A 288,358-nucleotide genomic window follows, 5' to 3' on the forward strand; every position below is an offset into this window, starting at 1 on the left:
CTGAGTTCCTTGAGCTGGATTAGAGATCGTTTGGATTGTGTGACAAGTTCTACTGGCAACACAGTTTTCATGGAATGCTGTGAGAAATTAATTCCAACAGATACAGTGAGTTAAGGTCTAACAAAATTATTTCAAAGACAAACAATTTTTTGTTTTGGTCAACAGAACCAGATGATGGAGGCAGAGCAGAAAAACTTTTTAAATCAGGAGAAAATAAGAAAGCTTAATTGGGTTAAAAATTACTTCTTTAAGATCTTTTTTCCTTGTCTTTTATTTTTTTTTACAGCTACCCATCAGTTTAGCTTTATTTTTAGTTTTTAGTTACTAGAAAATTTTAAATATTATTAGTGATTTGGGTGTAAGATGTACTTGGTTACAATTATAGGGATGTACTGTTTTTGAAATACTAGCAATTTAGGCTGTGTGGCAATAACATATCACTATGAACTACAGTATCCTGAGAAATTTCAGGAAGACATGAAAGGGAAATTTTTAATTTCCTTATCAATTGAAACACAAAATTAAACACACTCTACTCCATTTCTAATGGAGTATTGTAGAGCACTTTCTTCTTGAGGATTTAAAACCCTCATTTCTGTATCTGGCCATGAAGCTATTCCTTCTGTCCTCAAAATATGGGAGAAGTAGTATTAAGAATGCTCCTGGGGCACCTGGCTGGCTCAGCTGGAAGAACACAAAACTCTTGATCTCTGGGTTGTGAGTTTGAGACTCACACTGGGTGTGGAGATTACTTAAATAAGTAAATAAATTTTAAAAATATTAAAAAAATTAAAAAAGGAGAATGTTCCTCATATGAACATTTTTTCAATTGGATAGGTTTTCAAATTTTAATGTCACTGCAGTGTAATTATTTGAAGCATAGTAGCTGGTATAAAGGAGGTAATTTGCATCTATTATCTATATCTATCACTTTATATATTATACAATATATACTTACACAATAATCTATAAAGAGGGTATTTTTAATGTATATATATTTTGAATATATACTGTTAATATATATTGTTTCAAATATATATTTTTAATATATACTTATACAAACAATAAAGAAAGCATCTTTTTTTTTAATTTTAAAATTTAAAAATTTTTTTTTAGAGAGGGAGAGAGAGAGTGTGAGTGGAGGAGAGGGGCAGGGGGAGAGAAAGAGAGAATACCAAGCAGGTTCCACGCTCAGTGTGGAGCCAGATGCAGGGTTTGATACCACGGCCTTGGGATCATGACCTGAGCTGAAATCAATTGTCAGATGCTCAACCAAGTGAGCCACCCAGGCACCCCAAGAGAGCATCCTTGTGAGAATGCATTGAAGTTGGGCAGTTATTTCAATGTCCTTTCTCTTTTTTTTTTTTATTACTGTGGAATTTTCAAAATAAGTGAATCTCATAATAAAGATAAATTGTGTCAGTTTGCTAAGCATATGTATTTCTAAGGCCATGTGGATTTAAAGGTTTTTTTTTTAATCTTAAATTCTCTCAATCTTTTGATCATTCTGAATCATCACTCAGATATTAATTTATAACCCTTTAACTTAAAAACAAATTAAGGAAGACCAAAATTCATGTTATCTTGCAGCTGTTTTCAAGGAAAACTTTCAGGGAAACATTGTACTCAAATACAAAAAGCAATAAAAATGATCAACATGATGTAGTGTTTAGTATGGATGAGGAAGTATGCCCCATGAAAATGATCTTACATACTCTTCATAACTCTTTGAGGTAGGCACTTCTTATTCTACATTGAGGAAATTGAATCTTAGGGACTCAAAATAGCCAGTCATTCACTGAGGATTTAAACCTAGGTTTGTTCAGCTCCATGGATTGTGCTCAATCACTCAGATACGACCTCAGAAATGAAAGGTGCAGTCCTTTAAAGGAAATCCTTTAAGGAAAATCCTTAAGATTTTTCATCTGCCACAGCCAAAATTAATTTTTTCAATTCACAGCTTTCAAAGTTACAATTCTTTAACTTTTTACCTTCCTTATTTGGTTCAGGATGTGATTTCAAACTTATTTGTTGCATATTTTAAAATAAGAGTATATAACATACTGAAAGGAGAAAAGAAAAATGTATTTATTTTAAATTATCCATGAATTTTTCCTCTTTCCTCTGGTTCTATTTCCATCTCTGTCATGGGAAAATGATTCAGGCTCTCTTAGCCTTGGTGTTGACAGTCATAATGTGGAATCCTGGGAAATAAATATCTATATTTCTCTCTAACTCTACAATGTTTTTTGTAGCAGTGTACTATTGTTATTGAAAAATTGAACAGGAGATTAATATGTAAACAGTATATTTAGGTTGATATAGCTATATTTGTGTATATATTATATATATATAGTTTCTTGACTGTGGGGAATCATATGGCTGAGATTTGTAAAAACATGTTATTTGCAGTTTTCCTCTTAGAGCCAAAGATAATTCTTGGGTGCACTGAAAGCTGTATAAAGAATTTCAAGGCCCTGAGTTCAGATAAAATTAATGGCTGTACTTTAGTACCTAGCAAAGTTTATTACCAATAACTAATGTTTAGGTCAAACTCATGGAATTTGAAAGTTTTAGGTTTAAACTCTTGGTTCTGCCTCTTACTAGCTGTGTGACTTTCCGTAAGTTATCAAACTTCTCTAATCCATTACTCATCTGTAAAACTGTATAACAATATTTGCTGCAGGAGTGTGTTTTTTTTTAATATAAATGTTTATTTATTGGTTTTGAGAGAGAAAGAGAGCATGAGTGGGGTAGGAGAATAGAGAGGGGGAGAGAGAGAATCCCAAGCAGGCTCTGAGCTCAGCGAGGAGCCTAACACAGGGCTTGATCTCACCACCCTGAGATCATGACCTGGAGATGATGACCTGAGCTGAAATCAGCAGCCTGAGGCTCAACCTGCTGTGCCACCCAGGTGCCCTGATGTAGTGTGTTTTAATCATTAAATGAGATAATACAAGAAAATCACTTGACACTGTCCCTATATATTGTGAGTGCTCACTGCAAAATTTCTCTTGCAGTTACACACATTAACTGCTTTATCTTTTGTCTGTCTCTCCTTACTCTTATTATTCATACACCCTGTAAACCTTCCTGCCTTTAAAAATAAGCTCCCTCTACGGACACCTGGATGGCTCAGTCGGTTAAGTGTCAGACTTCAGCTCAGGTCATGATTTCATGGCTTCCCATTCTATGTATACCTCTCTCTCTGCCCTTCTTCCATTTGTGCTCTCTCTGTCTCAAAAAAAAAGCAAACATTAAAAAAATTTAAAAATAAGCTCCCTCTGGCCCCTACCTTTACCTCTGATGCTGGCAGGCTGGGTCCCAGGACCCAGAGGAGTCCCCACAGGACCAGCCAAGAGGTCCCTGGCTGCATGCATGATAGAAATCAAATACAAACTAGCAGGAAGTGAAAACGGACTCTACTGCAGGCATATGGAGAGTGCAGGTACAGGCAGAGTGTCTGGGAGACTTGGAAAGGAAAGGAGGGGCTGTCATCTTTGTTTGGGGTCTAAGGTTTTTCTCATTTTTCTCGAAGACATGTGTTCTTTCAGGCATCTAGGAACCGGTTAGAACAAAGATGAGGGCCCAGGTGTTACTCCTTTGAGCTATGGGGTCTTGGCATCGAGATGTCTATCACTGGTGGTCTGGAATATGCATATCACCTTAGATGTTATCTAAGATGTTATCTTAGATGTTATCACATATCCTTCCTTAGATGTTATCTATTCTAAAGAAATCATGAACTCCCTGTCCTGAACAAGGAGCACATACACTATCTGCATTCTGACACATGTGTAAAGTGAGGGATGCAGGTCCTAGCAAGAATAGAAGCAGGAAAAGGAGCAAAAGGCAGGTTTTTATGGAGTCCTTCAACTTTCCTCTCACATCTTACACCCCTTTCCATCCCTTATTCTGCAGTCTCTTACAGTAACGCTCATCATCAGTGTTGCTTAAAACACTGTTTCCTCTTTTTTTTTTTTTTTTAATTCTCTTTAACAGACGTTTTGATCAGGATTTCACCCTCATTTCTCTTCTGAAACACTCATGCTAAGGTTACTAATGACTTATTTGACGAAAACAAGGACCAATTTTGAGTCTTCATTTTGCTTGGCTTACAAGCCATAATTAACAAAATGTATTATTTTCTTCTATGAAAATTCTTTTTTACTTGGTTTTTCTCCTACCTCACCAGCAGCTCCTTTCAGTCACCTTTCTGAATGTTGTATTTGGTCCTCTATCTACCTTGTGGTCTTGTGACTTCAGGAGAATTAATATGCTGACTTCTTCCATATTGTCATCTCATTTCCTGACCTTTCTCTCTGTTGCTGTTTTCTGTCATCCCTTTTTCTATTCCTGTGTGTGTGTGTATTTATCTGTTTTCTCTGACATCACGTGTCTAGCTTTTTAGCATATCTTGTTGTTTGTACTTCAAATGTATTTTCAGAACTTGCCCACTTCTCACCACTTCAGATGCTACCAAGACATTGTCTCTTATGGGACTCCTGAAATAGCTCTCTGCTTGTGTTCCCTGTTAATGGTCAAGGCAATGAAAGAATGAATAATAAGTAGCCTCTATCATTGCTATGCTTTTATATAATAACATCTAATCCTAAAGATGGGTACAGTTGCCACTATATTGTGAAAACCCATCCTCTGCACTTCTTGTGGAGTTCTTCCTAGTTGGAAATGACATTGATTTATTCATTGAATCAACAAATCCTTATCGAGTGCTTACTATTATTCAGTAGTATCTCTACTAGGGAATGAAAAGCTGAATAATTCACATTCACTCTTCTCTGGGAGATTGTCCACTAGTAGACGGTATGGGGATGGTTTGAGTACCCACAAAACATGAGACAAGAGTGCTTCTGATTTTTTTTTTTTTTTTGAGTGTCAATGAATGTGACTAAGACCAAAAGCTGCTGTGTAAGAAACACTGCACCTTGGATTATACAATATAACCTTTCAACACTGGTAATTCCACTTCAAGTCTTCAACAACATGGAGGAATACTGAAATAGTACGAACATTGTCAGCTTAGATACGGGAGCGCAATGTTGGATAGGATATTTGTTCGTTTTGTATTGGGTCATCTCCTGCAAGCAGAACACAGTCCCTAGGCTGTGGAACAAAGCCTCAATCCAAAATCAGACCATTTGCACAGAGAGTTGGTCATCAGCAGACAATGTTGGCAGTCAGTCAGGGACGGACTGCTAGTTCAATATCTTGCCCCTGAGGCAAATTGATATTAACAGGAAGTAATACTTTTGGAGGCAGCAATTTCAAGCTCTGCAGGCAATGCCATGTTTCTTTTTAAGTGTTATTTATTTTCTGGAATGTAATTCAGAGGAAATTATTGTGCCATTTTAGATGCCACAACTTTGGTTTTCTTCATTTATAAGCACTTCACTTTTTATTGTATGAGGACTTCTCATTTTGTTAGTCTGTTCTTCGAGGTGTTCTGATGTGATATTTGGTGGTGGTGGTTTCTACTGCTGTGCACTCATAATTAGGATCATAAACAGCAGGTGAGGTAGAGCTTTGTGAACTGTCAGATTGGGTATGTTAAGAAAGTGGCAATTATTTCATTGAACACAAGCAATTTGTCTCTGTACCCTAGACATGACTCATTTTTTTCCCATTCCTGAGATGTTACATTGTTAAGTGTGTTCAAAACAAATTTTATATTGGAAAACTGATTGACAGCTTAAGATATGTAATCTATTAAAACATTTTTTTACTGTTTATTTTATTTTATTTTATGTTATTTTTTTTTATTTTTGAGACAGAGACAGAGCATGAATAGGGGAGCGGCAGAGAGAGAGAAGGAGACACAGAATCTGAAACAGACTCCAGGCTCTGAGCTGTCAGCACAGAGCCAGACGCGGGGCCTGAACCCATGAACTGTGAGATCATGACCTGAGCCGAAGTCAGACGCTTAACCGACTGAGCCACCCAGGCACCCCTAAAGATATGTAATCTAAAAGTTAATAGTATATTTAGTCACACGTCAACTCAATTATTTTAACTTCTGAGGATAGTGTAGTGGACACCTAATGGTTTTCTGCTCATTCTCTATTCTCTTAGTTCGTAAATTTATTGCCATTGTCATTTCAATCATGTGATTCTATGTATCTGTGCATACAGTGATTAGTTCTAGAAGGCAGACCTGACCTAGGTTGACTCCATTATGATATTCTACTCCATGACTACTATTATTTGCCCAAAGATGGGCAATTTATCCAATTTAACACTTCCTGTGGATTTTTAGAATTAACACTAGACAACAAGCGTATCAGTTCTTTTTCAGAAGTGAAGATTAGAAATATTAATAAGGTCTTTGGTATTCTTGCTTTTAAGTCAGTAGAAGAAACAAGATTGATTGAATAAAGTGGATGCATGCAGAGAACCAAGGGCAAGAAGTGGAGGGTGTGGATCTTGGCAATTTTCAAGTCTTTTGATCCCATTATCCCATTTACCACTGCCCTTGACAAAAGTTGGTTATATGAGCCAGTAAATCCTTTGTATGAAACTGAGTTAGTTCAGGTGGATTTCTGTCATTGTTATTAAACTACATCTGATAAGTATGGCAAAGATAATTCTTTCTTGTATTTGCATTCTTTCTCTACAAGCAAAGTGACATAATCCTGTGCTCCTCAGTGTTGACCCCAAATACCTTTTATTCATTTTTTTGAAAACTTGTCACATGATTTTCCTATTTTAAATAGATCAAATAATAACCTCTTCATCTAGCCTGAATTGTGCCAAATTAATAATACTCTAAACATGTGGGTAAATAAAATCAGACACTTTAGATGTCAGGCACATTTTCATTGGTGAATTTAAGAAAATAACTTTAAGTAGAGGTGGAAACGTGATCTATCTAAATGCTCAATGTTCTACAGAAGTTATTAATTAGCCTGAAACCATTTATAAATGAAGTGATTGTTAACAACAATAAAAGAAGGCTACCATAAAACAATTTTTTAGGTAGTACATCTGTGCAATGCTGTCATTAGTACTAGATATCTGATATCATTTGTTTTGCTAATATGCACGTAGAACTAAAGAGAGGTGCTTTTCTAAATCTGAACTTTGTTTAAATACTATTGAAATATTCATCTCCATCAAAGATAAATATAGCCAGCGTTCCTCAAACAGAACCTATATATATAGAGGGAGCCCTTGTCAACCTGTCACCCATATGCATCGTCTTAAACCATACTTAATCTCCAAATAAAGATAATAACAAGGCCATAATTTCACCTAACATGATACAATTATCACACGTACAACTGAAAATGCACTAATCATCCCAGAAGAGGAGGTCAGGTCCTTGAATCATATTTGCTCTTCCTTTTTTTGAAAAGAAAATATTTAAAAATTTTTAATGTTTATTTATTTTTGAGAGAGAGAGAGAGAGAGAGAGAGAGAGAGAGACAGAGCATGAGCAGGGAGGGGCAGAGAGAGAGGGAGACTTAGAATTTGAAGCAGGTTCCAGGCTCTGAGCTGTCAGCACAGAGACTAATGGGGGCTTGAACTCATGGACCGGGAGATCTAAGACAAAGTCAGATGCTTGACTGTCTGAGCAACCCAGGTGCCCCTATTTACTCTTTTTCTTAATAGCCTGAAACTTAAGTGCTATGATGCAGATTGACAAAACTTATACACTATAATATAAAGTCAGTACATCTGATGTTACATGATAATGAATAAGAAAGGAAATAAAACATAATTTATGCACACACACATATCTTCATAACAAAATAAGGAGGAAAAGCTCGTAAAAATTACAGTGCTCGTTTTTGTAAATGGTCATGTGGTCATAGTTGGTATTTATAACTACCTTCTACTACCCATGTTGTATTCCCTTTACCTTCAGCAAACTTATTAATGGTTGTGATTCTTTACTTGGTGGCACGACCCATGCCTTCATTCCTGAAGGGTCTGGGCCATTAATAGTCAGGCTTGGATTGAGTTGTAGTTTTCCATTGACCTCGATCACAGGGCATGATAATACTAGGAGACATTCTAAGAAATCATCTCTATTCCAGACATATTCTTCCTTATATCATTGTAGAGATATACTCCAACTTCCCCTTGATAGTCATAATCATTTACCCCAGCCAGCACAGCAAATCACTTCTTTGTCTGGTAATTCAGAGGTATGAGGAGTCAAAAGTGGCCAGATGGCAGTTTTAATTTCCAGTCCAATGGAATCAGTATTGTCTCTCCTGGAGAAGAACTTCTCTCTATGGAACTAAGACCTCTAGATCAGGAGGGTTGTGAGAACAGGAAGCAAAAACTTTGCTGTGGATCACTAGGAGTGACAGTGAATTGTGTCACTCCCATTTTCACCCCTTGATTTCTGGACCCATGAATCCTGACTATGGGGAAAAAATATCACCATACACTGTATGTTAATTCAGAACTTATACAACCTTCAAGATAACCTATGCCCAGCTCTACAAGGTATCACCACCTAGCTGGCACTGTAAATGAGTTTTCAAAAGGCTATTCCACTATTTTATCAAGTTGGCTGTTTCAGAATGGTGGGGAACCTAGTAAGACAAATGAACTCCATGAGTATTGGCACACATTGCTACACTTCTTTTGCTGTGAAGCAGTGTTGTGTAGAATACCATGACAATGAATAAGGCATTGTGAAAGTCCATGGATGGCAGTTTTTCCCCAGCTATATTGAGGTATAATTGACATATAACATTGTGTAAGTTTAAGATATACATGTGATAATTTGGTATATGCATTATTGCAAAATGATTACCATAGTAAGATTAGTTAACACATCCATCACCTCACAACTTTTAAGATTTATTCTCTTAGCAATATTTGAGTACACAATACAGTATTGTTAACTATAGTCACCATGATGTACATTAGATCCCTGAAACTTATTCATCTTACACAGGTTTTTCCTCCACTATCCAAAAGTGGAATGTTCCTTTTGTAAGCCAAAATGGCATGAAGTGAAGAAGCAATTATCATTAATTTATATGGAAAAAGTTTTGAGCATTTTGAGAACTTCCCCAAATAATCTCTCTTGGAGTTTCCTGACACCTTAGGATGGAATCCATATCTTGCTAGCGGATGAACAAAATAAATAGAGATAAAGCACAGATGTTTACATATATGGTTTAAAACTATGGTAGCTTGATGCTGAGATGCTAAGTGTAGTTCCCAGGAAAGAAGCTTGTGGCCCCACTCTCACTGCTCACGGTGCACAGTGCCTCTGTATCAGCTTGCTGAAAAGAAACACTGAACACTATTTTCACTTTTTACCTTTTTTCTTTTTTTGTAAAACCAAAATTTTAAGATTTCTTTCAGTCAGTGAAAATGGGTGTTAATGTAGGTCTTTTGTAAAAGCAAAGTGGTATAATGTGAACTTTTGAAAAGGAGGGATACCTGTACCTGGAAGTTTTTACCCTTTGACCACCTTCACCCATTCTCCTCTCCACTGCACACCTAGCAACCACCAATATACTCATTGTTTCTGTGAATTCTTTTCTTTTAAGATTCCACATGTAAATGAGATAATACGATATTCATCTTTGTCTGTCTGACTTATTTCACTTAGCATAATGCCTTCAGCATCCATTCATACTGTCACAAATGGTAGGGTTTTCTTCTTTTATGATTGAATAAAAGAATACATATATATACATTGTGTACATTGTAATATATATACATTGTATATATACATATCTCACATTTTCTTTATTAATACATAGATGGGCATTTAGGTTGTTTCCATGTATAGTTATTATAAATGATGCTAGGTGTATAGATATCTCTTAAAGATAGTGATTTAATTACCTTCAGATATATACCCAGGAGTGTGATTGCTGGATCATATGGTAGTTTTATTTTTAAGTTTTGAGGAATCTCTATACTGTTTTCCACAGTGGTTGCACCAACTTACATTCCCATCAATAGTGCATGAGAGTTCCCCTTTCCTCTACCTCTCACCAGCATTTGTCATATCTTGTCTTTTTGATACTAGTCATTCTGACAGTTGTGAGGTGATATCTCATTATGTGTGATTTGCATTTTCCTGATGATTAATGATATTGAGCACCTTTTCATGTATCTGTTGGCCATATGTATGTCTTGGGAAAAATATCTTTTCAGATCTTCTAAAAATTATTATTACTATTTTTTTTGCTATTAAATTGTATAAATTCTTTATATATTTTGGATATTAATTCCTTATCAGAAATATGATTTGCAAATATTTTCTCCCATTTGGTAGCTTACATTTTCATTCTGCTTATGGTTTTCCTTGCTGTGCAGAAACAGTGGCAGCTTTTTGGGTCACTCAGTAAATGGGCCAGAGTAATGCACCCAAATGAAGAATGTATTACCTCCAAAATCCAAAGTGGTCCAGTAGGCATTGTGCCTCCTTTTTGGTTGTAGGAGGATCCAGATGCAAAAACTTATATTTTACCCTAAAACAGATATATTTTGACATGCACTACACCGCTGGACCCCTAGCAATTTCTCTAAGGTAGTAGTAACAGGAATGTTTGTTGGACATATTTTCTATCTTCTGATGTTAGTATATCTTACCAATAAGATTAAAGTAGTTGCTACTTTTTGCTCACTGCGTCCAGTCAACATAATGTTATCAATGCAATGGACCAGTGAGACATCTTGTGGAAAGGGAAAACCATCAAGATCCCTACAAAGTAAATTTTGACATAGGGCTAGAGAGTAGACATATTCTTAACATAGGACAGTGAAGGTGTATTACTGGCCTTGCCAGCTGAAATCAAACTGCTTCTTATGGTCTTTATTGACATATGGAGGAAAAAGCATTTGCCAGATCTATAGCTACATGCCAGGTACCAGGAGATGTGTTAATTTGCTCAAGAAATGAAACCACATCTGCTATTGAAGTCAACACCTGGTTAAGTCTGTGACAATCTATTGTCATTCTCTGAGATCCATCTGCCTTCTGCAGAGGCCAAATTGGTGAGCTGAATGGGGATGTGATAGGATTCTCTACCCCTGTGTCCTTCAAGCCCATGATGGTAGCGATAATCTTTGTGATCCCTTCAGGAATGTGGTATTGCATTTAGTTTACTATTTTATTAAGTAGAGGCAGTTCTAATGGCTTTCACTTGGCCTTTGGCACCAATAGTTCTCATTACGCAGTTTAGGGAGTGAAAGTGTAGAGTCTATCTATTCCAAATTATGCATTCCAGAAATAGGGAAATAACCACAGATGTGTTCAGGAACTTACTGGGCCCACTGTTAGGATGGACCAGAGTTAAAATCCCATTAATTACCTGGCCTCCATAAGCCCCTATTATGATTATTGGGTCTCAGTGACATTTGGGGTCTCTTGTAATTATTGTCATTCAGAACCAGTGTTCAGTAGTTCTCTAAGTATCTGATTATTTCCTTTTCCCCAGTGCACAATTACCCTTCTAAAAACATTGTAGGTCCCTCTGGAGAAGGCTCGGTTAAAAATTAACAGTATAAATTCAGTAGTGTACTGGGGTCCTTCTTCAAGGGGAATAGCCTTCCTTCATTCAAGGGATTCTGGGTCTGTAAACTTGCTTAAGTCTGGGAATTTATTGAAGGGTCATGACTAACTGTATTTATGATTCAGGTTATACTTGTTCACTTGACCTAGAACCTTTCTGTTTACACGGTTCAAATAAGACTTTTGTATTCTTTTTATTTCATTTCCAGAATCACCATGATCAATTAGCCAATGCTGTAAGTCTGTTCAAATCAGACTACTCTGATTGCTGCTTTGATTCTCCTGTCCAGTTGAGTAACCATGCCTACCTTACCTTTGGTAGCTGAGTATCACCACTTGGCCCCTGTCACACTGGGAGTCAATTACTCCTGCTACATTTAAGTGTCCCAAATCAGCGACTGTAGTTCCCACTATAAGATCTGTCCTACAGAGAAACCAAGCAAGGAGCTCTGTGAGGATGCCAGGTCTCCTCTCACAAATTAATGTCTCACAGTGAAAGTTATGTGTTCTGGACCCTCCCACTGTGGGTGAATAGGTCTTCAATGACAAATCCACTCTAACATGTCAATCTCTCTAAACCTTTCAATATCTTCCTCTACATTAAACAGAGGCAGGTCCACCATTTCCAGTTCACCTTTTGGTTCATGGTTTAGATGGCTTAGCCAACTAACCAAACAAATTGTTAGACACCCCCTCTCTTTTTTTACTGCATAAGTTGTAACATTAAATGCAGAATCTCTGTTTTGTGAACCCATATCAATAAATTTGGCCTAATCCAACTTTATGTTCTTTTCACTATTATCCTACATCCTTAGTATCCATTCGCATATTTCCCAGATTTCTGTCCCTATAAATTAAAAAATTCAAGTAGTTTCCCTTGGAGGGTAGCATATCTAATCAAGGATCACACTTTGTACCTTACCTTTAGGGGCCTGGTGAGACTTGAGTCTAATCACATGTATGGAAGTAAAGAGAGGCAATGGGCATGGATCCTGAGGAGAATCATTGTCTTCTCTGGCAAATGGCTTAGGGGAGTTCTTTACCATTTCGTTAGGCAATGCAGAATTAATCTCCTCAGAAGGAGGTGGAGAGGCTACGACAGGGTGTGGAAAGGCCTCTTCCACTGACAAAGAAGATTCATCAGAATTTAGGTGCCCAAAGGCTCAAGCTTCATTAGGATCTTCCCACAATTCCCATCCCAATTTATAGAATCTCATTTTTTCCCTAGTCGATGCCTTTCCTTTAACAGTAGACATCTTGTTAACTTGGGAGTTTATCCTGCTTTGTTATTCAGCCAGTCACAAGATGAGACTTGGTGTTTGATTTTCAGCAATGTCAGACCAGCAGCTCTTGTGTCTCCTTTGAGGTACACATAGAAGTGTCTATGTCATTTATGTAGCACTTGGGCTAATAATTCAAATTCCTGAGCTCATCCTTTTCTTTCACCAGTTTGTCCAGTGATGTCAATCTCATTGTATTTGTTAGTTTTCCAAAATTGTTTGGTAGTATCATATGCATATTCCCCCAGTGCTCTCTTTACTATTAGGAATATAATCAATATCATCTTCAAATATAATCAGATTAGAAGACAAATTCCAGAAACCTCAGACCTAATGCAGAAAACTCATCCATAAAATTCTGTTACTCTACAATCACTTTCAGTACCAAAATCTGTGTCAGGGTACTCTATAGAGAGGACAAAACTATATAATATGTATATTATAGGCTTGTGATTATGGAGACTGAGAGACCTTCAATCTACTCTCTACAGATTGGAGACCCAGGAAAACCAGTGGTGTAGTTCTAATCCAAGTTCACTAGGCTGGTAACTAGGAGAACTGATGATGTAAGTTTCAGTGCAAGTCCAAAGGCTAGGAATGCTGATGGTATAATTCTCAGTCCAAGAGCAGGAGAATACTGATGTCTAAGCTCATGCTGTCAGATGAAAAAAGAATTCTCCCTTTCTCCTCTTTTTCATTCTATTCAGACTCTAAACAGATTGGATGATAGCCATTCACACTGGGGTGGATAACGTGTTTTGCTCAGTCTACCAATTCAAATGCTAATCTCTTCTGGAAACACCTGCACAGATGCAAACAGAATGTTTAACCAGCTATCTGTGTCTTCCATGATGCAGTCAAGTTGATGCATAAAATTAACCATCACAGTAAATGTCAATGAACTCTTCTAAAAGGATGTTTTAATTGCTTCTATATCACTATAGGGTGATGATCCCATCTGAAATAATAAGTTTTTTTTAACGTTTATTCATTTTTGAGAGACAGAACAGAACGTGAGGTAGGGAGGGGCAGAAGGAGAGGGAGACAGAATCCAAAGCAGGCTCCAGTCTCTGAGCTGTCAGCATAGAGCCCAATGCAGGGCTCGGACACACTGACCACCAGATCATAACCTGAGCCAAAGTCGGATGCCCAACCGAATGAGCCACTCAGGCGCCCCCATCCCCCATCTGAAATAATAAAGTAATTTTAACCCCCTCTCTTTTTTGGAGCTTTCCTGGAGCAGCTATAGTTTTATACTTTGTATCATAGAAACTTTGGGACACAATTTATTTTTTCTTACTTGACCATAGATTATTTAGGGCAGAATCCATGTTAGTATTTCTACATGTTAGGAAATAAGTTCTGGTGTATAATAGATGTTCAGTAAATGAAGAAATCTTGCTATATTTACACAATAGATTTGGCAACTGAAAGCCTATTCTGATTTAATCAGATGGTTCAGATGGAAAATAAGATCATTTTAGAATTGTGTCTACCACAGAGTAGGACTGTGTGTGTGTATGTGTGTGTGCTGGAGAGAAGAGCAGATATTGGGCTATGCCAACACAAAACAGTAACAGGAACACAATAACAATAACAATGAAATGAATTAATTTTTTTCTATTCTTTATTAAGTTCTCTCTTTAGTGTGGCTTAGTAATCAAGTACACTGGGATTAATGGTTCTATGTGAGTTCGCCCTTTTACAGTAATCACTTAGGGAAACAGTTAATAAACAAAATATTTTGGAACTGTTTTTGGAATTAATACCTTCCAAATTTGTACCATTATTGTAAAAGACTTAATTCATAATTTTTTAGAAGAGAACTGATTTTAGGAAAAATGTAAAAAGTAGATATTATTATTTATGTTTTCAAAAAAAAAAGATTAGTATTAGCCAAAGGCTGATAAAACTCTCAAGCTAGACAATACCATTTTGGGTAAAAAGAAATAAAGTATGGCTAAACACAACTTAGATTTCTTTATATGGCTTGCAAAATGTTCGAAAGAAATGAAAATGAGATTTCAAACGTGTTGTGGTTAAGGGAAGTCACTGGAATTTGTGCTTTCAATTTGTATATTTTAAACATTTATTGGAAATCTTCATTTTGAATTATTTATTTAGCTTTGTACCTCACCTACTTTCAAGTAGGATTTGAAACACTGAATTTATGTATACTTATTTGTAATATTTAAATATATCAGAGCAAAATATTTATGTTCTACTGAATTTTACTTTAATTTTCTTCTCTTGTGTTGTAACAAAAAGATTTCTTTTCATAAAAATATATTCTACAATTAGTAGACTTAGAATTAGTCTTCTAAAATCTCTCCTCTGATGACAATTTTTTTCCCTCATTGAGATAGTCCCAGATTGCTTATTTAGTCAACTCAAAATTGTTTTGCTTCTTAATATCATGCAAGTACCCTCTCAGAAATATTTTCAGAACTCCGTGAGGGAGGACCACAATTTCCTAGGGCAATTTATGATATAAAGGGACATGAAAGCGGCAAGCTCTCCACATCAAGGACATGTTGCTTGTTTTCTCAGGGAATGATAAGATTAATGGTATTTCCTGATTTTATTCTAAAAGTCAAAAATACTGCTGCTGTGTCTGGAAAATATCTGCTTTTCAAGAAAATTTTACTGCTTTGTTTTTTGCTCAAATAATGAGCTAAACTATTTGAAGGAGAACAGTACATACAGAAAATAGAAGGACTTTACATTTCTTTAGAAAACCACGTAGAAAATTTTGAACTAAATTTATGTTGGAAAAAAAGGGTTGTAGATAATATTTATAATTTAAGTTCACTTAATTTAAACACATAGGTGTAGTTATCATCTTGTATCATTCCATCAGTTGTGACCGGAAAGAGTAGTGTGTCCCCTCATCCTGTGGTATGCCTCTAGAATAGGATTTGGCTACATTTCAGTCCCCAGAAATGGATAATTGGAAGAGATTTGTAGAAAGCTTTAGGTATACTATTTTGATTATAAAAAACAGTGCAGTTTACAAGCATACCTCATTTTACTGTGCTTCACTTTATTGGATTTATAGTGTGCTTTTTACCAATAGAAAGTTTAAGACTTCACTCTTAAAGGAGGAAGTAACTGCAGATGTGGTGGGAATAGCAAGAGAACTAGAATTAGAAGTGGAGCCTGAAGATGAGACTGGATTGCTGGAGTCTTGTGATCAAACTTGAACAGATGAGGAGTTGCTTCTTATGGATGAACAAAGAAAATGGTCTCCTGAGATGGAATCTACTCCAAGTGAAGATGCTGTGAAAATTGTTGAGATTTAGGGTTCTAGAGGACTGAGAGTATTTAGAATATTTGGATTTAGAGTATTCCATAAACTTAGTTGATAAAGCAATAGCAGAGTTTGAGAGGATTGACTCCAGTTTTGAAAGACGTTCTCTGTGCATAAGATGCTATTAAACAGCATGACATGCTGCAGAGGAATTGTTCAAGAAAGGAACATTTTTTTTCATTAGCTTTCCATTTTCCAGATATATTCAATGCTTAATTTCTTGTGTATTCATAAAGCAATTATTAGTGCATGGGAGTGCCCATACATATACATACATATCCCCTCTTTCTCTTTTTTCTACTAATCTATACCTTTACTTACTCTCCAGTTAAATCTCTTTCTTTGAGAACTTTCTATGTGAAAAGACTGCTATTTGCTGATGATATAGTTGTAAGCAAAAAAGGATTTAACTTTTATTCTTATAATATTAAATTTTGCAGGCAAGTAGAGGTGAGATGGATGCATAAGAAAGAGAAGACTTCTAAAATGGTACTGTAAGGAACTTGGTGAACTTGGTCCCCATGGAAACAATGAAAAAAAAAAAAGAAAAATGGTAAAACAACTAAAATTAACTATTCCATAACTCTGAAAGTTATCCTAACCATGGAACAAACTAAAAATCATTTATCCATGAGAAACTTCTGAACCTTTGTAAGATAGCAGGGCCTATAGTGTTTTGACTTTGAGTTATTCCCATCATCCCTCCATCTGTAGTTCAGTGGCATGGAAGCTTAGGAAAAGCCAGCCGTCTTCCATTCGAAGGTAGTACACTGATCTCATTTAGAATTCTGTTAAAAACACTATCCCCAGGGCATAGTCAATATTTTGTCTGTACCCGCAGCTTCTTGGAAAATATCCATTCCTGAGGTGTTGTGGCTATTTTATTTGACTCAGAGCTCAGAATAGTGCAAAAAATTCTATCCCCAGGGCATTGCAGTCTGAAACTAATAGCAGTCTATTGCCAACATCAAAGCCTAGGCTGTTATCTTAGCTGGGAAAAGAAGAGCTTGGTTAAAACTTTAAGGTCCGGTCCTGGAGAACTAAATGACCTTAGGTAACTTTGAAAAGCTTCAACATATTCCTGGGATCAAGAAAGTTGCACTCATACAGGACTTTGTTTTTGCCCAGGAAAGACCTGGAAAAGGAAAAGGTCCCAGTCATTCACCTCTGTCTGAATTTAAGGCCCCATGTAAGCAGGAAGTGAAATTGTAAGCTGCTTAAAATTTGAAGGCATGCCTTTTCGCACAAATTCCCTTGGCAAAGAGTAGTAGACATACAGGCAAGCATTTAAGGAATTCTGACTTATCATTGCTTGACTACTAAATTATATTGATCTTGGGCTGAACCCTAGGATAAAGGCTTAAAACTAAAAATAAGAACTTAAAAAATGATAGCTGGGAACTCAGTGGCAACATACAGCAGGGAAAAGAGAATCTACAGAATTAGTCAAGAAAAGTCCTTAAAAGATTAGAAATAACAAGAAAAACAATAGCAACAGTAACAGCAGCACCAACAAACCTTGGAGGGTAAGGAAGGAATCTGATAACAGAGTTGTTACAATGTAATATCTACAATGACCAGTTTTCAACCAAAAATTTCAACCAAAGAAAAACTGTGTTACATATATAGGAAAAAAAGTAGAGTACAGAAAATGTCATTGATGAGGCCCCAGGTGTTATATTAATAGGCTTAAATGTAGCTGTTTTAAGTATGTTCAAGGGACTAAAGGACACCAGGATTAAAGAATTAAAGAAAATGATAACAATTATGTCTCACCAAATATACAATATCAACAAAGAGATAAATATAATAAAAAAGGAATCAAATGTAAACTCTGGAGCTGACAGTACCATAATTAAAATAAAAGGTTCACTAGAGGGGTGCCTGGGTGGCTCAGTCGGTTAAGCGTCCGACTTCAGCTCAGGTCATGATCTCGTAGTTCACGAGTTCGAGCCCCGCGTCGGGCTCTGTGCTGACAGCTCAGAGCCTGGAGCCTGTTTCCGATTCTGTGTCTCCCTCTCTCTCTGACCCTCCCCCCATTCATGCTCTGTCTCTCTCTGTCTCAAAAATAAGTTAACGTTAAAAAAATTTTTTTAAATATTCACTAGAGAACATTAACAGAAGACTTAATCTCATGGAAAAGAATTATTGAACTTTAAGATATGTCCATAAAGATTTTCCAGTCTGAGGAACAGGAAAAAATTGAAGAAAAATGAAGAGAACGTTAGAGTTTATGGAATACCAGCAACTATACCAACGTACACGTAATGGGAGTTCCGGAAGAAAAGGAGAGAGAGAAAGAGACATAAAAATTATTCAAAGAAATAATGGTTCCAAATGCCCGAAGGTGATGAAAAACATTAACCTACATATTAAAGAAGTTCAACGAACTTCAAGTAAACTCCGAGAGATCCACACCTATCCATGTCATTGTTCAATTGGCAAAAATCAAAGAAAAGAAAATCTTAAAAGCTTCAAAAGAAAAATGACATATCACATGCAAAGAATCCTCAGTGAGATCAACAGGTGGATTTTCATGGATGCCTTAAGGCAGAGGGATGGAAACTTTAAAGTAGTGAAAGGAAAAACCTACTAACCAAGAATTCTGTATTCAGCAAAACTCTCCTTCAAAATGAAGGAGAAATTAAGACATTGCCAGATAAACAAAAACTGAGAGAAAGCATTGCTAGAAGACCTGCCCTATAAGAAATACCAAAGGCAGCTCTTCAGGCTAAAATAAAGGGGCACTAAATGATAACTTGAATCCACATGAAGAAAGGAAGGACAGTGGTCAAGATAGCTACACAGATAAATACAAATGACAGTAAAAATGTATTCTTGTTTGTTACTCTTCTCTATGATTTAAAAGCCAATTCATAAAGCAATAATTATCAAACTATGTTAGTGGCTTATAATGTATGAAGATATAATCGCATAAAGTCTGAAGGTGGGAGCAGAGGTATATTGGAAAAAAGTTTTTGTATAATATTGAAATTAAGTTAGTATCAACCTGAAATAGATGATTTTTATATTGAGATGTTAATTGCAATCCCCAGGTAACCACTAAGAAAATAAGATAGGGAGCTGCATATTTGATGTCAGCCATTTTTCAAAAAGTCACCCATCATGTAAAGGAGAGACCACACTCTAGATCACAGAAAAAGGACTGGATGTTTGAAGTTACAAGAAAGCAGTTTAACTCCATTACAAAAAAAAAAAAAAAATTTAATTATTAGAATTGTTTGTCAATGAAATGGGATGGCTAAGAAAAAAAAAATGAGATTGATATCAGCATAAATTTAGTTTTAAGAGAGGCTGAATGATTTAGTATGTTAAAAAGAAAAACACAAGCCCAAAAGGGAGTAACTTATGCTAGGCCTTGCCACCAAACTGGGGCTTAATGCCTAAGCTAATTACACTTTCAACTTCCTCCAGAAATGTAGTCTTCATCCATCTGTCAGGAATTTTCTAGGGGCTCCTGGGTGGCTCAGTCAGTAAGCATCTGACTTTGGCTTAAGGTCATGATTTTGTGGTTTGTGAGTTTGAGCCCCATGTTGGGCTCTATGCTGACAGCTCGGAGCCTGGAGGCTGTGTCTCCCTCTCTCTCTGCCCCTCCCCTGCTCATACTCTGTCTTTCTCTGTCTCTCAAAAATAAGTAAATGTTGAAAAAAAATTTAAAAAGAAACAAAAACAAAATAATTTTCTGGTCAGCACCAGGGAGGTAATCTGTCACATAGGCCTCTCTGTCCCCTGAATGAAGATGAAATGAACCACCTAATAAGACCTTTTGTCCCCAGTGAAAGGTAACCTCACCAAAAATGATGCTTTTTCTCTGTTAATATCTTTGTTGACCTGCTTTAAAAACCTTTCCCTTCCTGGGGCTCCCAGGTGGCTCAGTTGGTTAAACTTCTGACTTCAGCTCAGGTCATGATCTCACCGTTCATGAGTTCGAGCCCTTTGTCTGGTTCTGTGCTGACAGCTCAGAGCCTCGAGATTCTCTGTCTCCCTCTCTCTCTCTGCCCTTCCTCTGCTCTCTCTCTCTACCTCTCTCTCTCAAAAATAAACATTAAAAACAAACACTCAAAAAAAAAAAAAACTCTTTCCCTCTCTGTAGTCTTTTGGGACTGCCCTCCACTTGCTAGATGGAATGCTGCTTGGATTTATGAATTGATTAATAAAGCCAATTTGACCTTTAAAATGCACTTGTTCGAATTTTTATTATTATTATTATTTATTTTTATTTTTTTTTTCTCAACGTTTTTATTTACTTTTGGGACAGAGAGAGACAGAGCATGAATGGGGAAGGGGCAGAGAGAGAGGGAGACACAGAATCGGAAACAGGCTCCAGGCTCCGAGCCATCAGCCCAGAGCCTGACGCGGGGCTCGAACTCACGGACCGCGAGATCGTGACCTGGCTGAAGTCGGACACTTAACCGACTGCGCCACCCAGGCGCCCCTCGAATTTTTATTATTTAAAAAGTATTATGTAGATGTGGAAATGAGACTTCTAATGACAATTTTTTTTATTCTTATGATTTAATGAAGATCAAACAGAATGTTTGTCAGTAGAACCTCATTAAGACAGTTTTGACATTCAAAATAAAATAGAAAAAAAACCCGACAAATATTAAAACCATTTTTACTTAGACACTTTTCTAAAGAAGACATCCAGATGGCCAACAGACACGTGAAAAGATGCTCAACGTCACTCCTCATCAGGGAAATACAAATGAAAACCACACTGAGATACCACCTCACACAGGTCAGAGTGGCTAAAATGAACAAATAAGGAGACTATAGATGCTGGCGAGGATGTGGAGAAACAGGAACCCTCTTGTATTGTTGGCGGGAATGCAAACTGGTGCAGCCACTCTGGAAAACAGTGTGGAAGTTCCTCAAAATTAAAAATAGAACTACTCTATGACCCAGCAATAGCACTACTAGGAATTGACCCAAGGGATACAGGAGTGCTAATGCATAGGGGCACATGTACCCCAATGTTTATAGCAGCACTCTCAACAATAGCCAAACTCTTATGGAAAGAGCCTGTTTATCAACTCATGAATGGATAAGGAGGATGTGCCTTATATATACAATGGAATACTACTTGGCAATGAGAAAGAATGAAATCTGGCCATTTGCAGCAACATGGGTGGAACTGGAGGGTATTATGTTAAGTGAAATAAGTCCGGCAGAGAAAGACAGATACCATATGTTTACACTCATATGTGGATCCTAAGAAACTTAACAGAAGACCAAGGGGGAAGAGAAGGGGAAAAAAAAAAGTTACAGACAGGGAGAGAGGCAAACCATAAGAGACTCTTAAACACTGAGAACAAACTGGGGGTTGATGGGGGGTGGGGGGAGACGGAAAAGTGAGTGATGGGCATTGAGGAGGGCACCTGTTGGGATGATCACTGGGTGTTGTATGGAAACCAATTTGACAATAAATTATATTTAATAAAAAATAAAATAAAAGCAAAAAGAAATTTTAAAAAATCCATTTTTACTTACCTTTCTTCAATATTTGGTATATAAATTTATTCTAGCCTTCTTATCCTTTACACAGGATTTAAGTTAATTTAATTGTTTTATCTCCTCTGATCATGTTAATTTGCAATAGTTTATATAAGACAACCACACAGATATCGTTTTAGGCTTCTGTTCAGCACAATGTTGGGGAATTTCTGGGGCTTTACCTCATCTTGGTTCCTTTGTTTTCTGGATTGTAGGCATTCTTCTTTCTTATTTTATCCCCTATTTTGATGGAACATTTCCTTTTGAGCTTCCTGAGAAAGGTTGAATGATAAGTGTTTTTGTTGTTGCTGAGATTTTTCATGTCTGAAAATGTCTTTGTTCTATTATTACTTTAAATTAATAATTTGCCTTAGTATAGAGTCCTAATTTGGAAATAATCTTTCCTTAGATTTTGAAGAAACCTTTCCATTGTCTCCCAGCTTTTGTTGCTGTTCTTAACAAATCTAATGCTACTAATAATTTTACTTTTGTTCTAAAAACCTAAATTTTCCTTTTTGAAGATAGTCAAGATCTCTTTGCCCTAGTGTTCTTGAAAGTCACAATGATGTTTATTGGTTGGGTTCTATTTTCATCCATTTGCAGAACCATTAGTGGATCCTTCCTATCTAGACACTGAAGTAGTACTGAAAATGTTTCTTGCATTATTTCATTGTTGATTTCTCCATTTTTGCTGTTACCTTAATTTGAAATGAATATGATGCATTTTTGGCACTGCCTTCTATTTTTTAAAAACTTTCTTTTATAATTTTCTTGTCTTTGTCTTTTTAATACATTTCTGAGAGATTTCCTCAACTTTATTTTCTAAGGATTTTGTTGAATGTTTATTTTTTTTTCTTTTTGGCTATCAAATTTCTGAGAGCTAGCACTATTTTCTTATTCTCTAAATGCTTATTCTTTTGTTTCAAGTCACATCTTTTTCTTGTTTAGTGGTTAAAATAACGTCTCATTTCCTTAAAGATAATACATTTTCATGTATGTATTTGAAATTTTTCTCTTCCTTTTTAGTTTCTTCTTTTCCAATTACTTATTTTCATTTTGTTCCTTATATTTTATGTGATAGGTTTTCTTCAAATATCTGTCAATATTTAATATTTTGCTTATATTTAAGAGTGAGACAGTTAAAAGCTGATTGGAAGTCCTGTGTGTACAATGAGTCTTTATCAAAAGGTAATCAGGTTGGATAATTCATTGACTGTCCTTGAATTTAATTATCTTTAGATGGTGCTATCAAGGCCTGGTCAGATTCTTATCTCTGATTTTCTGTGGGAGCTGGTACAACCCTGGTGACCAAAGCTCTGTGTATCTAGTGTGATAATAAGCATGAGGCTCATTGTGTTCCCTTGGCAACCTTTCTGTATTTTTATATTCAACTATGGCTGAAAGTTTATAGTATTGGTATCCTCTGTTTTAATCTTGCTAGAAGATGACTCTTCAGACTTCTGCCTCAGTATGGGGTGGAAGAATTTATTAGACATACAGAGTAGGAAAAATATTTAAGAATTAAAATGTTTCTCAAGTCTTTAACTCGGTTCTTGTGTTCTTCGTTGTCTCATTCCAGTGGTATCTAGTGCTAAGTCCCTTGAGAGTTCCATGGTACCATAGGTTAATCTCAGTTTTTCCACACTACTGGCTTACAAGATAGTTACCACCAAAATTGTATTTTGTTTTCCTGCCATTAAAAATGTTATTGATGTTGTCTCATTTTGTATTCAATTTGTGTATTTGTGGGTTTATGATTTCTTTTAAAAATCCATTTTTAATAATTTTGTGGATGGTGGGAAGGAGTAAAAGCTACGATGGGCATTCAATCCACCAGTTTTTAATCAAAAGCCAAGGGATGGTTTTGTTTTTCTTTAGAATTGTAACTAATGTGGATAAGCTAAAGCTTATAATAATTGGATTAGAGAAGAAGACTATGAAATGAATAAATTGCTTGTTTCAACTGAGGTTTTTAAAAAACTTATCATTATAAATAATCTTATAATCAAGTAGAATGTAACTAACACTTTATTTTTTGCTTACTATATGGCAGGCACCATTCAAGAAACTTATAACATTAGCTTAATTTTCACCAAAGTTTTTTCATGGTATATGCTACTGTAATCTTTCTCTCTCTCTTTTTTCAAATGAAGACATTTAATTCCTTTTTCTTTATGACTGTTTCTTATTGTTTATGTTTAATAGATCTATAATAAAGAATCTTGTAAATGAAGTATTGTAACTAAGGTAATGTTAACAACAAACAGACAAAATATATACAATGGCTTCAACACAATAAATGTTTATTTCTTGCTCATATAAAGTCTATGACAAAGGCTGCTGAATCTCAAGTAGCTCTCTTCCAAGTAGTAATTCATGGCTCAGGCTCCTTTCATTTTATGCCTTGCTGTGTTCAAACTGTACTTTCAAGGTTCCTATGCTTACTACATCAAGTTGGAGGAATGGGTTAAAGACAGTGGAGAAGGTGCAGCTCCTCCTTAAGTATCTTAGTCACTGATATGACACACTCTTCATCTGCTCCTATGCTATTGTTGAGACATTTTGACATGGCCAGACCTAATTTTGAGGAATTTTGAAAAATGTAGCCTTGCTCTGTGCCAGAAAGAAGATATATGTGTGTTGAACTGCTCACCAGATTTACCCTCCAGTGTCCATACATCTCTTCTTCTACATAGAGCTAGGAAATGGCAGCACCAGTTTTAATCCGTGTCTGTGGATCCAATGTCCATGCCGATCCATTGGTAACACCAAGCTACATTCTCTGGTATGGAAAAATCACACTGGCTTTTACTGTCAGACTCTTGGTTTCAGCTCAGGTCATGATCTCTCAGTTTCTGAGATCTAGGCCTGCTTGGGATTGTCTCTTTCCCTCTCTTTCTGATCCCCAACCCCCCACTCATGTGCTCACTAACGCTCTCTCTTTCAAAATATAAAACTTAAAAAAAAATGGTTCTGTCTTTGAAAGGTTTTCATCAGGTAGTATAGCAACTGTCCACTTTTGTTGGCATTTCCCTTAATCCCTCCTCTCACCATTTATAGGTGTTTTCTGGATATTCCCCTTAGAAATGTTTTGCTTATACTTACCCTCTTTTTCATTCTGATTGTCACTACTTCTGATAGTATGATGTAGTATTTAAGAAACTGAACTTTGGGTTAGAGATGAATTCAAATCTTGGCTCAGCCAAATATCAACAGTGTGTCCCTAGGAAATGATCTGGCATTTCTGAACTTTAGTTCTCTCTTCTGTAAAATGGGGATAATATTAAACTTGTATGGTTGCTGAGACCAAATAGAATTATATGTGCAAAATAATTATGCCCTATTTGTAAATCATTGTTATGTTAGCCTTCAAAAAGTGCCTTCTGATCAAAGCACTCTCCTGAATGGGAACTCCATTGTCTATGGAATAAAGTCAAAATGTATTTGCCCAAAATTAAAATAAATGTTTTCTTTGGATAGAAATTACATTTCATCCTTCTTTATTTCCAAATATTACCTTATGCTTCGTAAAATCAAATGTTATTCTCCTGTCTTTCCTTTACTATTCTCTCCTAAATGCTTCACTTCTGACTCCACTTGAAGGTATACAAAAATCTTCAAGACCCACCTTCGATTCTATCTTCCCCAACACTACATTTTTGGCCAGCTCAGTGTGCACTCTCCTTTGCATCTTGTAAAATTCACATATTGCTTATTTATGTGTCTTCTTTTTACTATAAAATTAATTTTAGTCTTTCAATGCCTGGCATTATATACTTCATATAGTAAATATAATTTAATATTTTTTATTTTCCTAGATAATTTAACTTTATGATTTGTTAGATAAATAAACAAATACATTTACAAAACAAATATACCATGATAAATGTCTTTATTGGCCTATATGTTTGCTTCATAAGCTTAATTACTCAAGGAAAATAAAACCTTAATTCATCTAAAATATATGCAGTCTTGAAGCTCTTGGTTTAACCCCAGAATATCTAGAATCAGTTTTCTATTACATGGACCGTCAGAATCACAGAGTCTCAGAGCCAGACAATGATTCCCTTTGGGAGAATCAGTCACCAAGAAGTTACTCAGCTTCTACTTGATCATTTTTATTTTGGAGGAAATCCTAAGGGAAAGCAGGCTGTTCAACTTATAAGTCAATACAATTATCAGAGAATTTGACTTTTTTTACTAAAATATTTTTTATTACTTTCCCTCACTGATCTTCCTTTATTTAATATCTGTCTTATGTGAGGTATTACAATACTGCTCCATATAAAATATTCTGTTTAGAGGGACGCCTGGGTGGCTCAGTCAGTTAAGTACCTGACTCTTGAGTTAGGCTCAGGTCATGATCTCGTAGTTTGTCAGGCTCTGTACTAATGGTACGGAGATTGCTTGAGATTCTCTCCCTTTCTCTCTGCCCCTCTACTTTCTCTCTCTCTGCCCCTCTACTTTCTCTCTCCCCCTCTCTCTCTCTCTCTCCCTCTCTCAAAATAAGTAAATAAACTTAAAAAAAAAATATCCTGTGCAGTCAGGTGATCACATCAACGTATGTGAAACTTCACTTTCCTATCTGCACTGTTGGTGTGCCATTTGTAAATCTGTCAGGATTTTACTGACAAAGAAGAGTGGTAGCAAGCATAATGAAATTTGAGTAATTGTGCTTTGGGTTAAGTCCGCATAACATGGGTGAAATAGAATTGTCTTATCCCTTGATGATTGTTGTTCTTAGTTTGAATATAAATAAAAATTATTTCCAATGTTGTCTTTCCACACCATATTTCATTCTCAGCTATGCTTTTTTATGTCCTCATTTTTGTTTCTGTTCCCTTCTTTCCATCTGCTGCTTATGACCCTTTCTTTCTGAATTCTTCCTGATAAAAGCATATTATTTCCATATTTTTCTTCTTCATCTGAGTCATTTGCTAGTCTTGGCAGAATTTTTGCTTGGAAGTTTTTTAAAATTATCTGCCTGCATTATGAGTTTTGTCTGTGGAATCTTATTGAACTTTGCTATAAACTTCTTTTTGGCATCAAATGCTAAATACTTTATTTACATTATCAATTATTTTATTAAAAGCGATAAATGTAAAACTAAAGTATACAATAATATATGAAGTAAAATATAAGTCTCTCTCCCATCCTGGTCTCTCAGTTTCCCTACTTAGAGGCAAACATGTTTCCTGCATATCCTTCTAGAGTTTTTAAATTCATGAACCATCATACATAGGTATGTCCTTCAAATAACAACAAAGGTTGCATTTCACACATTTTCTACCACTCCTTGCTTTTATTTATTTTCTTAATATTTTTTAGTGTTTATTTATTTTGAGGGGGGAGAGATAAAATGGAGAGAGAAAGAATCCTAAGCAGTCTCTGCACTGGCAGCTCAGAGCCCAATGTGGGGCTCAAACCCACACTCCATGAGGTCATGACCTGAGCTGAAATCAATAGTTGGATGCTCAACCAACTAAGCCACCCAGGCACCCCACTTTGCTTTTACTTTTACTTTTTTTGAAATGGGTTTTTTGAGGTAAAATTGATATATAACATTATATGAGTTTCATGTGTGCAACATTATAACATATCTGTATGCATTACAAAGTGACCACCAACAAAAGTATAGATATCTTCCATCACCATACAATTGACCCCCTTAACTTATTTTGCCCACTCCCCAACCTCCTGCTCCTTGAGTAACATCAGTCTGTTCTCTGTATGTGTAAGTTTGTTTTTGTTTTGTATTATTTGTTCATTTGTTTGGTGTTTTTAGATTCCACATATAAGTGAAATCATACAATATTTGTCTTTCTCTGACTTATTTTACTCAGCATAATTTCTTCAGGATCCATTCATGCTTTCTTCACCAATGGGAAGATTTCATTCTTCTTTATGGCTGAGTAGGATCCCATTGTACATATATATATACCACATCCTCTTTATCCATTCTTCTATTGATGGACACTTAGGTTGTTTCCATATCTTGACTATTGTAAATAATGCTGTAATAAACATAGGAGTGCATACATATATTTTCAAATTAGTGTTTTTGGATTATTTGGATAAATACCCAAAAGTGGAATAGTTGGACCATGTGGTAGATCTATTCTTAACTTTTTGAGGAATCTCCATAGAGATTTCTGTAGTGGCTGCACCAGTTTGCATTCCCACCAACAATGTATGGAGGTTCCTTTTTCTTTTTTTTAAATTTTTTTTTCAACGTTTTTTATTTATTTTTGGGACAGAGAGAGACAGAGCATGAACGGGGGAGGGGCAGAGAGAGAGGGAGACACAGAATCGGAAACAGGCTCCAGGCTCCGAGCCATCAGCCCAGAGCCTGACGCCGGGCTCGAACTCACAAACTGTGTGATCGTGACCTGGCTGAAGTCAGATGCTTAACCGACTGCACCACCCAGGCGCCCCAGGTTCCTTTTTCTTTACATCCTCTTCAACACTTGTTATTTCTTGTCTTTTTGAAAATAGCCATTTTAAAAGGTGTAAAGTGATATCTCAGTGTGTTTTTTTTAACTATTCATTTTTTTAATGTTTATTTATTTTGAGAGAGAGAGACAGGCAGACAGACAGACACAGAGTGAGCGGGGCAGGAGAAGAGAGAAAGGCAGACACAGAATCTGAAGCAGGTTCCAAGCTCTGAGCTGTCAGCACAGAGCCCCCACGCAGGGCTCCAAATCACAGACTGAGATCATGACCTGAGCTGAAGTTGGACCCTTAACCGACTGAGCCACCCAGGTGCTTCTCATTGTGGTTTTGATATGCATTTTCCCAGTAACTAGTGGGATTGAGCATCTTTTCATGTGTGTGCTGGCCATCTGTGTGTCTTTGGAAAAATGTTTATTCAGATCCTCCACCCATTTTTTTAGTCAAGTTGTTTGCTTTTTATTGTTGTGTGAGCTCTATATATTTCAGATATTGGCCCTTTATCATGTACAGTATTTGCAAATATCTTCTCCCATTCACTAGGTTGCCTTGTTCTGATTATCATTTCCTGTTCCTTCAGTTTTCAGGTCTTTTCAGTGTAAATTTGTTATGTCTGAGCGGTTGAGTTCAGGGTTTTCTTGCGCCACCATATTGAACCCCTCTCTGTTATAATTTTTTAGAACCTATCTTCATAAAAGTTTTAAACACATGTTATTATTAAGATCGTGTGTTATATATAATACAGGTTGCAAAAAATAGACCAATTTTGACTCGGAAAATTTTTCCTATTTGTTACTTTATTATGTATAAGAGCCCACTGGCTGAAGGAGCAATGTGCACCTCTCATGGCAATTCTGTGTGTTGGTGTTGTTTTTAGACCACGTACAACAGGAACGGTTCTTTTTTTATGTACCTATGCACGTAAGCCAGTTTGAACTTCTCATTTACATAATTAACCTTTACTATTGGTTAGGCACAGAAACATTTGTTGTTTCTAAAGAGTCCTTGCCTGGACTGCCTATTTGAGAAAAAGAGCAAATCCATTTTCGTGTATGCGTACTCGTAAGAATCATACCACTATTGCTCCTTGAGAATTTAATTCCCTTCATATGGAAGATGTAGCAAATGTAAATGATTCCATCATTCTGCACTGAGGGGAATGCAAGATCACAAAAGGCAATATGTGAGACATAAAAAAATCACCTATGTAATGACTTGTCATATTATTGCACCAAAAAATAAAGTTAAAGGTGTTCATGTGTTTTCCAAATAATGAAAATGAAGTATACTGTGTTCAAATGTAAGTTGTATATCTCAAGTGCTTGGTAATAACCAGCAGAAACTTCAAAAAAAAAGGATAGTTTTAGGACAAATTTCCCATATATGTGTATATGTATGTTATATATGTATATATATATATATATGTATATATATGTATACATACATATGTACACACACACACATATAAATATACACACACACACACATATATATCTACCTGTTTTTAAAGTTTATTTATTTATTTTGCGAGAGGGAGAGAGGTAGGAGGGACAGAGAGAGAGGGAGAGAGAGACAATCCAAATAGGCTCTATACTGTCAATGCAGAGCCTGAGACAGGCCTCAAACTCATGAACCATGAGGTAATGACCTGAGTCAAAATCCAGAGTCAGACACTTAACTGACTGAGCCACCCAGGCTCCCCTATCATATCCGTCTTATTAACTACATTATTTAGGTTTTCTATATAATTGCATACATTTTGTCCATTTCATACTTCAAGGACTGAGAAATTTGAACTAATTCTCCTGTCTAGAGTATCTCTTCTTAATATTAATTACAGTTTCATGAACTGCAGCCATTACATCCTCATCAGAAACTGTTTCTGTCAGTATTGTTAGCTGACCTTCTGGTTTGTATAACATTTTGAAACAAATACATGTGATCTAATGTTATAATTATGACTTCAGCTTTCTTTTCACTGCTAAGTACCTACGTTATGGTTGCTTATCATTGAAAAAACTGCTTATGGATATCTTTGCCACAGGTGTATCTCACAGCACTATGTGGGCTTTTGTGTGATTTGATAATAGTATTTTTAGTAGATGAATTATGTTCATTTACATTTATAGTAATGGCAGGAATTTTGGTCTTAGTTCTGAAATATTATTTTGTTATGTTATCTATGATTATAGTCTTTTGTTTATCTCTTGATACTACAGGTTCTTCTCCAGGTACTTCTTACTACAGTTTAAACATGTATCTTTCTCCCTCCATGTTCAAGTTCCATTTCACTGCTCATTTGCTTGCTCTGCTTTCTCTTGATTGCAGTGACACCTAATGTCAGAATCAGAGAGTATCTTTAGCTCAAACCCTCCCATGCTTCTCAACTGACTGGGATCTTCAGGTTATAACCTCACTTTCTCAGAAGACAGAATTCTTTAGAATAACTTGTTGGGCCATGAAAAACATGACCTAAATGGAGTTAAATTCGTTTAAAATAAAAATGGAATTAGAACTTGAAGCTATCTGAATCACACATTTTCAAAACTGTTTCTTGAGAGATGTCTCCCATTTACAAAATTGTATATTTTTGAAAATATCTGATACATTACATCAGTGTATCCTATTGTTAAAGAATTTTCTTACTCAGTTTCTGAGTTAGTTGGCTCATTTGAATAATAGTTATAGTAATAAATAAGGGAACATATTTTTTGGGGAATTCATCAAACATCTTTTTTTTTAAATATTCATTTATTTATGTCTTCCAGAAAAGAGGGCAACTTGACATTGTACTTGCTATCTTATCTCCAGTAACTGGGAGAGAGCCTGGTGCAGAGCTGGACCCAGATATGTAGGAAGGTACTCTTTACTTTCTGTCACTTTTCATGTTCTCTCTCATTTAGTCTGCACAAGAACTCTATAAGATGAACATGATCATTTGCTCTGTTTACATTAGTAACTAACTAGTCTGTTATAGCTTTTTTTTTAAAGTCTTACTATTGGATCTCCATTTGTGTTTTTGTTTGTTTTGAGTATGTGGATCTAAGATTTACAACTGGATTCTAAACTGCACATTTTCCTAGTGTTTCTATTTATTCTTTTATTTCAATAGTATCTTTGGATTGTTATCTGTTTTCTTTAGATTACACTTACTTCTAATAAGAACAGTGATTAAAGTTAGTATTTATCACCCACCTTTCTGTTAATTCAGAAATTAATTCTGAATATGTAGTTCTGTTAATTAATTCAGTTAATTCTTTGATTTTAGTCAACAAATACAGTAGTCCCCACTTATCTGTGGTTTCCCTTTCCATGGTTGCAGTTAACTCGGGATCAACTGCATTCAGGAAGCAGAAGATCCTCCTCCTGATCTGTGGTCAAAAGGTCAATAGTAGTCTTGGGCTATATCACATTGCCTATGTCATTCACCTCACTTCATATCACAAGTAGAATGGTGGGTACAGTATAATAAGATATTTTGAGAGAGACCGGATTCACTTAACTTTTATTACAGTATATTATTTTAATTGTTCTATCTTATTATTAGTTATTATCATTAATGTCTTATTGAGCCTAATTTATAAATTGAACTTTATCTTAGGTATGTATGTGTGTATAAGAAGAAACAGTATGTGTAAGAGTGTGTACTACCTCTGGCTTCGGGCATCCATTGAAGGTCTTGGAACACAGCTCTCACAGATATGGGGATTACCATAATATTTTCTTTTGTTCTTTTTATCTTTTTGTAATTGTGTTTACACTTGTAATGACTTATTTAACATTTTAAATCATATCCATTAAATTCCAAATACTACAAACAAGACAATCAACTGATTTCCTCTACCTATCAATTTTAGTTAAATGTACACTTCCTATACATTAAAGCAACGTAATATTTACATTCTCTTTTGTCACTCTAATCCTCCCATTTAAAAAATTCCTAATTTGACAATAAATACATTAAAAATTGATTACTATTTTTTCCCCTTAAATTTCCTCTTTTGTCTGTTGGCTGTTCACAACTCTTCCTTTAAGAGTTTTCCCCAGAGGGGTTCATGGGAATAATAACTGGGTTTTTGGCCATATATAAGAACTGGTCTCTTTATTCATACACTTTGTTCATACGTTGTTGGAAAATCTTTCAGTTGTTGCATCACTGCAATATTTGTGTTGAATATTGCTGAGAGGTAGCTGAAACCAGTGAAGACTGTTCTTGAATGCCAACATGCTTCTTTATTTTTAAGATATGATAACTTTGTAGAATAAATCTGTCTTTACTTTTCTAGATCATTTTTCTTTGGGATAATAACTACAGAAGCAAAAGAAACCAAAAGAGACCGGTTGATTCAGTTTTGTACAAATACATTTGAAAACCTAGATGACATTGATACAAGCCAGATAGTTTACCCAAATTGACTTCCACAGAGAAGGAAAACTTCTAGATTCATTTTTTTTTTAAATTTTTTTTTCCCAACGTTTATTTATTTTTGGGACAGAGAGAGACAGAGCATGAACAGGGGAGGGGCAGAGAGAGAGGGAGACACAGAATCGGAAACAGGCTCCAGGCTCTGAGCCCTCAGCCCAGAACCTGACGCGGGGCTTGAACTCACAGACCGCGAGATCGTGACCTGGCTGAAGTCGGACGCTTAACCGACTGCGCCACCCAGGCGCCCCTCATTTTTATGTATTTAGACTCAGGTCATCTTTTTATGTATTTAGACTCAAGTCATCTTTTTTTTTTTTTAACGTTTTATTTATTTTTGAGACAGAGACAGAGCATGAGCAGGGGAGGGGCAGAGAGAGAGGGAGACACAGAATCCATTACAGGTCCAGGCTCTGAGCTGTCAGCACAGAGGCTGATGCAGGGCTCGAACCCACAAACGATGAGATTATGACCTGAGTCGAAGTTGGATGCTTAACCAACTGAGCCATCCAGGAACCCCTAGATTCAGGTCATCTTGTAGAAGACCTTGCCCTGTGGATTCACATGACAGGTGTGTGGCACAGATAAGTGGGGATTGATTCAAGCCATTGACTTGAGAAAAATGCAAGTGAACAGGCAGCCGGGAGGGTATGGTTCAACAGAGAAAGCCTCCATGAAAGGACCCCTGAGAATGGAAGCAGAGTCCATATTTGAATATAAGACATGCTCATGGCCTCACTGCCAGGCTTCAACAGTCAAGGGAGAACTTTGCTCTCCTCTATTGTCTCCACGTTCCTTCCTTTCCATCTTCTCCCCCAACTTCAACCCAAGATAAGCCAACAGAAACATGAATGTGGGAATGGAGTAGGCCAGTAAGATGGGAAATTATTAAAGAATCCAACCAATCTACGAGTCTTTACGTCTTGGCAAATTTCAGAGCCACAATAAGGTTAGAACTAGGGAGGGGAGAAAGTTTCAAATTGAATTATAAATTGAAGAGTTGACATTAGCTCAATGGAACTTTTTAAAATGTGATACTGAGCTCAGTTTTTAATACCATAAATTTCCTGGAAAGATTATGGAATCTGTCAAGATTTCCCTTAGAACTAGGAACAATGATCGTTTTTTGTTTTTGTTTATTTAATGAATGCAAACTAAAGCTTTGTATAAAACATATTATCTTTCTCAGGTGTGTCTATGAAAGGAAAGGCTGAGCTTTGCTTTATCTATGTAATTAAGCTCCATATCACAAAGCCAAATGCTGTAGATCTGAGGGGGAAATAAATTGCCTATAACCAGAAGGTAGTAGTTCTTTAGCAGCAGTACTAAAAATCAGCAAAATCAATCTTATTAGGACATGTGATATCTCCATAATAGCTCCAAGCAAGAATTATGATCTAGTTAGAGATTTTCTTATAAATGTTTTAATAAATAAATGTCAATTTTTGGATTCATGTTTGTGCTGGGCAGTGTGAGGGTGTAGCAAAACATATTTAAATGTTCTGGGTCCTGCTCTTACACCCCAGGGTTCATTTCCAGGATCCAAATATCTGAATGATGATGTTTCTTCAGCTTGGGATAGTCTAGGAAACTTCTGACATGATTCTGCACACCTTAGGTGCCAAGCATGAGTACATTTTCTTTTTTTTTTTTTTTTTAATTTTTTTTTTTTTTTAACGTTTATTTATTTTTTTTGGGACAGAGAGAGACAGAGCATGAACGGGGGAGGGGCAGAGAGAGAGGGAGACACAGAATCAGAAACAGGCTCCAGGCTCTGAGCCATCAGCCCAGAGCCCGACGCGGGGCTCGAACTCACGGACCGCGAGATCGTGACCTGGCTGAAGTCGGACGCTTAACCGACTGCGCCACCCAGGCGCCCCATGAGTACATTTTCTATAACAGACTTGCACATCTTTTGAATAACAAGGCCAGCTGATTAAATTAGGCAGAGACAAGGATAAAGTTCTAGACGGTGATACTCCCTCTTGCCTGGTGATAAGGGGTAGGAAAAAGAGAAGACCTGAAGCTCTTTTGTTTATAAATAACAATCAACCTTATTTAAAAAAAAAATGGGTGGGACTGACCCCTCCCCTTAGGGCAGTTACCCTATTGCAAATTTGCTTTCCCTTCTAGGCTGACTTTGTCTTTATCTGATTTCACATGTGTGGACATTTTATGAAAAACAAAACAAAAACCAATATAACTTATAATAGTGCTGCAGCAGCTCCTGAAACAGACCAGAATCTCGCTGATGCATCAGAAGCAGTTTTAGTGGGAGACTAGGGCTTCCCTTGGATGGACATCTAAGAACTTAAGAACACTTGATTTATTGACATGAGATCTCACAAATGTCACCTCAAATCAAAGGACTTACTGGCAGAGGTGTACCATTGTGTGCATGCCCACAGGATCCAAAGATTCCAGCATATCCCACATCATTTAGAAGCAGCTGACCTGAAGAATTGTAGGAGGTGATTTACACATGAAAGATAGCTATGAAAGCAGGGTGATAACATTGATAGATATGGTTTGTTTTGGAAACCGATGTCTTCTAGAATTTTACTTTCCTATGTTCTTCAATTGTATTTAATGTCATTTAAAATTTCTAATCTCAGAAATTCTCTGAGATTTTATTCTCTCTATTGGCAGTTTTTCTTACCATGTATTGTTCCCCGCCTAACATAACCTCTGAGATTAGTTCAGCCTTTTTTTCTTAAATGTTTATCTTCTGGCCAGCTGTTAGGAATAAATTAGAATGCAGTCTGTTAGCATGGCAAGAATAGAAAAGGTCTGAGGCATTTTGAAGAATAAATAGTAGGTCTTAAACTGTTGAGATATGGAGAACTAAAGTGTATAAATTAAGGATGACTTTTAGTTTGCAACCTATAAAATCAAAATGACCAGAAACCAAAAAGATTAAAAGTACATATAGATTTTAGAAACCAAAAGAATATGCCTTGAGTTTTTTTACAGCAACTTTGGAATTTTCATTTTGGAATATTCCTCTATCTAAAGAATTATTATGAAAGCTAAATTCTTGATAAAAAAAACAATTTGTTTTCATTCATCTTCAAAGTCACATTATTCAATAATGCCACAGAAACTAATTAATTTATATACAGACACTCCAGGCAAATAAGATTGGCAGTCTCTGAACTCTTTTCCCATCCTCCTAGGCAAGGGGGTGGGGGTTCTCTGTAACTGCTATGCCAATTATAATTCAATTGTCCTGTCTTGCCAAACACTGAGTGCTGATAACCCTGCTCCAGGTAGGGGTGCTATTATTAAAGATTTCACCATGAAAGTGAAATGTATCAGAAGGGACAGAAGTCATCTGTGAGGACCTGCAGGCAATGCTAATTGCAAAGCAGACTAATGTATGCAAACTTCATTACAGATACTCCAGGCATCTGTTGTACTTCCAGGATAGCATAGAAACTCTCTAATAAACAAAGCTCTTGGAGAGAGTATAGACTTCTGATTATTCTAAAAGGCTGCATTTAACCATCAACAAAGATGACAGCCTTTTTCACAAAATTAAACGGGTTTCTGTCTCATGCTCTTCCTGCATCAGGAGGAAGGTGTCTGATGAATTAATTTTTCTTGCCATGGTTTTTTGGAGGAAGTGAGCACCATGGCATCGGATGACACTGGTTGAACACTCATCTGTTTCTTCTGTGGAAGGAGTGTTTGACTGGGAAGTCAAGATGAGTTCATATCCTGGCTTCAATATTTACCAGCCTGATGATTGTGGCCACATGCAGTTCTGTTCTCTGAATTTCAATGTCTTCATTTGTGAAGTAGAGACTTTTATTGTCTGTACCATCTCTCTTATGGTTATAATGTGGGGAGAATCAAATAAAATTACATATGCAAGAGAGTTTTGCAAGTCACAATTGCTACACATGTATTAGATATTTCATTTTTACTTGATAAACTTTCCAGTCCTCAGGTTTTAAATAGTAGATATGACTTGGGGTTAGAGGATGCAGGGGGTCAGATATTCAATTAAATGCAGTTATATTAACCATATTTTTATGTGAATAAAGGAGGGAAAAAAAGAAAATAGAATAATTCAATCTTGTTGCTATCCTTTTGAACAAAAGTGGGTTGTCGTTTGCTTCTAGCATGGGATGTCATTTGGGAGCCGAACAGCCTAGTAAGTATGATGCAGTTTGAGTCTGAAGCGGGGGCAGAGCATTGTTCTTGGGTGGTGTGTGGGAAGCAAGTTGGGTCATTTGGGTGGTTCATCCACCTGATTAGATGCAGACCTGATATTAGGAAAGAGAGCCATGGTCTTTACTGGGAAATCTTAAATGGAAGAGAAAAGGACTGAGTTGTTTGTTTTTTTTTTAATTTTTTTATGTTTATTTATTATTGAGAGACAGAGCTTGAGCATGGGAGGGGCAGAGAGAGGGGGAGACACAATCTGAAGGAGGCTCCAGGCTCCGAGCTGTCAGCACAGAGCCTGACGCAGGGCTTGAACTCACAAACCGTGAGATCATGACCTGAGCCGAAGTTGGTCGCTTAACCAACTGAGCCACCCAGGTGCCCCAAGACTGAGTTTTTTTTTTTTTTAAAAATGGGACCAAGGTAAAGAATACAGTAAACAAATGTAAGCAGAAATATTGATGGAGCTGTAAACCAAGCATGAAAGTTGGAGAAACTTGAGAACATTTAGTAAAGTGATTCAAGGAACTGGTAAAGTAAGTTTGATCAGACAACCTCAAGATGTCATAGAAGAGGACCACCTAAAGTGAGCTGTTCTGTTCTACTGGGTATTGATATGTCTGAGTTTCTCAAAAACAGAGTCTGAATCAAAAGCTGTGTTCCAGTAGTCTATTTAGGAATGTGCTCCCGGACTGTAGTTTCGAGGAATAGGGAAGTAAACAGAGAGAAAAAAATCATATAAAAATGTACAATTAAGTTGTTTATCCTTTTATCCTAAAAGATGATTAGTGTTTGATTCAGTATGATCCTCCTTCTAAGAAGACTTGTGAAATGTATGTGTGGACTGTCCTCCTGTAGGAAAAAAAGAAGACACTTTTATCCATTATCTCCTGTCTTTCATCAGTCAAGGGTCACCAAGGACTGCAACTCCGTCATATATCAAAGCAGAGAAGGTGCCCACATGGTTTGACAAATCCTGAGGGCAGGAAGCAGCAACTAATGAAACAGACCCCAGTCTGGATATATCAAGTTGAATTTGTTTGAAGTAAATGGAAGCTTGTGTGGACTGGTCACCACAGGTATGGGACTGAGATGAGACAAAGTGACATTTCATGGTACAGAAGGGAAACTATCAGAATAAAGACACAACAATTAAAAAAATACATTAAAAATTTTATTTTAAGCATAAGCCAAGATGGAGCTATTACCACAAATTCTAATTAAAATGTAAATGTCACATATACACTCTTGCATTTTTATTAGATGAGTAGAGTTGTTATTTTCTGATTTTATGAAGAGTACAGAAATCACAAGGAGTGATAGGCCAATTGAATGGATAAAAGATTCAAATCTAAACTAGTGGGAATTGAATCTTCTTCGATTTAATTTGAATCTGTATTTTGGGAGAAGAGAAGGAAAGTTCTCTTTCTGAAATATCAAATTAATAATTTCATATAGTGTGTTGTATTTTTTCCACCTGTTGGAGTATATATGCAGTTTTCTAAAAATAGAACTTTTTACATTCTTTGGGCAATGTTCCTTATTTTGCATATCTTGAAGTCAGAATGGTAGGGATGAATTAACTCATGAATAAAATGATGATTAAACAATTATGAGGTTTAAATCACTTAGGAAAAACCATAAGATTCTAACATGACGCTGAATGCTTCATTTAGCAATCAAGATGAATACATTAGCGTTTTCTAAATTTTGCGTACTGCATATACACTCACTCGTATTAAAGGCCTCAAGGATCTTATCACTAAACTCTTCTTCTGTTAAATTGCTACTTCTGCTACTTGCCTTTCATATGTCACTATCAACCAATTTTCCTTCTTTTACTAAAGCTCAGGTTGTATTTCTCATCATAAAGGTGCCACATGGTAATGATGTCTCGCTGTTGATTTCTTTGCACCATTTATTCTGCTCTCCTTTTCCAAAAATGTGTGTGTGTGTGTGTGTGTGTGTGTGTGTGTGCGCGCGCAAATTTACTTATCTGTGTTCTAAACTCTAACTTCCTAAACCCACACATACTATATTCTTACTGCATAGGATTCTTCCAGTTCTTCTCTTATTGATTCCTTATCATTCACCAAGACATTTCTATTTTAAATAGGTCATGACATTTTTAGAAATTATGAGTATTTAATGTGAAAATGTTTATTATTAGAAATTCCACAGTTTTTGCTCAAGTTGTACCTTCCTCCATAAATTACTCTTTTAAGAGAGTAAAATGGTAATCTGTTTTTATGAAAGTGTTGGTTTACCTTGTCCACAGGGGAGGTGAAAAGAAGTAAATAAAGCAGAGTAGCAAGCTGTATTATTGTTACAAAAATATGTAATTCCAACATTGAAAATATTAAGTAATGATACTGTGACCTCAGAAAGAATTATTTTCCTTCTAAAGAAGATGATATCCACTACTTGCCTTCTGTGCCTAACACAGAGGATGTTAATAATATTTATCATTTAGTAGGTGCTGTGATCATTGCACACATCCTCTAACCCAACACAGCCCTGTAAGTAAGTACATTAATGGCACAAATGAGAAAACTCAAGAGATTATTGGATTTATTCAGGGTTATGCCATTTAATTCTATCCCATTTAGAATGAAATCAAACTCCTTATGTGTCCTTATTGATTTTACCCTTACATATTTAACAAATGTGCTCTTTTTTGTCTACATGTGTCACATATTAGGAAAAAATATTGCAGAAATTATTATATAAATTTAACCCATAAATAAAAATCTAGCCATGAAGAAAGTTCCAGAGCCAGACGGCTTCATCCATAAATTCTATAAAACATTTACAGAGAGGTAATATCAATTTTACCCAAGCACTTTCAGACATTAGATTAGCGAGGAAAAAATCATTTTTTCAGCTCATTCTTGGAAATCCAGTGATTTCACTCCTAGTTACCTATTCCATGGTAATGTATTCATATAAACACCAAAAAGCATAAAAAGAACATTCCCAAGAGCCTAAAGCTGAAAGGAAAATTCAAGATCTCATTAAAAATAGAATAGATAATAGAATAAAAATATTTTATTCTAAAAATAGAATAAAAATGGAATAGATAAATTATAGGACATTCTTACGGTAAAATACAATAATGAGAATAAAACAAACTGCAATTACATGCATTACCATCTACTAACGAGACAAAAATAATGTTGAGTGGTAAATGCCAGCCAAACATCGTTTGACTCCATATATGCAAAGTTCAAAAACAGGCAAAAATGACACATACATACACACACACACACACACACACACACACACACACCCATTTTTAAAAAACCTTGTATTGGGGCGCCTGGGTGGCTCAGTCGGTTGGGCGTCCAACTTCAGCTCAGGTCATGATCTCGCGGTCCGTGAGTTCGAGCCCCATGTCGGGCTCTGTGCTGACAGCTCAGAGCTGGAGCCTGTTTCAGATTCTGTGTCTCCCTCTCTATCTGACCTTCCCCCATTCATGCTCTGTCTCTCTCTGTCTCAAAAATGAATAAACATTTAAAAAAAAAAAAAACCCTTGTATTAAAAGCATACACCATTCCAAGATTGAATAGCTAAACATTTTCCAAAACTGATAAAAACAAAATCAAGCTACATATTCGAGTGGTGCTATGAACCCGTATAGGATCAATAAAATATATTTTCTATATCCTGCCACAAAGCTTCTAAAACCCTTGTAATATTCTAAGTGATAAGAGCCCTAAGAGCATCTTGTTCTAATATTTGGGCTTTGACCCTGGTTCCTGACACAGAGCTCCTAAATCCCTTGAAATTTCCTGGGTGATAGGAATGTATTTTGTTTTCATGAGGCAACTCTTGATCCCAGAAGGCTCCAGGATGCCTTCTGCATAGGGGCTGGTCACCAGAAACACCAAGCTATGAATAGAAGCTTGGAAGTTTCAGCCCCACCCCCATTCTCCAAGAAGAATAAAAGGCTAGAAATGGAGTTAATGATTTACCATGCCGATGTGATGAAGCCTCCATAAAAATCCCAATAGTATGGGGATTTAGAAATCTTCCAGGTCAGTGAACATATTCCTGTAGTGGGAGGGTGGCACACCCTAATTCCATGGGGACAAAACCTCCTGAATTCAAGTTCTTTCCAGACCTTGCCCTATGTATCTCTTTATCTGACTAGTCATGTGTATCCTTTATCATATCCTTTATTACACAATAAACTGGTAAATATAAGTGTTCCACTGAGTTCTATGAGCTATTCTAGCAAATAAATCCAAGAGGAGGGGCATGGGAACCAAAGTTAGATAGAAGTTGTGGACAACCTAGGGACCTGCTACCTGCAGTTGGCAACTGCAGCGGGAGGCAGTTACAGGCAGACTGAACCTCTAACCTGTCATGTCTGTACAAAATCCAGTTAGTGTGAGAATTGAATTGAGTTGTAGGACACCCAGCAAGTGTCACAGAGATTTGCTTGGTGTGGGAAAAAGCTCCACATGTCTGGTGTCAGAGTGTTGTGAGTGTAGTAGTGTGAGGGTGAAGGAGAAACAGGAAGAATGTGTCTTTCCTACTCATCACAATGAAAATTAAATCTATTATTACATTAGAGTTGATGAAGATTTCTTGAAATGTTTACATTCTTCACTACTTTGAAATTATGGGATGTCTTTAATGTAGTATCAAGAAGCTCATATAAACATTAAAACTATAAACTATAGTTTCACTATAAACATTAAAAAATATTTTACATTTTTGTATTTAATATATTTTTTATACTCTATGTACTTTATTTAATACATTTTAAAATATTACTATGAAATGAGTTCTGTAGACTTCACCAGGCATTCACAGGGTATATCACTTAAAGGTCAGGCAGGGTAAAAACCACCCAATGATTTGAACAGTGAGAGTTTAATGTAGATAAATAATTATGAACACTAATTAAAATATTAGAGCAGTGAAGGATTGGCTAGTAGGGAGTAAATAAAATTCTAAAAAAAAATAGTAATCATCAACTACTAATTCTAGGGCTGAGAAAGTGTCCCAAAGAAGTAAATCTCAGCAACCCTCCTGCCCTTCATCCCCAGCCCAGTGTTGATATTATTGGAAAGTACATAGTTGATGCTCACAGGAAGATGAAATTCTCAGAAACTACAAAGTTATACAAGGGCACTCTGGGGGAGGCTGTCTATTGGAAGATGATGTGTAGGCTACTGACATTCCACTGTGAAGTCACTGGAGGGGTACTAGGTGGAGCCATTCATGAGCAATATCAAGCCAGTAGTACTCTGCCCAAAATTGTCCAAGGGGGTGATGGGAAAGTGTTCACGGGAAGTGCTGAGCCAGTGATACTCAGGTGAGTGCCAAGGAATACATTCATGAAGGGTGATGGTCACTGGGCATGCAGGTGCTGGCCACTACAGAAGCTGCATATGCTACAGGATCTAGAAAAGCTGCATGTGCTCCTGCAGGAAACTGACTAGAGGAGCCCCCCGTCCAGGACAAGAAACTTCTTGCTTCTGTGTTTTCTCCAGTAGTCTCTACTGACAAATCTTAATATTTTGCCACCTAGTAAAAGAGAAATATTTACAGTGTGTAGCTCTATTATTACAGAGCATGAATTGAAGATTGGATATGAAGCTGAGAGGCGGTAACTATTAACTGGCACAAAGGGACTCATGACCCCCAAAGGTTAAATATCCTAGTACAGGCATGGAAATAGGTTTATTATTTTTCCTGATTATTTGAAAATTTTGTTAAATTCAGGTAAGGAATGTTTTTTCCTATTGTATTTGTATTTGATTTTGTATTTTGATTTGTATTTGATTCATGTGTTGGTGGGCCCTCTGGATGTCTTCTTTGGAGAAATGTCTATTCATGTCTTTTGCCCATTTCTTCACTGTATTAGTTGTTTTTTGGGTGTTGAGTTTGATCAGTTCTCTATATGTTTTGGATACTAACCCTTTATCTGATATGTCATTTGCAAATATCTTCTGCCATTTGTCGGTTGCTTTTTAATTTTGCTGATTGTTTCCTTCGCTGTGCAGAAGCTTTTTATTTTGATGAGGTCTCAATAGTTCATTTTTGCTTTTGTTTCCCTTGCCTCTGGAGACGTGTTGAGTATGAAGTTGCTGTGGCCAAGATCAAAGAGGTTTTTGCCTGCTTTCTCCTCGAGGATTTTGATGGTTTCCTGTTTTACACTGAGGTCTTTCATCCATTATGAGTTTATTTTTGTGTATGGTGTATGAAAGTGGTCCAGGTTCATACTTCTGCATGTCACTGTCCAGATTTCCCAGCATCACTTGCTGAAGAGACTGTCTTTATTCCACTGGATATTCTTTCCTGCTTTGTCAAAGATTAGTTGGACATATGTTTGTGGGTCCATTTCTGGGTTCTCTATTCTGTTCCATTGATCTGAGTGTCTGTTGCCAGTACCATACTGTCTTGATGATTACAGCTCTGTAGTACAGCTTGAAGTCTGGGATTGTGAGGCCTCCTGCTTTGGTTTTCTTTTTCAAGATTGCTTTGGCTATTCGGGGTCTTTTCTGGTTCCATACAAATTGTAGGATTGTTTGTTCTAGCTCTGTGAAGAATGCTGGTGTTATTCTGATACAGATTTCATTGAATATGTAGATTTTTTGGGTAGTATTGACATTTTAACAATATTTGTTCTTCCTATCCAGGAGCATGGAATCTTTTTCCATTCTTTTGTGTCTTCTTCAATTTCTTTCAGAAGCTTTCTCTAGTTTTTAGTGTATATATTTTTCACTTCTTTGGTTAGATTTATATCTAGGTACTTTATGGTTTCTGGTGAAATTGTAAATGGGATCGATTTCTTGATTTCTCTTTCTGTTACTTCATTGTTGGTGCATAGGAATGCAACTGATTTCTGTGTGTTGATTTTATATCCTGCAACTTTGTTGAATTCATGAATCAGTTCTAGCAGTTTTTTGGTGGAATCTTTTGAGTTTTCCATATACAGTATCTTGTCATCTGCAAAGAGTGAAAGTTTGACCTCCTCCTGGCCTATTTGGATGCCTTTTATTTCTTTGTGTTGTCTGATTGCAGAGGCTAAGACTTCCAATATTATGTTGAAGAACAGTGGTGAGAGTGGACATCCCTGTCTTGTTCCTGACCTTAGGGGGAAAGCTCTCAGTTTTTCCCCACTGAGGATGATATTAGCGTTGAGTTTTTCATACATAGCTTTTATGATCTCGAGATATGCTCCTTCTATCCCTACTTTCTTGAGGGTTTTTATCAAGAAAGGATGCTGTATTTTGTCAAATGCTTTCTCTACATCTATTGAGAGGATCATACGGTTCTTGTCCTTTTTTTCATTGATGTGATGAATAACATTAATTGTTTTGCGGATATTGAACCAGCCCTGCATCCCGGGTATAAATCCCACTTGGTCGTGGTGAATAATTTTTCTAATGTATTGTTGGAGCTGGTTGGTTAATATCTTGTTGAGGATTTTTGCATCCATGTTCATCACGGAAATCGGTCAAAATTCCCCTCCTATTTAGTGGGGTCTCTGCCTGGTTTGGAATCAAGGTAATGCTGGCTTCATAGAAAGAGTTTGGAAGTTTTCCTTCCATTTCTATTTTTTGGAACAGCTTCAAGAGATTAGGTGTTCTCTCTTCCTTAAATGTTTGGTGGAATTCCCCTGGAAAGCCATCTAGCCCTGGACTCTTTTTTTTTTTTTTTTTTTTTTGGCAGATTTTTGATTACTAATTTGATTTCCTTACTGGTTATGGGTCTGTTCAAATTTTCTATTTCTTCCTGTTTCAGTTTTGGTAGTGTATATGTTTCTAGGAGTTTGTCCATTTCTTCCAGATTGCCCAGTTTATTGGCATAGAATTGCTCATCCTATTCTCTTATTATTGTTTTTATTTCTGCTGTGTTGGTTGTGATCTCTCCTCTTTCATTCTGGATTTTATTTGTTGGGGTCCTTTCCTTTTTCTTTTTGACCAAACTGGCTAGTGGTTTATCAATTTTGTTATTTCTTTCAGAGGACCAATTTCTGGTTTCATTGATCTGTTCTACTGTTTTTTTGGTTTCGATAGCATTAATTTCTGCTCTAATCTTTGTTATTTCCTGTCTTCTACTGGTTTTGGGTTTTATTTGCTGTTCTTTTTCCAGCTCCTTAAGGCATAAGGTTAGGTTGTGTATCTGAGATCTTTCTTCCTTCTTTAGGAAGGCCTGGATTGCTATATACTTTCCTCTTATGACCCCCTTGCTGAGTCCCAGAGGTTTTGGATTGTGGTGTTATCATTTTAAGTGACTCCCATATACTTTTTAATTTCTTCCTTAACTGCTTGGTTAGACCATTCACTCTTTAGTAGGATGTTCTTCAGTCTCCAAGTATTTGTTACCTTTCCAAATTTTTTTCTTGTGGTTGATTTCGAGTTTCATAGTGTTGTGGTCTGAAAATATGCACGGTATGATCTCAGTCTTTTTCTACTTACTTAGGGCTGATTTGTGTCCCAGTATATGGTCTATTCTGGAGAACGTTCCATGTGCACTGGAGAAGAATGTATATTCTGCTGCTTTAGGATGAAATGTTCTGAATGTATCTGTGAAGTCCATCTGGTCTAGTGTGTCATTCAAAGCCATTGTTTCCTTGTTGATTTTGTGATTAGATGATCTGTCCATTGTTGTGAGTGGGGTGTTGAAGTCTCCTACTATTACGGTATTTCTATTGATGAGTTTTTTTATGTTTGTGATTAATTATTTTGTATATTTGGGTGCTCTCACATTTGGCACTTAAATCTTTACAATTGGTAGGTCTTCTTGGTGGATCGACCCCTTGATTATGATATAATGCCCTTCTGCATCTCTTGATACAGTCTTTATTTTAAAGTCTAGATTGTGTGATATAAGGATGGCTATTCTGGCTTTCTTTTGTTGACCATTAACATGATAGATGGTTCTCCATCCCCTTATTTTCAATCTGAAGGTGTCTTTAGGTCTAAAGTGGGTCTCTAGTAAACAGCATATAGATGGATCTTGTTTTCTTATCCATTCTGTTACCCTATGTCTTTTGATTGGAGCATTGAATCCAGAAGATATGAATTTATTGCCATTATGTTGCTTGTAGTGTTGGAGTTTCTGGTGGTGTTCTGTGGTGCTTTGTAATCTTTGCTGCTTTTGGTATGTGTTTGTTTGTTTGTTTGTTTATTTATTTATTTATTTATTTATTTATTTATTTATTTATGTATTTGTGTATGTATGTATGTATGTATGTATGTATGTATTTATTTATTTATTTATTTATGTATTTATTTATTATATTTTCATCTTTTCTCCCTTCAGAGAGTCCCCCTTTGGTCCTTTCTAATCTTTGTTGCTCTTGGTATTTATTTATTTATGTATTTATGTATTTATGTGGTTTTTTTTCCCTCTTTTCTCCCCTGAGAGAGTCACCCTTAAAATTTCTTGCAGGGCTGGTTTAGTGGTCACAAACTCCTTTCATTTTTGTTTGTCTGGATAACTTTTGATCTCTCCTTCTATTTTGAATGACAGCCTTGCTGGATAAAGAATTCTTGGCTGCATATTTTTCTGATTCAGCACACTGAGTATATCCTGCCACTCCTTTCTGGCTTGCCACGTTTCTGTGGATAGGTGTTCTGCAAACCTGATCTGTCTTCCCTTGTAGGTTAGGGACATTTTTTTCCCTTGCTGCTTTAATGATTCTCTCCTTGCCTGAATATTTTATGAATTTGACTATGATATGCCTTGTTCATGGTCAGTTGATGGTCAGCACAGGGGGGTCCTCTGTTCTTCCTGGATTTTGATGTCTGTGTCTTTCCCCAGGTTAAGGAAAGTTTTCCGCTATGATTTGCTCACATAACCCTTCTACCCCTATTTCTCTCTCTTCCTCTTCTCGGAACCCTGTGATTCTGATGTCGTTCCTTTTTAATGAGTCACTGATTTCTCTAATTCTTAAATCGTGCTCTTTTGCCTTCATTTCCCTCTTTTTTTCTGCTTTTTATTCTCTATGTTTGTCCTCTGTATCACTGGTTCTCTGTCTGCCTCACCCATCCTTCCTGCTGCTGCATCCATCCATTTGCATCTCAGTTATGGCATTTTAAATTCCATTCTGGCTATTTTTTACTACATTTATCTCTGCACAAAGGGATTCTAACCTATTTTCAACCCCAGCTAGTATTCTTATCATGATTCTAAATTCTGGTTCAGACATTTTGCTTGTATCTGTGTTGGTTAAATCCCTGACTGTCATTTTTGTGCTCTTTCTTTGGGGTGAATTCCTTCTTTTTGTCATTTTGAAGGGAGAAGAGGAATTAATGAGGTAGAAAAATTAAAATTAAAAAAATATTAAGATTAAAAAATATTAAAATTAGAAAATTAAAAACACATGCACAAAAATCAAAAAAATGATGCTATATCCTAGGTATGATTTTGTCTGGGTGTTGAAATTGTTTTGACAGATTAGAGAAAAAGAAGGAGGGCGTAAGAAAAAAAAAAATAAATCATCTGAGAAGTTGAAAAAGTGAATACACTGAAGTAGACTAAAATGAGATGATGAAAGTAGAATATAATTTGAAAAAATGCACAGAAAGGTAAATAATATATTTGAAAAAATGAAAGAAAAATATTTTTAATAAAGATTAAAAATAAAAATGATTTTTTTCATTTTCTATATTCAAGAAAAAGGAAAGAAACGAAAAATTAAAAGAGAAAAAAGAGAAAAGAAAAAAAAAGGAAGTCATTTGAAAATTTGAAAAAGGGAATACACTGTAGTAGACTAAAATAAAATGATAGAAGTAAAATATAATTTGAAAAAATTTACATAAAAGCAAAAATATAGTAAAAAAATTAAAGAAAAATATTTTTAATAGAAATTGAAAGTAAAAGTGAAGTTTTTCTCTTTCTGCATTCAAGAAAAAGAAAGGAAATGAAAAAGAGAAAAAAGAAAAAGAAAAAAACAAGGAGAGTTTTTGAAAATTGGAAAAGGTGAATGCACTGTAAGTAGACTAAAATAAAATGATTGAAATAAATAGAATTTGAAAAAATTTACACAAAGTAAAAAATATAGTAATAAAAATTAAAGAAAAATATTTTTAATAAAAATTGAAAATAAAAATGAAGTTTTTCTCTTTCTGTTTAATAAAAAGTGTAAAAGAGAAAAAATAAAGAAAATTGAATAGGTGGACCTGCTAACAGATTGAAGTAGGACTGAAATTACTTAGTTTTCTCCTAGAAGTCAGTCTGTGTAGTGCTCTATAGACCATAAATTAAGCTGGCTGTGAGACTTGTGTTCTTCAAAAGTGAACTTGGCCCAGTTGGGCGGGGCTCAGTGTAACAGCTATGCTTTCCACTAGATGGCACTGCTAACCTACTGAGATGGAGTGTTGTGGCATTCATAAGTGTGTAGGCACATGCGTGGGAGCGGTGAAAATGTCGCCACCCAGCTACCGAATCTGTTCTCCTGGATCAGCAATCGCGCACCTGTCCTCTGTCTTCAACTTTCATCCACTCCCTGCTTTTTCACTCTCTGTGGCCAGGCCCCAGGTAGTACCTCTCTCCAGAGTTTTGTCTCAGATGTGGCTGTTTTCCCAGCCCCTTATTTCTGAAGGATTGTGGCTTTGACCCATTCCGCCCCTCTGCGGGAGGGTCTCACCAAGCAATGGCCAAATGAGCAATGGCCAAATGTCAGCCGCACCCAGGAACATTTGCTGGACCCTGCTGCTGCTGGTGCCCTGAGACTGCGGCCAGGTGCGAGCCCACCCCCAAAAAATTTCTCGCAATAGTGTAGCAGCGTCATTTCAGGGATTATGGAAAATCGTAACACATATCTGGCACTAGGCTTTAGCCTTAACGGCCTTGTTCCAGCACCAGCGAATGTGGCTGTTTTCTGGGGTCTGCTGGGACCAGGTGCTTCAACAGTCTCTACCAAATGTCCTTCCAGCAGTGGAACCGTTTTTCCCCGTGTGGCCCAAGATCCTCCCGGACCCCACTCTGTTCCTGGGGATTCACCCTTCCCACCAGAGCACTGCCAGGTATCGAGCAGTGGAGTTGCAGCCTTTGCGCTCCCCATGTTTATAGTCTTAATGGAATTTAAACCCTCTCCTTTCTCTTTTCTCCCTTTTTAGTTTAGTCCCTGTGGCTGTTTCCAATTTTCTACTTTGTCTCCAGCTGCTTTGGGGGACGGTTGCTTTTCCCATGTTCTTCTCCCCCTTCTCCCAGTCTCTGTCCTCTCTCCGCCTGCAAAAGTGGCTCCTTGCCCGCCACCGGCTTTTCTCTCCCCAATTTCCCTTCTCCATGCCACATACCTGCTGAATTCTGTGGTTCAGGTGGTGCAGATTGTTGTGTTAATCCTCCAGTCAGTTTTCTAGATGTGTAGGATGGTTTAGTGTTGGTCTGGCTGTATTTCATGGATGCAAGACACACAGAAAACTTGATGCTGTTCCACCATCTTGGCTCCTCCTGGAATTTATTTTTGTATTATGCATTTTGGTTTAATATCCTGTGGTTAGCAAACATATCTTGTATTATTTTTAAGCCTCTTAAATTGCTTGAGTTTTATTTTATTGTTGGAATATAGTATAACTCAGTGACTGCTATATGTGCATTTAGAAATAATGTGTTGTGTGGTTTTTTTTAACATGTAAATTAGGTCAAAGTGGTTGACAGTGTTGTTCAGATATTCCATATCCTTACTGATTTTTTGACATTGGGCTGTTTCCCCCTGTCTGTGCAGTGGCCTGAAAACTGTCCCCTGACAGCAAATTGGGGGCAATTGTAGATCTCAATTGCTTTCTTCTCCTTTTCTTAGAAGAAACAGTCTTATGCAGCCTATTTGCAAATGTCTGAAAACATGTTTTGATATATTTGTCCATTTCACATTATTTAACCTGAGCTTGTGAATCTAACCATTGTTACTCCATTATGGCTCAAATTTGAAGAAACTCTATCTTATTTCTATTTTTTACTTTTCTTGTGAAATTTTCTCATATATTATTGATGTTTCACCAAGTCAGCTTTTTCATTTGCATTACTGCATTTTAATTTTTCCTTTATTGACCTTTTCATATAATCTTTTCATGTAATCCCTATGTCCCTATAAGATTTTCTGATCTCCTTCCTTGGACTTTATACTTTGTCCTTATTTTTCAAAAGGGTCCTTTGTCTCTTCTATTAAACCCTTTCCAGGACTATGCTTTTTCTTCTGAATCTTCAGGATAATTTACCTCATCTTTTTTTCTTCATAATATTTTTAATTTAAAAAATTAGATTTATTTTTTAAGGAAATTTTAGGTTTACAGAAAAATTGAGTAGCAAATACAGAGTTCACATGTACCTCTCAAACCTACAGTTTTCCCTTTTATTAACATTTTGTATTCATATGCTATGTTACCATTGATGAGCTAATATTGATTCAATATTGCTAACCAAAATACAGAGTTTACATCAGCGCTTGCTGTGTGAATGAGGCAGTAACATATGGAACCTATGTAAAAAGATGAATCTATAAGACAGATAAATTACACCTTTTCTGAGAAGAAAAAATGTGATAATGATGAATTGTTTGTTTGTTAAATGATGCAAGGGAGGGAGTGAAATGATTGAGACTAATAGCTGCAATTTCACTGGGAAGTGATAGATAAGGTACTCTGGTGGGAAACACATGAAGTAGGGGAAGCATATTTTGAAGTAAAAGTATACATAAAATAAATAGTAAATGTCTATTTTCATTTCTAAATACTTTGTGAATAATTTTTTTTCTCTCATTGCTCACTTAAGTAAAATTGCATTTACAAAACTCTACGGACACACACAACTGAGGCAGAAAATTGAAACAGTGCATCATTGAGAACTACTAGTGTCTTAACCCTCTGGGGGTGGTTCTAACTGTGAGTAATCCTGGATCTAATTCTCAGGTGCCTAGGGGAGTCTTCAAAGGTTAGGTGAGTGCCGAATTTCATTCACAGTAAGAAGGAGGAATGTTTGAAAAATGGTTTGACTCTTTGGAGGTCTCTGCAGGGTTCAATTTTCTTGGTTTGCTCTACAACAAATGGAAAAAATAGTTTATGACATATTCAGTCTGAGATTCTAGGGAAGACATGATCATTTTACATTTCATTTTTCTCAAATATATGTGACAGTCAACCTGTGAATTCTACAATTGATGAAAATATGCATGTATACATTTTTATAATATTTTACAATTCACTTATAATACTACTCATAGTCAGTATAAGTCTTTTTTAAAACAAATGCTAAATTAATCATGAGTTGCATGTCAGATATTCTAAACTGGCATTCTTCATTTTATCACAAATGAGAATTTTATAAATTATTCCTTCAGTATAACTTTATTGACTTGGAAAGTAGTCAAACTACTTTCATATTAACACTGAGGGAAAAAAAAATCTACCTAATTAAATGCTCAGAAATTTTTATTTCTTTCATGTTATATTGATTAAACATATAAAATCATATCTTTTCAAAGGGCCATATTTCATTCTTTCTCATTGCCATGTAGTACTCCATTGAGTGTATAAACCATAATTTCTTTATCCATTCATCAGTTGATGGACATTTAGGCTCTTTCCATAATATGGCTATTGTTGAGAGTGCTGCTATAAACATTGGGCTACAAGTGGCCCTATGCATCAGTACTCCTGTGTCCCTTGTAGCAACGTGGATGGAATTGGAGAGTGTTATGCTAAGTGAAATAAGCCATACAGAGAAAGACAGATACCATATGGTTTCACTCTTATGTGGATCCTGAGAAACTTAACAGAAACCCATGGGGGAGGGGAAGGAAAAAAAAAAGAGGTTAGAGTGGGAGAGAGCCAAAGCATAAGAGACTCTTAAAAACTGAGAACAAACTGAGGGTTGATAGGGGGTGGGAGGGAGGGGAGGGTGGGTGATGGGTAGTGAGGAGGGCACCTTTTGGGATGAGCACTGGGTGTTGTATAGAAACCAATTTGACAATAAATTTCATATATTGAAAAAAAAATAAATAAAGTTGCAACCTTTTTAAAATTGAAAAAAAATCATATCTTTTCAAAATAATTAGAATTGTAATACAAATTAAAGTAGTTACTCTTCTCAAATACGAAGATTATCAGTATTTCTTAAGTTTATATACTTTTCTTATGATTCTCAGGAATTCTCTGGTCTGCTTGTTTTAATTTCATTCAGAATTTCCATGCCCAATATGTGGTTTTATAATAATTTTAATTTCTCCTAGCATTTATTAATATTATTTTTAAATATCTTATATAGAAAGTTCCATAAAAGCATTTATTGGACATGTTGTCAAGGGAAAAATTCAGAGAAAACAACAAAAAGGTATGCAGTAGCCAAGGTTTGGAAAGTTTAAGATGTATGTAACACAAAGATTGGTATTTAAATCAATATGCTAAAAAGATTAGTTTTCATAAATCAGTAATAAGCTTTAATGGTTCCATTAGACATGGAGGAGATGTGATGGGGATAAAAGTAGAAAAGGGACAAGAGTCAAAGGACCTTTGTAAGATGTTGGACTCCCCAGTTCAGTTTCATTAGCCAGTAATCAGTAACAGACCTAGATATATGGCTTTTTTCCATTAAAATCAGCCAGTAATTCCTTTCTTCCAAGGCAATGTTCACAATTAGGAGAGTTTTGGCAATGACTGGAGACATTCTAGGTGGTCACAACTAGGAGTAAGGGAGTGTTAGTAGCACCCAGTGAGCAGAAGCTACAATGATACTAAACATCTTACAATGACCAGGACAAGTCATCATACGAAGAAGCATCTAGACCAAAATGTCAGCAGTGCCAAGATTGAGAAACACAGCTCTAGGGCAAAATGGGAATATTTCTTCTTCTAATTTCTATCCCTCATGCTGTCTTTCAGAAATCCCCTCCCCACCCCCTTGAGTCTACCCTTGGTGTTCATTTTAGTTTGGTTTGCTTGTAAACAAATGTCATGGATCAATATGATGATGGACTTTGAAGAGAGTGACAACTATATAATCACAACACACTCCCTTGTTTTTGAAGGTAATTTTTAATATCTTTATTGGAAAAATATATTTTCAAAGTGTAATATTTCCAACATTTGAAATGTGTGACATTTATTTCTGCCTCATGACATATTTTGGATTAATAATATATTTTCTCTGCTGATAGTTTTCAATTAATTTTTGGGTTTGAGGTGAATTTTTTCTCTTTAAAACTTGGTTCAGGATAGATAATTTGTTAATTGCTAATTTTCCACCAATGTCTCTGGAAAAAAGCATTTTGACCCTAAAATTTCTGGCATCCATATTCTAGGACAAATGATAGCAACCCCTTCCTGCTTAAAAAAAGCTATAAAGTATGAATTAAACCACCAAAGTGTCATTAGTGCTAAGATGATTTATCAGGTTCTGTTAAGAGCATTCTTAAAGTAAGGGAAGAGAGAGGGATGTGTTTTGGGGATTTGTTTATTTCTGAGCCATGACACAGGATTCTTAGAATAAAATCTTGTCTTTAGATCCAGTGTATGTATGTGTGTGTGCATACATACACACAAGTATATATAGCACAAGTAACCACAAAGCCCATGAAGTACACCAGCTCATTTATGAGAGATAGCTGATATTCCTGGGACTAGATTGGATTATTATACCAGCTTTAACACTAGCTGTTGGACTCATTTCTTACTTGAAGTAGGGATTAGCTTTATAATTGACTTAACCTATATTTGTAGTATTGGCTTGAAATCAAATTAAACTTTATAGTTATACTACTGTCAATTTTGACCTTATTTCTATACTAGATTTTTTTTAAAGAAATTACAGTCACAACTATGTGTGTCAACTATCTACCATCTTGAAATTGAGTTAAAAGCTGTGTAGCATAGTCAGCAAGTGACTGGAATTCTCTGCCAGACAAATCAACGTTTGATTTTCTGCCCCACAACTTAATAGTTGGGTAACCTTAGGAAAGTGTTCTTACTTTCCAGGCTTGGCATATCATAGCAGTCAATGATATTTATAGCTGATCATGTTTTGTATGCTTTTCCCAGAACTAAAGTATTTATATAATTAAACATAAGTGGCTCAAACAATTTATATTTTCAGATTTTTCTCTCTGACACTTTCCTCTTTCTTTTTTCCCTGCTTCCCTCCCCTCCAAACACAAGGTAACATAGTAAAGTTTTTATACACATATGAGTATTACATTTGGACCTAGTAATAGTTTTATGAAGATTAAATAAGACAGTGTATGTAAAGTGCTACATTCTTTGTCTTGGACATATCAATAGCTCAATGATTTTTATTCGTTATTCTTTCCAAAGGACAAATATATCATACTGAAATGATTTTTTATATAATTTATGGGAAACAATTCACTTAAAGAATAGCAAACATAAGGGCACCTAGGTAGCTCAGTCAGTTAAGCATCTGCCTCTTGATTTTGGCTCAGGTCATGATCTCAGGGTAGTGAGATAGAGCCCCTCATTGGGCTCCATGCGGGTGTGGAGCCTGCGTAAGATTCCCTTTCTCCCTCTGCACCCCACCCCACCGCTCATGCGTGATCTCCCTCTCTCTCTCTAAAAAAAATAGCAACCATATATTTTTAGTAGTAGTAATCTTCATTTCTTTAAGGCTTGTATGTGATTTTTAAAAATTATATCACAGAATCTTAGATTTTAAGGCATCTTTGGTGTCCGTTAGTCTCTAGATTGGGGGGGGGGCGGTGAGAGCTAAAGATTTTTCAGAATATGCCAAAATTGTCTTTGAAGCAACCTCTGTTTATGATTGATCAAAGGATCTACTTCCCTTTCACTGAGAAGCCAAGAGAGATTGTCTCCCTTGAGATGTGTTTAGAGGAAAAAAAAAAGGAAACATCAGTTTGGACTTTCTGAGTTCAAATGAAATAATATAATACAGTGAGAAGCATATTCATTTCCACATTTGTTCCAACTTTTAAATGAATAATAACTTGCTTAGAGAAGGTTTTTTAATATCTCAATCATTTGCAAGAAAGAAGCTGTCCTTTATTTGCTCCCTTTCAATTTGATGTGTGTTTTCCCTTCAATTTAAAATAGATTTAAATAAGTTGACTAACCAGTAGAAGCAATGCTGACTGACAGAAAGACTGCCTACTCCATAGACTGAGTAATCATAATTTTGAGTTTTAGTGGATAATGAAAATTAAGGGAAATCCGGACTGGTTTCAGGACAAATTAAAGCGTGTCTTAGTTGATAGTTTCTAATTTGCAACCTAAATGTTTCTTCGTGATTTCTATCTTCCCAAATGTAAATACACTCATCTATTTTTATATATAAAATGGTTATAATAAGTTATATAATGAAAAATTTCCTTATTGTTGCAGTTAATCATTTACACACAGTCTTGCAGAAATAGGAACTTAAAACCAATGCTTTATTGTTCTACATGCTTGTGTCTTGTAGCTTGCAGAAGTAAAATGATCTAGAAATGTCATTTTAACTGCTGTCTTAGTAATCTTTATAATAATTTATAAATTAGTGTGCAAATGTTTGATGTTGGGAAATGGGGAATAGGTACGCAGACCAACCTTCCTTCAGAAGCAAGACATTTATTTTATATACATCTCATAAGTTTGATCTGGCACCATGAGAGTCAGACCTTGGGAATAGTGATGAGCTGATCTTTGTGAATGTAATTAGGTGAAAGATTTTGATATGAGAAAAGCATCCTAGATTATCTGGGTATAATCCAATGACAAGACCTGAATCCAATGACAAGACCATATGAGAGACACATGGAGGAAAGACATAGAAAAGAAGAAGCAATGGGATGACAGAGGTAGAAGTGAAAATGATGTGGCCACAACCTACAGAATGCCTAGAGTTGCCAGAAGCTGGAATATGTAAGAACAGAATGCCCCCTCAAATCTCTGGAAGGAATATGGCCCTGCTGCCACCTTGATTTCAGACTTCTGGCTTCCAGAACTGTAGCAGAATAAGTCTCTGTTTTTTTGTTATTTGTTTTCAATGTTCATTTATTTATTTTGAGAGAGAGGGAAAGAACACAGATGTGTGAGCAGGGGAGAGGGCAGAGAGACAGACAGGGAGAGAGAGAATTACAAGCAGGTTCTGCACTGTTAGCTTAGAGCCCCAGTTGGGGCTTGATCTCATGAACTGTGAGATCATGACTTGAGCTGAAATCAAGAGTCAGATGCTTAACTGACTAAGCCACGAAGGTTCCCCAAGTCTCTGTTGTTTTAAGCCACTAAGTTTGTGGCAATTTGTTACAGCAGCAACTAAACAAAACTGAATAGCTTGTATTATTAACCTCATGAGCGGATTAGTAAATGCTTTAGATGACAGAGTTTGCCATGAGGTAGTGAAGCTCACTGATTCTGTGTTTGGACATCCTATTGATGTAAATAGTTTGTTTATACCTTCCTTCTGCTTACTGCAGTGGATTCCTTTAACAATTCTCCCTGTCACAAAGAAGCATGATCTGTGGGGTTGCTCAAAAACATAGAGAAGCTCTTCAAATGGATTAGAAATGTGTTAGAGTTGCTGGTATGTGAGCAACAAAAGAGAGCTGTTTCCTTCACAGCAGCCATATTTCTGAGGAGCCAGTACTGGGTTTTTGTACCCCCTTTTGTTTCCTTATATTATTGCCACATTAGAAATCCTTCGTAGGGAATTAAAACTTCCTTAGTCAGGTGCCAAGATGGATGGCGTGCACCAGTTTGTCAATTCTTTTCCTTGGTTCCTAACACCATATAGTGGCAAAGGATGAATGCAAACGTTGTTTTCTCCCTCGACAAACAAACATTTTTCTCATTAGTCTCCCTCTTGCTGGCAACTCACACCCTCTTTCCCTGTGCCTCCATTTACTTAAAGCAGAATTGGATCAGATTCACTTCCAATGTTGCGATTTTCTCTCTCATTTGCTACACACCTGCTTATCTTGTTCTCATACCAGAAAGAACCATAACATGCATGTAAGGTTTCACGTGTTTTTAAATTTAACATTATGTATAGACTCAGCAAGTTGTGCTGACATTTTAATGACATCATAAAGTAATTTATATTATATCTAAGACAGCATGCTACTTTTGGAATATTTTCTTAGTTTGCCTGTCATCTTAGAGATGTAGCAATTAATCAAGTAGTGTTTATGATGTTTAGAAGATTGAATAAGAAAATTGCTTTCAACTTTCAATGACTTGGCATAATGTGACTTATGTTACCATCAATGGGTTTATCACTGAACTAAACTGATTACACTTCCTAATATACACTTCACATTTCCTATCCTCCAGCCATATTGCAAATCGGTGGGCACCACAGTGTATACTGTATCCTTATTGATTTAAGCCTAGAATCTGTGACCTTTAGACAGATGCTTTGCCAGATGACTGAAACTAGTTTAGGCTCTGCCAAATGGTTGCTATTTTTTTTTCTTTTTTTTGAAATGAGGTTTCTCAAGAAATGCATCTACGAAGGGAAAGAAAGCTGCTGTAACTTCTTGAGGCAAGTTGGCAAAACAGCAGTTGATCTATATTTTGTTCACACACATGGTAAAATTGCTACCTTGTCTTTGTTTTCCCTTTTCATGCAAATAAATACATCCAATGTTGGTTGACTGTACAATACATGTAAAGGGAAAGAAAGCTGAATAGTTAACTCATCCAATGTAAGTATTACCAGAGTATGAGCTTTCATATCGTAAAGATCTTGGTTTAAATCCCGGATGTGCCACTTAGTAGTTTTGTGTTCTCAATCCAGGTTACTTAAATTTTGAAGCCTATCTGTAAAATAGGGGATAATTCTATTGATGTTATGCTATTAGATTATATAGAAGTTAAGTGGTTAATAACCTATAAATATAGTGCTCTGTACATTTCCTGTAAGTGCTCAATTAGTGCTGGCTGGTGGTGTTGAGTTTGATAATCCAGACAGAAGGCTTTCATAAGTCATAACAGGATATTTTAGCTTTTGAATGTATATACATTATAAAACTGAAAGTAATAGTACCTTAAAGGACTTAACTGATGATAGCTAAGGTAACAGAGACTCAGAGTGATTAAAAGTCATGCTTAGCATCACACGCCTGATTAGAGGCAATGTTGAGACTAGAATCAAGTTTGCCAGCTTCTTGGAAAATGTATTCTCCTAAAAACTGTGTGGGTTTATCCTAAATGCCCTCTTTTTATCCAGGTTTGCCAAATTTAGCGAATAAAAAGACAGTGTGCTCAGCTAAATTTGAATTTCATATAGATATCAAATGATTTTTTAGTTTGCATATGCTCCATGCAATATTTAGGACATACTTAAATATAAAAATATGCAGTAATCAATAACACTAAATACTATGCAATACTAAATAATACTAACATATATAATACTAAATGAATTAAAATTACAATCTTTACAGCATATTTGTACTAAAAATGATATATCATCTGTCTGAAGTTCAAATTGAACAGAGCATCCTGTATTTCCTCTGGCAATCTGATTTTCATCACTGGTGTTTTATAAACGATTTTAAGTTTTTTGCTCATTTTGTCTATTCTTGGCAGCCCTAGATCACTTTTCAGCCATCTAAATAATTTACAAAGCAGATGTGTACAAAGCACAGCCATAAATTGATGTGGTAGATTTTCATGAACCCTAAATGAAAGCCGGTCTCATACTTCTCTTCTATGGCCTCGTTCTCACCACCAAAGAGTCATTCCTTCTTCTTGATATGTGTTCGATGGTCAGAATCTTAACTGTTTGTAGTAGGTTGTACAAGGTTGTCTCATAAGTATAGATATATTTGGACTTTATTATCTAAGTGGTTGTGTATGGAAAAATCCAGGTTAGGAAAAGACTACTGGTTAGCTCACAAGACGTAAGTCCAAATGATCCCTTTTCATTTGGACCTCACTGTTTTCCTGGAACTCACTTCAATGTACCATTCTCCCCACCAAACTCGACTATGGAAAGCCGGAAGTGGGTACAGCTGATCGATCATGAACTACAACAGGTGGGAGCAGTGTGCTGCCAAAAAGCTTGCCCCATATCCTTCTAGGATGCTTGTAACTCTAGCGTGTCATCATTCTCTGGCTCTGAATGCCTCCTGTAATCACAGGCCACCGCAGGAGAGAGCCCTTGGGAATGTATTGCCCCATCAACTGATGTAGACCCTGATAGTGTGGCTCACATTGCTTCTAAGACTCATCAAATAGTGCCTGAACTTCCCTTTATTCTGAAGGCTTAATTCAAGGACTCTTCGAACAAATTGCTTTCTTGTATTAAATGAGAATTGTTACCCACTCGGGGAGAAGGAGCTGGGTAGGGAGCCATTAGTATAAAGGTTCACACAGCTGTGGTAATAGAGTTGTTTGTCTCAGATTTTCCACAGCGCTTTTCATTTGTTTCACATGGTCACGGAGCTTATAACAAGTGAAGAGAAAAATGCACTCAGAATTGTTCTTTTCATTCAAGAAACGATTAGTTTATTCACACGTTATCATAAGTCATTCCTTTGCCTTAGCATCTGAGCAAATGCATTGTAAGTTGTGAAATTGCATCTTATTGGACCTGTGAACTCTTTGATAATCCTACATTATCTCATGCAACAACAGTAAACTCCACAAGGCAGCTGTTATTCAGCTGAATTCCAGAAATTCTGATTTCCTATGATTGTTTTGGACAAAATGTTTATGATTTAAGGTGAAATAGCATAAACATCATATTGAGAAGCAATGTGGGTATAGACAAAGGTAATGTAGATTCTGTGTCTAGATGCCTGGATTCTAGTTGTAGGATTCTATATACACCACAAACTAATTGTATTTACTTGATCAAGTCTCTTTAATGTATTTAGGTTTTAGTTTTCTTCACTTATAAATAGGGATTGTAGGCTAATTATTATTATGGTAGTCTCAGAGAATATGGGGGAATCATTCTTCATTCTTTTCTTTCTTGCTTTCTATCACAGGTTGCATAAAATCTGTCAGCAAATTATGTTGCATATTATTTTTTAAAATGTTTACTTTTGAGAGAGAGAGAAGTGGGGGAAGGGGCAGAGAGAGGGGGACAGAGGATCTGAAGCAGGCTCTGAGCTGACAGCAGAGACGCCCATGTGGGGCTCGAATGCATGAACTGCAAGATCATGACCTGAGCCAAAGGTGGATGCTTAACCGACTGAGCCACCCAGGCGTCTGTTGCTTATTATTAAAATATATTGTGATTTTTTTTTACCACCTTCACTGCTGTCATTTTGACAGAAGTGCCCTCTCCTCATGCCTGAATTGTTGCATTTGACTCTTCACTGGTGTCCCTTTTTACATTCTTACCTACACCCTGCCTTGGAGTGTTGGGTGGGGGGGATGGGCTAAATGGGTGATGGGCATTAAGGAGGGTACTTGTTGGATTGAGCACCAAGTGTCATATGTAAGTGAAGAATCACTAAATTCTACTTCTTAAAGCATTATTACACTTTTTGTTAACTAACTTGGATTTAAATAAAATTAAAGGAAGTAAATTAAAAAGTAAAGTAAAATAAAAATTCTAAGAGCAAAGGCCACTTTGTTCTCCTACTAAAAATTAAACAAATAGATAAATAAAATTTGAAAAATAATTCTTTAAAAACATGAATCAGATCGTGTCCCTCCCATGCTCAAGAATCTCCAGTAGTTTCCCATCTCATTCTAAGTAAAAGTCAAGGTCCTTATAATGGCATAGCAACAAAACTTTGCTTGTGTTGGTCCTCTTTTGGTTTCTGGCCTTCGCTCCCTTCAATGTGCTCTTTCACATCTTTCTCAGCGTCCCAACCATTCTTCAACCTTGGGCCTTACCACTTGCCTCTCCTCTGCCTGAGATGTTCTCCTTTACAGAATCCCTGACTGACTCTCTCCCCTTTTTGAAATCTCTGCTCAATTCTCATCTTCCTCGTGAGGCCACTTCTAAATATCCTCTTAAACAGTCCAACTCTCCACCCCCTACACTCCTCATTCCCTTGTCTGATTTATTTTCTCCATGACATTTATCACCTTCCCTCCCACAATATGATTATCTAATTGTTTTTTTTAAATTATCTCTCTCCTCATACTAGAGTTGAGTCTTCATGAAGCAGTGTTTTTTTTTTGTTTGTTTGTTTGTTTGTTTTGTTCTGTATTGCTCACTATGCATTCCCAAAGACTAGGAGAGTGCTTGACACATTGTAGGTGAAGAATAAATACATATCGAGGGAAACAGTGATGGGATAAATTAACATGCAAATAATGAACAGAATGCACATGAAACTTTATATTTAGTCATGTTTAAATCTCTCAGTAATGCTAGTGAGAAGATACTATTATTAGATCTATTTTGGAGTTAATAAGGAAACAAGAAGTTTAAGTTCACAAATTTACTTTAAGAATATAGCTGTCAAGCTTCAAAGCCCATGTTTATTATCCTTCTATTATACTATCTTCACCAAGATGATATATAATAAAGCAGTTTGCAAAGGATAAAGCACTGTCATAAATGTGTAGTAATATATAATAACAAGTAGAAGGATTCGTGTGTGTGTGTATGTATGTGCACACACTCTAAGGAATAAAAAATAAAGTAAGATAATTTATTTTGTCTTTTAACTTTGGTCCATATTCAAAATTGGACATGTGTCCATATAAGTACGTCATATATACATATTTACCCCTTATGTAATTTTCTACTATTCATGCTGTGGAACCTTTTAACTACTATTTCTGGCTCTTTGGTAGCATTTCTCAACTTTAGATGCAAGAGGAGAGTAAACAAGGATAGTTTGGTTAAAGTTCTTACACTGAGTCATCTTCTTTGTAATAAAATCTACATAATATATACTGAACATACATTTTTCAAGGGAACTATATACATTTTTCCTTCATATATTACCTAAAGGCTCTAAGTTTGGAGTAGATATAGATTAGAGCAAGAGAGATGTTTTAGAAGGCACTATATATATTTCAATATTCTAAACTTAACTCAGTCATTTACTGCTTTCATGATTTATGCTTAACTGCATTTGAACTGTAATACTGGCTAATTAATATTTTTCTTTAAATAGGCTCAGTATTTCTAGTTAAATTCATAAATACCTAAGCAACAAAATGGTCATTTTTTTGGTAATATGCCTTAAATTAATAAAAATTAAAATTTTTACAAAGTTTATCCATATACCAATGGAAATAACCAAGCTTTCCACACATGAGGTATGCATTTTATATGTTTGCCTCATTTTCGAAAATAATGACAGAATAGAATTGAATTTACCTTTGAGGAGACATTGGAAAGATCCATACAATTGAGGTGCCTACATGGTTGGTGCTTGTGTATACCACACAGTCTCAGGTAGAAGCGAAAAGATAAGTATTTGGGGTAAATGTCAAAATGGTTGAATAGTAAAAAACAATATTCTGGTGAGGCAAAAGGTTTCTTTTAAAACTTGAGTTTCTGATATCTCATCTCTTTTGGTAGTACCGACATTTCTTTTGGTAGTACCGACATTTTAACAATATTTGTTCTTCCTATCCAGGAGTGTGGAATCTTTTTCCATTCTTTTGTGTCTTCTTCAATTTCTTTCACAAGCTTTCTATAGTTTTCAGTGTATATATTTTTTACCTCTTCAGTTATATATATTCCTAGGTATTTTATGGGTTTTGGTGAAATTGTAAATGGGATTAATTCCTTGATTTCTCTTTCTGTTGCCTCATTGTTGGTGCATAGGAATGCAACCGATTTCTGTGCGTTGATTTTATATCCTGCAACTTTGTTGAATTCATGAATCAGTTCTAGCAATTTTTTGGTGGAATCTTTTGGGTTTTCCATATAGAGTATCCTGTCATCTGCAAAGAATGAAAGATTGACCTCCTCCTGGCCGATTTGCATGCCTTTTATTTCTTAGTGTTGTCTGATTGCAGAGGCTAAGACTTCCAATATTGTGTGGAAGAACAGTGGCAAGAGTGGATATCCCTGTCTTGTTCCTGACCTTAGGGGGAAGCTCTCAGTTTTTCCCCACTGAGGATGATATTAGTGTTGGGTTTTTCATACATGGGTTTTATGATCTCGAGGTATGCTCCTTCTATCCCTACTTTCTTGTGGGTTTTTATCAAGAAAAGATGCTGTATTTTGTCAGATTCTTTCTCTGCATCTATTGAGAGGATCATATGGTTCTTGTCCTTTTTTTTTATTGTTGTGATGAATCACGTTAATTGTTTTGCAGATATTGAACCAGCCCTACATCCCAGGTATAAATCCCACGTGGACGTGGTGAATGATTTTTCTTTTTTCTTTTTTAATTTATTTTAATGTTTTTACTTATTTTTGAGACAGAGAGAGACAGAGCATGAGCAGGGGAGGGGCAGAGAGAGACGAGACACAGAATCTGAAGCAGCGTCCAGGTTCTGCACTGTCAGCACTGAGCCCGACATGGGGCTTGAACTCAAAAACTGTGAGATCATGACCTGAGCTGAAGTCAGACGCTTAACTGACTGAGCCACCCAAGTGCCCCTGTAGAATAATTTTTCTAATGTATTGTTGGAATACATTAGCTAACATCTTGTTGAGGATTTTTGCATCCATGTTCATCAGGGAAATTGTGCTATAGTTCTCCTTTTAGTGGGGTCTCTGTCTAGTTTTCGAATCAAGGTAGTGCTGGCTTCATAGAAAGAGTTTGGAAGTTTTCCTTCCATTTCTATTTTTTGGAACAGCTTCAAGAGAATAGGTGTTCACTCTTCCTTAAATGTTTGGTAGAATTCCCCTGGAAAGCCATCTGGCCCTAGACTCTTGTTTTTTGTCAGATTTTGATTACTAATTTGATATCCTTACTGGTTATGGGTCTGTTCAAATTTTCTATTTCTTCCTGTTTCAGTTTTGGTAGTGTATATGTTTCTAGGAGTTTGTCCATTTCTTCCAGATTGCCCAGTTTATTGGCATAGAATTGCTCATCCTATTCTCTTATTATTGTTTTTATTTCTGCTGTGTTGGTTGTGATCTCTCCTCTTTCATTCTGGATTTTATTTGTTTGGGTCCTTTCCTTTTTCTTTTTGACCAAACTGGCTAGTGGTTTATCAATTTTGTTATTTCTTTCAGAGGACCAATTTCTGGTTTCATTGATCTGTTCTACTGTTTTTTTGGTTTCGATAGCATTAATTTCTGCTCTAATCTTTGTTATTTCCTGTCTTCTACTGGTTTTGGGTTTTATTTGCTGTTCTTTTTCCAGCTCCTTAAGGCATAAGGTTAGGTTGTGTATCTGAGATCTTTCTTCCTTCTTTAGGAAGGCCTGGATTGTTATATACTTTCCTCTTATGACCGCCTTTGCTGAGTCCCAGAGGTTTTGGATTGTGGTGTTATCATTTTCATTGACTCCCATATACTTTTTAATTTCCTCTTTAACTGCTTGGTTAGACCATTCACTCTTTAGTAGGATGTTTTTCCGTCTCCAAGTTTTTGTTACCTTTCCAAATTTTTTCTTGTGGTTGATTTCGAGTTTCATAGCATTGTGGTCTGAAAATATGCATGGTATGATCTTGATCTGTTTGTATTTACTTAGGGCTGATTTGTGTCCCAGTATATGGTCTATTCTGGAGAACGTTCCATGTGCACTGGAGAAGAATGTATATTCTGCTGCTTTAGGATGAAATATTCTGAATATATCTGTGAAGTCCATCTGGTCCAGTGTGTCATTCAAAGCCATTGTTTCCTTGTTGATTTTGTGATTAGATGATCTGTCCATTGCTGTGAGTGGGGTGTTGAAGTCTTCTTCTATTATGGTATTACTATTGATGAGCTTCTTTATGTTTGTGATTAACTGATTTATATATTTGGGTGCTCTCACATTTGGTGCATAAATGTTTATAATTGTTAGGTCTTTTTGGTGGATAGACCCCTTCTGTATCTCTTGATACAGTCTTTATTTTAAAGTCTAGATTGTGTGATATAAGGATGGCTACTCTGGCTTTCTTATGTTGACCATTAGTCTGATAGATGGTTCTCCATCCCCTTATTTTAAATCTGAAGGTGTCTTTAGGTCTAAAGTGGGTCTCTTGTAAACAGCATATAGATGGATCTTGTTTTCTTATCTATTCTGTTACCCTATGTCTTTTGATTGGGGCATTAAGTCCATTGACGTTTAGAGTGAGTACTGAAAGATATGAATTTATTGCCATTATGATTCTTCTAGTGTTGGAATTTCTGGTGGTGTTCTCTGGTTCTTTCTAATCTTTGTTGCTTTTGGTATGTATGTATGTATGTATGTATTTACCTATTTATATTTTCATTTTCATCTTTTCTCCCCTTGGAGAGTCCCCATTTGGTCCTTTCTCATCTTTGTTGCTTTTGGTATTTATTTATTTATTTATTTATTTATTTATTTATTTATTTATCTTTTCTCCCCTGAGAGAGTCCCCCTTAAAATTTCTTGCCGGGCTGGCTTAGTGGTCACAAACTCCTTTAGTTTTTGTTTGTCTGGGAAACTTTTTATCTCTCTTTCTATTTTGAATGACAGCCTTGCTGGATAAAGAATTCTTGGCTGCATATTTTTATGATTCAGCACACTGAATATATCCCACCACTCTCTGGCCTGCCATGTTTCTGTGGATAGTTCTGCTGCAAACCTGATCTGTCTTCCCTTGTAGGTTAGGGACTTTTTTCCCCTTGCTGCTTTCATGATTCTCTCCTTGCCTGAGTATTTTTGAATATGACTATGATATGCCTTGTTGATGGTCAGTTTTTGTTGAATCTAATGGGAGTCCTCTGTGCTTCCTGGATTTTGATGTCTTTGTCTTTCCCCAGGTTAGGAAAGTTTTCTGCTATGATTTGCTCATATAACCCTTCTACCCCTATTTCTTTCTCTTCCTTTTCTGGGACCCCTATGATTCTGATGTTGTTCCTTTTAAATGAGTCCCTGATTTCTCTAATTCTTAAATTGTTTCTTTTGCCCTCATCTCCCTCTTTTTTTCTGCTTCATTATTCTCCATACATTTGTCCTCTATATCGCTGATTCTGTTCTGCCTCATCCATCCTTGCCACCGTGGCATCCATCTGTGATTGAAGCTCAGTTATAGCATTTTTTATTTCCTCCTGAGTAGTTTTTACTTCTTTTATCTCTGCAGAAATGGCTTCTAGTTTATTTTTTACTCTAGCTAGTATTGTTATTATTGTAATTCTAAATTCTTGTTCAGATATCTTGCTTGTATCTGTGTTGGTTAAATTCCTGGCTGTCATTTCTTCATGCTTTTTCTTTTAGGATAAATTCCTTCATTTCATCATTTTGAAGGGAGAAAAGGAATTAATGAAGTAGAAAAATTAAAATGAAAAAATATTAAACTTAAAAAATATTAAAGTAAAAAATTAAAAACCGACACACACAAAAATTGAATAAATGATGTTAGATCCTACGTGTGTTTTTGTCTGGGTGTTAGAAAGTGGTTTGCTAGATTAGAGAAAAAAGGGGGAAGAAAAAAAGTAAATCGTTTGGGAATTTGAAAAAATGAATACAATGAAGTAGAATAAAATGAAATGATGGAAATAAAATAGAATTTGAAAAAATTTACACAAAAGTAAAGAATATAGTAGAAAAAAGTTAAAGAAATATATTTTTATTAAAAATTAAAAATAAAAAATGATTTTTCCTCTTTATTCAAGAAAAGGAAAAGGAATGAAAAAGAGAATAGAAGAAAAAGAAAAAAAGGAAATCATTTGAAAATTTGAGAAAGTGTATACACTGATGTAGACTAATATAAAATGATGGAAGTAAAATAGAATTTGAAAAATTTACACAAAAGTAAAAACTATACTAAAAAAATGAAAGGAAAATATTTTTAATGAAAATTGAAAATAAAAATGATTTTTTTCTCTTTCTGTATTCAAGAGGTAAAAAAGAGAAAAAAAAGGAAATTGAATACATGGACATGCTCAGAGATTGAAATACGACTGAAATTACTTCGTTTGCCCCTGGAAATCAGACTTTGAAGCGCTTTATAGTCCATAAACTAGCCGGTGGTGAGAGTTGTGTTCTTGAGGAGAGAGTTTGGCCCAGTTGGGCCAGGCTAGTATAATGACTCCGTTCTCCACTAGATGGCGCTGCTAGCCTACCGTGGTGGATTCTTGTAGGGCTTGTAGGTGAGTATGCGGATGCGTGGGAGCAGTGAAAATGGCGTCACCCAGCTACCCAGTCTCTAGTATTGGAAATCTATATTCCCCGATCAACAACTGTGCACCTGTCCTCTATCTTCAGCTTTTGTCTACTCCCTGACTTTTCACTGTCCGTGACCGAGCTCCAGGCAGTACCTATATCCCGAGTCTTGTCTCAGATGCAAATGTTTTCTCTGGCCCCCCCTTCTGAAGTACTGTGACCTTGACCTGTTCAGCCCCTCTGCGGGAGGGTCTCACCAAGCAATAGCCGAATGTCGGCTGCACCCAGGAACGCTTGCTGGACTGTGCTGCTGTCAGTGCCCCGAGACTGTGGCCAGTTTCTAGGCCACCCCAGAAAAAGTTTGCAAGATAGTGTAGTAGCAGCTTTTCAGGGATTGTGGAAAATCAAAACATACATCTGGCACCAGGCTTCACCCTTAACGACCTTGTTCCCACACCAGAGAATGTGGCCATTTTCTGGGGTCTGCTGGGACCAGGTGGCTTCAGCAGTCTCTACCAAATGTCTTTCCAGCAGTGGAAGCACTTTTCCCCATGTGGCCGAACTTCCTGGATCCCACTCTATTCCTGGGGATTCACCCCTCCCTCCAGAGCACTGCCAGTTAGCGAGCTGTGGAGTTGCAGACTCAATGTGCTCCCCCTGTTCACAGTATGAATGGAATTTAAACCCTCTCCTTTCTCCTTTCTCCCTTTTTAGTTTAGTCCCTGTGGCTGTTTCCAATTTTCCACTTTCTCTCCAGCTGCTTTTGGGGAGGGGTGCTTTTCCCATATACTCCCCCCACCCTGTCTCTGTCCTCTCTCCGCCCACAAAAGCACCTCCCTACCCACAGCTTCTCACTCCCCAGGTTCACCTCTTCATGCTGCGTACCTGCTGAATTCTGTGGTTCAGATTGTGCAGATTATTGTGGTAACCCTCAGATCAGTTTTCTAGGTGTGCAGGATGGTTTAGTGTTGGTCTGGCTGTATTTCATGAATGCCAGACACACAAAAAACTTCCATGTGGTTCCGTCATCTTGGCTCCCTTCCGTATCTCTTTATCCATTTATCAGTAATGTGGATGAAACTGGAAGATATTATGCTGAGTGAAATAAATCAGTCAGAGAAGGACAGATATCATATGTTTTCACTCCTATGTGGATCTTGAGAAACTTAACAGAAGACCATGGGGGAAGGGAAGGGAAATAAATAGTTACAAACAGAAAGGAAGGGAGGCAAACCATAAGAGACTCTTAAATACAGAAAATAAACTGAGTGTGGATGGGGGCGGTAAGAGGGGAAAATGGGTGATGGGCATTGTGAAGGGCACTTGGGATGAGCACTGGGTGCTGTACATAAGCAATGAATCACGGGAATCTACCCTAAAAACCAAGAGCACATTTTACACACTGTATGGTAGCCAATTTGACAATAAATTATATTAAAAACAAAACAAAACAAAACAAAAAAAACTATTGTTACATCTGGAAAAAAAAAGAGATAAATACTGGTTTGCTCTTTTTGGCATATAGTTGGAGAAGTTGTTCAGATGAACTCTTACATAAAAATAAACAAAAAATGTGTATAAGACACTATAGGAGAAAAGTTTCAAAGAGCTCCTTAGAAAGAGTGACAGAGTGACACTGAAGTCTACCTGTGTGTGACTGCAAAGGAAAAAAAAATACTAAATGTAACCACAAGACAGCTCTCTCTTGGATTCTCAGCTTAAATTATATGGTTCAAAAATTCTGAAGTAATGAATGCACTTTGAAGTGGTTTGAAAATGTTAATGAGTTTCTGTGGCAATCTCTGGGTGTGAGGTTGTGAATCAGGAGAGATATATAGGGACCTACTGGCAATGTTTTATATCTTGAGTTGGGGGGGGTTGTTTTCTTTAAAACATTCATTTAAAGTATACATGTATTTTTAAATATATATATATATATATATATATATACACACACACACATATACATATACATATATATATATGAATGTATGGATGCTATATATCATAATGAAAAATGTGTTCTGGATTATTTTCTTTGTTAGTGAAAGATATACGTTGGATATTTTCTTTTGGAGATCTTTGAAAGGAAGTGGCATCCATGAAAAGAGGTTTCAGTAAAGCTGAATAGGTGAATATAGTCAGTATGTCAATAACTGAGAATAATGATCTTGCTTTTATAGGAGAGGTGTGTCTGATCACATAATGTAAAGGTTTAAAAGAAAGGCATATTAGGAGCCTCGTAGTCAAGAGTTAGGGTAAACAATGGAGAATTGGGAATATAGATTTTTTTAAAAAAAATTTAATGTTTATTTTTGAGAGAGAGAGACACACACAGAGTGTGAGCAGGTGAGGGGCAGAGACAGGGGGAGACACAGAATCTGAAGCAGGCTCCAGGCTCTGAGCTGTTGCACAGAGCCCGATGCGGGGCTCTAAGATGATGACCTGAGCTGAAGTCGGATGCTTAACCAACTGAGCCACCCAGGCACCCCCATTTTTTTCAAATGCAGGAGAAAGAGTTTTATGAAGAGTAACTACTGGGGATTGCATGATTGTAGGCAGTTCGAGGATTAGACAGTAGAATCACTAAGGTTTGGCATTGCTGTAGCCTTCATCAATCTTCCCTCAAAGCCTTCCATAATACAACTAAAATCTAAATAAATAAAATATTTTCTAAGCCATTGTCACCACTACTTCCCAATAGATTGCCAACCTGATGACTATCTTATTTAGAAATCCTGAAGCTGCTCCAGGAGTTGAGAAATATTCCAAGGAACTTATTATCGAGGGTCAAAGAGGGGAAAGGATAAAGATGAAAGGTAGGTACCAAGATTGTGATTTATTGTGCTACTGGGTTTGCCTTTCCTTGAACTCCTTAATGCACTTTTCTGCTAGGTAAAATTTGTTCTTGTTATAGTATAACAAAATTATGAAGGGATGCTTATTCATGGACAATGGTGTTAACTATATTTTTACACAAATGAGCATCTATACAATATGTATTAATTGAAATTTAAACAGGAAAATTAAGTTAGTTAAATCAAAATAGGGCTGAAATGGGAATTTAGAAAAAATGAGCCTGTGGTCCTGACCTTGATATTAATTAGCTATGGCTTTATAATTATATTCTATAGAATTAGTATCTTCTGTGAAATCTGGAAGCTGATCTGGATCCATGAATTAGCTTTTAAATCTAGAGGGTTCTGCTTGTCTTTGTTTTACATTTTGAAACTTCAGAGAGCCTGTCCCACTGGTGGTTTTGTGAAAACGGTGTTGCAGAGTGTATCTGACAGCATTCTAGGTCCCCAAAACCCACTTCAAATAGAACAGATCTACTTTCATTTGTTTATGGTTCTGGAAAGATTTCAACTGAGCAAAAGTTTCAGAACGTAAGAAAGCAATAGACTAGTTCATCTCAAGGATCTCTTTATGAAATTCTAAGAAACGTTTTCAAGTTTTATTTTTTTAATTTTTAATTTTTTTAAAGTTTATTTATTTTGAGACAGAGAGAGCATGTGTGTGCTTGTGCAAAAGTGGGAGAGGGGCAGAGAGAGGGAGACAGAGTATCCCAAGCAGGCTCCATGCTGTCAACGCAGAGCAGCTCCTGGGGCTCGACCTAATGAACCATGCGATCATGACCTCAGCCAAAATGAAGAGTCCAATGCTTAATGAACTGAGTCACCCAGGCACCCCAAAAAATTTTTAATTTTTAAAGTGGAAGAGTATCAGTGACTCTCTAAGAATATTCTTCTTGTTTAGGATGGAACTCAAATAATTAGGTATTAGTTTAAAATGTCTAAGTGTGCTTTTATTTTTTATATGGAAAGCTGTAAGTTCAATCACATGTGTATTTATGTTTATTATTTCTTCTATACTTGCAATAAATACAACAGATGGTTTTTGAATATGAACTCTATATAAAATACCTCTATAGACTTTCATTAACATTGTTTTGGAATCCTGAGAAACATTCTGACAGTTTTCTCAAGTAAAATATGCAGTAAACTGCTTCTCATAGTGACAGTGAGCTCTAGAGAAATTACTTAACAAATTAGACTTCATAGTTTATTAAGTATATGTCATTTTAGGAGGAAAGTTGTTTATATTCCATGTTCTCTTATTTGCTTTCCCAAATTTATAGCAGTGATTATTTTTATACTTTGAAATATATGAAAGAACTTAATTTGCTGAGAAAAAATAGAACTGCAGGATGTATCTTCTCACTAGGAAGGAATGAAATGAAAGTCAGGAAGTAGAAAATGAAGTTGACACTAACAACAAAATAAAGGTGAAGAATTGTTTTTTGTAGGGTTTATACATCTTAATGGGGGGGAACCTTATATATAAGCCAAAGCAAAAGAATAGTCTAAGTTCTGAAAACCTGTTAAAATGTATTCATATTTTTCAAATTTTCTAAAGATTTTCCTATGTATCTAGCTACCTACACACATGCATGCACGCACACACACAATATACAAAGACCTCTGTACACAGGTGCACATTGGTAGGCACTCTTGCACACATTATTCTATGCAAAGGCACACAGAGAGCTATGTCTTCACAGGATGAAAGGAAAGAGAAGGACCATATTATGCTGTAACCAGAAAGCAGCAATGACGACTGTAGCTTTGAGACATGATTCATAGGTACAATATGCAGGTACTTGTTTGGAAGGAACAGCCCAACCTATGAGGAACATCAAAAGCTGGAAAAGAGGGAGCTGAGTTGTCCTTTTTGAAAATGAGTGCCTTTTGACCTGATAGCATCTTAATCTTGCTGAGCCCCACTCTGAAGTTTAGTTGCTTGAAGCCAGGATAATGTGAGCTGAGCAGGGTAAGTGGGGCTTCAGTATAGATCTGGATATGACTCACTCTAGTTCCTGGGATTGTGCGTAAAGAGCTCGGAAATTTCTTTGTTTGGGTCCCACTGCTCCTGGCACAGATACTTTATAGTTCTTTAATGGTACTTGAAGTGACCTTTTTGTGTTCCCTGTATTTACCATGACTTTTTACCATTTCTTATTGAAAATGCTTTCATTATTTTTACTGTTGGACATTTTAGTTTATAGATTCCTCATCAGATGTGGCAGAAAGTTTAGACAAAATGCAATTATTTAGCCTTAAATTTCTATTTTCCTCTAAATGTCTTAAAAATTTCTTTATTGCAAACAAATATCTAAACCCAGGGCTGTTATTAGAATCATTTTGGTGAGGTAAAATTTTCACAGGTATATGTATGTATATACCTATGTATATATGTATGTATCTACATACATATATATACATACATATATATCTACATACATATATATATCTACATACATGTATCTACATACATATATATGTATATATATGTGTGTGTGTGTGTGTGTGTGTATATATATATATATATATATATATATATATATATATATATAACTGGCAGTACTATCCAAAGAGAGGGAGTTGTTTTTTCCACTAAATATATTAGGAAACAATATTTTCATGCTATACATGCAAAGGGATGAAAAGGGGACACAATAAAATTTCTTTTAAAAATGGCCAAACTGTTAACTAAATTTCTTTAAAAAATAATTTTAGGTAAAATTAGTCATGGGAATTAGAGAAAAGCAAGAACATTAATATACTGAGGGATACACTGAATGTGACTGAGAAAACTGGAACTGATTTTAATTTTACATATTTTCATTAGATGTCTGTAGTATCTGTGAGCCTGTCTGCAAAGACAATTATCTATTCAATAGTTGTGCAGAGAACGGTGATCTAGTCCTGCATTTCTGACAACTAATGAGACCAAGCTTCATTTCATCCGTTGAAATCAACCTTGATGGTTTTCTTTTTCTTTGTATCTTTTTGTTTTGTTTTGTTTTGCTTTATTTGTTTTGTTTTGTTTTCTGGATTATCCAAGACTTCCATGGCAGGTTCTAATTAAAGAAAATTTAAAATCATCCTCAAGAATATTTTATATTGATACTCTAGTACTTGTTGTTCTTACTTTAAATTTTAAGACTTGTCTCTAAATTTTTCTTGACAATGTGATGGACAGATAGAGATAATTATGAATAACAGGTTTTTGTTTTTAATCCTGGTTAATTCAACTGAGGAAGCTTTAGGGAATCCTGCTTTTAGATTTTGCTTCATTCAGATTGAGAAATAAATGCTTTATGGGAAACTATAAAGCAATAATTGAACAACATCTGGACTATTTTTTAATTTCCTTTCCTTTCCTTCCTTCCTTCCTTCCTTCCTTCCTTCCTTCCTTCCTTCCTTCCTTCCTTCCCTCCTACCAGCCCTTTTTCCTTATTTCCTTCCTTCTGTCCTTCCTCCCTCCCTTCCTTCCTTTCTCTTTCTTTTGTATAAATCATATAGACATTTCATGATTTCAAGCACTTCATGTAGAGATTTTATTGCTTTTCAACTTTTAAACATCCAGAAGTTTACAGAAGCAATAGAATAACATTTAGAAAAGTATTTTAAAACATGCTTGCTATTCTGGTGCATCCATTAGCGAAACCAATCAACTGAATTATAAAACACTGTTTGAGAAGCAGCCTTACATGCTAAAAACAGTGAAGGCTTTGGAAACAACTCATTGATAGATTTATCCTGGATATTCCCATTAGAGGTTGAGTGACCCTGGGCAAGTCACTTACTCTCTCTTTCAGTTTCTTTACTATAAAATTGGGATTAGAAACAATAGATTTTCAGCACTCGGGTACATGAGGCAGGTTAGCAGAAGGAAAGAGACGATACACTCACAAAGTTAGCCAAAGGTAGTTTAACGACAGGACTATTTCAAGAACTTTGGGCCAGGCAATCAGTAAGGGATGGTGAAGCACCAAGAGTGTAGCAGCAGCATTAAGCCTAAAAGGGCCAGGGGCAGAAGGGCCTACCAAAGTGGACTTTGGTAGAGTAATAGATTCTGCTAGACCATGATGAGGTAAAGAGGAAGCAGGGGAACAGTTAGTCTGCCCTATACTCTCCTACTATGCTCTAATCTTGTCTTGTGCCTTCTATTGGCCAAAGGCAACAGGCAGCTAGCAGACAAAAGTACCCAAATGACACAGTTCATGGTGTCCTGGAGCTCACCGTACACCAGAAAAAGGCAGACGGTGTCCCTAAGGGTGATGCACATTGAGAATAGGCATCACACTCACTGGCATGTATTAACTATCCACTCTACCACAGGAAGAGCAAAATATCTACTAACTCCTGTATCTTGGCTGCAGTGTAAAACAGTCTTCAAATCTTTAATAAATCTCATACATGTACACTGGACTTTTATGGTATTTTTTCCCTCAGTGAAAATCAAGATAAGGGACACCATGTCGTATTTGAGTTAATGCCAGGGCAGAGATTAAAAATGGAAAAAAAACCCTGCAAGACTCAGAACAGAAAATAACATATCAGCAGAGTCAAGAAGTCAGAGCCAGAGAAGAACTTGATGACACAAGACCCGTAGGGATTTAAAGTTTTGGAAGAATATTGTTTGCATTTTATGCAAAAAAAAAAAAAAAAAAGAAAAAAGAAAAAAAGAAAAAGAAAAGAAAAAACAGTTTGTTGAGGAAACCTCATCCAGGTCATTAGAAGCAAGTATAACATAATTGATACCTGGATTGAAAACAAATGATAGCTATCATAAGTATATATTTGGGAGCATTAAATTATTCTACAGTTTTGTGAAAGAATGAAAAAGTAAATGCTATGTCAGCATCTGTAGTGACCCACAGTCCCTGTCATCTGTCATTGCCTTGCAGAGTTAGCACGAATAGAGAACAGAATTGATTAAAATCCTATCTTACGGCAAATGGTCAGAGGACGTCAAAATCTATCTTGTAAAGCAATAGCAGAATTCTAGGTCGGGGAGAAGGAAAGGGCAAACTGGACCAACAGCAAAATAGAGTAACCTGAGATGATGAATCAAGTCTGAGATCCAAACTTACAGGGTAGTAGAAGCAGGAAGGAGAATGGGAAGCATATATCCTAGGGTAAGTTGCATTAGGTGACCAGCATTCTGTTACAGGCAAGGTACTATTGATAACTGTGAAGTATCTGAAATTTCACCTCACTTGGAAACTAAGAAGGTAGAAAGCAAGAGTTTTCTGGATGCTGGAAGAAGACATGAGGCTTCTGGGTCAAATACAATGGGTTTTATTATTCATGATCCAGCCAGCAGCATGAGAATCAGCATTATTTGTGTCAGTTTTCTTTGACCTTGAGTTTCATGGGATAATGTGAATGGGCTCAGAGGATGTCTGCATTGTAGTGGTGTTGAACTTGAGGAACACAAATCTCATATTATGGGCAGAAGTATGCTCAGCCTTTGCTACCGAGGGAGATACTCTATCTTCCAAGGGCATTCACCAAACACCCATGAAAAGACTATTCACAACAAAGGAGTTAATGCCTCACTAACAAGACATGCAGAAATGCAAGAGATCTGCATCCCAGAAATTTCCATGGTCTGTAGTCAAGCACAGATTTGTGAGACCAGCAGTGAGTGGCATAGTAATTGGATATCAGTGTGTGTAAGTCATCACCCCTATCATAAACCTGGCACAGGTAGACATTACTATCAACACAAGATATGGGAGACAATTTTCTATAATTTTCTATTTGTCTCATAGCATTTAATTATTATGTTTATAGATGCAAAATGAAAGAATAGACTAAAAGACACCTAGCAGTTGGGAATGAATGATTGATTTATTACCAGTTGAATACTTCTGTCTATAAGGGAGGAAGAAATACCCAGGAGGCATTCTGGGGAAAGTTATGATGTCTGTACCTCTAAGAATTTGGGCTCAAATCCCAAGACAGTGACAACTGTGCTGGATTCAGATGGTGCCTTTACTTTACTCCAGATGGTGCCCTGCTTTCCGAAGGCCACTGCTCCATTCTAAATTAGTGCCAACTCAAGTCCTGTTCTATCACACCAGACCTTCAGAGTGAGGCACTCAGAAGTTGAAGGAATCCAAGGGTAATCAAGAATAAACCCTAAAATGAACGAACAGAGCCCTGAGAAGATGATGACTGATGTACACAACAGCCTGTATTTCAAGAGTTACCAATTGTCAGGCTGTTCATTGGGATTTGACATCCCCTTTGGTTCTTACAATGATTATAAAAATTATATGCATTTTCACAAGAGATTTCACCTAAATAATCAAATTATTGACTTAAAAAAAAAAAAAACTCCAGTCTACTTGGCCCATGTGTTTACATGTGCACACTTGGGGTTGCTCACTCAGGTAAATCTGGTGATCATCTCTCTTGATGATAGCAGCCATCACTCTATATTGTCCTCTAAATGTTAAGGCTTAAGGTCAGTTAGCGGTTTTCACACACTTAGGCTTTTTCCTTATAGCTACACAGCACAGTAGAAATTTCTTCTCTAATTTAGTGTACCAATCTAGTCCCTCTATGCATCTGAGTTTACAAACTCTGCTTTAACCTGTTTTCTCTTGACTTTGAAAGGTAGTCGCTGGTCCTACAATTAGTAGTAGCTTTTTCTCTGACCTACGTGCTTAGGATTGGGTCAAACCTTGACCTCATGTGAGAGAATAAAATGAGCCCCTACAGGCTTCCATCTTACTGTGATAGAACTTAGGTTCTGCATTGGTTATAGACAAGGCACACTTGGATCTGTGGTTCTGTTGAAAAAGCTAACATTTATAATGACAATATTTTTGGATTTTCATCATTTTGCAAGAGATAAGTACATTTCTCACAAAAAAGAAATACTTTCTCTGGCTCAGATTCACTGTTTAACTATTGAATGAAAATCTTAAGAATCCTTATGACATTATTGATGCTTTTTTGTCTTATCTTTCCATGTTTTTCCACACTTTTGATGTAATAACAGTCATGGTTCTATTAGTAACATTCTGCTGTGTCCATAGAGTGAGTGGGAAGCTTGGGATGGGGCCTAGACTAGCTTCACTAGCTGTCCACCCACATCACATCTGTCCTTGGACCTGAGCCTGTGAGCCAATGTGAAGCATATTATACCAATGCTGTTACCCTTAGTTCATGAAATGCATGTCCACATCAACATGCCTTGTTATAACCTCCCACTGACGTGTTGGTGGTATCCAGCTGATTATAAGTCTTTGCTACAGAATTTAAATTTAAACTAGAAAATAATACAATAATTATAAAATGAAGTCAACAGTATTTACATCACAGTAGTTGCTTGTCAAGATGAGACAAAGAAAGCTGTATTTTTATGACTACATTATGCCAGTATGGTGAAGCTTAAAATAATCCATAGATATAATGACATGTCAAGATAATAAGGGGCATGTGGCCCTGTTGTAAATTAAAACTCTAATTTCAAAATCAAATAATATATATATTTTTTATCCAGGTTTAACAAACTAAATTTTAAGAGCTAAAGCTTGTGTGGGGTGGATGGGGGGGTGATGGTAGGAGAGTCAGAACTAACACTCAAGACCAGAAGGTGGCAGCAGTGAGCTAGGATTAATGAGTTTATTGAGGCACCTCTCCTCTAGAAAGGGTAGTGTCTCCCCTCCCCTCAAAAAAGGGAAGGGGATAGTGGCTCAGCCAGGAGGGAGTGATTGGGCCAGAGCAAAAAGTCTAGGCCTTTAACCATGATTTGGAAAACATCAAAGCCCTGAAAATCAGGGGCTTCTGTGTTCTAAACTAAAAGTATGAAGACTCATGAAGAGGTGGTAATTTTGGATTGTAGGTCCCGGGGCCAGATGTCAGGTGGAAGGTGACACACTAAATCCTATGTTAATACGGCATATGATTGGTAGCTGACTTTTAAGTCCCATATTAGGGCTCTTGGCTATTAAATGCCTGGAGTCCTCTCTATGTTGGATCTTCAGAGGGTGGGTCTATGATTGATATTTAATAAACAATTTAAAATAATCTTTCCTGGGGCGCCTGGGTGGTGCAGTCGGTTAAGCGTCCGACTTCAGCCAGGTCAAGATCTCACGGTCCGTGAGTTCGAGCCCCTCGTCGGGCTCTGGGCTGATGGCTCAGAGCCTGGAGCCTGTTTCCGATTCTGTGTCTCCCTCTCTCTGCCCCTCCCCCGTTCATGCTCTGTCTCTCTCTGTCCCAAAAATAAATAAACGTTGAAAAAAAAAATTAAAAAAAAAAATAAAATAATCTTTCCTTAAAATTAATAGATCAAAAGATGTTAAATATAAAGATGTCCAAGGTAAAAATTTGTTAACATCTTATTGATTTGTACAGAGAGAATGCTATCAGAAACAATATGCAGCATTTAGGGGAAGAAAAACAAAGAACTACTGGTAATATTTTTCTATAGAGTACAAGCATAGGAGAACAAAGTTTATATAATGGCAAAAAAATCTCTTTGCTATGCCCCAACATGACAAATATTATATTGTCCTAAAAAACAACTGAATATATGTCCTGGTACTGGAAAAGTGTTTCTGAAGTTGAAAATTAAAATAGAAGTAATTTCTATATAACGGAGCCTGTATTACAAACATGAGAAAATATTAATTGTACAATAAAAATAATTTAAGAAACATCCCAAAAATACAAGTTGTCTAAAGAAAATATTTCAACAGGAATGCAAACATTTGAATGTTGCAGAGATTTACCTTAGAAAATAAATTTTGGGAGCACCTGGGAGGCTAAGTGGGTTAAGCGTCTGACTCTTGATTTTAGCTCAGGTCATGATCACATGGATTCATGAGATCGAGCCTCATATCAGGTTCTGTGCTATCAGATTGAGATTCTCTCTGTCTCTTTCCGCCCCTCTCCCATCTCAAAAAATAAATAAATAAACATTAAAAAAAAAGAAAAAAGAAATTGTTTATTAAGTAACTCATTTATTTTTGTTTCTTTTATATTATTTAGTGCAATTCTTTGTCCATAGCAGGTAGTAAGTATATGCTTGACCTTTAGCTGTTTTAAAACCAAACACAAATGGAAACCAGATTTGAAAATTCCCACAATACAATAATGTAATTTGGTTTATTCTGTAAAACAACTGATGTTAACTTGATCTAGGTCACTTCTTGCTTATGCCTCTGAAAATCATAAACAGAACTTTAATTGCTCTCCAAAACTGATATGAGGTAACCACTAACCAATTCCCTTTCATTAAAAAAACAATTGTAATATTGTAACCGATCACTGTGAAGAATAAGCAGTCACTGCTTCCATACTATATGAGCTGCTTTATAGCACTATTATCTCGGAGCCTCATTCCGTGTTTTGGTTTGAGTGCTCCTGGACTGCAAAGTGTCTTTTTGGTGCGTGCACAATAAGCTTTTACTAGTTACTACCTCAATAATTTATTGGTTTCACGTCATTTTTTTCCTGAACTTTTGACACCCATTATTTTTTATAAATTTGACAATTATTGGCACTATCACAGCATTTCTCTGGATTATCTACCCTTAATGAGGAAGTAAAAGAATTGGGTTCAGTGAATTTTAATTGGGTACAGTTATATAGTAAGAATTCTACTGGCACTTTGAAATGCATTGTGATTTAATCTTTTTTTCTGAAGTAGATATTATTGTTCTTTGGTTTTACAAATGAAGATACAGATTCACTGAAGTTAAGCAATTTACCTTAATCACATAGTAAGTGCAGATTTAGAATTAGAACATATTTTTTGGTTTCAAAACCCACACTCTTTCTAGCCCATTTTAATTAGGAAGAGCAAAATGCCTACCTATGTGCATTTTCACTTCTGCACCCCTGGTAGAAATCACTAACAGATCTTGACACATTTTCCACTAATCCAGACTTGTTCCAAGGATTCTGTTCCATACAACGATTTAAACTGAAACTTCCAGTTCACTAGCTATGTCATTCCAATTAAAATTCTCGGTCAGTTCTGCCTGACTACATTTTGTCTCCTTTTCTTTAGCACATGGTACATATTAGGTCTTATCATTAAACCTACAATCAAGTAACAGATGAAGAAATGACAAAATATGGTATTTATCTCCTAGAATTATCATGGAAAAAGGACGCGAATAAAAATGTCCCCGAAAGATAAAAACAAGTTCTACTTTATGAATTTGTTGTATATATAAACATATTAAAAATTATCTCAAAAAGTGGCAGAAAAATTGTCATGGACAAAATTGTCTTTGTTTAAGAAAACCTGTTTATAACTTGCCCAGGATAGAGGGTGAGGCCTTGATTGTGTGGATTTACAGAAGATAAATAAACCAAAAAAGAGAATTAAACTGCTCAACTTTGGAAAAAGAGAGACCCCATCAAGAGAAATAGATCTAAGAGAACATTTTTGAGAAGTTTACATTCTCGATGCTCTTTCACACCCAGCAAAAATCTGCTGAAATTTTTGCATGAGAGTTCTATGCCCTGTATTTCTGGATTCTATTGACAGCAGAGCCTGAAACATGGCCATCGGAACAGGTAGTTTATTTGAAAGTGATTCCAGGAGGCAGAAGTAAAAAAGAGAGTGAGACAAGGAAGGGAAAGGGCTGATAAAAGTGCATTATAAGCTTGGTACCACTGTGAGTGGATGGCATTTACTTCCCATAAGGACCTTCTGAGGAAACATACAGTACATACTTCATAGTTTTTTCACCAAAGACCAGGAAGCTAGGGCAATTGCCCACCAGGTCATTTTTCCCTTAGGGTGAGGGCTGTCCTCAGGAACACAATCCCCTGCAATTCTGGGTATGCTCGTTATGTCTAGATGCTCTGGTGGTTGTCCTCACCATTGAGAAAGCCCTTAGGCTGTAAAGCAGACTCCATGTGACCCAGAGGTAGGAAGCTGGCAATGTGCATGCAACAAACTAGGACAGCTGTGCTAAGATCTGATGGACTGAAGGGATAAGGAGAGAGCACTACAAGGTCTGCTTTATGTTACAATTTCACATTTCACTCTTACACTAACTTGCATGGGATTTTATTCATTGAAAACATAAACTCTTCAATAGGAGACCCACCCCAATAAAACCTTGGTTGTCTATGATTATTTTCAATTTTCAATTAATACCTTTCCATGATAATTTGCATTTTTGTGCTTTTTAAGCATGTAACCAGGAAGTCATATATCTTTGAAGAAAAAGATGAGCTAATATTTAATATGCTCATCTCTTCACTTTAAGAATAAATCATCTTGAGGGGTGCCTGGGTGGCTTCGTTGGCTGAGCGTCCAACTCTTGATTTCAGCTCAGGTCATGATCTCATGGTTCCTGAGTTTGAGCCCCACATCAGGCTCTGCGCTGACAGCGAGGAGCCTGCTTGGGATCCTCCCTCTACCTCTCTCTCTGTCCCTCCCCTGTTCTCTCTCTCTCTCAAAATAAATAAACTTTTCAAAAAAAGAAGAAATCATCTTGATATTTTACATTTAAAGAGTTATCAGAGATAAGGACAATGAATAGAATTTGTTCAATGTGGAAAATATTCTGATGTTAGGGAAATAATCAGAGGGAAATACTCTGAATTAGCAAGAAGACTGAAGTTATATCTGTACCATTTTTAACTCAAAAACATTGATAGGCAGAGCTTCTTGGTGATTCTCATTTTAAAAATAAGAGTTTGAATTAACATAGCTAGTGATATGCAAAGTCACTTCAAAAGAGTTGAAAGCTGTTTAAGTTAGCTACCAAAAGTCTCTTATATTGAAATATTAATATTTATAAATTCTTTATGATATTTAATATTTTAAGAAGGGATACACATACAGATTAATGGATTTGAACAGCAAAATATTGTTTTACTTTTCTTTCTGACTTGGTGAAGAGACCCAGCAGTAGTGGAAGTCATGAATTATGTGAGCTAACTGGATTTTTCCTAGAACCTTGTATTGCTTTTTGACAATTCATTTTATAACATCACCATCATATATTTCCAATTTGAATTATAAGGGCTTTTCTTGCAGCATACATATTATGGGAATTTTTCCAATTCAGTTCAATACTTTAGTGTTAGCTTCTCATTTTAAATCATTAGTAACTCTATATCTCTGCTTTTAAGACATCAATATTACTTCAATAATGTTAGACTGTAAATAAGTTGATAATAATAATCCTTGCCTTGGTATCTATTTCTGTTTCCAAAGTGTTATGTTTTCTTTCTTTTTTTTTAAATGTTTATTTATTTTTGAGAGAGAGAGAGAGAGAGAGGAGGGGTGGGGGCAGAGAGAAGGAGACACAGAATCAACTGACTGAGCCACACAGGTGCCCCAAAATGTTGTTTTCTAGGTTCAATTAATTATCACAACATATTTTTGGGCTACACAAAGTTGTAATGATTTGGTTAATCAAATTAATGTGTCTCTGTGTGTAACATATTTCATAGTGTTTATAGCATTTTTCATTACTTTGAAATCCTAGGTCAATTCAAAATTTAATTTGTAAAGAATTTAAAGGGTAAATAGAAAAAAACAAAATATTTAGATTTTTAAAAGTCAGCATAGAGGTTCCTGGGTGGCTGAGTTGGTTAGGCATCTGACTTCAGCTCAGATCATGATCTCGCAGTTAGTGAGTTCGAGCCCCACATCAGGCTCTGTGCTGACAGCTCAGAGCCTGGAGCCTGCCTTAGATTCTGTGTCTCCCTCTCTCCCTGCCCCTCTCCTGCTTGCACTCTGTCTCTCAAAAATAAATAATAAACGTTTAAAAAAATTTTTAAAGTCAGCATAAAAGTCCACAAAAATAATTATACATTAAAATTAAAGACAAGAAGAAAAGATAAGAAGGTTAAAGACAAGATCAGGTGAGGGAAAAATCTAAGGGAATTACTAGAAGAGCATATGGAAAAAAATGATCAAGCAGTAAAAGAGCTAATATTATATTTGTGCCCACAAGAAAATACATTTTATTTTGTCAATAAAAATAAATAATAAAAGTGAAAGCAACTATATTTTTATTTCAATTATATTTGAGTTATTCAATAACCAATAATTTATATATATACAAAATGGAGCACTGTTTTCTAACATTGCATTGCTTTAAAACAGTATATGAATATTTTCCCTATTTGGAGGGGATGTATGGGATGGGCTGACTAAATTACAGAGTATATGATTCATATGAAATGCAATTGGGGGAAGTCTGGTTAACATCACATAATATAAAAATAGCAAGGTGATATGTGGACATGAGAGTTATTCAAACCAGACTACATAAAATAATACTAGTAGGTAAGAGAGGGCTTAAATATTCATCCCCCAGAGCAGCTAAATCTGTGATGATGGGTCATCAGATTTAGAATATTTGTTTGAGATGGACTGGCACAATGTAATGTGTATGAAGTTTAAATAACTTGAAAATAAGTAGCAATGTAACAGTCCCAGGTAATAATTGATTAACAGAAACATGGCCTATGTGCTAGATGCTCCAGAAAGAGAATACAAAGAGTAATTTTGAATATGATCCCTTAAGAGTTTATGAATGCAGATGCTTTAAACTGGGGTTGTTGGTTGACAACTGTACTAATTCTCATATGTGGCAACTCAGTCGAGTGTGTCTCCAGCTTTGGTAGTCGCAGGTCTGTGCTTACTGAATAATGGTTAATATGTATATTTTTAGGCTTGGGGTAAATCAACTCTTTTATTTTAGGTATCAGTTCATGGTAAGAAAAGATGATGTGGAGCGTACAGAGAAAGGTACTGAAAGGTACAGGAGTTGCTAGTATGTAAGGCTGTCATATTTGCAGGCCATCGTGGGAGAAACATAATGGTGTTTTGAAGGTTGATGTCAGTACCAACCATGATTTATTTCAGAAGGGCAAATTCAATTTGCATTGCCTCAGAAGTCTAAGAGGGTTATGTGTGGAAATTATGACTCTCTCTTATATAGAAAAATACAAGTAGATAAGAAAGAAAAATAAAAATGAATATTAAAAGCACATGATAGTCTATTTAAATATCATACAGGATATTATTTACCTAAAATTGTGAGTGCTGAAATGGTTAAATGGGTCAAATAGGTTAAGAAAATGATTCTTTTATTGTATAGAAAAATGTAGTTACATAAGAAGGCATTTAATAAGAATATTTGCATATGCAATTTTATTTTATTTTAAATGTTTATTTTGGGAGAGAGAAAGAAAGAGAAGGGGAGAGGAAGAGAGAGAGGGGAGGAGGGAAGGAGAGAGAGAGAGAGAGAGAGAGAGAGAGAGAGAGAGAGAATCCCAAGCAGGCTCCACATTGTCAGTGCAGAGCCTGACACGGGGCTGGATCCCATGAGCCATAAGATGATGACTGAAGCTGAAATCAAGAGTGGGTTGTTTAACCAACTGAGCAACCCAGGTGCCCTTGTGGTTTCATTAAAAAAAAAATTAATGTTTTATTTATTTTTGAGACAGAGAGAGACAGAGCACGAGCAGGGGAGGGGCAGAGAGAGAGGGAGACACAGAATCCGAAACAGGCTCCAGGCTCCCAGCTGTCAGCACAGAGCCCGACGCGGGGCTCGAACTCACAAGACTGTGAGACCATGACCTGAGCCGAAGTGGGACGCTTAACTGACTGAGCCACCCAGGCACCCCAACCTTGTGGTTTCATTTTAAAAACAGCCAATGGAATGAAGTTTATTTTCTCCTCCAAATATCTTTTTAAAATTTATTTATTTTTATTTTGGAGAGAGAGAGAGAGAGAGAGAGAGGGAGTAGGGGAGGGGCAGAGAGAGTGGGAGAGAGAGAATCCCAAGCAGGCTCCACACTGTCAGCATGGAGCCCAATGAGGAGCTCAAACTCACAAACTGTGAGATCATGACCTGAGTTAAAACCAAGAGTCAGAGACCCAACTAACTGAACCACCCAGGTGCCCCAAATAAAGATAGCTCTGTATTTTTTTTTAATGTTTATTTATTTTTAAGAAAGAGAGATAGAGCATGAGCAGGGGAGGGATAGAGAGAGGAGACACAGACTCTGAAGCAGGCTCCTGGCTCTGAGCTATCAGCCCACAGCCCAATGCAGGGCTCGAACTCATGAATTATGAGATCATGACCTGAGCCAAGGTCAGAGGCTCCAACACAACCGACTGAGCTACCCAGGCACACCCCCCTCCAAATATTTTTAAAGGTGATGTTGGCCTACAGCATAGGGTGTGCACAGAGCTGGGGGGAATCACTATCTAAAGATTGTAAATGTGGACAAACAAGGTGATGCAGAAAGATAGGTAAACATTGGGAGGGATGGATAAAATATATATTTTAGATTTTGTTTGATTTTAAGAGGCTTTGAAGGATTCAAGAGGATATACATAATAAAAGAAGACACTCTTTTTTTTGAAGTTTATTTAGTGTGTGTGTGTGTGTGTGTGTGTGTGTGTGTGTGAGAGAGAGAGAGAGAGAGAGAGAGAGAGAGAGAGAGAGAGGAGAGAGAGTGCAAGTGGGGAGAGGGCAGAGAGAGAGGGAGACCCAGGATTCCAAAGCAGGCTCAGTACTGACAGCAGAGAGCCCAATGCTGGGCTTGAACTCAAGAACCAAACCATGAGATCATGACCTGAGCCAAAGTGGAAGCTTAACCAGCTGAGCCACCCAGGTGCCCCAGAAAACACGTTTAGTAAAGATCTTGTCTTTATACTTTGAAAATATTGTTTGTTCAGATATAAAACTTTGTGCCAACTTGGGAATGTATTCACTTATATCTTTTATATGAAATACTGCATTACATTCTTAGTGGTTTCTCTTACGTTGTCAGGGTCATTAGAAGCATGCCCCCAAAATGCCAACACTGATAACAATAAGTATCATTTGCTTATTTTGTCTAGATCCTGTTTTGATTTTTTCCTTTTCTTTTATATCATTTGGCCCATAGGGAAACATACAAAACATTCTGAGGCCTAAAGAGGTTAAATGATTGCTTTGAAAATGCTCAGCTAGTAAATTCTGGTTGAAGAGTACAGACTTGGGGAGCCTGGCTGGTTCAGTTGGTGGATCATGTGAGTCTTGATCTCATGAGGGTTGTGAGTTCGAGGCCCACATTGGGCATAGAGATTATTAAAAAAAAAAAAAAGAGTAGAAACCTATGTTGGACATACTTTCATGCTCTAATTTCTATATTATACTGCTTTGAGTTTGGACATATTATTGAAACCTCTCTTAATGTCCCTCAATATAATTAAAAATAAAATTATAAAAAATTTTACAGAAATAGATATTATTGATCAAATACTTGTGAATACTGTGGATTTGGTTCAAAACAACCACAATAAAGTAAATATCACAATAAATGAATTTTTCGTTTTCCTAGTGCATATAAAAGTTATGTTTACACTATAGTCTATTGAGTATGCAATTGCATTATGTCTAAAAAATGTACATACCTTAATTAAAAAAATACTCTGTTGTTAAAAAATGCTAACCATCATCTGAGCTTTCAGTGAGTTATAATCTTTTTGATGGTGGAGGGCCTTGCCTTGATGTTAATAGCTGCTGACTAATGGGATGGTGGTTGCTGAAGGTTGGGGTGGCTGTGGCAATTCCTTTTTTTTTTTTTCTTGTTTGAGTATAGTTGACACATGTTACATAAGTTTCAGGTGTACAACCTGGTGATTTGACAGGTTGACGTATTATGCTATGTTCCCAACAGTGTAGCTACCATCTGTCCCATTATGTCGCTATTACAGTATCATTGACTGTGTTCCTTATGCTCTGCTTTTGATTCTCATGACTTATTCATTCCATAACTAGGAGCCTGTATCTCTCACTCCCCTTCACCTATTTTTGTTCACTCCAAAAGCCCTCCTCTCTGGTAACCATCAGTTTGTTTTTGGTATTTATAGGGCAGGGTCCTAAAATTAGACAACAATGAAGTGTGCTACATCAATTGACTATTCATTTCACCAACAATTTCTCTGTAGCATGGCAATGCTGTTTCATTGCATTTTACCCACAGTAGAGTTTCTTTCAAAATTGAAGCAAGTCCTCTTAAACCCTGCCACTGGTTTATCAAATTTATGGAATATTCTAAATCCTTTGTTGTTGCTTCAACAATCTTTGCAGTGTCCTCACCAGGAATAGATTCCATCTCAAGAAACCAGTTTCTTTGCTCAGCCATAAGAATCTAATCCTCATTCTTCCAGTTTGATCATGAGATTCCAGGAATTCAGTCACATCTTCAGGCTCCACTTCTAATTCTAGTTCTCTTGCTATTTCCACCACATTTCCAGTTACTTCCTCCACTAAAGTCCTGAATCCCTCAAAGTCATCCATACGGGCTGAAATTAACTTCTTCCAAACTCCTATTAATGTTGATATTTTGACCTCGTCCTATGAGCCATGAATATTCTTAATGGCATCTAGAATAGTGAATTTTTTCCTGAAGGTTTTCAATTAACTTTGCCCAGAATCACTATGTATGGCAGCAATGCATTACAAAATATATTTCTTAAATGAGAAGACTTGAAAGTCAAAACCACTCCTTGATCTATGGACTACAGAATGGCTGCTATGCTAGCAGGCATGAAAAAAACCTTAATCTCATTGTCAATCTCCATCAGAGCTCTTGGATGACCAGGTTCACTGTCAATGAGCAGTCATATTTTGAAAGGAATCTTTTTTTCTGCACCATAGTCTCAAAACAGGCTTACAGTATTCAGTAAATCATACTGTAAACAGATGTGCTATCATCTAGACTTTGTTGTTCCATTTTTAGAGTACAAGCAGAGTAGATTTAGCATAATTCTTAAAAGCCCTAGAATATTTGGACCGGTCAATAGATTGGCTTCAACTTAAAGTCATCAGCTGCATTAACTCCTAACAAGAGTCATGTTGTCCTCTAAAGCTTTCAAGCCAGGCATTCACTTTGCTCTAGCTAGGTTAAATCCTAGACGACATCTTCCAATAGAAGGTTGTTTTGTATCTTCTGGATAACTTGCTGCCACTTCTACATCAGCACCTGCTGCTTCACCTTATGCCCTTCTGTTATTGAGATGGCTTCTTTCCTTAAACCCCATGAACCAACCTTTGCCAGCTTTCAGCTTCTCTTATGCAGCTTCTTCACCTCTCTCTGCCTTCATAGAATTGAAGAGAGTTAGAGCCTTACTCTGGATTAGGTTTTAGCCTAAAGGAATATTGTGGATAGTTTGTTCTTCTGTCCAGACCACTAACACTTTCTCCATATCAACAATGAGGACATTTCACTTTCTTACCATTCATGTGTTCCCTGGAGTAGTACTTATAATTTCCTTCAAGAACTTTTCCTTTGCATTCTCATCTTGGCTAACTGGTGCAAGAGACATGGCTTTTAGCTTATCTCAGCTTTCTTTTTTTTAAGTTCTTTTAAAGTTTATTTATTTGTTTTGAAATTGAGAGAGAGAGAGAGCAAGAGAGAGTAGGAGACAGGCAGAGGGAGAGGGAGAAAGAGAATCCCAAGCAAGCTCCACACTGTCAGCACAGAACCTGACCTGGGGCTCGAACTCACAAACTGTGAGATCATGACCTGAGCCAATGTCAAGAGTCAGACGCTTAACCAGCTCAGCCACCCAAGTGCCCCCATCTCAGTTCTCACAGTTCTCAGCATGCCTTCCTCACTAAGCTTAACATTTCTAGGCTTTGTATTAAAGTGAGAGATGTGACTTTTCCTTTAACTTGAACACTCAGAGGCCATTGTGCAATTCTTAGCTGGCCCAATTTCAGTATTGCTGTGTCTCAGGGAATAAGAAGACCGAAGGGAAGGGAGAGAGATGGGGGACGATGTTCAGTAGAGCAGTCAGAACACACACATTTGTAGACCATGTTTGCCGTGTTAAATGGGCGTGGTTGGTGGCACACCAAAACAATTACAAAAGCAATATCAAAGATCACTGATCGCAAATCAACATAATAAATGAAAAAGTTAGAAATACTGTAAGAATTACCAAAAGGTAACACTGAGACACAAAGTGAGCAAATGCTATTGGGAAAATGGCGCCAATGGATTTGCTGAGTTCAGGGTTGCCAAAAACCTTTAATTTGTAACAAGCATAATTGTGAAGCACAATAAAATGAGGTATGCCTATATTGTGTCAGCTCCTTATATATTTTTTACTTCATATAGCTCTGTGAGATATGAAAAATGTTCCCCAAAGGGCAAAGAATCCGGCAAGGGTATTGTGGTAGCCTGATTGTCAGCAGCTCGAACATGGAAGAGTTAGGAAAGCATCAAGGTTAAAGTGTGTATGTGGTTCAACCAAAAACATTTATCTGTTCACTAGAAAGGTGAGAGAGGATGATCATGCTAAGAGTATAATATTATATTGCATTGGGATTGCTTTTGTACAATTTCCACAATTACTCCTCAGTTAGGAAGATTGTCTATGGGAGACCATAATATTTCTTAAGTATTGTGATAAAATAAAACACATATATTAAATATGGAGAACAAACAGAGGGTTACAAGAGGGGTTGTGGGAGGGGGGATGGGCTAAATGGGTAAGGGTCATTAAAGAATCTACTCCTGAAATCATTGTTGCATTGTATGCTAACTAATTTGGATGTAAATTAAAAAAACAATAAATAAAACACATACAAAGCACAAAACCTTTCAACTACTAGCCTTTGAAGTACCACTTTCTATATTCTAAAAATTGTCAGCTTTCACATGCTTTTTAAATATATAATTTGAATATTCACAATTTTGACATCAGACATCTGTGGAAATTTGTGAGGGGCAAGTTGATTTGTTTTTTATGGGTAGGCTTAGCTTTACACATTTTTATATTAATTACATGTTTCTATAGGGAAAGGACTGAATCAAAGAAATTCCTATTTAAAGTTCAATTTCCAGTTAGCTAAGGCATATTTGAGTATAACCTAACAATCTATGGCAAAAGCTTGTTTCAATTCTTCCATGTTTTATAGATGAATAAATCACTATCAGCTATTGTTTTCAGATAAAAATTCCAAACAGCTAATTTTTACGGTTTCACTTAATTACCTGACATTAAACAAAGGTAGAAACCCTCTTCTTGATGCAATCAGGGGTAGAGGTTGCAAATGAGTAAATGAAAACACATATTTAAACCAGAGTATCATTTAAAGATGTGTAAGATTTTGGTATTTTAATTTAAATAAAAAAGAGCAGATATATTTACCAACATTTTGATTTCTGCCTGAGGTCTTTTATTTGAATATGAATCTGTTGATTGAATATTGACTTATCTTTCCTGCACTACCCACACCTCAAGTGCATCTCATTTGGTTTACATTGAAGTGGACACTATACTTAAAGAGGCCCATAAGGCAATCTAAGTAAAGCATTTTTCTAGATTTTTTTCCCCTCCTCTAGTCTTAAAATCATCTTTCTCACATAAGTCAATAGTATTTTATTTTGTTTTTAAATATTTATTTATTTTTGAAAAAGAGAGCGAGAGAGGCAGAGAGAGACTGAGGCAGAGACAGAGGATCTGAAGAGGGGTCCGTCCTTACAGCAGAGAGCCTGATGTGGGATTGAGCCCACAAGCTGTGAGATGTGAGATCCCTATCTGAGCTGAAGTTGGACGCTCAACCAACTGAGCCACCCAGTTGTCCCAAGTCAGTAGTATTTTAAAACCAAATTACTTTTTAAAAGATATTTTGTAAGTTTATTTTTGAGAGAAAGGGAGGGGGGAGAGGGGAGGGGCAGAGAGAGAGACGCACACACAGAATCTGAATCAGGCTCCAGGTTGTGAGCTGTCAGCACAGAGACGGATTAGGGGCTCGAACCCACAGTCAGGTCATGACCTGAGCCAAAGTCAGATGCTTAACCAACTGAGCCACTCAGGTGCCCCAAAACCAAATTACTTTTTATCCATTTTTTGGAAATAATTTCACTTGGTTTTCATAGAAACGATAGCTCACTTTTTGTACAGACATTTAACTTGTTTAAGTCATATTTATTTGGCTTGCTTAATAAATTAATACATAAAATAAGAAAATTAGTACAAAAAATGTGTGAAGGAGACAAGTGAGCATTGGCAGGCCTACCACTTGACAGGTAGTTGAGCCTAAGAGAACTGAGGAGAGCCTGTCAGCCACACCCTTTCAAGCAGGAGGTTTTCCCAAGGGAATGGGGAGTATCTAGTATCTATTGATCTGGACAGTTACCTGGAAGAGAGTGGGTTAGGGAGGTTTTGGTGCAAAAGTCCATGGTATTAGATGAGATCCTGTGTGTGGAGATGATTCAGAAATGCCTATACTTTAAATGCCTGGATTATTGCAGTAGTCTTCAAGCTGGCCTCCCCATTTCTCTTCTGGTGCAACGTCAGTCTTGTCCACTCAGCAGCCTGTTAAAGCGAAAGTCAGATCATGCCTCTCTTCTCACTCAAACCTTCTAGTGGTTTCTGTCTCACTCAGCAAAAAAGCTAAAGTCCTTAAACCAACCTATGCCATTTGACATGACTTGTTTCTTTTCACCTCTCTGGCATCACCTCCTGTTGTTCAGTCTGCTCTGGCTCCCCTCACCTACTTGTCCTCATGTGTGCAGACAAGATCCTGCCCCAAGACCTTAGTTCTGGCTGTACTCTATTAGAAATGCCCTTCCTCAGGCAGCCACAGAGCTCACAGAGCACATACCTGCATTTCTTTCAGGGTTTTAGTAAAATGCCAGCTTGTCAATGAAAACTCTCCTGGATACTCTACCTAAAACTATACCCCCTTCCAGTCCCCAAATTATTCCCAGCTCTTCCCTATTCCATTTTACTTTTCAGCATTTAATGCTATCTAACAAGCTACATACTTTATTGCATTTTTTGCTCCTTGTCTGTCTTTGGTCCATTACAGAGGTATAAATCACTATTCAATTTTTCAATTATGATGGCTTTCTGATAAAAACTCAAAACCAATGGATTTTTATTATTTTACTTAATTACCTGGCCTTATACATATTTGTATATTTGTTAACTGCTTTTTCCTGACATCTAGAATAATGCCTGGGACATAGACCATCTACAGTAATATTTGAAGAGTGAATGAACAAATGAATTTAATGTTAATTTATTAGTCATTCCCATAAGATGTAGAAAGCATATAAATTAAATTGTAATAAAAACAAACATAATGGACATTTGTGCTCTTTAGATAGATTCTGGAAGCCAGAATAAAAGATATTCATTAGAAATACTTCTATTACTATACTTCAACTAGGCATTTCTCTCTATTAATCTCTGTCTTCTCAAAGAGTGTCTTTCTTTTATCCTGACCAAAAGGAAAAATTGTTCCCTCTATGTTGTGAGAAAAGAATGACCTTGGAGCAGGCATAGGTACCAATTTTGCAATTAATATGTTGAGTGTGGCTCAGGGAGCCTCTTGTCTACTTCAAGACTTTCAGTCATTCTGTGAAATGAACAAACACAGTGGATTAAATGATCCCAGTTTTCACAGTTTTTGATTCTCTACTGAAACAAGTAGAGTGATTTGCAGCAAGATGGCAGCATGGTGGTTCAGCAGGTAAGTAATGCTATATGACTTACTTTTTAAAAAGATCCGTCTGGCTGCTCTGAAAAGATTAGGCTTCAGGAAACTAGAGTGGAAGCAGATAAACGGTTAAGAGGCTACTGCCCTTGTCCAGGTGAATGGTGATGGTAGCTGGGATCAACAGACAGAGACGGAGCTTAAGGACATCATCAGCCTTAAGCAATATGCTGACACAGAGCTGACAAAACTTGCCAGTGAACTACATGTGAGGTATGAGGAAAAGAAATATTTATGGTCTGAGAGCAATTGCCATTTACTGAGAGGATAATAACAGTAATCATGATAATGTTCATAATCACATAAATAGACCAATGGAACATAAAGTATGAGGGGCAAAAACATGCTGCAGTTTCAGTTGCTAGCATGATGACATTCCAGGCAAGGTCAGAAAACATATTATGGAAGAGAGGTCATCTGAGATGGATTTGAGGATGCAGAAGGCACATATTACAAAGTTGCAAGTAAATGGAGAGGAATAGGAAGGATAGTGTTCCAAGGAGAAATCAGAGCACTAGTAAAATTTTGGGGTCAGGGGCTCATGTTCCTGTATTAGTGTATTCAGGCTGCCATCACAAAATATCACAGACTGAATGGCTTAAACAACAGAAGTTTGTTTCGTGCAATCCTGGAGGCAATTCTCCTGACTTGTAGGTGACCACCTTCTCATTACATCCTCATTTGACCTCTTTGAGCATGCGTGGGAAGAGAGAGAGGTCTCTGGTGTCTCTCCCTCTTTTTTTAATGTTTTATTTATTTTTGAGAGACAGCATATGTGCCAGCAGGGGAAGGGCGGAGAGAGGGGGACAGAAGATCTGAAGCAGGCTGTGTGCTGACAGCAGAGAGCTCTATGCAGGACTTGGACTCATGAACTCTGAGATCATGATCTGAGCTGAAGTCCAATGTTTAACCGACTGAGCCACCCAGGCACCCCTCTTCCTCTTTTATAAGGAAAACAGTTCTACTGGATTGGCACTTATCCTTATGATCTCACTTAACCTTAATCACCTTGTTAAAGGCCCTATCTCCAACCTAGTCACACAGGGGTTAGTACTTTAACATATGGATTTTGACTGGGGCACACAATGCAATCCATAGCAGTTCCCATCACACTTTGTGGGATACAGTTTCTATAGATTCAAGCTTATTTGATGTTTCTCATTCACAATGTTTGACAAGATAGAGTTCAGGGGCTCAGGGCTATCACACTACAAATCCAGTGAATACTGTTCTCATTGCATTACCATGACAGCGATACCCCTAGAACTGTGGGGTTTACAGACTGCCTGAGTCTTTGCTGTTGCCTTGCAGGAGAGGGGTCAGACCATACCACAGTAACTGCAATACTTCTGACAATAACTAGAATGCTTCTAACAGGTTGTGCAAATAGTTCATTGACACATTCAGCTCAACTTAACTAAAGGAAATGAATCCGTGTGACCTAGGACTGCTTTATACATAAGATATTATTAAGTGTAGCTACCACCACAGAGATTTCATACTGAAGCATAAAAATACACAGTATCCATTTCTGGTCTCAGCTCCATAAGTTGGTGGCTAAAATCTCAAGGTTCTCACGTTTTTCACTCTTTATTTTTCCCAAGGTAGTCCTGCTGAAATACCACATCTAGTCTGTCAACCCCTTTGAGTCACATGTAGGCAATCAGCCTAAGGGGGCTTTTTTTCCAGTTGTAATAAACCCATGCACTTTGCTGTGTGTCACAAGTCTCCTATCTTTGTCCCACGTGGCTAGATGTCTTTTACATAAAGCCATGCTAAATTACACCATGGAAAACATTCTGCCAGCCCACTCAGGTTATTCAGTATTTATTCTCTCAAATAAACAAGAATTAAAAATCAGAACATAACAAGACAAACATAAAAAGTCCATCTAGCGTATCAAAAAACCCAGGAAGCTTGGCAATTAAACCAGGAAGCTTGGCAATCAACCCAGGAAGCTTGGCAATCATGAACTGGTTCATTCTGACCTTTGGAATGAGCATCCTGGAGTTGGCTCCAGACTGGTCATATAAACCAGCACAACTCACGTTAAGCAAAGCAAAGCAAAGATACAGCTAGTTAAGAAGAGAAAAAGCAGTGGCTTCCTTCAAAGGCCCAAAGCAATCTATAGCACAGTCCACAACACAATCCGTAGCGTGTACAAAACAAATAACAACAATGACAAACATGGTTAAAACAGCAACAAAGAATGACTTGCTCTTCTTGCAAAAATTCTACTCGAGTTCCTTCCCTCATAGGTTAAAACCTATTTTATAAACTTAAACTCTTTTGAATCTCACCTTCCTTTCTTTCTTTCTTTCTTTCCTTCTTTCTTTCTTTCTTTCTCTCTTTCTTTCTTGCTTTTTTTTTAAAATAATATTCCATATTAGTTTTATTGCTCACCTTTTGTACCATATTTAAGATTTACTTTCTATAATTTTTCCTCATTTTTAAAACTGTTATATGGTATAGAAATAATATAATGTATGAATGCGCATACATAGTTGAAATGCCAATAATGAAAAGTGACTTAGCCAACACTGAGATAGAGCATAGAAGGCCTTTGAATACCCCTGCTGCACACATCTCCTTCCACCTGTGAAGAAAGACCTTGCATACCCTGAATCACGTGCTGATCATTCCTCATATTTTTACATCTATGTATTTATTTTATTTTTTAATTTATTTTTTAGTATATAACTTTTTTAATGTTTATTTTTGGAGAGAGAGAGAATAATCTGGGAAGGGGTGGAGAGAGAGAGAGAGAGAGAGAATAATCTGGGAAGGGGCGGAGAGAGAGAGAGGGAGAGATAAATCCCAAGCAGTCTCCACCCTATCAGCGCAGAGCCTAACGTGAAGCTCGAATTCACAAACTGAGAGATCATGACCTGAGCTGAAACCAAGAATCAGACATCTAACTGATTGAGCCACCCAGGTTCCCCTATGTATTTATTTTAAATAATATTGTTTAGTTTGCATAGTGTATTTTTGAATATTACCTATATACTGTACTTGTTTGTTCAATATATTGTTTAGTTGGGAAAATTTATTTAAAATGGGAATTGTACTATGTATACTTCTGAGTCTGTCTTCTTTGGCTTAATATTATATTCTTAATTATTGTTTAATTTACATCCAAGTTAGTTAGTATATGGTGCAACAATGACTTCAGGAGTAGATTCCTTAATGCCCCTTACCCATTTAGACCATCCCTTCCCACAACCCCTCAGCAACCCTCTGTTTGGCTCAATATTATATTCTTGAGATTCATCCATGTTGATGTATGTAGCTTTCAATAACTTTAACTAATGTATGATGTCATTGTATTATTCTACTTCATGTTTTTCTTCAGATTTCTTTAGCAATGGTGGCTGTAGGTAAGACTGGACCAGACTTTGAAGATGAAACTGGTTTGATCTTGGTACATTTCCATTTGACCTGAACTGTTGGTATACCACAGAGTATGTGAAGATCAAATAACATATAGTTTAATAACATATTTTAAAGGCACTTAATTCCATTCCTGTTGGGCCCATAGAGCCCACAATCTTATACCACAAGATAAGATTTCACCAGATGATAAGGAATGGGTCCACTTCCTAGTGTTGCAAAAGCAGTGTCTCCTGCCCTGAAACACAATGGCAGTAGTAGTGGTCATCATAGGGAGAGGACAACCATGGTCAATGAGGAAGAGCTCTCACTGTCAGCAAAAGCTATGGCTAGACGCCATGACAAGAAGAAAAGTGGCAGAATTAGTGCTGACTTCTGGGTTTCTATTACCAGAACTTAGAAAAATTCATAGCAGTGACTGGTAGTAATGCTGAAGAAAGTTGTGAGGTTGTATTTAGGATACCCACACACTTTTATTTGCTATCCACTAGCCTATTCTCAAGCTATAAACAAGGAAAAATGGAGAAACAACGCAAAGTATTCTGAACTTAATCTTCCACCTGTACCAGGCCTCAAGATGGCTGACATTTTGAGAAAGTCTGCAATGCTGACATACTGAAGGGAGGAAAGCCCCAATTTAGAATATAAGTACTCATCCCAAAGTTTCCTCCATAGACATCTAGATGAAAAAGAAAAGGTCTTGGAGCTTTCAGTAATACAAACCAGGCCTCAAGCAAATCAATTCTATTTGATATCATTGAACAGCTCATATTAAATCTGAAGTAAGATAAATTTTTTATCAGTAAAGTCCATTGAAATCCTACTTCTGCTCATTTCCATAGCTTTCTGAATCACATCCTAAATTCAATTTCATATTCACATTAGTGTTAACCCAAAATATGGGTGTTAACCACTAACATTGAAAATAATTGCTACATCTGGCAACAATCCCCAAATCTTTGTCTATACCTTTCTACAAATTTAGAGAACACAATAAATAACACAATGGCAATTCTTAAGCATTTCTAAGTAAATTCAACTGCAAACAGGTTTCAAGACTTCTAAATGAAACTTTGCAGAGATGAAAAGCCTCATACCTACACTATCTTGTATTCTGTGATGGTATACACATTTAACACAGAGAATAAAAAGAAATATCTACTGCATTCTAAAAAAATTCTAAATAATAATCAATTTACTAATAAAAATTTACCTGCAACAAAACTGAATTAAAAAATTGTTTGAATCTCTGAAATGACAAGTATACAATACTTCCAATTAACTTTCTCAAATTTGCATGTATTAAATTAAATGCAATGGTCTAATTAAATAACAATGGTCTCTGTAATCCTTCACCCTTTTTGTCAAAAGGACTATTTATTCAAAATTATGCAAAAGTTACTTCCTTAGTTGCCTAGGGAACTGCAAGATCCAATTGCAATTTCTAACTAAAATTAAAAGAAAACCCTTATCCTGTTTTACTTTGTGGTGTGTGTTGGAGGGATTAAAGTCACTCTGATTAGGGTGCCTTTAGCAGGTTTTTTAAATTATCAAAGAAAGACGACAGTATATGTGAGCTATCTAGAACTCTATATGAATCAAATTCTGTTCAGAGACAAAATTCATTTTTTATCATTTCACCAACACAGGTAAGATTTTAAGCATAAATCAGCTCCCAAGACATTCTTTTTTTGCAGAATTTTTCTTCCAGCATTTCATGTTAAAGATGTAGCATTCCTCTTCTTCTTTGCCAGAAACTCAACCATACAGTGCATTTCCCTGAGTCATAAAAATTTGTGGCAAGATATATGCATGCCCCCTGGACATCTGATGAAAGACGTATTGAAAAGAATGCACCTAATAAGCTCATCTACACAGTCTTTGCTGGCATCTTTTTTCTGGGTGCCCTGCTTGGCCCACAGACACTGTGAATGGCTTTAGTACATGGGGAACTTCAATCTCCATTTCTCACTCCCTGACTTAAACCCCATCCGTAATGCTTTGTGTGGGGACCTCACTTCTCAGGATGCTGCAGTAGGTCCCTGTGGGTTCATTTCCCACCTTGGTTCCTACTCAGTAGTTTTCATGGAATTGTAACTTTTAATTAGATAAAAAGATAAAAGGCACTAGAGTTGCAGGAGAAGCATTCTAGTTGCTTTAAAAATCACCACTCTTGCATTGGAAAGATTCTAAACCATGTGTTTTTAAAGATAAAGTAAACTGCGTGGGAGGGTGGGGAAGAATAGGGAGAAAAATATTTTTAAATCTATTGTGGGAGGATGTTTTCACAAATCCTTGCCTGTATACACCACAATGGGGTATTGCTATGATTTGGGTCAAATTTGACCCTTCTTATATTTCTCCAAGATCCTAGTAATATTTGCTTATCACTCCACACTTGTGGTATGAATTTTTTAAAGATCGTTTTTAGTGTTTCCATGGTCTTTTGTGTGTTTTTTAATGTTTATTTATTTATTTTGAGGGAGAGAGAAAGTGCAAGCAGGAAAGGGACAGAGAGAGAGGAGAGAGAAAATCTCAAGCAGACTCTGCACTGTCAGCTCAGAGCCTAATGTGAGGCTCAGTGTCATGGAAGCGTGAGATCATAACCTGAGGCGAAATCAAGAGTCCAGTCAGATGCTTAACTGACTGAGCCACCCAGGCACCCCTCCATGATCTTTTGACAGGAAGACTGAATGAAACACCTTGGGAGCTACTAACTAGAGTCACAAGCTTGGGCTTTTCCCCCTTTGCTCCACCCATTATATAATGATGCCTACCCTACACCACCCAACAATAAGAGGCTGCATGGAGAGATAGGCCAACCAACAGCAAGTAGCAAGACCCAGACATGTGAGTGAGGGGGCCAGCCCCGTCATTGGGCCTAGGTAAGATCAGTAGATCTTTTCAGTTGATCCAGAGAATCATGACCAAAAAAATGTTTAAGCCCCTTGAGTTTTGTAGTTGTTCTTTATGCAGCAATTTATAACTGAAGTATAGCACTAAATGCTAGCTGAAATTATCCTTTGTCCCCACATATAAACACCTGGAAAGCAGAGACATTGGATTGCTTGCTACTGAAATGCCAGTTCCTAGATAATAGTCTGGCATGTAATATATATTCTATTAATATCTGATAAATAAACAAATATAAGTCTAATATTGGTTCCACAATGAAAATGCTAAAAAGGAAGCAGTTCTTGGGGTTGAGTGGTCTAAATTTCAACCTGCTTTGATATCCACTAGACAAATATATGGCCTGGGGAAGAACAAATGATTTTCTAAGTTTTTGAGTTATAGTCTATGAAATGAGAGGTATTGATGCCTATCTCAAGGGCTGATTGTATTAAATGAGATAACATCTAGAAGCATCCAATGTATTGTTATCACATCATTTGTTTTAATAAATAATAATAGTGGTGATGATAAAGCCATAAACAGAGAAGTAAACTGGTGATATAATTTAATAATTCATAATATATCTGTAAATGAAGGGTAAGCCTTATTTGAAAGGACTCCACATTATACAATGTAAAAAACATAGGGCTGTCCCTCACGAATACGGATCACATTACCATCTCACAATTTTAAGGCGTCACTGGATGGCTTTCCCAATAATACCACTGTGGTCATTGTCTCATCTGCTAATTTCCATGGAAAGTTGCATGCATTTGGGAAAATGACTGACCATGGAGCATAGCAAACCTACCTGACCCACAGGAAGGCAGTCCCATGAGCTTGGAATTATTAGCACAATTCTCTACCCCACAGTGACAATGAAGTATGGACATTATAGAAAAAAAACGTGTTTTGAAAATATGTGATTTAAGGGTGTGTTTATCTGTTAATACCTACCTCATAGTACCCAATAGTATTTTGTAGACTTAGAGATTAAGTGACATAAGACATACAAAGCACTTAAAGCTTGGCACATAGGGAACATTCTCATTATTTTCAGTGACTTCTCTAATATTGAAGTATTATGGCATGAGACTAATAAGCCTCAAACAAAATTAAGGAAAGTCCCATTGGCAATAGCTAGAGTTAATTAGATACTGAGTATTTAATGGTGCTAATTTTCAGGAAAGTTATTTTGATGGCTTTGAGTAGTTCTAAATAGTATTTGTGTTCACTTTCCAGTCACTTTTCTTTTCAGAAAGTAAAGAAAAGCCTTTTGGCTTCCTGTTGTTCTGACATTTTCATGTCCAAAATACCTGCTGTGTAACGTCCTGTAGAACACATTCAGCTTTGACATATTTTGTGAAGCATTAGCTATAAATGCAATTTTAGCATACTGTGCATAGAGGAATGTTTTTTTTTTTTCAGGATTTCATTTAAGGAGTCAAATTATGAAATCTTTTTTTAATAGCTAGTTAAAAATATCCACTACGTGGGGGAAGTCTAACACTCATTGTACATACTTAAACAGGGAAATAGTGAAGAAATGCTTCCATTGTCCTTTTTTACTTTTAGCCTTTCATTTCACTTAAAACACTTGTTTTGGGCAAAGTAAAGCTCTGTTTGAATGTGACAACTTACAACAGTTCCTTAGAAATAGTCTGTATTATTATTTATTAAAATAAACTGCCAGAACTTCTACTGATTTTGTATTAAATATGCATTTTAAACAAGCTATAGGTGTACATTTCTTCCTTCAGCTCTCTGGTGTTTCAGGAGTTTCCTGAGAAAACGTCTGTGTGTCAAAAGCTGTCTGTTAAGAGAACTGTCCATCAACACTGTGATTGACATTTTTTTTCTTTCCTTACTCTCTGCAACATAACTAGTAAGTTAAATAGAAAATGACTTTGATTTTTAATTTTTTAAAATCTTCTACAAATTATACCCATAATAAATATACCATAAGTTTTGGGAGCATGCATAATTTTTATTATTCGCCAATACTTCCACCTGCTAATTTATTCAGCAACAACAGGAAGCACCTGCTAAGTGCTAAGTGTTAAGTATGCAATGTTGAGCGAAGCAGTTTCTACTGTCATGGAATATAGACCCTAGTATAGAAAACACATCAACAACAACAACAACAAAAACAAATGTGTCACTTTCTAGGATATATTACACTCTTTGTTTTAAAAATATCTTTATTTTGAAAAATTACGCACACATATAAAATGAAACAATGAGCACAACCTGATAAAGTGGAACAAAACAAACATCTGTGTATATACTATGAAGGGTACCACGTCTTTCTATATAACTGTTTTTAATTACAATCTCCTCCTTTTTCCTCAAAAGTTACCACTACCCTAACATTTATTTATTTATTTTTGTTTAAGTTTTTATTTTAATTCATTAGTTAACATGAAGTGTTATATTGGTTTCAGATGTACAATATGGTAATTCAATTGTTCCATACATCTCCTGGTGCTCATCATGACAAGTGCCCTCCTTAATCCCCTTCACGTATTTCACCCATCCCCCCCACCTCCCCTCTGGTAACCATCGGATTGTTCTCTTTAATTAAGAGTCTTATTTGCTTTGTCTCTGTCTCTCTTATTTTTTACCCTTTGCTTGTTTGTTTTGTTTCTTAATTTCTACATATGAGTGAAATCATATAGTATTTGTCTTTCTCTGACTGGCTTATTTTGCTTAATATTATACCCTCTAGTTCCATCCATGTCATGCAACTGGCAAGATTTCATTTTTTTTTTATGGCTGAGTAATATTCCATTGTGGTGTGTGTGTGTGTGTGTGTGTGTGTGTGTGTGTGTGTGTGTGTACCCACCCACTTCTTCTTTATTCATTCATCAATCAAGGGACACTTGGGCTTCTTCCATGTCTTGGCTATTATAAGCAATGCTATGATAAACATAGGGGCATATGTATCCCTTTGAATTAATGTTCTTGTATTCTTTGTGTAAATACCCAGTAGTGCAGTTGCTTGATGTTAGGATAGTTCTATTTTTACCTTTTTGAGGAAACAGCACGTTGTTTTCTACAGGGGCTGCACCAGTTTGTAGTCCCACCAACAGTGTAAGAATGTTCCGTTTTCTCCACATCCTTGCCAATAACTGTTGTTTCTTGTATTGTTGATTTTAGTCATTCTGACAGGTGTGAGGTGATATCTCATTGTAGTTTTGATTTGCATTTTCCTGATGATAAGTGATGATGAGCATCTTTTCATGTGTCTATTGGCCATGTGAATGTCTTCTTTGGAGAAATGTCTGTTTATGTTTTCTGCCTATTTTTAAATTGGATTATTTGTTCTGGGTGTTGAGTTTTATAAGGTCTTTATATATTGTGGATACTAACCCTTTATCTGATATGTCATTTGTAATTATCTTATCCTATTCTATAGATTGCCTTTTGGTTTTGTTGATTGTTTCCTTCCCTGTGCAGAGGCTTTTTATTTTGATACAGTCCCAATGATTAATTTTTGCTCTTGTTTCCCTTCCCTCAGGAGACATATCTAGGAAGAAGTTGCTACAGCCATGGTCAAAGAGGTTATTTCTCGTGTTCTCCTCTAGAATTTTCATGGTTTCAAGTCTCAAATTTAGGTCTTTATTTCATTTTGAATTTATTTTTGTATATGGTGTAAGAAAGTCGTCCAGTTTCATTCTTCTGCATGTTGCTCTCCAGTTTTCCTAACGCCATTTGTTGAAGAGACTATTCTTTTTCCAATGGGTAACCTGCTTGGTTGAAGGTTAATTGACCATATACTTGTAGGTTTATTTCTGGGTTTTTAAATTCTGTTCTATTGATCTATGTATTTATTTTTGTGCAGTACCATACTGTTTTAATCACTACAGCTTTGTAATATAACTTGAAACCTGGAATTGTGACTTCAGCTTTACTTTTCTTTTTCAAAATTGCTTTGGTTATTTGGGGTCTTTTGTGGTTCCATACAAATTTTAGGATTGTTTTTTTCTAGCTCTGTGAAAAATGCTGTTGGTATTTTTATAGAGATTGCATTAAATGTATAGATTGCTTTGGGTAGTATAGACATTTTAACAATATTTATTCTTCCAATCCATGAACATGGAATATCTTTCCATTTCTTTGTGTCATATTGAATTTCTTTCACCAGTGTTATAGTTTTCAGAGTAAGGGTCTCTCACCTCTTTGGTTAGGTTTCTTCCTAGGTATTTTATTATTTTGGGTGCAGTTGTAAATGGGACTGTTTTCATAATTTCTCACTCTGCTATTTCATTGTTAGTATATAGAAATGTAACAGATTTCTATACCTTGATTTTTTTATCCTATAACTTTTCTGAATTTATCAGTTCTAATAGTGTTTTGGTGGAGTCTTTAGTTTTCTATCTAGAGTATCACATCATCTGCAAATAGGGAGCATTTTACTTCTTCCTTACTGATTTGGATTCCTTTAATTTCTTTTTGTTGTCTGATTGCTGTGGCTAGGACTTTCAGTAGTATGTTGAATAAAAGTGGTGAAAGTGGACATTTTTGTCTTGTTCCAGAATGTAGGGGAAAAGCTCTCAGTTTTTCCCCATTGAGGGTGTTAGCTGTGGGATTTTCATACATGGCCTTTATTATGTTGGCATATGTTTCCACCAAACCTATTTTGTTAAGAGTTTTTATCATGGATGGAAGTTGTACTTTGTCCAATGCTTTTTCTGCATCTTTGATTCTGTGTCATAACTGAAATGATCATTTGGTTCTTATCCTTTCTCTTATTGATGTAATGTATCACATTGATTGACTTGCAAATGTTGGAGCACCATTGAACTCTGGAATAAATCCCATTTGATGGTGGTAAATGATTTTTTAAATGTATTACTGAATTTGGTTTTCTACTATTTTATTGAGAATTTTTGCATCTACATTCATCAGGGATATTGGCCTGTAGTTCTCTTTTTCAGGGATGCCTTTTTCTGGTTTTGGTATCAGGGTAATGCTGGCCTCATAGAATGAATTTTGAAGTTTTATCAACATTACTGATTTTTTCAAAGAACCAGCTTCTGGTTTCATTGATCTTTTCTATTGGTTATTATTAGTTTATGTATCATTTATTTCTGCTCTAATCTTTATTAATTCCTTCCTTGTATCCATTTTAGGTTTTGTTTGTTGTTCTTTGCAGAGCTCCTTTAGGTGCAAGGTTAGGTTGTCTTTTTAAGATTTTTCTTGCTTCTTTAGGAAAGCCTGTATTGCTATTATTTCCTTCTTGTGACTGCTTTTGCTGCATCCCAGAGGTTTTGGACCATTTTCATTTTCAATTGTTTCCATGTACTTTTTAATTTCTTCTTTCATTTATTTGTTGACACATCCATTGTTCAGTAGCATATTATTTAACCTCCATGTATATATTTGTGTCTTTCCAGATATTTTCTTGTGGTTGACTTCTAGTTTCATAGTGTTATGGTCAGATAATATGCATCATTTTGATCTTCTTGAATTTGTTGAGGTTTGTTTTGTGTGCTAATATGTGATCTATTCTGGAGAGTGTTCCATGTGTATTTGAAAAGAATGTGTTCTGCTGTTTTAGGATGGAATGTTTTCCATATATCAGATGGATTTAACAGATATACCCTAACATTTATTGTTAATAATTTCCTTGCCTTTCTTTGTCCTTTTGCCAATTAGGTTTACCTACCTAAAATTTCTAGCTTTGTTGTGCCATTTTTTTTCTTGAAATATACATAAAGTAGAAAAATATAGTAAGTATTTTTTTCCTGTAGCTTTATTTATTTCACATTATGTTTCTAAGGTTCATCCATGTGGCTGCATATAGCTGCAATTCCTTCATTTCCATGGCTTGCTATTATGTAAATGTGCCATACTGCATTTGTCCATTCTGTAATGGCCATTTTTGAGACTAATAGTTTCTGGCTATTATGAAAGATTCTGACATAAACATTCACTTTCTGACTTCTACCTTTCAGGTTTTCCTACACTGGACTCTGAGGTACACCACTTGGTGCAGTGTTTGGTTTATCTGTGAACTGACACCACTTTGCACAAAACTTAAGAGATGTAGTAGCCCCATGAAATGCCTGTTGAGTAAGAACCAACAAAGTTATTGAATAAATTAATGGAATATTTGTGGTGGGAGACTAGAATTTGGCAGAAAATTGAACCTAAAACAAGCCAAGGGTAATTTCCCTCACAAATAGGAAGGGAAATAAATTTTAATGGCAAGCTTTCAAAGGTCAATCTACTCTGTGCCACTCTATGAATATGCCCTTTCTATTCCAAACCCTAGGGACACAATAAACTTCTTACTTATATACTGAGAGAAAAGACGAGAAAGATCACTAGCATTTGAAAATGAGAGCATATTAGAGATGTGAGCTCTTTACAAGGAGAATGCTGACCATAAGACCGCACTGATGAACAGCTTCTACCATCTGTATTCAAGCTTACATCTCACTGGTCTTTATATTAGCCTCTTTATTAAGCTCTTCATTATACATCCAATAATTTATTTTTAAATTTCAAAATTATAAAAGAATATAGGTAATTAAAAATATTTTTCTGTCAAATATTTTTCTGTCAATTAAATATTCACAGGCATTCCTATTATTTTTAAGTATTCATGATTTAGAACTAGCCTAAGGCTGACAAAAATCTTTTGGAAAGAAGGCAGCATTTATCCCTTTACCCTCAAATTCCCAAAGGGTTTGAGATGTTTTGCAAGCATGATACACACAATGGAATGCTAAAATGAAAACAGAAATATAAGAAAGTTAACTTAGAAGAAAATCTGAGAAGATCCAGTTACGGGTTTTGAATAATTTATTACCTCCAGGTAATTCCTAAGGTACAAGGGAACATTTTGCGTTATCTGGAACAAATTACATGCTAGGAAATGGAGAGTTGCCAAAGAAAAATGTCAAAGTTGGCAAAAACAGAATCTGTTACTACAGTCCACTTAAGTACTGTTTCAGAGTACTAATGAGGAAGGAGGGAGAAAAAGAAGGCTCTCTACAAGCCTAACACTCAAGAAGGAGGACGATGACTTAAGCTCCACACTGTTTTAAAATAAAATAATACTAGGGGCGCCTGGGTGGCGCAGTCGGTTAAGCGTCCGACTTCAGCCAGGTCACGATCTCGCGGTCCGTGAGTTCGAGCCCCGCGTCGGGCTCTGGGCTGATGGCTCAGAACCTGGAGCCTGTTTCCGATTCTGTGTCTCCCTCTCTCTCTGCCCCTCCCCTGTTCATGCTCTGTCTCTCTCTGTCCCAAAAATAAATAAACGTTGAAAAAAAAATAAAATAAAATAATACTAAATGATTATAATTTCCACAACTAGGGTATCACAATATTCTGAAATGAAATGAATGTCATTTCAATTGGGAGATCCTCAGTCCCGATCCCAAAGGATATTTTAGTACCATTAATGTGCTCATAGAAATAAATATAAGGGCATGAGTGAAGAAAGGTCCCAAGCATGGCAAAACAGTGAAGCAAAATGCCAAAATACCATATTTTTAAATTTATATTTCAATTCACTTTTCTTGTCAGAAAAAACATGCTTTGACTCTTAAAATCCCCATAAATCTTAGTCTATGAAGTTTAAAATATTGCTTTATCCATATTTACTTCCTTTTTGTGTTTGTGAGAACACTTAAATTATAAACTCTTAGCAAATATGAAGTATACAATATAGTATTATTAACTAGAGTAAAAAATGTGTTAATTAACTCATTACAATGTATACACGTATCAAATCATCTCATTGGTACACTTTAAGTATATTGCAATTTTTCTGTCAATTATACCTTAGTAAAGCTGAAAAAAAAGTAGCTCTACTTTAAGCAAAAGGACCACCTTTAATCATTGGATGCGGCATTTCAGGGAAAGTACTAGACTTTTCTTCCTGAGCATACCACGTTCATCTGTTACATAAGGGCAGCAGTCATCCTGACTCAACAACCCTGTAGATGGGTCAATGAACTAGCAGAAAAGATGAATGACTCTGTTCGTAGGGAAGAATTTATGTGTGCCTTTCATTAGGAAAACTTATGTATAGCACACACACCTGTCTTACCTCTTAAAAAGAAATAGATGAGCTATTGCATGAAATGAAATGGGCCTTGCTCTCTTCTTCATTAATCCAGATTTAATAACAAACATTGAAGCCTGATCATTTTTTTTAAAATTTGGATACCATTGATTACCATAAGTGTTCTATAGAATGGCACAAATTAAAAATCAAATGTGTACATATACCAGAAACTTGAGTTGAAAAACCAAAGATTGCTCTAAGTGCATTAGTGAGGGTAAACAACCATCAGCAGTGACTGTGAGAGAAAGGAAAACAGGAAAGAAAGAATAAAGGTATTCCAAGATAGTCTTTAAAGACAAACCCAAGCACTTCATGGGAAGTTTCCTGATTGAGCAGTTGGTGAATCTGAGTTTAATCAGTAATTTGGACTTATATTAGTTGCTTAGTCTCTTTTCATTTTGTATTTCCTTTTCTCTTACATGAAGAGATAATGCACCATTGAGGAACACAAATTACTGTCATAATAATAGAGACCAGCTCTGTACATTAATTTTCTAAGGCGATTCAAAACACCGTTTTTAGGTTTTTAGGACCAGATTTGTGTTTGGCAGAAAAGAACACTAGGATTACTTGCTGATGTCTGCCTTGGCTATGGCAAAGAGATGATGTTGTATGACTGCCATGCATTTTCCTGACGAGATAACTTCCAGGATTCTTTATTCTATGTGTTCTAAGTTTTTTTTTTTTTTTATTTTTTAAAAAAAAAATTTTTTTTTTCAACGTTTTTTTATTTATTTTTGGGACAGAGAGAGACAGAGCATGAACGGGGGAGGGGCAGAGAGAGAGGGAGACACAGAATCGGAAACAGGCTCCAGGCTCTGAGCCATCAGCCCAGAGCCTGACGCGGGGCTCGAACTCACGGACCGCGAGATCGTGACCTGGCTGAAGTCGGACGCTTAACCGACTGCGCCACCCAGGCGCCCCTGTGTTCTAAGTTTTACCTTAGCTCTTTTGTAATTTATTCTCTCTTGGTGTTTCTTTTTTACCCAGTGACTTTCATTGCTTTATTAAAAAATTTTTTTGGATGTGAGATTAGCAGTGGAAAGTCTGGATCCTCCTTCATGAAAAATTAACATTGTCACTAAGTATTGGCTTGGCACAGTGTCCCTGTAGTGGTGCCACTAATCTCCTATGCTCAATTAATCACCAAGACAGCAAGAGGCTTAGCTCTTATTAAAGTCCTTAAGAACTTTATTCAACAACCGCCTGCCAGTCCTTTCTATGAAATATACAGAAATTCGCAAAATGGAAAACAATGTGGTTTAATCATTTTTAGTGTGATGAAAATAATGGAAATTTATGACCCACTTATAGTAGAATGGAATAAAAGCGCTGAAAGAGACTACAATCAAGCATGGTAAACAAGGCCATGAGATAAAATGACGGTCAGTGTTAACTAACGTCCAACTAATGTCCAGCACCCACTTTACACTTGTGCTTGACCACAAGATGTCATTCTTGTTGGGAAATAGGAATCATTTGTATCAGCCTCTTGTGGCATGGAGGGGGAAAAACCTCCAACCAAACACAGCAACTCTAGCATTGTTTCTGGTCATGGCACAAACTGGTTTTTGTTTTTTGTTTTTTAATTAAAAGATTGTTCAAAAACAATTTACAGTGTTTATCTTCTATTTCTTTAGGTGACACTTCTGTTATGTTTCTTCCTTTTCACTTACTGCCAGGGTAAGAGCGTACTCATTTACTTCCTCTAAATTCAACCTTTCACTTTTGATGTTTCACCCATAATCTTAATTGTGCCTGTCTCCTTTACCATGTTTCAAATCATTCAATATTTATATTAGCTGTAAATATAAGTGGATTTTCTTCTAACTTCCACATCCATTGTAGCTTAATTAAGAAGTAGCTACCCTCTCTCTCTCTCTCTGTCGCTCTCTCTCTCTCCCCCTCCCCACCACCCCTTTCTCTTTCTCACCAACTGGGTTGAATCTCAGTTCCACTATTTACTTGCTTTATGACTTTAGACAATTTACTTACTGCTCTGGGCTTACATGTCCTCATCTGTTAAGTGAGTAAGACAGTAATATTTATAAGGTTGTTATGAAGATTAAGTATGTTAATATTTCTAAAGAACTCGGAACAGTTTGTGAGATACAGTGTTATATAAACGTTCACTAAATAAAAGTTAAATAACAGCCTAACTACCTCTGTGTGGAGGACAGTTTGGTGTTTGTCTCAGTAAAACCAAGTCTCATATTATCTGAGAAAGCCACTTCTACCCCTTTTTGTCTCTGCGTTAGAGACTAGCACCTAGTCTTGATTCACTGATACTTTGGTATCTGCATTAAAGTCTTTTACTTTCAAGTCCAGCCATCATTCTGGACTATAAAATCCAGAGATGACCAATTCGTCACAATGGCTTCTTAGTTCTTCTCAAGTACAGTAATCTTAAAGTCTAGTAGCCATACCCCAAGAGGACTGCTGTGTAAGGGTGGAAAGATGTGCAGCTTGTGAACTGCACAAAAGCACCAACAAGTGGGTGATCAAGGCCTTAAATCCACATGGGCTGAAGTGATGAAGAAATTCTGCTCTGCTAGCAGGGCTCTGACCCCATGACTCTACCACCCAGTACCTTTCTATCACTCAAATCTAGTAGTCTTTTCAGCTCAATAGTCTTGAATTCCCACTGTCCTAATGTAACATACTATGCTTCCAGATTATTCACTTATTAAAACTATTATCTCCATTATCTGAGATCATGGAGAATGCAAGCTTATCAACCCTTCTTATTTCTCCCTATCAGAACCTTCTTTGCATTACTTCCTTTCTAATACAAATTAGATTCCATGAATTAATGCCTATACCTAAATTTCCCAGGCTCTCTTACCAGAAATACCTCAACTGTGGATGAATAAAACTGTCCACCTTATCCATGTATGCACCCAAATAGCTAAGCAACACTGGACATTTTTATACATTAGGGCACACTAGGAACCATAAATTGATGGTCTTTAATCTCAGGATTGCATTTAATATTATTTCATAGTCAACTAATATCTATAATTAATTGTCACTTTAATTAATTGTCACTTCTGTATGTACTATAACAAGTTTCCTCCAATATTTTTCAAACTGCAAGCCTGGGAAATATCTTCACCTCCTAATTTCAGTGAGAAAGAAAAATTTTAGAGAGAAATTACCTCATTTTTTCACAACAAATTATAAATAGTCCTTATTCTTCCTTTCTCTATTCTTCTATCACAAGGATGGCATTATATTTCTTTCCAGGTAAAATCTAGAAGCACTTCTCCTTACCACATGGGTACCAGAACAGTCTCAGTTTATATCCCAGAAACTTAGGTTATTGATGATCTTTCCATGACCCACTCTCATTGTCCATATCTTCAGTCTCTTTATTATTACTAGAACATTCCTATATGTATGTAAACTTTTTGCCTATGCCACTTTCATTCTGACTACTTGCCTTTCACAGGTGACTTCTTAAGAGAGTTTTATGTACTTTCTGTACTCTCTGCTGGGTCACCTCCCATTAATGACTCAAACACAACCATTGGATTTTTGCTTAAATGGCCTTGAGGTAAAAAATTATCTTCATACTATTAAGTCTAGTGGGTATATTTTCAATTCTCTTCTGTGTTAATGCTTTCTGGATTCTCCTTTCAATCTTCATGTTCATTTCCTAAGTGTTTATTAAATGGTGAAGCTTCTCATAACTCTGTCTTGAATGTCTTTTCATTCAATACTCTCTCTAGCAGATGATGACGGTGATGATGATGATGATGATGATGATGATAATTTAACATTTATTAAACATTTAGTTTTTGCCAGGCGCTATTCTATGAACATAATATATATTTTTAAATAATGAAGCACTCTTAATACTTCCATAAAGTATCCACTATCATATTTCCCATTTCTAAAATGATAATACTAAGACATAGAGAAGTTAATAAACTTTCTCAAGATACTTCAGCTGATGTATATTAGGATCAATATTAAAATCTAGTAAGGACTAGCCAGTTTGATGCCAGAATTAATTGTCTTAATCACTCTCTTAAACATGTAGTGTAGAGACTTATATATCAGCTATTTGCCTGACTTTAGCTATAACTAAATATCTTTTCTTTTTCTTTCTTCCTTCCTTCCTTTCCTTCTTTCTTTTCCTTTCTTTTCTTTTCTTTTCTTTTCTTTTTTTTTTAGAAAGAGAGCATCTCAAATAAGGGAGGGGCAGAGGGAGAAAGAGAGAATCCCAAGCAGGCTCCATGCTCAGCACAAATCCCAATGCGGGGCTTGATCTTATTTCCATGAGATCATGGCCTGAGCTGAAGTCAAGAGTCAGGTGCTTAACAGACTGAGCCACCCAGGCATCCCTAAATATGGATGATTCTTATGTCTACATCTTTGACCTAGACACATATATTAAGCTGTTTTGAATATCACATGACCATCTCAAAGAAACATCCAAACCTTAATTCACTGTCTCCACCCACACCCACTCAATAGATATATTCTCTACCCTTTCTACTCTATACAGGGCACCATCATTTACCTAAAAGCTCAAGTTAAATCTTAAAAATTATTCCCATCTTCTTTCTGTCCTTCGCTTTCTACTATCCAATAAATTAGCAAGACCTGATAATTTTATGTTCTGTGTATTAACCAAGAGCATCCCATCGATTCCATTCCCACTGCTACATTCCCAAGCCAGTTTGCCTCCATGTCTTACTCCAACTACCATAGCAGCCTCCTAATTGAGATTTCAAAGTCTCTAACCATAGTTTTTTCTGACAAGCCAGAATGATGTTTTTAAAGTGGAAGTATAGTCGTGATATTGACTTTTAACATCCTCGAATAAATCCTATTCCTGTCAGAGTAATGCCAAAATGCTTAATATGGCCCCAAAGGCTCATCTCTCCAGCTTCACCTAGAACTACATTCTTGCTCTGCTCTCTCTTCCAGCCATACTCCTTTGATATGTAAGTTTTTCACAGTGGCTTTTTCCTCAGCCTGGAGTTTTCCTTCTCCCTCTATCCAGCTAATATTATTTGTATTTATATTTAATCTTAATCTCTCTTCTCTGGATATTTTTCTTTTGATTCTGACTTTGTTGGGCTCTTCTTGATATGTTCATGTAACACATTTCCTAATGCTTAACTTAGTTATGCATGTTTTAAAAGTGCATTTTTCCCTAAATATATGGTAAATTCTATGATAACCATGGTTTGTTAATGACTATGTCTCTAGCACTTTTAGCACAGTAAATAACAGAAAGTGAGCAACTGCCAAATAATTATTGTTTTGCTAAGTGAGGAGTGACTTCTTTATAGGGAAGTTGCTTTAGATATTAATACAGCCACTTGCATGAAGTGTCTAGGCTACCTGAATTTAATGATAGCTGATAACCTACATTGCCTTATACTTTTAAATTCTCATCAAATGTTATGCATTCCGGATTTGATGTACACACACACTATATGTGCACACACACATAGGTGAGGAATGGGAAAGGCAGGAAAACTAATTATTTTAGTTTTTCATGATTGGGAAAAAGAGTGGTACTTCTTATATATATTAAAAGTAAAGATTCCACATTTCTAATGTTTATGCTTCTCTTCTACAGAGCAATGAGCAGGATGAGTAGTGCTGTCTTTTTTGGTATTTTTCACTTTTTTTTTTAACTTTTCATTTTCCCATTTGAGTTGTGGTACATTCTAGTCTCTCATTTTATTCCTCACATGTAACCATTTCTGGACTCTAATGTACTACATGGCTTAATCCATTCTTCAGGTGATAAAACATCAAAAAATGTATATAAATAGACAAAAATAATGCCTACTTACATGTCAGTTGGAAATAGCAGCTAGTCATATGTAGCAAATAAAGGCAAATTACAGACTTTGAAATTTGTCTTGTTGAGATATATTCGGTCGAAGTATAGTCTAGAATGTTTAATGAATATCTTAGATACAATAAAAACTATGTATTTATATATTGTTAAATAGCCAAATTTAACTAAATTTGAAGATGTAATTGGCTTAATTAAATTATTCATGAATGGGGCAGCACCGCATTAGTTAGTATAAAGAGGCACTGCCAGGAGTTGTACAAAATGGAAAATTTTTATAGAAGGAGGGTGGGGACAAGAAAGCTATTAGCAAAAGAAAAGGATTGTTCCAAGTGAGGACACTTTCTAGGAGGAAAAAACAAGGTGTCTTATCATGCAGATTGCCTCATCTTTCTTTGCTAGTGGGGTTGGAGAAGACGCAGGTGGCCAACTCATTGGCTGTATTGAGAAATTCCTGACTGACTGGCTAAGACTACAGTTTTAAGGGAAGTTAAAACTGCAATTTGATTATGTATTAACCACCACTTTGGAAATTCTGTCTAAGTGACACCATTTTGAGCCTGCAGCTTTTTTCTTTTTAACAATATAAAAATTGGTATGGTATGGTCCACACAATGTTACCTAACTGAAAAGAGTTCATTTGCCTGCGTGAAACAGAAAGCCAAACATGGTAACAGTGGTCATTTGCAGAGGGAAAGATATATTGCAAAAGGCCCAAGCAAGGAGACAAAAGGTGGGCTCAAATCTGTCTCCCCTGACTGAGGTTAGAACAAGTTTTTATAATCATAAGGTTGAGATTGCACACACATTGAAGAAAAAGGCAGGGAAGATTTTGTCTATTCATGAGGACAGAGAGAGGACGTGCATTGAGCAAACATGCATGTAACATACATCCCATGTTCATTTTGAGATGGAGACTTAACATTAAAATGAGGCAAAACTTGGCCCCTGACCTCAGGAAGTCACCTGTAGGACAAGGAGAGGGACTGGCTCTGAGATTGGTATTAACTGGATGGGGTCTTGGGCTCCTTATCTTGGGTAATGAATGAAAGGCTTGTTGATAGGCTGGACCCACGTCAGTGACCATATGTGTCAGTAAAAGCTTCTGTGAAGACAGCCAGTGGATTTATTAGTGGGATGTGAAAAGAAATAATAGCAGATGAGAAAAAAACATACATCTAAAAAACAAGCTTTAAATTTCTTCTTGGTCTCAACCTCCTTAATTCAACAAGAGAATACTTTTACCATTAAGATGTAACCCACTAAGTCATTATAACGGAATCATGAGGAAATGCCAGTACTGGGACACATTTGTTTTATAATTCTAACCCTTAAAGAGGAACACTGCATATCAGAGTCAATTTTGGACATGTTGACTCTCAGAGGAACACTTCAAATCTGTGGAATAACTGGCATAGAGATTTTATATATTCTTGAAAGCACTCTATATACTTGATTGGGGGGAGAGATGGGGAAAATGGCTAATACAATTTGGACTGAAATCAGTAAACAGACTCTTAAGCCTGGAAGAAGTCCTTGAGGTCTTCATCGCCAAGCTTTTCATAATGTAAGTGAGGATGCAGAAATTGAGAGAAGTTTCCTTGATCAAGATGTGTTTCTGGCAAGCAGCAGATTTGATTAGGATCCCTGTCTTATTGACTTATAAACTGCTTCCTTTTTTTTCTATTAAACATTTTACTGGGCTAGATTTTAGCAAGGAAAGAAGACACATTAATGCCATATTTACACACACAGACTGCTGAACTATGTATTGTATTAATTGAGCAAAATACATTGATCAGTTTCTAACTAAAAGCTTTTTTAAAAGTGATGTGTTTTATACAATATAATGTGAATAGTTATTAAGGTCATCGAGACACTAAACAACTAAAAAATGGGAAATGTAATAGTGAGAAAAATGCTGTAAAATAAAAAAAAAATACAGAAGGACATTGTAATGGTATATTTGGGGAAAATTGACAGGTGATAGTGATAAAACTTGAATATTTAAATAGGAAGTAGAAAGGAAACTCATTATTTATAATTCATTTTTAGAATGATTCTTTGAGGAGGTGAGATGCCAGAAAATATTTGAATCAAAGGAGGCAGAATTCTTGGCAAATGGGAAGTGCATTACAAATAGTGCCAAACATCTTCTGTTTGCCCTTCCAGGTCAAACTTTCTAAACTTTCCCAAATTGTCCCCTGGCCTGAAAGACAGACTTATATTGATTACATCAGTGAGATTCCAGTTTTTCTGGCTCTGGCTTCTAATTGAGCTAATGAGCCAGAGGTCCAAAGGAGAGAGGAGCATGAGCTCAGGCTGTTCATTTTTCTAGGTTCTTTGGCTGGTTGCATCCTTCGGCAGAAGGCTCCCCCTAGGGCTGCTGTCCAACATAACCTTTTCTCTTTCCGAGTTCAAACAATCCTCCTCCTCTTCCCTAGTGCCTACGATGTTGACATCCCAGATGCTAGCAGTGAGCAGTGCTGCATTTCTGCACAATTCTTTTTGTTCTCTCTCTACTCTAGCCTTTGTAATTATGTTCTTTTAAATACCTCCCTTTGATAGATCTCAATTTTTATTATTCCATTTGTTTACTGTTAGACCCCTGACTGAACAGCAACCACTCCTAGAAGTAGCCCCAAGACAAAGGTCTTTAAAATGGGATTCTGGAATTTCATTTGTCCTGTATTTAAAGAGTACATGATAACTCCCTTTGCAGGTAAAAAAGACAAAAGTAATTCAGAGTATTTGAAAAAAAGCACAATTATTGAAGTTATCATCAGAGGGATGTGAAATAAAGTGCGTGCAGAGAACAATATCTCGGGAGAACAAGTGACTATGTCACTTGATTATATGGAGTGCAGAAAACGGTTAACCAAACAGACCAGAGATTGCTTTCCTTAATAGGGCCCGCTTGCAACGTTGGCTCTTGGCTGGATGTGGGAACTTGGACTTGAGGAGTGTTCTGTTTCCAGAACTGCTAAGAGTAGCTCACTGTGCCCACACTACTTGTGCAATGTGTTTTTTTCTCTGTCTTTATTGAGGTATAATTGACAAATAAAAATTGTATATATTTAAGGTGGACAACTTGATGTTTTGATGTACCAAATAATGTGTTTTACATTGAACACCAGCTTTTCTTTAGGAGTCTGGAATTTTGGTACGTGTTAGACAATGAGTGCCTACTTGAATTGCCCTCAGTAAAATTCCTAGGAACTGAGTCTCTAATGAGCTCTTCAGATCAATGTTTTGTCACAACCAGTTGCTGGAAAAATTAAGCAGATCCTATGTGACTCCACTGGTGAAGGGCTCTTGGGAGCTGGTGCCGAATGTCCTTTCCACTCCACCAAATGTGCCTTTCCCTTTGCTGATTTTGCTTTGTATCCTTGGTTGTAAATGAGCCAGAGCATTAATATAACTATATGAGAGTCTTTCAATCCTTCTCATAAATCACTGGCCCAAAGGGTGGTTTGGGGGTTTCTCATACATACAGTAACAAAAAAGCTTATAGTAATTGTTGAATCACCCAGTTACTTTTTAACACCTTAGAGAACATATATAGAAAAAGAAAGACACATTGGAAACTATGACTATAAAGTTAAGAACACACATGGAGAGCCAAAGGTCTCCAAAGCAATTTTGAAATCTTTTATTTCTAATAGTTACAGGGTGCATACAGCTGAGAATCAAATTCAGAATTGCGAGGGTCTCAAAGTAGCAGCGTGAGTTATACAGTCTATCCTAACAAATTTCTTACACTAAAGTAATGACATTGATGGAAAAATGGTGGGGCCCAAAGACATGGGCTGGAGACCTTCGGGTAAACAATGTTGAAGCTGAGTCAGTATCCAAATTTCCCTTACGTGTTCATGCTATTGTTATTAAGCTATTCCTCTATCTGCAGGGTATTTGTCCATTCCTGCATTAAAGTTTTCCTGAGTCACTGGCTTCCCAAGCTGATACCAATTCTCACAGGACTCACTTTCCTTTCTTTTTCTAGAGGGCTATACTTGAGTTTGATCCTGACATGGTCTACAGTGAACAAAGGGTATAACACAGGGTCCAGGAGGAGATAACCTATATATCACAAGACCTCCCCAGTCTTTGTCTGCAGGATCCCAAGAGGCATGTGTGCCTGAAGGCTGTATGATATGAAGGGGCAAGTAATGGAAGTCTCAGCTCAGAATATTGACAACAGTGAACCAAATTAGGATTCAGAATTTAATGTATTGACGTGAGTCCAGGAGTGATAATAAAAATATGCCAGAATAGTAGACTCAACTCAACAATGGCCTACACTTAATGCAACCAGCATGCTAGCATACTGTACAGGAAGGAAACTGAAAACAGGGAATTGAGAATTTTGGAATAGATATAATATGTGAAGGTTAGTCCTAAGACCAATCATACTATTATTTCCATGATCCCAGAACGTATAGCTGGAGTGGATATTTTTAGTAACTGATAGAATACTAAAATTATCTGATTAAAAAAGTAAAGGCTATTACAGTACAAACAAAAGCCCCTAGACCTTTACCATCAGAGAGGGTGTACCAAAAGTGATAACACATTCTTGAAATAACGACAGAGATTAAGGACACTATCAAAGACTATAGATGCAGGGATGGTGATTCCTAACATATACTTAATATATCTGTTTGGCCAGCAATAAAAACAAGGGGTGCCTGGGTAGCCCAGGCGGTTAAGCATCTGATTTTGACTCAGGTCATGGTTCGTGGGTCAGGCTCTGTGCTGAGAGCTCAGAGCCTAGAGCCTGCTTTGGATTCTGTGTCTCCCTCTCTCTCTCTGCCCCTCCCCTGCTTGTGTGCGCACACGTGCTCTCTCTCTTTCTCTCTTAAAAAGAAATAAACATTAAAAAACAAAACAAAAACAAAAACCCTAGATGCATCATGGAGAACTTCATTAGGTTGTCATTAAATAAACCAAGTAATGATGCAACTTACAGTCACAGTTCCTGATGTGTTATTTTAGTGGCATAATTCAACACAATCTCTTGTTCCCGATATTTGGCTATTTACTTGTTGGGTGTGCTCTTCTCTAGCATAAGTCAGCAAAATCAGAAATAATCTATATATATATACATAACACTGACAATATTCATATTTCATATTCCTGCCTTGCTCCCTTGCCTATTCTTTGGCTTTTATTAAATAGCTTAGAGGAACCTTGATCAAGGTGATATTTCAACATTGAAATACAATGCAACCTGGCTTTAAGCAACCAGGATCTAGCGATCAGGAAGTAGCAAGGACCTTCTATGCCTTAGTAAGACCTATGTACCATAAGGTTGAAAATAATGTCTGGAAAATTTCAGACACCTGTGATCCATCAGTGAGGTTTGTGGGGGGGTCTGTAACCTGGCACTTGTCAGATCATCTCTCCTAAAGGTAGAGATGAGAAGATGCACCTTAATGTCCTATCATGAAGGAAAATGGCACAGTGGTTGGGGAGACTTTTGGGTCTCAGAAGCAGTATAAAACATGTTTGGACTGCAATTCCAATCTTTTTATGAGGTGACCTGTAAGGGCACAGATTTGAGTGAATGCCAAAGCAGGAAGGAAAGCTGAAATAACTCCAGTCTGTAGTACATGCTCCCCCGATCTTCAGGCTTTCTGACCAAGCAGAATGGAAGACAAGAATGGACGCTAAGGCACAGAGGTCATGACCTCTGCCAGATAGCTTTCTTCCACATCCGCTCTTTGCCATTCTCCACCAGGGCTCTCTTCCAGGAGCCAGGCCTGTGTTGATTTTATTAGCAAGCTCCTGTGCAGTCTGGCTTTTGTTTGAAGTGAACAGAAGGAGGGAGGGAGATGAGATGAGGAGGTTTATTTCTCAGTTTCCTTCCCTGACAGTTTACCTTGGCCTGGTGGTGTTCTCTACTGAAGGTCACTGGCTCTTTCAAGGCTCCACCCACCTCCCTTCCCTCCTCTTCCCCTTCTTCTTAGTGTGTAGGGGTGATGACAGCTCTGCTATTGTCAGTCTCTGTTTCCTATTTTTTGTGCTTCCTTTACATCTACTTATGTTTTGGTAATTAGTTTGTTTGCAAATATACACTGTCCAAAAGACCCCAATTTTAGTGGACTATCTCCTTCCTGTTAGGATCCTAACTGAATGAAAGCAAAGCAGCTCTCCCCCTACCCAAAGACCTAAAAAAAGTGTGCTGTTCATCCCGTTGGGGAACTGAAGAAAAGAGCTTGAAACTGGTGGAGGCAGAAGTCTTTTGAATAGAAAACAATGAAGAAATTGCGATGATTTGCATATGTCTACATGGAAGAATAAAAGTAGATGGTGAATAGTGTCACCCTTATTGAAAGTGCAAGGAACCCTCCATAAAAGCACCTGAAAGGAATTCAAGATAAATCTGGTTTAAGAAGAATGTGCTGCTGGGGCACCTGGGGGGCTCAGGTCGTTAAGTGTCTGACTTCGGCTCTGGTCATGATCTCGCAGTTTTTGAGTTCGAGCCCCACTTTGAGCTCTGTGCTGACAGCTCAGAGCCTGGAGCCTGGTTTGGATTCTGTCTCCCTCTCTCCCTGCCCCTCCCCCACTCGCACTCTGTCTCTCCTCTCTCTCTCTCTCTCTCTCTCTCTCAAAAATAAAAAAAATAAATAAAAAAAAAAGAATGTGCTGCTCTTATATCATCTTCACAATCATCATGATTATAGACAGCATCAGTAGCATCCTAAATATTAACATCATAATAACATATAATAACAATAATAACACCGTTCTTATACTACAAATGTATAACTAGCAGCCACAGTATTTATGTATCTCAGGAAGTGATGCCCAGTTTGGGACAAAGCCACGATTCCAAGGTTAGTGAGGGAAAACTGATTCTGGAGGTATAAAGAAACAGTAAAGGGGATTTGACAGAAAATTAGCTTATATGATGTAGAATTCTCAGATGACAACAATGATGTTGAAAGCTAATAAAAAGAGTATTCGTTCAGCCAAATGTTTATTGACTTATTTTATAAATTCTGAGGCAGTACAAGTGAGCAGACAGGGCCTCATTTTCTAACTACTTTTATTAGTGACAGTATGAACACCTTGTGAATAGGATTGTTATTGTTCTTTTATTTATTCTTGGTTATTCAATAAAGTCAAATGCCAATTTTGACAATCATCTGAAGGCCCCCTTTTCCAATCTCTATTTGATTATTATGATGTATTTTGCATTGATGGGGCACATCAATTAAAGACAGAAGAAGAAGAAAAAAAGATGCTTCTATTTATGAAGCTAAGACAGTTTAGCATGAAAAGATTAAAACTGGGATTCAAAATAGAATTACAGTGGAGTCTGGGTGGCTCAGTCGGTTAAGCGTCTGACTTCAGCCCAGGTCATGATCTCACAGTTCGTGGGTTTGAGCCCCGCGTTGGGCTCTGTGCTGACAGCTTAGAGCCTGGAGCCTGCTTCAGATTCTATGTCTCCCTCTTTCTCTGCCCCTCCCCAGCTCATGCTCTCACTCTGTCTCTGTCAAAAAAATAAAATAAACTTAAAATTAAAAAAAATTAGAATTACATTTTTAGTTTTCTAAAGTTTTTATTTCTCCATAGTTCTGGTCTAACTGTGTAATTAGGATCCAGGCTTATAATAGTTGGAATTAAAGTGTCTATTCCTTTGGAATTGAGCAATACTTTATGTCAATTATTCTCCTGGTGGAAACCCCCAAATTCCCTTCCTTTGTTATATACTGTGTACACGCAGTATATAATACTGGCACCTGATAGAATTTTTATTCTGAAATTAATAAGATTATACAAATATTATTCTTAGATTGAAAATTTAATGCTAAATAAACACATTTAGTTTTGAACTTACAGGATTTTCTGTATTTTTCAGCTGATGATGAAGGCAAACATCTTAAGGCACAATGTCAGCCTTATCAGTTGGGCCTGGTTTCCATGTTCCTTTTTTATTTTATTTTATTATTTTATTCTATTTATTTATTTTTTTAAATATAATTTATTATCAAATTGGTTTCTGTACAACACCCAGTGCTCATCCCAACAAGTGCCCTCCTCCATATTCCTTTTAAAATATTATTGGGGCACCTGGGTGGCTCAGTTGGTTGAGTGTCCTACTCTTGATTTTGGTTCAGGTCATGAGATTGAGCCCCAGGGTCATGAGATTGAGCCCCACAGCAGGCGCCACACTAAGTGTGGAGCCTGCTTGAAATTCTCTTTCTCTGTCCCTCCGCCTCTCTGCCCCACTTGTGTGTGCTCTCTCTGAAATAAAATGAAAAAAAATTTTTAAAAACTTAATAAAAATATTATTTATGAGATAAAAAAGTTAAAAATAGGGACTGATCATGTCTGTCCTTTTTCTTTCCCTCTACTAATAGATTAATAAAATATAACATAAATGTAAATATATAAATATAAAATATAATATAAACCTACAACAGAGAGAATAAAAAAGAAGCCATTAGAAAATGTGTTCCATAAAAATAAAGAAATAAATTCAGAAAGGAAAAATATGAATAATCAGGGAATAGTGTATCCAACACAAGGGAAGTATTCTCCAACACAAGAGAATTTATAGGATTACTGATGTGTGGCAGGAAAGAGAGGAATAGTGTAGACTAGAACAGTAGGGGTGAGGCCTTAAAGAAGGAGATCTCCATGAAAAAACATACAGGTATTGTGTATGTATATAAGTGAAATATTTAATGTTTGATTTTTGTTTCTGGAGTATGGGTAATCACATTTCTGTAAGAATACCGATTAAATAACTAATAAACTCACCCAAAGAAGAATAATTATTCCTAATACGTATTAACTAATTACATAAGAGTTTTCTTTGGGGGGGGGTACAAATATTAAACCAATTTTTGAAAAATAGAAAGAATTATAACATCATTATTAATATGGCATAACCTAGTATTAATGGTAAGAAGGACTAACAGTCAAAGACATTTTTTGTAAACTATGCATAAATCTTTTAAATCAACTTCATTATTTTCCCATAAGGATCTGCATGAAAACCTTCCTAACATCAAAGAGGAGCATGTCTACAGATAGTTTTCTTTGCCAATTGCTTAATGCTGATGCCAATTCTAGTAATTAGCAGTGTACAGAAATAGGATACAAAAAAAGGGAACAATGGCAACGGTAGAACCTGAAGGCAGAAAATTGAGTTTCCTTCTCCCAAGAAGACCTAACAGTTAGAAGGTGAAAACTTTTAAATTAAAAAAATTAAAAAAAAATTTTTTTTTTAAATTTTTTAATGTTTTATTTAAGACAGACAGAGACAGAGCATGAGTGGGGTGGGGCAGAGAGGGAGGGAGACCCAGAATCAGAAGCAGGCTCCAGGCTCTGAGCTGTCAGCACAGAGCCCGATGCGGGGCTTGAACTCACGAACTGTAAGATCATGACCTGGGCTGAAGTCAGACGCTCAACCGACCGAGCCACCCAGGCGCCCCCCCAAAATTTTTTTAATTTAATGTTTATTTATTTTGGGACAGAGAGAGATAGAGTACGAGCAGGGGAGAGGCAGAGAGAGAGGGAAATGCAGAATCTGAAGCACGCTCCAGGCTCTAAGCTGTCAGCACAGAGCCTGATGCAGGGCTAGGACTCACGAGCCTGTGAGATCATGACCTGAGCCTAAGTCGGATGCTCAACCGACTGAGCCACCCAGGTGCCCCAGAAGATGAAAACTTTTAAAATAACACCTGTGTTCTTGAAAATTCATTCATTTCTTCTATCACCATTTGTCCAATGGCCATGGAAAAACCAGATCCCCACTCTGCCTGAGTCAGCCACTAACTGTGGGAGCAAGTGAGTTATACCAAAGCTCCAAAATCCAGAAGAGAGTGACAATGTTGAACTTCATCTAGGCCCTATACATCCAGAAAACAGCAGAGATTAAGAAATCCCCCTACTTTTGTGTTCTCCAGGAAAGATTTATGCAAAGAACCATACTTCTCTTAAGTGACCTAGATGAGACTTGGGGATGGCCCTCTTGTTTACCTAGGACAAGGCTGAACACATGCTACAAATTCTCTTGCTGTGTCTCACCATTGAATAGCTGAACTGTTTGTACCTACTGACCAATATCGACAAAATGCCTATTAACTTGACTTTACCAAATTTTAGACAGGTTTCTCTCTTCCCAGGGACCCAAACTGTGACCCACCCTTATGTTAGGCAAGCAATGGGAACTTAAGCAGATATTGTAATGTGAAACAACCTTCCTCACTCCCAAAGATCCCTCCCAAGAATTGACTGACAGCAAAGAAAACACTGCCTGCTCAACTAACCAGTTGTCCCACGTGCTCATCCCACTCCCACACCTGGTCTTTTCTATCCTTGTCTGCTCTTCTCTATAAAAGAATGTCCTTTTCTGCCTGATTGTGGAAGAACTTATAGGACTTATGATTGGAGCATTCTCCTTGTTGCTACAGTCACATGTTCCTTTTCCAATAGTCTTGTCAAATAAAGCCTCTCCTTTAGGTCTGAATTTGTTTTTTGGTTTGACCAGGGAATCTCCACATGTGGAGCCTCTTGGGGAAATGAAGGCTTCCTCTGACCCTCTTTTTGTTCATTTTTGGTGTGCCATCTACATTCGACTTTGTTAATTTCAGGGCCTATCTACTGTAATTATGCCAAGTGCCAAATTTGCTTGATAAAATTGTGGATGAAAATGTTAGCAGTTTGTCTTTTTAAATTTTTTCAAATATTATTATTAAATATCAAGGACTTCATTAAGTATTTATCCTATAAAACTCTACCACAATACCGTAGAGTAGGTATTATTACTTAGACCCATTTTACAAATAAGAGAATTTAAACTGAATGAGGGTTAAGTAACTTGCCCGAGCCACTCAGCTACTATATAGCAGACCTATCATTTCAACCTAAGTTTGTTTAACACCAGATTTCACTTAATTTATGTAACTTTTAGGCACACCCACATTTGTATATATTATATTCAGTTTTAACTGGTCACCTAGAAGATTGGAGTGAAGATTAACCAAGCATTCTACATCTTAATTGATATAATTTTAGTATTTTAGTAATCTTTAAATATTTAGCATAGAAATCACCCTTATAATTAGTTAAGTGATGGACTGAACTTTAGTTATTAACCTTAAAGTAATAGATATGAATATGATCACTTGTAGAGGAAGTATAGAATTAAACACTAATATTTAAGATGTAGTCAGAGAAAGAGAAAGTTAAGAAAGTGTGTTTGAAAACCAGATGAAAGTGTAATCACCAAAGCTAAAGGGAAGTAGAATTTCAAGGATTAAATGGTGGACTATTAAATGCAGGAAGATAACATACAAAAGGACTGTACAATGTTTGCATTTGGAAGTTAGCTCTCATTAATAACTCTGGCAAAGGAAGTTTAAGTGAAAGAGTAAAAGCAAAACTTAGTGGTATAAAAGGGTAAGGAAGTACAAACATAGAATATAAACTAAATAAACTATTGCTCATAGAAACATGACGATAGCGGCACCCGGTTGGCTCAGTGGGTAGAGTGTGTGACTCTTGATCTCAGGGTCATGATTTCAAGCTCCACGTTGTGTGTAGAGATTGCTTGAATAAATAAATAAGTAAACTTAAGAAAAAAAAAGAAACATGGCTAGAAGACACATTGGTAGATACATATATTGGACTGAATGTAGGGATATGTGGGTATAAGACAAGTTTACTTTTTAATACCCATATTAAAATGTAAGCATATTTGTATACAGAGTTTAAGAAACAAATGTAGAGGAAATGGTGGGGATAATATACTGGGAAGAGAAGTAATTTATGGAGTCAGTTCATGAGTGCATATGCAGAGTGATTGGCTCTTAAGGGAGAAAAAATCAGAAAGAAAGAGAAAATGATGAAGTCCAATTAGAATGATTTTAGGAGAAAGATGTGGGATTTCATATCTAATGGACTACATTTTCTCACAGAAATCAGAAAAATGGTGATATGCTGAGAGATGGAGATCATACATAGCTATATTGGTGAAGATTTTCCAGAAGTATTGGGCAGAGGTGGAGAACACACTAAGATTTTGTAGATACCGGCTGGGCACTAAATTTTTGCTAGAACTGAAGATTGTGAGTTATTTGTCACACTTTTATGTTACAGCATTTAGCTTCTAAAAAGGTATTTTTTGCTTCATGGATAACTAATTTTTCCATCACTTTCAATGGCAGTGGATATTTAATTTGAAAATAAATTCTTAGTTCATCTCACTTTATTTTAAAAACTGGAAGTGAAATCTATTTGAAATGTTAAACTTATTTAAATGCATGAAATTTTACATCCATATTTATGTAAATTATAAAACTCTTGTGTCTCTAGATTTGATAGGAATTTTAGCTGAATGAGACTGTGTTTTCATTTTGATGGTTGTTCTGGAACAGGCATCTAGCTATGCATTTTGATAGGATGTTTCAAAGTCCAAATTGACACGTACTAAAAAATTTTGTAGTCAATAAATCTCTATGAGCTTTTTACTTTTTTTCTGAGCCAAAGTTATAAGAATGTTAGCCCTTGTCTCCAAAGTTATCATAAGATGCTTCAAAGTCTTTTTTAACCCTCCACTCTCTGAACAGAAATCAAGTTGAAAAAAACTACATGAAATTGCCTTTACTACACTATAGAGATATTATTTGGTTGTTTTCTCTGAAAATATCAAGGAACCATTAACACTGTGCCATCCAGTCAAGTTTTATTTCAGATAGGCAATAATAGCTCCTTTTGAAATGAAAATGCTTAATTTTTGTAAGGATTATTTAACTCAAATTGCCTCAGGGAATTATTAGATTTTAAATGTTTATTTTATTTGTGAGGGAGGGGCAGAGAGAGAGAGAGAGAGAGAGAGGATCCCAAGCAGGCTCCCTTCTGTCAGTGCAGAGCCCTATACAGCGCTTGATCTCACAAAGAGATCATGACCTGAGCTGAAATCAAGAATCAGACACTTAACCAACTGAGCCACCCACGCACCCTGAGAATTATTAGATTTTAAAAGCAATCTTCAGGGATATTAAAATATAACACACTATTTATCAACTGTCAGGTTCACAGAGTTTACATTATCTAATATAATTTCAAGTGTACTGTGTTGTTTCTAATATTAAAGTTTTAAGATAAGTATATCCTAAGGTAATTGACTTTAGGAATTATCCAGCTCATAGGTATAGATATACTGCTGGCATATTAAAAGGATTTGTACTAAAATTCTAGAATACTAAGTTTTGATTTATTTACCCCGATGTATTTAAACTATCTTATGACTAAATCTTATATGCGTGTTAAATCCGAAGAACAAGTTAAAATCTTATGTGTTCTGCATTTAGTTTCACTTAGCATTAGATGAAGTGCAAATAATAAACAGATAAACTATGGAGAGATATTCACAATATAAACTGTTTTGGGGATTATCTTCCAAATAATGGCTTTGCCTTTATTAAAATTTGTTAACTGGACCATGTAAGGTATTTTGTACACGGGCTATCGGTGTTCGTGAAATAATAAACATGAGTATGTTTTACTTATGCCTTAGAGTGTCTTGTGCCAGATGATGGTATTTTGGGTGGAAAAAGCATGCCAATATCTTTTGCTAGGCTGCCATGATGCATTAGGGGGTCATGGATTGAACATAGCTATACAGTCCTTTGTGGGGAAGCATGAAGGACAAAGAAGTTCCAAGTCAGTGCTGTCTTAGCAGTGACTGACAGAGGAACTGGACTTTGGCCATTTGCTAAGTAGCCATCACTGAAGCACTGAACTAGCCATTTTCTGGTATTGTGGAATGGGGAGTGGGACATGGGGGAGGTAGGTTTGGAACCCACCACTGTTTTATGTTATTTTGTCTAATCACTATAGTCTTAATAGTTGTGTTACTTTATAAGACCCTGTGGGTCGATTTTCGGTAATTTGAATATCTCACCAGTTGGTTAACAGGGATGAGATAAGCTCTTTCTACTGTTTATTGTTTCATTTCTTCTGGAGTTTGACAAGGACTTTAGATAAGATGTTCCAAGGAAACTAAAGCCTTGGCACCTATAAGCCAGTTCAAAAATAGGGGCCACAAAGGAAGCTCAAAGTGTCTTCAGTCACTAGTTTTAGTACATAAGAATTCTCACATAACATGGTGCTTGATTGTAGACACTTAGCACATAGAAAGTCTTCCAGTTGTCGTATGTGGTCCGCACACGTTATGCCAGGAATTCATCACTACATGAAACCAAAATGTGTGCCTTGCAACGGAAGAGTTCCTCACCTTCCAGTTTTACCTACCTAAATGTGGGAATCATTTCAAAATAGAGGTTTTATTTTATTTTATGTTTTAAATATTTATTTACTTATTTTGAGAGAGAGAGAGTGCGTGTGCATGTGAGAGAGCTTGCGCAAGTTGGGGAGGGGCAGAGAAAAAGAGAATCCCAAGCAGGCTTTACACTGTTAGCATAGAGCCTGACATGAGGCTCAATCCCATGACCTTGAGATCATGACCTGAGCCGAAATCAAGAGTCAGATACTCAACTGACTGAACCATCCAGGCGCCCCTCAAAATAGCAATTTTAAATCAGAAAGTTTATTGATGACAAATAAGACTATGTTTAGTATGGTAAATTTTAGTAATGTATGGGTCAATGTATGTAAGAATAGACCTTTGTTAATTTATATATCACTAAGTGTATATAACTTCACTGATAATTTTATCTTAATATATCCTCTAAAAATTTTTTTTTTCTCTTCAGGAGATAACGACTTTGGCTTTAACTTCAGAGAGTTCCATGACTCATTTTGAACGCTGACATCCTAAAGAGTCCCCAGAGATGTCACTATGTCTATGTCAGAAATAGTAAAAATAAAAACAAAATCTATGATACCACTACATTTTATCAATGATATATATGATATGCCCACTTTATACATGTATTATTACTTATTTAAATTGTTAATGTTTTAATGCTTTTACAAATAAGAGACTTAGATGCTTGGTCGAAAATATCATTTTTGACCTTTGGGAACAATTTCAATAATATGGCCAATTTCATCCTCCCAGCTCTTTCAGATAAGCACAGATGACCTTATAAATAACCATCACAAGTGCCCCTATGCATCAGTACTCTTGTATCCCTTGGGTAAATTCCTAGCAGTGCTACTTCTGGGTCATAGGGTAGGTCTATTTTTAATGTTTTGAGGAACCTCCACACTGTTTTCCAGAGTGGCTGCACCAGTTTGCATTCCCACCAACAGTGCAAGAGGGTTCCTGTTTCTTCACATCCTCTCCAGCATCTGTAGTCTCCTGATTTGTTCATTTTGGCCACTATGACTGGCGTGAGGTGATATCTGGATAAAGAAATTGTGGTTTATATACACAATGGAGTACTATGTGGCAATGAGAAAGAATGAAATATGGCCCTTTGTAGCAACGTGGAAGGAACTGGAGAGTGTTATGCTAAGTGAAATAAGCCATACAGAGAAAGACAGATACAACATGTTTTCACTCATATGTGGATCCTGAGAAACTTAACAGGAACCCATAGGGGAGGGGAAGGGGAAAAAAAAAAAAGAGAGGTTAGAGTGGGAGAGAGCCAAAGCATAAGAGACTCTTAAAAAATGAGAACAAACTGAGGGCTGATGTGGGTGGGAGGGAGGGGAGAGTGGGTGATGGGTATTGAAGAGGGCATCTTTTGGGATGAGCACTGGGTGTTGTATGGAAACCAATTTGACAATAAATTTCATATATTTAAAAAAAATAAATAACCATCACAGTCAAATTTCACATAGGAGAGCCTGCAAACAGAGTACAGGTATCCTGTGTTTTTTGGAGGATCACGTTATGCCGCTCACTCTGATGAAACAACAACATTAGTATCTGTTTTCGCTAACTGAAGGAAATCCAAAGAGGATTTTCATTTTTACAAAAAAGAGCGAAAAGTGAAAATAGTGTTCAGTGTATATTTTGCAGCAAGTAGTTATAGAGGCAGCACACATCCCAAGCAGCAGGAGAGAGAGAGAGAGAAGGAAAGAGAGAGGAGGGGGGAGAGAGAACACAACTATATTACATAAGAAGATGAAATAATTCCTTCTATTGACACATTGACATAGTACCATAGAGATTCCATCCTAAATGCTTGTGCCTTATAAAATGGACTAGGTTTACACTAACTTTCAACTCACTTTCGGTGTGTTCCCATAAATAATGTCAGCTGTTTAAGCATTTAGTCAGAAAAAATTAGACAAAAGATTTTGAAAGGAAATATGATATGACTCATTGGACAGTCAGAGAAGATGAGTAAGACAGCCAGTTCATTATGGTGCCATTTTAGATAACTCAAGGAACAGTGTATTTTTAAACAATGGTGACAATGCTGACGGATCCCAAATTAAAAGTCTGCAAACCTAATAAATATAATGACATGTGATGTTTACATGATATACACAGCTAGTTTTAAAAGTAGTGTTAGAGGATGATGTCTAGTCACACTATAGTTGCATAAGGAGATTTGCCCCTAAATCTAATGAATACTTTTATTGATAGTTAACTCCTTTTTTTCTTTTTCTCTGATGAGTTTAGCATACTGAATCAAAGGACATCTAGATTATAGGAAGCCATAGTATCAAACTGTATTAACTTATTTATTCTTTAAAGAACCTTTATTGAATAAGTATTAGGCCTCTGTCACTGTGCTTTGAGCTAGAGTTATTAACTAATAATGAGTAAGGGGCCTAATCTCAAGTAAATAGGTAACTCCAATGTAACATGTCGGTAATATGGTAGAGGGTATATACCCTCTATATACAGTCCTGCGGAAGAAGAAGTGAGTGGCACCTAACACACTTCCTTGGGTAATTAGCATTTATGGGGAAAGATGAAGGATAAGTTAGAGGGAGCCAGGTAAAGAGGAGGATGTGTCTATACACGTACTTCCCTCAGCATCATGGCTGAGTAAGTGTTCTGAATAAGCTTCCATTGTAGGACAACAGGACTGTGGTTGGGATATACCCTTTGTATCAGAGATTTAGAAATATGGGGAAAATAATGGAATTGGGTGGTTATTACTCTGCTCAGACGATGTATAAAAAGGTAAATAAAAGCCGAGAATGAAGGTCAGTTAAAAGCCAAGTGTAAAAGTCAAAGGCCTCCTTGGTAGTTTATATAGGGGCATTCATCCCCTGCAGCAGAAGAGTAGAGAAAGCTCCAAAGAAGGTTAAACTCTCATCCAAGCTAGATCTGCCATGTGAAGGTCAGCACCCTGTTTGTGAAAGAATGGGATGCTGATAAATGTGTTGATGAGTTGAAACTCTTGAATCTAGTTTTCTCTGAACTCTGTGAGCCTGCAGAAATAACCCATTCTTCTGCTCTAAAGGCTGGGGCTCTGCCACTGCTTGACGATGATACAGATGTCTCTCACCTACAAAATAACATGCATGCCATCCAGATCTGACACACACGGTCAACACTTGGGTTAGGTCACAATGTAATCCAGCTGGGGATCTGCTCCAACTGCTGAAAGAAGAAAGGGACTCTAGCCTTAAGGAAAGGCTGGGTGTAGGCAACATGTACTGGTGGGAGCTGTGAGGGTAAGTACAGGACTGACTTTTGAGGGCACTGGATGAAGAGAGATTAAATTCTAAGTAATGGCAGCTTCATGAGGATCCTCTTCAGAGGTGGGATTTAATATCCCAGCAAGGACCCTGGAAAACTATGTAAACACACTGCTGAGATATCCTATACAAGCATGGAAAAATCATGATATATATTAAGTAAGGTAATGCCAGTTTTGGAGTGACACTCCAAATTGAAATTGGGATTAAAAGCAAACAGAGGTAGGCATGTTGGCATGAATATATTATGAATGCATAGGTTATGTAAGGTGGGAGTATCCCAAAAAGTTATGTTTCACTATACATCCTGGAGGACATAAAACTTTCCAAAAAAATGACAAGTTGGCACTGAGAGGGCCACCAAGCATCACTAAGTTCAGTTGCTGGCTCTGCTTTCTAGGTCAGGGCTGACAAAAGAAGATTCCTTTCAAAGTCTGGGCTTATACATAGTAAAGAGGTGGATACTATCCACCCCCAAAAAGAGGCCTGGTAACAGCATTTAACTGTGGAGGCAGTTACTGCAATGAGAGACAAGTGACATCAAAAAGACAGCCAAGGATATTTGACCTGCAAAGAATTATGGAGACATAAGGGTGGTTAATGGTATTTGGCATCCCTCAAGCAACATGTTCATCTGTACAATCAGAATTAGGGAAGAATCATCATGTTGTTGAGAACAATCTCTAACTTAAAAAAATTCCTTTGTCTTGTTTCTGGATCCGGGTTCTTTTCTTTTTTCTTTTTCTTTTTTTCTTTTCCTTTCCCTTTCCTTTCCTTTCCTTCCCTTCCCTTCCCTTCCCTTCCCTTCCCTTCCCTTCCCTTCCCTTCCCTTCCCTTCCCTTCCCTTCCCTTTCCTTTCTTTTCTTTCCTTTCCTTTCTTATTTTTAAAGTTTTTTAAAATTTATTTTGAGAGACAAAAAATAAATACAAATAAATAAATAATAAAATAAAATAAAATAAAATAAAATATTTTCTTCCTGGTAATGGACTGTCCCTATTTGACCTTGAAAAAACTAAGGACATTACTAAAAGAGCATAAATATAATTTGATAATATTAGAGCATGACAATGCGCTCTTCCCAAGCTGTCTAACCAATATTGGCTAGCACGGCAGGTAAGTGTTGGTCTGATTTGGATTTTTTTCATTCAGAATACTGGTTCTGTTTTTACTTGAGTGGCATACATATTGCAACATAGTCTGAATTACTTCCTGACAGCGCTTATGGTAGGAGAAATATCTTAATCTCTTACAGTTACTCCAAGTATGTCTCAATAACAATATAATTTAAAATCTCTGTGTATCTTTATTTGTATTATCCTGCTTATTTTCGTTATCACTAGTAGACTTAGATGCTGCAAAAATTCATTCAAAGGATAAAAAGCAAACAGCCATGATGCTTTTCTAATAGGAATGCTCTGACATGCTCTATGCTAAGTGCTTGTGGCTGTGTAAACACTTTACACAATTTCATCTGAGGCTTTGATAATATAACTTTAATATCTGGGTTCTCCTAGAAGCAGAGCCTAATACAAAGATTTACATGGGAAGAGATCAAAGGGAGCTGAAATGAGGGAAGCAAGAGTGAAAGAGAAACAGGAAAGGCCATTAAGAGGGCGCGTAATTGATTTGGCCATCCCGGTCCGCAAGCGGTATTGCAATCACAGTCCAGCATAATTGCTTCCAGTCTCCACTTGGCTCAGCTTGTATCTTATTCTTCACACATGTTGCCGCTTCCCTGTGCTGTGCTTTCCCCCCTTCCATTCCCTAGTTGGCTAACTCCTGTACCTCTCCATAATCTCAGTGTTTCAGTATGAATGCTGTTTCCCAGAGAGGAGTTCTCGAACTTCCTCATAACTCCTTCTACCCACTACTGACACCTTCCTGGCAACTATTCTTTTCCTTTGTAGTACTTGTCACACTTGTAATTGCTTGGTAATTATTGGTTTCATGTTTATCTTTCTTAATATGTGGCAAGTTGCCAAAGGCAGGCACCATGTTTGTTTCATGTGCCACAATGAGCACAGTTCTTGGTACGTATCAGCGCTCAGTATAGTTCTGTGGGAGTTTTTAAGTGATAGAATGGATGAATGACAGAACGTATCATTTTGTAATCTATTGTTTGTGAGTTGGGCTGACATACCTAAATACAAATGGATGTGACTATAAAAGATGAGCCTGTTAAATGTAGTTCTTTGTAAGATGCAGTCTTATTACCTTATAGCCATGCTAGATAGATATCTATAGATATCTATACAAATAGTATCTATAGTGAGATGGTTCTACACCCCTCATCAAATTTGACACATATTTTCCATTGTCTTTATTTTATTTCTCGTGACATGCCTATCTATGGAAGTGTATCTAGTAAACTACAAAAATAAATTTCCATTGTGGTACTAATCTCATTGAATATAAGATGCTCTGTTAACTAGTTTTAGTGATGTCTATTTCCATAGACTGCCACATTTTTTTAATTTCAAATTTCTAGAATAATATGTTCCTGCAAAAAAAGTTAAATAAACTTTTATTTTTCCCATGTAGGTAAGAGCTACAGGCAAATATTCCAAAGGTATTGAGGTCCACCCAATATATCTGTTAGGAGTGATTTACCTGTGTGATTCTATCAGCAATCAATGTGTCTATTAGTATAAACTGGCATCTCCTTAATTCTGCCTTGTTAATAAGATATGATGTGCTTAAAATGAATAAAAATGACTGCAATTCAAGACCTTTTATATTTAATAATATAACATTTATCTTATATTTAACAAGACCAACCGTGAATGCCTTTTTAGTGAGCAACAATGAAGCAGTAAATGTATATTTCTTATAATTGTATATAGTATCTTAGACTAGTTCCAGAGAGACTTCCAATTCTGTTGAGCATTAAGGATCTACAGAGATTTCTTACATATTCTAATTTTCTGGGCCTAATAATGCTAGATTTCTGATTCAGTATGAATGGAACAGATCTTAAGACTCTGTATTTTAAAACAATTTGAAAAAAAGTTTTGATTATCTGTCAGAATTGTGGTCCTTGGCTTAATACTTACACATTCAATTCGACCATATAATATATTCATGCTAGCAATATTTTCATAAAAATACAGAGAAGAAAGATACGCCAGAATGGTTATTATGAATAATTATCATCACATAAACACTTCATTTGTTTTAGTGAAAGAGCTAATACTCTCCAGACCTGATTATATTTGTGGACAAAATATTGGAAATTTGGTTTCTAGTTACACAATTAGCTTTTTCTCTATTTACATAATGATTGCTTTTCTAGGGCCTTCACTTCTAGTTGAGGAACAGTGAAAGATTGTGTCACCTTCAACTGTCAAATTTTAAATATAGCTTACATCCTTTATACTCAGTTAAGTTATTTTAATAATATGTTTTTCCTAAAAAATCATAATATTGGCACATTATAAGAGCTGCCTGCTCGGTAGGTGCATATTTTATTTCAGAAATATATATTGTGAAATTTTTAGAAAATAAATGTGCTTGAAATTATATGAATAGCACAACATATTTATTTGCAATGCTATTGTGTATTCTTTCTGGGCCTTTTCCCCTGTTGATTTTTAGGAAACCTTCCAATCTGTACCAAGTGCAGCTAACTAATGAGAGAAATCTTTGAGAAAGTAGGAAAACGAATCCAGAGAGGATTATTTTATAATGACTTTCAACCTGTAAATGCTTTTCATAATTTATGATTGTATCCAATTATTCTCTAGTTAAATTTAGTATATGTCAATATGGTAGGGAACTTTTATTCCAGGACTATGTAGAGAAACCTTGGTGCTTGTCTATTATTCTGGGTGATTGTTAACATAAGCAAGGGATGGTGATGGATGGGCTCATAGGAGCCACTAAACAAGAGCCCTAGGAGTCTTCTGTTTCCCAGGTCCTACCTGACCAGGATCTTGCCTGACATGCCCCCATCCCCCATCTTTCCTGTTGCATCTGGCACTCAAACTTCTGGCCACACTGAACTCCCTTTGACTTTTCTAGGAAACCTGATCTCCTGCCACCAAACCTTTGAACAACTTGTTACCTCTACCTGGGGTACCCTACCTGGCTAATTCCTTTTTAACCTTCAGGTCTCATTATAGAGGAATGGGGATGGTTTTATAGGCAGGTGACCTGGACTTTAAAATTTTTTTTTTTTTCAACATTTATTTATTTTTGGGACAGAGAGAGACAGAGCATGAACGGGGGAGGGGCAGAGAGAGAGGGAGACACAGAATCGGAAACAGGCTCCAGGCTCTAAGCCATCAGCCCAGAGCCCAACGCGGGGCTCGAACTCACGGACCGTGAGATCGTGACCTGGCTGAAGTCGGACGCTTAACCGACTGCGCCACCCAGGCGCCCCAACCTGGACTTTAAAAGGGCTTCATGCTTGATTTAATGCTATTGCTATCTTGAATTTCTATATCATTTTTGAAAAGGGACCTTGTATTTGCATTTATACTAGACCATGAAAATTATGTAGCTAGTCCTACGGCATTTTATTTTGGTAAAATGTCCCAGGTCCCAATTTCCTTTGATTGACTGTATTTGTACACTCTTCCTCTAATTAGGCTTTAAGTTCCATAAAGACAGTAACCATTTGGTAGGCTTTGACTTTCCCTTTCCTAACAGTCCTCCGTTCTCATTTGGGAATCCATTTTGTTTAGATGGAACTAACATCTCTCTTGGGCCAGAAGTGTAGCATGTGATTTAGGCTAGTCCAATTGGGTTGGCTGATCCTTGTGACTCAGGGTTAGGCATGTGACCAAGCTGGTCCAATCAGAGCGTACCTCTGGGTATTTGCTGGAACTGCTGTGACAAGGATGCTGCTTCTTTTCTGCTGGACATTAACAAGAAGCTCGTAGCCTTCCAGCTGTCCTGGAACCATAAGAGGATCCAGGCTTAAGATGAGACTGACACCACTGAAGGAAGTGAGAAGAAACAGAGATGACATAGGTGTTCGATCAAGCCTCACCTGAGGTTCTCCTCTGATTTTTCAGTTATGTGAGCCAATCAATTACCATTGTTGCCCAAGCCACCTTGAGTCAGATTTTCTTTTTTTGCATCCAGATGTTTCCTATCTGATGTTGTATTTATCTTGCTTATTATAGTATTCCTGATAACTGCCACGACCTGGCATAAAATAGATCCTCAGTAAATATAGAATGGAATAAAAAAATATATACAAGCAAGTTAAATGTCTGCCTCTTGATTTTGGCTCAGGTCATGATCTCATGGTTCCAGAGATCCAGCCCTGTCCCCACTACGCTGACAGTGAAGAGCCTGCTTGAGATTCTATCTCTCCCCCTCTCTCTGCTCCTCCGCTGCTCTCTCTCTGTCTCAAAATAAATAAATAAACATTTAAAAAGTATATATGCAAGGGATGTGAAGACAGACTTAGTGCATTTCCTAATATGAACACAGAAGCACATTGTCCCACAAGGCTGGTCTGACATTAGAAGTAGACAAATAATACGGTTCTTATGTGGTCTGATTTCTGGAGACGCGAGGAAAGTCATTTTCCTTTTTCTTCCTTTTGCCTTTCCAGACTTAATGTACTATAGATATTGACTATACAGATACTCAATGTCAGTGGGTTCCAATTGTAACTCAGCCATTAACTAGGTGTGGAAAGAATCTCCAACAAATTATTTAATCTCTCTGTGCCTTTGTTTCCTCCTATGTTAATCATATTTGAAATGTGAATATCAATAATTCCTACCTCATAGAAGTGTTAGCAGGTTGGCACGAATTAGCACAATTAATACATGTATTTAGAATAACGCAGGTCACAGGAAGAGCTCAGTAAGGCTCTATTGCTATTTTTCTCTCCTAAACCTTTGCTACTTATTGAATAATCCTTGGTTTAAATTTCCCATCTGTTTAAATGCAGATGAACCAATGTACAGTTTGGCTTGCCAAAATTTATCAGTCATTTACATCTTAATGCGAATACATAAAACGTTTCCTGGGAGTAGTTGTTGAGGAGGGGTGAAAATAGAGAATGGATACATTGGGAAACTGTCCGAAAGATCAATTCATGGATATCAGCAAAGAAGAAACACAGATCACAGACGTCAAAGGAAACCGGAAGCCCATATAACATGTGTGCATTGGGCCAACATGTTGTAAGAGGTAATAATACAGTTCCATGGGTCACTGCACTTATGTGTCAATGGCAAGAGAGAGCAGTGCTGGTGTCCCCAGTCTCCTGAGCACTGGATAGCTTTCTCCAAGTTGTCAGTTTCTACAATGTTTCCATGCTCTGAGAAAACTTAGTTACAGCTGTGTTGAACCAGGAAAGAGCGGTGCATAGACCATTGCTTTCTCTCTTATTAAGCTAGTGGACTAAAAGCAAAGATATTTGGTTTTAGAGAGCCAATGTTTTCCCACCAACTCTCGCTGCAAATTTGAGTCTTAGAGTAAAAGAAAGTTAGTAGATACATAAGATTTAATCAATAGTGTTTTTTTTTAATATACAGAATTTGCCCTAGCACAAATCTTCTTATATTTTCACAAGTTAAGTTTATAATCTCATAAAGATTTAGTCGAAGTCCAAGATATTAAAACTGATATATAAGAATTATTTTATTTCTTGATAAAGTTGTCATTTAGCTACTTAATTGATTTGAGGAAGTCCACATTTTTACAAAGACAATGCTCAGGATTTGACAGTTTTCTTATATAGCTAGTTTTTTAATCCATAGAATATTTATCAGCTGACTTATTTTAAAATCCACAACACTTATCAGTTACTTGGAAATACAAACTTACCCATGGTTTTCAACTGGTTTGAACAGTAATATTATTTTGTGAAGTTTGGAAGCAAGACAATAAATAGTCCCTTTTACTTTCTTTCTCCAATTTTTAAAAATTTTTAAAAAATGTTTATTTATTTTTGAGAGATAGAGACAGAGCATGAGCAGGGAAGGGGCAGAGAGAGAGGGAGACACAGAATCTGAAGCAGGCTCCAGGCTCTGAGCTGTCAGCACAGAGTGCGACGTGGGGCTTGAACCCATGAGATCATGACCTGAGCCGAAGTCAGACGCTTAACTGACTGAGTCACCCAGGCACCCCTCTTTCTCCAATTTTTAATACAACTGGGGGATAAACATAGGTATCACACAGATAGATATTAAATATCCACGTTATAACTAAAAAAAAGAAAAAAAAAACTGGCCTAGAGAACATGTCTTCAATTTGTGGTTCAGATGAGTTTTTCTTTCAAATTAAACTTCCTGCCCTCTGTTGAGGGACAGCTCTCCACATCTCTCTCTTATTTCTCCATATCTTTTGAACAAGAGGCATTGGCAGCTTTGTTCACTTTGTTCTGGATTATTATTTTTTTTCCAATTATGTTAGTATAGCAAGTGGCTTTGGAAGATATATATATATATATATATATATATATATATATATATCCACATACACAAACAATAAAATACTACTTGGCAATGAGAAAGAATGAAATCATGCCATTTGCAGCAGTGTGGATGGAACTGGAGGGTATTATGCTAAATGAAATAAGTCAGTCAGAGAAAGACAGATACCATATGTTTTCACTCATATGTGGATCTTGAGAAACTTAACAGAAGACCATGGGACAGGGGAAGGGGAAAAAAAAGTTATAAACAGAGAGGGAGGGAGGCAAACCATAAGAGCCTCTTAAATACAAAGAACAAACTGAGGGTTGGTGGGAGGTGGGGGAGAGGGGGAAGTGGGTGATGGGCATTGAGGGGGCCACTTGTTGGGATGAGCGCTGGGTGTTGTATGGAAACCAATTTGACAATAAAGTATATTAAAAAAAATAAAAAAAAGAGGGAAGCTTTGTTTCCTGGCTAAGATGAGGAAGATAATGTCTCCTGTGGGACAAATGTTGGTCATATGTACTAGGACCTCCTTATAAGTTTGGGGGTGTCCTTAGCTGTAACAGAAACCCCTTTGGTGTGCAGTTTCTCCTTGGGCTGCTCTGCCTCCCATCCATGGGATTTAGGGGTGTGAGGGGAAGGAGAACTGATGTGAACATGTGGTTGATGCCACCTGCTAGGATGTCTGTGGTTTTGCAACTTCTGCCAGCAGCACCTATGAAACTATGGCAGATAACTTGTTAGACTGCACAGTTCCTGATGTGGTCGTTTCGGAGGGAAAAAAATAAAAAGTAAAAAGGTCTGCATATATGCAAGATTCTTGTGTGGCATTTGGATGAAATTTTCCTTCGTTGTTTCTCTCTGAATCTTTGTATTTTTGCTTTGAAGAGTGTCATATTTCATATTTCACTGATTTTACCATAAAACACCCATCAGGGTATCTGTGAGAAAAAAATTAAGAAAAAAATGCATAAAAATTTATGTTTCAAGATATGATCTTGCCACATCAAGTGTGACTTATATATATTTTTTGTACAAAATCATACACCTGTATGTCTTCCTACTTAGATCCCCTCCAGGGGGAAGAGCATATTTCTGTTGGACAAAAAACTCATACATCGTTTCAGATTCTTTCCATTACCTTTCTTGTCCTTTCTCTTTGATGACACCAATCCCTTGGGGAATCTTGTAGAAATTGTGGATTTCCAATGCCAGGTTTGTATAAAACATCAATTTGGAAGTTGTGGAATTTGGCTTCTGGAATGGCTAGCAAGATGAAGCGAATGAGATTCAGCTACTCATGGAGTGAATCTTGACCAAAGAGAAATGTGACACATCAGAGCAAAAAGGTGTCTTTCCTTTTCTCCTTCCAAGGTATAGATAGTTTTGCAATCTTTCTAACAAAGTTCCTTGGATTGAATGCATACAAGTGCTGAGTCACCCATAGTACATTGATAAAGCAGTTGATAAACCAATGTAGTAACACATCACTTCTCTTTGATCTGTACTTTTTCTGGCCTGATTTCTTTTTCTCCTCATCTTCACTGCCTTGGTCTTATAATTCCCAAATAATGTATTAACATTATAACACATTCTTAGGCACATTTTTCTAGAGAACTCTAAAATACCAAATGTGTTCTCCAACCTAAGTGAAACTACAAGCACATTTAGGCTCTTATAAGACAAAATCCAAACATGTGAGCATCATAGAGCTCCTTCTCATGCCTAAGTGCATTAATATCCACTATCTATGTTCTGGTGTCTTATGGAAGGACCCTTAGGGGAAGGCAAAACCAAAATTTCACCAGAACATATAGTATTCTTAAATGGCCACAACAAGATATCATAATTTAAAATTTCAAAGTAAGAAAAGGTATACAAAAAAATATATTCATATGGAGTAGTCATGATTTCGAGGAAAGATTCATTAGGAGAGAGGAGTTTGTGTTAGAAATTGACTTGGCTTGCTCCTTAGCTTCTCTGCAGTTTGGGGTGTTTATTTTCAGCATCGGTCTAGGAAAATTTATTTCAAACAAACATATTGGTATACTTTGGGAGAAAATTGGCAAGACAGAGGGAGGTTCTTCCAAAAATAATAACAACCCAATATGCTATACTTTTCTATTTCACTGAAACGCGAGCAGCCAGAAAAAGATATTTGCTCATCTGTAATCTCATGCTAGGTAACTTTAGAGTGAGTTAACATGAAACTTTTATGATGCCATCTGGACAGTGGTGTAAATATGTTCAGTGGAGGCAGCAGCAAAGGTCAACAGATTATATGTAGAAATATATATGTAGAAATATGTAGAATATGTAGAAATGTAGAATATGTAGAAATATGTATGTAGAAATATGTAGAATATATGTAAAATATATATGTAGAAATATGTAGAATATGTAGAAATATGTAGAAAAACTACATATTTCAGTGATTTTACCAAAAAACAGATGCAATGTTTCCATTGGCTTCAGAATAGAGATTAAATTCCTTAACCTAGTGTTAATTAGTGTTGTCTCTTTACAATCTGATGGCCCCCATGTCTCTAGTGCCCTCTCATACCACACCCCTTATTCCTACCAAGTTCTTTCCCCTCCATAGTCCAGTCAAGTTCGCCTTACTTCTTAGGAGATGCAAGCTGATATATTTAGGGGTCAAATGTCATAAGGGGTGTAGGAAAGTACATTCAAAATGGCATGATACAGTCATTTACTGCTTAACTCTGAAGTAATAAGAACCATGGAGTTCAGAGGAAAAAACTCATAAACAACAATTAAACCCACTTTGATTCGAATTCTGTATCTAGCACTTTGTGCTCTGAAGGTATCACAAACTTTCTGAAACAACTGTCTTAATGGTGAAGTAGAAGAATAACACCCACTTCTCAAGTGGTTGTGACATCAAGTGAAAACTGTATGTGAAATTACTTTGTAAAAGGCAAAGCGTTATCTGATGTTAGTTCCTTATTGTCTTTTTTTCTTATTATCATCATTACCATCATTGACAACCTGTTCCCATTAAGCTTAGCTAAAACAAAGTCAGTCAAAGATCTAGGGTGAAAGACACGGTGTGAATAAATATGAGAAGTGTTTGTGTGTCCTTCTATGTTAGAATGCAGAAATAATGTATAAATTAATCACCTCCTTGCGGCTTGTGAATCATACTCAGTCACTTGAAATATCCCATTTTTTTAAGTTTATCTATTTATTTTGATAGAGACAGAGAGAGCATGAGCATGAGCCTGATAGAGACAGGGAGAGAGGGAGAATCCCAAGCAGACTCTGTGAAGTCAATGAGCAAAGCCCTACAATGCAGGGCTTTGAGCTCAGGAAACCATGAGATCTTGACCTGAGCAGAAATCAAGAGTCAGACACTTAACTGACGGAGCCACCCAGGCTCCCATTTTTTTTTTGCTCTGATATTGATTAATGATTCTATGTGTGTATGATGAATAATAATTTAGATCATAACTGAAGCATGATGGCTATTCCCAAAATTTAATAGCATTAGGAAACACTGACAATTGTTTCCAACTATAAAACAAGAGCTTATCTTAATAAGTGAAACAATCCATACTTTAAAAATAAAAGGCAAAGAAGAATGAACAAAAGTAACTTTGTATGATCACTTCTAAAGCTCTTTTCAAAAGTTTGTAAAAGGTCAGCATGGTCTTTATAAAAACAACAACAACAACAACAACAACAACACCCAAAAAACAAAAACAAGCACTAGCTTCATGAATTTAGAATGTAATCTGATGAGGACCAACATGACATTTTCTAAAGAAACCAGGGACTGTAGTTTGTTATTGACTGGAATGGCAGATGGACTGTAGACTGAACAATAGGTAATTTTGGTTTACAATGTCAACTGCAAGTCAAGTGTGGCCCTATAAATATTATTCCTAGATGAGTCATTTTTATAACTTTCACAAGTGTCCTGATTGACAAAGTAGGGAATAATTCTGTCAAACTCTCAGATGATGAAGAGTTATGAGGGATCATGTATCCCAGGGAGAAAATTATTAAAATGATCTGAAACTAAATGAAAGACTAGGGAGCAAGGTCCTCTGTTATCTGGTTTTCTCTCCCTTCCTTAAAGCCATGTGGGGATGGAAGAGTCAGGGAACATCTAGGCAGAAATACATGTTTTAAGAAGGCTAGTGTGGCACTACCTATCTCTTGTTAACTTAAGGATTATTTTCTCCCCACCATTAAAGACCTAGATATTTCCTTCTAGCACTTTATTTTAGTTAAATTTTATAACTTTTTATTTTATTTTAGTTCAGCAACATTTCAGTAAAAAGGGCAGTACAGATACAAATCCAATTACTATTATATTAGGGTAAGAAAGACAAATGTGTAACAAAGAAATACAAGACAGTGGGATACATACACAGATTTTAAAGGCTAAGGAACCAACTCTTTTATCAGGTAGAGCTGGAGTTAAGGGAAAGAATCATTAAGAGGGATTTGTGTGTTTTTGGAATAAAGAAAGTTTATCCAGCTGATTTGGTGAAGGTATTGGTACTTTCTAAGCAAAGAAACTAAATGGGCACAAATGAAGGGTTGTATCCAAATCAGGAGCCCAATGTGGCTCTTAGTAACTGTATCTAAAGGAAAGAAGCAGGAAATGAGGCTGCAGAGGAATCCCAGAGGCAGAATACAAGAATAACTCATTGAGGTAGGAAAGAAACATAGTGTATAAATAGGTAGTATCATCTTCAGTATTAAAAGCAAAAACATACAAGATTATAAAAGTTGATTATTGTCCTGTATAATAAGTTATTTGAAATTATCTGAATATCAGACAATCAAGGTTTTCTTCAGATTTTTTTATATACTAATCTATGTCTTTTTATTTTAAGCTCCTCTATATCCATTCATACTATATTTGGTCTTTGTATTACTTTTAACGATATCCAAAACATTGGTTGTATTATAAATACTCCAGAAACAAAAAGGAGGGAAAGTCTATAGATACTCTAGAAACAAAAAGGAGGGAAAGTCTATAAATAGAAGTAATCAATGGACATGTTTGGTCCAATGATTTTTGTGTGTAATTCACACCCAAATAATGTTTTGGACTTTAAGAGAAATGTAAAGTGCTGAATTTATCACAGACTGGTATTTATTGAGTAGCATGGTCATGTAGAAGTCTGTGTAATTGATGTAGCTTTCTAAAGAACTTTTTTTTTTTAATGTTTATACAGTGGCTAATATACCAGCAAATTCAAACTTAAGAAAGACTTGCATAATAATGTACTTTTTTTTTCTAGAACTAGACTGATTCTGTATGGAATTGGAAGCTATTTTCTGGGAGACATCTAAGTGTAGAATTAATAGCTGTCTCTGCTATCTTCCTTGCAAGGAAAAAAAAATGAGATTGAAAGTTTCATAAAGTGCACTGGTCAAATGCTTGATGATAGCTTGAGTCATGCTTTTTATGACAAGGAATTTTCAGAGTAAAGCATTATCAAAAAAAAAAATTGTTACACAAATAAGACACCTCCTGTGAATTTACTTTTTTGAAATTTCTATTTATTGCCACAGTCTAATAATTTTAAGAGATATGTACATGTAAGGGAAAGTAATCATAAAGAGTACTTTTTAAAAGCAAAATTTTAAAGTAGGAATAAATGAAAGTTTCATACATTTAGATTACATTAATACATATTTTATATTGAGAAAAGGTGACTTTTTTATTTAAAATTTTTTTTAAATGTTTATTTATTTTTGAGATAGAGAGAGACACAGAATGTGAACAGGGGAGGGGCAGAGAGAGAGGCAGACACAGGCTCCAGGCTCCAAGCTGTCAGCACAGAACCCGATGTGGGGCTTCAACTCATGAACGGTGAGATCATGACCTGAGCCAAAGTCAAACGCCTAACCGACTGAGCCACCCAGGCACCACGCAAAAAAGGTGATTTTTACAATGACATATGTAAATGTGCATCATCAGCACACAATCTGTACCTTTATAAAATACTTTCATATACCTCCTTGAATGGTGGCTAAAGTGTGTATAAACACATCAAAGGAAAAATAAGAAATAAAATTAAATAGTAAAAAATCCTTATATTCACTGATTCTAGTTTTGATTACTCAAGATTGGCTTCAAAAGAATTTGTGTTTTTGAGTGCATCTGAAGAGATTAGCAAAAATATTATAAATGTAAACATGGCCCCATAGACTATAGTCTGTATAACAGATTGTTTAGAATTTCCATTTTATCACCATCTCTTTAATTCTATTTTCCTTCGATTCTTCTAGGACTATGTTTTTTAAACATGTAACTTTATAGAATTTAAGTTATTCCTCTTTAAGTTACAATTGGAAGAAAAACATGAAGTGATTCAAAATTGTTAAGAATTTTCTAAAATACATCTTTCTAGACTTAGGATGGGTTTATGTCCCAATGTCCACATTGCAAGTTGAAAATATCAAAAGTTGAAGATGCATTTATTTATTTATTTACAAAAAAAAAAGTTTCCTTATTTTGAGAGAAAGAGTGCGCACTAGTGGGAGAGGGCCAGAGAGAGAGAATCCCAAGTAGGTTCCCTACTGTCAGGGTAGAGCCTGATGTACAGCTCGAACTCACAAACCATAAGATCATGACCTGAACTGAAATCAGATGCTTAACCAACTAAACCACCCAGGCAACCTTGAAGATGCATTTAGTACACCTAACCTACTGAACATCATAGTTTAGCCTAGCCTGGCTTAAACATGCTTAGAACAGTAACACTAGCCTATGATAGGAGTAAAATCATCTCACACAAAGCCTGTTAGATAATAAGGTGTTCAATATCATGTAATTGATTACATACTGTAGTGGAAGTGAAAAACAGAAAGGCTGTGTGGGTACAGAATGGTTGTAAGTGTATCAGTTGTTTACCCTTGCGATTGTGTGGCTGACTTGGAATTGACTCTGCCCAGCATCATGACAGAGTATTGTACCGAGTGGTGCTAGCCTGAGAAAATATCCAAATTCAAAATTAAAGTATAGGTTCTATTGAATACATATAATTTTTACACCATCACAAAGCAAAAATATAGTAAGTTGCATCATCATAGGTTGGGGACTGTTTGCAGTATGAAATATGTATTTGTTTATTTATTTATTTAGGTTTTAATTAATTAATTTATTTCGAGAAAGAGAGAGAGAGCATGCACAAGTGGGGTAGGGGCAGAGAGAGAGGGAGAGAGAGAATCCCAAGCTAACAGTACAGAGCCCAATGCGGGGCTTGATCTCAAGAACGGTGAGATCATGACCTGAGTGGATATCAAGTCAGATGCTTAATGGACTGAGCCACCCAGGTGCCTCTGTACTATGAAATATTTCATACAAAATATAATTAAGACAAAATTTCAATTAAATGTGCTTGTAATTATGAAAATGAAATAAAATTATTTGGTCTCTTTCTAAATACCTACAACCAAGTGCCATTGATTGGTTAGTACAGCAATTAATTGTCTTGATTTTTACATCTTCAGTACCTTACTTTAAACTCATCCAACTCATAGCATATGTAAATGGCAATTGAGGAAATATATGTTATTTAGATGATAGACTAGAAAGAGGCTATTTTTCTATATTTCCCCAAATTAAGCAAAGCTCATTTGAGTGATTTTTTAAAAATATATGCTAAACAGAGTGTAACTGAAATAATTACATTAAGTTTACCCTCTAAATTCTCTGAATCTTCCACATAGGGCTCAACAATGAGGTCTGAGTTTCAATAGAAAACAGATGAGGGGCGCCTGGGTGGTGCAGTCGGTTAAGCGTCTGACTTCAGCCAGGTCACGATCTCGCGGTCCGTGAGTTCGAGCCCCGCGTCAGGCTCTGGGCTGATGGCTTGGAGCCTGTTTCCGATTCTGTGTCTCCCTCTCTCTCTGCCCCTCCCCCGTTCATGCTCTGTCTCTCTCTGTCCCAAAAATAAACGTTGGAAAAAAAAAAAAAAACAGATGAATTTGATGAGATTGATTAGAGCTTATAAATTATTTGAGATAAATAATATTGAATAATAAAAGTCACCATTAATCACATTAAGCCATCAGTCTTCATGATAACACATTTAGTGCATCTGATATCTAATAGTCTGCTAGTATTATAAATCACTTAGGATCAAATGTGCAGACAAAAGTGAAATGTAAAGCTAAATGCAAATTTTAACAGTTTTACTACTTATTTCAAATTTCCTGATCATTTTTATAAAGGGGTTTTTATCTTGTAAGACATTCATTGTCCTCTCTTGACTCCTGAAAAGTTATAGTTTCAGAGAGAATTACTTTACAGTTCAGGGTGTTTTTAACACTCCAGTGGAAGCACAAGGCTGTAGATAGTCCAAAGACATTTAGCCATCTGGCGTGGAAAGAGAACTCTTATTTCCTTTTAGGTAATTGCTTTGAAACCAAATCTAACTTAATGTTTCTTAACTTTTAAAAGTAAGCTAACAACCTAGGGATCATTTTACCAAATTGATGGTGAGTGTGGGCACAATGGAAAGTTTTGAATGATTCCCATGATAATTCATCATACAATCCAGAGAATGGGTTTGGTATAGTTAAATTGTTCAATGAAGGAGTTAGAATATACATCGCTAACTAAAGAATTCTGAGAAGAACCCGCTTAATGTTATTTGAGACCAACGGTAAAGGAAACCTAACATAACTTTCACTTCCTTCTATCTGGATGGGAACAGGAGTGTTAAAAAATATAGTGCCTCCTACTTCTTTGGGGTACTTGACTTATCAATTAATCATTCTTTTTTGTGTCTACTCTCCTTCATCACCACCATTTTTTCTCTTTAGCATATAATGGTGATTAAATCCTTCTAATCTTTACTCCACACTTTCACTATCAATGTCCCTTTATGTTTTCTTTCATATATTCCCTTCATTGAAAATTAAGCTCCAGGGCACCTGCGTGGCTTAGTCAGTTAAGTGTCTGACTCCTGGTTTCAGTTCAAGTCATGATCTCACAGTTCATGGGATTAAGCCCTGCATCGGGCTCTGCACTGACAACGTGGAGCCTGCTTGGGATTCTCTTTCTCTCTCTCTCTCTTCACTGCCACCCCTCAAAATAAACAAATAAACTAAAAAAAAAAAAAAGAAAGAAAGAAAGAAAAGAAAAAAAAGAAAGTTAAACTGCTAGAAAAATTAGTGTAGGTTCAATTCTTCCATGTTCTTACCTTCAATTCATTCTTGAAACCACTAATTTCTTATTTTGACTGCTGTTATTTCAGAAAACTCTTTTTTTCACCCAATAAGCTACTAGTTCTCTAACACACACACACACACACACACACACACACACACACACACACACTTTTCCTAAAGCTATAAAGTCTTTGTTGAACAGGCCGATCCTAGCCTTATTCTCCTTGCGCTCATTATCCATATGCCTCCATTACCCTAACCTTTTCTATTCCTCTAACCTACCATAGCTCATAATTATATATTTTAACATGTTATTTTTCCTTTGACTAAACATAGCACTCCCATTTTCTCATGCAGCTAATTTCTACATTTCCTTCAAAACCTCTTCTCAGGGGCACTGGGTGGCTCAGGTGGTTAAGCGTCCAACTTCAGCTCAGGTCATGATCTTGCTGTTTGTGGGTTCGAGTCCCACATCAGGCTCTGTGTTGACAGCTCGGAGTCTGGAGTCTGCTTCAGATTCTGTGTCTCCCTCTCTCTGTCCCTACCCTGCTCAAGCTATCTCTCTCTCTCTCTTGCTTTCTTTCTCTCTCTCACAAAAATAAATAAACATTAAAAAAATTAAAAAAAATCCTCTTCCCATTTAAAAATCCAATGTGATTTAGATGGCACCTATATGGCCCTATATTCTTGTATGCAGATATATCATAGAATTCAATGACAGTATCTTAGCTGTTAATTACTTTTCTATTTAAATAGGTTCAGAAATCATGTTTTATTTGACTTTATGTTTTCAGAGCCTAGCACAAACCTTGGAATATAGTAGGTAGCAAATAAATGGGTCTTTTATCCCTTTGTCTAAAGAATAGATCTAATGGTGGCAAATAGAAAAGCTTCTTGCTTAGGAATCTGAAAAGTTCAAAGTGTTATTTACTGAAATAAGGGAAAGGAAAATTGTTTGGAAAAAAATATAATGAATGTGGTTTGAGCTATGCTTGAGGTGCCAGAGGGATGTCCAGTTATGTGTTCAGCAGGTGGGTAACCTAGAGAAATTATGTCTGAGGAGAAGAAAGGAAGACGGAGGATGGTATTATGGGAAAAATATGATACAATCATGAGAAGAAAAAAGTCTCAAATGGTGAAAATAAACCTAAAATATCTAGTATCTTAGAACCCAAGTAGACAAAGCTATATTCAGGGGAAAAAATAGGAGTTACCTGAAAAGATAGTAGTATAATAATAGGCTTAAACACTCCACTAGATTTTTCCTTGTTGTCTTTCTGAAACTGGCTGAAATGACCAAAAGGAACAAGTTATATAATATTTTACTGCATGTGAGGCCTAGCTTTGAGACTATTTAAAGGTATATTTGTGTCTCCTCATTCTTTGGTTTGTTTCCCTTACATCTGTTTGCATTTGTAATGGAGTGGAGGGAGGTGGGCTGACAGTTTGAAGCCTCACTATGCCTCCATAAATTAGACAAATATTTATTCAGCCTGCACTGTTTGAGTACTTCCTATGTTCAAGGCACTATACTGAGAGCAGGGAGTGTAGTGCTTAGTGTGAAAGACATGATCCCTGCTGTTAAGGTATTGAAGAGGAAGGTTGAGAAAGCAAATACATAAACAGATTAATAGCACTTCTGGGACATGTTAATTTCTTGAGCTTATAAAATTGATACAGTCCTTAGCTTCACAAGACAGCTTTAATAAGCTTTTTCTCCCCTTACCTTCACAAGACAGCTTTAATAAGCTTTCTTGTTTTAAAATAGGAATAAAGATATATCTGAGAAGGAACTTACCATTAAAATGAAATGAATCTGATCCAGCATAGTTTCCTTTCACCAGGACTGGAAGGAAGTGCTGACCTCGGAACTCATCCCAACCCACCAACCCAACGCTATGGAAGGGATTTGGAGTAAAACGACAGACCGTGTGTGGGTTGATACCACCAGAAAGCTGCAACACTTGGGGCCAGGCAGTTTTGCCCATTATGGGACACACATGGTTACACATAAAAAAGAAAAAGGAAACTCACCTCATGGAAACATCTTTGCATCATAGACTCAACAGATCTTCACCATGAGGTCGAACTGAGTACACTTATATTTAGCAAAAAACCCACTATAGAGAAAGGTTTCTTGATCTAGAATGCTGGATGTGGCGACAGTAAAAGTTACATTGACAGCAGGTCTCTAGAGTGTTTCTTGGCAGCTTAGTGATTAAGGCAACTTAGGTTAACAATATGTGTCATGAATGTGTATGTGTGTGTATGTGAGTGTGTGGGGGGAGAGAGAAAGAGAGAGAGAAGAGGAAGAGGGAGAGAGAGATATTAACAGGGGCCAATCCATTAATTATGGAGCTTGGATTAAAGAGCTCAGCATGTATAAAAACAAGAGTGTAGGAATTATGCTTTCTAAAGATTAAATGAAAACAATAAATAAAATCTGTGTAGTTACAAAATGCAAATATACTTTTATATTTGAGAAAGAGCAAGTGAATACATAGCATCACTGAGCAATGAATGTTTTGGTTAGTAATTAACCTGTTGCCAAATAATTTATTGTTTGAATAAAGTTTGAGTGAAAATGAAAACTTTCCGTAATTTAAGGTGAAGAGTAATATAGACTATATGACAGAACGTGAGTTTAAGTCCTCAAGCAGAGAGGTACTGAGTTAGGATAAAGTTATAACAATTTAAAAAAAGTTTATAACAATAAACAATTGTGCACTTCCTTAAGAAACCTCAACATAATGTGGGAAGAAAAACCTTGGAACATAAAGTCATCTATTTTAGTAAAATAATAGAGGTAATTCTGGATTTTAATGCAACTTCAATTCATTCATCATCACAAAATGAGGAAGTCTTGAAGTGCTACTTACCTTGAGGGAAAAAAACCAGTTTTAATACTAAAGTGTAATACCAATCATTTAGTAGAAATTGCAAGTAATTTCTGCAGTATATGTAAAATTCTGAGCAAATTGAAATAGGGCATCAGGATTCAAAACACAGCTGTCTTCCAGAGAATGGTAGAGTATTTTGAGAATTAAGAAGAAATCTGGCAAATCATACACAGCTCACCTAACTGTAAGGAATATATGCTGGAATAGTGGGTAGAACTTAAATGATGTTGGATCCAATATCCAGTTGGATGCTGGAAGCCCCCTTGTGCACCACAACTGATAATAATCTGTAGCCAGAATTACAAAGATGTAGGAAAATTCTAGTATCATCAGACATGGGTGGTATTGCCATTCAGAAGTCTGTCAAGAGATGTGGCCATAGAAATGGTGGAGATCAATATTCCTGGAGACACTTCCATACTGGTTTTACAGGAAAAAAATACATGCAGACTTGCTAAATTAAAAACAAAACAAAGCCTTTAGCTTATATGCCTTTCCGCTAATGTAGCCAGCTATTTCTCAATCAGAGGAGTCATTTGGAAATCAGAATTGAACCCTAATGTGAAGAGAAAGGATCCTTTCAAACTTACTGAAGCGGCATACTATACATGGCAGTACTGTGGTGTCAGAATATTGTGCAGAGACTCACAACAGAAATGCACACAGTTCTAGCTTTTACTGCCTCCATCAGGCAACTGTGACTAAGTATAAAATTACATTTTGTGATGTCATAGTTATATTATAAGTTCTTAAGCAAAATGTTGTCCAGATAAACATGGAGAAGACCCATCTAAACTTCCTTCACATTATTTTGGCAAAAATCGAAGACCAGGTTATAGTTATCTTGATTTATAATTACCCAACAGGAAAAAAATTGCTTATGAAACGTTTTGCAATAATAGAAGCATGCAAATATAGCATGTAAAAATAATTTAAAATGAGTATATTTTAAGAAGCAACTTCCCAATGGAATAAGTGAAAATAGTAAACAATTACTTTGCATTCTTAAGAAAATACTTCCATATATATATACACACAGTAGAATAGCAGCAATAACAAAAACAATACAAAACAATAACAAAAACATAAGTCAGCTGAGGAGTGGTCACAGAAAAAAAACAAGAAAAAACCAGAACACCCAACTGTAGAATTTACAGTAAAAGTAATATCACCTCTGTGGGGAAAAAAAATGAGGGTTGCATAGTCAAAGTCCAAAAATAAAATTTAATTTCAGAGAAGAGGGAAAAAGAGACAAGGAAGAAACTGGGGAGATACTGACAGCTATGGAGGACAGGCGACAGATCTAATGAAGAGATTTCCTGGAAAAAGAAAACTCAGCAAATTGAATGGAGATTTCTGCTTATTATAGATATAAATAGATGATAGAGAAATGATAGAGACTGATCTAGATCTATAAGGCAAAAATACGTATATAATGCATATGCATGTATCTGTCTACTGACCTATGTATCTAAAATTAAGGGGCGCCTGGGTGGCTCAGTCGGTTGTGTCCGACTCTTGATTCCTACTCAGGTCATAACATCAGGTTGGTGAGATGGATTGGGCTCCATGTTTTTAGTGCAAGATTCTCTCTCTTCCTCTCTTTCTGCCCCTCCCCCACTCTTTCTCGCTCTCCTTCTCAAAAAAAAAAAAACAGCTTAAAATTCAGAAGGACTGGTATAAAAACATTCAAAAAACAAATGACTGAATTTGTTTTAGAATTGAATACAATTGTTAAATTACATGTAGAGCAGGATAAATGCAATAAACACACACCTAAATAGACTATGGTGAATTTGTAGCATGAATGAGAAAGTGAAAAATTAAAATCTTACAAAGAGAAAAGATTTTCTAAAGAGGAAAAGCAATAATACTGACTGAAAAATTTTCATAAGTAGCAATAAATGCCAGAAGGCCATTGAGTAATATTTTCTGCCTTTGAAGGTCCCATTACTGTCAGTCTAGTACTCTCTTCCCAGAATAAAACAAAAGTTATCAAGATTGATGAAATCAAGTAATTTCAGACATTAAAGGACTAATAGAATATGCCACTGATAGTAATTGTTTGAAAGACAAACTGTAGCCTAAAAGAAGTATGATATAGGAGTTGTAAACAGGGTCAGATAAGTTATAAAATATATTGATCTTTATTCAACTATAAAAATAATGCTTTTTTGTTTAAAATTAGAATGAAAAATCAATGCATAAGTTAAAACTTTGGGGGCAAAATTAAATAATTAGGAAAACACGAATATAAATAAATATAAAATGATTTTAAAAACTGATAGAGAACTTAATTTTTTAAATTTAGGATCTGATTTTTTGAAGAATATTAATATAAGCCTCAATATCTCTATTTGAGGGAGGAAATAAAATACAAGAGGCACGCACTGTTATTCGGAATTCTTTTTTAAAAGTTTATTTTATGTATGTATGTATGTATTTATATTCTCAAGTTACTTAGCATACAGTGTAGTCTTGGCTTCAGGAGTAGAACCCAATGATTCATCTCTTACATATGATATCCAGTGCTTATCCTGAAAAGTGCCCTCCTTAATGCTCATCACCCATTTAAAAGACCCCCCCCCCCAACCCCCATCCCTCTTCAGGTCCATCCACATAGTTGCAAATCCCAACATTTCATTCTTTTCATCACTGAGTAGTTTTCCATTACGTGTGTGTGTGTGTGTGTGTGTGTGTGTGTGTATGCGTATCACATCTTCTTAATCTATTCATCAGTTGATGGGCATTTGGGCTCTTTCTATAATTTATATTGATGATAGTGCTGCTGTAAACATTGGGGTGCATGTGCCCCTTCGAATCAGCATTTTTGTGTATGTTGATTTTTAAAATGCTCAGGGATTAAAGATGACCATGTGTTTGACAATCTGGAGGTGACACTATTACCTTTGAAAGTGCACTGTGAATGGAGGGTGGGATGAGATGAAAGACGCAGCAGGAGCTTCCTCTAAGATTGAGTAGTGAGAGAGAAAAGTTAACTTGTTTCACTTGGATTCCATTTTGACTGGCCTCCCATAAAAGATTTGACTTTCTGAAAAACTCCATAGAAACTAGCCACAGACCAGAAAATCAGTTTTAGAATATCAGTTCTAGTCAACAGTAATGTTTGGATGCAACATCTATGCTACTTGGATGGAGTCTCGCGCCTCCCCAAACGTAAGCACAAATTGGAAAATGTTCGCACTGCCTCACCCTGCCACCAAGCGGCAACTGGAAACCTCAGACAGTGGCTCCTGATTGGCCTGATAGTGAGGCTGTTCTTCGCACCAAACATGAAACCTGAGATGGTGCAACAGGGCTAAATCAGACCCTTTTCCCATGTCATATTTTTTTGTGCCCTGTGCTCAATTTCACCAGGAAAAGAGGTGGTATTTCCTTAGTTGTGCACTTTGGAAGTCCAATAGCCAGGGGCAAGGGGTATCGTGCCCAAAGTCTGATAGCCAACCCTGCTTGCCATATCTCTGTGCACTGCCATCGAGTGCTCCGCGCATCCTACTGCTTCTGCCTCTACATTTTTCTCAGTTAATACTATTGCTACAGGAATTTCATATAAAAAATTAGAACATGCTGCTACAAACAAGGAGTTATCAAATCAGAGGGAACAGTTTAGTACTTTTAGATAGGTTCTCGTTCAAAATTTCTCTGCCCGGCATTCCCTCCACTCCTCTCCCTATGTCGACATTTTTTTAATATAATATTTCGACAACATATAAGTCAAATATAGGATGGTTTTCATGACTGAAAAGTTGAATGACATTGTTTTAAATAACATTAAGATTTATTTTTGGGGTGCCTGGGTAGCTTGGTCGGTTGGGCGTCGGACTTCAGCTCAGGTCATGATCTCACGGTCCGTGAGTTCGAGCCCAGCGTCGGGCTCTGTGCTGACAGCTCAGAGCCTGGAGCCTGTTTCGGATTCTGTGTCTCCCTCTCTCTCTGCCCCTCCCCCGTTCATGCTCTGTCTCTCTCTGTCTCAAAAATGAATAAACGTTAAAAAAAATTAAAAAAAAAGATTTATTTTTAACTTTTATAAGAGAGATCCAGAAACAGGTAGCCAAGGGACAGTATGGCAGTTCCATAGGCCACCAAGATCCTAAGCTCTTTCTCTTTCAGTTGTACCATCCCTGCTTAGCATGTTTTTCTCTATACCCAACATAGGCTCATTAGTGCAGGCCATCACACAAGCTCTATTTTATTTTATTTTATTTTATTTTATTTTATTTTATTTTATTTCATTTTATTTTATTTTATTCTATATATTTTAATTTATTTTTTAAAAATTTTAATTTATTTTAATTTTTTTTTTTATTTTTAGAGAGAGTGAGGGGGAGAGAGGGGCAGAGGGAGAGAGAAAGAATCTTAAGCAAGATCCATGCTCAGCATGGAGTTTGATGCAGGGCTTGATCCCACAACCCTGGGACCATGATCTGAGCTGAAATAGAGAGTCATACTCTCAACCAAGGGTTTGAACCACTCAGGCACCCCCATGACACAAGCTCTTATCATCATGTTCAAGGTCAGAAGGAGGAAAAGAAGGGCAGCTGAGTTAGTTCCCTTAAAGAAGTTTTCTGGAAAGCTCACCAAACTATTTCTGTTCTTATTACATCAGCCACCTTTCTTATAAGGCATGCTAGGAAATGTTGTTTTTATCTAGGATCATTAATGACCCAGATAGAGGAGTTGTGTAAAATGACCCTAATAGAGGAGTTGTGTATAAGGGAATAGGGATGATCTTTATGCAACTAGCACCATCAACAAAGTTTTGCTATAGTGCTTCACTTTTAAAACACTGGTATTACTTTCTTACACGATACACAAACATAAACTTAAAATGGATAAAAGATAGAAATGTAAGACAGAAAGCCATCAAAATCCTCGAGGAGAAAGCAGGCAAAAACCTCTTTGACCTCAGCCACAGCAACTTCTTACTTGATGTGTCTCCAGAGGTAAGGGAAACAAGAGTAAAAATGAACTATTTGGACCCCATCAAGATAAAAACTTCTGCACAGCAAAGGAAACAGTCAGCAAAACTAAAAGGCAACTGACAGAATGGGAGAAGATATTCATAAATGACATATCAAATAGAAGGTAGTATCTAAAATCTATAAAGAACTTATAAAACTCAACATCCAAAAAACAAATAATCCAGTGAAGAAATGGGCAGAAGACATGAATAGACACTTTTCCAAAGAAGGTATCTAGATGGCTAATAGACACATGATGCTCAACATGAAAAGATGAAAAGATGCTCAATGTCATTCATCATCAGGGAAATACATATCAAAACTACAATGAGATAGCACCTCACACCTGTCAGAATGTCTAAAATTAACAACTCAGGCAACAACAGATGTTGGTGAAGATGTGGAGAAAAAGGATCTCTTTTACACTGCTGGTGGGAATGCAAACTGGTGCAGCCACTCTGGAAAACAGTATGGAAGTTCCTCAAAATGTTAAAAATAGAACTACCCTACACTCAGCGATTGCACTACCAATAATTTATCCTATTTATCCATATAGGAGTGCTGTTTTGAAGGGGCACATGCACCCTAATATTTATAGTAGCACTATTGACAATAGCCAAAGTATGGAAAGAGCCCAAATGCCCATTGACTGATGAATGGGTACATATATTTCATCAGTCATGAAAAAGAATGAAATCTTGCCATTTGCAACAATGTGGATGGAACTAGAGTGTATTATGATAAGCAAAATAAGTCATTCAGAGAAAGACAAGTATCATATGATTTCACTCATATGTGGAATTTAAGAAACAAAACAGATGAACATAGGGGAAGGGAAGGAAAAATAAGATAAAAACTGAGAGTGAGGCAAACCATAAGCAACTCTTAAAGAGAGAGAAACTGAGGGTTGCTGGTAGGGGGTTGGGTGGGGAGTTGGGCTAAATGGGCGAAAAGCATTAAGGAGGGATCCCACTTGTTGGGATGAGCACTGAGTGTTATATGTAAGTGATGAATCACTATATTGTATTCCTGATATCATTATTACACTATATGTTAACTAAATTGGATTTAAATTAAAAAAATAATAAATAAAACTGGTATTCAATTGATTTAAAGTATATTATTTAAAATAAAAGGTGACAGACAATTAAAATACTTATTTAATTACATTGAGATAAAAGGGAATGAGAGAATGGTTATAAGTCAACATATGTTATTATGCCAAGTCAATAAGCAACTATTGATAAGTCAATTTTGACCACTGACAATAAATTGATTTTATATGTATAAAATTGAAATGTCAAGATGTAGCATTATAAGCAAATTACTTCTTGACTTGAAATAAACCAAAAGAATTAAAAGTGTACTTAGTTAAATTCGGGAAACATCACTGACTCTGGGGAGGAAGTCTAGGTTTGGGGAAACATTGGACAGGGGTCTATTGGTTTTCTTTTCTTTTCTTTTTTCTTTTCTTTTCTTTTCTTTTCTTTTCTTTTCTTTTCTTTTCTTTTCTTTTCTTTTCTTTTCTGTACTCTTTATAAGTCCTATTTCATAGGTTTATAGGTACTCTGTTTAGTGTTTAATAGTGTGCTATTTTTTTTTTACTTGTATATTGGGGTTTATTTTACATTCTTTTATTTTCAACATGTTCAGTTATTACTTTGCCAAAATTCATATTGTAAAGTCACATAATCCTGTCTCAAAGCATGTGTACTTTATACTTCTCAGACAGTCATTTAAAGTACTATATTAGAACTGATAAGAAAAGAAAAAAATCATTATTTGTTTCTGGTCTTAAAAAGACTAAAATTTAGTGTGGAAGCTAAGACATGCATGGAAGTACACATAATACAAAGTAGACATGGAAAAGTACTCAAAAAATTATAACAGGAATTTAGGAGAGGAAGAAATTCTTTATCACTGAATACATCATAAAAGGGAGAAGGATTTATTCTTCATAATAACCATTTCACAACAGTTTCTCTTTTCATTGGTTTTACATGCTTCCTCAGGTTACAATCAGAAATTTGGGCAGTGATTTTACAAACTTAAGATGCATATTAGGGGCGCCTGGATGGCTCAAGTCGGTTGAGCCTCGGACTTCGGCTCAGGTTATGATCTTGTGGTTTATGGGTTGGAGCCCGCGATGGGTTCTGTGCTGATAGCTCAGCGCCTGGAACCTGCTTTGGATTCTGTGTCTCCCTCTCTCTCTGTCTCACACTCTGTCTCTCTCTCTCTCTCTCTCTCTCTCTCCAAAATAAATAAACATAAAAAATAAAGATGCATATTAGAATGGTAGTTTGGAAAGCAATAGAAACTAACTTATCTGGAGCTAAGATATTTGGTCATCAGGCACCCAGCTACAAAACAAGAGCAGAAGTATTAACTAGAACATCACAAGATACATGCTGGAGAGACCACTGCATCTGGAGACAGAAGTCCCACCAGGCGGTAAGCTATATGAATTACGCGAGTGCCAGAACAAGCAAGTTTTCCATGGAAGCACTGATACATTCAATGCAATAACTGATATTCACGCTAAAACTCTTAATACAAAAACACTTTAAAAGTCAGTTTCGTTTACCAAAAACATAAATATTTATTTTTTCTTTAAAACTCTGTTTACTTCTATTAAAAGATAAACTGGAGCATATTAAATATTTAACTGCTTATTTGAACAAAAAAGGATTCCAATTAGGCAGAGCCAAATACTAAGTGGTTTGAAGGGATCCTCTCAGAGGCTTTTATAGCGAAAGGTTGAAGCCAAGGAAGGAAATTACTGATTGGCTACAACTTAAAGCCTACTCGGTTGTGATTGGTTGTTACTAGGCGTCAGTTCCCTAACCTTGAGGCGTTTTGCTTTGCTTACTCAATCAAGTTCCAATTTCAAAGACAAGGTGAAGGACAGCTGCTTGAGGCCCTCTCTTCAGTCTTTACGGAATCTGTCCGCTTACGGCCTTGGCCGTATTAGTTCTTTCTCTGAGGAAAATTAAGAGATGGAGGGTCTTTTCATTTGGTCTCTATCATCAAGTTCCCAGATGCTTTGAGTACTTTCACCTACATCTACTGACCAAAGTGAGTGGAACGTTTTCTTTTCTTTCTCTTGTTTGTTCTTTTGACGTAGGCTGGCATAAACTTTCATCACGAACGTAAGACTTTCCTGTTTAATTGGAGTGGAGGATATGGCTTTGGAAAGCTAGCTGTTGGCTGCCTTGATGTTTCTTTAAAAAAGTCTGTGGTGATTAATTCAACACTTCGTGTGCTGTGGAAGGAAATAGCCCAGGAAGTGGGGCTTTAGAAATGCAAAGAATGCTAGTGCTCTTTAAGGAAATTACTGAATAAGTATGCTCTATGAAGTAGAATATGTTCTTTGCGAGCCTGAGTGTGAAAACAGAATAGTTTCCATTTTATTTGTGATTCCTGTGCTTGGCTTCCATTTCAACTACCCCAGTTAATGTTCTTAGCAATTTCCTGTGTGGCAAATGGTTTTATCTCAAAGATTACATAGGAACTAAGAGAATAGAAAGAGGCAGTGTGCTTGAAGGAATGTTTAAACTACCTCTCCTCCCTACCATAGGTACCGTACCTCTGTGCTACAGTTGTAAAATAAAATGGATACAGGGCGAAGAGAGGAGAATGTTATCTTAATTTAGGTTTTTGGCCCTTTGCTCTCTATAAGGGGACCACTGAGAGTAGACCTCTCTTGAGCAGTTGGTCAGAAGAAGGTTCCCCCTGTGGGATTCTAGGTAGAAGTTGGGTGTGAAGCTATTTTCTTTTGTTTTGGATTCCTCAAGGTATTTTTCTCAAATTGGAATAGGCCTTATGTTACGATCTGATAAATAGTCACCTCATTCATTAATTTCAGTTGTCGAGTTATCCCCTTAGGTAGAAGTGTCACTCCTATCAATAATTTTTGGCATATTCTCTATTATCTTTTATGCTCTCTGGGCCCCTGCTTAGACAGATGAAATATTTCCTGGCCACTGTCTTGGCTTCTAAGTCCTGCGTAATATTTTAGCTAAAACTATTCCTCCTCCTCCTCTTCTCCTCCTTCTTCTTCTTCTTCCTCTTCCTCCTCCCCCTCCTCCTTCTTCTTCTTGCTAATAGTTTTTTATCATAACCTAACACAGCTTTTACATCTTTAACTTAAAATTTTTTTTTAATGTTTATTTATTTTTGACACAGAGAGAGAGAGAGACAGAGCATGAGTGGGGGAGGGGTAGAGAGAGAGAGAGGAAGACACAGAATTGGAAGCAGGCTCCAGGCTCTGAGCTGTCAGCGAACTCAGAGACCGCGAGATCATGACCTGAGCCGAAGTTGGAGGCCCAACCAACTGAGCCACCCAGGCGCCCCTTACATCTTTCACTTTTGATGGAGATATGGTATAATCACATAGTTTTGGATAGAATAAGGAAGAGAATGTTAGAGGGCCTTGAAGTTTCTCCAAAACCATCTCTATTAGAGTGTATTTTTAGGGAATTAGCTTATGTGCCAAATATCTTGTTTCTTGGAATTAGTCTGGACATGTTTATTTGTTTGTTTGTATGAACAGAATTCCAAGTAGGTTATGTGGAGCCTGGGCAAAATTTTCAGATTGGCATTGCCCTTTAGGTAGTTTTTTAAGATAGTTTTCTTTTTTTCTGGGTTTGAGATACTCCTTCTGTTCTTTTCATAAAAAATATTCTTTAGATGGAAAAACAAATTTCCTTCTGAAAAAATAAGCTTCTTTGAGAGCTTTTGGAGCCAAGAGAATGAAATATTATAAAATGTGATCAAAACTGGTAAGAGTAAAATGGTCTTTTAAAGTGATTATTTTTATTATTTTTATGGTTGTTATTTTCCTTACAGTATCTTATGTTGAAGGGTGCCTGGGTGGCTCAGGTTATGATCTCACTGGTTCGTGAATTCCAGCCCCAAGTTGGGCTGACAGTGAGGAGTCTGCTTGGGATTCTCTGTCTCCCTCTCTTTCTCTGCCCCTCCCCGCTCATGCCCCGCCCCCCCACCCCAATCTCTCTTTCTTTCTCTATCTCTCCTTAAAAGTAAATAAATATTTAAGGAAAAAAAAAACCAGTGGCTTACATTGAGGTCATGAAACTCAGCAACTAGTAGTCTATATTAGCCACCTGAAAGTGATATAAAACTGGAAAGATGATAAAATGCACACAGTCTTAAGTCATGTTGGGAAAACACAATTCAAATTTTAATACAGCCAGCCTTGCATCATGTTTTATTTATGATAAATATATACATACATACATCACTTTCCCTCTCAGGAAACCACTGTATTTAGTAACATTAACCTCTGTCAGGGTGGAGTTGTACAGGTGGTACCACACATATTTCACTCACTGGCAAGTGATTGATTTTAAAGATATTATGAAAAATTCTTACTTACATTTGCAAAAGTCTACCCCAAAGTGGCCTTACTCCAGAGTGATGGAGAAAAAAAAATTCAGAGGCCTCTCTCACAGGTCTCTGTAGAGTTAGTGAAGGGTCTTTGTGGAGCTGAAAACATAATAGCAGCTAAAAATTAGAATAGGCAGGGGATATGTGGTACCTGTGCAACTTATGGGATTTAATCAGAAACGAATGCCAGGAATACCAAGGCAGCATTTACTTTGATAGAAAACATAAGACACATTATCTTTGGGAAAGTTTCTAAAATATCAGTGTCTTGTTATACTAATTCTTAATTGTTGTATTGACTCTTGCTCAATGAACATATCTGAGGATAATTCTGTTTGGAAATAAAAATTAATTTTTTTCCATGATGGAACTACTATGTTTTCCCTTCCTATTGTCGATTTGATGTCAGCCTCAATAATTCAGTGTCTGCTCTGTGGGTGTGTGTTTAGTTTTGGTTTGACAGATTTGTTTACTCAGGTTCTTAATGGCTATGGTATGCAAAATTGGGTGTGAATAGGTATTAAACCTCTCTGCACAAGTTCTGAAAGTACAAGCAATAAAATGTTTTCTAGAATAAAACATTCACGTAAGGTATGAAGAAGGCAATAAATACATTGTCCATATGGTATAAGTCCATATGTTTCAAGTTTCACAATTTATATTTAACATACTGGTCTTTATAAAGGGAAGCCACTGGAAGAGTACAGAACCTCAAGGTAAAAGCAAATGTTATCCAGGGGCGCCTGAGTGGCTCAGTCTGTTAAGCCTCCGACTTCGGCTCAGGTCATGATTTCATGGCTGGTGGGTTCGAGCCCCACGCTGGGCTCTGTGGTGACAGCTCAGAGCCTGGAGCCTGCTTCAGATTCTGTGTCTCCCTCTCTCTCTGCCCCTCCCCTGCTCATGCTCTGTCTCTCTCGCTCTCAAAAATAAATAAACATTTAAAAAAAACCAAATGTTATTCAGACATAATGTGCATAACACTTTAAAGATAATGGATATTGCTTTGTACTAGGAATGGCAGAAAGGTTTTATAACCTCCAAATTAGGAAGTATATTAATTTTTTTTACTTTCTCTGGTCATTCAGTGCTTCTGTGGTATGATCACATGGTTTATACATGATATTTGGTATTTACTTTTTTTGGACATGACTGCTTCTGAGAGAAATGTTGGGGTAGGGGTGCCTGGGTGGTGCAATCCATTAAGTGTCTGACTCTTGATCTTGGTTCAGGTCATAATCTCACAGTTTTTGAGCTTGAGGCCCTCATCAGGCTCTGCGCTGATGGCACAGAGCCTGCTTGGGATTCTGTCTCTCCTTCTCTCTACATTTCCCCCACTTATATGTGTTCTCTCTCCCTTTCTCTCTCTCTCAAAATAAGTATATAAATTTTAAAAACATTAAAAAGAAATGTTGCAGTATTCATTTTTATCTACCTTGAAAATACAGACTTATCAGAGTCTTTTAAAGAACTTTCACCTGTAAATAACTGAATATTATAAGATTGTTAATTATAGCTATACAGAAAGTTTCCAGAAGAATTCCAGCAAAGTCACAAAGCTGAAAACATTTTTTTTTTAGAGTGAGCACATCCTTATATTTGTCACAGAAAGAAACAGCCATCATCATGGCTTATCTATCTCTCTTTTAATTATTTTATTTTTGAAAACTAAAAATGCACACATAAAAATATGATCAAATGTCATGATAGTCTAGTTAGTGTGTGCATGTGTGTGTGTGCGTGCACATATACCTGCATACTCCAAAAGATTTTTACAGAATATATATAGCTGCTTTATTTAAAGTTTACTTATTTATTTGAGAGACAGAGAGAGAGGGAGAGTGCACAGGCATGAACAGGAGAAGGGAGAGAGAATCCCACTTAGGGCTTGACCTCACAAACTGTGAGATCATTACCTGAGCCCAAATCAAGAGTCGGATTCTTAGCCAACTGAGCCACCCAGGCACCCCATAGCAGCTTTATTTATATTAGCTTCAAACTGAAAACAGTTGAATTAGTGCCCTTTAATAGGTGTCCCTTACTTAATAAGAGAATAAATAAACAAATTGGGAAGAACTTTTATATTGGAATACTACTCAGCAATAAAAAGGAACAAATTATAGATAAAAACATGATTCAATACACAAAGAGTGAAAATATCTTTCACACACAAACATACCTTATATATGATTCTATTTACATGAGGTCCTAGAATTGGCAACATTTTTTCTAAGGTGAGAAAAAAACAGTGCTTGTCTCTGGGGTCTGTGGATACAGAATGGATGGAAAAGTGAAGGAAGTTTGGGGTCTAGACACTGGGGGTTTATATCTTGAGAGTTTTGGCAGATTACATATCTGTGCACTTGTTAAAACTCAGTGAATGTTCACCCAAAGCTTCTGCAGTTCATTATATAGAAGTTTAAACCATAAAGAAAATTTGCAAACAAATGCGAAATTCTAGTAAATGATATGTAAGATGAGGTATTTAGGAAAAGTCTCCTGTTGCCTGAAATTTACTTTGAACATACCAAAAAAATAATATTGATGGATGGATGAATGGAGGGATGGATCAATATGTTATAAAGCAAACATAGTAAAATGCTTACATACAGAAACTAGATGATAGTATATTGATACTCACTGAAAAATTCTTTAAGTTTTTCCTGTTTGAAAATTTTCACAATTAAATACTGGAAAAACCTTATCTTTTTTGTTTGTTTTTACTTTACTATAGCACTGAACAAAATAGCTGGTACTTAGTGCTCAATTAAGTATTTGAAGGAAAGAAATAATAAATTGATATATAAATTAAAAATAGAAATTATGGGGTGCCTGGGTGGCTCAGTTGTTAAGCATCTGACTTTGGCTGAGGTCATGATCTCATGGTTCATGAGCTCGAGCCCCTGCTTCAGGGGCATGAGCCCCACCTCTGGTAAGCATGAGCCCTGCTTTGGGTAAGCCCCACTTCTCTCTCTCTTTCTCTGTCCCTCTCTCACTTGTGCCCTCTCTTTCTCTCTCTCTCTCAAAAAAAAAAAAAAAAAAAAAAAAAAAAAAAAAAAAAAAAAAAAAAAGGATTGGAATTATGAATATGAAGCCCCAGTAAAATATCCAGTTCTCAGGGCCATTTTTATGATGTTTTACTAATCACCCCCATGACCCTAACTAAAACCTGACCCTACTCTTCACTCTTTCCTGGACAAATGGTGCTACCTCAGCATTGCCAAACAGCTGAGATAATTCCAAGAGGATCAGGTTCTTTCTCAACCACAGAGGATGAATAGGTCTTTTAGATGGCCTCTGTTCCAAGGATGAGGGAGAGAGGAGGCGGATGGGGGAGTAACAGAAAGAGGTGATTGTTTTGATCACAATATTTTCAGAAAGTCTGTAATCTGAGATGGATGCAGTAATTTGAGGTTTTTATTGTTCTTTTAACACTTAATATTCCTTAGTTAATGGCTGGTCTTTCAAATTTGTCTCTTCTCCCATCTTCAGTCCAATATGGAGCATGGATTTAAGAAGGAGAGGGGTAGCTTATGAAGTCTCAAGGTGGTAGGGGATAGGCAGGATTATATGACTGTGGTATCCCATTTTTGTGTAGGAAAAGCTGATCTGGGCAGCTCCTTGAATTGCACACTCTGATATAAAATTTGTCTCTCCTGAATGTCCTGCTTGCTGAAATGTATGCCTGGGGTAAATTGTGGTTTTTTCTCCTACTTGGTCATCTTTCCATCTTCCTTTGACTAGGTATGTTATTGATTTCCTAGGGCAGCCAAAACAAATCGCCACAAGCCTGATAGCTTAAAACAAGAATTTGTTCTCTTATAGATCAGGAGGCTGGAAAGTTAGAACTCAAGGTGCTGGCAGGTAAGTTTTTTAGAGGCTCTGAGGCAGAAACTGTCCCATGCCTCTCTTTCCTAGCTTCTGGTGGTGGCCAGTAATTCTTGCATTTCTTGGTTTTGTAGATGCATCACTGTAGTATGCTCCTGTCTTCACATGGGTCTCTCCTCTATATGTCTTTTTGTCTCTTCACGGGACCTTCTTATAGAGACCCAGTCATTGGATTTAGACACCACCTTAATCTATTATCTAATCTTAACTATCTTAATCTTAACTAATTACATGTGCAAACATCCAATTTCCAAATAAGATCACATTCTAAAGTTCAGAGTGGATACATGTTTGAAGGACACTATCCAGCCCACTACAAGACCTTAGTGTGATTCTTGCAAGCTTTATTTAATCCCTGATATCTGATTTTAGTTCTCAGACCTGGCATAGGCAACTCACCTTGTAGCCCTCAGCCTCAGGCCACTTTTTCCTGTGAAAGTAACCACTTTGACATACTCCTCAAATAGATTTCAGCTGATATTCATGTCCCTCTTCATTAGAAATGCAGGATATTCTTTTCTTTATTCTATAAATTGTGAATACTAAAATGCTGTTAGTGCAGGGACCATGCTTTGAAAACCATTGTTTTAAATTCTTTTTTTTAACGTTTATTTATTTTTGAGACAGAGAGAGACAGAGCATGAACGGGGGAGGGTCAGAGAGAAAGGGAGACACAGAATCTGAAACAGGCTCTAGGCTCTGAGCGGTCAGCACAGAGCCCAACGCGGAACTCGAACTCACGGACTGTGAGATCATGACCTGAGCCAAAGTTGGACGCCCAACAGACTGAGCCACCCAGGTGCCCCAAAACCATTGTTTTAGACTTAGCTAGTATCGTTTGTCACCTTGGATGTTGATCTGAAAAGATCTGGACATACATCTGGACACATTTCCCCATACCCTCTCTAAGAGAGAAGGTGAGCATTTTAAGTTTTCTAGCTTTTCTGCATAAGATCCTTTTCATCTTAGCATAATAAACTTCATTGGCTAACAGTTGTCAGAGGAAGTGATATGCTAACTATTCTAGGGGAGAAACTCTATGGACTAGTGGCCTGGACTGGCTGCTGATATGTAAAAATGGGAGCTAAATAAATTTACAGAATTCTTCTAGAGAAATCCTGGCACTTCTCAATTTATTACTATTTTTAGTTTAGAAGCTGAATTGTAAGTGTTTTTTTCTTTGCTTTCTAGTTATCTTAACCAACTGAATTTCTACACTGTTCAAAGATAAACTGAAGTACATTAAAATTTTGAAGAGTTTATTTGAAAACATTTATTTGAATATGGTGATGCCAACTTGAAAATGGTTAGGAGCTCTCTACCAGCAGGATATAAAGGATATGCCTTTTTTTAATGTTTATTTATTTTTAAGAGAGAGAGAGAGAGAGATTGAGAGAGAGAGAGAGGGAGAACGCATGAGCATGAGCAGGGGAAATGCAGAGGATCTGAAGCAAGCTCCACCCTGACAGCAAAGAACCCCATGTGGGGCTCGAACCCACACAGTATAAGATCAGGTCCTGAGCTGAATTCGGCCACTCAACCGAATGAGCCACCCAGGTGCCCCTAAAGGAGAGGTTTTTGTAGAGCAGACATTGAAGCAAAGCAAGGGGATTATTTGATTGGCTATAGCTTAAGTGATTGCCCTATTTGGGAAAGACTTGTTGGCTGTTTGTGATTGCTTGTTCTTAAGTTTTGATATCTTAACCTTGAGGCATTTACCAGAATTGACCCTGCTTAAGTTTTGGTTTCCTTACCTAAGCTGCCAGGGTATTAGAGCCACCTCAATCTAACGGCCTCCTTGTTTAATTACTTTTACAGCACCTACCCACAGCCCAGGGGCAATTGGAAACCTGAGGCCAACCAGTTCTTGTACATGAAAATGCAGAAAGAAGGGGCGCCTGGGTGGCTCAGTTGGTTAAACATCCTACCCTTGATTTTGGCTCAGGTCATGATCTTATAGTTCCTGGGATCCATCCCTGTATTGGGGTCTGTGCTGATAGTACGGAACCTGCTTGAGATTCTTTTTCTCTGCCCCTCCCCTGTGTGTGCACATATGCACTCATGCACTATCTCTTTCAAAATAAATAAATAAACATTAAAAAAACAAAATGCAGAAAGAAAAATGAAGTAATAAAAAGAAAATACCATACCCATCACAAATATTCACATTTTCAGTTTTTAGATAAATATTTATTAATTACCAACAACACTCTAGGAAATATGTGTGCAATATTTCACATATATTGATTATTTCAATAATGTACAACAGATGGATGTATCCTACCATTCTACCGCACGTTGTGTTTCGCTATTCCTGAGTTGTCATAGCATTTTTCTTGCATTTTTCTCATTTGCAGTTCATAACTTCAGAATTATAGTGCTTATTTTTAGCTGCAAGTATTGAGGCTCAGAGAGGCTTAAGGTCATAAAATTATTACAGGGAGAAATCAGAAAAATCTCACCTTTTATGAAAACTAATTTAGTGTTCTTTACATCTATCCCTAGAGAAAGGTTATGTAATTCTGCTTTTAAAAATAGTATTATCTTAGGCATCTCATAGAATTTCTTAGCCTGAGGTTTGTAATGTGTATGCCAAACAAAAAAGTAGAGGAAGAAGTTTGTTTGTCTTTCTGCTCCAGAGGGTTATTAGAAGAATTAAGTAACAATTACTCGAAGGATTTTATAAAAATTAAAATGAAATAAAGTTATATTTGTGTTAGGTTTACAGGTGCATAACATGGTATTTTCTGCAGGGTGCTAGGTGACTACTCCAATATTCATGTATTCCTTATTTCTTAATAATAAAATCTTATTTTTTAGCTGTTTAGAAAATAAATGCAGAAATACTAATAGAATTAGAATGTCAGCAGTTTGTAAATACAAAATAGTAAACCTAGGCAATAATCTTCAATACCTTTATGTTGAAGACTGCCAGAAAAATGTATATTGGAAGAAAGAGGCTGACAACATCTGAATTCTTTCCAAGAATTGAACTTGAATTTTTTCTATCTAAAAGTGTACAGAAAATGTGGAACATAGAAAACAGGTACCTTAGCATTTTTTTTTTTTTTTGCAATTCTCAAAATCTAAAATATGGGAAATTCTACAAAATAAAAGTTTTTCTTTCTTTTTAAGAGAAGTAGAACCTTCAGATTAAAACAGACTTAATTAGCATGTTATTCACATGCAAAATATGGGTCTTGTTTTGATTACGAATTGAACAAATCAAGTGTAAAAATATAAAATCAGGGAAATGTGAATAGTGATCAAATATTTGATAATGTTAGGTGATTATTGCTAAATTTTACTTTAGTTGCGATAGTGCGTTATGTTTATATTTAAAGAAAATATATATTTTTACCTTTTAGAGACATGTACTGAAGCATTTACAGATTAATAGATATGATGTGTGTGCTTGCTTTAAAATAATCTTTAGGTGGGGAGAAAGTAGTTGGGTATACGTAGATTAAATTTTAATGGACCATAAATTATTTGTTGTTTAAGTTCAGTAATGGATACATAGGGGTTCACTATTTCTTTCCTTATTATATGTTTTAAATTTTTCTTAATGAAAATTAAAACTCAAAAAAAGAAAGAAAAACTAAAAATATCTTTGACTTTTTTAGGCCCACTTTCAAATAATTAATGGGTCGGATAATTTTAACTAAGTGAAAAGGAAAATATTAATATAAAAACATGTGAGATTTTATTTTATTAAGGAAATGTGGTAGCCATGTATGTTTACAATAAATAAATAGAAAGACCAAAATTTAATGAACTAAAATTCCAATTGAATTAGTTAGGAAAATAAGAAAAGAACAAACTCAAATGATGTGGAAAATGAGAGGAAATGCAAAAAACTAAAGAAATGGAAAACAATGATGCAATGGATATAAAGAGTATGTAAATATAAGCTCTCAGTAGATAATTACAGTTTCTTGGCAAATTAGAATAAAAGGGCATTTCTTTAATTTGCTAAAGTGATTCTACCAAAAACCTACAGCTAGCATTAATCTTAATATGAAAACATCATAAGTGATCCCTTTAAAATCTGGAACTAAGTGAGCATACTTAATATCGCTGTTTCCAGACAGTATTGATCTGGAAGGTCATAGCTATGTCCGTAATCAAGAAAAGCAAAAAAATAAATATTTGAAAGGAAGTGACTATACTCTCATTATTTGCAGATAATATACTTAGTTACAAAGAAAACCCAAAATTATACAGAGAAAAAAAATACTTGAATTAATAACAGATTTTAGAAAGACTTCTAGATAAAAAATCAATATGGAAGAAATGTGCTGACTGAAATTCATTTGCTTCTAACCGTGGGGTTGACAGGTTTGTGTAGTGACCCAAAAATCAAAGTGAAGTTTCCTAGCTTTCCTCAATCTGTATGAGGTCAGACATTGAAGCTGAACTTCACTGACGTTGCGCAGCTCCTAACATCTTAATCTTTAAGACAGAAGGTGTCAACATTGACTGCCTGTTAGAATCGTATGGGGAGCTCTCAAGACTTCTGATGCCTAGGTTTCACCTCCCAAAATTCCGATTTAATTGGTCTGTGTTACTCTCAATTGATTCTATCACGCAGTTAAATTGAGATCTGCTTTGGGGCGCCTGGGTGGCGCAGTCGGTTAAGCGTCCGACTTCAGCCAGGTCACGATCTCGCGGTCTGTGAGTTCGAGCCCCGCGTCGGGCTCTGGGCTGATGGCTCAGAGCCTGGAGCCTGTTTCCATTCTGTGTCTCCCTCTCTCTCTGCCCCTCCCCCGTTCATGCTCTGTCTCTCTCTGTCCCAAAAATAAATAAACGTTGAAAAAAAAAAAAATTAAAATTGAGATCTGCTTTAAGAAGTGGGAAAGTAGGGGCGCCTGGATGGCTCAGTCGGTTAAACCTCCAACTTCGTCTCAGGTCATGATCTTATGGTCCGTGAGTTTGAGCCCCACGTTGGTCTCCGTGCTGACAGCTACAGAGCCTGGAGCCTGCTTCGGATTCTGTGTCTCCCTCTCTTTCTGCCCCTCCTCTGCTCACACTCTGTCTCTGTCTCTCTCTCAAAAATAAACATCAAAAAAAAAAAAAAAAAAAAGTGGGAAAGTAAACAATTTCAGTACCGCTCCTCTAACCCTAGACTTCTGCCTAAGATTCTTGACTTGTAATGCCCACGTTCATATTGTACTCATGTGCAGCGTCTCCATTACGTGAGTGGTACAAGACTTCAGCTTAGTTTGGTGCATATTTGAACTAAGTTTTCAAGCTTATTTGTTCCTTAGTGAAGCATTTTCCCCAAATCCCCCATGATTAGGGTTATTTACTAAAAATACATATTTCTAGGCCGATTTCCAGAATCTGAAGGATGGAGGGGTTTGGGAAGATGCATTTTGAATGAGAGCCCCAAATTATTCTTATAATCAAGTAAGTTAAAGAAAAATGCTGCATAAATGAAGCCATTAACACTGTTAAATTTTAGTTATACTTTATCATCTTATTTCTCTATTTTACTGATAAGAAAAGCTTTGTTTTCTATTAGAAAACATACTTACCTTTATTTACTTCAAAAGGCACATAAGGACATAGAGGTTCCTTATCCTGGTGACATACTCCAAAGAGAGGACAGTCTTGAGCTCGTTGCAGATTTTGCTTGTCGAGGCCAAAGAAAGACATGACATCACCATCAGGCTTTGGATAAACAATGGCTTTAAATCAAAAGTTTTGTAAAGATTACTATGTTCAAGCAAAATGCCCAGGAAATAGTTTATTTAAATGGCTTCTTCTATAAACAATATTCCAGTATGAATTATAACCTTAGCGATAGGAAGTATCAGACAATGGTGACCTACTTTAAACCTTTTATTTTAAGAAATTCTGAAGTGGGGCGCCTGGGTGGCGCAGTCGGTTAAGCGTCCGACTTCAGCCAGGTCACGATCTCGCGGTCAGTGAGTTCGAGCCCCGCGTCAGGCTCTGGGCTGATGGCTCGGAGCCTGGAGCCTGTTTCCGATTCTGTGTCTCCCTCTCTCTCTGCCCCTCGCCCGTTCATGCTCTGTCTCTCTCTGTCCCAAAAATAAATAAAAACGTTGAAAAAAAATTAAAAAAAAAAAATTCTGAAGTTAGCTGGTTTTAACTACAGAAGAAAAACAACAACAACAACAACAGCTAATTGCTGTTAGAGCAAGCGATCATTGTGACTCCTGATGGAGATTTCAATTACATTAAACTGTTTTCAATCTGCACAGTTGATAGGGAGTTATTAGAGTAATATTGTGCAGTTCACCAATATATATGCAACTATATGTAAGCACATATTTCAGAGCGTTGGGTTTGAATGAGAATGCTTCACTCTAATTGGATTTTGTAATACCTTATATGCTAGAGAAATGTCTACATGAATGTTTTAACTAACATGTAAATCTCATATTGTGTGAAAACACCTGACAACAATTTTTAAAGCACCAGATGTACTTGAACTTAAAAATGTAATAAGTTTTGGCTATAAGAAATTATAGTAGTATGGGCATACATAGGTCTTGAATAGTACAATATTTCTGGCCTTTGAAATAAGTCATATATATATATATATATATATATCATAAAAAAGATGCTTTGAATAGGGTAAAAATATCACCCAAAATGTTCAAGATTAACATTGCTTTTACAGAGCTAAATATTTCTTTATTAGGTAATGTGAGAACCATTCATTCTGATAAAATGGTTCTTTAGCGTACAATCTAAAATAAGTCTAATTCTTTCATGCATTAAACTCTTAATGACCTTAGGAATTAAATGCATTGGGCAGGAGGGAATGTAGGTGGGAAGACTTATTTTTTTCTTCTAAGTAAAATATATTGTAAAGATATGGAAATGTTTGCATTGAGAAGGAAAGCTGGTGAAAAGCAGATAAAAAGGGCCAGCCAGCTGTCCAAGGCCAGATACTCCCCTTGCATGCTTTTGGGCATCTTGCTTGCTTCCTGCATCAGTCAGCAGCCAGGAACCAGAAGCTTGATTATACTAGTCCTGCCCAATCTGGAAGCACATATGTATAAAAGACCAGTAAAACCTGAGCCAGATGCTCAGCCTTTGGAGGTGACTCCACCAGCCTGGCTTCAGTGCAAAATAAACCATCTTTTCTGATTCCTCGTGTGCGTGCTGCTTGTCCCTTCCTGGGCACCGAGTATTTGCTGTAACAGCATAGCTCTGTTAATAAAACTGTCTCCTTCAAATAAATGGCTATAAATTAATCAGAGCCAAAGACATATTTTTTCCAACCTTTTAAATAAGAGTTTTTTAATATTGGAAAAGAAGTTGGTGCACTGAAACAAACAAAAAATATGAAGCCAAGAGAGATAGAGAACTGTATTGATTTTTATCTTTGATGGCAATGCTTTTAGAGTTTTTATTAGTATAATCGACTTACTGATTTAAAAAAAATTTTTTTTTACATTTATTTACTTTGGAGAGATAGAGCACAAGTGGGGAGGGGCAGAGAGAGAAGGAGACAGAATGCAAAGCAGGCTCCAGGCTCTGAGCTGTCAGCACAGAGCCTGATGCAGGGCTTGAACTCACAAACTACGAGATCCTGATCTGAGCCGAAGTCAAACGCTTAACCGACTGAGCCACCCAGGTGCCCCTCAACTTACTGATTTTTCAAGGTAAAATGAAATGTAAATATTTGTCTTGATAAGTTGGGATATTTCTCCAATTATCTTTCCTATAAAATTCATAATTTTAGTGTGTATATATGCATAAATGTTTGTGTATACATAGGACTATGTATAATATATGTGGACATGTATGTATTTAGAAGGCTGAAGCTCAAGTTTACAAAGTATATATTTGGAAAAATCAAAAACAAGAAACTTCTCAATGACTATTTACCCCTAAATTTATATTGATTTACTTTGTGTAGAGTATTCCATCCATTCACATTATGAACTTGCTATACTAATTAAAATAAATTTCTATCTATCTACACACACATATTTATTGGAATGCACATGTGTCACTACTGGTTTTAGGAAAGAAATATGGCAGTACAATTAGAAAAATCAAATAAGTTTCAAAGATGCTTTTATTAGCAAAGGTATCTTTAAATTAGGTGATTTGAAAGATACATTTACATTTTAGAATAGGAGGAGACAATTTATTGTATCACAGGAGATGTAATGCGCTACTGACTTCAGTTTGTATCTTACCCTACAATTTTAAATACATAGATAATGTTAATTTGTGGAATAAGAATGGAGGAGCAAAGAATGACTGCAAAGTCTTACACTTCATGTAATAGTTACTGGTTGTTTATCATGAGAATGAGATAGAAATGTGGGCAAAATACAAAGTAGATAGTCAAATAAAGGCTAGTTGCACTGGTCCAATTTGAAATCCCAGACTTAGCTAACTTCTTATTTCCAAATCCTGTGTATGTTTGTTGAAAGAAGAACCCTGTGGAACTCCGTAGCTAGATCCATTCAAACCTCTTGCCCCAAGTAAACAGGAAAAAAGGAAGAAAAATAAATACACCCTTCTACTGGTAGCTAGGTTACCATTTATGGATTAAGAATGGCATTTGTTCCTGGAAAGAAGAAATTAATTGATAGGAAAATTGCCAGATATAAGGAATACTAGTACGTAAAGGCCAGAAATCTGTGTCAGAGTAAACAGATGGGGACTGTGTTACAATGCAGAAAAAAAATGTGAGGGAGAAATGCAAAAAAAAAAAAAAAAAAAAAAAAAGAGAGAGAGAGAGAAGCAATGATGGTATATTTGACATGATAACAGATGCAAAACAGAGAGTGGTTAAGACAAGATGTACTCGTTTATTAAAAGAAGATAAAGTAAAATCAACAATGTATGCATTTCAAGGAATAAATACTTATTCTGACTTTAAAGGAACAAATTCAGACTATGAAGTTCTTTGGATATATATATCATTTTAGTGAGATCATTATGAATTACTAAAATGATTTTGACACCATGGGCTGATGAGTTTATTTGGATGACAAGTATTGCATTTGAGAATACATGTGTTTATTAGTTATTGTGCTATTGATGTAGTGGTCAAAGATTATTAATCCTTCTAAAGCGCAAGAAGGCGCCAAGATAACAGAATAGCTTGAAGTACTTGGCACAAGAAGGGTAGGATCTGAGTATGTTGATATTACAGGATAACCAGTGAACATCAGAGCATTTGCTTCTGTAATCTTTATATCAGGGATAGTCTTAAATATAGGAATTTAAAGGCAATATTTTCTTTGTATAAATCCAGCAAAATAAATCTTCACGGGTGCCCTGAACTAGTGCATAGGATCTTTTTATTGTTTGGCAAATTATCTGATTTCAATTACCAAATTGTATTGTTTTGCCTTTATACCCAGCACATACTGTTTATTCTATCAGAAGCATTCATGGATGTGCTTTTTTGCAATCACTGTTATTCCTAAATTTCAGAAACTTTTTTAGTTTTTTACTGAGAGAGAGAGAGAGAGAGAGAGAGAGAGCAAGTAGGGGAGGAGCAGAGAGAGAGGATGAGAGATAATCCCAAGTAGGCTTCATGCTGTCAGCCCAGAGCCTGATGTGGGGCTTGATCCCATGAACCTTGAGATCATGACCTGAACTAAAATCAAGAATCGGATGTTTAATTGACTGAGCCACCCAGGTACCCCAGAAACTTTTTTTAAAAATATATTCTAACCATTATACTAAAAATATTAACTGATATTGTTCTTTTAGAATTTTGCATTCAAGAAGCTATGATGCTATAATTAAAGCAATGAAAAGAACAGTAAATAACTGAGAATGCAAGAGCAGTACAAACCTTAAGGATCCTGTCACAGTAACATCCTTACATGAAAAAAATGAACTAATGCTGAAGGGAAAAATACTTTCCTCAATTTAAAAAAGTCTTCAATGTTATATTTAATGTTAAAATGGACAACCGGAAACATGTTGGTCCACTGGTTTGAAATAAGGGTGGCGATAAAAAAGGTCCACTTCTATTTTGTTTTTCTTTCAATTACAAGAGAATTTATCTTCAAACTTGGAAAAATATTACAAAGAATGCAAAGAGCAGACTGCTTTCTGAAAGGTGAAGAGCCATTAAGAAAGAGCACATTTGCTTTTAAAAATTAATTTTCCTTTGAGGCTTGTTCAATTTATATTACACAGTACTGGAATAATTTACACATACTGCTCAGTAACTCTTAAGCATCCCTGAGAAATCATGAAAAGGAAAACAGGTTCTCAAATATAGAGGATTCATTACCTTAATTTTTTAATCTTTTTAAAAAATGTTTATTTTTGAGAGAGAGAGACAGAGAGTGGGGGAGGAACAGAGAGAGAGAGAAAGAGAGAGAGAATCTGAAGCAGGCTCCAGGCTCTGAGCTGTCAGCACAGAGCCCGATGAGGGGCTCAAACCCTCAAACTGTGAGATCATGACCTGAGCCAAAGTTGGATGCTTAACTGACTGAGCCACCTAGGCACCCCATCCATTATCTTAATTTAAAAATTTTTTTTTTCAACGTTTATTTATTTTTGGGACAGAGAGAGACAGAGCATGAACGGGGGAGGGTCAGAGAGAGAGGGAGACACAGAATCGGAAACAGGCTCCAGGCTCTGAGCCATCAGCCCAGAGCCTGACGCGGGGCTCGAACTCACGGACCGCGAGATCGTGACCTGGCTGAAGTCGGACGCTTAACCGACTGCGCCACCCAGGCGCCCCATTATCTTAATTTTTAAATAACATTATGAATTGGATTTTCTAAAGTGACAGACAAATGAACTTGCTATAAAAATTTCCCTTTATTATAAAAATTCTTCTAGTTTGGATTATGCAGTGTGTTCTGTTTATGCATTCTCTTCAGAATATTTTTCCTGTATTCCAGGCACACCACAATATTTTTATTTCAATAGAATTTTGTCATGCTTATTCTGTAAGGTACTTATTAAGGTATAACTTGCACAGAAAAAAATATATATAAATAAATTGTATAATGATAAATTTAAAAAATTCCTCTTCGTCATGGTAAGCACAACTAGAATAATAAACACAATTATCATCTCTGTAAAACCACCTTTTTTCAGTTTCTTTTCTCCCCTAAGAGTCACCATTATGGCAACTTCTTTTATTTTTTAAATTTTTTTAAATATTTATTTATTTTTGAGACAGAGGGAGACAGAGCGTGAGCAGGGGAGGGGCAGAGAGAGAGGGAGACACAGAATCTGAAACAGGCTCCAGTCTGTGAGCTGTCAGCACAGAGCCCAATGCGGGGCTCAAACCCACGAACCTGAGATCATGACCTGAGCTGAAGTCAGACGCTTAACCGACTGAGCCACCCAGGTGCCCCAGAAACTTCTAAAATCAAAGAGTAGTTTCAGGTATTTTTGAACTTTGTATATATGCAGTATTGTCTTTTTTGTGCCTAGCATTTATTATTTCAACATTTCAGTTATGAGGTGCCTCCATATTTGTGTAGATATTGATATAGATATTTGTAGTTTAAAATTTGTTCTTGCTGTATCACATTCTAATATGTGAATATATCACCATTTATATATCCATTCTCAGTTGTTGGACATTTGGGAAGCTTACATTTTGGCACTATTATGTGTAGTTCTGCTATAAAAATTCTAATCTACCACTATGTATCTGCTGAATGTGTTATATGCATTTCAGGTGGCTATACACCTAGAAATGGAATTACTGGGTAATAAAGTATATGTGTTACACTTTATTAGATATTGCCAAACAAATTGCAAAGTAGTTGTACTCTCACTAGTGGTATATGAGAGTTTAAATAGTTCTAATCCTTTATAGCACTTTGTTATGTAAAATTATATATATATATATATATATATATATACATATATATATATTAGACATTTTTTTGAAGGATGGTCGTATGTAGTGGCATTTCACTGTGTTTTTGTTTTTTATTTCTCTGAAGTCTAATGAAAGTGAACAACTTTTCATTGTTTATTGTCCATTTGGATATATATTATTATAAGGATCTATTGTCCTATCTCTACTGGATTTTCTCCTTTTTTCTATTGATTCATATAAGTTCTTTATATATTTTGTATTGAAACCATGGAAAAATTTAGGACAAGTTATCTATAATATTGAATCTTTTAATTTATGAACATTGTATAATCCCTCTATGTGTTTAGATTATTTAAATTTTCTCAGCAGTGCTTTGCAGTTTCCACTGTAGAAGTCTTGGATATTTTCATTAGTTTTATGCCTGTGCATTTGATGTTTTTGATGCTATTGAAATGATAGTTTTATGAATATCATGTTGTATTTGTTACTGGAACATAGGAATTCTTCCTACATATTTACCTTGTATGCTAACCTTGTATCCCGAGATTTTGCTTAATTTTATTTAGTGTTCTAATAGTTTTCCCACAAATTTCTTTGGATTTTTAAAGGATACAAAATCACGTGCAGACAATGACAGTTTTGTTACTTCTTTACCTATCTTATGCTATTTCCATTTTTTACCTCCTTAAATGTATTAAAAATTCCAGTACAATATTATATCTAGTTGATTAAGATAGTATCCTTAACTTGTTCTCAAATCAAGGGGAAATTTTTATATTTCAAAATTAGGGATGATGTTTACTGTAGGCTTTTTGTAGTCATTTCCGTTTTTAGTTTGCTAAGAATTTTTTTTAATGAATGCAAATTGAATTTTATCTAATCTTTTCTGAATACCTAGATGTGAGCATTTCCTTTTTTTTTTTTTTTTTGTTAATGTGCTAAATTAGATTGACTTAACAGGTTTACTGAAATTTATTTCATACACAAAGGCAGTTAATTGGTCTTCAATATACTTACAGAGTAGTTCAATTATTACCACAAATTTACATTTCCATCACCACATAAAGAAACCCTGTATGCATTAGCAGTCATTCCCCATTTTCCTTCCCCACACAACCCTGCATGCCCTAGGCCTACGCCACCATTACAATCATTTCTGTCTGTACAGATTTGCCTATTTTTGGCCTTTCATATAAATAGGATCATAGAATATGTGTTGTTTGTGACTAGATTTTTTCCTTTAGCTAAATGGTTTTAAGGCTGATCCATGTTGTAGCATGTATCAGTTCTTCTTCTTCTTCTTCTTCTTCTTCTTCTTCTTCTTCTTCTTCTTCTTCTTCTTCTTCTTCTGGTTTATTTGTTTTGAGAGAGACAGAGACAGCATGAGTAGGGGAGGGGGAGAGAGAGAGACAGAGTCCCAAGCAGGCTCTGCACCATCAACATACAGCCAGATGTGGGGTTCAAACCAATGAAACTGTGATCATGACCTGAGCCCAAACTAAGATTTGGACGCTTAACCAACTGAGCTACCCAGGTGCCCCAATACTTAATTTAAAAAAAAGTTTATTTGTTGGGGTTCCTGGGTGGCTCAGTCGGTTGAGCTTGCGACTTCGGCTTAGGTCATGATCTCGTGGTCTGTGAGTTTGAGCCCTGCATGTGGCTCTGTGCTGGCAGCTCAGAGCCTGGAGTCTGCTTCAGATTCAGTGTCTCCCTCTCTCTCTCTCTGTGCCTCCCCCACTCACACTCTGTCTCTGTCTCTGTCTCTGTCTCTCTCAAAAATAAATAAACATTAAAAAAAAGTTTGTTTATTTAGAGAGCAAAGGCAGGGGAAGGGCAGAGAGAGAAGGAAGGAGAGAGAGAATCTCAAGCAGGCTCCACATTGTCAGCAAGGAGCTGGATGCAGGGCTCTATCCAATGAACCATGAGATCATGACCTGAGCTGATACCAAGAGTCAGATGCTTAACTCACCGAACCACCCAGATGCCCCAAGTACTTCATTTTTAATGCCAATAATACCCCAACTTCATGGATATATCGCTTTGTTTATCCATGAGCTGATGGACATTTGGCTTTTTTCCACTTTTTGAATATTATGAAACGGTGTTAGGAATACTTGTGTACAAGTCTTTGTGTGAAAGTGTATTTTCATTCCTTTTGGGTATATATCTAGGAATTGGTTGGTCTTATGGTAACTGTACGTTTAACATTTTGGGAATTGCCAAACTGTTCTCCAGGGTGACTGCATCATGTTAAATTCCTCCAATGAATGGATAAGGGTTATGGAGTCTCCACATCCTTGCCAGAGCTTGATATTATCTGTCATTTTTGTTATAGTCATCCTAGTAGGTATTCTGGCAGATAGAAGTGGCATCTCACTATGGTTTTGATTTGTATTTCCCTCCTGATTAATGATGCTGGGCTTCTTTTCATGTGCTTATTGTGATTTTTATACCATCTTTGGATAAATATCAATTGGATAATTTATCCAGTTTTTTAATTGGGTTTTATCTTTTTTGTTGTTGTTAATAGGGTTCTTTGTTTACTCTGGATATAATCCTTTATAATATATGTGACTTGGAAGTATTTTCTGCCATTCTATGGACTGTATTTTTAGTTTCTTTAAGGTATCCTTTGACATACAAAATTTTTAATTTGGTAAAACCCAATTTGTTTCTTTTTCCTTTGGTTTCTTGTGGGTTTTGTGTCATATCTAGGAAGGCTTTGCCTAACCTTAGTATGTGAAGATCTACTCCTGCCATATTGTCTCTGCTAAAGAATGTTCCACTTGTACTTTCATTTCTTTGCTCAAATTTATACCTAATTTCTGTCAGCCTAAATACAAAAAAACTAGTTCAAAAAGCAAAACATTTATTTGGCAATAATAACTTGCAAGCACAGGTTTAGGTAGAAACCCCAATAGTGTCCCAACTACAGGAGATAGATGGTTTTTTATGGAAAAAAAAAAAGAAGATTAGGTAAAATTTTTAAGAAGAGTTCATTGGGGGTGACTTCATTAATTGGTCAGGTTAAGCAATCATTAGACAAAAAGTTTTACTGATATCAATATTTTCATATAGTATTTTTCTTATTCTTGCTGACATCTTGAAATATTGGTGGTTTGGCTCAGTTCAAAATTTAGAAAACTGGACATGCAAGGCAGTTCCTTTAAAATGGCTGCCCCAGCTCTGTTTTTAAAATGGCTCTCCTTGGGTGCCTGAGTGGTTGTTGGTTTAGTGTCCAACGCTTGATTTCAGCTCAGGTTATAATCTCATGGTTCTTGAGTTCCAGCCCCATGTAGGGCTATGCACTGGGGGCGCTGAGAGCACAGAGCCTACTTGGGATTCTGTCTCCCTGTCTGCCCCTCCCCTACTTGAGCTCTCTTTCTCTCAAAATAAATAAATAAACTAAAAAAAATGGCTCTCATTATGTCATTTTTGATATTCCTTATTTGTTTTGGTATTGTTGTAAATGGAACTTTATTAATTTCATTTTCAGATTGTTCCTTGCTAATGCATAAGATTATAATTGATATTTGTGTATTTGATCTTGCATCCTGTAACTTTGCTGAACTCATTTATTAGCCCTAATAATTTTTTGTGAATGTAATTTTCTATGTATAATGTTATGTCTCTGCAAATAAAGATAGTTTTACTTCTTCCTTACAAACACATGAAGCAAAGGAAAAATTCTTCTCTGTCCTCAAGGTCTTCCAGCTGGATTAAGAATTAAATATACATGAGACATAGCAGGAGAAAAGATCCAAAGTTTCATCATGTGAGCATGGAGGCCCAATTATGAAATTGAGACCTAAAGAAATGACCAAGGCAGGAAGGTTTTATACTTTTTAGGTAGAGATAATAAATCTGTGAGGAATTGACAGGACAAGGAAAGCTTAATTTTGGGAGCTTCAATTAGTTAGGAATTCTAAATAGAATTCAGGCTGTGGTAATAAATTAGTAAAAAGTAACATGGATTGTTCATACAGCCTTCCTGGCTCTAAACTTCCCATCTGTGGTGATAAGGGTATCTCTTTACCCTCTGGTACAGGGGAGTACCTTTCACAGGAGAGAATTTATTTCCTGCTTTCAGAGGGGCAGAGGAGAGTTTGAGTTACTTCTTGTACAGGCTGTCTCTTAACTAACCTCTGTTTAAACTGATCACTATTCCAAAGTAGCACATTTTGGGGCAGCCAGCCCTTGGCCCCTGCATATACATCCTTTTCATTTATTTTCTTGTCTAATTGTCCTGACTAGAACCTCCATAAAATTTTTCTTGGAAGGGAAGAATGGACATTCTTGTTCTGTTCCTGTTGTTAGGGGATAATCATTTGTTCACCATTAAGTAAGATGTTAGCTGTGGGTTTTCTATACATGCCCTTTATCAGGTTGAGGAAGTTTTCTTCTCTTTGTAGTTTGTTATGCATTTTTATCATGAAAGGTTGTAGGATTTTGTCAAATGCTGTTTTCCACCATCTATTGAGATCATCATATGTATTTTTCTTTTAGTATAATAGTTAATAATAGTATGTTACATTAATTGATTACTGTATGTTGAAGTACTGTTGCATTCCTGGGATAAATCTGACTTGGTAATGGTGTATAATCCTTATATGCTGCTGGGTTCAATTTGCTAGTAATTTTCAGGATTTGTGCATCTTTATTTATAAGAGATATTGGTCTGTGTGTGTGTGTGTGTGTGTGTGTGTGTGTGTAGCTCTCTGTCTAGCTTTGGCACCAGGATCATGTAACCTTATAATAGAATAAGTTAGGAAGTATTTCTTCTCCACTTCCAGTCCTGGGAGTGATTGAGAATAATTGGTGTTAATTCTCTTATTTGTGACTGTGTTTGGGATCTCCCAGAGGATAATCCAGTATATGCGTGATTTCCTTCAAAGGAATTGCTCCTTATGTAACTGTACATTTAGTGCATCTGTAGGAGGAGTTTAGGAGCCTCCCATGTCACCATCTTTATAGCCATCCTGTTTAGATGTTGATATTGTAATTCTCATGATATTGAGGATTGGGTTTTGTTGTGTTCCTTTAAATAATGTTGGATGTTGTTTTGGAAGGCAATTACATTATTTCTTATAATCAATATAATTTTTAAAGCCTTTTAAAAGGAACACTTTAGGTTTGGTTTAGATTAATATTTATTCTAAATAAAATTTAGTCCTACTAATACGGGATGATGACCTTTTTATGATTTATACTGTATGCTGCAGGTGTTTAGTGAAGACTCTTCATCCAGCTCTGTAGAATTTGAAGGATCCAAACCTGTTTGGGTTCCAAGAATTATTCATTTTACAGCTTCCCCTATAGTCTTTTTCAGTCTCATGGATTTTCATTGTGTACATAATATAAACATTCAGCAAAATACTCATGCGCCTTCTCTTCAGATTTCTTTTAGGTTCCTTTCTCTTCAGATTTCTACCATGAAAATTTCACCCTCCTGAATATTCCTAAACTCTAACCTGTCTCCTCAAATCAGTGTGAACCCCCATGTTGTGCTTGGAATCCCATGTGTACTTCATAGCGCATACTGCCACTGGGCAGAAGACCAAACTAACTATAATGTTCATCTTATTTGTTTATTTTCTTTGAAGGATGTCAGTATCACTCTACCTGTTGTCCAGTGTCCAAAAACAGTTTCACATATTGTGTCCTATTTCCAATTTTTTTTATGGCAGGAGAGTAAGTCTGGTTACAGTTGATTCTTCATGACCAGAAACCAATGTTTTATCAAATACACTTTTCTTCTAGGAATAAATAAATGATTCATTATCATATACAAAGAGAAATGAATAACAAGGATATTAAAAAATTATTGTTTTGAATAAATGTGAGTTTAGATTGAGAATTAGGGATGAATCAGTATGAATATAGAGGGCAAACGAGAGAAGTAGACTAAATCCAAGTTTCTATAAGAAAATCTTTGGAAAATAGGGTTTATATCGGTGGGTTACTTTTAAACACAAAGAAGAAGGATTTTAGAGTTGAGGTATGTATAAGGAATTAAGGACTTCATACTGTGATGGGAAATATAGAAATGAACTGTCCTGAAACTTGAGGGGATTTGAGGTATGCATCTATGCTTAGGTTCAAAAAGTGTTTTGTGAAGGTTGTATGGCTTTCGGAGGATAAAGGATTTTTATCCAATTAATTTTACAATTCCATGACAGTGAAGATAGGGGTCATCCACTTGAAGTCCTAGAAACTGCTCAAACTGTTTAATGAACTGTAGTGAAGAAAAGTGTACTAGTTTCATAAGTTTCTTATCTCAAGGAATTTCAAAAAATTAAAACATACTTTTTGCATTTTCCAAGATAGCAAACTGAAAGCAACTTAAAGACTTATGCTTATTGTCACCTATTTACTAGCTAATTAAGTTAAATAATAAGAGCAAAGTTAACATATATACTACCTAAAAATGCCAAGAATATATTTTTCAACCTATATAATAAATACATATTTTCTATTCAATTGCTAATTTATCAAATGTTTATTTTTTTAAATGTTCTAAGAAGTATTCCAGATATTCAGAATATGGAAATGAATAAGGAAAATCAAAGATTTATCTTCAGTAAGCTTATGTTCTAGTGGAAGATGTAATAGAAAAATTTAAAAATTAATAAATTATTTCAGGTTGCAATAAGACCTATAAAACAAACAGGGTAATGTGATAGAACATTACTAAGATATAGGGAACAGCTCCTATAGCCAATTTTGTTAGAGAAGACTTCTGTGAGGATTTGATATTTGAACTGTAGCTAAAGGAAATAGCCAAGATCTGAGGAAAGAATATCCAAGTAAAGATAGGAACAACTGTAAAAGTCCAGGGATGGAACCAAGCAGATGTATTTCTGAGTTCAGAGGCTAGAAATAAGGCTCTTCTAGCTGGTGTATAGTGTTGGAGGAGAAAGTGATTAGAGAAGAGAATAAAGGGACAGGCAGAAAAGGTAGGTGTGTGCAAGTAATATAAACAAATCGTGAATGACTTGACAGTAAACACTGGAAGAAATCTCTGACTGATAATAGCTCTTAAAGAACTGTGTTGGGAATTTTGAAGCTGATTCAAGGATTTCCAGAAAAGAATGTCATGGTCACTTAGAAATATTTGTACGCAGCTGGTGTGTGTTATTGATTGCATATAGAGATCACATAAAGATAAAACTTGCATATATATATATATACACATACACACACATATAAATACACATATTTATATATATATATGCTTATATATATATACTTTATATGTGTGTATATATATACACATATTTGTCAGTATCAAATGAGTTATATCATATGGATATGATATAACACTTTAGGAGCACATATATACATATATACATATGTTTATATACACATACATATTTGTCAGTATCCAATAATTTGTATCATATGTAATCCGTGGTTACATTATGATGTGTCTATTATACAGACTTTAGAGTCAGACAGACCTAACTTTGAAACTGGAATCTGTTAATTAAAAGCTGAATGGTGGAACTAGCATACTCTGTTTTGAGTGTTAATGTCCTGATCTATAAAAAGGAGGCAGTAATAACTCATTTGCAAATTTATTTTAAGAATATTAAATAATGTTTGTAAATATGTAGTAATACTTAGGATCAAAAATAGTCACTAGTGTCATTTTAATTTTTTAATTTTGTTTATTTTTTATTTTAAAATTTTTAATAATTTACATCCAAATTGGTTAGCATATAGTGCAACAATGATTTCAGGAGTGGATTCCTTAGTGTCCCTTATCCATTTAGCCTATCCCCCCTCCCACAACCCCTCCAGTAACCCTCAGTTTGTTTTCCGTATTTATGAGTCTCTTCTGTTTGTGCCCCTCACTGTTTTATTCTTATTTTTGTTTCCCTTCCCTTATGTTCATCTGTTTTGTCTCTTAAAGTTCTCATATGAGTGAAGTCATACGATTTTTATCTTTGACTGACTAATTTCACTTAGCATAATACCCTCCAGTTCCAACCATGTAGTTGCAAATGGCAAGATTTCATGCATTTTGATTGTCGTATAATACTCCATTGTATATATACCACCTGTTCTTTATCCATTCATCCATCGATGGACATTTGGGCTCTTTCCATACTTTGGCTATTGTTGATAGTGTTGCTATAAACATTGGGGCGAATGTGTCCATTTGAAACAGACACCTGTATCCCTTGGAGTAGTGCAATTGCTGGGTCATAGGGTAGTTCTATTTTTAGTTTTTTGAGGAACCTCCATACTGTTTTCCAGAGTGGCTGCACCAGCTTGCATTCCCACCAGCAATGCAATAGAGATCCTCTTTCTCTGCATCCTCACCAACATCTGTTGTTGCCTGAGTTGTTAATGCAAGCCATTCTGACAGGTGTAAGGTGGTATCTCATGGTGGTTTTGATTTGTATTTCCCTGATGATGAGTGATGTTGAGCATTTTTTCATGTGTCAGTTGGCCATCTGGATGTCTTCTTTGGAGAAGTGTCTATTCATGTCTTTTGCCCATTTCTTCACAGGATTATTTGTTTTTTGGATGTTGAGTTTGATAAGTTCTTTGTAGATTTTGGATACTAACGCTTTATCTGATAGGTCGTTTAAAAATATCTTCTGCCATTCTGTCGGTTGCTTTTTAGTTTTGCTGATTGTTTCCTTCGCTGTGCAGAAGCTTTTTATTTTCATGAGGTCCCAGTGTGTCATTCAAAGCCATTGTTTCCTTGTTGATTTTGTGATTAGAGGATCTGTCCATTGCTGTGAGTGGGGTGTTGAAGTCTTCTACTATTATGGTATTACTATCGATGAGTTTCTTTATGTTTGTGATTAACTGATTTATATATTTGGGTGCTCTCACATTTGGCACATAAATGTCTACAATTGTTAGGTCTTCTTGGTCTATAGACCCGTTGATTATGGTATAATGCCCTTCTGCATCTCTTGATACAGTCTTTATTTTAAAGTCTAGATTGTGGGTTATAGGTATGGCTACTCTGGCTTTCTTTTGTTGACCATTAGTCTGATAGATGGTTTTCCATCCCCTTATTTTCAATCTGTAAGTATCTTTAGGTCTAAAGTGGGTCTCTTGTAAACAGCGTATCAATGGATCTTATTTTCTTATCCATTCTGTTACCCTGTGTCTTTTGATTGGAGCATTGAGTCCACTGACATTTAGAGTGAGTTCTGAAATATATGAATTTATTTCCATTATGTTGCTTGTAGTGTTGGAGTTTCTGGTGGTGTTCTCTGGTCCTTTCTAATCTTTGTTGCTTTTGGTGTTTGTTTGTTTGTTTGTTTGTTTGTTTGTTTATTTATTTATATTTTCATCCTTTCTCCCTTCAGAGTCAGCCTTTGGTCTCTTCTAATCTTTGTTGCTTTTGGCGTTTATGTATGTATGTATGTATGTATGTATGTATGTATGTATGTATGTCTGTATGTGTTTTTTTTCATCTTTTCTCCCCTCAGAGAGTCCTCCTGAAAATTTCTTGCAGGACTGGTTTAGTGGTCACAAACTCCTTTAATTTTTGTTTGTCTGGGAAACTTTGATCTCATCTTCTATTTTGAATGACAACCATGCTGGATAAAGAATTCTTGGCTGCATATTTTTATGATTCAGCACACTGAATATATCCTGCCACTCCTTTCTGGCCTGCCAAGTTTCCGTGGATAGGTGTGCTGCAAACCTGATCTGTCTTTTGTAGGTTAGGGACTTTTTTCCCCTTGCTGCTTTCATGATTCTCTCCTTGCCTGAGTATTTTGTGAATTTGACTATGATATGCCTTGCTGATGGTCAGTTTTTGTTGAATCTAATGGAAGTCCTCTGTGCTTCCTGGATTTTGATGTCTGTGTCCTTCCCCAGGTTAGGAATGTTTTACGCTATGATTTGCTGACATAACCCTTGTACCCCTATTTCTCTCTCTTCCTCTTCTGAGACCCCTATGATTCTGATGTTGTCCCCTTTTAATGAGTTACTGATTTTTCTAATTCTTAAATCATGCTCTTTTGCCTTCATCTCCCACTTTTTTCTGCTTTATTATTCTCTATAAGTTTGTCCTCTATATCGCTGATTCTCTGTTCTGCCTCATCCATCATTGCCACCGCGGTGTCCATTTATGATTGCAGCTCAGTTATAGCATTTTTTATTTCATCCTGCCTAGTTTTTGCTTCTTTTATCTCGGCAGAAAGGGCTTATAGTCTATTTTTGAATGCAGCTAGTATTCTTATCGTGATTCTAAATTCTTGTTCAGTCATCTTGCTTGAATCTGTATTGGTTAAATTCCTGGCTTTTGTTTCTTCATGCTCTTTCTTTTAGGGTGAATTCCTTCATTTCATCATTTTGAAGGGAGAAAAGGACTCAATGAGGTAGGAAATTTAAACTGAAAAAGATTAAACTTAAAAAATATTAAAATTAAAAAATTAAAAACACACACACAAAATTGAATAAATGATGCTAGATCCTAGGAGTGTTTTGGTCTGGGTGTTGCAGGTGGTTTGAAGTGAAAAAAGAGGGGAGAAGCAAAAAGGAAATCGTTTGAGAATTAAAAAAAAATGAATACACTGAAGTATACTAAAATTAAATGATGGAAGTAAAATAGAACTTAAAAAAAAATTAAAAAAAAATTTTTTAAGTTTATTTATTATTCTTGAGCTATAGAGAGACAGAGCATGAGCAGGGGAGGGGAAGAGAGAGAGGAGGAGACACAGAATCTGAAGCAGGCTCTAGGCTCTGAGCTCTCAGCACAGAACCCAATGCGGGGCTCAAACTCATGAACCACGAGACCATGACCTCAGCTGAAGCTAGACGCTTAAATGACTGAGCCACCCAGGTGCCCCAGAATTTGAAAAAATTTACACAAATGTAAAGAATATAGTAAAAACAATTAAATAAAAATATTTTTAATAAGATTTGGAAATAAAAATGAATTTTTTCTCTCTCTGTATTCAAGAAAAAGAAAAGAAGTAAAAAGAGAGAGAAAAAAAGGAAGGAGAATTGAATAGATGGACCTACTAACAGATTGAAATAGGACTGAAATTACTTCGTTTTCCCTTAGAAGTCAGACTATGAAGCGCTTTATAGTCATAAACTAGCAGGTGGTGGAGTTGTGTTCTTGAAGAGCCAGGTTGGTCCAGTTGGGCAGGGCTCAGTGAATCGGCTCCGTTCTCCACCTGATGGCGCTGCTAGCCTACTTGGGCAGATTGTTGTGATGCTCATAGGCATGTATGCACATGCATAGGAGTGGTAAAATGGCGTCACCCAGCTACCCAGCCTCTAGTATCGGAACTCTATTCTCCACGATCATCAATTGCGCACCTGTCCTCTGTCTTCAGTTTTCGTCCACTACCGTTCACTGTCCGTGTCTAAGCCCCAGACAGAACCTCTCTCCTGAGTTTTGTCTCAGATGCAACTGTTTTCCCCGGCCCCTTACTTCTGAAGGACTGCGGCTTTGACCCGTTCTGCCCCTCTGTGGGAGGGTCTCATCAAGCAATGGCTGAATGTCGGCTGCACCCAGGAACCCTTCCTGGACCGTGCTGCTGCCAGTGCCCTGAGACTGCAGCCAGGTGCCAGCCCACCCCAGAAAAAGTTCACAAGATAGTGTAGGAGCAGATTTTCAGGGATTAGGGAAAATCACAATACACATCTGGCACCAGGCTTCACCCTTAATGACCTTGTTCCACCACCAGTGAATGTAGACATTTTCTGGGGTCTGCTGGGACCCAGTGGTTTCAACAGTCTCTACCAAATGCCCTTCCATCAGTGGAACCACTTTTCCCCATGTGGCCTGAGAACCTCCCAGACCCCACTCTGTTCCTGTGGATTTGCCCTTCCCACCAGAGCACCACCAGGTGTTGAACAGTGGAGTTGCAGCCTTTGTGCTTCCCTTGTTTACAGTCTTAATGGAATTTAAACCATCTTGTCTCTCCTTTGCCCCTTTTTAGTTTAGTCCCTGTGGCTGTTTCCAATTTTCCACTTTCTCTCCAGCTGCTTTTGGGGAGGGGTGCTTTTCCCATGTTCTTCCCACCATCTCCCTCCTCTTTCTGCCCGCAAAAGCAGGTCCCTGCCTGCCGGGGCTTTTCTCTCCCCATGTTCACCTCTCCACACCATGTACCTGATAAATTCTGTGGTTGAGGTTATGCAGATTGTTGTGTAAATCCTCAAATCAGTTTTCTAGGTGTGCAGGATGGTTTAGTGTTGGTCTGGCTGTATTTCATGGACGTGAGACACACAAAAACTTCCATGCTGTTCCTCCATCTTGGCTGCCTCCCTCACTAGTGTCATTTTAAAGTTATGTAGGAGAATTCAATGTGTGTGTGTGTGTGTGTGTGTGTGTGTGTGTGTGTGTGTGTGTATGTGTATAAAATTAATGATATGATCTAAGTTTGTTCTGGGGAATGAAAATTTTGGAAACAAAGTAAATAATCTTTATTCTCCTGAATAATCCACCTTACTGTGATTGGTTTTACATATATAACGCATAACGTTCCTGATGATTTTTATATTAAGTAGCAAAGGAGCAAACTATATGCAATTTGTTATACTCAAGAGGCAAAGTCATTTTTTTAAAGCTAGTTTTAAATGATATGTTTTTAGTTTTTTCATCTTTCATCTTGAGAGGACATACTAAATGATGTGTCAGGTTTAATAAGAGACTTTAAATTTCCTTTTGAAAATATATATACTTTTCCAATCTATTTGTTATGATTTTTAATGAAATGACATTTATAGACATAAATTCGTTGTTAATAAGTACTGGAAATGGCATAAAGTCTTAATCGTCATTTTAAAAATAAATACATTGAGAAAGCAGAATTGTCCAAATTGATTGTTTTAAATAAATCATCTGCCAATTATTTTTTTTTATGTTTATTTATTTCTGAGAGAGGTAAACAGAGTGTGAGCAGAGGAGGGACAGAGAGAGAGTGAGACACAGAATCTGAAACAGGCTCCAGGTTCTGAGCTATCAGCATAGAGCCTGATGCAGGGGCTTGAACCCACAAACCATGAGAACATGACCTGAGCTGAAGTTGGATGCCCAACTGCCTGAGCCACTCAGGTGTCCCTGCCAATTATTATATTTAAGTTATTTGCTGTTTTGCAGGTGGAAATCACAGGTTTCTTTTCCATCTCAAGTTATTCTAATAAGTAAATTGTTTCAATATTTTCTTCTTGAGTAATTGGCAAGGTTTATGAAGTGTAGGAGTTTTCAGATATCACCATGTGGGTGTATTAAGATTGGATACAATTTCAAGCTTCTTCACGGATTTTAAAAAGTTTGATTTATCTTTGCCTGCTAAATTATGTATTACTTTGTAATATGAATTTCAATGCTTTTAAATTAGGTAAAGTATCCTTAACTGCTCTTGAATTAAGCCTGCAAAGAAGCATAAACTCAAGAATCATAAATTTATTCTTTTATTTATTTTAAAAGTTTACTTATTTTGATTTTGAGAGAGAGAGAGATAGAGAGAGAATGCATGCACATGAGAGAGAGGGAAGGGCAGAGAGCGAGGGAGAAAGAGAATCCTAAGTAAGCTCTAGGCTGTCAGTGCAGAGCCCAATGTGGAGCTTGGTCCCACAGACCATCAGATAATGACCTGAACTCAAATCAAGATTTGGACGCTTAACTGACTGAGCCACCAGGTGCCTCATAAATTTCTAAGAACCCAAAGTTGAAGTATATTTATCCTAGGTAGTATCTCTTGAGAAGAGAAACTATCACTTTATCATAAGATCATACTTCTTCTTGTCAGCATCCTAAAATACTTAATATAAATAAAGCCTGACTTAAAGAGTTGTAAATGCCCACCTACTCTGTGAAATTAACAAATAAGCTGGAAATGTTGAAGGGTTATTTTAACAAATGAACTGAGGTGTCCTACAAACTGTTCTTCTTGGGAAAAGAAATGCATTTTGTGGCATCAGCACATTGCTTTCTACTTCCAACCTAAGTGCCTTTTTTTTCATAGTGATCCTGACAAAGATAATACCATCGATCAAGTTAACTATCTTGACGAAGCAAAAAACCAGTGTTCTCATACTTTACTTTTTAAAACATATTTTATTTTAGGCTTTAGAACATATTTTAAATAATAGTTGACTTACGGTATTTGTCTAGTAAGTCTAGTGTCTGTGTTTTCTCAGGATAAGTTTCTACTGATATCTTTTTACCTATGTATGGGCCATCCTTTCTTGTTTCTTTGGATGCCTCATGATTATTGTCATTGTTGAAAACCGTACACTTTAAACAATAGAATGAAGTAACTCTGGAAATCAGATTCTACTGTCTCCCAGGATCTGTTGTTACTGTTGCTTAGTATAGTTGTTGTAGTTTGTTTTTGACTTTTCTGAATGAATTCTGTATGGTCCCTATTCTTTGTCATGCTTGGCCACTGAATCCTCAGTTAGCCAAGTAGTCAGCAAATGATAGAATAGAGATTTCCTTAAATGCCTGGAATCAATAAATCTCCCAATATTTTCCAAGGGACTCTGTATATATTGGAGCATGTCTTTAATGTTTATCTAGGTAGTTTAAAACTTTGCTTAAACTTCATTTTCTGCTTACACAGAGCCTCAAGATCAAATAGAAGTGAAATCTTAGGGCCTTCCCAAATCTTTCCTGTAAATGTGTACATCTCTGCATTTGTGTGACTTTGTAGATTGCCAAGAATATGTTGGAACATTTCAAAGTTCTTGTGAACATCTTATTCCTCACCTTTTGGCTTAGACTGTTTCTCCTAACTACTACGCATTGCCTCAATCAGTCATGACATTAAAAGAGTTGCCAGTAAATATTTTCATCAAATGCCAATTTAGGAGCAGCTTTTAGCACCAGGCAAGCTCTGATCAGATCTCATAAAAACAAGCCTATTGAGTACCTCTGCCAACAAACCATGAGACATGTAAAATGTCTTTGTGAATTAGGTTCATTTTCTCTTCATTTTTTGGGAATCTGTGATGTTATTGTCAATACTACCATTGAGATAGGAAACAAGGATGCATCTATAGTAAATTAAAATGCCATAAGGTCACATTCTTACCAATATTCTGCCATCGTTTTTGCATAAATGTTTTCCAGGTTGCTGTGAACTTTTGATTCATTTCTTAACTTCTGAAAAAAATCTGTTCTGACAATTTTTGTGTTTTTTTCCCACTGATGTTATGAGAGGCAAATTTTCAGAGATTCTTACTACATTATTTTTGCTGATGTCACCCAGTCATGACATCTTAGTGCAGCCATCATGAAGAGGGAAGGGGCAAAGAAGGGGAGTGGATAACTCCAAGGATATTTCTGGCATGTTGGATACAATGCTTTTCCTTCTATATCATTGGTCAAAGTAGCTATAAGGCAGTCCAGGAAACATTTATTCATAGTGGCTATATACCCTGCTAAAAATCAGGGCCCATTGTTGAGCAACCAGAAGAGAATGGTTATTATGTAAAAAAAACAAAAAACAAAAAACAAAACTGGAGCTACAGTATTTTCTTTTTTTTTTTTTTAACATTTATTTATTTTTGAGACAGAGACAGAGCATGAACGGGGGAGGGTCAGAGAGAGGGAGACACAGAATCCGAAACAGGCTCCAGGCTCTGAGCTGTCAGCACAGAGCCCGACGCGGGGCTCGAACTCATGGACCATGAGATCATGACCTGAGCCGAAGTTGGCCGCTTAACCGACTGAGCCACCCAGGTGCCCCCAGCTATGGTATTTTCTTACACACAACACATTTCCTATTGCCCAAGTGAAGCTCCTAATTCTATTCTCATATCATCCTCATATCCTTTTTTTTTTTTTTTTTTTCCTGTGAGGGGACTCTAAGTCAGGAATGACCTATGGTGTCATCCGACCTCATCATTCTGTTCTGTTAATGTATCCCTTTTAACCAGCCCATTGTTGAAGATTTCTGTGTGGTAAACTGTCCTGTCCTGTCCATCTGGCTCAGATATGGCTTCTTATAGCATAGAAATGTAAAAAAAAAATAAATAAATTGAAAAATGAAGATAAAAAGAAATTCATCAATGTTTTACTTGTAGCTATAATCAAACACTGCTTGGCAAGAATTGCACAGATTATCTGACTTCTCATGGGAGTAAGTTGTTTGTTTAGACTAGCTAAAAGACACTGGGATTGCCTCTGTATTTTCTCTCATAGAATTTTGCCAAAAACAGTAAAATGGAGGCAGAAACAGCAAACGATCAGAAAACACCAATAATAAAGTTTTTTTTTTTTCCTGACCATCTTCCCTGTCACTACACAGCTGATTATCATGTTGTTCTCCCACCAAGTGATATCTGGATTAATATTTTTATCTCTGCAAAACAGGGCACCAGGGTTTTATCCTTTAATACCTGAGTTCTTGAAATCTATCTCCACTGTGATCTGGATGTGAGGAATCCATAGACAACTTTTGGCTCCAAAACAGAATTGTTCTTTCCCACCTGCACCAGCATGATTTATGGACTAATTTTCCTCTTGACATAAACAACACTAATTATGAGACACTGGGCTTCCTGCTTCAGCTGCCCTGGGGTAAAACATGTTCATTTCTATACTTGTCACCTGAAATGAGAGTCTCTACTTCAAGGGCTTTATTGTTGCCTTCCAAAATCTCTAGTGGGTGTGTCTGTTGGCTGAAACTTTTGTCAGTGTATCAAACCATATGTGTTAGGCTGTTTGGATAATGTAGTAATTGCTTCTCCAGACTTTATCATGCAGTAAAGTTTGTTATTGGAGGTTAAAATGATATTTAGGGACTTTTTTTTAAAATTTAACTTTATTTTTTATTTTTTAAAATTTACATCCAAATTAGTATATAGTGAAGCAATGATTTCCATAGATTCCTTAATGCCCCTTACCCATTTAGCCCATCCTCCATCCCACAACCCCTCCAGCAACCCTCAGTTTGTTCCCCATATTTATGAGTCTCTTTTGTTTTGTCCCCCTCCCTGTTTTTACATTATTTTTGTTTCCCTTCCCTTATGTTCATCTGTTTTGTCTCTTAAAGTCCTCATATGAGTGAAGTCATATGATTTTTGTCTTTCTCTGACTAATTTCACTTAGCATAGAACCTTCCAGCTCCATCCACGTAGTTGCAAATGGCAAGATTTCATTCTTTTTGATTGCCAAGTAATACTCCATTGTATATGTATACCACCTTTTCTTTATTCATTCATCCATCGATGGACATTTGGGCTCTTTCCATACTTTGGCTATTGTTGATAGTGCTGCTATAAACATGGGGGTGCATGTGTCCCTTTGAAACAGCACACCTGTATCCCTTGGATAAATGCCTAGTAGTGCAATTGCTGGGTCATAGGGTAGTTCTATTTTTAGTTTTGTGAGGAACCTCCATACTGTATTCCAGAGTGGCTGCACCAGCTTGCATTGCCACCAACAATGCAAAAGAGACCCTCTTCTCCGCCCCCTCACCAACATCTGTTGTTGCCTGAGTTGTTAATGTTAGCCATTCTGACAGGTATAAGGTGGTATCTCATTATGGTTTTGATTTGCATTTCCCTGATGATGAGTGATGTGGAGGCTTTTTTCATGTGTCGGTTGGCCATCTGGATGTCTTCTTTGGAGAAGTGTCTATTCATGTCTTTTGCCCATTTCTTCACTGGATTATTTGTTTTTTGGGTGTTGAGTTTGATCAGTTCTTTATAGATTTTGGATACTAACCCTTTATCTGATATGTCATTTGCAAATATCTTCTCCCATTCCATCAGTTGCCTTTCAGTTTTGTTGATTGTTTCCTTCGCTGTGCAGAAGCTTTTTGTTTTGATGAGGTCCCAGTAGTTCATTTTTGCTTTTGTTTCCCTTGCCTCCAGAGACGTGTTGAGTAAGAAGTTGCTGTGGCCAAGAACAAAGAGGTTTTTGCTTTCTTTCTCCTCGAGGATTTTGATGGTTTTCCATCTTACATTGAGGTCTTTCATCCATTTTGAGTTTATTTCTGTGTCTGGTGTAAGAAAGTGGTCCAGGTTCATTCCTGGTGTCCAGTTTTTCCACTCACTCGCTGTCCAGTTTTTCTAGCACCACTTCCTGAAGAGACCGTCTTTATTCCATTGGATATTCTTTCCTGCTTTGTCAAAGATTAGTTGCCCACACGTCTGTGGGTCCATTTCTGAGTTCTTTATTCTATTCCATTGATCTGAGTGTCTGTTTTTGTGCCAGTACCAAACTGTCTTGATGATTTCAGCTTTGTAGTATAACTTGAAGTCTGAGATTGTGATACCTCCTGCTTTCGTTTTCTTTTTCAAGATTGCTTTGGCTATTTGGAGTCTCTTCTGGTTCCATACAAACTTTAGGATTATTTGTTATAGCTCTGTGAAGAGTGCTGGTGTTACTTTGATAGGGATGCATTGAATATGTAGATTGCTTGGGGTAGTATCAACATTTTAACAATATTTGTTCTTCCTATCCAGGAGCATGGAATCTTTTTCCTTTCTTTTGTGTCTTCTTCACTTTCTTTCATAAGCTTTCTATAGTACTCAGTGCATAGATTTTTCACCTCTTTGGTTAGATTTATTCCTAGGTTTGTATGGCTTTTGGTGCAACTGTGAATGGGATCGATTCCTTGATTTCTCTTTCTGTCGCTTCATTGTTGTTGTATAGGAATGCAACCGATTTCTGTGCATTGATTTTATATACTGCAACTTTGCTGAATTCATGAATCGGTTGTAGCAGTTTTTTGACGAATCTTTTGGGTTTTCCATATAGAGTATCATGTCATCTGCAAAGAGTGAAAGTTTGACCTCCTCCTGGCCGATTTGGATACCTTTTTATTTCTTTGTGTTGTCTGATTCCAGATGCTAAGACTTCCAATACTATGTTGAATAACAGTGGGGAGAATGGACATCCCTGTCTTGTTCCTGACCTTAGGGGGAAAGCTCTCAGTTTCTCCCATCAAGGATGATATTAGTGTTGGGTCGCTAGTATATGGCTTTTATCATCTCGAGGTATGCTCCTTCTATCCCTACTTTCTTGAGGGTTTTTATCAAGAAAGGATGCTGTATTTCGTCCAAGCTTTCTCTGCATCTATTGAGAGGATCATATGGTTCTTGTCCTTTCTTTTATTGATGTGATGAATCACGTTAATTGTTTTGTGGATATTGAACCAGCCCTGCATCCCAGGTATAAATCCCACTTGGTCGTGGTGAATAATTTTTTTCATGTATTGTTGGATCTGGTTGGCTAATATCTTGTTGAGGATTTTTGCATCCATGTTCATCAGGGAAATTGGTCTACAGTTCTCCTTTTTAGTGGGATCTCTGTCTGGTTTTGGAATCAAGGTAATGCTGGCTTCATAGAAAGATTTTGGAAGTTTTCCTTCCATTTCTATTTTTTGGAACAGCTTCAAGAGAATAGGTGTTCACTCTTCCTTAAATGATTGGTAGAATTCCCCTGGAAAACCATCTTGAACTCTTGTTTTTTGTCAGATTTTTGATTACTAATTAAATTTCCTAACTGGTTATGGGTCTGTTCAAATTTTCTATTTCTTCCTGTTTCAGTTTTGGTATTGTATATGTTTCTAGGGATTTGTCCATTTCTTCCAGATTGCCCATTTGAGTGGCATATAATTGATCATACTATTCTCTTATTACTGTTTTTATTTCTGCTGTGTTGGTTGTGATTCCTCCTCTTTCATTCTTGGTTTTATTTATTTGGGTCCTTTCCTTTTTCTTTTTGATCAAACTAGCTAGTGGTTTATCAATTTTGTTAATTCTTTCAAAGACCCAGCTTCTGGTTTCATTGATCTGTTCTACTGGGTTTTTTTTTTGTTTTTTTTTTGTTTTGGTTTTGATAACATGAATTTCTGCTCTAATCTTTATTATTTCCTGTTTTCTTCTGGTGTTGGGTTTTATTTGCTGTTGTTTTTCCAGCTCCTTAAGGCATAAAGTTAGGTTGTGTATCTGAGATCTTTCTTCCTTCTTTAGGAAAGCCTGGATTGCTGTATACTTTCCTCTGATGACCGCCTTTGCTGTCCCAGAGGTTTTGGATTGTGGTGTTATCATTTTCATTGACTCCCATATACTTTTTAATTTCCTCTTTAACTGCTTGGTTAGCCCATTCACTCTTCAGTAGGATGTTCTTCAGTCTCCGAGTATTTGTTACCTTTCCAAATATTTTTGTGGTTGATTTTGAGTTTCATAGCATTGTGGTCTGAAATTATGCACGGTATGATCTCGATCTGTTTGTACTTGCTTAGGGCTGATTTATGTCCCAGTATATGGTCTATTCTGGAGAATGTTCCATGTGCACTGGAGAAGAATGTATATTCTGCTGCTTTAGGATGAAATGTTCTGAGTATGTCTGTTAAGTCTATCTTTTCCAGTGTGTCATTCAAAGCCATTGTTTCCTTGTTGATTTTGTGATTAGAGGATCTGTCCATTGCTGTGAGTGGGGTGTTGAAGTCTCCTACTATTATGGTATTACTATCGATGAGTTTCTTTATGTTTGTGATTAACTGATTTATATATTTGTGTGCTCTCACATTTGGCGCATAAATGTCTACAATTGTTAGGTCTTCTTGGTCTATAGACCCGTTGATTATGGTATAATGCCCTTCTGCATCTCTTGATACAGTCTTTATTTTAAAGTCTAGATTGTGGGTTATAGGTATGGCTACTCTGGCTTTCTTTTGTTGACCATTAGTCTGATAGATGGTTTTCCATCCCCTTATTTTCAATCTGTAGGTATCTTTAGGTCTAAAGTGGGTCTCTTGTAACAGCATATAGATGGGTCTTGTTTTCTTATCCATTCTGTTACCCTGTGTCTTTTGATTGGAGCACTGAATCCATTGACGTTTAGAGTGAGTACTGAAAGATATGAATTTATTACCATTATGATGCTTGTAGAGTTGGAGTTTCTGGTGGTGTTCTCTGGTCCTTTCTGATCTTTTGTTGCTTTTGATGTATATATATATATATATATATATATATATATATATCAAACATATATATATGTATATGTATATATACACACACACACATTCATGTTTTCTCCCCTCAGAGAGTCCCTCTTAAAATTTCTTGCAGGGATTGTGTAGTGGTCACAAACTCCTTTAATTTTTGTTTGTCTGGGAAACTTTGATCTCTCCTTCTGTTTTGAATGACAGCCTTGCTGGATAATGAATTCTTGGCTGCATATTTTTATGATTCAGCACACTGAATATATCCTGCCACTCCTTTATGGCCTGCCATGTTTCTGTGGATAGGTGTGCTGCATACCTGATCTGTCTTCCATTGTAGGTTAGGAACTTTTTTCCCCTTGCTGCTTTCATGATTCTCTCCTTGCCTGAGTATTTTGTGAATTTGACTATGATATGCCTTACTGATGGTCAGTTTTTGTTGAATCTAATGGAAGGCCTCTCTGCTTCCTGGATTTTGATGTCTGTGTCTTTCCCCATGTTGTGAACATTTTCTGCTATGATTTCCTCACATAACCCTTCTACCACTATTTCTTTCTCTTCCTCTTCTGGGACCCCTATGATTCTGATGTTTTTCCCTTTTTAATGGGTCACTGATTTCTCTAATTCTTAAATCATGATCTTTTGCCTCAATCTCTCTCTTTTTTTTCTGCTTCATTATTCTCTATAAGTTTGTCCTCTATATTGCTGATTCTCTGTTCTGCCTCGTCCATCCTTGCCGCTGCTGCATCCATCTGTGATTGCAGCTCAGTTATAGCATTTTTAATTTCATTCTGGCTATTTTTTACTTCTTTTATCTCTGCACAAAGGGATTCTAACCTATTTTCGACTCCAGCTAGTATTCTTATTATTGTGATTCTAAATTCTGGTTCAGACATCTTGCTTGTGTCCATGTTGGATAAATCCCTGGCTGTCATTTCTTCGTGGTCTTTCTTTCCTTCGTTTTATCATTTTGAAGGGAGAAAAGGAATTAATGAGGTAGAAAAATTGAAATTAAAAAAATTAAAATTAAGAAAATATTAAAATTAAAAATTAAAACCACACACACACACACACACACACACACACACACAATTGAATAAATGATGCAAGATCCTAGGTGTGTTTTGGTCTGGGTGTAGAAAGTGGTTTGACAGATTAGAGAAACAAACAAAAAAAAAGGGGGGGAGAGAAAAAAAAGCAAATCGTTTGAGAATTTGAAAAAATGAATACACTAAAGTAGACTAAAATACACAAAAGTAGAGAATATACTAGAAAAAAATTGTAGAAAAATATTTTTAATAAAAATTAAAAAGAAATATGAATTTTTCATCTGTATTTAAGAAAAAAGAAACTAAAAGGAGAAAAAAGATTAAAAAAATAAAAAATTGAAACATTATATAAAAGCAAAAAACATAATAATAAAAAGTAAATAAAAATATTTTTAAAAGAAATTGAAAGTAAAAATGAAGTTTTTGTCTTTCTGTATTCAAGAAAAAGAAAAGAAATGAAAAAAAGAAAAAGAAAGAAAAAAAGGAAATTGTTTGAAAATTTGAAAAGGTGAGTATACTGAAGTAGACTACAATATAATGATGGAAGTAAAGTAGAATTTGAAAACATTTACACAAAAGTAAAAAATATAGTAATTAAAATTAAAGACATATTTTTAATAAAAATTGAAAATAAAAATGAGTTTTTTCTCTTTCTGTATTCAAGAAAAAGAAAAGAATTGTAGAAGAGAAAAAGGAAAAAGAGAGAAAGAAAAACCAATTGAATAGGTGAACCTGTTAACAGATTGAAGTAGGACTGAAATTGCTTCGTTTCCACTAGAGGTCAGTCCATGTAGCTCTTTATAGTTCGTAAATTAAGTTGGCAGTGAGGTTTCTTTTTTTTTTTTTTAACGTTTTTATACAGAGCATGAACAGGGGAGGGTCAGAGAGAGAGGGAGACACAGAATCTGAAACAGGTTCCAGGCTCTGAGCTAATCAGCACAGAGCCCGGCACGGGACTCGAAATCATGGACCACGAGATCATGACCTGAGCTGAAGTCGGATGCTTAATTGACCAAGCCACCCAGGTGCCCCAACATTTGTGTTCTTGAAGAGCGAAGTTGGCCCAGTTGTGCAGGGCTCCGTGTAACAGCTCCGCCCTCCCCTAGATGGCGCTGCTAGCCTACTGGGGTGAATTGTTGCGGTGCTCATCAGTGCGCATGCACATGAGCGGGAGCGGTGAAAATTGGGGCCACCCAGTCTGTTCTCCCCGATAGCAATCACACACAGGTCCTCCGTCTTCAGCTGTCATCCACTCCCCGCTTTTCCATTCTCCATGACCAGGCCCCAGGTAGTACTTCTCTCCCAAGTTTTGTCTCAGATGTGGCTGTTTTCCCCAGCCCTTTACTTCTGAAGGACTGTGGCTTTGACCCGCTCCGCCCCTCTGTGGGAGGGTCTCACTGAGCAATGGCCGAGTGTTGGCTGCACCCAGGAATGCCTGCTGGACCCTGCTGTTGCCGGTGCCCCGAGACTGCGGCCAGGTGACAGCCCGCCCCCCCCAAAAAATCATGAGACAGTGTAGCCTCAGCGTTTCAGGATCTTGTAAAATTGCAACACACATCTGGCACCAGGCTTCACCCTTAACGACCTTGCCCCAGCACCAGCGAATATGTCTGCCTTCCGGAGTCTGCTGGGACCAGGTGGCTTCAACAGTCTCTACCAAGTGTCCTTCCAGCAGTGGAACCGCTTTTCCCCGTGTGGCCCGAGAACCTCCTGGACCCCACTCTTTTCCTGGGGATTCACCCTTCCCACCAGAGCACCGTCAGGTATAGAGCTGCTGAGTTGCAGCCTTTACACTCCCCTTGTTTACAGTCTTAATGGAATTTAAACCCTCTCCTTTCTCCTTTCTCCCTTTTTAGTTTAGTCCTTGCGGCTGTTTCAAATTTTCTACCCTCTCTCCAGCTGCTTTTTGGGAGTGGTGCTTTTCCCGTATGCTCCCCCCTCCCCAGTCTCTGCCTTCTCTCTGCCCACAAAAGGGGTTTCCTACCTTTCGGGGCTTCTTGCTCCCCAAGATCAGCTCTTCGTGTCGCAAAGCTGCTGAATTCTGTGGTTCAGGTTGTGCAGATTGTTGTGTGAATCCTCAGATCAGTTTTCTAGGTGTGCAGGATGGTTTAGTGTTGGTCTGGCTCTATTTCATGGACACGAGACACAAAAAGCTTCCATGCTCTTCCACCATCTTGGCTCCTCCCCCTTGAGTGACTTGAGTTTTAATATCTGCCCCAAATCCAAGGCAGCGAAGTCATGGTACAAAATATATTAATACTGTATCTATTGACAGCTACAGCTATAGTGTATGTTGTGGGACAGAGGAAGACAGAGAATAGAAAATGACAAGGGTATCTTGCTTTGAAATAGAAGGGGCGCCTGGGTGGGTCAGTCAATTAAGCATCTGACTTTGGCTCAGGCCATGATTTTGTGGTCTGTGAGTTTGATCCCCGTGCCAGTCTTTATGCTGACGGCCCAGAGCCAAGAGCCTGCTTTGGATTCTGTGTCTCCCTCTCTCTCTGCTCCTCCCACCCTCATGCACTGTCTGTCTCTATCTCTCAAAAATAAACACTAAAAAAAAAAAAAAAAGAATTAGAAGAGAGAGTGGGGAGTTATACTAATTAGGTAGATCAAATTACCCACTGCAAAAAAAGTAATTTGCTTTCATTTGTTCTTTCTCTCCCCATTCTTCTCTTTCTTTTTCTCTCCCTTTCTCTCTCTCTTTTTTTAATTTTTATTCCCCTATCTTTATTCTTTTAGGTTATCTTTCTTCTAATAACAATGCATCTTATTTATGTTATTAATAACAATACGTGTTATTCTATGTTCCATATCACAGAACTTTTATGGAATTCTGTGAGATATTTAAAGAAGAGTTAATACCTATTCTTTTCAAACTGTTCCAAAAAATAAAAATGGAAGGAAAGCTTCTAAACTCATTCTATGAAGCCAGTATTACCTTGATTTCAAAACCAGACAGAGACCCCACTAAAAATGAGAACTACAGGCTAATATCCCTGTAGTATTGCTGTATTCCAAGATACCAGTAATTCAAATTCAACAGTACATTAAAAGAATTATTGACCATGAGCAAGTGGGATTTATTCCTGGGCTGCTGGGCTGGTTCAATATTCACAAATCAATCAAAGTGATACACCACATTAATAAAAGAAAGGATAAGAACCATATGATCCTCTTATTGTAGAGTTCTGTGATAAAGTTTCAAATTGATTCATTTAAAAATCATATGAAAAACAAGATAAATCATTTTTAGATAGTTACTGAGTAATACTAAATCAATGGTGGGATTAAGTCTAATAACTGTTAATCTGCTTGTTTTTGATGTTTTACATTACACTAAACTGTTTATGACTCCCTTAGGTAATAGTTACCCACTGGCACCTCATATAATACTGGCTTATGGGCAGGCTGTTATCTTGAAAATTTATGACATCCATCCTCTTCCTTTCTTTATTTCCTTTTATTGTTCTTTATGTTAAATTCTAAAAATTAGAAAAGGGAAAAATTTTTTAAGTTGACACAACTTTTTAAAAAAAAATTAATGTTTATTTTTGAGACAGAGAGAGAGAGAGAGAGAGAGAGGGAGAAGGGAAGGGGCAGAGAAAGAGGGAGATGCAGAATCTGAAGCAGACTCCAGGCTCTGAGCTGTCAGCACAGAGCGCGATGCAGGGCTTGAACTCACTAGCAGTGAGATGATGACCTGAATCGAAGTTGGATGCTTAACTTCATGGTTGAGCCACTCAGGCATCCCAAACAATTTTGTTTTTAATTTTCTGAAACATACCTGAGAAAATCATCGAAGAGCTGAGGCTCTTCATCTAAGGAAATCATTATAATCTTTAGTACATACTCTCTAATACTAAGTCAGTGTGGCTTATTCTGACCAGTCAAACATATGTCAAGCATATGTTAGCTTCTAGAACACTTTAAAAAATTAAATTTCATGAAATGAAGACTAATTACACACTTTAATACTTTAACAAGTATTTAAAAAAGAGACTGCCTGGAATTCATTATTCATTTTAATTTAAAACATATTTTTTACCCTTTGTCCTAAAGGCATTGTCTTCTCTGGCAAATTTCTTAGAGACATGTCACTTGGCAAACATAAAGTAGCTCTAAAAAATCCTTTATTTTGTGAATTTATTTTCCTTTCAAATTCTTTTACTACTTTTTGTTCACTGACACAAAAGATTGAACAATGACATGAAATAATATATTGCTCCCTGGAGAATTACTCATTATCTGTTAGACATTCATCAAGTGTTATTAAGTATTTAAAAATGCAAAAAGCATAGCTCATTAGTGACAAAAGCTTTCATATAATTAGTAGAATGAATATAATAAGTTGAAAAAATCTGTCTCCACGAAGAGAACGTCTTTGGGAAAATGTAAAAGACTGAAAGAAATATAAGTACCTTATTTATTCTCCCAACTATACTGTTTTGAATGGAGTATTGGTTAAAATAAGTCCCAATTGGATTGTATCAGAATACTGATGTATCTAAGTGTCATCTTCTAGACACTGACAGTCTTACTCGTACAGAAAGTGTGTATGTGTGGGGGGAAATACTGGTATTTGAAGTGAATATTCTTTAGTTACAAGCTTAAATTATAATAAGAATAATATCCTTAGGTTTGTGTTCTAGGCCAGAATGAGAAAATAAGGCAATAAAAGTACCTGATGATAATGAAAAGAATGAAGGGGAGAAAAGACTTATCTTATTTTAAAGATGTTCTTAAAGATGGAATTGGGTATTTCATTTTCTTTTCTTTTTCTTTTTTTTTTTTTTCAGGATAGCCCTTGTGGTATCCCATGTTAGTTTTTCTTTTGGTGCTGTGACATTTCACAATAACGTGCCTTGGTTAGGTTTACTTAGGGGTATATTTTCCTTGAGGTGCTCAAAATTGCATGAGGATATTCTATTTTCTTTTGACTTTTTCTTTATAAATCAGTAGTCCCAATCAAAGAAAGAAACAATTTATACTGTTTTAGGTTGCTTGGAACAATGATTTATTCTATCTAAACACATTTTGGGGGAAGCCAAGATTTGAATAGAGATAAAATGTCAGGTTAAAACCCTGCTTTATTTCTTACTGGCTGCGTGATATTTGTCAAATTGCCAATATCATTGAGACTGTGATTGTTCAGTTTAAACAAGGATCATGATGTCTATATTTTAAGGTTGTTTTGATGGTTAAAGGTGATAGCATAGAGGAGAGTGTCTACAAAAACAAATGAAGTACAATATGTTCATAAAGAAGATAGTTTCCTCTTTCACTTCATTTGTGTGGCTCTTGATTTTTCATTTCACTTAATACCATAGATAAATATTTCAGAGTTGAGTAATGATCCCTTTTTAAGAAATGGAAGGAGTTTGATAGGCACAGACTTACTAAGTAGTTTTATTTAATGAAAAATGCCCTGTAATTGTGAATTATTACTGCAAAAGAAACATTCATCTATATTATTGACTTAGCAATAGTAAACCTTCATCTGGAGATGTCTGCTATCATTCATAGCTGTAAATGAGCTGATTATATATACATGTTTTGTTATCTCAATTGCTGTTGTAACCCCCACTTCAAGAATTATGAGCATTTTATATATGAGCATCCAGGACTATAATGCATTTTGTAATATGAGGAGAACTGCTTGTGTCTCCTTCCTTAATACCATTCTATAGATTTATAGTCCCTCTGCCTGACAGATATCCTCTTCATATCCTTTTTTTTTTTTTGAGAGAGAGAGAGATAGCAAGAGCATGGGGGAGCATGGAGAAGGGGCAGAGGGAGAGGGAAAGAATCTCAAGCAGACTTCATGCCTGACATGGGGCTCAATCTCACCACAGTGAGATAATGACCTGAGCTGAAATCAAGGGTTGGATACTTAATTGACTGGGCCACCCAGGTACTCCTCTCTTCATATCCTTTTGATTTAGCTGTTGATTATTAGGACTTAGAAAACTACTTTTATTTAAGCTGTACCTCTGTGTACCTTATTAATTAGGTGGTGCTTAACTTTACAGAAACCCATATTTTGTAACTGACAAAATATTATTTGCGTTATCATTGATGTTACAATACAAAATAAGATTTAGACCCTAATCTGGCCTTCTTTATCCTCCCTACTCATAGGTCTTTAGACCCTAATTCTACCATTGGGAAATTAGTTTGAGAAACAGTATTTTTGACCAATGATTTGCAATATGTTGAGAAGCATGGGTTTAATTGTGCTTACTTGAAATAAGGTTGAACACATGACCTACTAGTGTGTCCCATTCTTAGGGTGACTTGTGTTGCCTGGTTTGTATAGAAGAGCTAGTCAAATTAATTTGTATGAACAATTTGTAATTTGAATCAAGTGGTGATGTCACTTATACTTGGAGGAGGAGCACTCTAAGGCTTTGAGACCTTATCTAGGCTCAGTAAGTATGATTTCATCCATGTGAAACAATGACCATCATGGATGAAAAAGGAAGAATTACTCCATATTTCCTAACCTTCTCTAGGGTAGTATGACTTCTAGATGCACTAAGTTTATTCATGTAGACTATCCGTAATACTGTGATGCAGTTGTGACACTAAGTGGACATTACTGTCTACCTTACTGTAGACTTTGCACTTGCATGGACTATTTTCACCTTAGACACCAGCTATAGGTTACAGGGTTCCCAGGCCATCCACAGTTTTAAACAACTGGCTCCAAATTAAGTATTCCCACTACCTTCTCAGATTTGATAATTCACTAGTATTACTCATAGAACTCAAGGAAGCACTCTACTTATGATTGTACTTTTATTACAAAAGATTCAAGTGAAGACCAGCCAAAAGAAAGGACTCACTGGACAAAGTCAGGGAGGATCCTGATTATAGAGCTTCTGTGTTCTCTCTCTGTGGAGTCAGGAGATAGTTGCCTCCCGGCACATTGATGTGTTCAACTAGGAAGATCACCTGAGCCTCAATACCTAGAACGTTTTTGAAATTTTATTACATAGTCATAATTGATTGAATCATTAGCTGTGTCATCGAGTTCAATCTTCAGCCTTCCCTTTCCTCCATGGAAGTCAAGCTGATGTCACCTCAACATTCTAATCTCATGATTGGTCTTTCTGGCATGGCCAGCACCCATCCTGACACTATGTAAGGGCCTAACATGAGTCATATCATTAGCTTACACTAAAAAGGGGCCTACCCCCTTTTTAAATAAATAACAAATGTACTCTTATTACTGAGAAAATTCCAGTGGTTTAGAAGCTCTGTCCAAGGAACCTGAGACAAAGACTAGACACATTGTTTATTGTATAATACTAGCACTTAGTTGCAAGCTGGTATGGCTATGGATAATAGAATCAGAATTAAACACAGTATAAAAAGATCAAAGTAAGAGCCAGATGAAATTTAGTTAATTATAGGATACAAAAAGAATATGCATGGACTTTGAAGTCAGACCTGAATTTGAATTTTTATTCTAATATATACTTTGTGGTCATGAAATTATCACTTATTCTATATAACTATTAGTTTACTCGTTTATAAAATAAATAATACTAATATCCATTTATAAATATTGCTCTAGAAAATATAGTACATCCATGTCAAGGTACCTATTTAAATACTGTGATGATTAATTTTTTAAAAGCTCTTGCTTATTCTTTTTAAATTTTAAATTTTTTTGAAAGAGAGACAGAGAGAGAAAAAGAGAAAGCCAGCAGGGGAGAGGGGCGGAGGGAGAGCGAGAGAATCTTAAGCAGGCTCCACACTCAGCACTGAGCCTGACATGGGGCTCAATCCCACAACCCTGGGATCATAACCTGAGCTGAAATCAAGAGTCAGACACTCAACCAACTAAGCCACCAAAGTGCCCCAATGATGATTAATTTCAATGTCAACTTCGCTGGGCCATAAGGTATCCACATATTTGGGTAAAAATTATTCTGAATGTTTTTGTGAAGGTGTTTTGGATGAGATTGACAGTGAAATTTCTGAGTTTTGAGTAAAGCAAACTGCCTTTCTCAATGGGTGTGAGCCTCATCTAATCAGTTCAGGGCCTGAATAGAACAAAAAGACTGGCTTCTCCCAAGCAAGAGAGGATTCTCCAGCAGACTGCCTTCAGACTTCATTTTCAACATTGACTCTTCCTAGTCCTACAGGAGACAGCTTTTATACTCAAACTGGAACATTGGCTCTCTGGGTTTTCAGCCTGCCTGACCAGATTCTGGACTTGTAAACCTCTAAAATCATGTGAGCCCAATTCATTCACATACACACACACACACACACACACACACACACACACACACACACACACTCTCCTTTTGGTTCTGATTTTCCAGAGAACCTGACTAATATAAATACACCTTTTAAAATTATTATTTATTCACAATCACTGTTAATCCCAAGGTATTCCATATGAAACTTACTTCTCATCCATAGGTCATTAGATCATTGATCTTTGGATAAATGTATAGCTGAAAAGATGTCTATTTATGAATATTCCAGCATTCTAGAAGTTTTGTCATCTGATATTACAGTGATAAGCTGGGAAAATCAAATTACCTACTTAGAATGTTTGGTAGATATTTTAGATTCTGTGAAAAGATAAATCATTAAGCAATCTGATTAGAAGAAAGAAAAGATTGAATAACTTCACAAGCAAGACTGATGATAAGAAAGGAAATTATAATTCTGACATAGGAGTCAGGACTTGAATCCAAGCATTGTGGCTTCAAAAGTCAAGTTAAAAGTAGAGGATTAGACTTTCAGTTTTGGCTCGGACTTTTAAAAAGCTTGGAAGGGGCGAAGTTGTCACACCCATCCTATCTAGACAAGGTAATTCTGAAAGAAGTCTGGGGGCTTTATGCAATAAAGGCCTACAGTCCAAGAGGAAAACTTTATCAGTGTGTGGGTACAGAGCCTTGGGTAAAGGACATTCTTCTCTTTGCAGGCCCTCTGTCCTTCCAGTCTTACCTAAAGTGAGTGAGCACTTCATAGACCAGAGACATAAGGCCACCAAAAGTCTGTTTATTTTTTCTTAAGTCTTTTTAAAGTTTATTTATTTATTTTGAGAGAGACAGGGACAGCATGAGCAGGGGAAAGGTGGAAAGAGAGGGAGAGAGGGAATTGAAGCAGTCTCTGTGTTGTTAGCACAGAGCCCTGTGTGGGACTTGAACTCATGAAACTATGAGATCATGACCTGAACTGAAACCGAGAGTCAGATGCTTAATTGATTGAGCCACCAGGCACCCCACCAAAAGACTGTTTTAATAGAAATCTAATATTTCTAATCATCACATCCTACTATCATACCAACAGGATTCCAGTATAATAATAGTGGGCCATGGATGAAAAGCTGCAAGACATATACTGTCTCTGACTAGGAGTACTCAGGGAAGCCAAAATCAACAGAGGAGAATAAACCAAAGACATCAGAGAAATATGAAATCCCTGTACCTGTAACTATGGCAAATATTAAACAAAGAGAAACTCCTAGGCAGACTAATAAAATCCTCACACTAGTGACCATTTAACCTCAGTTTTCTGTTATCTGATACATGGCCAGCTTTTTTTTTTCAATATATGAAATTTATTGTCAAATTTGTTTCCATACAACACCCAGTACTCATCCCAAAAGGTGCCCTCCTCAATACCCATCACCCACCCCCCATCAACCCTCAGTTTGTTCTCAGTTTTTAAGAGTCTCTTATGCTTTGGCTCTCTCCCACTCTAACCTCTTTTTTTTTTTTTTTTTTTTTTTTTCCTTCCCCTCCTCCATGGGTTTCTGTTAGGTTTCTCAGGATCCACATAAGAGTGAAACCATATGGTATCTGTCTTTCTCTGTATGGCTTATTTCACTTAGCATCACACTCTCCAGTTCCATCCACGTTGCTACAAAGTGCCATATTTTGTTCTTTCTCATTGCCATGTAGTACTCCATTGTGTATATAAACCACAATTTCTTTATCCATTCATCAGTTGATGGACATTTAGGCTCTTTCCATAATTTGGCTATTGTTGAGAGTGCTGCTATAAACATTGGGGTACAAGTGCCCCTATGCATCAGTACTCCTGTATTCCTTGGGTAAATTCCTAGCAGTGCTATTGCTGGGTCATAGGGTAGGTCTATTTTTAATTTTTTGAGGAACCTCCACACTGTTTTCCAGAGTGGCTGCACCAATTTGCTTTCCCACCAACAGTGCAAGAGGGTTCCCGTTTCTCCACATTCTCTCCAGCATCTATAGTCTCCTGATTTGTTCATTTTGGCCACTCTGACTGGCCTGAGGTGATATCTGAGTGTGGTTTTGATTTGTTTTTCCCTGATGAGGAGAGACGTTGAGCATCTTTTCATGTGCCTGTTGGCCATCCGGATGTCTTCTTTAGAGAAGTGTCTATTCATGTTTTCTGCCCATTTCTTCACTGGGTTATTTGTTTTTCGGGTGTGGAGTTTGGTGAGCTCTTTATAGATTTTGGATACTAACCCTTTGTCTGATATGTCATTTGCAAATATCTTTTCCCATTCCGTTGGTTGCCTTTTAGTTTTGTTGGTTGTTTCCTTTGCTGTGCAGAAGCTTTTTATCTTCATAAGGTCCCAGTAATTAATTTTTGCTTTTAATTCCCTTGCCTTTGGGGATGTGTTGAGTAAGAGATTGCTACGGCTGAGGTCAGAGAGGTCTTTCCCTGCTTTCTCCTCTAGGGTTTTGATGGTTTCCTGTCTCACATTCAGGTCCTTTATCCATTTTGAGTTTATTTTTGTGAATGGTGTGAGAAAGTGGTCTAGTTTCAACCTTCTGCATGTTGCTGTCCAGTTCTCCCAGCACCATTTGTTAAAGAGACTGTCTTTTTTCCATTGGATGTTCTTTCCTGCTTTGTCAAAGATGAGTTGGCCATACACTTGTGGGTCTAGTTCTGGGGTTTCTATTCTATTCCATTGGTCTATGTGTCTGTTTTTGTGCCAATACCATGCTGTCTTGATGATTACAGCTTTGTAGTAGAGGCTAAAGTCTGGGATTGTGATGCATGGCCAGCTTTCAATAAAAATTTGCAATGATTGTCCGAAGCATAAAATATAATACTACATTGTTAAGACCCAAAGCAAGCATCAGAGCCAGACGCAAATATGAAACAGATATTAGAATGAATAGATGGATAATTTAAAATAACTATGATTCATATGTTAAGGACTCCAATGGAGGACTTAGATAAGAAAAAAAAAAACAGATGGGTACTGTAGCAGAGAGATGGAAATTCTGAGTCGAAAAGAAATGCTGTATCAAATTATATATGATATTGAAAAACAATGTTTTTGATAACATATTGAAACAGAAATGAAGAAAGCATTTTTTAAGCAAGTTTATTTATTTTGAGAGAGAGAGAGAGAGAGAGAGCAGACGTGCACGTGCATGAGTGGGGGAGGGGGGAAGCAGAAAGAGAGGGAGAAAGAGAGAATCCCAAGAAGGCTCCACACTGTCATGTAGAGCCCAAGGTGGGACTTGATCCCATGAACTGTGAGATGATGACCTGAGCTGAAATCAAGAGTCAGATGCTTAACTGACTGAGCTACCCAGATGCCCCTATATTCATTTTATCTGCAAAAAAAGGCTCCACTGCTCTCTTAAATTTCAATGAGATATTTGATATGGAAATGTTTGTGATCTCATGATACAGAAAAAAGTATTGTTATCTCTAACATGTTTTTTATTTTGTTTATTACTTATTTATTTATTTATGTTTATTTTTGAGAGAGAGAGAGAGAGAGTGAGTGAGAGAGAGTGAGCAGTGGAGGGGCAGAGAGAGGGAGACACAGAATCCAAAGCAGGCTCCAGGCTCTGAGCTGTTAGCACAGAACCCCATTGGGGCTTAAACCCACAAACCGTGAGATCAAGTGAGTTGAAGTCAGAAACTTAGCTGACTGAGCCACCTGGGCACCTCTCTAACATGTTTCTTAAAAGTTTGCTTTCTATAGAAGTCTAAAACTCAACTCTTAAGTTTATAAATTGGAATGTACTTAAAACCAAATTACATTTTTTGCCACCCTTTTTTTGGGTGTTAAGTTATGAATTTTTTCTTACAAATATGCATATTTGAAATCACAAGTCCAGTCACAGAAATCCACCAACATTTTAATTTTTTATATCTAGTTATTTTGATAATGGTCCTTAATTCTGGTGAGAAGATAAATTGCAAAATTCTTATGGAGAATGAAAATAGTACATTGAAATTGCATTTCTCAATGTAAGTGACTTAAATTAATTTGACATATAGCCCTACTTCTACATAAACGTCTTTAAACAGATTTTCAAAATTACAACTGACTTATCCTATTGTTTTCCATCTCCACCACTGTTGGTAGAAATATTTGCCCCACTTCTTAGAAATTTAGTTTTTGAAGTTTGGGAGGAAGGTCCTTTATCTACTTCTTTGTGGCTACATAATTTTAAGTAGGTTATTATCATCTTTGTAGAATTATATTAACTATCACTATAAATAGCTACATGTTTCAACTAGCATCCTCCTTGATAGTAGCTTATTCAACTAATTATGTGGAATTTTAAAGAGTTTCTTATTGTTATTAAGATTTCTTGTGTTTCTTAAAGGTCTTTGTTTCTTTAACAGAGCAGACTCTTTTTGCCTTAGCTTTTATGACTTGGTTAAAATGATACTTGAAAGTGATAATTCTTTCTAGATATAATTTTCTTCTAATTTAACTGTTTTATACTATCTCACAGGAAAGGCAGCTGACCCAATAAATAAGGTAATTTGTAAATGTCTGGGAGAACATTGTTGGGTCACATTTTCCAAAATCATAATTAAATCTAAATTAATAAATCTTGATTATCTGCAAGTATGTTAACAGTGATTAATTCTCAGCAAGGACCTGGGGTACTCATCCTCCTTTGGAGAGACCACAGAATAGGTAGTCAGTGATTAGAATGTTCATGCATCCTCTTTAGAGGAATTTGAGAGCAAAATCAGGAGCCTAGCCCACTCCCCAAATCAGTTCCAAGTCCCCAACAACCCATGGTGGGTGAGCTGAGTCTGATCTCACTTGAAAGTACAAGTTAGAAAGTCTATGTCCCTTGGGCAGTCTTAAGTATTGTTAATTTGCCAAGCCATATTTCTGATACCAGATTATCAAGATAACTAAAATTCCTGTAGTTTTCTGATCAGGGAAAAAGGAGAATGTTTTATGCTGGTTTGCAAATACTTTCTAGTACTATGTGTAGCCCAAAAGTTAGAAGAAATCATCAACTTTATGCTGAAAATTTATCCAGATTTTATTTTATGAATAAGCATGGTTTGTAGGAAAACCAAACTTAAAAATAAGAAGCCATAAACTAAATTTATGTTCAGCTAAAGGATTTTCCATTTGATCCATGCTAATCTCATTCAGGCTTGGGAGTTTTAAAATCATAAATAACATGTATATGTAGCTTCTGTAAATTTGTATTGTAATGAAATTTTGTAAGGTCTAGTCTTACTTAAGCCAATATGTAATTAGAAAATCCACTGCACAATAGTATTTTTTTAATTAAAAATTTTTTTTATTTATTTTTGAAAGAGAGACAGAGTGTGAGCAGGGGAGGAGTAGAGAGAGAGAGGGAAACACAGAATCCAAAGCAGGCTCCAGGCCCTGAACTGTCAGCACAGAGCCTGTTGCAGGGCTGGAACTCATGAACCGTGAAATCATGACCTGAGCCGAAGTTGGACACTCAACCGACTGAGCCACCCAGGCGCACCCCCCCCCCCCACTTTTTAAAATCTTTATTACCACTGCACAACGGTAGTATTTTGTTGTGAAAAATATCTGCTTTTACAATAGCTAATTATAACAAACTGTTATTAAGACAGAAGAAGCATTGAAAAAGTATAAGTCCAGCCAGAGAATAATCTTGACTAATCCCTTGAATCTCATTAAATGCCAGTCCATTGACATCAGTATGTGCGTTCAAAATAAAGTGATTTTTATGAACAGACTTACCTCATCATGAAATATATCTGATCCAGAACAGCACTTCTTAAACTGTGTTAAGAGCCTTTTTTTTTCCTTTGCTAACCCATTGTAGACCAATACATTTGTAAAATACAGAAAAAAATACTAGAAATACTAGAAAAATATGTCATGATCATGTCAACTTGCTATTAATGTTTCTAGACATCAAGTAGTATGGTGGTTTGAAAAACTCTGTGAAGGGCTGGATAGTAAAAAGTTTAGGCTTTTGGGCCATATGATTTCTGCCATATGATAACTACTGATTCTTCCATTGTAGTTCCAAAGTAGTCAGAGACAACATGTAAGTGAATGAGCATGACTATATTCCAATAGAATTTTATTTACCCAAAGGGGCAGCTGATTCATGAATTTTAGTGTGTAGACACCTGTTTTAAATGCTTACCCTCAGTTTTATACTTAATTCATTGTGGGTTAGGACCAGTTTGCAAACAGGCAGTGATCTGTGGACCTCACACAGAATGATGTTGACCTAGAAGAAACTGAAGAGCACAGCCACCCATTAGGAAGAATTTTGATGTCCCAAAATAAAGTTCACAGGTTTCTAAAATTCCCCTGTAATGGACCAGATAACCGTAGTACTGTCCTAAATTCTTGAAGTTTCAAATATGGATACATATTTGAATCTTCTATAGTGAGAGAGCCCTCTTCATATGTACTCTGTATAGGAGATCTATTCTAGCAAAGCTCTGATTACTTCTCTCTCTCTCTCTCTCTTTCTCATTCCCTCCAATAATCTGGATATGAAGAGTGCCATGGCCTTTGTCCTGACCAGCCTGTATTTGCCTGTTAGTGGGGTTGTGTGTGGCACTATGAAAACTAGTCTAGAATCAGCTACCAAATAATACCTGAATACCTTTATCCATGTTATGTAACAATTTGGTTCTGAGTCACAGTATGTACATTGTTTTTTGGTCTTTGCTTCTAATATCAAACTGGAAAATAAACCCAGATTTTCATTACATAAATGTCCTGGACACCATATAACTTTTTTCCTTTTTAACTTTTTACTACTTTCTCTTTAACAAAGTTCCTCTAAAAAGATGTTGAAGGTGTTAATAATATATAATGTCCAATTTTAGACAATTTTCCCCTTGTGATCTAGTAATTGTGAAAAAAAATGAAACTGTCTAATCAATCTCATTTAATGATGGATAACTATTGATATATTTATGTGGTGAGTTAATCACTAACACAACATTCTTGAAATACACAAAATGCCAACAATGATAGATCTTAAGAGACTCATTTATCAAATTTACAATATGGTTTTGGATATTATGTGAAGTATTTTTAAGGTGCGTGAAGGGAAAGGACAGTGAACTTGTAAATAACTTGAGAAAACAATGGAGAATGATACTATGAATTTTGTGGCTCAAGATCACCTAAAATGGATTTTTTTCTTTCTTATCTCTAGGATGAAATTCTAAAATAAGATCACCAGTGAACCAGGCTTTCCTTTCATCATCTTATACTGCTTGGTTACACTCATATTTAAGAAAATAGATATAAATAGGTGAACATGTTTCAGTTCACATGGGAAAATATGTATAGAGATTTGGAACCAATAAATGTCTTATTCAGAAACTGTGTAAATCATACAATTTCTTTTCAATGTTGAAATTTGCTTTAGGTAACACTAATCCAGCCCTTGGATAAACTTGCCTTAATTTCTCCAGGTGGGTGGGGTGGGGGGTGGGGGGGAAGAAACCATGAGGGTAAGGACTGTCAGATGTCGAAGTCTAATGGATGTTTATAGCATAGGCCATCACTTTGGGTCTCAGTATGAAGAGTGTCCTGATGAAGAGATGAAAACAGAATAATGTATCATTCCTGGAAGAGCAGTGTTAGTGACTACTCAAAGATTGGGTAGGTGTCAGGGTGAGGAAGAGTGATATGAGGGCTAGAATGAAAACATGTCACACAGAATTGAATTAATTTAAGATAATGCTATATATACATACTATCCAGCAAGAAAATATGCATCCTGGTGTGTGATACATATACTCCAGAAACACAATGTTTAAAATTTTTTTGATTAGTTTATTTGTTTTTTCAGAGAGAGAGAGAGAGCGAGCACAGGGGAGGGGCAGAGAGAGAGAAAGACAGAGAGAGAGAGATAATCCCAAGAAGGCTCCACGCTGTCAGCGTAAAGCCTGATACAGGGCTTGAACTCATAAACCATGAGATCATGACGTGAGCCAAAGTCAAGAGTTGGATGCTTACCTGACTGAGCCACCCAGGTGCCCCAGAAGCACACCATTTTTAATAACGAGCTTAAAACTGCTTGGAAACTACCAAAACTATTTTCTTCAGAACTCTCACAATAGTATGGATGAAAGTAGTCTAATTTTTCAAAGAATATCTGTCAGGAGACAGAATTGAGGTTTTTTTTTTTTTATCCTTAGAGGTTAATCTTTTCTTTGCTCCTGAAGAATAATGGAAAGTACACCTCAAATGATGTAGAAAATGATTTGGTAACACTTGGTGCTAATTAAGTTCTAAAAATATTTCATTTAACACATGCAACTTAACTGCTGCATTTATTATTGAATAAATACCAGTCATACTATTACATAGATTTTTAAGAGTGAAATTGTGTAGATCATACAACCTTTAAGAGCTTATTCTGCTAATAATAACCATAATTAGTATTTAGGTGGCTTTAAGAGTTTATAAATATGGCCACTTTATGTTATAATCTATTTTATTTCTTATTTTTCCAGAAAATTTTCATCCTTTGGTATCACTAAGACTAAAATAATACTGTCTAATGATAGTCATCTCTGGAAGTAGTTTTTATTTATTTATTTATTTTATTTTATTTTTTATTTTTAAAAACTTTTTTTTCAACGTTTATTTATTTTTGGGACAGAGAGAGACAGAGCATGAACGGAGGAGGGGCAGAGAGAGAGGGAGACACAGAATCGGAAACAGGCTCCAGGCTCTGAGCCATCAGCCCAGAGCCTGACGTGGGGCTCGAACTCACGGACCGCGAGATCGTGACCTGGCTGAAGTCGGATGCTCAACCGACTGCGCCACCCAGGCGCCCCTGGAAGTAGTTTTTAAAGATCATAAAAGTTAATGGTAGAAATACACTCCATTATGTTTTTTTCTTCCTATGGCAAAATAAGTACAGTAATGATGTTGGATAAATAAAATTACTAACATATCTCCTACCACTATACTAAAATGACATTACACTGAGAGGCAATGTTTCTAAAACTAATAATATTTTTCAGATAACATAACTCAGATCATCATTTATAATCATGATAGGCATAAACATCTACAAAAAATAAGGATATTGTCTTAAAATGTCCATTACAGTCCACATAATTAAAATAGATTCATTCTGATAATATCCATTCAGCCTTTTTTCCCCCAGTGCTTTATTGTCAATTAAAATAAATATTTTCTCCTAATTAATTGAGCCAAATTCTTTTACTCTTTATTATAAGTTATATACAAAGTGCTTCAGAGAACAGGAGGATGGTTATAAGTGTATATGCTCTAAAAGGTTTGTTGCATATGAAATCATTTTTACTTTAGGATGGAACAAAAAAATTGATATTTTTCTTTCTCCTTTCTGTCTTTTGAAATTAAGTTTATTCTAGGAGTCACGTGAGCTGAAGAGTGTGCTTTACGATTTTTCCTTAGGGACACGAGGAAAAGGACATGGGGACTTAATAGTGATTCTGATTTTATTTTATCTGAGACAATGATTATTTGCAAAGGATATAAAGTAATAAAATCCAATTCAGGGAAGCTTTGTCTTGGCTGTGACGGCTGAAGAATCATCTGTGGCTAAACATACTTTCTGAGGTCATGATCAGTTTTACGGGTATTCAGGAAACCTGGCGGAGTTTAGGTAAGATATGGTCTTAGTGGTTAATGCATTGAATTAATCATGGGTTGTTTTTTTTTTTTCATTTTCTGTAATTTATGATGCTTTGACTTTTTGACTTCTTGGGGTTCTTCCTGGCCAGTCTGGGAGAGACTGTGACTCCCAGGGTTTGCTAATTCCTAGAGATGGTAAACAATTTGCCTGCTAGCATTACTTATGTATGCAAACCAACCAATTCAAAGCTTATATACCCAACCACCTTCTTTATCTAACTTTCACACAGCAAGCCGATATTTCTCATGCCTTAAATCACTCTAGGGCCAGATACTGGGCAACTTGAGACCACTCCTGTAGCCCATATCCTGTCAAAAGCATTCAAAGTATCCCGTTCTAAACTTGTTCAAACTTGCCAACCCTGCCTAACCCACTCTTTCCTGCAGAAACCACAATAAAGACTCTGGGCTTTACTTTCTCCATCACTTCTTCTGCCTCTTGACAGTCCCTGCTGTTTCCCTCTACGACACTGACCTGTGTGGCATGCTCCTGTTTCTTGAGGATTGTAGCTGATAAGCTCTTCTTTCAAAGGCTGTTCTGTTTGTCACCTTACTATACATGATTAAAACAAATCCTGAGTATATTTTAATACATGTACCAATTCATTGTTCTCTAGATAAGGTATTTGTTTTATGTAAGATGGTCAGAATGGAGATGTTGCTACTTGGACTCTTTGCTATCTTTTACAATTACCCTAGGACTAGAATACCTAGGCTATTTATTTACAATCCCAACAGCAAATAATGAATTAAAAAATGAGAGCTTCTTTAACTGTAGAACATGAAAAGATATCTTAGAAATTGCCACATAAATTTAAAGAAGTGCATCACTTCTTTAAACTTGGGGATCATATATTTATTTCATATTACTTTTTGATAGTTAAAATTTGAAGGAATATCTGGCAAACATTAAAGCAATAAAGTTCAGGGCTATTTATCTTTGCCAAGAACATAGATTTTGCTAATTAGAGACTGTACTAACTACTATTAAAATTTAGCAAGCACAGTTGATTGCTGGGAAATAATTCTTGCCAATTCATATAACATCTCTGAAGTCTGCCTTTTTTGAAATTTTTATTTTTTTTAAGTAGGCTCTGTGCCCAGCATGGAGCCCAACATGCAGCTTGAACTCACGACCCTGAGATCGAAACCTGAGCTGAGATCAGGAGGCAGATGCTTAACTGACTGAGCCACCTAGGTGCCCCCAAATCTGCCTTTTTATATGTTTCTAATCTATAGTGAATCAATAAAAGTTGATTTTGCCATGAAATCGGCATTTTTCAAGATGTGGAAGTAAAAGTAAAAATCACACAAATTGCATGTTACTAAGTGAATGAAGCTAATCTGAAAGGGCTGCAATACTTTGTTTACAACCTTAAGACATTCTGGAGAAGGCAAAATTGTGGAGACTTTAAAACAGTAAGTGGTTGCCAGGGGTTGGGAGAGAGGCACGAATAGATGGAGTACAGAGGATTTTTAGGGCCATAAAAATATTCTTCATGGTTATATTGGTGGATATATGTCATTACACGTTTGTCTAAAATGTGCAGCATCAAGAGTGAACTCTAGGGGAGCCTGGGTGGCTCAGTCAGTTTAGCATCTGACTCTTGATTTCAGCTCAGGTCCTGATTTCATGGTTCATGAGTTCAAGCCTTGTGTAGGGCTCTGTGCTCACAGCGCAGAGCCTGCTTGGGATTCTCTCTCTCCCGTTCTCTCAGCACCTCAATATTGTGCATATGCTCTCTCTCTCAAAATAAATAATTTAAAAACAAAGAACAAACACAAAAGAGTGAATTCTAATGTAAGCTATGACTTTGGGGTAATTATGATGTATCTGTGTGGATTTACCAGTTGTAACAAATATACCACTCTAGTAGGAAACATTGATAACAGGGGAGGCTATGTATGGGGGCAGGTGGTACACTGGAATTTCTCCACTTTCCTCTCAATTTTGCTATGAACTTAAAACTCTAAAAAAAGTATTGAAAAGAAAGGCGTGTGATTTAAGCACATTAAAGCTATTTAGCTTAAGATACTGAAGGAGGTGTGTGTGTGTGTGTGTGTGTGTGTGTGTGTGTGTGTGTCTGTCTGTCTTTATGTTTGTATGTGTTTCTTTGTACTGGGACATTTCACACAACAAAGAATTGGATAATCCTAGTTCTAGCTAATGTAGGAAACAAACTACTCTTAAAATCTCCACAACAAATTCATGGACTTCACTTCTAGATCCATGCTGCTCTAATTGTGGTTTCAGGATTAGCTACAGCCTTACCACTTGGGAGCTAGTTGGAAATGCAAGATGTCAGGCACACTGAATCTGAATCTATGTTTTAATAAGATCCTCTGGTGACTGTATGCACATTAAAGTTTGAGAACTGCTGCCCTAGATAACAGCCTTTTACATGATTCAATTAAATTTTGGAGTCTTTGTTTTTCAGTTGGATGATGAAACATAAATGAAATGGCAATAGACAGTTCTTTAGGCCAGAGTCTAGCAAAGCAATGATTTATATCCAACAAAGGTATTTAAACTAATAGTTCATTAATGTAATTTTTTTCTTTTATACAATAGATTGCTCTTGTGCATAACTATTATGTTAATACATAGAAACAATTGGAATTGGGACTGGCTAGAGTCCGTAGGAATGAGGCAGAGAAATAAAAGTGAAACTTACGGCAACATAGAGTATGCATATTGTTATGCATAGTCTTGCCTATGTCTTAATGGGTTTGGAAAATCATACATATTAATTAAATTTAACCTATTTTTCATTGATTGTCAAATGAAACAATATTTTGGTATTAAGTTGTGCTTCTAGCATTCATCATAGTAGATGTGAGTATATTTTCAGCCTGAGACTCTATTTTGAGATCATTGCAAGTGCAGATGAGAGTCTTAAAAATGAAAAGAATCGTAATGTTGGGTAATGAGTAAGGAAGAGAGGACAAAGACTTGCACGATATTTCTTCAGAAGGTCTCAAGGACTCCAGAATGGAGAAGATTGGCTTAAACTGTGGTTAAAAGAGAACTCCAGAGCATTGAACAATTTTCTTAATTTCTGTAGTGAAAGAAAAGGTATTAAATGCTGGAGAACGTGTTCTAATATTTTTATAACTTGAGATTTTTAAAATTTTTAAATGTTTTTATTTATTTTTGAGAGAGAGAGCAAGACAGAGTGTGAGCAGGGGAGGGACAGAGAGAGAGGGAGACACAGACTCCAAAGCAGGCTCCAGGCCCCAGGCTTCAAGCTGTCAGCATAGAGCCCAACATGGGGCTCGAACTCACAAGCCGTGAGATCCTGACCTGAGCTGAAGTCAGACACCTAACCGACTGAGCCACCCAGGTGCCCTGATAGCTTGAGATTTTTATATTACAGAAATAGCTTTTTAATTTGTACCATCCCATCTACTTTACCAGTATCTAATTTTAAGTGGTTTGGTGAAAGACAGGATCCTGAGAGAGATTTTGAGAGCTACTTTTTCTTGATTGTTTCAAGACAGGCAGTTTTTTCATTTCTAGAAAAGTTAGCTTGTGTGTCTTATCAAAAAAGCTAGAAGCCATAATGATATTATTTTAAAGAGATTTGATAAGAAAATCAATTTTATAATTACCTATATCATTATGCTTCCCATGCTCTTTATTCCTGTGTGTAGATCATTATTTTCATCTGATACCATTTTTCTTCTGCCTGAAGGATCTTTCTTCACATTTCTCGTAGTACAGGCCTGCTGTTGATGAACTTTTCCAGCTTTTGCATGTCTGAAAAACCTTTAACCTTCAGTTTTGAAAGATTTTCTCTGGATAGTGAATTCTAAGTTGACAGTTTGAGAGTTTTATTTACTTTTTCCTTTTAGTACTTTATAAGATATTGTTCCACTAGGAATTGCTCTCATCTTTAGCTTTTTTCTTTTGTAAAAGAAACACCCCTGGATGCTTTTAAGCTATTTATTCTATCACTGTTTTTAAGCAATTTGATTAAACTGTGTATTGGTGTAATTTTTTTTCAGATTTATATGCTTGGGGATAGTTGAACATCTTGGATCTGTGGGTTTACAGTTTTCATAAATTTTGGACAAATTTTGGTGATTATTTATTGAAATAATTGGCCTTTGTTTGCTTTCCTGTAGGATTTGAATAAACATATTTGGCTAAACAGTTCACAGATGCTCTGCTTCTCTCTCTCTCTCTCTCTCTCTCTCTCTCTCTCTCTCTGTGTGTGTGTGTGTGTGTGTGTTTCTCTCTGTATTTCATTTTGGATAATATCAATTACTGTCTTTAAGCTCACTAACTTTCTTTCCCTGCGGGATCTATTTTACTTATTCTATCCATTGTATTTTTTGTCTCAGATATGGTAATTTTTCTTATCTAGTTCTCTTTGGATGTTTAAATATCTTCCATTTCTGTCTTTATGTTTAACATAGCTTCTTGAAAACTAATAACATTTTAATTTTTTGTCTACTAATTTTATTATCTATGTCATTTATAGAAAAGTTTGGTCAACTAATTTTTTTCAGCATGGGTGGTATTTTTCTGATCTTTACATACTTGATAATTTTCTTATTAGATTTCAGACACTGTGAAATTTATCTTACTTGGTGCTGCATATTTTTGCAGTTTTAAAAATATTCTTAGGCTTTGTTCTAGGAGGTGATTGAGTTATTTGGAAAAAAGTTTGGTCCCTTTTTCATCTCATTTTTATTTTCTGTTAAGTAGAACCTGAGCAGCACTTAGTCTATGATTAATCTTTTGTACTGCTGAGACAATATCCTTCTAGTAGTCTAACTGATGTTCCTCAATTATGCGGTTTTTCGATCTGGCCTATGTGAACTTTGGCCACTATTTTCCTTAATATAGTGATGTGTCTTTTTTTCCAGACTTTAGGGAGTTATCTCACACATACATGCTGAAAAATCCTCAGTAAAACACTCAAGACGGACCTTCTCATATCTCTGAAGTTGTCTCTATCTATGTACATCTCTTGTCTCCAATACCATGCTTACAAACTCTAACTTACTTAGTCTTCCTGGACCTACAGATCAGTCTCTTTAATACAGAGAGACCATCTGACTCTGCCTTGGTTTCTTTTTCTTGTTCTGCAGGTTGAATACTCTATTCAGGCAGAAAGCTGTGGCCATGATAGGAATTACCTTGTTTGTTTTCCAATTCTCAGGGATTGCTGCCTTCCACGCCCTGATACCCAATATCTTTAGAGTTCAGGTAGGAGAGTAAATCTGATCCTTGTTAATCTATTTTGTACCAAAGAAGAAATTCTTGGACTATTAGTTTAAATCAGTGTTCTTTAGTCCTTTTTACTGTAATACGAACAGAAAATCTGCATTTTATAATATTTCTAATTCTGAGGAATAGTGAGTTGATATTTAATTAAAATATTGTTTTTATGGAAGGTAAATAGTTTTTGACTTTATCCATGGATCCTTCTATAAAAGATTTTTGTCACTTTTTCCCCAACCCTAAACATGGTAATTCTTCTCCCATTAGATCCTTAGATCCTCTAATCCTGACTACATTAAGACCACATTGAGATACACACACACACCTACTTCTAACTTGCCCCCAAAACTATAGTATCCCAATTTGTAATGAGAAACAATATAAGGCAAGGGATTACATTAGAGAATTTCTAATTTTCCTCCTTTGGAAGTACTCTTTACCAAACTGAAAAGTATCTTATAACACCAAAATATATAAGTACATAAACAAAGACTTATAACTAAGCTATAACTAACTTATAACTAGCTAATTAGATGGTAGATATAGCAAACATTGGTATTTCCCAAAATATTCAACACAAGTCAACCTATAAAATCAAATCAGTCACACCATCTACCATTCTTCATTCTTCATTCTTCATTTCTTTCATTTATTATATAAACCTATGGTCACATCCTACTGCATACCCATGTTTTTTCTCTCTGGTATCAAAACCAGCTTTTAGGATCTTTCTGATATACTGATACTGTTTGGGGGCAGAGTTTTACATACTTTATCAAAGGAACTAAACCCATCTACTTTAAACCAAAATTGTCTAATTAACCAGAAGATTATGGAAATGTGAGATATAATGGTAAGTTTAATTGTACCCTAAAGCTACCCTATATGCCCTCAAGGTGAAAGGAAAGATAAATATAGAATAAATAACTGATGAAGAATCCTTTCCCCCACCTAAGTGGTGGAGTCTCCAACAGAGTCTGGCTTAAGGTTGGAGTTAAGGAACTGTAGGTATTGTTTTGTGAAAGAAGATTCAAAATAAAATTAACATTGTTAAGGGACTCCTTCAAAATGGAGTAGGAAGGACATTGAGAAAGCAGGGCCCATGAACTTAGGATTTTTGTGAATTGTGACTTGTCAATTGCAACTCCACTACCTCCTAGAATACATCCTTCTACTTTGGATTGAATTAGAGATAAGGTAATACCTGCTAGCTAAATAGCCAATTGTATATTATAGAGTGAGTTTGAACTCTTCCAACACCAATCATAAATCTTTTAAAAAAAATATGTATCTTATGGTTTTTGGTGCAATTGCAAATGGGATTGATTCCTTGATTTCTCTTTCTGCTGCTACATTATTGGTGTATAGAACTACAACCGATTTCTGTATGTTGATTTTATATCCTGTGACTTTGCTGAATTCATGTATTAGTTCTAGCAGTGTTTTGGTGAAGTCTTTTGGATTTTCCACGTAGAGTATCATGTCATCTGTGGAGAGTGAAAGTTTGACTTCTTCCTTGCCAATTTGTGTGCCTTTTATTTCTTTTTGTTGTCTGATTGCCGAGGCTAGGACTTCCAATGCTATATTAAACAACAGTGATAAGAGTGGACATCCCTGTCGTGTTCCTGACTATAGAAGGAAAGCTCTCAGTTTTTCCCTATTGAGGATATTAGCTGTGGTTCTTTCATATTTGGCTTTTATGATGTTGAGGTATATTTCTTCTATCCCTATTTTCTTGAGGGTTTTTATCATGAAAGATGCTGTGTTTTGTTAAATGCTTTTTCTGCATCTATTGAAAGGATCGTAGGTTTATTATCCCTTCTTTTTTAATGTGGTGTATCAAATTGATTGATTTGCAAATATCGAACCAGCCCTGCTCTTAAATACAAAGAACGAACTGATGGTTGCTGGAGGGGAGGTGGGTGGAGAGGATTGGCTAAATTGGTGATGGGCATTAAGGAAGGCACTTGGGATGAGCACTGGGTGTTATATGTAAGTGATGAATCATGGGGTTCTCCTGAAGCCAACACTACACTGTATATTAAATAACTTGAATGAAAAAAAATTAAAAATAAAATAAAACAAACAAACAAACAAAAAACACAAAACAAGTTATGTAACCTTGGGGCTTTGCCTTCATACACCTTCATTGGAGCACACTGGCAATTTTGGTCAACTCTGTGTGTTTAAAACTGCAGTTCCTAAGAACTCAAATAAATATTTTGGTTGCTTTACAGCCTCTTCTTAATCAATGATTTTATAAAACTGACAAAATCAAGCAACTGGATTCTTACCTAATTTTTTTCCTGGCTACCAACTTCTTTAATTCCAGTCAAGATGCCTTAACCCTTTCTTGTAGTGAGAAGTAGTCTGACATGGGATATTACTCTAAATAACTTGGTATCTTCATAAAAGTTTGTTATATAAAATAAAAAATACCAATGTTGTACATGTTTTGTTAACCATTTTTAAACTGTTTAGAGAAATAATTCTGAAAACAGTTTTATTCATGCTAGGTAGGAACAAAGGCCAAAATGATCTTTAATCAGATAAATATATTCCATTGTGGCAAATAATCAATATCATCTAAGGTGTGCTTTCTTTGGGGATATTTTGTACATATGTGCTGTTAAAGAACTACTAAATATTTTTGATAAAATAAAGGATTAGGTCATGGAACTATTTGGAATATGTGACACTATAAAAGATTTTTTATATTGTTAGTGAATAAACTCTAGAAAACATGAATTCATTAAATACATTTTATTCAGAGAGAATTTCAAAAATTATTTTATAGGCTCTCTTGTGTATCAATATATCAGCAATTATATAAACTGCTAGATGAGACACCAATAATCTTCAAGTTATGCTATCTACAAACATACTTTTGCTATATAACATTTTTCCTGAAAATTAAAACCATTTGTTTTGATAGCCAACTTACTCTCATTGAACACATTATTTGCTCGCTATAGCTAAGTAAAAAATAATTTGGAACTGTTTAAATATCAGACGGTCTCAAAGGTAACATATTATTGGAGAGTACTGCTATTGATTAAATTATACCAGATTGTTAGATACTACATCAGTCCAGCTGAATGTGCCAGGTTGTAAAGATTAGGCGTGTTTATTAACAATGTGACAGGCCTCCAATGAAGCCTGTGGAAAGTTTCACTTAAAAATGGCCATTTGGGAAAGAGGTGCATTTTATTAAAGAGGTAACCAGCTTATTAACATTGACTTAAATTTCTGGCAAATAATTGCCAGAATACATTTTGTAATAGCATTCTTTATTTTCCATACGATTGCATATAGGACTCCATCTGGTCGTGCATCTGGTCATAGGTACAAGCTCATTTCCTGCTTCTCATGACACTTCCACTCTGTTCTGGCCACATTGGCACCCTCACTGTTAGTCAAACATTCCAAGCCCACTTCTATCACAGTGTCGTTACAATCACTGTTCCCTCAACTTGGAGCACTCTTCCTCCACATGTATGCGTGGCTCCTTCCTTTGGTTTTATTTGAATGTCTACTCAAATATCATCCTTTTAGTTCTGCCTTCCCTGACTACCTTATTTAATTAGCACCTCTCCCCCGTCTCACTTATTTGTGAGCCTTTGACCTCCTTAATTTTTCTTTTTACCTTACACAATATATTTCATATCCATTTAATTATTTCCTCTTACTGGAATGTGAGCTTCAGTAGATCAGGGATTTTGTTTTATCCACTGCTGAAACCTCAAATTCTATTATAGCCCTGACTGTTATAAGAAGATTATTCCAGGGGCGCCTGGGTGGCTCAGTCAGTTAAGTGTCTGATGCTTGTGGCTCAGGTCATGATCCCAATGTTCTGGGAGCCTCACATTGGGCTCTGTGCTGACAGCTGGAGCCTGCTTAGGATTCTTTCTCACTCTCTTTCTGCCCCTCCCCTGCTCTCTCTCTCTCTCAGAATAAATAAATACACTTAAAAATTATTCTATATTTCTTAAATGCATGAATGACTATTCCATATTTGTTTAATGCATGAATGAATGAATGTTAAAACAAATAACTGTTACCCATTATATGTCAAGTTTTAAAGTGAAAAGTAGGTATACAAAAGCCGATTAATTTCGAGAAGTCTGGGAACCCAGGCACATACATAATTCATTACAATGGGTTTAACTAGAAGATTTGAAATATTAACAAGCTGGTTAATATCAATGCCTAAGAATTGTTATAATAGTACCCATTTTTTTGGGTGGAAGTCCCTAGACTTCATGGTACTTCCTCTGTCTTTAACCTGTTATCTGGCTCTGACACTTCAGTCACCTCAGCAGTGTCTCTCTTCACACATTGATTCTAGGTTCAATCATTCTCTTCCCCTCAAAACCCACGACCACCACCATCATGACCACCAATAAAATACAATAAAAGAAACAATAAAATTGGGATATATAAAAAGAAAAAACTTCTGATAACATTTGGAATTTAACAGGTAATTCTTGAAAACCTCAACTGAAGGCTAATATTTGATTATAGAATTGTAGGTACAAGGGATTGGGGGGAAAGCCTAAGCAAAGGCCAGTCCTGGTTTTCATATCAGCTCTACCTAGCCTAAAGATACTTTTATGAAACTAGTTTATTTTTAACTATTACATTCATAAATATAGGCACACCTTCCTTCAGATAGCCTACATCTATCCATCTTTCTTTGGTTAAATCCTAGGTTAGTCCAGATTTTCTGAGAAATAGACAGGAAGAGGTAATTAAACTCTCAAAAGACTGTATTAGGTGAAATGTCTCTCTGAGAAACTAGAATAAACTAATCAAGGCTGGGAAAGCAATCAGACTGAGATGCCAAACTGACCCTAAGTGAAAGAGAGAGAAAGAGAAAGTTGGGTAGAAGCATTTCATACTTCCTTGGAAAGGTTCCCAGAGTCTTTGAGGAATCTTTAAGACAAAATTGGCAGGAGCCTGCATTGGTATTTCTAGTACGTCTGTTTATTGATTAGATGGTTTGTGGAGGGCATAGCATGGATTTTGGAGCACAGAAGCTGGAGGTCTCAATTATCATGCTCCCTGTAGTTTGAAGTCTATAAGGTGTATGTCATGATCACAGATGTTCTTCCTCCGTGAAATTTCTATTTCTGCCTCTGCTTTTGGACTCTGCAGTTCTTTAAAGAAGGGTCAAGTCTTGTTCATCTTAGTGCCCATAGAACCTAGCCCATGCTAGATTAAATGTTTTATAAATGAATAATTTATATCTATGATCACCAAGACACTGTCTCATCCTTTGTTTTTCATTGTATCCCAAAGAGCATTAGTATAAATGTAAGTGTTAGTATGAATGAAACTCACACAATGGCAATGTAGTGTTGTAGTTGAGAACATAATATCTGAAGTCAGAGGTATTGAGTCCCCTTGCTCCTAATGAGTGACCCTGGGCAAATCTCTTAATCCAAATAATCTTTCATTTTCCATCTTTCTGTCTTCAGAACTGGGTTAATGGTGGTTATATAATTAAATGCTATGTGTGGGAAATAAAAGTTAATTAATCTTCACATCAACAGCAAAATACATCTATTCTCATTATTTAGTTTAATATCTTAATGAAGAGATTCATAAAAGAAGGGAAATGAATACAACAGCTATGATGAGGGATATGCATCTCTTAATGAGAAACCACTAAGAAAATCATAGTGATTGAATTGATGTGGGTAAAACCATACATACGGGTTTAGTTGGAGACATTGTTTTAAATATCATGAACCTATCCTACACATTAGTAAACAAATACTTGTAAGAGCTAATCCCCCATCTTTGCTTTAGAAGATGAGGCCACCAGATCTATATGCCACTTTTCCCCTACCAAGCCTTGTAGGATGTTGATCCCTTCTTTGCTGGGTTCCTTTTTTGAACCTTCTACCCCTTTCTGCTGCCTTCCAGAACTGGCTTCAATTCAGTATCAACTCATGTTATAAGATCCTGTTGCCTTGTACCTTAAATAGTCCTGAAACACAAACTAGCTGACATATCCTCTTTAATGATGCTGCCTTACAGATTTCAGTTTCACATTTTATCCATCAAGTACTGTTTTATATCTACATTTAATGTCACCACATTTCATATTAATTATGGCTCTGTGGAGTACATAGTATTATATTTATTATATATTGATTGATGTTATGAATATTCTGTTAGTTTCATTAGCTTATATATGGTTTTCCAGTAAAACAAATAAGCAAATACAAAGGATTATAAAATCACTAAAAAAATTCCTATAATGCCTTATAACCAAATCTTTCTAATTTCTAATAGGTATACTACTAAGGTTATTCCTTTTTTTTCAAGTGAATATTAATTTACTGTTATAACTTGTACATAGTATTTATTAAAGCAATCTGGCACATCATGTTAAGTGAACATTTATTTTTCAAGTATCTTTTAATTATTATCATGACAGAAAATATTACAAGGGCAATGGGACAGTAGCACCATGACTTTTGAAGAAGTGCAGTGTGAACATAAAGCACTGGGTAGTATAAATATTCTTATGATTTTTGTAACTTTCCATTTTAAGTTTGCAAAGAAAAATTAACGGAAAAGTTTGTAGTCATCAAAATTTTCTTCTTGTGAAATGATACATAGCAAATTCACTATTCTTTCTTCAAAATTTATTCTTCAAAAGTTGTTAATATGGTTCTAATGCCTTAATTTGTTTCAGCCCAAGCTACAAATAGGGTAAAGTAGATTTTTATTTTTTTAGTACCATCAATGTTTTACTTCTTTACAAAGTATCATATCATACCATATTAGGATAGAGTGACCCAGACAACAGCCAGTCTCATAAATGTCCATGTCTAATGTCTGAGTACAATGTGAAGACCCAATTTAATCTATTTTAATTACATTTAGACATTTAACATTTTTTACTGGGGAAGTAAGAATATATAAGTACATAAAAATTCTAGATTGAAAGGTGCTGTAATAGTGTTTCACCTATAAAGTAATATAAACAAGAAATTAGATGTTCAGTGTGATTTATTTTCAACCAAGAAAGAGGTGAATCAGAGATTCTAGGATTGAAATAGCCCAGCCAAGGACTAGTAAAAATGAGAGAAAATTTCAGATATCAAAATATATGTATAAGCTATAGATCAAAAAGGAGCATCAAGGAGCAAGCGAACAGCACAAGAAGCTGAGGGTCATTTCAGGACGAAAAGCAAAAGTCAGTTAATCAGTGAGGAGAAAAAAACCAAAATGATGCTTTGAAGACATAAATTTAAGTTGAAACCAAGACAAAATTCAGGAGCCTCTTTTGCACTCCATATTACTGGGCTTTTTTCCTCAGTATATTTTGATAAAGCTATTTATCTCAGTTTAAACAGAAATCTTGAACTCATTACAGATCATACAGAAAGTTATGTTGATGTTGCTGGTTTACATTTTAAGATAAAATGCAAAAGGCTAAAATTCTAGTGTTACACTGTGGATAAGTTTGCTGATGTTTAAGGGAAGATGGACATTGAATGATGAGTCACAGACAAAGGAACAAAAGCAAAATCTCAGGACTGAGACAATGTTGATGAAGACAGATCCTTTCACTAAAAAGCTCAGAACAAACAACAGCCTCAATAATATTCAAGAGGTTCTATTTACTTTAAGATGATTTATTTTCTTCAGTTCTGATAGGTAAATACATTCATAAATTATTAAATTCTGAAGGAATCAAAGAGTAATAAGCATTTGAAAAAAGTCTTCCTCACAACACTTCTTACCCCAAGTCCACAGTTCTACTCTTCAAAGGCAATTAAAATCAGCTTGTGGCATCTCACTACACATATGCAATGATGTAGACTCTCATTTGGACAGATTTGTGTATTTCTCTTCTTTGAAAGCTTTTTGGATCAGAAGAATCTGGACAAGATATTGTTTCAGAAAGAGGCTTAGCCTTCAGTGTAACTATTTATTTTCTTGTCATTCAGACTCAACTGTACCTCATAATGATATGGATTTCATTCATAAAAGTGATGATGGAGGGGCTCCTGGGTGGCTCAGTTGGTTAAGCATCCGACTTCGGCTCAGGTCATGTTCTCACAGTTCATGAATTCCAGTTCTGCGTCGGGCACTATGCTGACAGCTTCCGGAACCTGGAGCCTGCTTCAGATTCTGTGTCTCCCACTCTCTCTGCCCCTCCCCCGCTCACACTCTGTCTCTCTCTGTGTCTCAAAAATAAATAAATGTTAAAAGTGATGATGGAAAGATGGTGCCTTAAGAAAATGTCACTCTGTATTTATTGTCCACCCACCCCCAATCCCTCCAAACCTAGTCTCTAGCAGTCAACTATGATCCTTCTTCACCATTATTTTAGGAAATGCTTCTGCTTCTCTCTTGTGTTGGAGCTTCTTTTTTTAGGTGCCATGTACACCCATTCCTTTATTTATGCTCTTGGTTTAATATATATCTTCCAGTTGTGTTTTGTTGAAAGATACATGGGTGGTTTATTTTGTCCATTTGTTTTTTAATCTTAGTCTGTCTATACATTTATTTATTCTGTAATTTTGTGTAATTAGTAGTTTTACTGGGTTAGGAGACATTCTTTTCTTTACAAGTGTTAAGACATTTGAGCTTCAAGTTTTTCTGTAAAGAAATTGACAATAATTATAATTTCATGACTTTTTTTTCTTAAACTGTTTATAAATTCTTTTTAAATTACTCTTTAGAAATTCTCTCTTCATAATTTCATAAGATTTTCTCTTTGGCCAGAATCTGAAATTTCATGATGATACATATCATTGTATGTGTAATTTTATCCATTGTGTTGGGTAATTAACAAGACAGTTCAATTTGGAAATTCATAACTTTCAGTCTTGGAGTTTTTATTTTTAATTACGTCGTTGATGATTTTGTCTACTCTATTTTATTCTTCTGTTTCTAGAACTTAGTTTTTTTAAGGCTAGATCTCTGGTAGATCCTCTAATTCATATCATAGGATATAACAAATTCATATCTATATGAATAATTCATATCATATATAGATAGAGGATATATAGCTGATAGAGAAAGATGTCCCTAGGAGCAGAGAGGAGATTTTTGTCTCCCATAAGAGAAAAGACACTTTCTCTGTAGTAATAGATGAGAAATAGAAGAGAATAGATACTGATTATAATGATTAACCTCAAAAATTTAAATTCTTTAAGAAATGAGGAAAATACAGGAAAATGTTGAAAGATAGGAGAAAAGTAATGAGTGGATTGAGAGATCACAGAGGGATAATTCTGTACAATAATGGAAATACTGAAAAGAAAAGTATCGTAAAAAGTTGTTGGTGGGGATTAGGATTTCTGATTTAGCGATGTGGTTGTTGGGAAAATCTCTGGTCAGTCTTAGAATGTGATAGAGGAAAAGGTTAAAGTGGGGCAGAGGGCAAAGGACAATGGAACTTATGCCAAAGTAAAGAAAAGCCAGGATGTTGATAAATTTTGAAATAATCAGGATGAAAATAAATATTATGGGATTGAATGCTAAAAACCAGGTATGTGCATCTTTATAAATTTGGTAAATAGGAAGTCCATTTTTTTTTCACAACAAGTTAAGGAAGAGAATGCTCTGAGTGTCAAAGAAGCAGATTTTACTTTTAAATATAAGTGGAAGGGGAAAATGGTCTGGACACGAAGACATGGGTTCTATAACTTGGTTCTAAGGTACATAAGGCAAGAGGTAAAATACCTTCATCTTTGAAAGGGTACAGAAAAATTGGTCATTTTAGAGTCCAGTTAAGGCCATAGACTGTGTATCAACAGAAGAATTTATAAGTTTTTAGAAAGTGAACTCATCATGAAGCAGAAATATTAGCAGACACATTGGAAAAAGATTGTTGGGAGAGGTGAGGAGTGAAGGATTGTGTTAAAAGAAAAAGCTAGCCTTTATAGAGCATGGTGGAGTTGATACGTTGTTGTCCTTATTCCCTCTTTCGGGAGACTGGGAGCCTGTTTATTTGGTGATTATAGGCAGATTAAATGATTTAATATTTCTTGCAAGAAACATCAATAAATCTGTCCACCTGATCTATAAAAGCATACTACAGATCACCTCTGAAGCTACATTTATCATTGTAGATGTCCATAAACATTTAAATGGTTTTTAATTAATATGCCTTTTTCATCAAAGTGGCTTTTTCTGTACTCTCTCTATATAATATATCCTTTGTAGTTGTTCTGGGAAGGAGCCCAGAAAGAATTCTTTTCTGCTTGAACTGTACTTCAAATAGCAATCATATTTCATGAATTGTGCAACATGACTTGATAACACAATAGCTCAATAACGACTTGATTGCTACTGTAAAAATCCTAATTTTAAGGCTTTAGGAGGCTAAATAATTTGTCCAAGCTCATGCCCCCGCCCCAGGAAATGATAGAGCTGGGGTTTGAATCTGGACAGTCTGATTCTCCCTTTAACACATAGCATGCCATTAATGTGGAACTTGATTTTAAATTTATTCCTGATGCTAAAACCAAAGAAGGAGAGAAATGGATTATTGAACTCTGATTCCTGTGTTGGGGGAAAATAAATTCGGTATCAGTTATTTTGATCTATAAGTAGTTGTTCATTATGGCAAGTAGTAGACACTATGGGTCCAGCACGTAGCTGACTTGGGCTTCTCAGTTACACTGCCTTGTCACTTATTAGAGGTGTGATGGTGGATTACTTTTTTAACCTTTTGTGTGAAGGTTACATTATTTAATATATGTAAAACACTTAGGACAGTACTTGGTGCAAAATAAATAGTCACATGTCAGCCATTATTACTGGATACTGCTTAGAATATTTAAGAACGTGAGAACAAGCATGAAACTTCATACCCTGCGAGTGAAAAAATATATTGGATTTCACATCTAGAAAGATTCTTTCTCTTAAGTTGTAAAAGACTAACATTTTTCATTTAAAGTTTGTATAATCTGAAACCTATGAAGTTGAAATCCTTAAAAATGCAGTTCCTTTAGTAGAAAGAAAGGAAACACACCGGCAATCTGTTGTACATACAATTGGAAGCACTTCTAGGTGGTAAAACAGTGTCATCTAGTGAAAGCTTTAGGTGAGAAAATTCCCTGAGCTACATTAACACACTTAAGCAGTTCTATTTACAAGATTCAAATTCCTAGAATTAAAAAAAAGAAAAAAAAAGCCATTGTCGCTCAAGTGATGTGTGACTGGATGTATATCTTAGACAAAATCAGCATAGTAAAAAAGACACGAAGATTCAGGAAGTCAAGACGCACCTTACATAGTACTGTAAATGACATATTATGTAGTCATCACAAGTTTGAAAATCCCATATTTAAGGGTTAATTCCTCTGTATTTGGGTTATGTGGAGATTGGGATTGTTATTGGTATGATGATGATGATGATGATGATTAACTGTTTTATTTTGTCTTTGATTTCCCTCTTAAGATACACACAACTCCTGGGAAAGCTAAATAATGAATCTGCTTTTAGTTTAAGTTCACTTGGTTAAGTGTTGACTGGCAGCTATTTGAAAGCATGCCATTATTGGAGTGCTACAAAATAGAGGAGATTGTGGGCAGAAGTGATACCCACTTTGGGTGTGTGGGCAGGTTTTACAGAAGGATGCTGAAAGGTAAAAGGGGGCTATTAGAGCTTGACTTTTCGTCTTCAGGTATGTGCTAAGTAGTGAGGTTGCCTCCATCATCATGGATATGCCTTTTAGAACCTGCTTTTGATTTTTGGCAATATTCCCTGAGATATTTTTCCCTCTGGAATTGTCAATACTTCTTCCACAAAGTACTTTGAAACAAAATGACACAATAGAGAATTCCTCGGAAATTTGGAAACTACTAGGGTAGCATTTCATATTGTGTTTAGAAATCCACTAGAAAGTGAACTAGTGATAAGTGAGCACACAAAGAGCTCATCATTGGTACTCAGTATAATGGTGACAGGAAGAAACAAGCAGTTTCTTTTTGTCAGAATCGTATTTCTACCATATGCTGACAATTAGATTGCCTCCCTTTTGTGTTGAATTTTCGAAAGGCTCCCACATTCTTGGAGGTAATTAGCATTTTTTACAGTTATTATTGCTAAATTATCTTTTATATGAGGTGACTCAGTTTGCATTATGAGCTCTCTTAGTCTAGACTAGAATTTCAAACATTCATTAAATATCAGGGCATTATTATAACTGAATAAGATGAGCCCAAACATTTAAAAATCCTTGATTCTAAAAGTAAATAAAATGATCACTAAAGCTCAAAATAGTACATCCGTTAATGAATAATTCAATTGAGTTTATTAATAAAGTTGCTTAATGGTATGCTATGTAGACCTAATATAATCTAGTTTTAAATGAGTATAAGAATTGCATATTAAAGATTTATTAAGGTTATTGACCTTCTAATCTGGATCTTTAAATAAAATTGGATGTAGTAAATTCTCATTCTTAGTTGGAAACCCTTAGGTGGTTTTAATTTTTTAATAAAACTTGAATACATTACTTTTGAATTTAGAATTAATTAACAGCATTAGTTATTCATGAACATTTGGCTATAATTTGTAATTTCAGTGCAATTAAATTTTCTCTCGACAATGACATATTTTCTTCTCCATAATAATTTAATTTTTTCATGATTACAGTATCAGTTTAAAAAAAAAACAAACTCCCAAGGGGAGCATTATCACCATAATCTGTTTAAGAGATTTCCACTGTCTTTTACACTTGTTTACATGTGTCACCATGATAAGCCCAAGACCCTCAGGCCCTCGTTTTCATCAGGACACCCTACTTGCAGCTTTATGCATCCTGCAGCCCAACCCCATTTTATACCTCTGACTAATGCTTTCATTGTGCACTTTGGAACTCAAGCCCTTCATCAACATATTCCCTTTATCACTCACATCTTCTCTGAAAGTTCTGCTCACTTTTTTTTTAGAATGGTTCTGCTCTGGAGGGCAGGACTGCCTTTGAAGGTCAGTCACATGACTCTGCCACTGCACATTCCATTAGATCTAGAAGTCTGGTAGGTGTCTTCTGGCTTCACTTTGATAATTCCAGTCTTTTTCCAATCCTTCTCTTTAAAATACCCCTGTCTTTGAAGATTTGGGCTTAGAACTTTGCTTGAGGCTTTTAATATCCACCAAGTGATTTAATATATTGGTTATTTAGTTTCTTCCTTTGGTGGTACCTTCTGAGTGCCTCAGCTACCTATACCTATGGTTATACCTATAAATATGATCATTACCACTACCTTTACTTCCTCAATAATGCAGCCTTCAAGTTAGTTACTCTCCATCTACCAATATCCTCCTATTTCTCCAGCTCATAACTTCTATTGACTGAAGTCCCCACAGTTATTTACCCATCTCAGTCCTCCAGTTCATAGATTCTATCACTCTTCTATTGTATCTCCACTTTCTCATGTCCTCAGTTTCTCTCATTCTTGAGATTGGATGCTGCTGGCCATATGTAGTATCACTCTGGTTCATAAACCCTTACATGAACTCATAGTACTCATGACTTATTCCCTCTTTGTCATATTAACCTGAAAGAACCTCAGTTATGTTTTTTACCTATATTCACCCAGCATGCCTGCCAAACAATCTTATCACAATTGTGTAAGCATAATATTCTTCTATATGATTCTATTTCTTCTCTTTTTTCAGGCATCCAGTATTTGATTCTGATTCAGCTGTTGATATTCCCGCCTTTTTCACTCATAAACATAAAAGAATCAAACCAAACTAAACACACACACACACACACACACACACACACAGAGAGAGAGAGAGAGAGAGAGAGAGAGAGAGAGAGAGAGAGAGAACAGATTGATTTTTTCCAGAAGTGGGGGTTGGAGTTGAGGGAATTAGATGAATATAGTCAAAAGGTACAAACTTCCACTTATAAGATAAATAAGTTCTGGAGATGCAAGGTATAGCATAGTGACTATAACTGATAATACTGTATTGTATGTTTGAAAGTTGCTCAGACAGTAGATCTTAAACATTCTCATCACAAGAAAACAAGTTATATGAGGTGATGGATGTTAAACTTACTGCAATAATTATTTCACCTATGTACGTATATCAAATCCTTATGTTGTGTATTTTACAATAATGTTATAGGTCAATTATATCTTAATAAAACTGGAAAAAATAGTAGAGAACATCTATAGGTTCTCAGCACCAAATAAGAGCAGCTATTTCTTTTCTTTATCTTATATAAGCTAGACATCTCTATATTCTAATGAAATCACACCTTTCCTATCCAAACTCGTCACTCAAATTTTCCACTAAATCATTCTTTTTAGCATTAAATTATTATGTGATACATCTCAATTTAGAATTAAAAAAAAACCCTACCTTTCTGTTCAGCTATACTCTATGTTTCTTTGTTTCACCTTTCAGAAAACTTCACAAAAAAAGTTGCCAATATTTGCTTTCAATTTCTGTTCTCCAACTTGTTACTATTTCGGTCTATGCAGTTTTCATTCCTACTCCATTTCAACAACTCTTGTCTAGGTTGCCTTTTTGTCATTCCTGTACCATAGGCTACAGTTGATAACTCCCTTCAATTTATTCATTTGACTTTCAGGACCAACTTTCTCCTGTTTAAATTGATTTTTTTCTCTAATATTTTCTTTTCCTATTCCTGACTTGCATACTGTCTATTACCCAGCCCATGCTCCATTCTATCCTTTATCTAGTCAGTAGATGATCTAATTCTTCTTTAGGGGCTTTGGATACTGACAATATCCAACATATGTCCTCACTCTAGCCCTCTTTCATCTGCCAATTTGACTTTTCCATGTGGATATCTTACAGGCACTTCAACTTTAAAGTAACTAAAACTCATTTTCCAACTCCTAATCTTTCTTTACAGATTAATTATATACCAGGAAATTATAGTTTACTTTTCTGGTTGCTCAAGCCCTAAGCCTTAGAATTATTGTCTTTGACTCTCATGATCCACATGAATTTATGAAAATATCATATTTGATTCACACTTCAAGTCCTAAGATGAATTCACCCAGTTCTCAGAACTTTCACTGACTTTCCTAATCTAATTTTCCTTCCATTTTGAATTGGTTTCTTATTACTGCTATAACAAATACCATAAACTTATCAGCTTGAAACAATACCATTTTACTATCTTATAGTTCTTCAGTTCAGAAGTCCTAAAATCAAAGTGCCAGAAGGGCTGTATTCCTTCTATAGGCTCTAAGGGAGAATCCCTCTCCAGGTTCTAGAGGCTACCTGTACACCTTGGCTTATGGAATTCTCCTTCCGTCTTCAAAGTCAGCATCATGGCATCTTCATCCTTTTCTCTCTGGCTTCTGCTTCCATTGTCACATATTTTCTTGTTGTAACATTTCTGCCTCCCTCTTATAAAGACATTTATGATTATATTAAAGCCTCCTGGATAATTCAACACATTCTGTGCATGCCAAGATCCTTGGCTTATTCTCTTTGCATACTCTCTTTGTCCTGTAAGGTAACATATTCACAGGATATTAAGGAGATTAAAACATTGCCCTCTTGGGGGAGGGGCATTATTCTACTACCACGGTCTTTGATCCATAATACTGCAGAGTTCCAAGCTGGCCCCTTGACTCCACTCTTTTCTTTATTTCTTATACCAAAAGTCAGATTGATTCCTTTAAAACCTGTCAAAACCTGATTTTTAATGGCTAGGAAGACAATATTTAAAGATATGAGCTCTCTTTAAACTAGTCAAGTGGAACTCAGTGCAGTTCCACTTGAGTCCCTCAATTTTTTCATAGAAGTTGAAGAGCTGATTATACAACTAATATAGAGGTGTAAGGATCAATGAATATGTAATGTAATTTTGGAGAAAAAGAATAAGAATGAGTAATCCTACCTTAATGGACTTCAAGGTTTTACTATAAAAGAGTAGTAATTAAGATATTAGGGCCTGGTTTGTGGAGTAGATAGGTAGACTAAGCACAAAAGAAAGTTTATAAAGACACTCACACATATATAGAAATTTGATGTGGTATTGTAGATCAGAGGAAAAATGGTGAACTTAATATTTGTTTCTTGGATGTTGGTTATGCATAATGAATAGTTAAACTCCTTTAAACCATGCACAAAGATTTCCATCAATTTAGAAGTAAATAGAAAAGAAGTATCTCATGAACTTGAACAGAGATGTTCTCTTAAACATGGCAAATACACACAAACCTGCAAACTGTGACAGGAAATATTGATACATTTACCCACATTAAAATTAAATAATTGTGCTCATTAGAGGAATTCATAAAAAATGGAAACACAAGCCAGAAATATGAAGAAGAAACTTGCAACATACTTAATCAATAAAGAAGTAGGATCTTCAATGTATAATTCTATGCACACATAAGGAAAAAGCAAACACTCCTACAGAAAAAAATGGTCAAATTATATAAATAGGCTTTCTATAAGAGGGAGTATAAATAACAAATCAGTGTATGAAAATATGCCTATTCTAATTAATAATCATAAATATACAATAAAACCACAATATATACCAATTCAAACCCATTTTATAGGGAAAATTAAATTTTAATTTAATTCATTTTAATAAAATAAATTTAATAAATAAAAAGTTTTATTTATTAAAAAATAAAAGTATTGGGATGCCTGGGTGGCTCAATAGGTTAAGCATCTGAATTCGACTCAGGTCATGACCTCATGGTCCGTGAGTTGCAGCCCCGTGTAGCGCTCTGTGCTGACAGCTCAGAGCCTAGAGCCTGCTTCTGATTTTGTGTCTCCCTCTCTCTCTGCCCCTCTCCTGCTCACACTCTGTCTCTCTCTCAAAAATGAGTAAGCATTAAAAAAATAAAAGTATTGGTGACAATGTGAAGTAAGGAGGTCTCTTCCATACTGCTTGTGAGGGTATAAGTTGATAGAAATAATTTGGAAAAGAGATTGTCCTAAAGCAGTGAAGTGAAGATGCACATATGACACACTATGAATCAACAATTCCAACCCACCTCTCCTACATTAGAGAAGGGCTTGGCAGACTATGTTCCTCCTAAATCCACCTGCCTCTTTGTAAATAAAATTTTATTAAGACATAGCCATGTCCTGGGGCACCTGGGTGGCGCAGTCGGTTAAGCGTCCAACTTCAACCAGGTCACGATCTCACGGTCCGTGAGTTCGAGCCCCGCGTCGGGCTCTGGGCTGATGGCTCAGAGCCTGGAGCCTGTTTCCGATTCTGTGTCTCCCTCTCTCTGCCCCTCGCCCGTTCATGCTCTGTCTCTCTCTGTCCCAAAAATAAATAAACGTTGAAAAAAAAATTAAAAAAAAAGACATAGCCATGTCCATTCATTTGCCTATTATTTAGGGTTGCTTTTGTAGGACCATGGTATAACTGACTAGTTGTGGCAGAGATCATATACCCTCAAAGCCTAAAACAATTACTGTCTGGCACTTTGTAGGAAGTTTTCCAACTTTGTTCTATACGAACTACTGAATATATGCTCCAAGAGATGTGAACTGGAATATTCATAGGTGCATTGTTATAAATAATACAAAATTGGAAACAACTCTAGTATAAACCAGAAGAGTGCATACATAATTTTATATTCTAAAGATGATACAAAACAAAGCACAGAAAATGAGTATCCTCATGCATTCCTCCATAGGTATGAATCCCGGACAATGTTGACTGACCAAAGCAAGTTACAGAAGAATACATAACAGTATGACTCTATTTATGTGAAGGTTAACAGACATGTCAAACTAACCCATATATTGTCTCAGGATATCTAATTATGCTGCAAATCTTCAAAGAAAAGTAAAAGAGTAACACAAAATGTAGAGGACACTGGTTTCTGGTGGTGAAAGATGAGTATCGTAATAACTAGAATGGACACATAGATGACTTAAAAAATTCTTGTAATGTTCGACTTCATAGATTGTGTTTCATGGCTATTTATTTCTTAACGTTTGCATACTGTATGCTTATGATGTTTGTATGTTACATTCATATTGCATTTTTAAGTAATCATGGTATACATATATGAAGTTATATTTTCCCAAACTAAACATCTTATGAAATTAGTTTCATGGAATAAAGCCACCTTCCATGGAGTATTTTACACTGTGTTAGCAGTGTTCTGAGTGATTTAAATACTTTATTTCTTTGTCCTCACAGTAGCCCTTTGTGGTATGTGTAATTAAATCCCCATTTTATAGTTGAAGAAAGTTCTCATGCTTTTATTGAAGATATCTATCATCTATGTGTCTATCACCTATCTATTATCTATCTATCTATCTATCTATCTATCTATCTATCTATCTATCTATCATCTATGTATCATTTAACTGTCAGTAATAACCTGGGAGAGGTTATTAATAGGTATTATACATTCAGTATATGTCATGTACTCCACATACACCATCTTATTTGATTCCCCAAACACCACCATATCATTGGTATTATTGCTCCTTTACAGTTGAGGAAATAGGATCAGAAACTTAAATAACTTGTTCAAAAAAAATTACTTGTCCTTTATTCTTCAGTAAATGCTCTGTGTTTTCTGAATGCCATGGTTATAGTCTATAATGGGAAAGCACCATGAAAATAGCTATACAAGCAGCACTGTAGCAGTGTTCTCTAATGTACAGCTTCACAGCAGAGACTAGAGATAAAACAAAACAACAACAACAAAAATAGAGGGCAGCTGGATGTACACATACTTGTTATAACTTCAGCTAAAATAGGACAACTTTACAGAAGACAGAAGCAATATGTTAAGAACAAACTGAAATAATAATTTTGGTTGATGTGTACAATTTAATGTTAGTCCTTCCTTGTTTGGGATTGTATATTAGTAATTATATGAATCAATAATTAATGTTAATCTCTGGAAATACTTAAGATAAAGCTCTAGAAAGGAAGCCCATATGAATTTCATACTTTCTGGAAGACATTGCCTATTAATTTTTTTCTAGTGGTTTCTTGACCAAGTAATTTTTTTTTTAAAGATTTTAAGTAATCTCCACACCCAAATTGACACTTGAACCCACACTGCTGAGATCAAGCTGCATGCTCCAACAACTGAGCCAGCCATGTGCCCCTAATACAAGTAAATTTTAAAGACTTTTTCTAATTTTTCTGTAGTATTATTTTCCCATCCTGCTTTGAATTCATTGCTAATCGCAGCAGTTTCCTTGGCTAGGTCATTACATTTTCTGTCTTATTTACTTAGAGCCTATGAATGTCCATTGGTTCTCTAAAACATTTTCACAAATTTCTCGTAATTTACCTACTCTTCATTTAGTGTTTTAAATATATTAAAATTAGTTTTAGGGTTTCCTGGGTCAAGCAATTGGTTAAGGGTCTGACTCTTGATTTTGGCTTGGGTCATGATCCCAGGGTCATGGGATCAAGTCCCTCATTGGGCTCTAGGCTGAGTGTGGAGCCTGCTTGGGATTCTCTCTCTCTCCCCACCCTGCCCCTCTCCCACGCTTGTGTGCTCTCTCTCCAAAATTAAAAAAAAAATTCTCTTTGTATCTTAAAAATTTCTCTGATTCTGAATAGAGAAAAATAATTACCATGACCCCATCTTGAAAAAATTTTCATATTACAGATATTTGTGATAAATAGTGTAATTTTACTTTTTACTAAAGAAACATTTTTCTTGATCTTTATGAATCAATCCTGGTTTTCTTTTATGCATTTCAAAATATGTATTTAGACTCCCTTTAGAAAAAGAAAGAGCCATTTTTTTCCATTTATTTTCTTGCTATATTTTTACAAGAGTTATACATTTGGAAAGTAACATCTACTCATTAAATATTTTAAATATGCAGAAAAGTATCCAAAATGTAAAAAGTACCAGTGCAATTTCCATCCATATTTTAAAATATTAGTACTTTCCCATGTTTTTTTAAGAATATAGACAATAAAAAGTAGCATATAGAGGACTAGGTCATTATCCCTTCCATTTTTTTATTATTTCCCACCTGACAATACTAATTTCTCTGTATCCATCTCAAGAATGTGTTTGTGTATTTAATATATGTATCTATATTTAGAGCAATATGTTTTATTTCTTTGGCTGTTGTTAAGGCATATGATCCATTAGTAATGTTTTTCATGGATTCTCTCACCACCAGTGAAGTAGTGTTTTTGTTTTGCTTATATGTATATTATATACAGTAAGTATATATTATATATTAGAAATCTTTCAATTATTTTATAGATGCATTAAGACTTTATTATTTTAATTTTATGCAAAGTCATTATATAGAAGTCTTTTTTTAATTTAAGGTAGTAATTGGTAAGAATTTATTTTTTACTTTTGTTTATTTATTTATATGTTTTTATAACTTTTAAAATGAAACTTCTTTTATATTCTGCTCTGATAAAAAAAAAATTTGGGGGGCACCTGGGTGGCTAAGTCGGTTGAGCGTCTGACTTTGGCTCAGGTCATGATCTCACAGTTCGTGAGTTCGAGCCCTGTGTCAGGCTCTGTGCTGATAGCTCAGAGCCTGGAGCCTGCTTCTGATTCTGTGTCTCCCTCTCTCTGCCCCTTCCCCGCTCATGCTCTGTCTCTCAAAAATGAATAAATGTTAAAAAAATTCAAAAAACAATCTATTTTTAAATCTCTTTTATTTTGGCTATGTGGTGATTTTGTGGCTCCATACACACTTTAGAATATAATTCCATGGGAAATTTGATAGGGATTATACTGAATCTGTAGGTTGCTTTGGGTAGCATGGATAGTTTAACAATATTGATTCTTTCGGTCCGTGAGTGTTAAATGTCTATTTTTTGTTTGTTTTCAGTTTTTTTTCACCAGTATATTATAGTTTTGGGGTATGGGTCTTTTATCTCCTTAGTTAAATTTATTTCTAGGTATTTTATTCTTTTTGTTGGAATTATAAATTGAATTGTTTTCTTAATTTCTTTTTGATATTACATTATTAGTTTATAAAAAAAATAACAGATCTTGGTATACTGATTTTGTATTATGTGATTTTACTGGGTTCATTTATTAGTTCTAACAGTTTTTAGGTAAAGTATTTAGTTTTCTATATATTATGTTGTCATCTACAAATAGTGATGGTTTTATTTTTTCCTTACCAGTTTGGATGCCTTTTATTTATTTTTTTTCTTGCCTAATTGCTCTGTCTAGGATTCCTAATACTATGTTGAATAAAAGTGTGGTAAGAGTGGGTAGGGATCCTTCTTGTTCTTCATCTTAGAGGAAGAGTTATCAGCTTTTGACTATTTACTATAATGTTAGCTGTGTTCTTGTCATTTATGGCCTTTAATGTGTTGGGGTTTGTTTCATCTATACCCACTTTGTTGGATGGTTTTATCATAAATAGATGCTGAATTTTGTTAATATTTTTTTCTGTATCTATTGAGATAACCATATGCTTTTTATTTTTCATTTTGTTAATGTGGTGTATCATATTGATTAATATGTGGATGTTGAACCATCCTTGCATCCCTGGAATAAATCTCACTTAATTATGGTATATGATCCTTTTAATGTATTTTTGAATTCATTTTGCTAATGAGGTATAATTGAAATTCAATAAAATTCACCAATTTTGAGTATACGGTTCAATAAGATTGACAAAATATATTATGTAAGCACCACCACAATTGTGATGTAGAGAAGTTTCTTTACCTTATAGAATTCTCAATACCTCTTTAAATTCGGTCCTGTCCTCTGTCTATTCAACTACTGTCTATTCAACTACTGATTAGCTTTTTGCAATATAGTTTTTGTTATTTAAGAATTGCATATAAATGTCATGAAATATTATATAGTCTTTTGTGCCTTCCTTCTTTCACTTTTTATAACGCTTTTGGAATTCATCTGTTGTGTTGCGTGTATCACAGGCTTACTTCCCAATTGCGGATCCATTTGAAATTAAGATCGTGTGCCTGTGGCACCTGGGTGGCTCAGTCAGTTAAGTGTCTGACTCTTGGTTTTGGCTCAGGTCATGATCTAGCAGGTTGTGTGATTGAGTCCTGCATTGGGCTTTGCACTGAGTATGGAGCCTGATTGGGATTCTCTCTGTCTCCCCTCTCTCTGCCCCTCCCCCACTCTCTTTCTTCCTCAAAATAAATAAGCATTAAAAAACAAAACAAACAAACAAACAAAACCATGTGTTCCTAATGTCCATGCATTTCTTGTTGTAGTTGAGGTAGCATTTCTATGGTGGAATTACAGAAGTTACATGTGAGGTCTCCAGAGGCCAATATTGCTATACTAGGAATTATTTCCAGAGGCCCATTGTAAAGCCCATGCCTCAAGTTCCTCATTCCATATTTTAAACACATTTCTCCTTAAATGTCAATGCTTTGTATTCATGGAAGTGAACCCTGAGTAGTGTAATTACCATGCTCTTTCTGTTTGGAGTATGAAATTTACATTGGTGGAGAAATGAACTGCCATAATAAATTTATCTGTTATACAGTTCACTGGATTTGATGCCAAAGGAAACTTCATGTTGAAGTGTGTACAGATTTTCTTTCACATAAAAGACTCGGATAAGATAAGGAAGGCCACCAGGGAACATTTGTCATGACATTTTTCACCAGAGTCCTTGATATCTGTTCACTGCTGGGCTAATGTATTATTAAATTTTATTGTACTTACAATGTTTTCTTTGTAACTATTCTTGGTAACTTTAAGTATAGATACTGTAATCTTGATAGTTCTAATCACATGCAAGTTTTTAGTGCTCATAATATATTTGCATTTTTAAGACACCATTCATTTCCCTGAATTATGATTCATGTTGCTGGCTATATGTGAAGATGTTCATTTGCTCTATGTCATATTTTTTAAAATATATTTTATTATAATATATATAGCATAATGCTGTATTATAATACAAACATTATGCTTATAATTTATAATTAATAAATTTACCAATTGACTGGATTTCTTTTAGTTTGTATTATCTATTCTAAAAGTGTGTTAATTGTTGTCTAGAAGTTTTATTCTGTGAGTTCTTTTGTTTTTCAGTTCCTTGTTGTTGTGATGTTCTCTAAGTTAATTTCATTTTTAGGTGCCATGTTGGGGTAAAATAGGGGCAGTATAATCTTCCATATCAAGTTTAACAAAAGCAGATGGAAAAGCAACATTTCTTAACACATATATTGACTACTTATTGCCTCAACTATTAATTAGATCATCAATGCATCACCGAGCAAATCACTGGGGTAGGGGAATGCAAGGTATTGTTCAGTGCTAATTATGTGCCCCCCCCCCCCCACTCAGGGATTAAAGAGGGACACCTGAGTGGCTCAGTTGGTTGGGTGTCTAACTCTTGATTTCAGCTTAGTTCATGATCTCACATTTGGTGGGTTTGAGTCCCACATTAGTCTCTGTGCTGACAGTGGGGGCCTGCTTGGGATTCTCTTTGTTTCTCTCTTTGCCCCTCCCCCATTCACAATCTCTCTTTTTTTTCCAAAATAAATAAAGATTACAAAAAAAGGTATGCTTGTCAAGGGAGTCTTTAGAAGAATGCAGAATGAATGGTAGGAGGTAACACAATAGGTAACTACCACATTGCCTAATATAAAAATACTTTTAAGCCCCTTCTGACTTATTTTTTTTTTCTGTTGTGAATGAATAGCACTTTCTTCATGACATAAATACAAATGACATTATTTGTACTTTGTAGTGTCTGATGCAAATACAAATGATGTTATTTGCACTTTGTCCATAGTGTCTATTTCCAGTGTCTATTTCACATCCCTACTAGCTTTAAATATATATATTAGTGGCAAACTTGTTAAGAATCCCAGAAGGGAGTAAGGACTTTTTCTTTCTTTCTTTTTTAAATATGAAATTTATTGTCAAATTGGTTTCCATACAACACCCAGGGCTAATCCCAACAGGTGCCCTCCTCAATGCCCATCACCCACCCTCCCCTCCCTCCCACCCCCCATCAACCCTCAGTTTATTCTCAGTTTTTAAGAGTCTCTTACGGTTTGGCTCTCTCCCTCTCTAACTTTTTTTTCCTTGCCCTTCCCCATGGTCTTCTATTAAGTTTCTCAGGATCCACATAAAAGTGAAAACATAGGGTATCTGTCTTTCTCTGCCTGACTTATTTTACCTAGCATAACACTCTCCAGTTCTATCCACGTTGGTACAAAGGGCCATATTTCATTCTTTCTCATTGCCAAGTAGTATTCCTTGTGTATATAAACCACAATTTCTCTACCCATTCATCAGTTGATGGACATTTAGGCTCTTTCCATAATTTGGCTATTGTTGAAAGTGCTGCTATAAACATTGGGGTACAAGTGCCCCTATGCATCGGCACTCCTGTATCCCTTGGGTAAAATCCTAGCAGTGCTATTGCTGGGTCATAGGGTAGATCTATTTTTAATTTTTTTGAGGAAACTCCACACTGTTTTCCAGAGCGGCTGCACCAGTTTGCATTCCCATCAGCAGTGCAAGAGGGTTCCCATTTCTCCACATCCTCACCAGCATCTATAGTCTCCTGATTTGTTCATTTTTAGCTGCTCTGACTGGCATGAGGTGGTATGTGAGTGTGGTTTTGATTTGTATTTCCCTGATGTGGAGTGATGTTGAGCATCTTTTCATGTACATGGTGGCCATCTGGACGTCTTCTTTAGAGAAGTGTCTTTTCATGTTTTCTGACCATTTCTTCACTGGATTACTTGTTTTTCAGGTGTGGAGTTTAGTGAGTTCTTTATAGATTTTGGATGCTAACCCTTTGTCTGATATGTCATTTGCAAATATCTTTTTCCATTCCGATGGTTGCCTTTTAGTTTTGTTGATTGTTTCCTTTGCAGTGCAGAAACTTTTTATCTTCATGAGGTTCCAATAGTTCATTTTGCTTTTAATTCTCTTGCCTTTGGAGATGTGTGAAGTCAGAAATTGCTACAGCTGAGGTCAGAGAGGTTTTTTCCTGCTTTCTCCTCTAGGGTTTTGATGGTTTCCTGTCTCACATTTAGGTGAGCAACTTTATCCATTTTGAGTCTATTTTTGTGAATGCTATAAGAAAGTGGTCTAGTTTCAATCTTCTGCATGTTGCTGTCCAGTTTTCCCAGCACCATTTGTTAAAGAGACTGTCGTTTATTTAAAAACATTTTTTTAAATGTTTATTTATTTTTGAGACAGAGAAAGACAGGGCATGAATGGGGGAGGGTCAGAGAAAGAGGGAGACACAGAATCTGAAGCAGCCTCCAGGCTCTGAGCTGTCAGCACAGAGCCTGACGCGGGGCTCAAACTCACGGACCGCAAGATCATGACCTGAGCCGTAGTCGGACGCTTAACCAGTGGAGCCACCCAGGAGCCCCAAGACTGTCTTTTTTCCATGGGATATTATTTCCTGTTTTGTCAAAGATTAGTTGGCCATACTTTTGTGGGTCCAATTCTGGAGTCTCTATTCTATTCCATTGGCCTATGTGTCTGTTTTTGTGACAATACCATCCTGTATTGATGATTACAGCTTTGTAGTAGAGGCTAAAGTCTGGGATTGTGATGCCTCTTGCTTTGGTCTTCTTCTTCAAAATTACTTTGGCTATTCGGGGCCTTTTGTGTCCATACAAATTTTAGGATTGCTTGTTCTAGCTTCGAGAAGAATGCTGGTGCAATTTTGATTGGGATTGTATTGAATGTGTAGATAGCTTTGGGTAGGATTGACATTTTAACAATATTTATTCTTCCATGAGCACGGAATGTTTTTCCATTTCTTTATGTCTTCTTCAATTTCCTTCATAAGCTTTCTATAGTTTTTAGCATACAGATCTTTTACATCTTTGGTTAGGTTTATTCCTAGGTTATTTTATGATTCTTGGTGCAATTGTGAATGTGAAGAGTTCATTATTTGTCTTTCTGTTGCTTCATTGTTAGTGTATGAGAATGCAACTGATTTCTGTACATTGATTTTGTATCCTGCGACTTTGGTGAATTCATGTATCAGTTCTAGCAGACTTTTGGTGAAGTCTCTCTGGTTTTCCATGTATAATATCAGGTCATCTGTGAAAAGTGAAAGCTTGACTTCATCTTTGCCAATTTTGATGCCTTTGATTTCCTTTTGTTGTCTGATTGCTGATGCTAGAACTTCCAACATTATGTTAAACAACAGCAGTGAGAGTGGACATCCTTGTCGTGTTTCTGATCTCAGGGAGAAAGCTCTCAGTTTTCCCCCATTGAGGATGATATTAGCTGTGGGCTTTTCATAAATATCTTTTATGATGTTTAAGTATGTTCCTTCTGTCCCGACTTTCTTGAAGGTTTTTATTAAGAAAGAATGCTGAATTTTGACAAATGCTTTTTCTTCATCGATTGGCAGGATCATATGGCTCTTTTCTTTTCTTTTCTTTTATTAATGTGATATATGACATTGATTTATTTGCGAATGTTGAACCAGCCCTGCAGCCCAGGAATGAATCCCACTTGATCATGGTGAATAATTCTTTTTACTTGCTGTTGAATTCGATTTGCTAGTACCTTATTGAGAATTTTTGCATCCATATTCATCAGGGATATTGGCCTGTAGTTCTCTTTTTTTGCTGGGTGTCTGTCTGGTTTAGGAATCAAAGTAATGCTGGCTTCATAGAATGAGTCTGGAAGTTTTCCTTCTTTCTATGTTTTGGAACAGCTTGAGGAGGATAGGTATTATCTCTTCTTTAAATGTCTGGTAGAATTCCCCAGAGAAGCCATCTGGTCCTGGACTCTTATTTGTTGGGAGATTTTTGATAACTAGTTAAGGTTCTTTGTTGGTTATAGGTCTGTTCAAATTTTCTCTTTCTTCCTGTTTGAGTTTTGGAAGTGGGTGGGTGCTTAGGAATTTGCCATTTCTTCCAGGTTGTCCAGTTTGTTGGCATATAATTTTTCATAGTATTCCCTGATAATTGCTTGTATTTCTGAGGGATTGGTTGTAATAATTCCATTTTAATTCATGATTTTATCTATTTGGGTCATTTCCCTTTTCTTTTTGAGAAGCCTGGCTAGAGGTTTATCAGTTTTTTTGTTGTTTTGTTTTAAAAACCAACTCTTGCTTTCACTGATCTTCTCTACTGTTTTTTTTAGATTCTATATTGTTTATTTGTTCTCTGAACTTTATTATTTCTCTTCTTCTGCTGGGTTTGGGGTGTCTTTGCTGTTCTGCTTCTATTTCCTTTAGGTGTGCTGTTAGATTTTGTATTTGGGATTTTTCTTGTTTCTTGAGATAGACCTGGACTGCAATGTATTTTCCTCTCAGGACTGCCTCACTGCATCCCAAAGCGTTTGGATTGTTGTATTTTCATTTTCATTTGTTTCCATATATTTTTTAATTTCTTCTCTAATTGCCTGATTGACCCACTCATTCGTTAGTAGGGTGTTCTTTAACCTCCATGCTTTTGGAGGTTTTCCAGACTTTTTCCTGTGGTTGATTTCAAGTTTCATAGCATTGTGGTCTGAAAGTATGCATAGTATGATCTCAATTCTTGTATACTTATGAAGGGCTGTTTTGTGACCCAGTATGTGATCTATATTGGAGAATGTTCCATGAGCACTCGAGAAGAAAGTATATTCTGTTGCTTTGGGATGCACAGTTCTAAATATACTGTCAAGTCCATCTGATCCAATGTATCATTCATTGATCCTGTTTCTTTATTGATCCTGTGTCTAGATGATCTATCCATTGTTGTAAGTGGAGTATTAAAGTCCCCTGCAATTACTACATTCTTATCAATAAGGTTGCTTATGTTTGTGAGTAATTGTTTTTTTTTTTTATTTGGGGGCTCCCGTATTCAGCACATAGGCATTTATAATTGTTAGCTCTTCCTGATGGATAGACCCTGTAATTATTATATAATGTCCTTCTTCATCTCTTGTTACAGCCTTTAATTTAAAGTCTAGTGTGTCTGATATAAGTATGGCTACTCCAGCTTTCTTTTGACTTCCAGTAGCATGATAGATAGTTCTCCATCCCCTCACTTTCAATCTGAAGGTGTCCTCAGGTCTAAAATGAGTCTCTTGTAGACAGCAAATAGATGGGTCTTGTTTTTTTTTATCCATTCTGATACCCTATGTCTTTTGGTTGGAGCATTTAGTCCATTTAAATTCAGTGTTATTATATAAATGTGGGTTTAGAGTCATTGTGATGTCTGTATGTTTCATGCTTGTAGTGATGTCTCTGGTATTTTGTGGTCCTTGCAACATTTCACTCACAGAATCCCCCTTAGGATCTCTTGTAGGGCTGGTTTAGTGGTGATGAATTCCTTCAGTTTTTGTTTGTTTGGGAAAACTTTTATCTCTCCTATTCTGAATGACAGACTTGCTGGATAAAGGATTCTCGGCTGCATATTTTTTCTGTTCATCACATTGAAGATTTCCTGCCATTCCTTTCTGGCCTGCCAAGTTTCAGTAGATAGGTCTGCCACTACACTTATGGGTCTACCTTTGTAAGTTAGAGCCTGTTTATCCCTAGCTGCTTTCAGAATTTTCTCTTTACTCTTGTATTTTCCAGTTTCACTATGATGTAGTGCAGAAGATTGATTCAAGTTACGTCTGAAGGGAGTTCTCTGTGCCTTTGGATTTCAATGCCTTTTTCCTTCCCCAGATCAGAGAAGTTCTCAGCTATGATTTGTTCAATTACACCTTCAGCCCCTTTCTCTCTCTCTTCTTCTTCTGGAATTCCTATGATACAGATATTGTTCCATTTGATTACATCACTTAGTTCTCTAATTTTCCCCTTGTACTCCTGGATTTTTTTATCTCTCTTTTTCTCAGCTTCCCCTTTTTCCATAATTTTATCTTCTAATTCACCTATTCTCTCCTCTGCCTCTTCAATTTGTGCTATGGCCACCTCATTTATTTTACACCTCATTTATAGCATTTTTTAGCTCCTCATGACAATTTCTTAGTCCCTTGATCTCTGTAGCAATAGATTCTCTGCTGTCCTCTATGCTTTTTCAAGCCCAGCGATTAATTTTATGACTATTATTCTAAATTATTGTTCCATTATATTGCTTAAATCATTTTTGATCAATTCGTTAGCTGTCTCTACTTTCTGGGGTTTCTTTTGAGGAGAATTCTTCTGTTTCGTCATTTTGGGTAGTCCCTGCGGTGGCTCAAAACAGCAGGGCACTTCCCCTGTGCTGTCCGGAGTAACTTGTGTTGGTGGGCAGGGCCGCAGTCAGACCCGATGTCTGCCCCCAGCCCACTGCTGGGGCCACAGTCAAACTCGTGTGTACCTTATCTTCCCCTCTCCCAGGGACAGAACTCACTGTGGAGTGGTGTGTCCCCTGTCTCGGCTACTTGCACACTGCCAGGCTTGTGGTGCCTCTTCGATGAGATCTGGCTTATAAATTGGGGTGGATCCACAAAGTGCACAGGGGTGGGAGGGGCATGCTTAGCTCATTTTGTTGTTGGTGGTCCCCTGTGGTAGGGGCCCTGCAGCACTGGGAGGGAGGCAGACCCATTGGAGGGATGAATCCACAGAAGCATAGCATTGGGCGTTTGCTTGGTGCAAGCATGTTTGGGGAAGGGAACTGGTTCCCTTTGGAATTTTGGCTGGGGGATGGGAGAGGGAGATGACATTTGCCAGTGCCTTTGTTCCCCCGCTGAGCTGAGCTCTGTCTTCTGGGGTTCACCAACTCTCCCTCCCGGTGTCTTCTCGCCCTTCCAGCTCTCCAAGAACAGAGCTGCTGACTTTTAACATTCCAGATGTTAAGTCCTGCTGGCTGTCAGAACTCACAGAGTCTGGCTCCTCCGCTTTTGCAAGCCAGACTTTGGGGGCTCTGCCTTGCAGGGCGGGCTGTCAGAGCCGCCAACCCGGCTCCCTCCCACCAGTCCGGGTAGCGCACACCTCCTCTCTGCCCTTCTTACCCTCTTCCATGGGCATCTTGTCTACCCTTGGCTCTGGAGAGTCCATTCTGCTAGTCTTCTGTCAGTTTTCTGGGTTATTTAGGCAGATGTGGGTGGAATCTAAGCGATCAGGGGGATGAGGTGAGCTCAGCATCTTCCTACGCTGCTATTTTACAGACTTTTTCTTCCTTTCCTTTCCCTTCCTTTCCTAGCCTTGCCTTGCCTTACTTTTTTTGTTTTCCTTTCCTTTCCTTCCTTTTTTCTCTTCTCTTTTCCTTTCTTTTTTTGTAAACTTGATTAATGTTAGTTGCATTTAATTAAAAATTCTAATTTTCCCATATTTCCCATTTTAGAGGTAAGGACAATTTTTGTAATTTTAATGAACACATAAATTCACCATTATTTATTTATTTTTTTTCAACGTTTTTTATTTTGTTTTTTGGGACAGAGAGAGACAGAGCATGAACGGGGGAGGGGCAGAGAGAGAGGGAGACACAGAATCGGAAACAGGCTCCAGGCTCCGAGCCATCAGCCCAGAGCCCGACGCCGGGCTCGAACTCACGGACCGCGAGATCGTGACCTGGCTGAAGTCGGACGCTTAACCGACTGCGCCACCCAGGGGCCCCAATTCACCATTATTTAAACACACAGGAGAGTAAAGAGTAGAAATAAAGTTGGAGATTAATTTAGAGACGTTTGTTACAAGGCAAAGAAAGGATTTTGAAACAGACATTCAAATTGAATTCCCAGCTTGTCAAATATCTGGGAAAATAGTAAAGGATAGTAAAGGTTAGTAAAGGTTAAATGTAACACTGCAGGTGAACATGCACTAATTTTAGTCTGACTTATAAATTGATTATTGTTGCTGTAAAAATCTTAAACATCAGTGATAGGCTTGGTGTGAGTATACATTGAAAACTGTTCTTATAATTTTTAATAATTACCAGATGTCTAATTCTGCTTCATCTGTAATTTCTCATACTCTAATTTAGTGCAATTTTATGACCATAATATGAGTATCATTGCAATTTTATCAAAAATAATAAGCAATTAGACCAATCCAGATTTTGTGATCATTATGGTGTTGTTAATGAATAAAAAGTCTACTTTTACCATATATCCAGATGGTTAATTAATGTGCATAATTAAACACTTTTTCATTACTACTGACTCACTTCTTACAGTTACATTTAAGTTAATGTCAATATCATCAAGACAGTTGTTCAAAAGGCAAAACCACAGTTGGTTTCATTTATGGTAACACAATCACTTGACTTTATCAACTTTTTATTTCTTGATAGTTAACCTCAAAACTTAATTTTAATTTTATTGTGTGCCTAAAAGTTTACACTTTTTTTTATATTATTTTTTTTTATTTTATTTATTTATTTATATATGAAATTTATTGTCAAATTGGTTTCCATACAACACCCAGTGCTCATCCCAAAAGGTGCCCTCCTCAATACCCATCACCCACCCTCTCCTCCCTCCCACCCCCCATCAACCCTTAGTTTGTTCTCAGTTCTCAACGGTCTCTTATGCTTTGGCTCTCTCCCACTCTAACCTCTTTTTTTTTTTTTTTTTTTTTCCTTCCCCTCCCCCATGGGTTCCTGTTAAGTTTACACTTTTAATGCTCTTCTTTTTACATCTAAGTGGGGATTTTTAAGAAGTATGAAATGGACTGTGATCTACAGTGGAAACGATTTTCCAAAGCCTCAGGCACCTGCATTTAATAGTTTCTATCTATTCATAGGAAACACTACTCTACACACACACACACACACACACACACACACACACACACAAAATCATCTGCTGTGAAGGTGAGATCATCAGTGCAATGCTGGGCAATAGGCTCTCTGACTGCTCCCCAAAGCTGCATTATTTTGGAGAATTGTGTACTCAGTACTATGCACTGGTTAGTTCCCATGGCCTTGAATAGCTCAAACTACGTTTCAGTTGATTAGATTAGGGACCGAACTGTCCTCATGCCCAAAGGGACACTGCCAAATATTTTAATACTCAGGAGACCATTGGCCTCTCCTGGGGGCACCTGGATGACCATGAGCCAGGATTCCCTGACCAAACTTTGTGAGGCTGTTAGGTCTTTACAGGTAAAGGAGGCTCTAGGACCATTGTGAGAGTCAAGGTACCTTGACTTGTACCTGGGTACAAGGTACCCTCCTGGGATCCCAACCAGCCACTTTCTATCATGCTTTTGTCCATTCCTGCCTCTGTAAGTTTGAGGTTGTTCCAGAATTCAGCAATTACAGAGAGGCTTCTAACTACTTTTTCTCTTGCTTCTCTGTCTGAGCAATACAGTCCTCCAGCAAAGCCTTTCACTCAGCTAGGCCTCTTGGCTCAAAAAATCACCATAAGAATTGAAACTAAAGATAATCCAGGAAATAGAACTCACCATATATTGAGGATCTGTGGTGGATATCTATAGCTAAAGCCCAAATGCTGGCTAACATTGACACCATGACCAAAAGTCAAAGTTGTGCATAGGCCATTACGGCTGACTTTTTAGCCGATGACTCTTCTTTGTTTATATAAAGAAGAATTTCTGTCTCACCTGCAGATTTCTTTATTAATGTCATAATCTGGGTAAGAACCCTCTTAACAAAAGTCTTTGGTAACTTAACTGTAAATAGGTATAATTCATGAATCTGCCAGATTTTGTAGCACCCCATTTGCCTACTTCCTGGTGCTTAGGCTGTACCTGTAATCCAGGAACCATCTTCCCTTGGGACAGATGAATCCTGTTTTCTTTCCCAGGACAAGAAGGAGATGAGATTCCTGTTCTCTATGGCCCTTTCCTTCTCCAGTCACAGAGAGCTCGTCTTTGATGGGCTCTTTGTGCCTCATTCCTGGAAGCCAGTCATCTGCAGTCAGGGCTCACATACTTCCATCAGCATCTGACAAAGCAACCTACTTTGGCTAGGGTTGAGGGGGAGAGCGCTGGGACCAGTCAGTCCTCTATCTATCCCAGTGACCAAGTCAGGTCACACCACCTCAAGGCTTTATTTTGTCACCCACAAGCCTTGTCTGACTGGTTTTAAGAGCTTGAGAATGAGTTAGGAACCCCAGGTCATGTCTAGCAGAGACCCCACACTCACTGGGCACTCATGGGGCAGGGGCAGGAGGAAATAATCTCTTCAATGGACTCAGACCTTTCATTTATTTATACAGGAGACTTGGACACTTCCAGTCCATTTAAGTGGGGCATGGGGAATAATGAACAGAACCTTCCAGAAAGGTTAGCCCAGAGGAAAGAGACCTCTTGTGCTCTTTTTCCTTGGAGCATCCTCCTCTGGTTGAAACCATCCGGGCCTTTGATATCTCTTACTACCCAAGGCTCTGATCATGCTCAGCACCAAAATGGAAAAACAGTTAGGACTCCTGTGATAATTTCTAGCCTCATACTTGTTCTCACAGGCATGCCACACAGCCTGTGGATTGTTCCAGAGAAAGTTATTCTGCCTTTCCCTCTTGGAAAAGATACTCAGAAGTAGCTGGTTCACCACATCAAAGAAACTAACAAAAGGGGAGAGCCCAGAGTAGTATGGAGTCTTCTTTGGAGTGCTTAGTTTTTCCAGGCTACCATGAGACTGGCCAGGTTGATGGCCTTCTGCCAGTGTTCCCAAATTCACCTGCAGCTGGAACCCACATTTAATCAGTCACTGATGTGCTTTCTGTGAACGGCTTGGAACACTCCATCCAAGACCTGTTCTGAACCTGTGTCACTCACTCAGCCTGACAAGGGGCAAACTGCCACTTAAATACCTTTTGACGCCAACCCAGAGCCAACCCAGAGAGCGGGGACCCCTAGTGGTATACATCCCCTTGAATGTTGACTGTAATTGTGCAGAAAGGCTTTGCTGTATTCAGAGTACTCACCACTTGGCAAACTCTGTAGCGTATTTTGTTGTGTGAACTCAAGTTTGCTGTTGCGCTCTGTTGCTGGAGAACATCCGGGCTTATTTAAGTGTGGCTTGTAAAGTAACTTTATTCTTATTTTAAGTAAGTTCCCAACTTTGCTGAGGTTTTGGGTTTATGCTACTTAAAAAATGCAAGTGACAGTGAAGAACAACTATTGTAAGTGGTAGCCCCAGACAGTAGATTGAATTACAGTAGACATTAACAAGAAGGAAACATCCTTGGGATCCCACGTCACTATTTAAAGCAAAAACAGGGGTTGGGGTGCCTGGGTGGCTCAGTTGGTTGAGCATCAGACTTCTGCCCAGGTCATGATCTCATGGTTTGTGAGTTCGAGCCCTGAGTCGGGCTCTGTGCTGACAGCTCAGAGCCTGGAGCCTGCTTCGGATCCTGTGTCTTCCCCTCTCTCTCTCTCTCTCTCTCTCTCTCTCTCTCTCTCTCCCCCTCTCTCTCTCTCTCCCTCCCTCCTTCCCTCCCTCCCCTGCTCACACTCTGTCTGTCAAAAATAAATAAAACATTAAAAAACAAAATAAAACAGGGGCACCTGGGTGGCTCAGTCAGTTGGGCATCCAACTTCGACCACGGTTCATGGGTTCGAGCCCCATGTCAGGCTCTGTGATGACAGCTCAAAGCTTGGAGCCTGCTTCAGATTCTGTGTCTCCCTGTTTCTCTCCTACCCTCTCTCTCTCTCTCTCAAAAGTAAACATAAAAATATTAAAACAAAAACAAATCACAAAAAACAACAGTGACACCTGGATGGCTCAGTCAGTTAAGTGTCTGACTTCAGCTCAGGTCATGATCTGACAGTTTGTGAGTTCAATCCTTGTGTCAGGCTCTGTGCTGACAACTCAGAGCTTGGAGCCTGCTTCAGATTCGGTGTCTCCCTCTCTCTTACCTCCTCTTGCTCACACACATACACTCTCTCTCTCAAAAATTAATAAACGTTGAAAATTTAAAAAAACATAAAACAAAAAACAACAGAAACAAAATGATGGCCCAGCTTTCTGAATAATGGTCACTTTTTACTACTGGTAGTGACTGCCTTGTTCACCACTGCCTCAGAAGCCACTAACCAACCTCACTGAGGAACCAGGTCTCTGTCAGGCACACTCATCCGTAATAAGGAAGGATATTTGGGATAGTGTAGCCTCTCCAGAGCACTTGTGGCTGGAGCCCACTGGACCCTAGGTTGAATGGACCAAGAGCAGGCAAAGAAATTCTCAAGCAGGCATCTGGAAAAGCCCCAAATGAATGAAAGGCAGGTATGAAATGCCATGTAATATAACTGGAAAACAAAGGGGATGGTTTTTCTGAAAACTTTGACTTGTCACCCAGTTAAATGGTGAACTCATTCCAGACTCAAATAAAGAAATCCTTGCTGGGGATGAAATCTCAGTATCTGTGTTTTGTGGTTGTGGCTGATGTCTATTTGTGCAATTTTATGGGAGCTTCATTTTTAAAAGTCTGCCTTGGTAACTCTGCATGTGAGAATCCCATCCTTGGATCTAAGGTGTTGAAGGTTAAAACAGAGAAAAACCATTTGTGATGCTGAGAACCAAGAGTAACCCTGCACAGAAACTTGGATTAGCCGTTCATGTTTATGAAACACTTACCCAGAAAGCACTTTCTAGCAGAATCTTGGATAAGTAAGTTTTCCATTTAACTGCAGCTCTTCCAAAGAAATAGGAAATTAATAATTAATTGAATTAATTATTTGATTAATTAATTATTGAAATTATTGAAATAATTAATAATTGAATTAATTAATTATGAATAATTAACTGAATTAATAATGCATTTTCTCTTAAGCACCTTTAAAAAATATAAAATATATCTTTAAATTTCAGGAGGAATTTTTTTTTAATTTTTTTGTTCATGTTTATTTATTTTTGAGAGAAACAGAGACTGAGCAAACTCACTGAGGAAACTCACTGACTGTGAGATCATGACCTGGGTCAAAGTAGGACTCTTAACTGACTGAGCTACCCAGGTGCCCCTAGGAGTCATTTCTGATAGAAAAGCTTTCTTAGAGTTTTATGAGTATTATTCAGAGATGCCCCTGATCACTTTAATTGACTGATCCTCAATTTTCATGGCCTTATGGGATAGTGGTTCTGGGAACCCATTTTATTTCATTCTTACCCACCAATTACTGAGTAGCAAACAAAACAAAACAAAACTGGGGACTGAGAATTGAAATACTTTGTATTAATTAATACATCAAGTATGATTTCTTGCTATAATAGAAATAGCATATTATTTTGAATGAGGCATACCTGATTTAAAATTCCTGAAAACAATTTATTAACCCCTTTCAGTGTTTTATTTTTATAATTTTTTAAAATAAGAGATATTTTTGTTACATTTTATCATGCATGCTTAGTAACATGCATTTTTGAAAACTATTTTTGTAAGAATAGTAACTCTCTTTAATATAAAATAAATTGATTCTTTAGTTCCAGAATGATCTATTAGTGCCAGTATCTGTGGCATCTTTGATCTGGTTGGTAGTATGAACCAATCTTGCTATTCCAAATCTTTATGTCACTGTTAGGTATAAAATTCAGGTCTTGATTCACTGGGTGATATCTAGAAAGTAACTAGTTGCCAGAGATTCAGGTTCTTGACATAGATGTAACATCTTAATGAGTGGAATGATTAAATTGCTTACGCTTCCTCTGTATCAGTGAGCTGTCTTTTAGTTACAATAACATTGCTTTTCATGCATATCTTACATGCTTGTCAAAAATATCATAAAATATTGTCATTACTATAAAATACCTGGAAAATATAAAAATACAAATGCAACTATTTTATTGCTTAGGGGGTACAATAAATTTGTCACTTCTCTCAAATTTGAGGCCACATTGAAAAGAAGCAATTTCCTGAAAATAAAAAAATAAAACTAGCAAGTGGATACACAAATTTGATAGATGCTGACATGTGGCGAACTAATATCTTTTAAGAGATATTTTGTAAATTAGAGTTGTAAACTGCCAATTACATGGAGAATGCATTCTCCACAAATGATAATTTTATTCTAAGTTTTTAAAGAAAGTCTGGTTAAAATACATGCAAAAAACATAGACTTTAGAAAAGAGAACTCCCCAGTTAAAAGTTGTGTGACTGTATTTGCAGCCTTGCCCTAAGGGAAGGCACGCTCTCTCTGGCAGCCACAAGAATTTTACTTGTTATTTATTTTGGGGTGGCAGGGGACTGCATGGTTTTCCTGTGGCTACTGTAACAAATTATCACAAGCTTTGTGGTGATACTCATTTACTCTTACACTTTTATTTATTATCTTAAACACACATTCATTAGCTGACAGTTCTGGAGGTCTGAAGTCTGAAATGTTTCCCTGGGTTGGAATCAAGATGTCAGGTGGACCATACTCCCTGCATAAAGTCTAAGGAGAGGACTGGTTTATTTGTTCTATTGTTTCGAGAGCTGCCTCCCTTTCATTCTTTGGTTTCTGTCCCTTCATCTTCAAAGCTAGCAGTGTAGCCTCTCTAAATCTCTGTCTTCCTGCTGAGGTTGTCACATTGTTTCTCCTGTGTCAAATTCCCCCTGCCTCCTTCCTTGAAAGACATTTCTATGCCCAGGCTCTATACAGATAATCCATATAAGGCTACATTCACAGAGTTCAGGGACTAGACGTGGATGTTCTTGGGGGCTATCATGCAGCCTATCACAGGGGGCAGGGATGTTTCATCTTTATGCAGTAGTCTAAGCATCGCTCATGATCTGTTAAATATACTTGCTCTAATAATGGGCTGTGTAAAATCAAAGGCCATCCTTCCCTTCTCTTTTCATAAATTATTCTGTTGGAAATTTGGAGAACAGAGAGAATGCTTTCTAAAAGAAAAGTGTTTTTGTATTCCAGTTACTTGGAAACGACAGCTTTCCTCACCATTACAAATTGGTAAATTTGCAGCTAGTTTGTTAGTAAATCTCTCACATATTGGTAGCTTTAATTCAGTCTTCAGGGAAAATAAAAATTAAAGAAAGGAGAGCCTCTGTGTTTGCTTTTTGAGTCAAGACTCTGAACTTTTTTTTTTTTTGCCACATCAGATCTTGTTTTGTTTTTACCTTGTTGAGAGGTCCTGTCTGAGCTCTAGCAAACATTTCCTTTCAAATATGTAATAGTTAAATAAGGAGGTAACATGATATTTGCATAATTATGAATAATTTCCCACCATATATTTACCCTGATATTTGGCTATGCAATAAGTCTCTAGACAACGGTTTCCTTCAGAATAAATAATCAGACTGTTGACTAGTTTCCAAGAGGCCACCTAATAAATTTCATTTTCATAAAAAAATAAAATAAAACAATACACTACAATATGGCGATGTTACCAAACTTACTCCAAAGTGCTCTTACCTAAATGTATTAATTTGGAGTACGGGAGAGACAAGCAGGTTGAAGGGAGACCATCGTGTAATTAAGGAACAAGTATTGAGGATTCTCAGCTTCTGACACTCAATATCTACTGTGTGAAAATAAGAGACAGCATTTATATAAAACATAAATGGAGGGGCGCCTGGGTGGCGCAGTCGGTTGAGCGTCCGACTTCAGCCAGGTCACGATCTCGCGGTCAGTGAGTTCGAGCCCCGCGTCAGGCTCTGGGCTGATGGCTCGGAGCCTGGAGCCTGTTTCCGATTCTGTGTCTCCCTCTCTCTCTGCCCCTCCCCCGTTCATGCTCTGTCTCTCTCTGTCCCAAAAATAAATAAACGTTGAAAAAAAAAATTTAAAAAAAATAAAACATAAATGGAGTAGCAGCTAAACCACATTAAAAAAATTCTTACACAAATTTTTGGAAGGAGATTAAAAGGCCCCAACTATAAGAAGAACAAGGGTAAAAGAAAAGAATTTGCAAAGGCCACACAATTTATAAGAGGCAGAATTTGGATTTGAATCCAAGTTTTCCTGACACTAAAGGTTGTCCTTATAAGCACTGTGCTCTTCTCTCTTACATAAACTTATTACTAGATTGCTGTTAATAATAATGTCCAATAATAATAATAATCTATTTTCTCTATCATATTCGACCCATTATAAATTTGGAGAGAAATAACATCTACCAATTCGATGGTATACTTCTATTTTTCCTGCTTTTGTTTGGACTGGGACTCTCTCTCTCTCTCTCTCTTTCTTTCTCCCTTTTGTACTGGGTGTTTCTTATGATTATATATTTTTTTCTGCACTATTGGTTCATTAGCTTATTGTTTTATTTTCAGAGGTTGCCTAAAGTTTACATATTACAAATTGAACTTTTATTACAGTCTATTTTCAGGTAATGTTATACCACTTCTCACATAATATAAAAAATTTAGGGACATCTGGGTGGCTCAATCCATTAAGCATCTGACTTCAGTTCAGGTCATGATCTCACATTTCATGAATTTGAGTCCCACACTGGGCTCTCTGCTGTCAACATGGAGTCTGCTTTGGATCCTCTGTCTCTTTCTCTCTCTGCCCACCAATGCTTTCTCTCTCTCTCTCAAAAATAAATAAACATTAAAAAAATGTACAATGAGAGTGTTTGGGTGGCTCAGTTGGTTTAACATCTGATCCTTGATTTGCTTTCAGTCATAATCTCATGATTGGTGAGTTTGAGTCCTGTGTACGGCTCTGTGTGGACAGTGCAGAGCCTGCTTGGGATTCTCTTTCTCCCTCTCTCTGCCCCTCTCCTGCTCATTCTCTCTCTCTCTCTCTCTGTCTCAAAAATAAATAAAAATATTTATAACAGACTTTCATTATCTCTGATAAGTCCTTTGTACTATTGTTCTCATACATTTTGTTTCTATACTATTTTTGAACTAAACTAAAACTAAACTATTTTTGTTTAGTTAATTAATTATCATTTAAAGAATTTAAAATGAAAAAAATATACTTACCTGAATTTTTATAATTTCTAGTGCTCTTCAAGTCTTTGTATGGATGCCTGTTTTCATCTGGTATATTTCTTATGCCAGAATAATTTCTTAAACATTTTTTCTAGTACAAGTATACAGGTAATGATCTCTCTTTAACTTTTTTCTACAAAAATCTTTATTTTGCCTGACATTTTAGAAAGACATTTTTTCTGAGTTAAAGAATTCCAAGATGACATTTTCCCCAAGGTACCTTAAAGATACAAATGATTCATTTTAAAAATGCTGATTTGAAGGGGCACATGCACCCTGATGTTTATAGCCGCACTATCAATAGTAGCCAAGTTATTGAAAGAGCCCAAATTTCCATTAACTGATGAATGCATAAAGAAGTGGTATACACACACACACACACACACACACACACACACACACACACACAACCAGAGTATTACTCAGATATCAAGAAGAATGAAATCTTAGGAGTCCGAGTGCCCCAGTTGGTTAAGTGTCTGACTCTTGGTATCAGCTCAGGTTGTGATCTTGCAGTTGTGACATTGACCTCAGGGTCAGGCTCTGTGCTGAGCACAGAGACTGCTTGGGATTCTCTTTCTCCCTCTCTCTGCCCGTCCTGTGCTCATGCGCTCTCTCTCTCTCTCTCTCTCTCTCTCTGTGTCTAAAAAATAAATAAATACTTAAAAAAAATGTAATCTTCCCATTTGTAAGGACATGAATGGAGCTAGAGTGTACTATGTTAAATGAAGTAAGTCAGTCAGGGAAAGACAATACCATGATTTCAATCATATGTGGAATTTAAGAAACAAAACAGATAAACATAGGGGAAGGGGAAAAAAAAGAGGGAGGCAAACCATAACAGACTTTTAATGATAGAGAACAAACTGATTGATGGAGGAAAGGTGGGGGGAATTGGCTCAATGGTTGATGAGTACTAAGGAGGGCACTTTTTGTGTTGAGCACTGGGGGTTACATGTGAGTGATGGATCAAATTCTCCTGTAAACCAATATTGCACTATTTTTTTTAACTAACTAGAATTTAATACAATTTTGAAAAAGAAAACTCTTAATGAAATAACATATAACTTTTCCCTAATTAAAACTAACAGCTTGACAGCAGCAGTAACATTCATCAAAATAATAAGACCAAATTCTCCACTATAACCGCTGTTATTTAATAGTAGGAGAGAGATACTTATCAATGTATTTTGGTAAGAGAAATGTTATATTGAATATAATAAATTCAAATCATATTTAATTTCAAAGAATAGCTATAGAACAGAAAAAATCTTAGACCAAAGAGTCAGAAAATTCTGTAATGAATCTATAAATCTTAACGTGATTCCAATATTAAAATTTAAATGAAACAAGATAATCATAAGTATATATGCAAATAAAAGCCTGTTGGATAGCCAGAAAAAGTAAAATCAAATAATGGAGCCAGCACTAAACCTAATAAAAATTATTACATGTTCTTGTAAAAAGAGAAAAAACAGAATATTTTAAAAGATCATAATAATGAAGGTTTTTCTGTGTATAAGAAAAAATTAAAAACCCCAAACATAGACAATTGTAAAATTAGCTACATGAGGGTAAAAAAAATCCTATGCATAGCCCATATTACAAAGTAAAGCAAAAAGGAACAATATGGGAGAAAGAAACTTCAACACATATTATACATAAGAGTCTCATTTCTTAAAACTTAAAACAAAAAGGTGCAAATTTCCAGTTATGAAATAAATAACTAAGTCATGGGGCACCTGGGTGGCTCAGTCAGTTGAGTGTCCAACTTCGGCTCAGGTTATAATCTCTCAGTCAGTGAGTTCGAGCCCCATGTCGGGCTATAGCTGACAGCTCAGAGCCTGGAGCCTGCTTCGGATTCTGTCTCCTTCTCTCTCAGCCCTTCCCCTGCTCACTCTCTGTTGTCTCTCAAAAATGAATAAACCATAACAAAAATTAAGAAAAAATAAAATAACTAAGTCATGAGGATGAAAAGCACAGTGCAGCGAATCTAGTCAATACTATAGTAAGAAGGTTGTACTGTGACAGATGGTAACTACAGTTATGGTGGTGAGCGTTGTGTAATGTGTAGAATTGTCAAATCACAATGCTGTGCACCTGAAACTACTGAACATTGTATATCAACTATATACTACAACAATAAAAATTTAAAAAACCCAAAACTATATACCATGAAAAAATAAAATGTCTAAAAATTAGTCATAAATAACAACAGTCATAGGAGTAAAGAGTTGTCCAAACTATGCAGAAAAAAAATTATTTTTTGATTATTCACTAGCATTTGGAATTATCAAATTTTCTGATATTTGTCAACCTGATAGTTAAGAAAATATGCTGATCATTGATACTCGTTACATGGAATTCCCCTTCTGTTAATTGACTATTCATAATTTTACTTTTTTTTTCTATTGGCAATATGGTTTTCTTTTTGTCAAAGTCTCTTGCATTTTATGAATATTTATTCTTTATGATTTTTGGTATTGGACATATTGTTTTTCAATTTGTATCTCCTTAACTTTACACATGAAGGCTTTTATTTATTGTGATTATATCCGGACAAAATTTCTGAATTTTGATGTAATAATATTCAAGTCCTTTAGATTTACTGTGATTACTGCTTTATATAGGCTTATTTACAGTCTAACTTTGTGTTATATCAACTCTGCTTTTTAACATTTTCCCTCCTTTCCTGTTTAGTTCAAATGTTTATTTCTTCATTTTTTATTTTTATTTTTAAAAAATTTTTACGTTTTTATTTATTTTTGAAAGAGTACGAGCAGGGGAGGGGAAGAAAGAGAGGGAGCAGAAGATCTAAAACAGGCTCTGTGCTGACGGCAGTGAATCCCATGTGGGGCTCAAACCCACAAACCACGAGATCATGACCTGAGCCAAAGTCGAATGCTCAACTGACTGAGCCATCCCCGTACCCCCAAATGTTTCTTTCTGCTTCCAAATGTATGTGTAACATTTATTCTCCTAGAACTCATCCTTGAAATACATTTTAGTGTTTACCCAAACATGTATTTATTTTCCTATCAATATTGTAGGAATATAAGAATCCATAAGTGAGGGGCGCCTGGGTGGCGCAGTCGGTTAAGCGTCCGACTTCAGCCAGGTCACGATCTCACGGTCCGCGAGTTCGAGCCCCGCGTCGGGCTCTGGGCTGATGGCTCAGAGCCTGGAGCCTGTTTCCGATTCTGTATCTCCCTCTCTCTCTCTGCCCCTCCCCCGTTCATGCTCTGTCTCTCTCTGTCCCCAAAATAAATAAATGTTGAAAAAAAAAAATTAAAAAAAAAAAAATTAAAAAAAAAAAAAGAATCCATAAGTGAGAAAACTAACTCATTAAGTACCATTTTGTCTCCCCCCCCTTTCTCCCTTCTCCACTCTCCTTCTTGTTAATGCTTATTAAAATAACTAAGTTCTTTTAAATTTATTTGTTAAATATAACTTCTAGTGTCATATATTATCCTCCTTGATGTGGTTCTTTCTTGTAGGACTTCACATCTAGGCCTTTATGTGGTGCACTTTTGGAAGGCTTTTTTTTTCTCCTTCCTGAAACTAGATGGAGAATTTGCATTTTGAGGTTTCAGTTTTCAACACCTGTAAATATGATTCCATTCTACTGTTGCACCAAGTGTAATTTATAATGTCAAACTGATTCTTTTTTTTTTTTTTCTGACTAGCTAATTTAGTTTTTTCTCCTGGCACTTTCTTTTTTTTTCCCCTGATGATTTGAAATTTCATGAATACAAGTTTAGAGTAGAATTGTCCTGGCGCTTTATGAACCTTAGGTTTGACAACATTTTTTCATTCTGAGAAATTTCTCAGTATTTTTTCTTAAAGATATTGCCTTATTACTCTTTATTTCTAGGAAATCTATGATATATGTATTGGCAATTATAGTTCCAACTTCCATATCTCTTTTTTCTTCTAACGTTTCTTCTGCTCTTCCTAATACCTCTGAGAAAGTGATTCTGCCTAATCTTGCAGGTCAGTAACTCATCCGTCTATTCTAAATCTAGAACTCAGCACATCTGTTGTGTTCTCTATATTAACTGTTGCTTTTCATTACTAATACTGTCTGGTTTTTATGATTTCACGTGCCTCTTTATTGCATATATTAATTCTGCCTCATCTGATCTAGCTTTTCTTTCTCTTTCTGTTGCAGTACATTAAATATCTTATTGTCCTGTGAGTTCCTGTATTTGGAGCTGTATTCATAGTGGTTCATGAGGTATACCACAGAGGATCAGCTAAAGGCAGATACTAGCTTGTAACTTGTGTGATGATTTTGAGGTGGGGATGAACAGTATCCTAGAATAGTGCCTATAGGATTACAATCTGTACCTTTGCTATTCTCCTTACTTAAGATCACCTAGTTTTCAGGATACAGACAAATAGGGGAAGACAATAATCTGAGGGACTACGAAGGTTAATCCAGGTTAGCCATGGATGCTACCTATATATTAGCCTAGGGATCCTGGTGGTGCTGAGTTGACCATTATTTTTCTGTCTTTCTGTGTCCAGTAGGCAAGAGATAAAATGATACACTAAAAAAAAATACTCATTTTCATGCTCTACCCAGATGTACTTCACTTTAAGCTAATGTTTTCCTTTCAGTCTGTTACCCCAAAACTATTTTACAGTTTTCTCATAGCTTTTATGTTAATGTGCTAGATCCTTTGACTTATTTCTGCTTTCTGCAATATCTTTGAGACTGAGTTGAGAAGAGGAATTCAGCACCCCAAGCCAGTTGTAATCTTCAGAGAAACATGAAATGCTCCAGAAAAATAATCTTACACAGATCTCTAAGATTGAAAATGCTATTTATTAACTAGTACATTTTTATAACTTCCTTATTTTCTATTTCACAAATCTGAAAGATTACATTCTGTAATTTTGCATTTCATCTTATTTTTAAGATCCCTTTCTTTTCCATTTTTATTTCCTTTCTTCTGTTTTTAATATTCTTTTAATTCTTAGGGCTTGTGATTGTTAATTTTACATAAACTTGGCTACAGTATACTGCCCAGTTGTTTGGTCAGATGCTACTCCAGATGTTGCTGTGAATGTATTTTTGGATGTGACTAACATCTACAATCAGTTGACTTTAAATACAGGAGATTATCCTTAAGAATATAAACCTCATCCAGTCAGTTGAGGCCTTAAGAGCAAAAACTATGGTTCCCTAGAGAAGGAATTTTGCCTCAAAACTGTGATAAAATTCTTCCCTGGATTTCTAGTTTGCCAGGCTGCCCTACACATTTCAGAATCTAGACTGCAATCTATATCTATCTATCTATATATCTATCTATCTATCTACCAATAAAATATAGAAGCTTACATATAAGTTTCTTATAGACATATAGATATATATAGACATATAAGTATATAAAGAGATAAAATACATAGATATCACTATACACAGAGGAGATATATAGATATGTATATATATGTAGATATATAGATGAGATATATACAGATATAGATATCTCTCTATATAGATCTTACCTCTGTGTGTGTGTATGTATATGTACATATATATGTATGTGTACATACACACACATATATATATGTATATGTGTATATATATATATACATATATATATATATGTATATCATATATATATATATATATATATATATATATATATATATATATATGATCTGGAACCTTATCTATATACAGATAACCTTGACTGATACAGGGATCTATACTATGATAAAGCACTAGATTGGTTGACAGGACTTAAAAAACTATAATCACAAAATCTCTCCTTTTAATATCTCAACTTTCCATTTAGTATTTGTTGTGACTTTGTGAGAATAGAATTCTTAGTAATAAGTATAGTAAAACCTTGGACTGTGAGTAACTTGTTCTGTGAGTATTCCGTGAGACGAGCAAACATTTCTAATACATTTTAACTTGATAAATGAGTGATGTCTTGCAATACGAGTCGTATGTGACACCAAATGTCACATGATCACAACTGAGCCAATGGTTCTTCTCTCTCTTCTGCTGCCTTATTGTCACTTCCACTACATACAGTACATGACACAAGTTTATTAATACTGTACTGTAGCCAACATCTGTTAGTGATAGTGAAAGTCATGCTACACAATAACCCTCCTCTCTCTTGTCTCCCTCACACCAGCCATGAAGGTTTTCAAAGATACGTGCAGGTTAATTTGTTTTTCTTTATATTTTTATTTTCTTTATTATTTTGTATTTTATTATAGCATCGTAATTTTTATATGAATATTTTTGGGTTGTGGAACAAATCATCTGAGTTTCCATTATTTCTTATGGGGAAATTGGCTTTGATATACAAGTGCTTTGGATTGCAAGCATGGTTCCGGAACAAATTATGCTCACCAACCAAGGTTTTACTGTATGTGGTTCATTTGGGCCTCACAAAACTTTTTCTTTAGTTATTGACAGAAGAGAAAAATAAGTATTAAAATATGTTTATTTTACATAAGAGGACTTAATTAAGAAGGTTAAGTAGGAACCAACTTTGAGGTAGTAGATTAAATATTCCTTCAGTCTCCATACAATTTAACCTAACTTTCCTGTCTACATTTTACAAAAAAATGCTTTTGTCGTTACAACTGCATGAGGCTGTTTTGAACACTGTCACTTTCATGTGTTCCTTGCTACATTTCTTAGCATTCACAAGCTTTATTGCTCCTCCTCCTCCCTGTTAGCTTTTCTCACAGGACTCAAAGTTATCATTATTCTTTTGGCTCTAACACCTTGTAGGGAAGGAAACATTTTCCTTCACTCTCAAGTTCTTTCAGTTGGACTAAGAAATTTACACAAGACAGAGTACCAGGAGAAAAAAACCCGAAGTTTTATTACATGCACATGGAGGTCCCATAATGACACTGAGGGCTAAAGACATGACCAAGGTGGGCAGTTTCTATACTTTTTTAGACAAAGAGACTATAAATTTGTGAGGACTTGACAGGATAAAGAAAACAGATGTTGGCGAGCTTTAATTAGTAAGGAATTCTGAATGGAACTTGGGGGGCGCCTGGGTGGCGCAGTCGGTTAAGCGTCCGACTTCAGCCAGGTCACGATCTCGCGGTCCGTGAGTTCGAGCCCCGCGTCGGGCTCTGGGCTGATGGCTCAGAGCCTGGAGCCTGTTTCTGATTCTGTGTCTCCCTCTCTCTCTGCCCCTCCCCCGTTCATGCTCTGTCTCTCTCTGCCCCCAAAATAAATAAACATTGGGAAAAAAAATTAAAAAAAAAATAAATAAATGGAACTCGGGCTGAAATAATAGATTAGTAAAAAAGTAACAAGATTTACTTCTACAACTTTCTGCGTTTTAAAGTCCCTGTCTCTAGTAATGGGGGTTTCTTTTTATTTCTTAGTACAGGGAATGTTGTTTTTCGTATGGGAGATTTTATTTCCGGCTTTCAGAGGACAGAGTAGGGCCTGCATGTCCTTGCAGTGGCTGCTTCTGAGGTAACTTCAATTCAAAATAATCAATATGCCACTGTGGTACACTTTTGGTGACCTGCCCTTGGCCCCTACAACCTCATTCTTTCATTTCCCCTCCTTCCAGTTTCTGCTGCTTAAGTCTGAGTGTTTCCCTACCTCTGGATCCTTGGCCTTTGATCTTCCTACTAATTCTCTCTTTCAGAGATTTAATGTTTCTAAGAATTAAAGTATTTTTTTCTGTTTTGGTGTTTCAGAATCTTCTGTTTTTAGTCCAGAAATATAAAAAAGCAATTGTATTTTATAAGAGAGAATATATTGGCTTACTTCATAAAAACCAACCATCAGAGTACTGATAAGGAAGGAGGCTAACAGCTAGCACTAGAGGAAAAGTCTGGAGTGGACTCAGTAGGGCCATCGTGAATGGGATAATACTGGAAGTACAGAGTTAAAGACAAGTGAGAATTTTCACAAGATTGTTCATTACTTGTACAAACGATATTAAAACACCATGCCTGTTTAGAAAAGGAGAGCAGTTGGTGTCAAGAAAACATGAAGTATTGTATTTCTGAATTGGCAAATATGGAACTGCCTTTAGAGAATGAGAAATCATTCATGTGTTTCTAAAATAAAAATATTAATACGTTTCTCATCCAGCATACTTTTAATTTAAAATGCTTATTAAGCCCAAAGCTCATTGTATGTGGGAAAATAAATCCTGTGAATCTTTTACAAGGAAATTGTTGATATAATTTTAAGTGGAGGTGATAAATTTTGATGATATTAAGCAAAGTGTGTACATAGAAAAGCAATTTAAAATAATCTAAATAGAAGTATTTTATGTAGATAAGCAATACATATTTTTGTAATGTTTCGAGGAATCCGGGTATATTCATGATAAAATATATGATGATTTAATTATGGGGAGGAATTTAGATGAAAATTTGGACATAGCCCAAGTTTCCCAAATTCCCAAATGTGAATTGGGTGCCAGCCCAAGTTTGAGTTCAAGTGTCTGTGTGTGTGTGTGTGTGTGTGTGTGTGTGTGTGTGTATAATGAATTTTGTAAAGACTGCAGATTTTACTTAAATAATTCATATTTAATAAGACATATTTCTTTCTGGTAGTATTTCATACACACTGAAATCAGCATATTATCACTGAATTGTCCTCAGTACAGAATGTGCTACTTTAATAACATGATACAATAAAATAGCTATTTAATTTCAGGGACTTATGCATCTGATTCGATAGTACATTATAAATTAAATAGATAGCAAAAGTTTTCTTCCATGCTTCCAATATCAGAGGAGGCCAAAACATTTGCATAGGAAATATATTAACAGTCATGAAATACTTATCTTCACAGCCAGTTTCAGCAGACAATATTTATTCAATGATGCAGTCAGAATTCAAAAGGAAATTTAGTGACAATTTTATTTAAGAACATTGTCATCTTGGTTATGGAAAAAACAATTGGAACGTTATTTCTGCCAAGGAGATTTAGGAAGCTCAAAGCTGCCAGTTATGCAAATTCATTCCAAACAACAACTCTGACATCATTCAAGGACACGGTGTTTGTAAAGATTTTCTTCTACAGTGACCATCTTTGTAATTGTGCATTTAAAAAGAAAAGTTATATTTTCAAGCCATTTAACATCAGGAAGAAAATAATGAAATTTAGGGGCAATAATTTTGATGACAACATTGAAGTTGTTATAGAGTTTCATAGAGAAATGGCATTTTCCCCATTATGCACTTTATTTTTCTGGTTTTATTACTTTCAGTTGTCTTGGTTAGCAGAATGATGTACCAAACTGGTAATATGTTATTATTATAGGACAAGTGATAATACTGTACATTTTGGGGTTTGTAAACATCCAATAATAAATGTGTGCTTCTTTTCTCCAAATTATTTCAGAACCATTTGAGAGAGATTCAGGATTTTTAGATTAAGATCCAAAGTTTACCTTTATTATTAAATAGACCTGAGTGAAGGACATGAATTATATATGTGGGAAGAAAACTTGCGACTACTCATCCCTGGTTTGAGCTTAATAATCAACCTTGTTAGGGGCACAATTAGAAAACTCACAGGATTTCCATGTAGGAATAGTCCCATGCATCTTGTGGTCAGGCAGTACCAGAGAATAAAAGACTGAGCAATGCTTTCTCACTAATTTTTTTCATATTACTATATTCACTTTCTGTTGCTCACAAAAATCACCACAGATCTAGCAGCTTAAAACAATACTCGAATATTACCTCACATTTAGATCAGAAGTTCAGGTATGGCTAATATGAGTCTTATGCTCAGGGTATCACATCCACAATGTAGATATTGGCCAGTATTGAGGCTCAGGGTCCTTTTCCAAGCTAATGTGCCCATTGTCAGAGTTCAGTTTCTTGCTGCTATAGAATACATGCAGCTTGCTTATTTAAGTCCTGCTGGATAATCTCTCTGATCTGAGCAGAAGCCTAAACAGTATTTTTTTTTTAACATTTATTTATTTTTAAGAGACAGAGAACAAGCAGGGAAGGGCAGAGAGAAAGGGAGACACAGAATCTGAAGCAGGCTCCAGCCTCTGAGCTGTCAGCATAGAGACTGATGTGGGGCTCAAACCCAGGAACCAAACTGTGAGATCATGATGCTTAACTGACTGAACCACTCAGGCACCCCATGTATTTTAAAAACTCATCTGATATGATCAGGCCTACCCAGAATAATTCTTTTTGTTAACTAAAAGTCAAACTGATTAGGGACTTTACATTTTTTTTTTTACACTTGCAAAAATGCTTTTACCTTTGCTATATAATGTAACATCATTATGAAAGTGAATTCTATCACATTCATAGGTTCTTCCTACAAACAAGGAGAGGAGATTATAGAGTGTGTTGTGTTAACACTGGGGGATGGAAATTTTTGAGGTCAACTTAGAATTCTTCCTATCACACTTCCCAAACATAAAATTCACTCTTTCCTGTAAGCAGTTGACACGAGATAAAGAGAGAAGTCAAGAGTTTACCCTAACGAAATTTTTTCACAACAAAACATCAGGCTAGGGGAAAGATTGTCACCAGTAAGGGTCTTGGTTTTACTTTATTTTAAACATTTATTGAATCATATTTCCCTACTACTAAAGACATAATCCAAAAGTGTTCAACATATATTTCAAATTTCCCCAATTAGTTCTTGAATTCAAGAGGGATATAATTCATAATGCTGTATTTTAAAACTGTCATGCGCCTATATTGTAGGGTCAATATAGTTTGAGTTAATGTATACAAATTTCAAACTTTGAAAGAAACTATCTAAAGCATCGTGTGTCACTTCCAGTTTTACAGATTTCGGTTCTCTGGTGTTATTCTCCATCTCTTTGTCTTTGATTTTTTCATCTCTTCCTGTACTTCAGTAAAAATAATGAACATAAATTTTGTAAAATTCCTGTCTGCTAATTACTATATCTAGATTACCTATGGATTTACTTCTACTGTCTGCATTTTCCCTTGTCTTTTGGTCATTTGTTCCTACCTTTTGGCAAGCCTAGTAATTTTTTTGAACATCTGTTATTGTTTGAAAAATAGATGTTCTAAATTATACCATCTTCAGTCAAAGAGGGCTTACCCCTTGCTCTGCTAGGAAGATAGAGCAGGTGATCGATGAACTTAATCTAATTATGAACTTGCTGAGTTTGAGATGGGCTAGAGTTGCCATAGTAATGTAATATATATATATTACATTACTATGTAATAGTATGTATATATATATATACATACTATATATATATATATATATATATATATATATTTTTTACATTCACTTCTTGGCATGGCCTCCAGTGATTCCCAATGAGAGTGGGATATTCAGTGAGGTTGGTCCCTTAGTAGGCTCTGAATTTTATAATCTTTGTCTCTTAAGTACAGTGAGACTATGGAAAACTCTGTTCTTTTCAGAAAGTTTTAGCTTACCTTCTTTACCTCTTTTTTTTAAAGTTTTTATTTATTTATCTATTTTGAGAGAGAGAGAGAAAGAGAGAGGGAGGAGGGAAGGAGCAGAGAGAGAGGGTGAGAGAGAGAATCCTAAGCGGAACCCACACTGTCAGTATGGACCCTGACATGGGGCTCAAACTCATGAACTGTGAGATTGTGACCTGAGCTGAAACCAAGAGTTGGATGCTTAACCAACTGAGCCACCCAGCAGCCCCTCACATTCTTTACTTCTTACCTACATAGTTCATAATTTTGAAAATACTTTGAGAGAAAAATCATCTGTATTATGGTTTTGTTCTGTGACTCTCATTTTTATCAGAACTTTGGTCACTCCCATCTCTATCTTCAGTCATACAACAATACCAAAATATTTGGTGATTTCTCTGACTCTCAACTGTGGTCTTTTTCCCAGGCCCGTTGCCTATAATCTCATCCTCTTTCCATTTACCTTGAAACAAATATCCTAAACAAAAGTGTCTACACAATATCTCCTCACCTCTTGGCAGTCCCCCTCCATGGAAGGTGGGCTTTCTGTCATTATCTCAGAAGCATTTCTGCTGCCTTTAAATAAGAACATTCAAACAAATTAGAAAATAAATAAATTTCTAATTTTCTAACTTTTCTAGTTAATTTCTATGAAAGAATTGTTTGGCCACAAGCCTCTCTGTCTTAGTGAGAAGCAGGAGTTTCCTGCTAAGCTAGCTTTAAAAAGACCTGAATCTTGGCCTTAAATTAAAAAAAAACAAAAACAAAAAACAAAAACAAGATCCTGGGAACACTGCATTTAAAGATGTAAATTCAACTATCAAAGTAAAATAAATGAATGAATTAGATAATTTATTGATCTTGCTTAGATACCTTGCCTTTCTTTTATCACCAATGTCAAAGATTATGTAAAATCTTTGTACAACTAAATCTCTAGATCATATTTTAAAAATCACATCTAGTTGTCTAATTGGTATGCTGTCATGAAATTTTTAAGGAACATTCTCAGTGGTGGGTGAAGAATTTAAAATTTAGAAAGGCTGTATAAAATTTTGTATTATCTTCAACATAATGAAGCATTTTTTCTATATCCCTAAAAGCTATTCTTAATTAGTTGTTCAGTCTATAAGTAAAAGGAAAAATTATGACTGATAAGATTAGCAGGTTTTCTATACTATCTGAGCATCATGAGTATAATTGAAAAATGAATTTTGGGGAAAGCTCAGCCACAGAACTTAACTTTGCATAAAATTAACATACATAGGAACATTTTTCTTTGAAGGAATTCATTCAGAGGTCACCAAGAGTTACATTTAATAACTTTCATTAGAAGGATAATTAGCATTTACCTGGGTTGATGGTAAAATTTACCCTTCCCAGAGCTGTTTCTGGCCCTTTTACTTTTATGTTAGATAAGAGAAACCACGTTTTAAACAAAATATCAATTTTGTCATAAATACATAGATAGGTACATACCTTATGGCAGAAAAGAATGATGCCTGAACAAAAGTAATAGCAGTAAGGATAAATATATTATTCCCTCTCATTTTAATCATCCCACATAAAATTCCATATATATTTATTTGTCTTAATGTGCATATATTACTTTCTTACATGCTGACATTCTGATTTGATTTTCTTGAGGCATATAATGTCAGGTCTATGGTTGGGGATGAAAGTGTCCTAATGCCACTTTAGGATTAAGAACAGAGCACTAAAACAGCTTTTATATTTCACTGATTATTCTGAAGCAAGTATGTTCTAATGACTAAATGATAATGCTAATTTCAGTTTCTTCAGGGGAACAAAGAGCAATGAGCAATTTTGTCATAAATTAATTTTAGGTCATGACTGCTAGTCCCCAGATAAATTAATTTGCAGAGGTTATGGAAAAAAGGGAGTAGAAAAATAGTATAAAGTTTAAAGCCTCTGTCAGATGGGCTTTTGTTCCATTTCTTGCATACTACAGCCTTTATGCAGTATGTGTTGGGAGCTCAAGCTAATACAACTGTCAGGAATCACATTACATTTTAAGAATGCTACTCATTTTTAAAATGTGAATCAATATGAGGATTCTGGAATATAATATTAATAATATTTATTTTACTAGCATACAATTAATATAGTGAACATCCTAAATGGATATATTATTTTTATGTAACCTATTTTTAGCCAGTGTGTAATAAATATTGTATTAAATAACATCATCAGGGGCGCCTGGGTGGCGCAGTCGGTTAAGCGTCCGACTTCAGCCAGGTCACGATCTCGCGGTCCGTGAGTTCGAGCCCCGCGTCGGGCTCTGGGCTGATGGCTCAGAGCCTAGAGCCTGTTTCCGATTCTGTGTCTCCCTCTCTCTCTGCCCCTCCCCCGTTCATGCTCTGTCTCTCTCTGTCCCAAAAATAAATAAACGTTGAAAAAAATAAAAAAAAAAATAAATAAATAAATAAATAACATCATCAATGTTCATCCTACATGTTTTATGACATTATAAATATAGTTAGCAAATTTTGCAAAGAGCAATAATTCTGGAAAATATATTTGCTACTTATAGTTAAAGTATTTGTTTTCTCACTGGACTTCTGACAATATGGAAAATTAATGGATAATTGCTCTTGGACTACCATTACTATAGAGATGTACTAATACTGTATGCTGTTGGATATGTATATATATTTTGGTTATTTGAAGATCTATGAACAGTTCAGCCACTTTAAAAATTTTCCACTTCTCCTTTCTAACACATACCATGTGTGCTCAGAAATGTACATCCCCCTGTCAGGAAGTTTGGTATACCTTGTCACATCTTTTCAATGACGTTGACTTTCACATTGTTCTTAAAAACTTATTCATATAAAGTACAAGTAAAAATTGTGAATGAAATCTAAATATATCACCATGGGATATTATATAAAACAACTTTTTTCTTAAAGCTTGATTTTTAAAACAAAGCGATTTGCATTATACATTTAGACAAAGAGTTTGAGAGCAACACACCCTCTTTATTTTTTTTTTTATTTTTTATTTATTTTTTTCAACGTTTATTTATTTTGGGGACAGAGAGAGACAGAGCATGAACGGGGAAGGGGCAGAGAGAGAGGGAGACACAGAATGGGAAGCAGGCTCCAGGCTCCGAGCCATCAGCCCAGAGCCTGACGCGGGGCTCGAACTCACGGACCGCGAGATCGTGACCTGGCTGAAGTCGGACGCTTAACCGACTGAGCCACCCAGGCGCCCCAACACACCCTCTTTAAAGACAGAGGGTTTGACCGTCATCATAACACACATGTGTCAGACAAGATACTGGATGCAGCAGACATGAAGGTAAAATATTGTTATCTCTAAGAATCCAGTAGTCTTAGGTTTGGGTGGGAAATTTGTGGGAAACTAGATAAAGGCTTATATATGTATAAAACCCAGCTTTAGTGCAAAATGAAAAGTTCTTGCTGGTCAAGAGATATGTGGGTGTACGAAGGGCAGTGTATTTTTGCTGTATTACAGAGCATTCTTAGGGAAAAATTCTTAGTAGACCTAGTATTTTAGGTAGTTGTGGAAGAATGGGAGAAAGGGCACTTCAAGCATAGAAAATGGATGAGTAGAAGCAGAGATGTGAGAGGGAGTCTTTTTTCCTTAAGTATTTATTTATTTATTTATTTATTTATTTATTTATTTATTTATTTATTTTGAGAGAGAGGTGGGGGGGGAGAATGAATGCACGTGAGCAGTGTAGGGGCAGAGAGAAAGGGAGATAGAGAATCTGAAGCAGGCTCCACACTGTCAACAGGGAGCCCACTGTGAGGCTCTGTCCCAGCCACAGTGAGATCATGACCTGGGCTGAAATCAAGAGTCGGACACTTAATCAACTGAGCCTCTTAGGCACCCCAAGAGTAAGTCTTAAATGCAGGATAGAAAGTATCCTAAATAAGGATGAAAAGATGAGTTGTGGTCAGGTCGTGAAGGACCTAGAATACAAAGTGTCTTAACATTTTTTAAGCCAAGAGGAATCATTGAAATGTATAGTATTTGGAATTATGTTTCAAGAGTAATATTCCTTTGGGCCCTGGATGACTCAGTCGGTTGAGAATCCAACTTCTGCTCAAGTCATGATCTCACAGTTTGTGAGTTCAAACCCCACATTGGGCTCACTGCTGTCAGCGCAGAACCCGCTTTAGATCATCTGTCTCCCTCTCTCTGACTCTCCCCCATTCATACTTTCTGTCTCAAAAATAAATAAACATAAAAAAAGAATATTCCTTACTAAAAGTCCTTGAGAATGTAGTTATAGGTAGGAGAAACATGCTATTGGGAGACCATTGTGAACATTGGAATTTGAAGGCTATTTGTAATAGCTCAGGCAGAAAAGAATGATGCCTGAACGAAAGTAATAGTGGTAGAAATGAAAAGGCAAAGGCCATAGTCAATTAGTTAATAACTTAATTTTGCACAGTACCTACATTTTCTCAGCTTTGCTTAGAAATTTAAATTTACTCATGCTAGATCAAGGAAAAAATTTCAAGTATCTAGTATGTTATAGTTTACATCAACTTTGTGTATAATCCTAAAAAAATACTTCACTTAATCAGACACATTTTGCAGGTGAGGAAACTAAGACCAGAGATGGTGAATGACTTACCCATGGCCAGGGATGGAGCTGCTAGGCAGTATTTACTGTTCTGTTTTCCTCCCCACTTTTTGCATAGCATATTCAGGTAATTTTCTCAAGTTATTTATATATTTTTCTTAAAGAAACCAATGGTAAAAAGTGTTAACAAAATCTGGTCTTAATTTTTTTTTCAACGTTTATTTATTTTTGGGACAGAGAGAGACAGAGCATGAACGGGGGAAGGGCAGAGAGAGAGAGAGAGGGAGACACAGAATCGGAAACAGGCTCCAGGCTCTGAGCCATCAGCTCTGAGCCATCAGCCCAGAGCCTGACGCGGGGCTCGAACTCCCGGACCGCGAGATCGTGACCTGGCTGAAGTCGGACGCTTAACCGACTGCGCCACCCAGGCGCCCCAAAATCTGGTCTTAAAAATGAGTGGTTTTTTCTTTTTTTATCCCATCTATTTAGCAGTGTAACAGGAAGCATTTCTCAGGGAGGTCTGGCTGAGAATGTTGTGACATGTGACACAGCACTTCTGAGAAAATGAAACCTTCCCTTCTAAACACTAAAAATTGGTTAATAAAAATGGGCAATGGCAATAAAGAGTTAAAAAATGTGAAACTGAAAATCTTATTGAAGGGGGAAAAACCAGGACAAGATCAGGGTCATGAAGCTAAAGAGAAGTGTGGTGCAAAGGAGGAGCACCACTCTGGAGAGGTGTGCTGTTGCTCTGAATGGGGAATGATTGGTTAGCTCGTCTTTCCTCTCGAAACAAGAGCAAATCTCAATGTGCTTTACTTATTAAAAACGTTTAAAAGAAAAGTATGCTTAAATATCATGATGCTTTTCTAGCTTTACCGATTTTCTATTGAAAAAGGGAAAAAGACATGTGGGTGAATGCATACATGTATGTATTTGCACATTTCTTCTTGTCTATTACCTTGTCTTACTCCTCAACGATTATACGTATTTTTTCTTTTTTAATTTTTTAAATGTTTATTTTTGAGAGAGAGAGAGAGAGAGAGAGAGAGTGTGAATGGAGAGGAGCAGAGAAAGAGAGAAGGAGACACAGAATCTGAAACAGTCTCCAGGCTCTGAGCTGTCAGTACAGAGCCCGATGTGGGGTCCCAACTCGGGAACGCCGAGATCATGAGCTAGGCCGACATCATGACCTAGGCTTAAACAACATTTTCTGTTTTGTTGAATATTGACCATATTATTGTGGGTTTGTTTCAGGCTCTCTATTCTGTTCAGTTGATCTGTGTGTCTATTTTTTCCTGCCATACCATGATGTCTTGATTACTACAGCTTTGTAGTATATCTTCATATCTGGGCTTGTCATACCTCCAGTATTGTTTTTCTTTTTGAAGATTGCTTTGGCTTTTCAGAGTCTTTTGAGGTTCCACACAAATTTTAGGATTATTTGTTCTAGTTCTGTGAAAAATGCTATTGGTATTTTGATAAGGATTGTATTAAATCTGTAGATTTCTTTGGGTAGTATGGACATTTTAATAATATTTGTTCTTCTGATCCATGAACATGGAATGTCTTTCCATTTGTTTATCTTTAATTGTGTTATCTTTAATTTCTTTCATCAGTGTTTTTATACTTTTCAGAGTACAGGTCTCTCTTGGTTAAGAAAGACCTCCTTGGTTAAGTTTATTCCTAAGTATCTTTTGATTTTTGGTGCAATTGTAAATGGGATTGTTTTCTTAATTTCTCTTTCTCCTACCTCATTATTAGTGTGTAGAAATGCAATGGATTCCTGTATATAAATTTTGTACCCTGCAAACTTACTGAAATCATTTATCAGTTCTAGCAGTTTTTTGTTGCAGTCTTTTGGGATTTCTATATAGAGTATCTGTCACCTGCAAATAGTGAAAGTTTTACTTCTTTCGTACCATTCTGGATGCTTTTTTATTTCCTTTTGTTGTCTAATTCCTATAGCTAGGACTTTCAGTACTATTTTGAATGAAAGTGGTGAAAGCACACATCCTTGTTTTGTTCCTTATCTTGGAGAAGAGCTTTCACTTTTCCACCATTGAGTATGATGTTAGTTGTAGGTTTTTCATATATGACCTTTGTTATGGTCATGTATGTTCCCTGTAAACCTACTTTGTTGAAGGTTTTTATCATGAATGGATCTTGTATTTTGTCAAATGCTTTTAATGTATCTTTTAAGAGGATCATATGGTTTTTATCCATTCTCTTATTGATGTGATGTGTCATGTTGATGGATTTGCAAATATTGAACCACCTTTGTATCCTGGGAATAAATCCCACTTGATCATCGTGAATGTTTTTTTTTTTTTTTTGGATTTGGCTTACTAATACTCTGTTGAGGAGTTTTGCATCTGTGTTCACCAGAGATATTGGCCTGTAGTTCTCTTTTTTTGGAGTATATTTATCTGGTTTTGGTATCAAGGTAAGATGACCTCATAGATTAGTCTTCTACTTTTTGAAATAGTTTGAGAAGAAAGGGTATTAACTCTTCTTTAAATGTTTGGTAGAATTCACCTGTGAAGCCTTCTGGTCCTGGAATTTTGTTTGCTGGGAGTTTTTGATTATGGATTCAATTTCATTGCTGGTAGTCAGTCTGTTAAGATTTTCTATTTCTTCCTGAGTTTGTTTTTGGAGGTTGTTATGTTTCTAGGAATTTTTCCATTTCTTCCAGGTTGTCCAATTTGTTGGCATATAATTTTTCACAATATACTCTTATTTTTTGTATTTATGTGGTATTGGTTGTTTTATCTCCTCTTTCATTTCTTTTTTTTTCAATTCCTCTTTCATTTCTGATTTTTTTTTATTTGAGCCCTCTCTCTCTCTCTCTCTCTTTTTTAGATGATCTTTTAAAACAGGGGCGCCTGGGTGGCGCAGTCGGTTAAGCGTCCGACTTCAGCCAGGTCACGATCTCGCGGTCCGTGAGTTCGAGCCCCGCGTCGGGCTCTGGGCTGATGGCTCAGAGCCTGGAGCCTGTTTCCGATTCTGTGTCTCCCTCTCTCTCTGCCCCTCCCCCGTTCATGCTCTGTCTCTCTCTGTCCCAAAAATAAATAAACGTTGAAAAAAAAATTTTTAAAACACTAGCCCCTGATTTCATTGATCTATTCTGGTTTTTTTTTTCTTGTTCATTTATTTCTGCTCTTTGTTATTTCCTTCCTACTACTGTTTTTGGGTTTTATTTGTCCTTGTTTCTAGCTCCTTCAGGTGTAAGGTTGGATTGTTTATTTGAGGTTTTTCTTATTTTCTTACCTCTTATTTCTTGAGATAGTCCTGTATTGCTATAAACTTCTCTCTTAGAATAGATTTTGCTGCATGCCAAAGATTTGGGACCATTATGTTTTCATTTTTGTTTGTATTCATACATTTTTTGATGTCCTCTTTGATATCTTTGTTGATCCATATATTGTTTAATAGCATGAGTGACATTGGAGTCACTCCATGTATTTGTGCTCTTTTCTAATTTTTTCTTATTATTGATTTCTAGTTTCACAGTGTTATGGTCAGAACAGATGCATGATATGACTTCAATCTTTTTGAAAGTGTTAAGGTTTGTGGCTGGAGAATGTTCCATGTGCACTTGAAAAGAATGTGTATTCTGTTGTTTTAGGATGGAATGTTCTGAATATATCTGTTATATCTATCTGGTCCAATATGTCATTCTAAACCACTATTCCTTGTTGATTTTCTGTTCGGTTGATCTATACATTGATGTAAGTGGGGTGTTAAAATACCCTACTGTTATTCCACTACTGTTGATTGCTTCCTTTATGTTTGTTATTAGCTGCTTTGTGTATTTGGGTGCTTCTGTGTTAGGTACATAAATATTTACAGTTGTTTTATCTTCTTGTTGGACTGTTCCCTTTATGATTGTAGAGCATCCTTCTTTGTCTCTTGGTACAGTCTTTGTTTTAAACTATATTTTGTCCAATATAAGTATTTCTACTCTGGCTTTCATTTGCATGGTAAATAGTCTCCATCCCTTCACTTTCAACCTGCATGTCTTTAGGTCTGAAACGAGTCTCTTATAGGCCACATTATAGATAGGTCTTGCTTTTTTATCCATTCCATCACCCTATGTCTTCTGATTGGAGCATTTAGTCCATTTACATGCAAATTATTGATAGGTGTATACATATAGCCATTTTGTTACTTTTTTTATGGACTGTTTTGTAGTTCCTCTCTTTGTTCCTTCTCTTGCTCTCTTGTCTCATGGTTTGCTGGCTTTTTTTAGTGATGTACTTGGATTCCTTTCTCTTTATTTTTTGCATATCTATTACTGGTTTTTGATTTTTGGTTATCATTAGGTTTATATATAACATCTTGTGCATATAGCAGTTTATATTCAGTTGATGGTCGCTTACATTTGAATCCATTCTAAAAATACTAAATTGTTACTCCTCTCCCTCCCACAATGTTTTAGATATATGTTGTCGTACTTTACATCCTTTTACTTTGTGAATTTATTGACTGATTTTTATGGATATGCTTAATTTTGCTACTCCTGTACTTCCTTTTTTTAACTCCTATTTATGGTCTTTCCTTTCACTCAGAGTTCCCTTTAGTATTTCTTATAGGGCTGGTTTTGTGATCATGGATTTCTTTAACTTTTGTTTGTCTGGGAAACTTTAGGTTTCCTTCTATTTAGAATGATACTCTTTTTGGAAAGAATATTCTTGGTTACAGGTTTTTTTCTTTCAGTACTTTGAATATATCATGCCATTCCCTACCGACGTAAAAAATTAACTCATAGACTTATGGGCTTTCCCTTGTGTGTAACTATTTTTTTTTCCTCTTGCTGATTTAAAATTTTCTATCACTACTTTTTTTTTGCCATTTTAATTACTGTTTCTTGGTGCAGACCTCCTTGAAATGATTTGTTAGGAGCTGTCTCAGCCTCCTGGAACTGGATTTTCATTTCCTTCCTCAGATTCGGGAAGTTTTCAGCCATTATTTCTTCAAATAATTTTTGGCACTTTTTTTTTCTCTCTTCTTCTTCTTCTCAGATCTCTATAATGTGAATGTTAAGCTTGATGATATCATTGAGTTCCCTAAGTCTATTTTCTTTTTTACTATATTTGTTCTTTTCTTACTCAGCTTGATTGCTTTATATTGCTCTGTTCCAGGTCACTGATCCATTCTTCTACTTTCTCTAGTATACAATGTATTCCCTCTGGTGTATTTTTAAATTCAATTATTGAATTTTTTTTTGTCTCCAATTGGTTCTTTTTTTATGTTTTCAATCTTTGTTGAGGGTCTCACTGAGGTTCTCCACTCTTTTCTTAAGTCCAGTGAGTATCTTTATGACCATTACTTTAAATTTTTTATCAGGCATGTTACTTATATTTGTTTCATTTAGCTTTCTTGCTGTGATTTTGTGCTGTTCATTTGAGGCATATTCCTCTATTTCCTCATTTTGTCCAACTCTCTGTGTCTGTTTGTATGTGTTAGGAAAGTCTATTACATCTCATGCTCTTGAAAGTAGTAGTCTTATGAAGGCAGACAAGGTCCTGTAGTACTCTGCAGTGCAACGTTGCCTGTTCATATAAACCTTAGCTTCAGGGATGTCTCCTCTGTATGTTGTGTGGGCCGACTGTTGTGGTTCAGTCATGTTTGACTTTAGGTTAGTCACCTTCAATGGCTCTCTTTGCCTGTTGTGGGCAGGGTTTGGTCCTCATGTTGTTAGTGGGCCAATGTAGGGACAGCCTGGGCTTGAACTGAGTTAGACCAGGTGTTTTCCAGAGACGCGGTAGCAGTGAACTGCAGGGTGCTTTCCTGTATTGTCCTCTGAGGAGCTTTCATTAGTGGGTGGGTTTGTAGTCAGACCAGATCTCTGCCCCCAGCTCAGTGTTGGGGCTTTGGTCATACCATTGTATGTGGCTATACTTTCCTATTCCCTAGCCATTAGTCATTTTGGCATGGTGCTGGCTCCTGTCAAGGCTGCTTACACACTCTCAAATTTGTGGCACTGCTTAGCATATTGGAGGGGGAAGGTCCACAGGAGATTTCACAGGCAGAGTATGCAATGTTAATGTTTGCCCCAGTCTGTTTTGGGAGGGGACTTGGAGCTGCTTTAGAAAGACTGCCTTATTGCCAGATGTGGAGAGTTGACAGGAGAGTAGCTAGGGCAGAGGATACTGTTAGCAAGTTGGGTGGAAAGTGTTGGTAACTGTGCTGGTTCCCTCAGGTGTCCATGTATCCAGGCTGGGGAGTGAGGGAGAGAAATGGTGCCCACCAGCTTCTTTGTTTCTGGAGAAGTCTCCTAAAGATCCTTGCCTCTCCTACACACACTCTGAGAATACTAAACAAATCTCTCTCTTGTATACTCCAGGCATTTTTCAAGCTGCTGATTCTATGCTATATGTCAGCAGGGCTGATTGTTGTGTAGTGTCTTTAAGGACGGAGACTCGGTTTCCTTTTGTCCTCTGGCTGTCCCAGAGCCAAGATTGCTGATTTTTAAAGTTCCAGGTGTTAAGCCCCACAAATTGTAAGAACTCCCCAAATTAGGCCCCTCTGGTTTTCAAAGCCAAATATTATGGAGATTCATCTTCTTTATGGAGGTTCCCTGTGCATTAGGTGTTTGTGTGCGAGGATGTGTTTCTCTCCCCTCTCCGTGCCCAAGTCATCAATCCCCATGGATCCATTTAGTCCCTCACCATGCCTCCACACTTCCTACCCTTTTTGATGTGGATTCTTCTCTACATTTAGTTGTGCAGAGACTGTTATGTCAGTTTTTGGGTCGTTTTCTGGGTTATTTACTCTGATGTTGGTATTATCTAGTTGTATCTGTGGGACAAGGTGTACCTAGGATCTTCCTACTCTGCCATCTTCCCTGGAACCTCTATAGTTAATTGCTTTGATAAGTGATATTCTTTATTTCTTTGAGGATAAAAATACGTTTGTCATATAGCTCTTTTAAGATTGTTTTATTTTTTAAATAAATTTTATACAGATTTAATTCATCAAATTTTTATTTGCCAGTTGTCTTACTGTTAAGTGCATCACATATTTCGGGTTGTATTTTGTAGACTCATCTTAAATGTGTATTTTTCACCTTCTATGCTTCCTAATGCTACAGTTTTATCCTCACCTTCATATGTTTCTCTAGGCTTCTCTGACCAGAATTAAATTATATTTTTGTATTTATGCTACCCATCTATGGGGACATTGTCCATATTGCAGATTTCGTTGCAAAGGTTTAGCTCAAATTCTAGCCTCTAAGCTCTATTTACTTCACTTAATGCCTTTCCATGTGTGATGGTTAATTGTGTCAGCTTGGCTAGGTTATGGGATGCATTTGTTTGGCCAAACCCAAGTCTAGATTTTGCTGTAGAAGTGTTTTGTAGATGTGATTAATATTTAAGCCCACAGACATTGAGTAAAACAGATTACCCCTGTAACTTGGCTGGTCCTCATCACAGGCCTTAGAGGAAAGACTGAGGTCCCCAAGAAAGAGGAAATTCTTTTCGGACTGTCTTCAGACTTGAATTTCAATCTCAGCTCTTCCCTGGTTCTTTAGCCTGCTTCACAGGTTTCAGACATGCCATCCTTCATAATTGCATGAACCAGTCCCTTCAAGCCTCTTTCCTTTTCTTTTCCCCACCCCGTATATATGTATATGAGGTATGTATATATCTTATCTCCTATTTGCTCTGGTTCTCTAAGGAACCCCGACTAACATCATGTAAGAGGCTTATATTAGCTATATCCTCATGGGGTGGTCACTTGTACTGTTCGGTTTTCACAGTAAATAATTTTTCAATTTTCTTTTATTATGCCCAGTATACTTGCTATAAAGATGGAAGTGATAGTGGGAGCACATCATTTTAAGTAGGCTTCTTTTACTTTTTATCTATGTCAATTTTCAGATTTTTTTTTTTAACATTTATTCATTTTTGAAAGGCAGAGAGAGACAAAGCATGAATGGGGGAGGGGCAGAGAGAGAAGGAGACACAGAAACAGAAGCAGGCTCCAGGCTTTGAGCTGTCAGCACAGAAACCAACGCGGGGCTCGAACTCAGAGACCGCGAGATCATGACCTGAGCCGAAGTCGGCCCCTTAACCAACTGAGCCACCCAGGTGCCCCATACTTTCAGAATTTTTATACCAATCTTTATAAACTACTGTAGAGTGAAAACAATGAAAAATGAAAAAAAAAATTTCCTCTCTTTCATTTTTAATATATCTGAAGTTTTCCTTATAAATAATTGATATTTATCTTTCTATTTTACTTAAATTACTCTAATTTAATTTAATTTAATTTATTATCTAATATTTAGTTGTTCCCATCAATCTTTGCCATAAATAATTTAGCCTTTTGTGGACAAATAATATTTGATTTAAATTCCCAAAATTCATTAAGAGCCTCTCAGAATATTTGTGGGTTATAACAGATCAAGACAATAATCTTTTAAAAAAGAGAAAACACTAGAAGTTAATTTTTGAGGTATTTATGTAGATGTCCTCCAATGTCATTTTGTGTGTGTGTGTGTTTTGAGCACATTTCTGATTTGATATAAAACTGCAAAAGTCGGGGCGCCTGGGTGGCTCCGTCGGTTAAGCGTCCGACTTCGGCTCAGGTCATGATCTCACGGTCCGTGGGTTCGCGCCCCGCGTCAGGCTCTGTGCTGACCACTCACAGCCTGGAGCCTGTTTCAGATTCTGTGTCTCCCTCTCTCTGTGACCCTCCCCCATTCATGCTCTGTCTCTCTCTGTCTCAAAAATAAATAAACGTTAAAAAAAAAATTAAAAAAAAAAACTGCAAAAGTCAATCAAAAAATTTTAGTTTGAAAAGCCATTATGTATCATCTTATGTTTATAACATTTCGATGGACAGAAATGTAATGTCAAAATATCTTCACATTTAAATCTGGATCTGTTCCATTTTGCTGTAAAATTCTCACAACATATTTGCTGAACTGGCTCTGGCATAGAGGCTGCTGCTGTTTGCATTTTCCCGACTTTGTGTCACTGTGATATAAAAGTTTGATTCCTTTATTGTTTTTATTATATGGAATAAATTCAAGGTTATAAGGTTATACTAATAACTGTGTCACTTTCAAGCACTTACATGTTATATAAATTCTATAGGAGAAAGTAAAAGATGGATTTATATAATTCCTGATATGAGAATTATGTACAGCTTGGTGGTTTCGCAGATGCGTGTTTAAATGTTCAAGTAACAAAGACGAAAGTGATTAAACAGTGTTTTCCTAGATCACACAAAGATTTCTACATATAACAAGTGGAAGTGTTGTGACAGCTTTTATCTTTTGCCATTTTTTTCTTCCACACAACATCAGGAGACATAGCACCGATCACCAAGTGTTTTCGGAAGATGAGATAGCACATAGGTGTATGCGTGTGTTGTAAAAATGCCATCACTGTCACACACATCACAGATGTTGCTTCCAACATTTATTTTTCAATGTAGCCCACTGATAGCAAAATAATCAGTGGTCAAAACAAAAGCTGTATTTTTTTGACATGGGCATCCAGTGATAAACCAAGTTTTCTTTGTTATGTTTATGTTGCATATATGCTGAGAATCATTCTAAGGAAAACCTCAGTTCTGCTTTCTTTCCCACTTCATCAGTTTTTTCCTTCTATACTATATAATTCAAAATATACAATATGTCAGTAGCCTCTGTTTCTCATATATATATTAATATATATATAATATCTATAATATATATTCTTTATATATTCTATATAATATATAACATATATTATATATAAAACAATACAAACTCTTCTTTTGACCTGACATGCACGTCCATTCCCATCCCATATCTCTGCTACCTTTTGCGATAAAATGCCTGGAAAGAATTCTCTGTACTGCCTGTCTTCAGTTTTTCTCTTTCCTTTTTCTCTTAAACATACTCTTAGAGGCTTTTACCTTCACAATTCCATGCTATCTGCATTTATAAGTATCACTAATGATTTCTGCATTGTTAAATCCAATAAACTGTTTCTAGCTTCATCTCATTTCTCAACATTTACCTCTGCTTTCTTATAATATACCTTTATCACTTAGCTTCAAGAACATCCCACTGTAGTTTTCTTCATATAAGAGCTGGTTCAGTCTTCTTTGATGCTTCCCACTTGTCTCACTGATTCATCTCTTCTTCCTTGATGACGTTATACAGTTAAATGCCATCTGTATGGTACGATAGCATCTTCAGCCAAGAGCCTTTCTTGATCTGAAGGCTTATTTATACAATTTTTCAGGTGCTGGAAATACAAAGATGGAGAAAGAAATGACCTTATCCTTTAAAACACTTGGTTGGTAAGAGAAGTAATTACTTTGTCAGATGACAAATTTTAAAAAGTCCTAATTATATAAAAACTTAACATGATACGTGTTAATATAAAAAGGTAGGGTAGGCATGTTGACAGAGACAAAGAGAAGACTTTAGCATGTGGAAGATTGCTACCATACACTTTTAAAAAATATTCTATTGAATGTTGTTTTGCATAATTGTAATTAAAGTGAAATTCTAGATTGATGATATAATTGTTGATTTAACATATATATAGTATAATTTTGCACTGTAGAGAAGTATACTTTCTGAATGTTGTAGAGGGCTGGTAAAATGTCCATGTATTCTCTATCATTTTTCCCCTACTTTATATCTTTCTGATTGACTTCATATCTTTATAAAGCCTCTTTATATCTTTCTCATCATCTTATTAAGTCACAGAAGAAAAGATGTATATATTTTATATATACATTTACATATTAACACACATACATATTTACATATATATGCATGTTACATAAGAATGTTTCTGCAAACACAAACATACATGTACTCTCTATATGAGTTATTACCAAGTAAATCTATACAAATGCTGGCATAAGAGCAATGAGAATCAACTGGTTTGTGTCATTATTTTTTTCTATTTCTCTTCTTTCAGTAAATCTATCAGCTGCATGTTAAAAACAATCTCGGATCACATGGATTACTTTATGAAACAAACATCTCAACTCTATAGACAAGTTAAGGGAACAGCTGATACGTAATCTTACTCCAGGATTTTCAGTGCAGCATCATCATCATAAAGCAGGACACTGTCTAACGCAGCTTACATGTAATCAGCTTTCCACGGTTGCTTCAGCCAAAAGGATGTACATTAAATTTTGTAGGAAAAACATCTTTATTTGAGGAGGAAATTATTTCTAAATGGCTTTGCATTAGGTGAAACAGTATTTTTCATAATCATAATGATATTTTGAAAGGATACCACCAAAAATCTTTGTCTGATAAAATTATCTATATCTATATTCTATCATAATAATTTTAGAAGTCAACATGAGTCAGGTCTCTACTGAAAAATTAATACTGGTATTTTCAAAATTCCAACCTCTAAAAATTTCTGAGAATCCATTAATAGGACCACAAAACATCAGCTAAGGGCTATGTAAATACAAAGCTACAATATAAAGATTGGCAGATTGTCATCTTCTTATGCATTTGTGTTTAACATTTTTACAGAACTTACTGTGTGCTATATAAATACTAACACATTTATTTTTTTTTTCAACGTTTATTTACTTTTGGGACAGAGAGAGACCGAGCATGAACGGGGGAGGGGCAGAGAGAGAGAGGGAGACACAGAATCGGAAACAGGCTCCAGGCTCTGAGCCATCAGCCCAGAGCCCGACGCGGGGCTCGAACTCACGGACTGCGAGATCGTGACCTGGCTGAAGTCGGACGCTTAACCGACTGCGCCACCCAGGCGCCCCAATACTAACACATTTAATCTTGCTACTAATACTGTGAAGGAGTCATTATTTTCATTTTAAAGATAAGAAAACCAAAGCATAGAGAGGCTAAGTAATTTGCCAACGTCATACATCCAATACATAGCTTTCATAGAACTTTATGTCTAATTAAAGTACTAAATACTATGAACAATTTGAAGAGGGTGTCTATCACTGTTACCTCATGTGACTTACAACCTTGCCACATATTCGGGGCAGGTAAAATGTGAAGACCGGACTAGGAGAGAAAGAACATAATTCACGAACAATGAATGACAGAATGGAAAATATAGGAGAAAGGTCATGATACAGAAACAAGAAATCTATTTCATGGCCCAACGTAAAATAACCTTAGTTTGTGATAAAAACATTGGTTATCAGCTTGCTGTTGTCTTTGGTATAATTTAAATA

This window comes from Puma concolor, chromosome B1 (genome assembly GCF_028749965.1).
Source record: "Puma concolor isolate L17-30 chromosome B1, mPumCon1.1.hap2, whole genome shotgun sequence".
Lineage (NCBI taxonomy): Eukaryota > Metazoa > Chordata > Mammalia > Carnivora > Felidae > Puma > Puma concolor.